Source organism: Hibiscus syriacus, unplaced genomic scaffold, assembly GCF_006381635.1.
Source record: "Hibiscus syriacus cultivar Baekdansim isolate YM2019G1 unplaced genomic scaffold, ASM638163v2 tig00111393_pilon, whole genome shotgun sequence".
NCBI lineage: Eukaryota > Viridiplantae > Streptophyta > Magnoliopsida > Malvales > Malvaceae > Hibiscus > Hibiscus syriacus.
Window position 1 is genome coordinate 2,020 of NW_024063079.1, and position 261,533 is coordinate 263,552.

General features: G+C 33.6%; 24 protein-coding genes, 1 long non-coding RNA gene and 9 pseudogenes across 32 annotated transcripts; 16 read left to right on the top strand and 18 right to left on the bottom strand.

The window, feature by feature from the left end:
• Nucleotides 1–3,007: 3,007 nt before the first annotated feature.
• On the top strand, nt 3,008–4,500 carry LOC120160884 (annotated as a pseudogene).
• Nucleotides 4,501–4,680: 180 nt separating this feature from the next.
• Nucleotides 4,681–10,206, bottom strand: LOC120160872 (annotated as a pseudogene).
• Nucleotides 10,207–38,075: 27,869 nt separating this feature from the next.
• On the top strand, nt 38,076–42,925 carry LOC120160870 (filament-like plant protein 4). The gene is made up of 6 exons (XM_039171197.1): nt 38,076–38,321; nt 39,096–39,207; nt 39,390–39,609; nt 39,697–42,148; nt 42,260–42,314; nt 42,441–42,925. The coding sequence occupies exons 2-6, from the start codon at nt 39,118–39,120 to the stop codon at nt 42,870–42,872; spliced, it is 3,249 nt and encodes a 1,082-aa protein (XP_039027128.1). The 5' UTR covers nt 38,076–38,321; nt 39,096–39,117; the 3' UTR covers nt 42,873–42,925.
• A 16,694-nt stretch (nt 42,926–59,619) lies between these two features.
• Nucleotides 59,620–70,224, bottom strand: LOC120160841. Its single transcript, XR_005519455.1, has 3 exons — nt 69,982–70,224; nt 65,967–65,974; nt 59,620–59,629 (listed from the first exon to the last, which is right to left on the bottom strand). It is a non-coding gene; the product is annotated as an uncharacterized LOC120160841 (long non-coding RNA).
• LOC120160840 (auxin-responsive protein SAUR50-like) lies at nt 60,200–60,731 on the bottom strand. Its single transcript, XM_039171162.1, has one exon. The coding sequence runs from the start codon at nt 60,664–60,666 to the stop codon at nt 60,340–60,342; it is 327 nt and encodes a 108-aa protein (XP_039027093.1). The 5' UTR covers nt 60,667–60,731; the 3' UTR covers nt 60,200–60,339.
• LOC120160839 lies at nt 66,803–69,957 on the bottom strand (annotated as a pseudogene).
• A 2,052-nt stretch (nt 70,225–72,276) lies between the features above and the next one.
• Nucleotides 72,277–74,495, bottom strand: LOC120160844 (annotated as a pseudogene).
• Nucleotides 74,496–76,514: 2,019 nt separating this feature from the next.
• On the bottom strand, nt 76,515–78,512 carry LOC120160824 (L10-interacting MYB domain-containing protein-like). Of its 5 annotated transcripts, none has more exons than XM_039171152.1 (4): nt 78,381–78,508; nt 78,221–78,291; nt 77,403–77,743; nt 76,515–77,327 (listed from the first exon to the last, which is right to left on the bottom strand). In XM_039171152.1, the coding sequence occupies exons 3-4, from the start codon at nt 77,727–77,729 to the stop codon at nt 76,713–76,715; spliced, it is 942 nt and encodes a 313-aa protein (XP_039027083.1). In that variant the 5' UTR covers nt 77,730–77,743; nt 78,221–78,291; nt 78,381–78,508; the 3' UTR covers nt 76,515–76,712. The 5 variants fall into 5 exon arrangements, with proteins under 5 accessions (XP_039027083.1, XP_039027081.1, XP_039027084.1 ...); XM_039171150.1 differs by having other exon boundaries at nt 77,403–77,787; nt 78,381–78,507; XM_039171153.1 differs by lacking the exon at nt 78,221–78,291 and having other exon boundaries at nt 78,381–78,512.
• A 3,524-nt stretch (nt 78,513–82,036) lies between these two features.
• On the bottom strand, nt 82,037–83,416 carry LOC120160791 (S-type anion channel SLAH4-like). The gene is made up of 2 exons (XM_039171130.1): nt 82,449–83,416; nt 82,037–82,351 (listed from the first exon to the last, which is right to left on the bottom strand). The coding sequence occupies exons 1-2, from the start codon at nt 83,319–83,321 to the stop codon at nt 82,037–82,039; spliced, it is 1,188 nt and encodes a 395-aa protein (XP_039027061.1). The 5' UTR covers nt 83,322–83,416.
• Nucleotides 83,417–94,100: 10,684 nt separating this feature from the next.
• Nucleotides 94,101–95,810, top strand: LOC120160837 (protein SHI RELATED SEQUENCE 5-like). The gene is made up of 2 exons (XM_039171161.1): nt 94,101–95,036; nt 95,287–95,810. Exons 1-2 carry the CDS (start codon nt 94,508–94,510, stop codon nt 95,661–95,663), a joined length of 906 nt encoding a protein of 301 aa, XP_039027092.1. The 5' UTR covers nt 94,101–94,507; the 3' UTR covers nt 95,664–95,810.
• A 3,641-nt stretch (nt 95,811–99,451) lies between these two features.
• On the top strand, nt 99,452–105,466 carry LOC120160879 (annotated as a pseudogene).
• A 7,349-nt stretch (nt 105,467–112,815) lies between these two features.
• LOC120160788 (general transcription factor IIF subunit 2-like) lies at nt 112,816–115,516 on the top strand. The gene is made up of 6 exons (XM_039171126.1): nt 112,816–113,090; nt 113,322–113,430; nt 114,296–114,426; nt 114,525–114,599; nt 114,718–114,867; nt 115,163–115,516. The coding sequence occupies exons 1-6, from the start codon at nt 112,896–112,898 to the stop codon at nt 115,280–115,282; spliced, it is 780 nt and encodes a 259-aa protein (XP_039027057.1). The 5' UTR covers nt 112,816–112,895; the 3' UTR covers nt 115,283–115,516.
• A 4,798-nt stretch (nt 115,517–120,314) lies between these two features.
• LOC120160821 lies at nt 120,315–122,317 on the top strand (annotated as a pseudogene).
• A 1,117-nt stretch (nt 122,318–123,434) lies between these two features.
• On the bottom strand, nt 123,435–126,589 carry LOC120160859 (glucose-induced degradation protein 8 homolog). Of its 2 annotated transcripts, XM_039171185.1 has the most exons (7): nt 126,390–126,589; nt 125,278–125,419; nt 124,438–124,585; nt 124,287–124,362; nt 124,109–124,220; nt 123,885–123,976; nt 123,435–123,814 (listed from the first exon to the last, which is right to left on the bottom strand). In XM_039171185.1, exons 1-7 carry the CDS (start codon nt 126,420–126,422, stop codon nt 123,770–123,772), a joined length of 648 nt encoding a protein of 215 aa, XP_039027116.1. In that variant the 5' UTR covers nt 126,423–126,589; the 3' UTR covers nt 123,435–123,769. The 2 variants fall into 2 exon arrangements, with proteins under 2 accessions (XP_039027116.1, XP_039027115.1); XM_039171184.1 differs by lacking the exon at nt 126,390–126,589 and having other exon boundaries at nt 125,278–125,695.
• Nucleotides 126,590–128,079: 1,490 nt separating this feature from the next.
• On the top strand, nt 128,080–128,810 carry LOC120160863 (thioredoxin H1-like). Its single transcript, XM_039171187.1, has 3 exons — nt 128,080–128,249; nt 128,432–128,554; nt 128,652–128,810. The coding sequence occupies exons 1-3, from the start codon at nt 128,163–128,165 to the stop codon at nt 128,784–128,786; spliced, it is 345 nt and encodes a 114-aa protein (XP_039027118.1). The 5' UTR covers nt 128,080–128,162; the 3' UTR covers nt 128,787–128,810.
• A 2,056-nt stretch (nt 128,811–130,866) lies between these two features.
• Nucleotides 130,867–131,654, bottom strand: LOC120160861 (probable ubiquitin-conjugating enzyme E2 18). Its single transcript, XM_039171186.1, has 4 exons — nt 131,582–131,654; nt 131,340–131,443; nt 131,121–131,223; nt 130,867–131,012 (listed from the first exon to the last, which is right to left on the bottom strand). The coding sequence occupies exons 1-4, from the start codon at nt 131,609–131,611 to the stop codon at nt 130,896–130,898; spliced, it is 354 nt and encodes a 117-aa protein (XP_039027117.1). The 5' UTR covers nt 131,612–131,654; the 3' UTR covers nt 130,867–130,895.
• Nucleotides 131,655–136,411: 4,757 nt separating this feature from the next.
• LOC120160793 (26S proteasome regulatory subunit S10B homolog B-like) lies at nt 136,412–138,291 on the top strand. Its single transcript, XM_039171131.1, has 9 exons — nt 136,412–136,514; nt 136,672–136,791; nt 136,894–136,898; nt 136,959–137,090; nt 137,172–137,333; nt 137,410–137,496; nt 137,576–137,662; nt 137,740–138,168; nt 138,241–138,291. The coding sequence occupies exons 1-9, from the start codon at nt 136,412–136,414 to the stop codon at nt 138,289–138,291; spliced, it is 1,176 nt and encodes a 391-aa protein (XP_039027062.1).
• A 711-nt stretch (nt 138,292–139,002) lies between these two features.
• LOC120160860 lies at nt 139,003–139,521 on the bottom strand (annotated as a pseudogene).
• Nucleotides 139,522–148,629: 9,108 nt separating this feature from the next.
• On the top strand, nt 148,630–151,046 carry LOC120160880 (proteasome subunit alpha type-1-B-like). 2 transcript variants are annotated; one of them, XM_039171205.1, is made up of 3 exons: nt 148,631–149,122; nt 150,392–150,774; nt 150,817–151,046. In XM_039171205.1, the coding sequence occupies exons 1-3, from the start codon at nt 148,772–148,774 to the stop codon at nt 150,866–150,868; spliced, it is 786 nt and encodes a 261-aa protein (XP_039027136.1). In that variant the 5' UTR covers nt 148,631–148,771; the 3' UTR covers nt 150,869–151,046. The 2 variants fall into 2 exon arrangements, with proteins under 2 accessions (XP_039027135.1, XP_039027136.1); XM_039171204.1 differs by having other exon boundaries at nt 148,630–149,122; nt 150,392–151,046.
• Nucleotides 151,047–151,659: 613 nt separating this feature from the next.
• On the bottom strand, nt 151,660–154,868 carry LOC120160783 (gamma carbonic anhydrase 1, mitochondrial-like). Its single transcript, XM_039171122.1, has 5 exons — nt 154,691–154,868; nt 154,088–154,231; nt 152,788–152,913; nt 152,542–152,693; nt 151,660–152,189 (listed from the first exon to the last, which is right to left on the bottom strand). Exons 1-5 carry the CDS (start codon nt 154,803–154,805, stop codon nt 151,905–151,907), a joined length of 822 nt encoding a protein of 273 aa, XP_039027053.1. The 5' UTR covers nt 154,806–154,868; the 3' UTR covers nt 151,660–151,904.
• An 812-nt stretch (nt 154,869–155,680) lies between these two features.
• Nucleotides 155,681–156,950, bottom strand: LOC120160794 (annotated as a pseudogene).
• Nucleotides 156,951–157,112: 162 nt separating this feature from the next.
• Nucleotides 157,113–157,985, bottom strand: LOC120160795 (U-box domain-containing protein 7-like). The gene is made up of 3 exons (XM_039171132.1): nt 157,970–157,985; nt 157,624–157,688; nt 157,113–157,525 (listed from the first exon to the last, which is right to left on the bottom strand). Exons 1-3 carry the CDS (start codon nt 157,983–157,985, stop codon nt 157,220–157,222), a joined length of 387 nt encoding a protein of 128 aa, XP_039027063.1. The 3' UTR covers nt 157,113–157,219.
• Nucleotides 157,986–171,838: 13,853 nt separating this feature from the next.
• On the bottom strand, nt 171,839–173,344 carry LOC120160781 (zinc-finger homeodomain protein 5-like). Its single transcript, XM_039171121.1, has 2 exons — nt 173,246–173,344; nt 171,839–173,112 (listed from the first exon to the last, which is right to left on the bottom strand). The coding sequence occupies exon 2, from the start codon at nt 172,883–172,885 to the stop codon at nt 172,052–172,054; it is 834 nt and encodes a 277-aa protein (XP_039027052.1). The 5' UTR covers nt 172,886–173,112; nt 173,246–173,344; the 3' UTR covers nt 171,839–172,051.
• Nucleotides 173,345–176,995: 3,651 nt separating this feature from the next.
• On the top strand, nt 176,996–184,914 carry LOC120160796 (annotated as a pseudogene).
• A 50-nt stretch (nt 184,915–184,964) lies between these two features.
• On the bottom strand, nt 184,965–186,055 carry LOC120160826 (50S ribosomal protein L27-like). 2 transcript variants are annotated; one of them, XM_039171156.1, is made up of 4 exons: nt 185,940–186,055; nt 185,666–185,752; nt 185,442–185,566; nt 184,965–185,350 (listed from the first exon to the last, which is right to left on the bottom strand). In XM_039171156.1, the coding sequence occupies exons 2-4, from the start codon at nt 185,748–185,750 to the stop codon at nt 185,117–185,119; spliced, it is 444 nt and encodes a 147-aa protein (XP_039027087.1). In that variant the 5' UTR covers nt 185,751–185,752; nt 185,940–186,055; the 3' UTR covers nt 184,965–185,116. The 2 variants fall into 2 exon arrangements, with proteins under 2 accessions (XP_039027087.1, XP_039027086.1); XM_039171155.1 differs by having other exon boundaries at nt 185,666–185,776; nt 185,940–186,039.
• A 1,561-nt stretch (nt 186,056–187,616) lies between these two features.
• Nucleotides 187,617–189,912, top strand: LOC120160842. Its single transcript, XM_039171164.1, has 6 exons — nt 187,617–187,934; nt 188,018–188,125; nt 188,231–188,361; nt 188,583–188,683; nt 189,302–189,361; nt 189,673–189,912. Exons 1-6 carry the CDS (start codon nt 187,676–187,678, stop codon nt 189,755–189,757), a joined length of 744 nt encoding a protein of 247 aa, XP_039027095.1. The 5' UTR covers nt 187,617–187,675; the 3' UTR covers nt 189,758–189,912.
• A 4,659-nt stretch (nt 189,913–194,571) lies between these two features.
• On the top strand, nt 194,572–201,690 carry LOC120160851 (glucose-6-phosphate isomerase, cytosolic). The gene is made up of 24 exons (XM_039171172.1): nt 194,572–194,688; nt 194,778–194,834; nt 194,929–195,005; nt 195,120–195,201; nt 195,288–195,335; nt 195,492–195,647; nt 195,726–195,822; nt 195,929–195,971; nt 196,421–196,488; nt 196,601–196,685; nt 196,984–197,032; nt 197,411–197,483; nt 197,614–197,674; nt 198,238–198,304; nt 198,622–198,678; nt 198,779–198,832; nt 198,954–199,082; nt 199,577–199,640; nt 199,749–199,822; nt 199,975–200,028; nt 200,108–200,176; nt 200,397–200,486; nt 200,611–200,718; nt 201,387–201,690. Exons 2-24 carry the CDS (start codon nt 194,784–194,786, stop codon nt 201,435–201,437), a joined length of 1,707 nt encoding a protein of 568 aa, XP_039027103.1. The 5' UTR covers nt 194,572–194,688; nt 194,778–194,783; the 3' UTR covers nt 201,438–201,690.
• A 2,469-nt stretch (nt 201,691–204,159) lies between these two features.
• On the top strand, nt 204,160–212,092 carry LOC120160797 (protein ESSENTIAL FOR POTEXVIRUS ACCUMULATION 1-like). The gene is made up of 12 exons (XM_039171134.1): nt 204,160–204,229; nt 205,118–205,206; nt 205,281–205,298; nt 205,417–206,283; nt 206,373–206,493; nt 206,582–206,707; nt 207,204–207,938; nt 208,362–210,158; nt 210,192–210,756; nt 211,227–211,420; nt 211,511–211,570; nt 211,704–212,092. The coding sequence occupies exons 1-12, from the start codon at nt 204,160–204,162 to the stop codon at nt 212,090–212,092; spliced, it is 5,031 nt and encodes a 1,676-aa protein (XP_039027065.1).
• A 2,561-nt stretch (nt 212,093–214,653) lies between these two features.
• Nucleotides 214,654–216,132, bottom strand: LOC120160852. The gene is made up of 2 exons (XM_039171174.1): nt 215,753–216,132; nt 214,654–215,610 (listed from the first exon to the last, which is right to left on the bottom strand). Exons 1-2 carry the CDS (start codon nt 216,065–216,067, stop codon nt 214,777–214,779), a joined length of 1,149 nt encoding a protein of 382 aa, XP_039027105.1. The 5' UTR covers nt 216,068–216,132; the 3' UTR covers nt 214,654–214,776.
• Nucleotides 216,133–219,418: 3,286 nt separating this feature from the next.
• On the top strand, nt 219,419–225,808 carry LOC120160850 (protein ESSENTIAL FOR POTEXVIRUS ACCUMULATION 1-like). Its single transcript, XM_039171171.1, has 7 exons — nt 219,419–219,593; nt 220,440–220,528; nt 220,740–221,660; nt 221,743–221,863; nt 221,952–222,077; nt 222,551–223,303; nt 223,488–225,808. Exons 1-7 carry the CDS (start codon nt 219,524–219,526, stop codon nt 225,791–225,793), a joined length of 4,386 nt encoding a protein of 1,461 aa, XP_039027102.1. The 5' UTR covers nt 219,419–219,523; the 3' UTR covers nt 225,794–225,808.
• Nucleotides 225,809–229,861: 4,053 nt separating this feature from the next.
• Nucleotides 229,862–232,347, top strand: LOC120160798 (DNA ligase 1-like). Its single transcript, XM_039171135.1, has 7 exons — nt 229,862–230,446; nt 230,580–230,634; nt 230,740–230,839; nt 230,926–231,148; nt 231,366–231,419; nt 231,501–231,637; nt 231,906–232,347. The coding sequence occupies exons 1-7, from the start codon at nt 229,970–229,972 to the stop codon at nt 232,345–232,347; spliced, it is 1,488 nt and encodes a 495-aa protein (XP_039027066.1). The 5' UTR covers nt 229,862–229,969.
• Nucleotides 232,348–236,045: 3,698 nt separating this feature from the next.
• Nucleotides 236,046–237,502, bottom strand: LOC120160799 (COP9 signalosome complex subunit 4-like). Its single transcript, XM_039171136.1, has 7 exons — nt 237,478–237,502; nt 237,249–237,351; nt 236,974–237,034; nt 236,727–236,819; nt 236,539–236,638; nt 236,189–236,297; nt 236,046–236,093 (listed from the first exon to the last, which is right to left on the bottom strand). The coding sequence occupies exons 1-6, from the start codon at nt 237,500–237,502 to the stop codon at nt 236,293–236,295; spliced, it is 387 nt and encodes a 128-aa protein (XP_039027067.1). The 3' UTR covers nt 236,046–236,093; nt 236,189–236,292.
• Nucleotides 237,503–237,533: 31 nt separating this feature from the next.
• Nucleotides 237,534–240,046, top strand: LOC120160800 (DNA ligase 1-like). Its single transcript, XM_039171137.1, has 8 exons — nt 237,534–237,665; nt 237,813–237,866; nt 237,948–238,084; nt 238,352–238,913; nt 239,037–239,148; nt 239,263–239,312; nt 239,416–239,556; nt 239,738–240,046. Exons 1-8 carry the CDS (start codon nt 237,534–237,536, stop codon nt 240,014–240,016), a joined length of 1,467 nt encoding a protein of 488 aa, XP_039027068.1. The 3' UTR covers nt 240,017–240,046.
• A 1,386-nt stretch (nt 240,047–241,432) lies between these two features.
• On the bottom strand, nt 241,433–244,621 carry LOC120160881 (COP9 signalosome complex subunit 4-like). Its single transcript, XM_039171206.1, has 14 exons — nt 244,404–244,621; nt 244,155–244,306; nt 243,779–243,882; nt 243,495–243,555; nt 243,244–243,336; nt 243,055–243,155; nt 242,699–242,807; nt 242,559–242,603; nt 242,404–242,472; nt 242,231–242,322; nt 242,106–242,148; nt 241,908–241,967; nt 241,597–241,656; nt 241,433–241,526 (listed from the first exon to the last, which is right to left on the bottom strand). Exons 1-14 carry the CDS (start codon nt 244,537–244,539, stop codon nt 241,452–241,454), a joined length of 1,200 nt encoding a protein of 399 aa, XP_039027137.1. The 5' UTR covers nt 244,540–244,621; the 3' UTR covers nt 241,433–241,451.
• Between the last annotated feature and the right edge of the window lie 16,912 nt (nt 244,622–261,533).

Sequence of the window (261,533 nt, forward strand, 5' to 3'; positions counted from 1 at the left end):
TATATATGATAGTATTTGTGTTAACTTACATTATTTATTGTCGCATATGGTATTAAGTCTTCCCAATCCAACAGACGTTTCCTCTTCAGGAAATAGCCCTGGGAATATCATTTGAAGTTTTTATTGCATGTCTTCATGGCGGGAAAGGCCTCGAATATCCAAATCTACAAACAATATAATAACAAACATTAGTAATTGTTAAATAATTAATTATAATTTTGAAAACATTATATAGAAATTCTTACCTTAAAGGCCCAAACAAAGCCTGACAAAGTGTATTTCGACCCATCGCCCCGCAAACTTTTGCGGTCATCAAAGGCAGACGACAACTTAGTCCATGTAGCTTTCCATATATACGAACCCCACGGAAACAGATTCCATGCATTTAGGTCCTCTACCAATATATAGCTCCTGAGGAATAGGTTGTCTGGCCTCTCTGCCTAAAAAGCTGGCATACAAAAGTAGTAGAAGGCATACTCAGACAACATCGACGTCATTCATTCGAGTAAAACCATCTTTCTTATTAAACAATTTCTTCATGTCGTCGACGTGTAAGTTCGGCTTCTCTATTGACTCATCAGGAAAAACCCTGGATAACCATGATGGGCGGGTGATATGACGAGTGTACCGGCCTACATCATCGTGTCCGAATCGTAGACCAGTGATTAAGCAGAACTCCTTCCGCCCAAAACAAGTATACGCCGGTGGAAAATGAAACCATATCTCTTCCTCACCACGTTGTATACTGTCAGATCGCTAGTCATGGTCTGAAGCCACAATGGGTCAAACTAGCATCTCCACCCGGATGTTGTACTCTCAGCCATGGCCCGAAGCAGGTTTCTTCAAACAATTTTCTTTGTGCAGGTGAAAGCTTCGAAGCAATTGTAGTGGCTAGGCTAACTTTATTCCTTAATGTCAATGAAGCCGAAAAAAATTTATACAAAAAAACAATAAACATACCAAGTTAGATATACCAAAAACTACACTGTCAAGATATACCAAAAACAATAAACATAAATAGTAGTTTATTCTTGAAACTAAAATTTGCAACACTGTTTTGTCTTTTGGTTGAAATAAAAATCGCAACGAGATAATGAGAATCGCAACGCGGAAATGACTATCGCGACGAGAGAATCGCAACACGAAATGAAAATCGCAACGCGGAATAAAAATCGCAACGCGAAATCGCAACGCGAAATGAAAATCGCAATGCGATTTTTGTTTCGCGTTGCGTTTTTATTTCGCGTTGCGATTCTCTCATTGCGATAGTTATTTCCGCGTTGCGATTTTCATTCTCGAAACTATTCTTCTTCTGCATTACTTCAACCAAAAGATAAAACAAAGACAAATACTAACTTCACAGGCTAAACAGTTTAGCAGTATTGGCAGCAATCGAATGAATTTAATAAGAAATCTAAGTGAAATGGTTAATCTATTATTGAAATTACCAGTAAACTTATCATCAATCTCAATATGAAAAACCTAAATAATGCAAAATTTTCAAAAAAAAAAAAAAAAAAACTAACCCTCGGAGGTTGATTTTCCATTTCTGAATGATTGTGAGGGATTTTTGACTGTGAATGGTTGTGAGGGATTTCGCCGGCGATGGGGACGGAAATCTTCGGAGATGGGGACGATTTCACCGTAGAGAGTGAGAGATGGAGATGGGACTGAGTGTTGTGATTTTGGGTTTGAGGTTATGAGTTGCGATTACTGTGGACGGTTCAGTTTCCGATTTATTAAGAAAAAATTCGTATTTGGAATTTGAAAAAAAATACGCGTTAATACGAATGGCGCTATGTAAATCGCGTTGCGAAAGTCAGAATCGCGTTGCGAAAGTCAGTATCTCGTTGCGATTTTGTATTATCGCATTGCGATAGTAAGTATCGCATTGCGATAGTCAGTATCGCATTGCGATTTTTCCAATTCGCGTTGCGATTTACTTATTCGCATTGCGAATTGGGAAAATCGCAACGACACTGTAGACCATCGCAACGCGATTTCCAACTATCGCAACGCGAAATGCAACACGAATTTGCGATAATGGAGATCGCGTTGCGAATTAGCGATCACATTGCGATTTTGTTGGTCATTTTGGCAAATCCGGAAAAAGTTGGTTAAAATCGTATATTATAAGGCATTTTTGGTCACTGAGGCGATTTTCTCTAAAAGATATTGGACTATGGATTATCTTCCTATAGCATTTACCAACATCGTGATATATATTGATTAAATTATTGATTTATCGTAGAACTCAATTAGACCTGAGATTAATCGTGTTACTAGTTAACTCAATTAAATACTAATATTTAAATTGTTAATCTCAAAATTACACTTTTCTCGTTTTTTAAGAAAAAAAATCTAAGAAATTAGTGGAGTTTGTTGATACTGCAAAGAAGTTACATCTAACATTGGTTGGATATAGACTTTTTTAAATACCAAAACGAAGTCTTTAAAACCTAATATCATTAAGCAATTGATGATAAACCTTTTATGTATATATTAAAGAAAAATAAACATTAAATATTAAAAATTATCACAATACTATTTTTGTTAATGAGATTATTTTTCTGCTTAAATATATTGGGTTTCGAATGATTGTATATGTGGAGTGTACATATGTTATTAATAATTAAGAAAAAAATTAAATAAATGTTATCTTATACTTACACAAACAATAATCCTAATAACAAAATAAACTAAAATAATTTAATAATCAAATTAGGAAAATGTTTATACTTGAGTAATCAATGGGTAACACACTTGCACTTATCAATATCTGTCGCTCTAAACGAATTTAGGGCCGTTGATATTGTTTACTAAAAACATGCGATAAATCCCAGGCAACCGGCACACTGGCTTTCCTCGCAGTGTTAAATCCATAATCTCCCTACACAGGTAATAAAGAAGAACATTTTTTTTATTAAAAATGTAAATCTCAACTTGCTTTGGGTTCACAAATCCAAGTCGCTAACCGATTAAAAGACCCAATTTTTAACTCATCTATTTTCCATCTCTTTATTTCACGGGCTTCATTCTCTATCAGAGAAGCAATAGCCGAAAGCTATGGGTTCGGTTTCACTGAAAATTGGTGATGGAACAGCAAGATTCAAGAGAGCAACACTCTGTTCTTCAGCTGTCAACATTCTCATGCTTTTCTCCGTCATCACCACCAATCTCTTCGCTTTATACGCCTTCAATTACTCCCCAAACCATCACTTGAACAACCCATTTCACCACCCTCACAAAACATCTCCTTGATCTCTCAACAGGTCTCTCTCATCATAAAAGAGATCGATTCTTCCCAGAGGAAGCTCGCTCAGATGGAAAAAGAGCTCCTCGGTTACGACACTCTCGATCTTTCAAGAACCAATCTTGCTGCCGAGCTTAAGCTGTTCTTGCAACACCATCAGCTCCCTTGGGGAAGGATTCGAGAACCGGGATCACCGAAATGGTGGCTTCAGTGGGACATTCTTGCGAGAAATCCGCTGATTTATTGTCCCAGTACATGAGTTACAAGGTTTCCGGTCCTTGTCCCGATGACTGGAGCCTTGCTCAGAAGCTAATCTTGAAAGGATGTGAGCCTTTGCCGAGAAGAAGATGCGTTGCCAAGACTGTTCCTAAACCAGGTCTCTCTTCTTTACCTGCTTCTCTCTGGAAACCTGTTAATGACAAGATTGTTGCTTGGAGTGGCCTAGGTTGCAAGAATTTTAACTGTTCGAATAGTAAGAACTGTGTTGGTTGCTTTGATTTGGTTAAGGGATATGAGACTGAAAGATATGTTAAGGCTAGAAGCAAGATTGATTTTCTCATGGATGATGTTTTAGCTATGGAGAATGGTGGGATTAGAATCGGATTCGACATCGGAGGCGGGTCTGGGACTTTTGCTGCTAGAATGGCCGAGAGGAATGTCACTGTCATCACTAACACCTTGAATCTCGATGCACCTTATAGCGAATTCATTGCTGCTAGGGGTCTTTTCCCTTTGTTTTTGAGCTTGGACCATAGGTTCCCTTTCTATGATAATGTGTTTGATTTGGTTCACGCCACGAGTAGATTAGATGTTGGAGGTAGGCGGAGAAACTGGAGTTCTTGATGTTCGATGTAGATCGCATTCTAAGGGCCGGCGGCTTGTTTTGGTTAGATAACTTTTATTGTTCTTATGATGAAAAGAAGAGAGCTTTAACTCGTTTGATAGAAAGATTCGGGTATAAGAAGCTCAAATGGGTTGTAGGAGAGAAAACAGATGCAGCAGGGTCCGGAAAACCTGAAATTTACCTATCTGCTGTTTTACAAAAGCCGGTGAGAATCTGATGATCAAAGATTTATCAGGAAACTGAAGGATGTTAGAAAAATATTGTTCAAATTTCTACCTTTATCCACACACAATTTGTGCAAATTTCTAAGGTGGAATAAATGCTGCAAAATGGTGAAGGGTGACCTATATCTTGTGTAATCTAACACCCTTTTTTTACCCCTTGAATCTCTCAGCATTTTACCTCATGTGGTTATTTGAAGCAAAGAACTGTTACATGCAATTATTGAAATTGCATATTTCATTGTGAACCTCAATGTGACGTTTTGCTTGAATTCCATGATTTCAGTTGATGTCTTTGAAGCATGTATAGTCCAACCTTAAACTATGTTGTTCTTGTTATACTAATCTTTATGGATGTAATGGATCTTGGAAATATGTATATATATATATCTCAGTACTCATCGGCATAGATCATGTTCTGACTAGTACAACTATTTAGCTGCAAGTTCATTTCCTGCTGAAAAATGTAAATTTAAAATCCGTACATTACATTTCCAACTCTACTATAGACATACTGGTAACAATGGAGCTTTGTTGGTCAAATCCCAATCCGGAATTATACTCAGCTAGGTGGAACCTTCAGAATTGCCGTGCAACCATCCAAATCGGAGCCATTGATGCCTTACACTGTTGCAGCATTGTTGAGCAACTTCATCCCCTCTTCACTCATCTGTTGTACTTCAGTTGGGGATAGAATTCGGATGCAGCGAACACATCCGACGAATTCCCTGCTTATACATATAATAAAGTCATCAGAAAGTGGATGTTAATGTCACAGTCTGAGAGTACGAGCGAGCAATATAAAAAGTTTGGCGATAAACTTACTCCCAAGGATCATCCCCGACAAGTAGAACATCGTTCTCATAATCCACATATACCAATTTCCATCCTGAACCTTTGGGATCATCCAGCAGACCCTTAAGTCCAAACATGCATTCAATTGCAGAGATCAGTTCATCATAGTTCTTAAAACTCGTGACATCAATTGACCTTCCTACGGATCCCGCCTTCTGAACCTGTCAGCAATGGACAAGAGTTATAAACGAATTTACATACCACAAATTTACATAACCATAATCTAAAGATTATAATACCTTTGTGTATGTTCTAACGCGAGGAGCTGTTTGCTTCCAGGAACTGTTTTGCAGAAGGCCACTCTCGTCGAAATCAATGTTGCTACGAGACGTGCCACCATAACTGTCGGGCAAGTCCTGTCGACAGAAAGTTTGAGAATCTGCAAGACTAGTCGAGGTAATTTGAGAATGAACATCCTGGCAAGAACTCAAGTTCCCAACCAAACAATCTGAAGGGTTCTGAAAATCGGCATCCTTCAATGAGCAAAACTCATCTAGAATGGCATTGGACACAAAAGGATCGATCACAATACTGCCACCATTACTAACATCGACGTTAAGACAGCTACATATCCCACTTTGATTGTTGCTGTCATCAGACAAATCCCTCACCCCACTGTGAGGATCATGCTGAGTTAAGGAAGTCAATTGGTCAGCTTGAGATAAAAGCTTGCAATTATTCAGCTTCTGATCCCACATGTCCTGACCTACTGTAGTTAACAGAGCATCGGTTTCCACAGGAAAGACAGCTGCAGAGTCTTGTAAACCAGCCATCGGTAGCGGGACAGGTGATTTATATACCCCAGCAAAAGGTTGGCAATAAGAAAGGTTTGATGTCCACTCATCGGTGTCTGAAAAAGGAAGAAAGCTGTTTAAGGTACTAAGATCATCTTGGGATACAAGCATTTGATGAGCTTGGAGGATCGATGAATCCAACGGTGACTTAACCGGCCATGGGTTATTTTGCATTTGGAGCGGAACCTGATTCTGGCTTGGGAAAGAAAGATGGTTTGACATAATAGGACTTGTAGCATTTGCCACCAATTTTTCCAAGTTGCATTCAGATGCCGGAGTCAACAGCTCGGCTGAATGCTTTGATTCCGACTTTATCTTTTCATTACTGCTTCCAGTCCCGGCTTGTGTTAGGCTTTCAAACTGGTTTGCTGGATGTGGATTCTCATTAGTATTCATTTTGGACATATTCGAGTTGATGGGATCTGATTGGTCAGGGACCACGTTGGGAAGATTTTGGTTTTTAATCGCCATGTTTTCCGATTGGATAAGCTGGGGGTTTTGGTTGCATCTAGACTGCAAGTTCTTTATTTCTTCTGATGGAGATGGCTTAAGATCAGTAGTGAATTTTTGTAAAGTAGATGCAAAAATTCCAGGATGGTTAACAAGCTGAGGCTTCAGCATCATCTTCATCAATTGTTCGGAACATAAATTTGAGATCGAATAGGGAATATTCCCATTTCCATTTTCAGGAAACTGGAGTAGGGGCCTTTTCATCAAGCTTCCCCATTCGGATTCCGCTCCTGTGAGCATAAAAAAAAAAAGAAACAAACACAAAGATAAGCATCTAAAAATGTTGTCCACCACTCAATATTACAAACAGAAGCTTACCAGAAAATCCAGGATATAATGGTCGCTTGAGACCTGATGTTAATGAAGGAAAAATAAAGAGGCTTTCTGGAGTTTCGATTTCCCATGCGCTCACCCTATTCTGCTTATCGTTACATCCAGGGTCATCCCATTCAACCTGTTTCGAGAAAGAATAAGAGAAGTTCCATTTTTAAACCGAACAGCAAGTAAAGCTCTACTGCTTAAACCGTATTCAGGTCAATGAAAATAAACCTGAAGGTTTCGCCACTTCGAGCCAGGCCATCTCAGAGGATCCAAGTCACTAATACCAACTATTGTACCCATGTATCTGCAGAAATTTGAGAAACATATTGGATAATAATCCTACACTTGAAAAACACATTACACCAGAGATATTTTTGCATGTAGAACAATCTTTACAGCAATTATATCATATGATCATTATGAACAAAATGTCTTTAACGCCATAAGGTTGTAAACGACAAGGTGAGAGGATGAAAAACTATTTAGTGACTTGCCTACGTTTCCCGGACTCTTCTGTTTCAAACATCATTCCAAACCTCATACCAGCTGATACTTGAGATCCATATACAGATTTACGGTATTTAGCCAAAGGGATGACGAATTCCGAAGGGCAAGCTCTACAAAGACATCAAGAAATAGATAATGTAACTGCAAGAGGGGACAAAGAAGATGAAGAAGTAGAATATGAATGTTACACACCTTGGATTGTAGAATATTTTGAATTGGCTTCTATTGGCGGCAGCATGAGCGGCAGCAGCAAGGACACCAATGTGCATACTATCAGCAGATAGAACTGATGATGGCAATGTTGTTGTTGACGATCCGCACGCCTTACACCCACCAATAACTGTGACTTCTCATCCCTGCAATAAACAAGATATAATCATGAATTTAGCAGGTAAAATATCTTGCAACAAACATATGCTAGTATGTGACAATGGCATACCTGATAAAGAGAACAGAATCGCCTGCCCTAAGCCTTTTCGACCCAACAAACAAGCTCCACCCAGTTGTAAGAAGATGTCGTTTCGGCTTCCCTGTACAAAGAACATCATATTTTACACTCAAAATACACCGTCAAAACTGCATCTCTTACAGATATACACATTTTCCAAGGTTCTAGTTATTGAATAAGATTACTTGCTGTAAGCAATCAATAGAACACTCACCACGGTATATATGGCGAAACGTCCAGGTATTATCATGCAAATCTCTCACAACAAGCTCTTGAATTGGGGGTTGCATGGTGTAATCCTGAAAAACAGATAAAAACAGTCATGCAAATTCACATAACGTCCCTTATCATGCATGCCAACAACATTTAGATCAGCCTATGAGAACCTTACCAATGGAGGAAAGAGTTTCTCAGCTGCTCTACGTGGCACTGAAAAACCACCATGCGTACTCGTATCACTTGCAGTCAAGGTTTTGCAGAAAAATTCATTTGGATGCTTGGTCAGATTCAACCCGAAGTCCGGTATATGGAACACATCTTTTTCCTAATCAAAGTCAAATCTTATAAGTGAGAACAGTCACATCTAAATATATGGTAAATTCATAGAGTTGGAGAGGTGTAATCCAACTAGATAATCTTACAGAGTTCACTGGCTGAAGACTCATTTGAGCATATATTTCATCGGTATCTCTATCGGCCTGTCAAAGATTACAAAAACGAAAAACATCAGTGTTTATTTAGAAAAAGGATACACATAACAGGGGCATGCTTAAAAAAGTCTAGATCATATATAAATGACATACATGTAATGTGACATTATGAACTTGGCACATTAACTGAGAAGGAAGGTTTGGATAGTTGGGAATTTGAGAGGTCGCCATTCTTTTTGTGGACACTGCTACCTGCTCAAAAGAAGAAGAAAAACTCACCATTACTCCTTTGGTTCTTGACAAAATAACATAACAGAAAGCAAATCATGTTATCAAAGTTGAAAGCTTTAAGGTCACATTATGTTGATGCTAATGAATGTCACAAAAACAAGGAAATTGATGTAACAGAAACAAGACAACCGATGATCAAATGTGAGGAATAAATGCAAACCTGTTCGCTATGTCCTTGAGGGAAGTAATACACCAAGCTTCCCACCTGAGGCAAGGAAACAAGTGGACCAGCACAGGCATGCCATAACTCAGAATTTATAGCCTTACAGCTCCCTGAGATGAGTCAGGAAAAACAAATCCATCACACATGCTTTCGACAGGGATTACCTTATTAACAGTTTTGAAAGACTTAAATGTGTCGCCATTAAAACCAGGTAATAAATGACTTTAACATCTTTCATTTGTAAGCTTCTATGTTGAAGGGAAGAAAGTCAATGGTTCTTCCATATTGGATTAAGACTAAAACAGATCATGTTTGAATTGACAAAAAACATAAAAAGAACAAATTCTGTGTAAAAACAAACCAGGTTGATCTTGCATTTCTTTCAACAGCTTCATTTCCTCAAGCAGGGTCCCTCCATTAACCAAAGCTCCTGGTTTGATCCTCTCTTCAACAACAGAACCCATCTTTGCTAAAAGAATTCTTCCTTTCTTTTGAACTCTTTTTTTACAAATACACACCAACCACCATAAGAACTCAAAACAAAGACCCCACCTTTACATCTTCACTAAAGAAAAAACAAAAGACCCTGAACTTCCGAAAAGAGAAGAAACAATTTCCCATCCCCATTGCTCCAAGCAAATCACGTATAGACTATTTTACAGAGGAACAAATTATCAAAAGTGTAAAAGGAGTATCATAAAGAAAAAGGTCACCAATTGGTCTAGAAAGGACAAAACTTTTAACCCCTCTCTCAGTCCCTCGCCACCCTCAACAACAACACAAATAACAAAAGCAGCAGCAGAATCAAAGTCCAAAATCAAGGAACAAAAACCTGAAAAGAAAAGGGAACAGCACTGGCGAGAAAAAAAAAGATCCTTTTTTATCTTATGTGGGGCTTTTTGATATGACCAAAAAGCAAACACCTCCCTTCCCCTTCAGTTAGCAGGCATCAAAGCATGCCGACCATAGCATTTGAGTAGTAGCTTCTCTCTCTATATAAAAAAAGATAAAGACCTTTCAATGAAAGCCCCACTATCCTCTCATCATTCACTTTGATTCCTTCCCACCTCTCATCGACTCCATCATCAAAAAAAAAAAGTAAACAAAGCCCAAAGCTAAAAAAACTTATCAATTTTCGATTTTTACCACTGTTTTTATAAAACCAGAACAAATAAAATGAATGAATGTGTAAGTTGCTTGAAACTAGGAAGAGTGTGCATGCTCTTATCCTGCGCGCACACTTTCTATATAGGTGTGATTCCGTTGCAGCTTTAAACTTCAAACCAATATATTATATATATATATATATAATATATTAAATAATAAAATAAATGTTGAAAAGCAGAGCAAAACTAACAGAACACGAAAACAGTACAGTGTAAGAGCGAGAAAACAAATAGTTTTCATTTTAAAAAAGATGAGGGAGAAGAGTTCGTGAGATAATGGACAAGACCTACGTAGCGTATTATAGCACGTGGACAATGAGGATTGGTTGTTCTTCATCCTCTCCAATTTCCGGCGTGTGTGAAAGTCCTTTTTACTATTTTAATTTTTACTTAATAATTAAAAAATATTAAATTTTTTATTTTGCGTATGATATTTGACCGATCGTCGTCACGCGTGCTTTACACGACAAAAGCAAATGAGAAAAATGGGGGCACTTGCGTCTGACACGTGTCTTCTTAATTTTCTGACTTCGCTGTCACGGCGCCGTTCCTTCTTTTCACATCGCACATACTATTACTCTATAGTTTTTTCAATTTGTCATTGCATATATGGTTTCCTATTATTATTCATATTTTCCTTTTATATAAGATTTTATGATAAAATTAGAGAAATAATGTTGTTGACAAAATTTAGAGAATTAAAAATTATGGTATATTATTTAAAGAACTACGATGAAGTGTATAGTAACTCTAAAGTCATTAGTAATTGTTAACAATTTTATTATATTTTTTTAATTTTAAGATTAAAATGTAAGAAAATAGAAGTATATAAATTAAAATGAAAAAACTTAAAATTATACTATAATTATATTATAAAAATTTGACGAGTTTAAATAAATTAAAATTTGAAAGTCCATTAAAATTATAAGGATCTAAAACAAAATTCTTCAAAAAATTCAAAATAAATTAGTGTATTTGACTTAGTATAATATAAAATGTAATGTATGTTCGTGTTTAACTTATTGTCGTCATTTTCAAGACAATGACAGCGGTTTACGATTTGTGTTCGATTGTATTTTTTTATACCACGAGATCAAATTGAAAGAAAAATAAATTATATGGATCAAAATGATTTTTTTTCATAACTTTTACAGTAAAATTACATGTATCAAATCCTTATAAATAATTATATATATACATATATTAAAAAAACTATTGATTACAAAATAACAAAATTATTTAGATTTAAAATTACTATAAAAAATAAATAAAATTAAATATCAAAATAATATTTTTATGATTAACGGGGTTGGTTTAAGTGGTAAGCATCTTGTTATCGCTTAAGTATATCTCGAGTTCGAGTCTTTATGTATACAAAAAAATATTCGTTGAGATACTCATCCACTAAATTTATATGTACGACCATGTGGTAAAAAAAGAAAATAGGACAAAAACATCGACATTGCACTTTCAACTTCTTATTAATGCGTAGATATCGAAAAGTTATATGGATTCAAAAATATTATTTCGATTGGCCACCTAAACACAAAGGGTATAGAGATTTTCAATCATACTTAAGTTTTTAGTAGGAGTGTAATTAGTACAATTACGCAAGTACTTACACTCGTTAACTTTATAATTAGTATTATTTTAAAATTATGTAATTGTGTGATTGTAATTTATATTATCAAACATAATATGAATAATTAAGAGTTAACCACGCTCCATCAATCATATATGTCTAAAATAATAATTATATTTCCATATAATTACACATTAATATCCAAACACACTAAAATATTTGGATCCAAATATTAATCAAATCTTTAATATGCAAAAGCATAAAAACAAATAAGACATTGGCAGATATCCATACATAAATATATAATTATAATCACCAAAACGATTCATAATTTTAAAAGATTATCATATGTAATAACTTATGCATTTAATAAATAAATATAATATCTATTATATATATATATATATATGAATTAATTATTGTTATTTGATCTATTTATCAACTAATCTAGATGGGGTACTATAGAAGTGAATGCGACCCTTCCAATCCAATTTGATCAATTCACAAATGTCAATATTCATACCCTTAACATTCCTTAAAGAATCTATTATTTTATATATTAATGGAATTATTATAAATAATATTTTGTAGCGTGTTCGCTGGATTTAAATGCTAAAAGTAGTAAATAAAGTTTTGTCCAAATTTATACAATAAAATTTAATATGGAATATAAGTGTGGGCTGCCAAATAATTCATTTGCTTCCTTATTTATATCCATGAATCTAACACATTTATGTGCCTCCAATCTATGTCTCGATACTAAATTTGTTTCTTCTTCTTGTGCAAATATTAAATTCACTCTTCATTATGCTTTTAATAAATATACAACATATGTTTTTTGTACATTCAATAAACAAATTTACTACTTTATAATAAATGTATTTTACTTGTATTGTTTGCTGTTGAGAGTTACTAGCCGATTATTTAGTTTAATAAAATATCTACATTTTACTTTATATTAAATATCAATTTTCTTTTACTTTAAAATCTGAAAATTATTAAACGTAAAAATATATAAATATGATATAAATGTATGGAAATACCACAACTTTATGAAAAATAGACAGGGAATGGTTTTTATGTGAAGTGAATTTATATCTCAGTCATAAAGAAATATTATTTTTTTTATAAAGACTCGTGTTTGAACCGTGATATTTTTACAGTAAGCATATCATCATTAAGTTAAGAAATAATTTTAAATAAATATTATCTTATAATTAACTTCAAACTCATACAAACGTGTAGCATTGAATAATAATAAAACTATGGGATATATTATTCAAAGTGGTGCTCCTGGGGGCAACTTTTTGCATGGTGGATCATGATCCGTCTTGCATGGATGCTAAGCCGAAAGAAAACAAAACAAAACAATGAAAGATCAAATGTGTAAAGGGTGGGTATTGATTTTTTTTTTCATTCACAATCTCAAATAATTTCAAGGAAGAGAACCTTATACAATGATGTTGTTTAGCAATATCTTAGACACACTTAGTAGCGTGCTTGCCATACATTATGTTGTTACCTGTTATTTATAGGTCTTATTGTTTACAAACTCTTATAAATTCTTATCAAAGAATTATTTATTTTTTATAATTATCACGTTAACGTTGGTTAATATTTTACGTAATTTACATGAACTAAAATGATATTGTGATATTTTTAGAGTTTCCATTCGAAAATCAATCAGTTTTTGTCATATCGAATCTTTTATTACTTCACCATTCTTCTTATAAGATCTTTTTGTTTGTCAGAATCTCTAAAAGTCCACATTATTAAATACATACATTAAAATTAATTGTGATACATATACGAGACTTAGATAAGACTTCTCACATGCTCACGTAATACGTCAGAATGAAATCTAAAGTTTAATTATCATATTTACCTAATATGTCATTCTTTAAATAGTCATAATGATCTTATGACCAACATGCGCCCTAAATATCACTATAAATATCATTAAGACTTGATAAAACGATGAACTGCCTGTAACCGATAGACCCTCTGTCTTCTCCTTCATAATAATTTTCTTTATTCACATATTTCAAACAACAACCAACAATAATTCTTTCATCAATCATAACTCTTTATTCAAATTAAAGAAAATGAACAGTTGATGGACGAACTAAACTTATTCAATTAATGTATACTAAACTAAAAGATATATTAGTATTTTTTGTGATTGAACGTTCCTAGGAGGCACGTGATGATCACATGGAAGGCTTATTCATGGATGTGGATGAGAAATATGATCGGACGGTGCATATGTGACGCAGAAATCGGTGGCACCGCAAGAGTACGCTTAAAGGACTCAAGTTTTAAGCACTCTGTTCAATGGCCTTTGGAAGTTGGAACTTAAACCCGCCGTATTCGTAGCTCTTATCTTTATCCCTTTGTTTCATGTCAATCATTCCACTCGCCAATCAACTTCATTTTCAGATTTATTATTATTAGTTTATATTCATAAATATTATTACTTGTATAATAAAATGTTAACCCATATTAATATTAATTTAATTGAATTTACGCCAACTTTTCTCATTTTTTGGGATTAATTACCAACCCCTTACATCACGGTTGCATGATGAGACTAACAACAAATCTTAGAGCTGTGAAAACCTTTTTTTTACAATAAAATCAAATCTTGATTAGCTACATGGAAATCCTTCCCTAAAATACTTTTTAACAATTTTGTACAGATATATGATTAATACAAAGTTGATAGCTTTATTCATTATTTTTAAAAATATTGGATGATTATTTATATATTAAAATATACACTCAATATGTTTTTAAAAAATTAGATTTTAATTTTCAATATAAAATAAACAACTGATAAATGTAATGATCTAATTCTCAAACATATAATTTTAAAGTTAAGATTGAATTAAAATAAATTGTTAATGTAAATAAGAGAAATTATGATTTAAGACGATTTATTTCTTATGACAAGAGTAAAGAGTCGTTGTTAACGATGACATAATACAAATACTTCTTGAATGATATTTTAAGAGCATAAACGAGTGTTATGGTATATAAGGGAAGATATTATTTTTTAAATTTCTTTTGAAAAAGGGTAAGAAACTCCCTTTTGTTGGAATAGGAGAGGGAGAAGTTATTTTTCTTCTTCTTCCTATAAAGCAATATGAGCAAGCACAAGTAACTATTGATGATGATAGGTGAGAGGTCATATAAATATCATATATATTATTTATTAATTAAGGATGTAACACTCGTCTCCTAAAGAGTATTATACTATGACGAGAAAAATCAGAGGCAAAATGAATCTAAGACATTATTTATATTAGCAAAAATTTTGATAGGATTATGGTGATGAATGGTCCATCAACTTTTGTTGAGCAGAGAGTCACTGGTTAACTATGACCTAGATTAAGAGAAAAAATAAGTTATGAGAATGAAAACGAGAGAACCCATATTAATTTTTAAGAAAATTTTATTATATACTCCGAATTTTTTATAGACACGATGTTATCTTATGGTTGGATTAGACGTAGTGCTATGAAGGTTGGGGTTAAATTGTTATAGGCCAATTATACTCTCTCTTGCATAATACGTAGGTTTACATAAGCCATATGGGTTGCCCGTTATCAGGCTATAAGGCAATGGTCTAATATACACAACGAGTAACCTTGAGGCAGTGCTTATTCAGAGTGACAAAAGGCATAACAATTATCCTACGTTTAGTTAATTGAGCTTTATATAACGACTCTACTTAGATGCGAGATATCACTTATTTGATGGTTCCTATTTACAAGATTACCTTCATCTTAGGGGCGAGTAGACATTCTTCGAGGGGTTTAGTAATTGTCTGAAAATGGCTCTCTTAAATCTACAATATCATTGCTTTGTTGTAAACAAAGTTGTGAATTCGATTTCCAAAAAATCTAAGCACGAAAATGAATGGGAATTTCTTTTAAAGTATAGTTACAATGATTTTAAAAGTGTGCTAATTAAGCCAATGATTAAAGAATTTATTTTTCTATCCCAAATCACCGTTCATTTTTATGAATTCCACGTGGCAAACATACAACCAATTACATATTTAGTTAAAACTACAGAATCCCTAATGCTAGGTTAGATGTGTTAAGTTGACTCTTGTGTGAATCATAGCACCAACCCAAATCTCGATCACCCTTTTTGACATTAAGATCAACAAAATCCGATAGTTTTTGGACCCACCTACTAACTTTAAACAATATAAAGCTTTTTGCTTTTATTTATAAAAGTCAAGATATTACCTAACTTCCTTGGAAGAAAAATATTATATACTATATACACATGTACATGTATATGAAAATATACGTATTTTGAAATTTCTATAAAACAGTTATTAATTAATATTATATACAAAATTAGTAATTGGATTTATATTACGAGTTAAATGAAACTAATTTAATTGAATGAAAGACGAAATAAATGCTAGTAATTAATAAGGTTATATAGAAAAACTTCTCTTAGTTATTATATTCATTAAATATTAACTTAAATTCTAATTGATATTTAGGTTGAATTTTGTTATAATTCTAGTGGTTAAAAATTATTTGGTATTTAATAAATAAATATTTATTTTAAGTAAGAAATCTTATTAAATTATTTTTCTTGGTGATAAAATATTTAACTTTATAAATATATAGTTTGCCTTAACCTTTAGAATTATGAAAGATAATTATTTTGGAGAGATGTAACTGTTTTGTGATATTCGTAACTCCTGAGGTTTATGTTGCGGAGATAAGTTTTGTAGATATATTGAGATACACTAAGATATGGTATAGATACTCGGTTTTAAGATACATAAGATATCATGTATTTGTATACTTTCTGATCTCTACATTTATAGTGAATTATTATTCTTTTCATCTGTGAAGGTAGACAAATTGAATCATGTTAAATCTCGTCTCTTGTGCATTCTTATATTATGTTGATATGGCTTTGATTATTTTCCGTACTTGAATTTCTAACAAGCATTATAAGATCTATGATTTGAGTTATGGAGTTTTAGAAGAATTTATTGCTACGAATTTTGTTAGCAATTTTGAAGACACGCAAGAAAAATTTTATTATAACGAGTTTTCAGTTACATGAGACTAATTCTCAAATCGATCTAGCGGTGCTTCAATAAATATTATGTAAAAATTGAAGTTGTTGAAGATTTAACAACATTGCTTCAATTAACATTTGGTTTACTTAAGAATTGAAGTTATTGAAGATTCGAAGATCAATTTTCTAATTAAATTTATGTCAAGTGATAGACGGTTAGGTTGACTCAAATTCTAATTAGAAATTAAGTAGATTTTTTTGTAATTATGCTGGAAGAAGATTATTTAGGTGACCAAATATTTGATTATATAAATAGAGAGTATGTATTAACCTTTAAAATTAAGAGAGATAATTATTTTAAAGAGATGTGATCATTTTACAATCTTTATAAATTTTGAGACTTGTGTTATAGAGATGAATTTAAAAAGATACTAAGATATACAAGATTATGGTACAGTTAACATATATATAATAAAAATCAAATACATATATATAACACACAGAAAGATCTACTTTTGCTATCTTAATCATAAAGTGTATAATTGGATGGGACCCTTTGTGCATAGAATTTCAAAGGGTCCTATCCAATTACACAAAGTGCAAAGGTAGTAAAAGAAAACAACTTGGCAATTGGTTCATGATTGTATAATTAGATATCGATGTGAATGTGGGATGGTTGACGTTGTGGCTTTATGATCAAAATTTTGTACAAGAATGATTAGAATATTTTGTAATTGCGTATCCAACCAAGTAAAGCATTGCTTATTTTCTTGGGGAGTATGCCAAACACAAAGAAGATTTTGATTTGAAAAGGGGTGGAGTTTAGATAGCAAAGCAAACGATTGAGATTATTTATGAATAGAGGGTGTAAAACAAAACCAAGATTATTACAGAAGCAGAAGAGAAAATGAAAGATGATGAACAACAAGGTGGGGACCAAGGCGTGGCAATGGAAAGCCAAGGAAGGAGTGGCATAAAGGAAACATTAGAAGCAGAGTAAGATGTAGGGATGTAAGGGGACATTTCAAATTCCCTTTGGCTTCGCTGCTACTTAGGGTGTTTAAAATCGAGTATCCACATTTTTGTGTATCCAAAATATCGAGTACTCGAGATATTTTGGTATTAAAATGTTGACTCGTGTCTCAACTTGTTAAGTTTGGATACTCGTATTTATGAATTACGGATATTTGATTCATTTTTTTTAGTTAAATTATTTAAAAAAAATTCACAGAAAAAATATAAAATTTAAAAATCTACAATACATAATACATACATAAAGTTTAAAAATTCAATTATATCTTTGAAAGGTAAAATTCATTAAAAATAAAAAAATACAATTAAATTCAAAATATTTTGAAGTTAAAATAAATATTTTAAAAAATAATTTTGGAATGTTATGATTAAATAATTTAAGAAATTAGAATGTTATGATGAAATAATTTAAAAAATTATGAATTTAAAATGTTATAGTTAAATAATTTGAGAATTATGAATACAAAATATAATACTAAATAAAAATAAAAAATATATTAGAAACCGAATATCCCATCGACAAATATCCGATTAATCATTAGGGCTCGACCTGGAAAACCGTTAAAAGTAGTGGGTTGGGTACTCAATCTAAAAATTTAGGCATTTTTTTTTATAAATACTCGGTAATTTTAGAGTGGGTCGACGGGCCAATGAACCAGATCATCCGGGTAGGATATTTTTAAACACCTTGCTGGTACTGCCTCAGAGAGAGAGCATATTCGCTGCTTCGCATCGATGTTTGTGTGAGGGGTGGGCCGAAACTCAAGGCTGCTTCTTGGGCTTCCTCCCCTTCCTTTTTACAAACAGAGACTCATTTTTCTCGAGTCAAACTATAATTTTCGTTTAATTATAGTTCTATATATTAGGATATTTAGTTTGGTCATCTATGATCATACGGTATATTATTATATTTGGATAATTATAAAATTTATTTTAATTATTGTCTAAATGATTATTTTAGTTTTTATTTTTTTAGTATTTTAACCTTAACTTATTAAAATAGTTCATATTGGACGAAAATTACTAGTTGATTAACAATTAACACATGTTGTTAAAATGATATTTTCTACATGTGATTAATTATTGGTATGTGACATATTGTGTCATCAAATTAATGTCATGATATGTCACACGTCATCAATTAAACACATATGAAAATATAATGTCCATAACAAGTGTTAACTATTAGTCAACTAACGATTTTCATCCAATATGAGCTATTTTGATAAAAATAATTAAAATGTTAAGGACGAAAATACTCTAAAAAATGTTAAAGTGACTATTTAGACACTTTATGAATTAATTTTTACATTATGTCATTTTCATATAAGATTAAAATATTTGATTGTAAATATCATAGATAAAAAATAGTATAAAATATAATTTTATAACATCTTATTTCATACGTAATTGAAGATTACGAATATAATTTAATATATAAAACAATTTATTATTTTGTTTCATATTATTTGAATTAATTTAATTTAAAAAAAATAAAATTTAAGTATAATTAAAAAAATATCTCTTATTGTATATATTCTAATAATCCATTTTTTATATTAGTTATTATAAAATTTATGTTTTATAGCATGAACCAACTTACCCCAGTGGTTAAAGGAATTGTTATTGTTCCTGAAGATCAAGGGTTCAAGCACCAGCGACCGTAAGGATGATTAAGTGTTTATTGTCAAATGTTTGAGGATACTTAAAACATGTTGTACTTTGTAATTACCTTTAGTTTAATAAAAAAATGTTTTATAATGGATTAAAAAGTACAGCTTTACTGCAACTCCATAAATTTTATATATCAAATAATAATGGAAAGGGTGAAGGCTAGTTGGCCAATCCCTTTGGATTTCTTCTATTTATGTATGCTCTAACATTAATGATTCTTTTCTTTGCTTACATGGTAATCAATGTAATACAATGATATTTGAAGAAAAAAATTATAATTAATATTGGTGTTCAAATCATCTTAATGTGATTCAAATGTTTTGAGTTCTTTAATAGTTTATTATGTGATTAGAATTACTATTAATAATCTTGACTAGTATAACCAAAAATCTGTTTTTTAAGTTTTTTTTTAAATAATTTTTCTCCTATGTTCTGGGTTCTTTCTTTAGTTGTCATTGAGATTGATATCATTATCTTTATTAGAAAATAGACAGTTATATCGAGATCTAACACTAAAGCAGAATATCGTGTCATGGCTCAAACGGTTGTTTTGGTTGGAAGTTCTCCTCAAAGATTTTTAATATCACCTATTCATATCATATTCCCATGCACGATGATAATCAAGTTGCAAAAGTAATATTGCTTTTCATGAAATGATAATGTACATTACAATCGATTGTTATTTTGTGAGAAATATAATCGTTAATGATAAGATTTGCACTCCTTTTACGTCATTAAGAAATTAAATTGTTAATATGTTCGCTAAAGCACTTAAGAAGAAAGATTTCTACATATTGAATGATAAACATTTATGCGCTCTAGCTTGAGGGTGTGTTAATTGACTTTCACCTTGTTTAAGGTGGATTGATTTGTGTCTAATTTAGAGGCTAACTCGTAGTTGTTTTTATATTCTTGTATAGTTGGCTTTCCTATTAGGAGTCTTGAACACATGCATATGTAGACCCCTACAACTGTAACCAAAAATACAAAATGCACAAAAATATTCTTTTCTCTGCTATTCTGCATTGTTTGTAATACCTATACTTAGATGCTCTTGTTATGTTGAATTGTTCTCCTCATATCCAAATTGCCTTTACAACACATTTTTGCAGTATTTGATGATGCCAATAACTAAATATTGATTGCTGAATTTAAGAGAGAAGATTATATAGCTTTTGATGCAAATAGGAACAGTTAGTTTTATTAAAAAATATGAAGTATCTAAAACTATAACGAAAGTTTATAATTCAAAATGTAAATTAAACACATAATTAGGATATGCTTTTATAATCATTAACTCGAGAAATTAACTATTTGAGATCAAACAAGGACCATACAAGGGATCAAACTATTGAAAGACCATTAATAACAATAAATCAAAGTCGAACATCGTGAGAAAACTATCTTCAAACGCAAACTACGTATCCAAACCTAATTTGAGGGTCTAAAGTAGGGAATATCAATAGGATAACAAATAAGTGGCATCCTATTAGTTGAGATATTGTCAAATTCAACCCTAATGAAATTAAACAAAAAGAACGAGCAAAACGATCGAGAGAAAAAACATAAAACGTGTCGTAAAGACATAAAAAAGTGTGTTACGAAGGTATAGTTATTAAAAATTAAAAAGATTGAAGAAAAATAAAGAAACAATATATATAAAAAATACATGCAATCAACTATTAACACTAAAATTAATGTCGTCACTAAGTTAATTAGAGAAAAAATTACATAGCTTTTAATTGCTGTTAAACTTCTTACCTTATAGTAACATTTATGAATCATTCCAATTTTACTATCAAGTATAAGTAAGCTCGCTATTCGTATTTAGACCTCCTATTCGAATATTCATGATCGAGAAGTATTAGATTCATTTCTCATTAGTCTTGAAAGGAGAGAGCACCCATTTTTAGATAAACTTGTACTATATTTTAAGTTATATTATTTATTTGGGTCTAAAGCGAGAGTTTTATTATTGGGTCTGGATTTTAGTTGGATTGGGTTAACATATATAGTGTGTAATAATTATGATTAATTTAACTAATAGTAATGATTTTAAATCGGATTAATTAATAATCAAAATTTAAAATAAATATTTAATTTTTTATTAATCAAACGCACTTTGATGAAACTAATTAGATTATTTCAATTTTAATCGAATAATAAATACTCCTTATTACAACAAAACATAATAATAACTAAACTAAAATTCAATAAATTTATTTTTATACAATCTTTTTACATATTTAACGATAATTTTTATTTTCAGCTTACTACTACAATTATATTTGAATTTTTAATCAATCATTGCCCAACTAAATCGTCAAGTCCTCACATTGCTTTGCTTAAAGGTTTGAGATAGAAGTCGACTGTTAGTCACTCCAAGATTGCCAGGGATGGAACGGATGATGGGTTGGGACAGTAATCTCCTAAAAATTTAAAATTATAATATATTTTAAAAAATTTAATATTTTTTTATTAAAAAATTATTTTCATTCTTTAAATTTTATAAGTTCTCTACTATTTAGAATGGTACAGCCAAGCTTGGGATACGTGTCAATGTTCCAAAGCGTCAGGCACCCACAGATTTGTGATTGAGGAAAAGAGAAAGTGGACATATGTATGGTGTTAGTTGGTCCGTCATTGTCTTCTAAGGTGGATTTTTAGGGTTTGAACATCAAAGTACATAACCCTAAGTACTTGCTACAAATTCCCACTACACCACCTCTATCTGTATCATACACTTTTGGCACCGTCCCCATAAACCATTATCATCGGATTTGGGGTCTGTATCATAAATCAATATAGTGTATAGATTAGATGATTTATTGGTGTCTCATATGCATACCAACTATGAGTATATTTAAATCGAATTAGATTAAATCTATGAACGAAATGTAATTTTTTCATGCATTATTTTTTTATCATTAAAATTTAAACTTAAAATCTTACTTAAAAGTTATAGATAAAATTTATTGTCAGATTTATAGTATTTATTTTTATATCATGAAAAAAGAGAGACTGGAGTTAGAGGAGTGGGCTTTGAATTTGGTATAGGGTTCTCAATTTCCCATCAAACACCCATGTGAGATGCTTATTATTTTAATCACAAAAGAATTAAGCATTAAGACAGCCTTTTCTGTCCGCATAATCCGGGCTTGTAACATGCTTTAGCCTCTGTCTTAAACAAGGTAATTGTAGTTTAATTATGCCTTTAGGTCAGTTAAGCATTGTTTATTGTTGGGGGGGGGGGAAGGGTTTAAAAAGTAGTTTTGTCATAATCAATTTTTAATAAGGAATCTGCGGTTAAATACTCCTACCAAATAATATAATTCGTGGCACACCAAAAACATTTGTTATAACTTTGGAATCTTTGTTTGGTTTACTTCTCGATTGTCTTATGCAAACCTGACATCTTTCCATGTCTCTATCCTTTCTTATTATGAATTGATTGGGGGAGATCTTCTATAGATGCTATTATTCAAATATTAATGATGTCTTAAGTATCGTATTAGGCATTTTATTAAAATATAATTATTACATTAGACATTTTACGTCTACTCTTTTTGAAGAAGGAAAAGACAGCTAGAGACTCGTAGAAAATGTTTAGACAGCTAGCGAATTTTTGTTGTTGAAAATAATAGATTTTAGCCGAGGGTTACATAACATATTTATTTACCATATGCTTTTGGATTTTGATCTGGTTTCTATTTTTTTTTATTGTTCTTTAAGACTTTCTTCTGACTTATTCAGACCGATTCGTATCACCTTGTATTTTTTTAAATTTAAAATTTCAGATATAATTCAAATAATAATCGTAACATTTGATAAACCAAATCATGCTATTAGTTTCAATCTATATTATGTATAAGTTTAATGTTTGTTCCCTGATTTGATCAATTTAAATCCTCGTAATTTAGACATATTACCTTCGTATCATTTAGATCATGATTTAAATTTTAAAATTCAAAAAGTGTAAAAAATTACATTGATCAAATTCGAGTTCAATGACTAAAGTTACAAGTTATTAAAGATATAGGGATTAACGACATAGTTTGACCAATAACGAATTTAAGTGAGAAAGTGGATTATGACAAAAAGAAGCGTTGGGGATATATAGAGAAGGAATCTTCAGTGAAAATAGAATGGGAGTCTGAGTTAATTATTATTACTCTTATTGGTCAATTAATATTTTGGGATAATATTCTTTATTAAACGGAATACATCCTAATAAAGAAAATTTTGGTTCGATTGTATATTGAAAAAATAGTTATGAATTTTATAGATTTAACCCGAGTAAATTTGTTAGCTTAATTTTTTTTAAATTTTAAAAGTATTTGTAGAAAAAGAATTTTAATTTTCATAATATTTATAATTTTTAAAACAAGGATTTTTCATCATGATTTCATAACAATTAATCAAATGACATTTTTCTACTTTTAATCAATCATAACTTCATAGTTATATTGAAAAAATTGCATGGTCATAAATAAACCGAAAGTTAAGGAGACTTATAATAATTTGAACCTCCAATATTAAAATAAAATATGACTTATCAAAGAAAACTTATAGATCAAATAACAAAAAGTAAAAGTATCTTATGAATACATATGCGTATTAATAAAAGGATAAATTACATAAATGGTTGCTAATATTCGATTAAAGTTTTGTTTTTCTCATTAAAATTTCAAAAGTAACAAATTGACCAATAATGTTATCGATTTATAATAAATTTATTACTCGCAATTAACCGTCATTACTGCAGTCATAAAATATTGATATGATGCGTTAAACTAGTTAACTTAGCATGTTTGACCATACAGGACGCCCTTTGACCGACGGTTGACTCTTCTGTTGCTGCTTCTTCTTCTTCTTCTTTGCTGTCGTGCCTTGAATGCTAGCAAATCCACCCATAACTAAGCTGAGAAGTTAAGGGACGGTTCATTTTCAGGTTATTCGTAACTTCAGTGGCTGTCGGTATCAGCTTCATTTCTGCTTATAGACTACGGTTTTTGTCGGTGACATTGGGAAAACTTGAGCGACGTGCTTGAATTGGATTGTTTCTTTGCGAGCTTTGATTCAATTTTTATTGTTTCATCACCCTGATTTGTCGACGGCGTAGACGTATTTATACGCACGGATGAGCCACCAGTCATGGTGATTTATGGCTTATGGCTTATGTTTAACGTATTTATATGCGTTAAACAGAATTTAATTCTGTTAATGTTATTATTATAACATCTAAAAAAACTTATAAGGAAATGCTTCTACGTTTTATAAAAAAAATCTAAAAACTTCCGATTTATCTCCCGCTCGGATTCGGTACACTCCGGTAGGTTCGTAAACATCGACGACTTCAAAGGGTACTGCCATTTGTGGACCGAATCTGGACCTTTACTTCATGGGTTCGCTGAGAAAACAATCTGGTAATTCTAGAAAAAACAGAGCTCTGATTCTTACTCGTGGTACTCACTTCTGAGTTAGCTCGAGTGAATCACACATTGTTGAAAAGGTGGTCGAGTTATCCACCGACTCTATGATAGCTTCGGAGAATGCATGGAGATGGCGAGTTATCCACCGAGTCGTCCCGAGTTGGAATCGGACTGGTGCCTGGTGGCAAAGCAAAAAGGTCGAGACTTTGAGATTATTGAACCCGTGTAGAAGAAAAGAAACAAGTGGTTTTTAATGACTGCTGTGAATTCTGTGATTTATATGATTGAAGATGGGGGAAAGAGATATACAGATATAATTCCATCACTTTATCACCATTGTTGGACCTTTAATTTAGATTTTTATTTTCTTATATTTAAAAGTTATATAATCTCTATTATAAACCCTTTGCTTGAATTTGTGTCAATAAATCAATTCAATTTATAAAAAAAATAAAATGTTTATTTTTAAATAAAATAATTATAAATGATTATTTGAAAAATACAACATAGATTTAATTGGTTACAAATTGCTATTAGGCTATAACAAAAAGAACACTATTATCAGGCTTATTTGTAAAATAAGTCCTTTAATTTTTTTTTTTCAAAAAATAAAATCTTTCGCATCTCCAATCGAGTCCTCCAGCTATAAAATTTAATCAAAGAAGTTATTTTATTAAAATTAATCGTTATGCATGCTGACATGACAAATAATAACGTTAATAAATTTTATTGCTGTGAAAGTTTAGATGGTCAATTTTGATGATTTAACATTCTTGCTTTATATAGCATGTCTGTAAATAATTAAAAATATTCGAATTTTTTAAAAGATGAATAAAGCTTATTAACTAAGATAAAAGTGAATTTCTATTTCTAAAATTTTATATTAATGTCATTGATGTTTTTAAAAATCTTTAGATGTCATAAATTTGGATGGGCTTATATGCCTAAACTCATGTTTAGGCGAGTATTATTAGTTAAGATGTATATACGAAATACAATATATAGTTGGCAATGATTAAACAAATTTTAGTATTGCACAGAGATAAAATCATTATTCTAATTAATTTCAAAGCTGGCCAATAATTGTCATTGTTATAATGTATAATTTCCACTCGGCATTCATGCTCCTTTGGATTGGTAAAATAGTCATGCAAAGAAATTGTTTGTATCTCATATTAATGAGATGCAAAATTGATGAAAGGTTTATAAAATTATTTTTATTGAATAATAAAATAAAAGATGAAGTCTACGGACATATACCGTTGTTGCTGCCTTTTTCTTTGTCTTTATATTTTCGATACTTATGTGAACCTATATTTTAGGCCTTAACCACATTAATTTTTCTCAATTAAAACATCCGAGCTAATTTTATTTCAGATTTATCTGGTTAAAGATATTTTATTTTTTAAATTTACAATCCATGTAGATAATTGAAAATTTTTCTATAAAATTTTCCCCAATCTTTTTCTTGAATTTCCCCTAATCTTCGACTATAAAAAGAGATATTATTTTTCGATTTTAATTATTTAATTCACTAATCCTCTTTTAAAATCCTCTCTTCACGAGGAAGTATATTCGACATATTTTTTTTCCGACAGCGTGTATATTGATTAAAAGTCTCATTTTCATTTTTTTTAGAAAAGAGTAATAATTTTTAGAGTTCCACCTTTTTATTTCAAGTGTATAAAATTCAAAAGATTAAATTAATCTAAGGATAATATCCAATTTTAATGTGTCTATGGTGCTCAGGAAAATCAGAAAAATTAATGTGTCTATGGTACTCAGGAAAATCAAAGAAGCTTCTGAAAAGTGGGTTGTTGATTCCGGGGTGAGAAATCCCGACTCCATTGATGAGTTGGAGAGGAAAATTGCTGCTATTGCTAAATAAGATGGTAACTGAGCTCCTGGACCGGATGGCTTCAACATGAACTTTTTCAAGAAATTCTGGGTCCATATCAAAAATGAAGTGATGAAGTTTTACAAATCCTTCTGTAAGGGCAATGGTATGATCGCCAACAGCAAAGACCGGAGAAGTACCCAAGTGACCCCATCACACGAGCAAGGGCTAAGGAGTTTCAAGCAACGATGGAGAGTATGTTTACATCAAGTTTGGAACGTGATGAAGGAAGGATAATAAGGGAGGAATACTTTACGTTGCTTATGCATGAATTTGCATGAGAATTTAAAGTTTGCATAACATTCATTGCATTTAATAAGTGTAATGTTCATTCAAGCATGCATTGCATTTAAATCATCTAGTTCATTTAGGGAAGTAGTTCATTAATTAAACTAGTTCATTTATTAAATTAACTCTTAATTGTTTCATGCATGTTTTCAATTAAATATTGAATAAAGTTCACCTTTGTGTCTAGGTGCATGAGAGAAGTTGAATGGTTTCATCATATGCAAGAATGTTAGTCAGAATGTCTTCCAATTCTAGATGCGATACAGATGTGTTTGGTTCTAGAAATCAATTGGAAATTATTCCTCTATCTCTTAGCTTTCCAACGCCTTTTGAATCACCTTAATTCGATATCGGGAGCTTGAGATATGATCGATTTATTGAAGACAGTGCAGGCTGGAATTTTGTTAATGGAATTTTATGCATGGGTGATTTGGATGAGTTTGAGCCAAGGGAGAGTCTTTTCAATTTCAGCCAAGTGACAAGCCATTGAAGGACTCTAAATTCACCCATTCAAGGCATTCAAAGCTGATTGTTATCATCTAAGTTCAAGGGTTGTTCATATTCTTCAAGGGAGCATGCAATGAAGGGTGATTTAATTCACTTGTTAAGACAATTTTCAGCATGGAATGACAAGAGTCTTCCACCCCTTGGACGAAATTAAGAACAATTTCAGCTTCAAATTGTCTAGATTCATCACCAAAATGATCTTAGAATATTCAGTCAACCTTGAAGATAAGAAGACAAAGCATTCAAGTGCATTTTATTGCTAAATTGATGAGAATGTTTTCATCTTTTAAGTCTTTTCATATGCTGCTTAGAAACACTATAAACAGGCACCTTTGAGATTATTTGTAGACACATTTGAATATATAAAACATCTTTGAGAGGTTGCTTTCATTCTTGTTCTCTTGTAGAACTTTATCGGCTTCAAGATAGTCTTGTAGTCTTTATCCATTTCCTTTTGTTATAGTGTTGGTTCCTAGCTCATCTATAGCTAGTGGGTCACATTCCATACCCTACCATTTCTATTCCAACTTTTTATATTGTTGGTTCTTAGCTCCAAATAGCTAACGGGTCACAATCCACTTTAACCTTACAACACTTACCACGACAACACTATTTGCCACGACAACGCCATTCATATTTCACTATCTATTTTCATTATCATTAAACCACAACAACCATCACTCTTCCATCACCTTCAAACAACTTCCTCATTCTTTTCATTCCATCATTTCAATTATTATTTCATATCATTTCCTTTTTATGTTTATATTTATGCAATTTCAGAGTTCAAGCTATCATTACGGGGTTCTTACTAGAATCACGATCGGACATTCACATATATAACTCGAAACATATAATCGAGATGGATAAATCCATTAATCATACCTTTGTGACCTTAATTCTTAAAAAGGATGTCCCTTCTGGTATTGAAGATTACAGACCTATTCACTAGTGGGAAGCTTATATAAAATTCTGGCCCGTATTCTGTGAAACAGACTGTCACTTCATATGCACGAGTTAGTGGGTGATAATCAGTTCGCCTTCATCCCATGGAGACAAATAGCATATTGTGTCCTCATCGCCAACGAAATCATAGATGAGCTATTACAAAAGAAAAGAGCCTCACTCATTTTCAAAGCTGATTTTCGGAAAGCATAAGACACTGTTGATTGGGCATTCCTCGACCTTATATTATGCAAAATGGGCTTTGGTGATAGATAGGGATGGCAAAAAAATCCGAACCCGATGGGAAAAACTGAAAATCGAATTAAACGGGTCGGGTTCGGGGATGATAAACGGGGACGGGAAAAAATCGTTTATGCTAAACGGGGACGGGGACGGGTTTGGTAATCCCCGCCCCGATTACCCGATTACTCGGCCCGATAAATATTAAAAATAATTATTATATATATATATATAATATTAATAAATTTAATTTAAATTAAAATTTATATATAATATTTATATATTTAATTTAAATATATATACCCAACCCGATACCTGGTCCGATACCAGTTTAAATAACCGTTTATGCTAAACAGAGATATCCGTTTCCCCGCGGTGTTTCCCGATTACTCGATGGAGATTCCCGTTTAAATCCCCGCGATTTTTTAAGTGGGGACGGGTACGGATTTTTTAAACGGGACGGGTTGCCATCCCTAGTGATAGATGGTGCAAATGGATAAATCTGTGCGTTTCGACAGTGTCCATATCAGTTCTCGTTAATGACTCTCCGACTAAATCATTTAACATAAAACGAGGACTTAGGCAAGGCTGCCCCCTCTCCCCACTACTATTCAATCTAATAGGGGAGGCTCTTTGTTCTCTCCTTCACCAACGTCGCACTTGGGTCTTATTAAGGGTGTGCTGGTTGCCGAAAACGAGCTCCGGATCTCCCATCTCCAATTTGCCGACGACCTTATTATCTTCGCCGAAGCTGAAGAAGTGTATGTCCAAAATATAAAAAGGATTCTCATGATTTTTGAAATTTCCTCGGCCTCAAACTCAATGTTAAGAAAACTGTCCTATACGAAGTCAACGTCCACCCTTCAAGAGTCCAAAACTGGACGTCATTAATCAATTGCAGCAGTGGTTCATTACGTCTTACTTGGGTCTCTCTCGGGTTTTCTCCGAACTCCGCCTCCATTTGGAAACCGATCATAGACAAATTTAAAAATCGCCTTGATGGTTGGAAAAGTAGGATGCTCTCTTTTGGGGGACGCATAACCTTAGCCAAGTCCGTCCTATCAAGCTTACCGGTGTACTTCTTGTCCATTTTCCAAATGCCGTGTTCGTCAGCATCGACGCTTAATAAAATAATAGCCAGGTTTATCTGGGGTTCCACTAATTCTAGAGCCATTCACTGGGTTAGTTGGAATCTCCGCCTCCATTTGGAAACCGATCATAGACAAATTTAAAAATCGCCTTGATGGTTGGAAAAGTAGGATGCTCTCTTTTGGGGGACGCATAACCTTAGCCAAGTCCGTCCTATCAAGCTTACCGGTGTACTTCTTGTCCATTTTCCAAATGCCGTGTTCGTCAGCATCGACGCTTAATAAAATAATAGCCAGGTTTATCTGGGGTTCCACTAATTCTAGAGCCATTCACTGGGTTAGTTGGAATCTCCGCCTCCATTTGGAAACCGATCATAGACAAATTTAAAAATCGCCTTGATGGTTGGAAAAGTAGGATGCTCTCTTTTGGGGGACGCATAACCTTAGCCAAGTCCGTCCTATCAAGCTTACCGGTGTACTTCTTGTCCATTTTCCAAATGCCGTGTTCGTCAGCATCGACGCTTAATAAAATAATAGCCAGGTTTATCTGGGGTTCCACTTATTCTAGAGCCATTCACTGGGTTAGTTGGAATCTCCTAAGCAGATCCAAATCCCGTGGAGGCATTGGTCTCTTCGACCTTAAGATTAGAAACTGTGCCTTGCTCAACAAGTGGGTTTGGCGATTCGGTTAAGGATCATAATTGTCTTTGGAGAAAAGTTATTGGCGAAAAGTATGGCTATCACGAATAAGCACTGCTGCCCTCAACCTTTGGGTAGAAAAAACTCTTGGGTATGGAAAAATATAACATGCCCTCTGTCCATCTCAGATGTTCACTTTGGTAACAAAATCAGATTAGTCATCGGAGACGGCAAGTCTATTGATTTCTGGAACGATTATTGGACAGAAGTTGTTTCTCTCAAAGAATCTTTCCCCAGGATCTATAGCTTATTGGCCATAAAAAAATCCGGTTGTGTGAATGAATTTGGTTCTAAATCCAACGGTATTTGGCGTATGGGAGTTGGCTGTTTGGGACAGTTTTATATCAGTGCTAAACAGAGCTGCTGCTTCCTCAATCTCCTCAGACACCACCATTTGGTTGGGTTCCTCTGATGGCCAGTACCTTCCCAAGCGATATTGTGAGCTTGTTTCGTTAAATGGAGCAACTATGGACTTTACTTGGAGACTGGTATGGGCTAACATAGCTCCACCCAAAATGGAAGCTTTCTTGTGGAAAGTCATGCATGGAAGAATCCCCACCAAGGTAGAACTCTCTAAACGTTGTGCTTACTCGGGTGATAATTTGAATTGCGTATTTTGTGGCAGGGTGGAAGAGACAATCCCTCACCTTTTTCTGCATTGTGATATTTCCGAGCATGTTCGGTCAAAATGGTTCAATTTATGGGAGACATCTTGTGCAGTTCCAATGGATCCCCGATCGTTTATTTTGTTTTGGGATGGTTTTCTGGGCCAAACCGATGTGGAAATTAGCTCTTTTTGGATTCATGTGGTCACTTTGGTTATGCAGAAATGAAGTCATTTTCAAGGGAAATAAATTTAAATAGATTTCTTACCATACGAGTTTTTTTTAATAAAATAATTGTTCATATATATAGACACTATGGATTACAGTTAAATATAAAGTTATTCATGAAGATTTCTTCAACTTAGACGTTAAATTTTTAGCTTTTGGTCATTTGTAATTTTTTAGACGTTGGTTGCTTTAATCTCCAACTTTGATTATTCTAATTTGGTATTCAATTTACTCGTGGTTGGTTTAATCTCTCTATTTCTACTTATTAGAAATTAAATTTATTCGAGTTGATTACAAAGTAATTTTAGGATGAGTGGGTAACCAAAACCATCCAAGATGGGTCACATGTTTATCTAAATTTCTTGGGGGAGTGATCATACGTTCAAAGACTTCAACATTCTTTCGTACCAACAAAGCAAAGCATTCAAAATTCCGACCACCATAAATATTCATATCGATTCATACATTTAAATTCTTATAATTTGAAAATTAACGATTTACTTACAAATGTTATCTTATAATTACATTATACCATTAAAAAATTAATAATATATAGCGTTTTTCTCTTTTTTTTTAGGAAATAATACCATTGTTTGATCATATAAAAAGACATTTAATTTCATTGAATCCATCAAATGATCCTAGTAATAAAAGCCAAAAGGGAACGATATTATCTTTAGAAATCTTGAGTTCAAGCAGTTACGTCTGTAGGTTGTGTATATGTTATCACTTGATTAAGAAAATTCTGAACATATACTTCGTTGTAAAACTTTGAATTATTCAATTAATTGAATGTAATTATGTACTAAACATTTTTTTTAAATAAAAATTTTAAACAGATATTACTTAATAATTATATGTTAATACAATTAATGTAGATTTAAAGGAAGAAAATACCGAAAAGAAAGACGAAAGAGACCTTGGATAACGCGACCACTAATAACAATGAGTGAGATTAATATAGGACACCGAAATTTGGTGACAAAATTATGAGTTAAAAATAAAGCATCTTTTAATTATTATTCTTCTCCAATCGTACACTTGTTCAATCTACCATCCCTACATACATTTATTTATTCATCCTACGAGGAAATGGATGGAGCTCACAACAATGACCACCGATCTTTAAAGAATCAACAAATTTTTTTAACATTTGAGATTATTTATTTAATATCTAATTCTTTGATGTTCATATGAATCTATCATCTTCTTTTTCATTTTACAATTTGGATGATTTAATTAAATCCCATAATTTGTTGGATTATGAAGACAGCTACATTCTACTCTTATCCATTGATTAATTAATAGACAAATTAACGTTTAATTCCATTGTTTTTATTGTATACCATTAACATCAATATAGCACTAATTGTTTTGCTGTGACAGCATATATAATTAGTTTTTTAAATAAATACATACAACATATAAATCATGTATATATACTAGTAATATAATTTACATGAAAAATACCAAAATATTGACACGTGTGCCTACACCTCTCCCTTATTTTCCTCGTAAGGATTCCAGCACTGCAGAAAACGTGTGAAGTGTAGGGGCCACTTGTATTTTTTTTCTTTTGTGCAGTTACTGTTTTCTTGTACAAAACTAGGTTCCAATCATGACGCATGTTCTTATCCAACTAATATGATTTCTAAAATAGATATAAAATTAGGATAAACTACGTATTTAAACACTGATTATTGTTTTAGTTTTATTTTTTTATTTTACTCGTACAATTTTTTTTAAAATTATCAATAATGTTACATTTTGATTTTAATTTTTATCACTCATCGTTAAAAATTTTAATAGAATTGATTTCGTGATATTTTCTTATTTTTTCAACGATAACGTGACATGATATTTATGGTGACACATCAACATCACTATTAATTTTTTAACGGCGAGTGAGTAAAATAGAACTAAAACGTAATGTTAGTGATGATTTTGAAAAAAATAATTGCGTGAAAAACAAAACAAAGTAATAATTATATGTAGTTTATCCAAAAAAAATTATTAAGCTAATTAAATTAGTATAATCTTTTGTTTAAATTAAATTTGATTAATTTAAATTTAAATCTAATCTAATCCAATTTGATTAAAAATTTTATGGTAAAGTTCAAAAATAGTACCCTAATTATAAGATATTATTCTATTGAGTATTTCGACTATTAAAAGTTACAAAATATTCCATTGACTATAAGACGTTGCTTTGTTAAGTCCATTGACAATTAGAAGTTATAAAATGAGCATTTGACAATTCATTTAAATGGTACTTTTTCGTTAAAAATTTGATGGTAGTCTAAGCTAGACGTTAACCTGTTGATTGAGATATGATAAGACCTGATCTCAAAATCTCAAACAACTAGCATATCTTAGTTCAACTTATATGACCTTCAATTTTTTAACTGAAAAAAACGATTTTGGAATATAATGAATAGTCGGGTGACCATTTTGTAATTTTTAATAGTCAAAATACTTAACAGCAACTTCCTATAGTTGAGATATCATTTTATAACTTTAAAATAGATACATTATTAAATTTAAAACAATCAAAAAATATTAAATATCTAATTTTAAAAAATAAGAGAAGTTAAAAATCTTTTTTAACTTAAAGTTAGATTAACAAAATTTAAAATGACATTAAATAAAAAAATTAAGGGTAAACTACATAAATGGTCATTGTTGTTTGATTAAAATTTTCTTTTACCTATTGATGTTTTAAAAGTAATGATTTGATCATTGATATTGTCGATTTATAATAGATCGATCACCCGCCGTTATCAATCGTTGCTGGGAATAATAAAATGTTGATGTGACGCGTTAAATTGGTGATCTAGCACCATTTTGTCACACGTTTGACTCCCTAAAATTTTTTATCGGTGTTTTTTTTCTCTTTTATTCTTAAAGCGATTAACACCATAACACCACCACCATGGAATATTGTAGAGCTCACTGATACAACAATCGATGTTCGAAAATCACCCTAAGTGATGGAACATCAACACCATACGACCACCACCTACTCATCATCAACAATCACCATCTCATTCTTTCCCAATGGTTCCCCTATATTTCTTCCCTTAGTTCATCCCCACCTCTACTTCTTCTTGGCAAAATAACTAGGAGCTCCCGATTAATTAAGGGGAGATGATTAAAGGCAACGCCAAAAATAAACATACCACAAAAGAGATAAAAATCTAAAGATCCTTTTTTGATTCACGACTCTTTGTCTATTATTAAAATCGATGAAGCACAAATCTTAAACCCACATCATCTCTCAAATCTTAATTCCACGCCATCTCTCGTTATCGTTACTTATGACCTTATTCATTATATATTCACATTAATCGGTTTAAGTGAAAATAGAAGACTTAAACAGTTTGAACTTCGACGGATTCTTACAACACTAGTTCTAGGAAGAGGAATCTTAAGGTAAAAAGCAGTAGACTAATTGAATGGTTACGAAAAGTTACATGAAATATCATTAAGTATACCTAAATTATTATAATAATTTAAATATAATATTATCAAATTATAACAATTTATGTATTTTTAATAACACTCTTTGACCATTAATTTAAATTCTCTAGGGTAAAATTTAACTGAATTATTAAAAGATAAACTTAACCCAAAACATGTGTAGCATCTAAAGCAGAAGAGTGGAGAGCAGCTTTTAAAGTAAGTAGGGTCGAAGATTAGTAGCATTAAATTACATGTCATGTACTGAAATAAAAGAATTTCAACGGTGGTGAGGTGATGATGCATGGCAGTAAATGCACAGACTAGGAAGTGAAAGATAGATATAAAAATTTTATATTTATTAATTTATATTATAAATTTAATATAAAATTTAAAAAAAATTAATTACATTAAAAATTTAAAATTTAAAAAAACTATTATACCATTTACTCTTGGTTCATCCCTGAACGGAGCATGGTAACATACAAAACTTTAATTAAAAAAATAAAAAAACTACACAGAAAATCACTCGATTATTTTCTTAGAAAGGTAAGGACATAATATATTATTGGTATTACTTGAGATACAGCATATTATATATAACTAATTTTAGACTCCATGCTAGAATAAAATAAGAAAATAGAAGTTTTAATACAGAAATTCAAATCCAGGCTCTATTGAAATAATAAGATCACAAAAACTACAAAAGTGAATTCATTGTTGGTTTATAATTTGGAAAGATTATATGTATTTCTTAAATTATAATTAACGCAAGATTAAAATAAAAATGAATTTACATTTTAAAACTGAATTTAATATTTTTCTTTTAATCTATTTTTTTCTTTTGAATATATAAATTACAATAAATATCAATTTTTATGTTAAATCCATTTGAATTATATTTTTATTATAATTTAAACTATTCGAATTTATAATATATTTTTGCTATTTTGAAAATCAAATTTTTATAGAAAATTTTGATAAATGTTGAATTAAACTTATATTCATTTTGAATTATAATCTAAATTATTATTTTTATTATCATATTAAAATTAACTAAAATTAATGGATATTGAAAATTAATTACAAATATGATAATTACATAATATTTATCGAATATTAAAGTAAGATTTTTTTTTTCATTAAACTAATGTGAATTACAAAGTAGTATCAATTCTAAGTAATCTAAATCATTTAACAATAAACGTTTAATCATCTATGCTGTTGATGGTGTCTGAACTCATGACCTCTAGAAACAATAATAATATTTTTAACCGCTGAAATAAGTTGATTTATGAAATATTAAAGTAAAATTTTTTCATGAAACTAATGTGATTACAAAGTAATATCAGTTCTAAATACTCTAAACCATTTGACAATGAACGTTTAATCATCTTTGTAGTTGCTGGTGTCTGAACTCATGACCTCTATAAACAATAATTACTTTTTTAACCACCGAAATAAGTTGATTTATGAAATATTAAAGTAAGAACTAAATTTGCTCGAGTGGTTTAGATGGTTCTATTATATCCATATTGCTTTTGTTCAAATCCCGATTTTAACACTTTTATTTTCCTTTTTATTCTAGCATGCAGTCTACCAGTCTAGTATAAGTTATATATAATATGTTGTATCTAAAGTAACAACAATGAACGGCTCAGTGGTTGTGTCCAGCCCTAACCTCTCTTAAGACTAAATTAATTTATTCAACTAAATAAATTAAAAATAAGAAAAATCTCTCCAATAAAATGATGTCATATGTTAAGATTAGATTATAAAATTAAATTTATTGAAGGAAATTAAAATTATGATTAAATTCATAAAATATATAAATTAAGAATTAAATATATAATTATATCAATTTTTTTAACTATCACATCACTTCATCTGTTAAAAATTTAACAACCAATGGCTTAATTGAATCATTTAAATGTTGGGTGATTTGATTGTTAGTATTGAAATATCGATGATGAAAATGAAAATAGATAATAATTAAGTGTTCACCCGTGTAATTTACCAAAACACCCTAACCATTAGGTGTAATGAGTGATTCAGTGGTCCAAAGTCGTAACACTTACAAAACACCAATATCCCATATTCCCCAAACGTCGCTTACAGCTCACATGTTGCTTCTACCATAAGACTCGATTATATTTACATTCAAAATATTTAACTTAATACAAAAATTAAACTCCAGAATTTACTTGAGGTTATGATTATTTTTTGGGTAAACTACATCAGATACCATTGAACTTTAGGTGGTGTATTGTTTATACCACTAAACTTTAAGTTTTATCAATTATAACACTAAATTTTTATTTTTGTTTCAATTATACTATTGAGCCGTTAAATTGTTAACAGTCGGATCAAAACGACGTTGTTTTGGTGAGATGTCAATGTTGGCAGCCATTATCCATATCGAAAGCCATAAGCTACGTCATAATATCGTTAATGATTTAACAGTTCAGTGGTATAATTGAAACAAAAATCAAAGTTCATTGGTATAATTGAAAAAATTGAAAATTTAATGGTATAAATAATACAATGCCTAAGTTTAGTGGTATTTGATGTAGTTGACCCTTATTTTTTTTAGGTATTTGGTTGAATAAATTTTTACTCGGATATTATTTCGGTCATCCATTATTCTTTTAAAGAGTAAATTTAATTTTTGTTTTAGTTTCAATTTAGTTATCTATTATTAAAAGAATTAACAGTGATGTTGATGTATCATCATAATATAATATTATATCATCAAGGAAGAAAATAAAAGTATTGCATCAATCGTTCTGTTATATTTTAACGATAAGTAATCAAAATAAAATTAAAATATAATTAAGTATAATTTTAAAAGAAAAATAATTGAGTGATAAAAATAAAATTATACAAATAATTAGGTAAATAAGTAGTTTATTTTTTGGGTAAATTATAAATTTGGTAACTAAACTTTACACTCTCTCCTATTTCGTTCATTGTACTTTAAATCTTTTCAATTTTCTCACTGAACTTAATACATTTGATTTTTTGGTCATTCAGCCGTTAAATAGTTAACGGCGTTAAAATGAGCTGTTATATAAATGCAAAACGACTTCGTTTTGGTTAATTTTTTTTAAATGATATCGTTTTTAACACTGTTAACTATTTAATGACAGAGTGATCAAAATAGGAGAGAGAGTAAAGTTTAGTGATAAAATTTGTAGTTTACCCTTATTTTTTCCAGTTTTTTTAGCTGGTTATAGAATCTAGTTTTAATGGAAAGAATTTACCTTTTCTTACCGTTTCTGGATATATATAACCAACAGTTGTCATATATGCAGAAAAACTATCAAAAAACTTCAAAAGGTGATTGGTTTTGGAACATTTGCATTCTTTGCTTACCCAACTCCAACACCACCAGTCCACCATCACTTCGGCCGCTCTCCTCCGCCGCCATTGCCACCACTTCTTTCACTTTCTCAAAACCTCAATAACAAGAAACCACAAAAACCAAAGTATCTCAATCTTTAAATCTCAAACAACACTTTTTATTCACACTAAATTCACTCTACAAAGCTACATTTCTCAAAGGTAAGTCCAGTTTATCAAATACTGCCAATTCTAAAAATATAGTCATTTGCTTGATAAGTTGATTTATTGCTTTAGTTTTTTGTTTAACTATAAACGGTTGGTAGTGAGAGCACAGTTGCACTTTATATAGTGAGTAAAAATGGAAACTTTTTTTTGGTTTTCATCTCTGCATTTAGTTTCTTTTCTTTTAACTGCAATAGAGATGTTCGTTTTCAAGATGAGTAAAATGTTTCCTTTGAGATTTTTGTTAAGTTTTTTTGTCGGTGGGGTTTCATGTGTTGGGATTTTTTTCTATATCTTTTAGATTTCAACTGAAGCCATTGATGAACTTGGTTTTGCTTGAGATTTCAATCTCCTCTGATTCAATTGCATGTATATTTATATTTCATTTTCTAAATTGACGGCTTGTCTTTCTCCATCACGTTTTTTTCAGTCCCAAATCTACCGAACTTCTGTTTGTTCATCTTCATTCTGGTAGTACAATCTGCTTTGTAGATTTTCAAGCTTGCAGCTTTTTTTCCCCCTCCTCTACTTGACATTCTGTTTGGTAGCTGAGAAAATGTGTGGTGAAAGAGAAGAAAACTTTGATTTTCTGACAGTTGTGTAATAATTTGATTTGGTCAAAGTAAATTCTAGTAAAAAAATTGAACTTTGTTCTTAGGATTATTGGTGAGATTAACTAAAAACAGTTAATAGTTTGGTGAATTCGTGCTAGAAAGTAGAAACATTATTCCATCATGCAATGTTAAACAATTAATGGTCTTCTTGACATAGGCTATAAAGGGTTTTTCAAGTAATGGACCGTCGATGGCCATGGAAGAAAAAATCATCCGATAAAGCTGCTGCCGCCGCCGCTTTGGCTTCAGTTGCAGCTCAAACTGATCAGGTAAATCTTGTATACTTAACTAAAATGTGCAGCAAGCATACTTGTTTAGGCTATCTTTTCATTCTTGATTTTAATTCGAACTACATTATCTCTGCTTGAGCAGAGATTTGGATCTGCTTATCATCTAAATTGTTGAACTGTTTTATCAGATATTGATTTTGTTTTGATTTTTTGTTGAGTAGGATACCTACAAAAAATCGAAGTTTGTTCAAATTTCGGTGGAATCATATTCGCACCTCACTGGTTTGGAGAATCAAGTGAAAATATACGAGGAACAAGTCCAGACATTGGAGGATGAGATTAAGGACTTGAATGAAAAGCTCTCTGCGGCCAATGCAGAGATTACTACCAAGGAAGACCTGGTGAAACAGCACACTAAAGTTGCAGAAGAAGCGGTCTCGGGTTAGTCTATGCTCAAATTTCAAAGCCTAATGTAATATTTAACTTTGTCCGAATTTTTCTCAACCTGTGCTGTTGGTTTTGCTGTAGGTTGGGAAAAGGCTGAAGCAGAAGCCTTGGCATTGAAAAATCATCTCGAATCTGTTACCCTTTTGAAGCTCACTGCTGAAGATAGGGCTTCGCATTTGGATGGTGCTCTTAAGGAGTGCATGCGACAAATCCGAAATCTGAAGGAAGAACATGAACAGAAGTTGCAAGATGTCATAAATAGCAAAAACAAACAATGTGAAAAGATTAAGCTCGAGCTTGAAGCTAAGATAGCTAATTTAGAACAAGAGCTCCTTAAGTCTGATGCTGACAATGATGCAATTTCTAGGTCTTTGCACGAACGTTCTAACATGCTGGTTAAGATTACTGAAGAAAAATCATTAGCTGAGACCGAGATTGAGCTTTTGAAGGGTAACATTGAATCATGTGAAAGGGAAATAAATGCACTGAAGTATGAGCTGCATGTAGCTTCCAAAGAGCTAGAAATTCGTAATGAAGAAAGGAATATGAGCATGAGAACTGCAGAAGCAGCTAACAAGCAGCATATGGAGGGTGTCAAAAAGATAGCAAAGCTAGAAGCAGACTGCCAAAGACTGCGTGGTCTTGTGCGGAAAAGGTTGCCCGGCGCTGCTGCACTTGCTCAAATGAAGTTAGAGGTTGAGAGTTTAGGACGGGATTACGGAGATACTCAAATAAAGAGGTCTCCCTCCCGGCCTTCTAGTCCACATGTGCCCGCTGTGACAGGCTTCTCCCTTGACAATGCACAGAAATTCCAGAAAGAGAATGAGTTCCTCACGGAACGATTATTAGCAATGGAAGAAGAAACAAAGATGCTGAAAGAAGCTTTGGCAAAGCGTAACAGTGAACTACTGGCTTCTAGGAATCTGTGTGCTCAGACATCTAGCAAGCTTCAAACTTTAGAAGCACAATTCACCTTCAGCAACCAACAAAGCAGCTCCTCAAGAGCTATTCAGATTCCTGAAGTCTACTTAACTCGAACTGCTAGCAGTTCTCCAAGTGTGGCTTCTGTATCTGAAGATGGAAATGATGATAAAAAAAATTGTGCCGACTCGTGGGCAACAGGTGCGACCTCTGAGCTATCTCAATTCAGGAAGGAAACGAGCATTGAGAAGTCGAATAGAACTGAAAATGAAAAGCACCTGGATCATATGGACGATTTTCTTGAGATGGAGAAGTTGGCGTGTTCTTCAAATGATTCTACTGCAAATGCTGCAATAAACATTTCAGGTTGTACCAACAACAATACATCGGAAACTGTTAATGGTGGTGATGCTTTGGGAGAGATTTCTTGGAAGGAACTCCAGTCTGAAAAGCAGCTTGATCTACCACCAACAGCAAACGGGTCTATGAACATGGATTTGTCAGAAGTTTATCATGAATCTAATGCAGACAAATTGCTTGTTATGAAGCTTCGATCAAAGCTCTCTATAGTGCTTGAATTAATGTCTAAGGATGCTGATGTGCAGAAAATTCTTGGGGACATCAAACGTGCTGTCCAGGATGCACATGACAACCTGAGCCAGCACTCTGTCATTGGTGTTTCTGAGGAAGTGGTGCATGAGTCTGGTGGCACATGCATTGGGCGGGATCATCCGGAAAATGGTAGCTTAACTGAAGAGAAGGACATCACTATGCCCCCAGGTACTAAGGTGACTTCAGAAACTTTGCAAACCGTAAGTCGAGAACTAGCTGCCGCATTATCTCAGATTCATGACTTCTTACTGTCCCTGGGGAAAGAAGCAAGGGCATTTGACGATATCTCTTCCGATGGCAACAGCTTAAGCCACAAAATCGATGAGTTGTCCATCACCTACAATAAGGTCTTATGCAGCAATATGAGTTTGGATGATTTCGTTTTCAATCTTTCTACTGTTTTAGCCAAAGCCAGTGAATTAAGATTCAACGTGCTCGGCTACAATAGTAGTGATGTGGAAATCAATGGTTCTGATTGCATAGAAAAGGTTATTTTACCAGAGAATAAGGTAAATCAAAACAATTCATCCGAAGGAAGATATCAAAATGGTTGTGCTCACATTTCTAATTTGACTTCCAATCCTGATGTTCCCAATGAAGGAAACATTGTCTTGGAATATGAATCAAAACAGATGAGCAGCATCTCTTTGGACGAGTTCAAGGAATTGAAGTTGGAGAAAGAAAACATGGAAATGGATCTTTCTCGATGTACTGAAAATCTGGAGATGACCAAGTCCCAATTACATGAAACTGAGCAGCTTCTAGCAGAAACAAAATCTCAATTGGCTTCTGCTCAAAAACCAAACAGCTTGGCCGAGACACAGCTCAAGTGCATGACAGAGTCGTATAGGTCACTTGAAACGCACGCAGGGGAGTTGGAGACCAAGGTGAACCATCTCAGTGAAAAAAACGAAAATCTGGAAAATGAGCTTCAAGATGAAAAGAGAAGTCACCATGATGCTTTCGCCCGATGTAAGGAACTAGAAGAACAATTGAAAAGGTAAGCATTGCACTCTTCTCATACAATTTTAAAGTTACACCAACACTTTGTTGTTTGATTCTATATGCCTGTGTATTTACATATAACAAAATTGTTTTCCATCACTTATAGGAATGAGAAATGTTCTGTTTGTTCAGCAGCCGATAATGACCTCAAGAACAAGCAGGTGAGACTATATTTTATCTCGTCTTGTTTACAACTATGAAACCTAATATTGATGTTAACAAATACCGACTAGCGCATTTCAGTGTTGGAAATGGTCATGATATTGATCTGTTTGTGTCGACGACAGGACAAAGAATTAGCTGCTGCGGCCGAGAAGCTCGCTGAATGTCAAGAAACCATATTCCTTCTTGGCAAGCAATTGAAGGCTCTCCGCCCTCAGACTGATAAGATGGGGTCACCCTACAATGAGAGGAGTCAGAAGGGTGAAGACGAACCCTCTACTAGCTACTTGAGCTTGCAAGACTTAGACCAGGCGGAGATAGACACTGCTGCATCTGGCAACGGAATCCAAACCAGTGCGGAATCCTCATTGGAGTCATTTAACAAACCATGCAGCCCTTCCAATACCGAAGAAAACCTTACGAAATTACCGGCCGGTTCGAAACATAGGTCTACCATGTCAAGCACTTCATCTTCAACTTCTGCCACAACAACCCCGGAGAAACATTCGAGAGGCTTTAGCAGATTCTTTTCCTCCAAAGGAAAGAATGGTGTTTAAACCAGCAGCATTACATGGACATAAAAAATACCTACATATTTATTTTACTGGTTTTCTTCCACTCTCGTTTCACATGTACGTATTGGTTTATTCCTTATTTTCCAATAAAAAATAATTAAAATATTTCTTATCCATAAATTTTAACAGTTCAATTTACAATGGAAGTATAATAATTTAAAAATTAATATAAAATATAATTCAATATTTATCGTTATTTATCTGTTAAATCTTATCGTTCTTTATTTACTTGGATCGTCTACTTGTCCTCCTTTTTGAAAATATCTCATCTCATCTCCCCTTTTCTTTTCTTTTTCACCGCTTATAAAATGAAAGTTACACCTAATTTTACCACCCATCCACCATGCGACTACACTCGCTCAGAAGAAATATGACATAATCATCGAGTCAAACTTTGCATCATGAATTCATCTATATAAAACTTGGCAACAAACTTTGTAACCGCAAGCTGAATCTGATATAAACTTAATTAGAAAAAACCCAGATTTTGTTGAAACACGCAAACCCTACACTACAACCCACCTCCCAACATACGTGCCTTTCCTTGTCCTAATAATACCTAATATTATATGTGGCAGAGATGAACAATACCGAACATGCAATCTCATTTAATTCTTTATAACCAAACTTGGATATTTGGTTTTCTTTTAAACAAACAAATAAATAAAGGAAATTAAAAATATTATATGTTATGCCGTGGTTTACTGCCCTCAAGATTTATCAATCATTGTTTTCTTCAATTTTATATTTCTCTTACTTTTATATTCATTTTATGATTTATATTCAAGGTTTGTAATTATCGTGTCGAACTATATTTGTTTATGATATTGTAACGAGAATTCTCTTATTGAGAATACAATGTATCTTCTGAGGAATGAAGGCAGGAGAAATTCCTTGGGGAAGGAGATTATTGAAGGGTCAAAATACATTATTATTATTATTATTATTATTATTATTATTATTATTATTATTATTATTGTTATTATTGTATTAATTTAAAACTACTATACTTTTTAAAGACATTTAATTATAATTTTATTATTTAGGGGTTTTAAAACAATTTCATCACAATGATAAATTAAATTAGTGTTATAAAATCTAAAATGCATTAAGCGAACTCGGAGGTAAAAGAATTGTTGTTATTCCTTGAGGTCTTAAGTTCGAGCACCATGATTGTCAAAAGCATGAGCGTTTAATGTCAAATGATTGAAAACTATCTTTAAACAAATATTACATTATAATTACCACATATAAATGAAAAAATGTGTCATGAAACCATAGGAGTTAAAAAAATAAACTTATCATTGAAGGGGTTCTACCTCTCCGGAGCTACCCATGTAAATTGTGCCTTGTTATATGTTTAATGTTTTATTAGAAACTTATTAAATAATTTTAATAACGAACAAATATTATTTTCTAGAAAATTGTGTTCTAATAATTATGTTTGTAAGATATATATTATATTAATAAATTAAATTTTTTGAACAAATACTAACTTTTAATCAATACATATTATTCAAAAGAAAATATTTTATTAGTCTTGTGATTTTCTCTCTCTCCCTCTCCAATTTTTTTCTTAATTATTTAGGACGATGACGTCATCTATCTTTAATCAAAGGGTTGCCATTTATGTTTTATCATAATATTTATTATGTTTCGACATAAAGGTTCATGATGTCGTTATATTTTTTTAAAAAAATATTAATGTGGTTTTCAAATTACTTTTTGCACTACTCTAAAACTTAATATGACTTTTTTATCAATAGTTTCTGTCATTCATCGTTACAGTACTAACATGACGATATATGATACTGATATGGTGGTCCATGGTGGCTGTTGACATGACTAATGATGTAACATATGGGTTAAATTGGTATTTTTTTGTCATATTCGAGAGTCAAATTGATTTTTTTAAAAGTTCAAAGGTTTATTTGATTTTTTTGAAAAAATATTTTAAATTTTAAATTTAAACTATAAAAAATACTAAAAATACAAACTAAATTACTAAATTTAGAAACATATATTAACAGAGTGATTGAAATTGTTATTATTAAATGATTCATTAATCTAGATATGAATTCTAATGTAAATTTTATTTAATTTAGTAGCATAATTATATTGATATGTTAATACATGTCAATTCTAATGCGAGTCTTATTTTATTTTTATTTTATAGAAATGAATTTGTTATTCCTTGAAATTTTTTTTAAAAAAATATTACGAGTTATAAAAAAACCTCAAACACGTTGACTCTATATCTACATTGATTTTATAGAGTTAAATTTAACAGAAATTGGTAGTGTAAGGCAATTTTCCTATTAATTTTGTTAGATCAAGTTTAGATGAAGTTTACTTTCTTCTTGTAACACCCCAACCCGTATCCGACCCGGATATGAGTCTGAGGTGTCACATTAGCTTTCCAAAACTCTGTTCTTTACAATTCCGTAAAATCTTAAATTTATCATTTAAGAAAATGGATACTTTACCTTAATAATTACAATCAAATTGTTTCTTTAAAATGATCAGAGCATATTCAATTCAAAATCTTGTAACTGCATGCCAACTAACTCTATAAACAAAATACATATATTTAATATGTTTCTGATCTAATCCTTGTAAGGAAGATACTGACCTGTCTTGCTCCTCGCTACTTCAATTCTCGCTTCTCAAACCTACGTGTAAAACATTCACACGCTAAGTCTATGACTTAGTGAGGCATTAAACTTATAAGATAAACTCTAACTTTTTAACCATGCATGAACATATCATACCATGCTATCACACAAAACAATATAACATTTCGTATAATTAAATGTACACGGATACATATCACTCATCATTTACCTCATTATTCTTATTTCACTATCCACATTATTAACATTTATATAAGTTAATCATATCTTCTTATCCTAATCTTTTCCACCAACATATATGACTCATAAACCAAACAATACAAATATCATCATATATCACAAAAACATATTCTTCACATGTAATGTATTTATTGTTATATCTTTGTTTAGCCCATGAACATTTCTAAGAACTATAAATATGCGAGTCTATTGAGGTTGTGCACTATGCTGTCACCACAGCTCGTATGAGGTCCCACTAGGGGCATATGAATTTGTCCCGAAGGACCACTAGGAAATGTCCCGAAAGACCACTATGTCCCGAAGGACCACTATGTCCCGAATGACCACTGATAATCCCTCGACTCTTGGCATGCCAACTATATCTCTAGATCTAATATATCCTGTAATTTTTGTTGTTCAAACTCAACATTCTAACTTCCTTTGTCTTATAAACTGATTATCGATATACTCATTCTTAAACTCTTATACCAATTCTCACTGCATCATTTGATCTTTTAAGGCTCTTATGGTGACACTTGTTCACCATATTCTATCTTATACACTAAATAATAAAACGACTTCATATCACCTTTCTGATTCAAAACAGTGAAAACTTTCTATCATTATTCAGAGATGATTTCAACTTTCTGAAATCAACATTTAATCTTATAAGACACTTTCTGAGGTTTCCGCTCTTCATCATGTCTGGCCAGGGCAGGTGAATTGCTATCACCATCAGATTTTTCAGCCATTGATTCACTTCGACAATTTCTATAATTAAGTTCTACTATATCATACAAATCTTATTCTATTAACAAGACATCATCCTCCTTACACTATCAGATCAGAAAATTTTCACTTTGAGTTGCCATGTACACATTTTTAAACTTCATTTGACTTAGGTTTAAGCCTAGAATCGGCTAAACTTGGCTCTGATACCGTTAAATGTAACACCCCAAACTCGTACCAAACCGGATACGAGTCCGAGGTGTCACATTGACTATTCAAAATGTTTACCTTGCCAAAATCTAATAAAATTCAGTTTAACATTCCAACAAAACCCAAATAATCTTTATTGTATAAAACATGTGGTTTTACAAATTTGATCAGAGCGTAACCAATACTAATATTTTATCTTACATGCCAACTACATTTCATATGACAAAATACGCATAATTTAAATTCATTTCTGATCTGAACTGTGGAAAGGAGAATCTGACATGTCTTGTTCCTCTTAGCTTCTCTTCTCGCTTCTGCAACCTACGTGTGAAACAATCACACGCTAAGTCTATGACTTAGTGAGGCGTTAACATATAAAAGTAACTCTAACTACTTAACCATGCATATACATAGCATATCATACTATCACCCACAACAATCTAACATCACATATAATCAACTATACACATATACATATCATTCATCATTTCCATCATTAACCTTATTTCATTATCAATATAATTATCATTTATATCTTGTAATCATATCCTTTTTATACCTAGCGTTTTTAACCAACATGATTCATTTAACTACATAATATACATATCATCATTTAAATCATATAATACAATTTATTTGACCAAAAGCATACATATCATATATCATATATTTATTATTATCTCTTGGTTAACCCATGTACATATGTGAGAACTATAGATATGTAAGTCTATTGAGGTTGTGCAATATACTGTCACCACAGCTCGTATGGGGTCCCACTAGGGGCATGTAAAATTTGTCCCGAAGGACCACTGTATATGTCTCGAAGGACCACTGTATATCCCTCGACTCTTGGCATGCCAACTATATCTCTAGATCTCATGACACATAACTTGGGCATTATCTTTATATCATTTCACATAATCTTATCACATAGGCACAGAATTCACTTCCATATAATTCACATGTCACATATACCTTTTCTTATATTCCTGTCATTCATAATCACATACCTGTGCTCATATCATTTCTCATTTATTCACATAGATTATATCACGTTTCATACGATTTCATATTCCTTTGACACTTGATTTGTTTCTTGTTCTTATATCTTCTCATATACATATTTTCTCATCTTATAACTTATATTACATTTGCATGCCATTTTATGACTTATTATCAAGTAATTCAGATAATATTCTTGTATTGTTTCATAGATCATTATCATATAAACATAAATGCACACCACATAACATGTAATGCAAGCATGACACATTCACATAGTACATAATCCTAATCCTGCTTCGACTCATGCTATCATATATTCAAATATCAGGAACAGACTTATCACAAGTCTAATTCCCATGTAAAAATACATATATTCCAATAGTATGCGCTTACCTGTGCCTCACTTGCTATCAATTACTCCTATGTCTTACTTTCTCTTCTTGATCAATTATAACATTTCAATCATTACGAAACTTGCTCTTGATCAATATCTACACAATCATGTATACATATTAACATTCTAAATACTATGATCCAATCATTGATTTCTTAAGCTATAAGAAAGATCTACTTCTATTTTTTTCCTTTGAAGTGCATCGGTACACTCTGTAGTATGTGCATCGATGCATTAATTATGCATAGATACACAATTTGCATTCGATGTTTCCATTTTTAAGGGGTGCGTCGATGCACTTCCTGTGCATCGATACATACTGAACAATTTCTGGAAATTTACCCTTGATGCATCGGTACATGTTGAATGTGTATCGATGCACACTAATCCAGAATTCATATTTAAACTTGAAAATTCATTCTTTTCAACTTTAATTCTTCATGTTCTATCCCATTTTCATATACTAAACTCAAATACACATACTTAAGCCCATTTGAACTCATTTATCACCCCTTTAAATCTCAAAATCATATCTTCCAATGTAATTCAAGAATTACACCAAATTTGCAACATGTTCTAAATCCAATTCTATCACTTCATATCTCTTAATTAGATTGATGACAATTAAAATTAACTTCCAATTCTAATTATGAACTTTATTCCAAATTTTCATTCAAGAGCTCATAATCTTTAATCTCTCATAACTCCATCATCCTTTATCTTTAAGATAATTTAAGCTTTCCTTAAGCTTAATTATCATCCAATAATCATAAATCAACTTTAATTTCAACAAATAATTAACTGACCACAAAACTCACCTTTGCTATGGTGACTCACGGCTGAAGAAGAAGAGAACTCTGGAAGTTTGTTTTACCTTCTTTTCTCTTCCACGTGGGCTTTCTTATCTTATAAAGGAAAATAAAAATCTTTCATGTCAAATGACCATTTTGCCCTTTACTTCATCTAATAATTACTAACAATGATGCATAAAATATCTTCAAGTAAGTCATTAAACTATTCAATTATCCTACTTTAATCACCAATTTCTGAAAATTTTCAATCTAGTCACTAACCCGGTATTGAGGATGTTACACTTCTAACATGTTATATTCACTAAAATGTTCCTCTTAATTGTATAACTATTTTTTTTATTTTTAATTATTTATTTTCATGATAATTTATACATAAATTTTAATTTTATAACTTTTAAATTTTATTTTGTAAGACTTTATAATATTTATTTAATTCAATTTTATAAAAAAAATATAGCGAATCAAATTAGAAAGACATTTAGAGTTTAAGATAATTACTAATAAGAGGTAAATATATAAAATAAAATTTATACAAAAGGGACGAATTCATATTTATATAAATAAAACTCAAGTTAAATTCAAGTTAAAAAAATAACATGTTTTAATTTTTTTAATAATTTTCTTTTTCTTTTTAATATCTTTTTAACATTTTTATATTTTAAATTTAGAATATATTTTTTCTATAAATCAAAAAAGTCATTGAACTTTTAAAAAAAATCAATCAGACCTTCAAACTCAACCAAAATACCAATTTAGTTTATTTGACATGTCATTAGTCACGTCAACTGTCACCGTGAACCGCTACATCAACACTGTAAGTTGCCATATCAACGTCGTGAAGTACTACATTAACCTCATAACGACTAACGATAGAAATCATTTGTCAAAAAGTCACGTTGAGTTTGTTTTCTAAATTTGAGAGTTACATTGAATGCAAAAATAATTTGAATGTCACACTAATTTTTTTAAAAGTACAAAAACCTCATGTATCCTTTTACCTTATGTTTTCCTCCGTCTTTCGTTATTTATTTTTATTCTTTTCTCTAGCTTTATCTTTTTTATTTTTTTATTTTTGTATATTTGATTTTATATTATTTTATCTTTCTAACAAAAACAGTGGATTATATATATATATATAATTTTATAGGACTTTTTTTGGTAAAATTTGTAATCGTCACTGCAGTTGATATTTGCTTGATTATCTACCTTGATTAAGACTCTTGGGCTAGTTATATCATATTCATAAGTGTTTATGATCATATATGATAGGTTACACTTAAGTCGTCATAAAGTTGGTTGTCAACGTATTATTGTTATATTTATTTTATTATGTTTGTGTTAATAATGTTTTATATCATTCATCATCGTCAATAATATTTGTTTATATCTTTTATGATGCGAGTTGTTTAAATGATTTTTAACTCTTTTCAAGTATAATCCTATTTTCATTATGTAACAACTGCCTTGTTTTTTAAGTGAAATAACTAGTTAAATAATTAATCTATATTAATTTTTGTATATTTTATTCTTGAAATTATAATTTTATTTATTTATTGAATTGAATTATATTCTTATTAATAAAAAGAACTTAGTCTTAAAATATATTTAAATATTTTATTCTTATCTTCACGTAAAAATATATTCTATTTTTATTTTAAATTAAAAATATATTTTATCATTGTCTAAATTTTTAAAAATATATTAAAATATCTTAACTTTGAAATGTATTTGAATTTAAAAATAAAATATAAGTTAAGTTAAGATATTTAAAAAAAAGAAATTTTAAAAGTTAAGATAATAATAAAAAATATATTTTTATATTAAATTAATAATAAAATATTTAAATATTTAAATATATTTTAAGTTAATTTATTTTGTCAAATAAATTTTAACTGATGATAAAGATAAAATATATATAGATAAAATAAATATTTTAAAAAATATATTTTTGAGTGATGATAAACATAAAATATATATTTTTACACTAAAATAAAAATAAGTATATTTAATAAGTTAAGAAAAAAAATATTTAATAAGTTAAAAAAATAAATGATAATTTAAAATTTTAAGATATATAAAATATTCTTTAATTTTGAGTAAAACATTTATATATTAAGGTATAAGATATATATTATTTGTTGTTCAAATCATATCAAATGGTTGTCTTAGCTCAATGGTTTGATTTCTAATATTCCACCCAAACAGCCTATATTTAATTTCTCTTACCCACCTTTTGTGTGGATTTATTTTCTTTCAACTAGATGGTGACATGTGTCACCCTCTTATTAGTGAAAAACAAATCTATTAAATTAAAAATAAATTAAAATATATTTAGTCATCCAATCGAATAAAGACACGTGTCATGACAGATGTTACCAATAACACGTGGCACCTCCTGATTCGATGGTTAAATTTATTTTAATTTATTAAAATTAGGATCAAATTGAAAGAATATATAAGTTATAGGGATCAATTGTGAATTATACCAAAATGATTTAACGGCCACACCATCACCTCCGTTAAAAATTAACGGTCGGTAGCTTGATTGAAACATTTAAATAGTTGAGTGGTCTGATTGATTCAATTGAAACTTCAGTGGTTTAATTGATTTTTAATCATTGTTTAGTGGTCTCCCGTGTAGTTTACCCTTATTACTATTACATATAAAATTAAGACCATTTATGGAACGTGGTTTTGCCTCTGAGCGAACCTAAATCATCAACCCTTCAAAATGGCTCGCCAACTAATTCCTTTAATATTAAACGAGGACTTAGGCAAGGATGCCCCTCTCCCCACTTCTGTTTAATCTTATTGGGGAAGAGTTAAGTTCTCTCCTCCATCGAGCTTCGTATTTGGGTCTCATTAAGGACGTTCTGCTTGGTGGAAATGAACTCCGACTTTCCCATCTCCAATTTGCTGACGATATCATTATCTTCACCGAAGTCGACGAAGCGTATGCTAAAAATATAAAAAGGATTCCCAGGATTTTTGGAATTGCTTCGGGCCTCCGACTTAATGTCAGGAAAACTGCACTATATGAAATTAACGTCCACCCTTCAAGAGTTCAAAATTGGGAGTCAGTAATCAAGTGCAGCAGTGGAAGGTTGCCCACCTCTTACTTATGCCAACCTCTCGGTTGCTCTCGGAATTCCCTTTCCATTTGGAATCCGATTATTGACAAATTTAAAAAACGACCGGATGGCTGGGAAAGTAGGATGCTATCTTTGGGGGAACGCATAACCTTAGCGAAATTCGTCTTGTCAAGCCTTCTGATGTACTTCTTGTCCATCTTCCAAATGTCGTGCACGGTAGCCACAGCTCTTAACAAGCTTATGGCCAAATTTATTTGGGGTTCCACTAATTCTAGAGCTATACACTGGGTTAGTTGGAATATTCTGAGCCGACCCAAATCGCATGGAGGAATCGGTCTCTTCAACCTCAAGACTAAAAACCGTGCTTTGCTTAATAAGTGGGTTTGGAGATTCGGCAAGGATCAAAACTGTTTTTGGAGAAAAGTCATTGGCGAAAAATATGGTTATAATGAATATTCTTTGCTGCCTTCTAATCCAATTGGTAGGAAAAACTCCTGGGTCTGGAAAAACATAACACGTTCGTTATCCTGTCCAGACAATCATTTTGGTAGAAACATTAGATTAGTCCTGGGTGATGGTAAATCCATTGACTTCTGGAATGTTGCCTCTCTTAAAGAATCGTTCCCCAGGATTTACAGTCTGGCCATTTGAATGAGTTTGGTTCTAAATTCAGTGGTGAATGGCATTGGAACATTGAGATTCGAAGGGCACTGTTCGTATGGGAATCGGATGTTTGGGACAGTTTCTTATTAGTGCTCAACAGAGCTGCTGCTTCCTCTAGCCCCTCGGACACTGCTGTTTGGTTGGGGTCCCCGGATGGACAGTATCTTCCAAAGCATTTTTGTGAGCTTGTTTCGTCGAATGGCTCTACCGAGGACCCTTGTTGGAGGCTAGTATGGGCCAATATCGCTCCACCAAAAGTGGAGGCGTTCGTTTGGAAAGTAATACATGGCAGAATCCCAACGTTGGTTGGACTCTAAACGTGGCGCCTACTGTGGGGAGAATACTAAATGTGTATTTTGCAGAAGGGAGGAAGAAACAATCCCCCATCTCCTTCTTCACTGTAATATTTCTTGGCTTGTATGGTCAAAATGTGTTATGTTTTAGGATCGAATAAGAGAGAAATTTTTTAGGGATTTAAGAAATGTAGAGAGAAATAGATACAGAAACTTGCAATTCATTCATAAGATAATTCCAGAATGGAATCAGGTACATTTTATATAATTACAAGTACCAGCTGGCATGTACAATGAATCTAACAAATTAACTAACTGTTGTTGACTCATGCAGGTTTCAACAATATTTGGGTCTCATCAGATAATCCGCTAGGCCCACTATTACTCAGGCCCGTGTTTGCCTCAGCAGACCCAGGTTCCTTCTCTACTCCAGCCTCCACGGTAATTTGCTCCCCAACCTTCTCATTTTCTAATCCCTCCTCTTTCAAAATCCCTAACTCTGCCTCGTTCAAAATCCCTAGCTGAGTTAATTTCCTTCCAATTTTCCCTTTTTCCAACCCTAATTCCTCTTCATCATGACAATACCCCCTCCACCAGATGATCCTTGTCCCCAAGGATCGAAATCTGGAAACTGAGTCTTCAACACCGAATAATCTTCCCATGTCGCCTCTGTTGTCCCCATATTAGTCCATTGAATCAACAATTGGGTTACTGCCTGGTTTTGGCGTTTAACCATCCTTTTATTCAACACAATCGCTGGGTAAACTTTCAACTGGCCATCATTCGTGATCTCTGGAGGATCTACTGAAGGTACTCGCCCTTTCCCAAGTTTTCTTTTCAACAAACTGACATGAAAAACAAGATGTATTTTCGAATGCGATGGTAACTGTAACTTGTATGCCACTGACCCAATTCTTTGCTGTATTTTGTAGGGACCGAAATATCTCGCAGCAAGCTTCAATTTTTTCCTTAAAGCCAAAGAGGTTTCTCGATAGGGTTGGAGTTTCAGGTAAACCTCTTCTCCCACATTAAACTCCCTGTCTGTTCGATGTCTATCTGCCAACTGCTTCATGCGATTACTGGCTTTACTTAGCTGCTCCTTTAACAATATGTTTAATTGATCACGTTCTGCATCATGTCTTGAAATGTTCCCACTTTAGATTCTTCTGTCCAAGCTAAGTTAGGAGGTTTATAATCATAAAGTGCCTCAAATGGGGTCATTCCCAAAGCAGTGTGGTAGTTGAGGTAGCCATTTTAACCATGAGGATGGTTTAAGCAAACACATACATCTAAGGTATTGTTCCAAGCACTGATTAAGCCTTTTTGTCTGTCCATCCATTTCAGGATGAGAGGCAGTACTGAAAAACGTGTTTGTCCCTAGTTGCTTTAGTAATTCCTGCCAAAAGAGACTTGTAAAAGTCTTATCCCTGTCTGAAATAGCAATCTTAGGAGGTCCATGCAGCTTGTAGACTTGCTCTAAATATAACTTAGCAACTTCCACCACTGTATATGGATGTGACAGTGGTAAAAAATGAGCATACTTGGTGAATTTGTCTATCACTACTAGGATACATGAATGCTTCATAGAACATGGTAAGCCTTCTATGAAATCCATTGTAATGACTTCCCAAGCATTATTCGGAATAGGAATGGGCTGTAATAAGCCTGGTTTAGCAACATGTTCTATCTTAGTCCTTTGACAAACATCACATTGCTGCACATACTGTTGAACCATAGTTTTCAGTCTAGGCCAAAAAAATAAGACTTAACTCTTTGATAGGTAGCTTGTATACCTGAGTGGCCTCCTATTGATGAATCATGGAGAACTATAATGATTTTCTCTCTGAGGTCTCCTTTACTGCCCACATAAGCTTTATTTTTGAAATATAAAGCTCCCTTAACCAGCTTCCAATCCTCTATACTTCCTAGTTGTAGAACCAAGATATGAATCTTTTCTTGAGCCATTGCATCATCCTGGTAACTCTGTTCAATGTCCTGCATCCAAGTAGGAGTTATAATTGTTATCCCTATTTAAAAAAACTCACCAGAATCCTCTTGTTGTCTAGAAAGAGCACCTGCTACTTTATTGTGTTTGCCCTTTATGTACTGTATTGTATAATCAAGTCCCAACAACTTAGTGAGTCCTTTCTTTTGAATAGTTGTAGTCAACTTCTGCTCAAGTAGAAGTTTTAATGGTTCATGATCAGTCTTGATAACAAAAGGTCCATTTTCTAAATAATGTCTCCAATGAGATACTGCCATTAAAATGGCCAAATATTCATTTTCATAGATTGACAAATCTGCATGTTTTGGCCCAAGAGCCTTGCTTAAATAAGCTAGAGGCCTTCCTTCTTGAGAGAGAACTGCTCCAATACCCTTTGAACTAGCATTTGTCTCCAAAATTTTTTTTTTCTCAAAATTTGGTAAAGCCAAAACTGGAGCTCTGCACATTACTTGTTTCAATTCTTTAAATGATGTCATAGCTTCTGGACTCCAATGAAATCCTTCCTTTTTGAGCATATTAGTCAAGGGCTTACTCAACTCTCCATAACCTTTGATAAATTTTCTATAATATCCTGTCAAACCTAAGAAATCCCTCAAAGCTTTTAAATTCTTAGGCAAAGGCCATTGCTGCATAGCCTTGATCTTAGCAGGATCAGTAGCCACTCCCTGTGATGAAATCAAATGCCCCAAATATTCCACTTGTGATTGCCCAAAGAAACATTTGCTCCTCTTATCATATAATTTATTTTCCAACAGAATGTTTAAAACCACCCTTAGATGCTTTTCATGTGCTGCCAAGTTAGGACTGTAAACTAAAATATCATCAAAGAACACAAGGACAAATTTCCTTAAATAGGCACCAAATAAATCATTCATTAATGCTTGAAAAGTAACTAGAGCATTAGTAAGCCCAACTGGCATTACCTTAAATTCATAGTGTCCTTGGTGAGTTCTAAAGGCAGTCTTGTGAATATCCTCCTCCCTGATCCTGATTTGCCAATACCCTGACCTTAGATCAATTTTTGAGAAAAATGCAGCTCCATTCAGTTCATCTAGTAAGTCTTCTACTATAGGAATAGGAAACTTATTCTTGATGGTGGTAGAGTTAAGTTGTCTGTAGTCTACACAAAACCTCCAAGTCCCATCCTTCTTCTTGATTAATAGACAATGAGAAGCAAAAGGGCTTTGACTAACTTGTATGATGGAAGCTGCTAGCATGTCAGTAATTTGTTTTTCAACTTCAGCCTTATGAGGATATGAAAACCTGTAAGGTCTGAGATTCACAGGCTGTGACCCTTGTTTTAGGACAATAGCATGGTCATGTTTCCTTTTTGGAGGCATTCCTTTAGGATCTTCAAAAACTTCATTAAATTCTGCCAACAATTTCTGAAGTGGTTGAGGAGTTATGCTGTCAGCAACTTCAACACTCAACCAAAAAATTTCTCCAGTCATTTCAGTATCCTTTAATGCCAACTTCTGAAATTTCTCTCCAGTAATGGATCTAACTATAGGTAATTTTTGAGTTCCTCTAATAACAACATTCTGGCCATCTTTCATAAAATTGATAGTTATGTCCTTAAAATCCATTAAAATGGGACTAAATTCCTCCATCCAATCCACACCAAGAACCATGTCACTGCCCCCCAAAGATAGAACTCTAAAATCATGTAGGAATTCATATCCCTGCATCTTCCAGCTTACTTTATTACACTTAGCATTGCTGTAAAGCTTCTCTCCATTAGCTACTGTGATTACTAAGGGTTGAGTATTTACCAACTCCATTCCTTCTTTAACCCACTTAGGAGTTACAAAACTGTGAGTGCTTCCACTATCTATCAAAATGTTCAAGGGTTTCCCCTTGATAAATCCTTGTATCCTCAAAGTAGTATGACCCACATTCTCTGTAATAGCATTTATGGATATTTCAAGAGCTTCATTTTCTGAATCCTCCTTTTCCCCAGCTTCTTCTTCAATCATACCTTTTTCAGTAGCATCTTCCTCTTCTTCCATACAATTCAGTTGCCTGACCTTGCATTGATGTCCAGGGGTAAACGTTTCCCCACATTTAAAGCACAAATTATGTGTTCTCCTATACTCCACTAAACTTTGCTTAGCATTACTATTTAGTGGACTGGTTTTAGTCACCAAACCAGTATTCAAGTTCTTTGGATGCATATTCTGAGATGTGTAAGCAAAACTCCTGGTATGAACTTTATACCTTTTAGTCTCAATCTCATTTGCTAACTCATAAAGTTTGGCTTGTCTATATGCCTCAGATAGAGTTTTAGGCTCCAACACCTTGACCTTATGCTTCAGTTCCTCTTTAAGACCACTAATAAAACTGGAAACAAAATAATATTCTCCCAGATACATATTCTGTTGTAGCAAATAGGGTTTTAACTCTTCAAAATTCTCTTGATACTCTTCCACACTTCCTTTTTGCATTAACTTATTAAATTCTTCAATAATGTCTGAATAATTTCTGTCACCAAACCTATGTCACAAATCAGCCTCAAATTCATGCCAAGTAGCTCTATGCTTCTGCATAATGTAACCATCAAATCAAGTCTCAGGCCTCCCAGTTAAAATACATAGCAGCTATTTCCAGTTTTTGTTCTTCAAGTATTCCAAACAGATTAAAAATTTCTGACATTTCCGAATCCACCCTCTGGAATTATTCCCATCAAATATTGATAGCTCCAATTTTGGTCTGGGTAGCACAACACTTGCATTTCCAAAAGGATTTTTAAAATAGTTTCTAGTGTCCACATGTTCATCTCCTCCCCCTTACTCTCACTAGAACTTCCCATAATATTTTTCTTCTTGCACTTTTGGATTAACAATTTGATGACCATTAAACCCCACAGGTTTAAAAGCTAATATCCCTGGTTCATTAGGTTGAAAAGTATACTTCTCATGCTCACTAAGAACCGTAATCAAACATGGTTGTTTACCTCTATTCTTGTTCTGTTTTTCAGTTGCTGTTGGTTGATTCTTTACTGACTGAGGTGAATCTTTCTCCTCAGTTGCTTGATTGACCAACTGTAGGATCCTCTGCAAATACTCTCTGTTTTCAGTCATTCCCTCTTCCAGGGTTTGTATCCTTCATTCCAGCTCCTCTTTCTGCCCAGCCCACCAAGATGGTAAGATCTCTTCCTTAACCTCCCCCGCTTGTTCTGGTACCTCTGTGGATCCAGCCTTCTGCATTTTTCTTGTCTTTCCCAGCGTGAAAATAGTTTTTGGATCACTCAACTCAGCTCTGATTACCAATTGTTATGTTTTAGGATCGAATAAGAGAGAAATTTTTTAGGGATTTAAGAAATGTAGAGAGAAATAGATACAGAAACTTGCAATTCATTCATAAGATAATTCCAGAATGGAATCAGGTACATTTTATATAATTACAAGTACCAGCTGACATGTACTATGAATCTAACAAATTAACTAACTGCTGCTGACTCATGCAGGTTTCAACAATATTTGGGTCTCATCAGATAATCTGCTAGGCCCACCATTACTCAGGCCCGTGTTTGCCTCAGCAGACCCAAGTTCCTTCTCTACTCCAGCCTCCACAGTAATTTGCTCCCCAACCTTCTCATTTTCTAATCCCTCCTCTTTCAAAATCCCTAACTCTCCCTCGTTCAAAATCCCTAGTTGAGTTAATTTCCTTCCAATTTCCCCTTTTTCCAATCCTAATTCCTCTTCTATCATGACAAAATGGTTCAAGTTATGGGAGTTATCTTGTGTAATTCCTTTGGATTCTAAATCTTTTATATCGTTTTGGGACTGTTATCTGGGTAGTCGGGCATCCAAACCGGTGTGACAACTAATTTTTTTGGGACTTATATGCTCACTATGGCTGTGCAGAAATGAAGTCATTTTTAAGGGTAAGAGCTTTTCTGCGTATCAAATATTCGATATTGCCCTGCTGCGAATTGGATTCTGGGCCAGAAGAAAGTGGCCACTCTCGGTAGCTTGAGCCTTGGAGTTCACTCGCAACTCTTGTGCATTTAGAGTCTTTAAAGGCTCGAGGTAATCCTTGGTTTGGTCGATTTTCAGTGCGAACGTATGGTTCGTTTATGGTCAGTTCCGCTGCTGTGTTGTTAACATTTCTTTGGTGCTGCTAATCGGCTATTTGGTAAAGCTTTGTTTGAATTTATTTCCCTGTATATGACAATAGTTCCATTTATGCATTTATAGCAGGAATTGGGGAAATAGGGTATGGTTAAGTATTGTGTTTCGGCTGCACAGGTTATTCAAATTGGTTGTAGTACAAACTCCATGTAATTGTGACTCTCCTATTAATATTATTCGGGTACTCTTTTTAGAGGAGAATTTTTATTTAAAAGAAAAGAAACATAAATCATCAACCAACTAAAGAAATCCCGGAAAAACAGTTAAAAGCATTGACACTAACACCAAATCTATCAAACTTGTTTTATTATTGCCTTGTTTACGTGTAATGTTTGTTCCAACAATTTAATAAGTGCATTGACGGAAATCTCGTCATATAATGGTCGTACCCAATCGTCATCTGGATTTGAATTTCTTACATGCAAATTCTGTAATTAATTTTTATTTTAGTTTAAAGTGATTATGGAGTTAATTTTACGATCCTGTAATTGTGCAGATTGAATTAACCAGAAACATTATAATAATGGTCAAATTATGGTGTAATCCCTCCACTATACTCAGGATTTTAGTCTATACTTCAATTTTGACACAATTTAATCTTTCTACGCTTTATAATGATATTAATTAGGAGAAATAGTCAACACCCTGATTATTCTTACAAAAATGCTGACTATATACCTTTTTCCCTTCAGTATAAAAAAACTAATGACATCAATAGTAAGTTAGAACTGGAAACATCAATATTTTAATCAAAGTCTATCATAATATTTTAATTAATTGATTTAGTAAAATGAATTATTAGATTTTTTTAAATAAGATTGAAGTTTGAGTATTAATATTATGAATTTATAAATAGAATAGACGGAATTCAGATTATTGCCTCCGTAATAGAATTTGATTTGAATTAATCAACTAATAAATTCAATATTGATGATTAGAAAAATATATCAAATTAAAATATAAAATTTACAAATATATCCCATTTTAAGCATAATATAGAGACTGAAACCGGAATTTGATATATTATCTCTCTCACAGAATATCTCAGTGAGGAAAATATTTTCCAGCTCAGATTTACAAATCTAAAGGAACCCACATAAAAACCAAACATTCTCCATCGGTTTTGTTTGTGTGTGTCAGATTCAGTTTAAACAACTCAGTAAAAAGAGAGAGAGGGAGGGGAAAATATAATGAGAGAAGCAAACGAAGCAGCTTCATCTCAATTCAACATTTCTCCATGAAAAAACAACCAGTCTTGAATTCATCTGAGCATGGATATCAAAGACTGGAAAACAACTTCTTCACAAGGAATGATGAGCCCCATGTCGTGACCGAACCCGAACTCTTCTTCAGCTTGATGGAGCAAGCTCTGGAACTGGGGTAGGGTCAAGAACGAGATGGGTACAATGTATCTGCTTCTGTTCTGGCCGACGTAAACGACGAAGTGACCTTTGGGGACGTCTAAAGGGAGTCCTTGTTGTTGTTGTTCACCGTTGCCTTGTTTCTTTCCTAAGCTGGAACATCGTTTCAGGATTTTCTTTATCACGGCTGTTTGTGCCAATCTGTTGGGCTTCCTGCTGATAGCCATTGTTGGAAGCTGTAATAAGAGGGTTTTGGGGGAGGAAGAAGGAGAGGTGGTGGGTTTTCAAAGAGGGTGGAAAGAGGGGTATATATGGTGAGAGAGGTAATTAAGGTAAATGGATTTTTCCAAAGCAAAATCAGGTGGGGCTGTGGGTTATTTTATTTTTCCTAGGGGGTTTCTGAAAATGAGCTCACAAGACATCCCTCAAGGCAATCCCCGTTGGGGTTTAAACGACCAATGTTGCCCTCCCAAAGGACATCATGGTCCCCCCCCTCTCTCTCTCTCTCTCTCTCTCTCTCTTCTATTCTTCATCAACCTTTTGAAGTTTTTTAACGAGGAATCTAAAAATACTTTTTAGGATTAACATATGCATACTAGTCATATAAAATTTTACATAGGATAAGTACAAATAAAATTTTAAGGTGAATATCATTAATAAAATAAATAATTAATATAAAAAATTCAGATTTGAAGAATACTTACATCCATATTTGAGTTCTTTTATAGCAACATTTCAAGAACTTTGCTTCTGTTTAAAGTATAATCATTATTAATTTTAAATTTAATACGTGATTATTGAACATTTGAGAGAATCGTTCTTATAAAAAAAATTATTTTAAATTCAAATTAATTGATCAAGAAATTTGATACCGATAATAAGTTTTTTCATTGATATCTTAAAAAACATATATTTTTATAAATCACTCATGCAATAATATAAGACTACTTGATTGGATGATAACTTTCAAAATTCTTCTAAGATTTTGTTTTAATTTAGACAAATTTAATTTTAAAAGTTTATCATTAATATTTAATTTATTAATAATACATTGTGTATATAAAAATTATTAATTTATTAATAATATATTGTGTATGGCATCCCTTGTGACCATCTTCGTATTTGAGCTTGTGATTGTCAGATAAAATATCAATGATTCACATGCACGTACGTGTTTACTTCCATGCCTTTTTCTTAAAAGCCCTAGTCGATTCTGTTCATTTTAATTTTGAAAACCACCACATTGGTTTCTGTCATTAGAATATTAACCAATACTTTTATCATCCAATTTTTATTACCCTTAATATTTATAAACTATTTTAATTCTATATGATTTAATAATTTTAATGTCCAATAAGATGACAGTACGTGGCATTATATATTTCACTGATAAAATATTGAATAAGTAAGAAGAATCGAATTTGATCTTTTTAAAAATTATAAAACAGAACTTAAAATTTAAAGATAAATAATACTTAACTGTTGCACCAAGTTAGTGATTAATACATGGTTAACAGAGATAATATTTATTTTACACTATGGTTAATACACAATTTTTAAGAAACATATAAATTGTGTTTGGAGTGAATCAAAACCCCAGGATAAGACAATACTTAATTGTTGTACAAAGATAAAGTAATTGATATATAGTTGCAAGAGCAATATTTCGCTTAAAACTGATGACTGAGTTTTGATTTTTCTTCAAATGTGTGTGTGTGTTTTTTTATTTCTTTTATAATACAATATAGTTTTAGATCAATTTAAAGAGTAATGTAAAGCTGAATTCATAAGTGGCCTCATTTATAAAAGAGAATATTGATCTTTCTAAAAGTTCTGAGTTCGAGCAGTTACGTCTGCAGAGTGTGTGCGTTGTCAATTAGTTAAGAAAATTCTGAATATATTATCTTTTAATTACCTAGACTATTAAAAACAATAATACAAAACAAATTAAATGACTTCTATCCATGCTAAAGTCTACATATAAAAACCTAAAATTACTTTATAAAAAATATATATAAGTTTTGAAGGCTAAAATTAATATTAATAATTTGATGATGAAAACAAAAATGTAATTTACCCTAATTTTGAAAACCATATTGATTTCTACCATTTGAATATTAACTCATGTTTGCTACGTTAAAAATTTAGATAAGTTGACTCATATAATTACGTTTAAAAATAATATTCGAGATTAAAATATGTTTTGCCCCTCTAATTTCATTTTTTGCTTTCCCCTGTGCCTAAAAAGCACAGTACGTACCAGTATAGGACCACACATAATTGAAAATTAGGCAGATGAAGAGATGCGTCGAGACATGATCCCATGCTCACTTCAACTACAGTTTTCAATTGCACATGTCACTGTTCCTTTTAATTTGATTTACAATTATTATTATCCTTTCTTTCTTTCTTTTAATTTTTACTTTTTGTTGCTTCAAAAATTATATATCATTCTTTCCAATTATTTCTACGAGATGTTTCTCAATTCTGATCATTAACATTAATTTGCATGGATTATCGACAAACCTAGAGATTTAAAGTGCATATCCATAAGTGACACCACATTTCCAGGTATGATGTTCCTACTTCATTAATCATCACAAAGAAAAGGAAAGAAATTTGGCCATAAAAATTAGGTTCACATCTAAAATTTAATGAGTTGGTGCCAATGAGGCACCGGTAAAATTGACAAAAGTTGAGGTTATGAATCTTTAAATATTTAGATTCATATTAGTTTGTTATGTTAGTTAGCAACAGTTAGATAATTAGTTAAATTAGTGATAAAGTTATATAAAGATACATTTGAATATTTTTTTTTGCAGTGTAGTGATTTAACTTTGATTGTTGAAAATTCTTTGCTATATCCTTCGAAGTTTCTTAACTGTTATATTAAGTTCTCAGTCGTATCCTCCATAATCAATCTAGTCTTTCATTGTATCATCTTCAATCGTCTTAGTCCTTCGTTGTATCCTTAGAAGTAGTAAATTTCACATGGTATTAGAGTCATCATCGATAATCACATTTCAAATTAGGTTGTTAATTTTTTAATATCACATTTATTTATTATCGTATGTCTATCGGGGCATACTTGAGGGGTTCATGACAAAGTCTGGATATGTATATAGATATTGTCCACTCATTTGATAGGTCACAGTTATAGTGATTGACCCTAAAAGACCTCTTTGTGTATTCTCTTAATATCTCGTCGGATTTTTAGACTATGCTAAGGAGGGTGATTTTATAGTGGTAGACAATCTTGTTTGTCAGTTAAATATTTTGTTAAAATACAGTTAAATTATCCCTATAATGTTTAATATAATTTATTTGAAACCAAAAAAAGTAAAACAAGTTGTTGAAGATGCCGTGGTATGTGAATATATATGAATTTGGGTATGGTGGTCCTTGGATCGAACTACCAAATATGAGCATGGTCATTATCAAAAAAGTAAATATATTTTAAAATTAAATGACTGCCACTTATGTTTATTTTTATTTTTTTCATGTTCTAAGGTCCACAAAATAGGTAGAGGCAGCGGCTGTCTTAATTTCCACCCAAAATCGTTGTTCACTATATGCTTTCTCAACCTGTCTTTTTCTATATCCTTTTTGCAAACCTTCCCCTCCTTTTTACTACATATATTTGAGATCCACAGATAGACTGAATTTTAGTTCAATTAATATCGTTATTGTTAAAGCACATTGTCATGGCCGATGTTTCTATCATCAACGTACGTTCCTAAGCAGCTAAACATTCAAGGATAGATTGAAGGAAGCTGGTGGAGGTGATCCTTCCCGCTGAAAATTTTAAACTTCCTAAAACTTTTAAGTTCACCTCTGACACAAAATCTATGTTTATTAGTTTAACTCTCACGTGCTTTTTAAGTTAGATAAAAGGAATATTTACTGAACTAGAGAGCGATGTGATGTACTGTAATTGAGGAAAATAAGAGGATGTGTACATGGATGGAGTTTGAAAGCCACACATTTAAGCAAGGGAAACGAAAGCACAAACTTTTTGAAAATGAGAATGTAAGCGTGGCTGTGAACGCCTGAACGGGAATGGCGAGGACTTTACGGATAGTACGTTGGAATTAAACGTGAAAATGGAGCACACGTGGTGTGTATTATCAAAGGGAACAATAAATGGTAATGTTTCGGTTGATGGTCGACTCTGTGATTATTAAACATGTTTTGGTGGCCTATTTCAGGGTCCAAGATTTACACTGGAAGTGGTCCAAGCCAGCTGGTTTCTTGTGCTATGGGACGTCCTAACCACGAGCCTTCATATTTGAGAGCGTTTATTGTCAAATGATTCAGATTGCACTTTTGGTCGAGTGGCAACACAAATAGTATTGATTAAGATTATGGTGCTGCTTATCGGCATTTGTTAAGATATATTGAAGGACCAGGTTGAATATTCTGCAAAATTAGAACCACCGCGTGATCAAGGAGAGTTGCTCATACATTGCAAATAGAGATGGTAAAATTATCCAAGACTCATACGGTCTAGACTCGATAAAAACAATTTTTTTCTTTAAAATTCGAGTTTAAAATGATTTTTGGGATAATAGAATCGAGAGTGTTTAGGTTTAGAATGAACATTATTCAATCCGATCCGATCTAAAATACTTTTATTATATTTATAAAAATGTTATCATGTATATATAAACAGGTTATTTCTTTCCCTCATTTTTTTCATGCGATTGATTTAAATGGTTCTGTTTTGTTTTTTTATGGGTTATACTCTCTTGAGACATCTTTCCATGATAGAAACTCGTATTTAAAAAAATGTGATGACGGATTGGTCGAATTTAACTTTTGTCGTCGAAGAAGATTAAAGTTTTTCAGTATTATAAGGTCAAATTGAGTCGAAATTAAATTTAAGAGTTAATAGATCAAGTAAGATTGAGATGAATAAATTAATATCTACATCAGATTGAATTTAGAGATTAATATGTTGAATCAAGATTGGAATGACCAAACAAGTGTCTTGTCTCGACCTATTACCATCTCTAATAGCAGATCTAACAAAAGGATAGCGTCATCAATATAAACAATTGGAAATGACATACTTGGTGGACTTGATATGATGAATGCATATAGTATATCCAATTATGATTAAAGCAGCATATACGTTAGCATGACCAGGATCATACAAATCCCACTGTACCCATACCAGCAGGATCACGACCAACCAAATAGAAATTAGCCCCAGCATTTACTCTCGCATTGGAATGCCAATGTTGGATTGGACCTACATAATGCATAGGTGATGGAAATATGGACACAATGGTAGTTTCATCTTTTAGGGCCTGAACATAAGTGAATTCAATATCATAGTAAAATAATTAGCTAATTAATCTCTACTGAAATTATAAAGTTATAAGATCGATACAACTCATTTATTTGAACGGATTTTTTTAATAGTTTGGGTGATTACAAAGTAACATATGTTCATATATTTTTTAATAATTTGTGGTGATTTCAAGTTAGTATTTGTTCAAAATCTTTCTTAACCATGAACAACGCACACACCTTATAGATGCAGCTGCTCGAATCATGACCTCTAAGGATAACAATATTTTCCTTGACCACTGAAGTCACCTCATAAATTTAATATATGTTTATAATCGTTCTTAACCATTAACAACGCTCTCGCACGTCATAAAAAACATCATAGAACACAAGTGCATTAAATAGCGTGCACATATCATTATAGCAAATTAAACTCGTCTCAAATTATAACATATGTGACACTACGGGGAAAGTATTATGTGTAACAGTATATTTTTATCCGGTCCATTTCCTATTTTGTTCTAGCCCGTTTTACTGGTTCTATCTTTTTGGTCTGTTTTTTTATTCGACTCTATTCATTTTTATTTGATCCATTTTAATTTAGAAGCTCAAAATAAAATAGAATAAATATTTTGTTTTATATTACAAACTCGGGTCTAAATAATAATCCAAATTAAACCCCTAGACCATTTACAAACCGAACTAAAAGCCCAAATGTAGATGCAAAGCTCCAAAGACAAGGTCCAGTTTGCAGTTAAAGTTTGCAATTTTGAACCTGTGAAATCATTTTTGTTTGTTTTATTTAATTAGAACTTGACAAGGACAGAACAGTGACAGTGATCATATTAGCTTCTTTAAGTCGGTGATTTCTAGTTATGTATCTTTTTTTTTTAAATTATTATTGTTGTTTTTCTTTTCTTGAAATTTTGGTGTTAAATTGCTTTCAAGTTTCAACAAAAGGAGGTTGCAGATCAATGAAACAGGGAACAACCAGCAGAGACCTCAACTTTCAGCGGACACTTCAGAACAAATAAAACAAAGTATTGATACAGCTGCCTATATAGTACAAAACAAATATGTAATCAGACTATGTCTACTTCTTAAGTGAAGGATCTAATTGTAGAAGATGTGGTGACCAAACTCGAAAGGAGGCCAACAATGAGTGCACTGTTATATGTGGTTGGCTCCGCTTGCATCGAGTTGTTCCGGGAATCAGTGAATGTTTCATTTAGGAAAGGCCCTCCCACAAGAGCTCCAATAGCTACATTAGGATTGGGATTGGGTGAAGTTAGCCACTGGAAGCCATCGGAGCAACCCGTGGTGGCATCCACCGGAATCGAAGCTCCTCTATGATGCACGTATTGTGGGTATTTATCGCCGTACCCCACAAGGAAGCTCATCTTCAAGGGGTTACTGCCTAGGACATAATCAGCCTGGAAGCAAAGATTGTTATTATTATAGTAGTCACTACACCGGAGTAACACTTTATGACAAATATTGCTAATATTTGGTTGCGTCTTTACATAAACATCATTCCTGTGATTTGGCAAACTTTCTAAGATCCGATGGTTTGAATGAACGGTCACCACAGGTTAGCTTCACCGTCTGTGACGTAAGCATGTAATCGCTATAAAGAGCAGCTAAAAATGCAGAAGCAACCGGATGCTGCAGAGAATTCCATTCACTGACCCATATAAGACAACCTGCATCGGAAAGACTAGAGCAGTAAACAAACGATATCCAAAGTATCCAAGCTAATTCAGTTTATTTGCGACTTAGGTGATCTGAGAGTATATGTAATTCCCCGGAAAGAAAAGTGAAGTATGGTAAATAAAGGTCGGGCATTAACATTTACAATCGAAAGAAGTATAAAGAATACAGATTTTTGAGTTGAAGGGTAACCATCAATTACTATGTTGATTTATCAAGTCTAAAATCATTTGGTTCGGTAATAAACTTTCTTTGAGCCTCTTCGTTTTGTCAGATTCACGATCTACATAGCAAAAATATGAATCCAGGTAACTTAGTTTTAAAGAAGACATTACCATCAGTTCTGTTGGATGTTGCTGAGGGAGACTTAGGTAGAGGACCACACATAACATCCTTGGCAGACTTCCTATAGTTTTTAAGGCCGGAATTCCCAGAGGCACCCTTGGCACCGAACAAGCTTAACCTGGAAAGCAAAACCTGCATACATGTAACATAATCAGACACTATATTCAAAGAAAAATAAAATAATACTATGTAAGATTAATGGTTCTGATGATCTACTCAGAGAATTAAAATGTGGGCCACCAAACAAGCACAACATGCTCAATCTGACAAACGAGGCTAGATATCCTACAGTAGTTGCCTTTAGCTTTGGCTGGTTAACAAATGAGAATTACTTTCCTTCAAATAGTCCTTCAATTAAACGCCTGGAGGTTAAAGAAATGCTGTAAACCTTCCAAAGAAGCTCTTTTCTTTAGCATCTTTACAAATGAGAAACAATCGATGGAATTCAAACAAGCCGTACCAGAAATGAATTCAAGCTAATGATATCTATTTATTTTCACTTAAAGTCTTTCTTATATCATCATGATGCTTGAGACATGTCTATGTATATAGATGTAAACGGAAAACAAGAGGCTACGATCTTGCTTCAAATTCCTTTAAAAGAGAACCTTACCTGGGTTCCTGCAAGTTTATTATCCCAGCTAAACCAGGAAGGACTTCTCCATTGAGCAAACTGGTTCCCATTTTCACCGGTCACATATCTGAGATATGATTGATCGCCTGTTGCATGATAGAGCCAGCTTGCTGCCCATAAGAGCTCATCTCCGTATCCTGTTGAATTGTAATACGTAGCAACTTCTGGTATGTTCTTACTGTAAGAACCTCTATTACTGTTTGCAAAACTAAAAAGTTGCTTCGCATGTCTAAGAAGTGTGCTTGAATATGTTGAGTCAGCTGCCTTAAAAACCAGTGACGCTGAAGCCATATCTGCAGCAGTTTCGGCTGCAACCTCAGTCCCAGGAACGGGATTCATTCACCTGTGTGAGAGGCCTCTTCTCTTTCATGTCCTCAGGCCTTTCCCAACACTTGTGGTCTGCTTCAGGGTCACCGACCTGCCTCAGTTTTGGAAGTAAAAATGTAAGAGGTTAGAAATATTCCAGAGCCTTTTTTTCACAGGATTGTACAATCAGATTCCAGAAAAGTATGGTTCACAATACAAATCCAGAAGCGCCACAAGGTTTCTCATGATGACAACATAACTCATCTCATGATTTCATGGCAACCCATCACTACATCACCAGAAACATAAACCCAAAATCCAACATGTTCCTGATCTAAAACCTTAGCCAATCGGATAATCCAAAACATAAATTGACTAAGGCACGATGAAGCAAGCAAGAACAATTTAAATGCAATCAAGCAGACATTTTTGTACTACATATAGCTACACCAAACCAAAAGATTAGATGGCAGTTAAAGACAATGATAACCTGAATATAGAGCACATTCTCCGAAGGATGAGCATTGATAAGGGAATCGGTTATCCACTTGAGCGATTCTTGAGCCGGTTCCAGTTGATTGACCGCCTCCATCTGATCGCCGTACTCGAGCATAGCCCACGATAGCCCAGTAGCAGTGAATGCCATTGGGAATCCAAATTTCATGTGATCCCCAACATCATACATCCCTTTAGATAGATCAAATTTCGCTTCCCTTCCGTCCGTTAACGCCGAATTTCCTCTCCATGATATCTTATTATCCTCTAACCTACCAGCTGCAACAACAAACAAGAAATGTTTGACTCAAGGAACAACAACAAACAAGCAACACTTGCACATCTAAGATAAATTTTACCAACAAAAGAACCAAACATAAGCAGTCGAAAATTACAAATAATATCTACAATAAACCACTTGTTTTAAGTACTAAACATTGAATCCGAATCCATAAGTTAAAGGGTATCCTAAAAGGAAGCAAATTTTAATAAGAATGAGAGGGTAAAGAAAGGGTACAATTTTTAACGTCAAAGAATTGCATTGCGATTTTGAGAGCATCAAAATACTTCTAGTCGATAGCGCCTGGAGGACCTGGAACGGGAGCTGGCTTATTATCCTTTTTGTCATCCATTTTCTTCTTTATTGTATAAACAACAGCTCCCACAACCAGACCAATATTACTAACACCAGAAACCACCCCAGAAATCATCTGGATTTTGATTTTCCCCCCATTGTTTTGTGACTTCAAAAAAAAACACAGTCTTCTACTTGGGATCTAGATCAAAACATACGCATTGAACATCAGATATGCTAAAGAGAAATGCAGGGGAAAAGAATCTGATGCAGAGCAAAGTGCGAGGGAATGTGGTTTAGAAACAGGGTTGATTAGTTAAAGAGAAAGTTAATTAACAAAAATGGGTAGCCTGGATCTGGTGCTGTTTCAGCCACAGATCGGGTAATAAATTTGTTTAATTGGTGAGTTCTTGCGGGACAAGAACACCGACATGAAAAATATAATTATTGGTCAAATTCCGGTTTTTGATCCCTATACTATACTTAAATTTACAATTTAGTTAATGTATTTTGTTTTTAGTAATTGAGGGGCAGGAGTTTGACCCCGGAATTAGATGTGATCTGAGGGTGCGTTTGGTTCACGGAATGTAAGATTACCAGTGGGAATAAAAGATTACCAGGGAATAGGATTACTGGGAATGTTGTATTTTGTGCTTGGTTGGTTTAGCAGGAATATAAGATTAACGTGTTTGGTTAAATGAATAAAATATTATTGGAATGTATATTTGACCAAATTATCCTTATTATATATTTGTATAATATTACAAATTGTAAAATATTTATATATTTTCTTTAAAACATTAAATTCATAATATTTATATATTTTTTATACAAAATTAAAAATATAAAAAAGGTTTAATGAAAGGGTAAAAAAAAATTTAACCCCTTAACTTCATATAAAATTTTAATTATAGATTTTTTTTGTAAATCAAAAATAATTTAAGGATAAATTTATAATTTAACATTCGTAGAATTTTTATTATTCAATGACAGAATAAGGATATTTTTGAAAAAAAAATAAAATTTAAGGGCATTTTAATCCAAAACACCGGTAATGTTGCAATACCTAAGGGAAGGGAGGTAATGACATTCACGGTAATATACCCAAAAAATCTACTATTGATAATAAAACATTACCGAGAATGAGATTCCCGACCAACCAAACATGGAAATTTGAACCAAACACCCCCTAAAGGTTGATAACAACACAAGTCCAGTGTTAACATTTCAATCAAACCATTTGTATTTTTTTAAAATATTAATAATTACTTTAACAAACATGGTTAATAATATCCACTGTTTAGACTAACAATATAAAAGTGAAAAAATATAATTTTATCAGAAAAAATAGATAATCAAATTATAGGGATTAAATATTAAATTTATGTTAAAATAAAAGGATGGAAATCAAAATATGACCTAAATTATATGTTATGCTTTTCTGTTTAGGTGTTATATTCTTGATGTTTCATTGACGGATATGCCCCGTGACTTTGGTCGAGCGAGATTCCCGCTAAAAGAAACTGAAAACTCATTTTCAGTCGTCCAAAGTTGAATTAGGCCCGAGATGTGGAGGATTAATTCTCGTAGCATAAAAATATTAATGAAATATCAAATTAAATCTATAATATTACATATACTAGAGGGAGTAATAACACAATTTAACCTTAATAAAACTTGTAAGAGTTTATGGTTTTGTCATCTCCTGGGCCTAAAGGAAGGATCTCTCAGGCCGAAAATCCTTTCCGTCACTATTGTCGTTGACTCGTTGTCTTTACGACTTGAAAAAATAAATAAGTAAATCAGAACAAATATATACTTGTATAATTCAATTGATATTCATACTAGCATAGTTCATGAAATTAATTTATATAATTAAAAGTTATTGTATTATATTTTTATGGGTTTACGATTTATTTTATATAAATTTCAACACATTCATATATATATATATATTATTGTTAATTTTTTAATCATAATTTACTTCGTCACACAAATTCGCATAATTTTATCATAATAATACAATTCTAACTTTAAATTCTTTTTAAAAATAGTCACAGCACGGGTTGAATATAAGATTAGTTTGCACAAACGTTGTTGTGAACTCTTAAAAGTTGCAAGCAATGAATTGCATTATTATTTATTACAGCAATCATAAATTAATAAATAATTTAATAAGAGTTTGTTAATGAATAATGATAGCCAATTTCATGGGGCAGCAGATATCACTGTCACTGTTATAATCTTGAGATACCAAATCAGAATTTTAATCATTTACTCCTTTAGCTTAAAATTAATTTTTTTAACCCAATTGACCGATTATATACCAAAGCCCACCTACTTATGATAAAGCAGCAGCGTGGTTTAAAGCAAATGAAAGCAGTAGTTGGACAATTGATAACAAGGACCCGTGATATTAAGTTATTTGAACAAATAAAGTAACAATTCAACAACTGTAATCAAAACTAGAAGAAGACAAGAAATTTACATCAGTGTTAATAAAAAATTATTCAGTACCATTCTATGCCTACTAATCTGGAAGAAGAACTAATGTCATTATTTTATTGGGCTGCAGATCGGGTTTTCCTTAATCTACCGCGCGTGAGTCGAATGCTTTCTTCCATGAGAGTCTCTTTTGGGGGAGGGTTCGCATCTTCATCCTCTGGAGGTGGTGGCAGTGATTCAGTTCGCTTTGCTTCTTTTTCAGTTTCCGCAGGTTGGCTGGTTGGTTCGGATGCAGTATCTACTTTCTGGCTATCTAAGGACGTTGAACTTAAGGATGCTGAACAGGTACGTGGTTTAGCCAACTGTGAAGGAACCTTAGATGGACACACGTCTTCAGCTACTTCCTTTTGGTGTTGACTTGAAGAGGTGCTAGATGTTGGTGATGCCGGTTGTTTAGCACTGAATTGTGCTGATTGTTCTTTAATAGATGCTTGACGTTTAGGAGCACCAGAGGGTTGGCAAGCCCTAGTACCTTGTGCCTGAGAATTAAGAAGTTAAGTAGAAAAGAATATAAACTTCAAGACGATTGAATCAGTACAAAAATGAAATCTGGCATAGATTAATTACTTTTCAACTACTATATACATTCAACTAATATACAACCATTACATCTGTATTCTGTATAGTCAGTTTAATGCATGATAATGAGAGGTTTAACCAAACTAAGTTTGTTGCTTGCAATGCACAAAGAGGAGGCAATGCAGCACCAAATACAATTGGTTTTAATTCGATAAATACCTGAGGATGTTGAGGTCTTGGGGTTGACTGTGAAACATATTGAAGGATCTCAAAAATTCTAGTCTGGCCATAGCTTGCGGCCCTTTGCCAGTAAAGAACTGACATATCTCCCGCTCTAGTTCTTAGTTCCAACAAGTTACGGTCAATTTCATTTTCGTGCTTAGCAACATATGGTCTAAAGAAAGAGTCGTACACATAAGAAGTTCCCTGACATAAATGAAAACAGAGGGCCAGTTAAAAACAAGAATCAACACTAAGTTGGTGGTGTAAATGTTATTAGAATTTCTTTAAAAGATAGTACACCTACCTAGTTTTAGGGTACCAAAGATATATATAGAATGCCAACTTAGCTTCACAGTACATTGGAACCCTTCAAAATGCGAAGCAGGAACACGGTGAGAAAATAAAAAACATACATTAACAGTTTAACACATCCTTCTCATTTTATTATCCCTTACCATGAAATGAAAGTATCACCAATTCGCTCACAGACTGTTAAAACAGCCACCAATATCCTGAAACCAGAAAAAAGATTGGAAAGACAGGACAAAAGAAAAGTTACAGCATAAATAACATTGCAATGCTTCTCCGTGCACAATCTTCACAAAGACCTACCAGTACTGGCACCAAAACCGCAGTTGATCGATCTCAGGCTTATTCAATTCAACGGTCTTATAACATTCATATGCTGGATAAGCATAACCAAAAACCATCCTGTCAAAATATTTAAAAGAAAAAAAAGATTCAATTCAAGTAAAAGAATAAACTGAAACTAAAATGAGAAAGAGAATCAGTTGTAAGATAAGACATACACGAGTCCTCTGGTAAGAAGGGATCCAATCATTTTGTTTACTTCCTGACAAAAGAAAATACTTCTTGAAGTTAAAAGTCAGTAACAAAATCAGCATTATAAATCCCAGAAAACATGAGCAGTCTATGGAATGTACTCAATTAACCAAGTATTGCACAAGTCTCAACCATAATCTCGCGTAACACAAAACCAACAAAATGGTAGCTGAGAATTGCTACCTAAGTTTATTCTCTTTCTCTTTAATTCTTTTCTCAATGAATTCCCAAATAGGAGGACCCTTCCAGTTCTCACAACCAAAATATGCTATAAATCCCAGTCAAACAAGACATGATCAAAGTTAAAACTTGAAAATTTCTTGGCCCCATAAATCAAAGGGGTAAAAACTATACTAAAAGGATCTAAAATCTTATGAGCTAATGGTTCGAGATCGTCTTAACCACTTGAGGAAATACTCTAAAAAACTTAGTTGAGCGAGAATTGTCAGGTACTAGAAAAGAAAACAGCATAAAACCTGCTAGGAATGTCCATTACCCTCAGTTTTCTGAGCAACCAAACAGAGGCGTAAGACTAACGTAATGTTACAAGGTTCAAAAACCACAATGATTCAACTAATCAACTCCAATAAATCTAGGTACTGCACGGAACAATCAAAAGTTATCCAACGCAACGAACAGAGAAGCATTGCAAATGAAGAAATCGTAGGAGAGAAATGCAACATTATGGAGCTCGGTAAATAAATTAAACAACGAAAAAGACGAAATTCATAAGCAGGAAACTAGAAAATGATAATAAAAAAGGTTTTTAAGAACCAAAAAAAATCCAAATAAAATATACTTATCAACAATGCAATGCCAGATGAAACATTGATCTCGGTGGATGCCGAATCAATCACCGCATACAGAGGGAAAATGGCAGCGCGATCGATACCTTTTAAAGAGATTTTTCAAAAAACGAAGCTCAACTAAAATCTGGAAATGGGATTTAATCCAAAGCACTGGAGGCAATGGTCGATAGAGTAGAAGATTTCAAGTAAATTATAAATGTGCTTTAGAGTAGATCTCCGGCGAACTGTAAAATCACCTCCGCTAGTATCCAACGACTAACCGTTAAGAAGTCGGGTGAAGCGGATAGAGAGAGGCAAGACTTTTGAGAGAAAGAAATCAAAAGAGGATAAAATAAAGAGAGAGTGATACCTAATTGCACTTTCAAATTTCATGACCGAATTTGCATTTGATTAAAAAAATATTTTATTTTATTTATGTAATTTTAATTAATAAAATGAACCCCCCCCCCCCCCGATATTTTGGCAATATTAAAAATGTAACAAACAAGTATGATGCCAATTAATAATGGCCTACATTTTTCAAGTCGTTGGCATAATCATATTGATAATGTTACTCTCAACCCACCTTTTATTATAGTGCAAAAAGGTCCTAGATTTTGGTTTTCAATCATTTCTTATAATTTACCAACCAAAATTTACTTTATAATAATGGTAGGAATAGTCCATAAATCGAATTTAAAATTTTCGTAAATTGAATACTTGAATTCAAGTTTTTTAGTTGGTTTTAATAAAATGAGACATTTCAAAATATATATGACCTTGAATATGAACCAAAATATACGTTAATTATCATTTGTATAATTTAAAATGTTTCAAATTTCAATTTATTAAGTAATTTTATTGGTATTTTTTTTCAAGAGGTTCTAGATTCAAGTAATTGTGTTCGCATGATGTGTGTATGCATTATTAATTGATTAAGAAAATTCTGAACAAATATTATCTTGTAATCACCTCATACTAATAAAAAAATATTTTAAATTTAAATTTTAACACGTGTAATATGTTATTTTATTCTTAGCTTTCGATTTCTTTATGAAATAAAATTATTTTCTTAACAATGACTAATCTTCAATGTATCAATCGATTAATTCAGATTAAATATTATAGAGATCCATTACGAGAATAATTCTCCTAATTCAATTTGTTCCTTTCACAACACTAGAATTCAAACCGTGAATCTTATTTAAAAAAAACATAGTAACTTATCTCATTAGAAATTCTAGTCTTGTTTAAGTAAGTAATAATAAAATGTCATAATTGTTCTAATAAACGAGATACTTATGTGTCATAAGATATATAGGCAAACTTTACTAGTGATTCAGGTATGGGATTTAGAATAGTACCATGAGTATGCTTTAAACGATGAAAAATAATGATACTAACTATTGCTTTGGACGTTTATCACGAAAAGGACAGGGATATGTATATCCATTCCTCTCAAAGCCTGGCATGTTCTGAGTAAATTCGAAGCAACCAAAAATGTTGGTGCAAAGAGCAAAAATGTAACAATTCGAAAACCCAAAATAATAAGACCCCAAGAGTTGGACACTGGGCAAAAGATAAGAAAGCATGAAGGAAAAAGGGAAGACATGTGAGGTAAGGGTTTTCCCAAAGCCTTGGTTTCCACATTTCTCAACTGCTGCATTAGCTTAATCAATGCATGGCCTGAACCTAAACCAAAACAAGCCCTACATCTTAAGAGCTGCTCATTTCTTCCGTGCTGATGCTCAGTAGAAATCAGGTAAAATCGTTGATATTGGCTTTCCGCACTGTGGGTTGCCGCCCTAAAAAAAGAGAATAACAGCAATACTGTACTAACATCCAACCAATGCCAAAGCATGATTCCACTATTTGCAAAAATAAATGTACACATACATGCCTGTGCGCATCGATAACCCCATAACTAGAACATCTCATCTATCGATATGCACTATGTAGCCAATGTATGAACAAACTAGCTACCTAAGACTAAACAATTGCAGTAAAGATCTTTACATTTTCAAAAGAGCCAAAGATTCAGCCCATACCCTGGACAGATGTCATTGGAGGTTTCTTGCACTTCCCTTTCAACCAGGTTAGCCTTATCTTGCTGCTTTTTAACGAAATAAACGTTTCCCTTAAGTTGAGATGTTCGAAGAGGTCAAGAGCTGCAAAATAGAGCCACTCTTCTATGTCTTCTATTTCATCCAATGCTTTAATGCAATTAGTTATGCTAAATTTGTTTTCACTTCGTTTTGTGACAAATGTCCACCTTGACTTCCAAGCAGCAACCATAGCTAGCATGGCTCCTGCCATAGCCTCGGACATTTCTTCCCCCTTTATGCTCTGATCCAAAGAATGTTGTGCCTCAGATGGTCTTTTTCTTTTTCTCTCCGGAATACTCTCAATCAACTTTTCTGGCAACAAATTGTTTTGGGCTAATCTTGAGGTTGATGGATTATCAGTATGTGTGGATGCTCCATCTGGACATGAAGTTAAGCTACTGGTATCATTTCCAACAACTTTGTCCAACCCCTCAAAGTGGCTTGACTGGGCATATTTCCCATCAGCAGATGAGTCGGTGAATATTGTGCAAAGTTGGTCATATATGGGACAGTCCTTGATTTTAACTGGCTTGGGTCTAGCCTGTGCCTGTAAGTGTAAAACTATCCATCAGAAACAGACAATTGAAGTGTTCAGAACAAAGATAGTTGAAAGGAAACATACCCCGATTTCTTCCCACAGGTCAAACCCGATGCAACAGGAGTCCTCCATAGCAGCAAAGTCATTTTGATCATAAGCTGATTTGAGGTTATAGAAGCGCGCCCGCAGAACATCCAGGTGCTTCCTCAACTGATTGTTATTGAAGTTGAGATCTGTTTCCTTGTTAAACTCATCACGTATGGTATTCCATGTTTTCTTGTCGAAAACATTATTCGGTCTGTTTCCTAATTGAATTTGCTTCACTACCAAGTCTGCAAATATCCTATCAAGGGATGCTGTCCACCTTGTTCTTGACCGCTCGTGTTTTGGCTGACCGACTTCAGTATCCATCTAGGCATCTATAACTAAAATGTACACACATTCAGACCGAACAATACTTCAATCAGCCCTGCATGAAAAATCACAAGCTACCTTACTGATAAAAGTTCAATACATTGTCAGTGCTTTCCAGAAACAGTTTCAAAACGTACTGATTGACATTGATAAACAAAATAATGGTTGAGCAAAGGATTAATCATATATCAATGTATGACCAACAAACTATATACTTTATCGTATATGTATAAACACTTGTAAGATTTATTAATACATCGAGTTCATTTGTGATTTTCAGCTAATGCCACCCCTACAAAATGCGAATTTCAATACAAATTGGTAAACGCATAAATCTTCGGCTAATGCCATCATTCTTCTAAACTTACAATCAGAAAATTTAAGAACATTGGGTCATGTGTCTAATGCTAAAATTATGAAGAATAAACAAATGGAAATTAACTTGAATTAGAATTACCATTTGTAAAATTAAATTAAATTTCGCGTACCAAATCAACCAGAAACACGCATTTTACGTCGGAAGGGTTTGAGAATGAAACGAATGCTTCGAGCACAAACCCTAAATTTGATTTTCGTCAGAATTGGTACGGATAGGAATAAAGAAATTGTAAAGAAAAGCAATTGCCATATGAAACTGTGGTATCTTACCTGACACGGTAATCTGCACGGAATCAAGAGAAGAGTCAAATTTGGTAAGCAAAAATGTGAATGAAATGGATCGTTAGAACTTTATCATAAACCCTACAACAAACGAGAAGATGAAGATTGAAAGAAAGACGATTCAACATTGTCTCTGTGATCGTATTGGGGTCTTCCAAAACGATTTATGGATATTCTCTTGGGCTCATATGCCCATTTCTGCTTTTCTTTTTCACTTGGGCTTCTCAAATTTCTCCTCCTGCTTGATTAATATCTTAAGCTGTTATTGCTTTTAAATATGACTATAATTTTGTCATTAAATCTTTATTTATTATTATTATTTAATCAAGTTTAGGAGTATATTTGGATATTAAACGCTCCCCTTTGATGATATAAAAGAATCAGTATCCGGTTTTTCCAATCTCCTTACGGCTTTGCTCAAACGTAAAACATTGAACATGAATTTTTCTTTCTATTATAACTTTTAATATTATTTTTAACTATATAGATTTATTAGATATCTATTTAATTAAAATTTTGAAATTTCAAGTATAAATTTAAATGTGATAAATCTATGTTTTTCAACTATATATTTACTCTTTGTCTATAATGTATAGATTTCATCTTTTATCATTTATATTTTGTATGATATTCAAATTAAAATTTAAAACAAAAAATTAGGGTACCAAAGTAATTTTTTCGAGAGATAAGAATGAAATTGTTTAATCTCTTAATCAAAATTTTATTTTAACATAAAATATTTATGATTTTATTACAAATATTAATAACCAAAAAACAGCACCATTTACAGTGGGCTAGTAGATAGTTAAGTTATAGCACCTGAAAACACAAAATGCCAACGGGGTTTGTATTTACTGCAAAATTTTGGGCCTAGTCTACTTCGCCTTTTGAAGCTCTCGCATCCTTTTTTTTCGGTAAATATAATTTTTGGTATTTATATATAATATGATACTAATCAATTAATGAATCCAAAAACTAAATAATTATATTTATTTATATATTTTTATTAATATAATTATTTTTATTTGCAATGTGTGATCGTAAAATAATATTATATTTATTGTTGTAATAATAATTTGTCATCAATTTTATATCATATTTATGTATACATAATTACGTGAATGCAATTTAAGATTTAATACATTTTTTATTAACCTAGAGTGATTACAATGTAATAGTTTTTTTAAGTATCCTTAATCATTTGACAATGAAAGTTCAAACATCTTTTTAGACTCTGATACTCAAACCTAAGATATCTACAGATAACAATCATCACTTTAATCAGGGAAGTAATTTGGTTTATGCTAAAATTTAATAATTGAATTACTTAGTATGAGTTATAGGAAATTATACTTAAATTTTACGTTATACTTATACAAGTTGTAAGGATAATTGAGTAATGTAGAAAGATATATCGCAATATTGGAAATGGAAACTATGACAGGAAATGATGCAAACTTTTATATATATATATATAATAACATATGTAATTATAAGATAATGTAGGTTTATAATATCTTTTAGTTGTTGATTATATACACATTCTATAAATGTAATTGTTTGAACTTAAGATTTATAGAAAAAAATAACACTTCCTTAACCTACTAAGGGATACTTGATAGGTTAATATTTATATATAAAAAAACAACGTGTTAATATTTGGAAACTTGACTATCTTGACACAGGCAGACAAAACAAAGACGAGACAGCTCATTTCATTTCTTTGCCAAAGTTTGGGAAATTTCCTCAAACCTAAACCTACTGTATTTGTCTCAATTTCCAGGTTGATTCTTGTCCTAAACCTAACATGACATTACAATTAATAACTTAATATTTTAATATTAATATATGATTTTTAATAATTTAAATACATTAATATACAATTTTAAATATTTTATTGTACATTTTAAATATTTCTTTATTTTGAATTTTTATGCAAACAAAATAAAACAAATTAGTTGATGTTAGCATTGATAAAAAGATAATATTAGACGTTAATTTAACACGTTTGTTATTTATGATTAAAAACCCCATTTGTTATTTTTTATCAATTAATTTAATTTGATAGAAATTAAAAATTTCAGGCCGAGACAAAATATTAAATATCTCTTTAACAAATTTAAAAGGATAAAAATATTATTAGACCAATAATTTATTTAATATATAAATTTGACTACCGCAAATCTGACCAAAATTTATTTCGTTTTAATAACAATTAAAAGATAATTTTGGTTTTGACATATCTAGCCAAATATATAATATTTTTTTAAAAGAAAAAAAAACAGCTAAGACAAAGATAGAATTCATGTGTGTTCGAGATATAGAGTCATTTAAAAAAAAGGAAAAATCTAATCTCATATGATAACGACAACCTTAATTTATAACTTTACTTTGATTTGTTTAACTTGGATGAATTTAATAATGTTTAAATTAAGGTAGCTGTTCTCCACATCACGTATCAAATTTAGCCGTTTTCGAAACTTACCAACATTAGACTTAATGCCCTTCTGATTATAAATCTCAAGGGATACGTAATGAAGAAAATAGGTAAAATCTTATTTAACTACAAATATGAGGCTTCTGGAAACAGGAAACTTTCTTAGTATATGCTTTCATTTATTTAAAATTTCTTTGATAGAATATGCCTTGTGTTTGGTAGGTTTGATAACATAAATTATAGTAATGCATCCACATTAATTAATATTGTACTCAAGAAGAAATGAAAATAGCATTTACATTAAAAACCAAGATAATAAATTTTATTACTTGATGATATTTTGGTCTACGAGATGACGGGGAAGGTGTTCGAAAGAGAGTTGTTGATATACTTAAAAGACAAAAAAAACATTCATTAATTCCACATTCAAAAGGGAAGTACATTTACATTAGTTTATAATAACTTTTCTTTACCTTTTTATTTTTGTTGAATGCAGATTAACAAAACCCTCGCATGCAGTCATCATTATTGTCGAAATAAGATAGTGTTTATATGTATAGCAGATTTTCATAATATGGAGTGATAATAGCTTGGCATGTGTACACCACCGTTGCCAAACTAAGGAAGTGTTTTTGTATATAGCAGATTTCGTGAGCATAAATGTGTTGATTATATAGGGTAGTGAGTGATTTGATAACATTATTTTCGAACGTATGATAATGAGATATAATTCTCTCGCAACATTATTTTTCCATCTACCAATTTTGAGAAAGGAAATTGTTTAAAGCCTTGGAACCCCTCGGCTCAAAAACATCCATGACTGCTTGATGATGGGTCCAACAACTTAATCTGTGTCTTTGTATTGATGAAGATGAATTGGTTTGATGATGGATGTGATGGGGTTAACCTGGCTGGAAATGTATCAGCAAAGTCAAAAATTGCAAAGAAAAAGTTGCATATATTGTCTCAATCAGTCAACATTCTAAAGTTTGCAACTTGCAACATCGATCAAAAGTGAAAGTTGAAACAGCAACCAGACTGTACTGCAAGTAGAAAACTTTGATTTTTACTCTGACTACTTGTCAGAAACACGACATGTACATTAATTCATCCGAAATATTCCAAGTATTTACTAAACATAAAAGTTCAGTTTCATTAGACCCTTTTTTTTCTCCATGTTTTCCAATTTGCAGATTTATCATCCAAATTAAACAGTTTGTGATGGTTGTTCGTTTTGATGCGCCGTGAAACACTTGGCACGAGAAACGAAACTTGAGATGGGATCAAAACAGACAGACAAGAGCTGTATTTTGGAGTTAAGCAGTGTGAAAACGACCAAACAAATGGAGACCAAGACAGAGAATGCTAAAAGAAGAAGCATTATAAGATGTGGGATGTCGCCTTTGACTTCTTCGGCGTATTCCATCGATGCCAAAGCCAGCATCGACAACGGAAACGAGTAAGCCCACCACGCCACGCTGAACCTTCTCATCGATCTCTTGAACAATGTCGGCCTACATACCTGATCAATGATGAATGTAAAATTTTGTGTTAAAGAGATCAACTTATAAAAATAATAAAAATTACTCAATTTCGGAATATAATTAAATGATAATTACCAGTGACATGAAGAGGAAGAGGGAAAGAAAGAAGAGTAATTTGGATGTGGTATCGAAAGAGCCGGCAATGGATTGCCAAGCCAAGCTAGCCATGCTCGGTGCGGCAAAGAACAAGAAGAAAACAGGCCTCAACATCGACGGAAGCCGATCGGTTCCCGATAGACGTTGGTAGAGCGTGACGAATAGCACCAAATAATGCACCATCCCTAGAGAAAAGAACCCAATGGCACTCTCTTTCCAACCCATATTAGCCGCAGCTTGAGCACCCACCAGGTTCCCTATAACCGATAACTGGCTCGTCGGATTCGCAACGGCCGATAGAAACTTCTTTCCTTTAGTGAACCATTGACCGTAGATTTTCACGTCAAGCACCACGATAGGAAGAACGGAGAAAACCCACCATAGAACCACGTAGGAGTAGTGGTTTTCGGGAGTGAAAAAAGGTGCTGATTGAAGCAAAAGAAGCCAAGAAATCGATGGAGCGAATAGGTAGTTGACTCCTACATGATGAAAGAACTCTTCTTTCACCATCTTGAAGTGAAGCAAGCATCTCAAAAGGTACAGAACCGAGAGCAAAACAAGGGCAAAGAATGAGAAACACCAGAGAACTGTGAAAGCTGTGGGGTGGAACAAATGAAGGGTTTGTCTCAAAGTGTGAGTATCGTCGGTCGGGCCTCTTAGTGTCTTCCATAATAAAGCTTGGCCACCTAAAGATAAGCTTACCCTAAAATAACCAGCATGGAGTTTGGTTAAGATGGTTGAGATCAGGCAGCTGCTACATTGAATACGATCGACCGCAACGCCGCCGCTGTCGACGGCGGGTGTGTCGACTACAAGCTGAAGCTCAGCGTGAGATGTAACGACGGCCGCCATTGGTAAGACCAAGTATTATCAAGCTGATCATATAAATGTAGGTAAACGGCTGTAGTTTTTTACACGTTACTATGGCTTTGTGCAGATTTTGTTTGGTCAGCAATGGTGGGGATTTATAGAACTTTTGCATGTGAAATACACTTTTTTTTCTGTAAAAGTTTATTTTGTTGGGATTTTTGAAAATCTAAACTTTTTTTGTACTTTAGGGCCTAACACTTTTGAATACATGTATTAATATTCAACAGATTTGCTTGGACTTTCTTGTCATGAGCTGGGCATGTTTTCTTTCTTAATTTTGGATTAATTACAAAAGACCTGATTTTGACATATAATCTGGTCCAATATGGTGCTCTTTAGAATGTAACATGACTTTACCAACCTAATCTCATTGATTATAGACATCACAAAAGCAGCTCAACTTATTAATATTACCATATGCACTGATTTTATATTTGTTCATATATTTTTTTTAACTACATGGTGTATTGTGATTCATTAATAATATATAAATTTATATATTATTGATGCCTTCGATATAAATAATTTGTGTATTATTAGTCTGGAAAAAGAATTCGTATCAGTAGTAATATAGCTATAAACGGCCCAGCAGCCCCATTATTTTATTAAATTTTTCTTTTTCTCCATGGATTTGATATAAGAAGAATTTTATGTTATGAAGTAAATTTTTAAATTTTTTACAAGAGATAAACTTATAAAATTTAATCAAGTAATAATAGATTATCAATAAAAAATATATATACTTAAAATATATTTCTTAAAGAGACGACTATCTCGTATTCGTTCTCTCGATCCATCCTTGATTGAGGTAAAACAAACCGAGTCAATTACTCTATATGATAACTCCGGAGAATGGATGGGGATGGCGGAAAAAGGTGGGAGAGTTATCCACTGAGTTCGAATCGGACTGGAGGCAAAGCAACAAGGTCGAGACAATTGAAGTCGAGAGGAAGAAAAAAAGCAAGTGGTTTAAATAAAAATCACTGCCGTAAATCCTGCGATTTATTTGAATGCCAGTGTAGTGATGCAAGTATATTTAAAATGCCTAATTGGATTGTAATTTTCAATGGGTATGTAACACCCCAACCCGTACCCGACCCGGATCCGAGTATGAGGTGTCACATTGACTTTTCAAAACATTTACTTGTATAAAATAGTGAGTAATTTAAAACATTTATACCTGTAACTTATTCAAAAGATTTCCAGAACTATTCAGAGCTTAAATGTTTTTGCAAAACCGATTAGAGCATATACAATTCAAAACATTAATTACATGCCAACTATTTTCAATGTACATAATACATCTAATTCAAGACATCTTTTCTGATGTGATCTTCGGTAAGAGGTAACTGACATGTCTTGCTCCACTTTGCTCTTTACTCTTCTCACTTCTGTAACCTGTGTGTGAAACAATCACACGTTAAGTCTATGACTTAGTGAGGCAAATAAACATATAATATAAACTATAGCTTGTAATCATGCATGACCAATTAATGTTATCACTCATACCCTTATTCATATAACAAATCCCTATAACATCTATGCAATATATCATTACATGTAAAAACATATACACACTCATATACTTATCACCCATCATTTCCATCATTAGCCTTATTTCGTTATCAATGTTATTATCGTTTATATCACTTAATACATATCCTCTTATACCTAGCCTTTTAACCAACATTTGACTCATTTAATCATACAATCCACATATCATCATATAAATCATATAATATCATTCATAGTACAAAAGCATACAAGTCACATGTACTATATGTTTCTGTTATTTCTTTATTAGCCCATATATACATGTGAGAACTATGGATATGTGAGTCTATAGAGGTTGTGCACTAATCCTGTCACCACAGCTCGTATAAATGCACCGAAGTGCCACGTAGAATTGCACCGAAGTGCCGCGTAAAATTGCATCAAAGTGCCGCGTAGAATTGCACCGAAGTGCCATATAAAATGTCCCTAAGGACCACGTAGAAAATTCCTTAAGAATCATATACATATACCAAGGATCAAGTATGTGTCTCAAAAGACATCACACATGTTCCAAGGAATACATATATGTCCCGAAGGAACGCGTAGACCCTCGACTCTTGGCATGCCAACTATACCTCTAGCTCTCAAGACACATAGCATGGGCATTGTCATTTATGTCATTTCACATATTCATATATACACGTAGTTCACTTACGTGTAGAACATTTTCATATGATTCACATTACATGTCACATATCTTATATACTTTCTCACGTAGTCACATAGATCCATGTCATATAACATATATCCAAAGTGCATATAATCACGTATATCATATCATATAGCATAGATCATTTCTCAGGTATTCATGTAAACATACATATCATATCTTGTTCACATATGATCATATATTTTTCATATAACACATAGAAACACCTAGAACACTTTCACATAGCTTATATAATTTTTCATAGTCATTTCATATTACTTGATAACATATATCATATATGTATATAATAACCTTATACTCCATTTCTTTGTATTCCCTTAGATTATATAAATTATGTCGTATTTCTAAACATATATCATTTAATAGTATTTTTATTTATGTATTAATTTAATCTATTTACTTAATTCAATTCATATATTCATTATAATCTTTTCATATAGCTCTATAGATATTTAGCATATAACTTATCTTACATATTCGTATTATCCCTTTATATTCATGTTTCCTAATTGATATACTATTCCTATTTCATTCTATAATTCAATCTTATTTAGTTCCCTTAACTCTCATTAAATCAAAAAGCTCTATTATACTAATTCTCATAATGGATCATACCACTATGTACTTGTCCAACTCATGTTTCCATTATGCATGTACTGTTACCCATGTTTACCTAGTTCCTATCACTTCTCATGAACTCACTTTCATCATATTTTCCTATTATTACATATTTTATCTCATAACCATGTATTCATATAGTCTTATATTTCATTATCATATGACTTATATTTGTTCTCCTATGACTCTTCATAAACATCTATTTCCATTTCCATACATCTCTTGACTTATCTTCTATATTCCTATAATTTCATAACTTATTTTATATTCTCTCATTAACACTTAATAGTGTTTTTACATAAACCACGTAGCACATACAAAAACATATCAATTCATATAATCAAACATACATACACTTCATATTGTTAACATACTTATAATCAAGACTTAATGAGCTATTACTATAGGAAATAGACTTATCACAAGTCCAATTTCCATATAATCTTATACAAATAAGATGCACTCACCTTGGCCTCACTAAGTTCCAATCCAATTTTATGATTTTCTCTCTTTCGATCGAATCTTAAATCGATAATCGTTCCGGAACTCGTTCATGTTCGATATCTACATAATCATACATTGATACATATCAGTATCCCATTTATATACTCTAATCTATCATTTCTTAGACAAAAATAAATGTCTATTTCAATTTCCCCTTGAAGTGCATCGATGCATTCTACAGTGCATCGATGCATTCTTTAACATGTGCATCGATGCACTACCCATGCATCGATACACAAATTACATTCGATGTTTTCATTTTAAGGGGATGCATTGATGCACTCTTTATGCATCGATGCACCAATTGCATTCGATGTTTCCATTTTAAGGGGTGCATCAATGCACTTCCTGTGCATCGATACACACTGAACAATTTCTGGAAATTTACCCTTGATGCATCGGTACACATTGAATGTGCATCGATGCACATAGCCCAGAATTCATTTTTATGCCTGAAAATCCACTATTTTCAGCTTAATAACTTCATATATCATCTCATTTCTTATTCTTAACTTACATACTCATATTCAAACTCATTTCTATTCATCAATCACCTCTTTAACATCAAAATCCTATTATCTATATGTAATTCAAGAATTACACTAAATTTTCAACATGTTCCAAATTTAATTCTATTGCTTCTAACTTCTTACTTAGACCCTTGACAAGTCAAATCCATCTTTAGAACTTCAAAAACCTTTCTATAACAAAAGTTCATTTCTACACCCTTCATATTATTTCCTTTTTAATTTTCTATTCTTGATGTTTAAAGATTATATAAGCTTTCCTTAAGTTTATATAATACTCAAAGAATCAAAATCAACTTATAAATCCAAGAATTAAACAGCTGAAATTAAACTCACCTTTAACTGAGGCTTATGGGGAGAAGAAGAGCTGGAGAAGAAGACTCTAGATAGATTTCCTCATTCTCACATTTTTATATTCCTTAAAAAAATAGAATAAAAATCTTCTCTGAGAAAAGACCATAATACCCTTGTTACTTTCCATCTTTACTATTAAATCCATGAACTTTTAACTTATTTTGAAATCAAGCACATAGTTTTCAAAATTTGCAATTTAGTCACTGACCCTGAATTTCGGGATATTACAAATCTCCATTTCTTTAAAGAAAATTCGTCCTCGAATTTTCACTGAACATATCAATAAGAACATATCTTCTAATGTTCTCATGTTACCTCCTTTACTTAATCTTTCCTTCCTTTATTTCTTCAATTGTCTTTTTCCTTTATACATTCATCTACTGTCACTTATCATATACACGGTAACCCATAACCTCAATCCATTTATGTATTTTATCTCTTTCAATTCTACATTTTCCTTTGACCTTTTCTAAAATCAATATAATGTCACTCATTATATAGACAGTAACATTCATTTTCATCACTCAACATCATAAATCCATCTCTAACTACCTTATAATAACCAAATTCATTTTCCATCATCATTTAACCAAGAACACGACCTTAAATCTTCTTTAAATACGATTCAACATACACTTTAAAGAATCTTTTCAAATCACCTTACACACTTTTCTTACTTCTATATCAAAATTATCATTTACACTTCCATATAACCTTTATCGTATTTTATCCTTTAATTCAATCCCTTTAATTTCTTTATTCCATTATACCTTTATTTATTCCTTATACACAGATCATATCTTTCCTTTCATGTTCACATACTCTTGTCTTATCATATATACTCATCTCTATGTACCAATCTTCATTACATCCTTATAACTTTGATAACCCATTTCTTATACAGAACTTCATTCTTTATCATGTCTTATACCTATATTTTCCTTCCTTAAGGTTCCATTCAAATAGTTATCTCCATTTCTACATCATAGCTATCTGATCAGAATACACAACTATATTCAGATTCACATCATAATTGATTGACTCAACTTTATCTTTTCCTCCAATCTTATAACTCTATCACTTTTACTCTGATATCTAGTCAATAACATTTGTTCAATCTAGGGCACAAGCCCTAATCAACCAACCATATACATCATTTCCAATCGAAATTATCTCAAAATTAGTTTATTTAGCTTATCCATTTCACATTTATTCTCATACATCCTGTAATTTCCGTTGCTCAAACTAAACATTCTGACTTCCTTTGTCTTATAAACTGATCATCGATATACACATTCTCAAACTCTTCTTATCAATCCTCAACTTTACTCAAATATACAACTGTATCCAAATCCATTTCATATTTGGTTATCATATCCTGAAAATATATTATAATCTTATACTTCCAGTACATTCCCATCACATATTCCACACTTTGGCTTATGTACAACACTATTCTTTGTTTCAACTCATAAACCCTGGCTTTCTATATCTTATACTATTGTCACTGATGCACTTATTTTTGAACTCTTCTACCAATTCTCACTGCATCATTTGATCTTTTAACGCTCTTTTGGTGACACTTGTTCACCATATTCTATCTTATCCATGAAATAATAAAATTACTTCATATCACTTTTTCGATCCAAAAAAATGAAAAACTTTCTATCATTATTTAGATATGATTTCAACTTTCTGAAATCAATATTTAATCTTATAAGACACTTTCTGAGGTTTCCGCTCTTCATCTTGCCTGGCCAGGGCAAGTGAATTATTATCACCATCAGATTTGTCAGCTATCGATTTACTTTACTTTGACAATTTTTATAATCAATTCCTACTATATCATACAAATCTTATTCTATTAGCAAGACAACATACTCCTTACACTATCGGATCAGAAATTTTCACTTTTAGTTGGCTTGTACACATTTTTAAACCTCATTTGACTTCGGTTTAAGCCTAGAATCGGCTAAACCTTAGCTCTGATATCATTAAATGTAACACCCCCAACTCGTACTCGACCTAAATTCGAGTCTGAGGTGTCACATTGACTTTTCAAAACATTTACTTGTATAAAATAGTGAGTAATTTAAAACTTTTATACCTGTGACTTATTCAAAAGATTTCCAGAACTATTTAGAGCTTAAATGTTTTTGCAAAACCGATCAGAGCATATACAATTCAAAACATTAATTACATGCCAACTATTTTCAATGTACATAATACATTTAATTCAAGACATATTTTCTGATATGATATTTGGTAAGAAATAACTGACCTGTCTTGCTCCACTTTGCTCTTTACTCTTCTCACTTCTGTAACCTACGTATGAAACAATCACACGCTAAGTCTATGACTTAGTGAGGCAAATAAGCATAAAATATAAATTATAGCTTGTAATCATGCATGCCCAATTACTGTTATCACTCATACCCTTATTCATGTAACAAATCTCTATAACATCTATGCAATATATCATTACATGTAAGAACATATACACACACATATACTCATCACCCATCATTTCCATCATTAGCCTTATTTCGTTATCAATATTATTATCGTTTATATCACTTAATACATATCCTCTTATACCTAGCCTTTTAACCAACATTTGACTCATTTAATCATACAATCCACATATCATCATATAAATCATATAATATCATTCATAGCACAAAAGCATACAAGTCACATGTACTATATATTTGTTGTTATTTCTTTATTAGCCCATGTACACATGTGAGAACTATGGATATGTGAGTCTATAGAGGTTGTGCACTAATGTTGTCACCACAGCTCGTATAAATGCACCGAAGTGCCACGTAGAATTGCACCGAAATACCGCGTAGAATTGCACCGAAGTGCCATATAAAATGTCCCTAAGGACCTCGTAGAAAATTCCTTAAGAATCATATACATATACCAAGGATCAAGTATGTGTCTCAAAAGACATCACACATGTTCCAAGGAATACATATATGTCCCGAAGGACCGCGTAGACCCTCGACTCTTGGCATGCCAGCTATACCTCTAGCTCTTAAGACACATAACATGGGCATTGTCATTTATGTCATTTCACATATTCATATATACACATAGTTCATTTACGCGTATAACATTTTCATATGATTCATATTTACATGTCACATAGCTTATATACTTTCTCACGTAGTCACATAGATCCATGTCATATAACATATATCCAAAGTGCATATAATCACGTATATCATATCATATAGCTTAGATCATTTCTCAGGTATTCATGTAAACATACATATCATATCTTATTCACATATGATCATATATACTTCATATAACACATAGAAACACCTAGAACACTTTCACATAACTTATATAAATTTTCAGAGTCCTTTCATATTACTTGATAACATATATCATATATGTATATAATAACTTATATCATATCATCTACCTTATACTCCATTTCTTTGTATTCCCTTAGATTATATAAATTATGTCGTATTTCTAAACATATATCATTTAATAGTATTTTTATTTATGTATTAATTTAATCTATTTACTTAATTCAATTTCATATATTCATTATAATCTTTTCATATAGCTCCATAGATATTTAGCATATAACTTATCTTACATATTCATATCATCCCTTTATATTCAAGTTTCCTAATTGATATACTATTCCCATTTGATTCTATAATTCAATCTTATTTAGTTCCCTTAACTCTCATTAAATCAAAAAGCTCTATTATACTAATTCTCATAATGGATCATACCACTATGTACTTTTCCAACTCATGTTTCCATTATGCATGTATTGTTACCCATGTTTACCTAGTTCCTATCATTTCTAATGAACTCACTTTCATCATATTTTCCTATTATTACATATTTTATCTCATAACCATGTATTCACATAGTCTTATATTTCATTATCATATGACTTATATTTGTTCTCCTATGACTCTTCATAAACATCTATTTCCATTTCCATACATCTCTTGACTTATCTTCTATATTCCTATAATTTCATAACTTATTTTATATTCTCTCATTAATACTTAATAGTGTTTTTACATAAACCACATAGCACATACAAAAACATATCAATTCATATAATCAAACATACATACACTTCATATTGTTAACATACTTATAATCAAGACTTAATGAGCTATTACTATAGGAAATAAACTTATCACAAGTCCAATTTCCATATAATCTTATACAAATAAGATGCACTCACCTTGGCCTCACTAAGTTCCAATCCAATTTTATGATTTTCTCTCTTTCGATCGAATCTTAACTCGATAATCGTTCCGAAACTTGTTCATGTTCGATATCTACATAATCATACATTGATACATATCAGTATCCCATTGATATACTCTAATCTATCATTTCTTAGATCAAAATAAATGTCTATTTCAATTTCCCCTTGAAGTTTATCGATGCATTCTACAGTGCATCGATGCATTCTTTAACATGTGCATCGATGCACTACCCATGCATCGATACACAAATTACATTCGATGTTTTCATTTTAAGGGGATGCATTGATGCACTCCTTATGCATCGATGCACCAATTGCATTCGATGTTTCCATTTTAAGAGGTGCATCGATGCACTTCCTATGCATCGATACACACTGAACAATTTCTGGAAATTTACCCTTGATGCATCGGTACACATTGAATGTGCATCGATGCACATAGCCCAGAATTCATTTTTATGCCCGAAAATCCACTCTTTTCAGCTTAATAACTTCATATACCATCCTCTTTCTTATTCTTAACTTACAGACTCATATTCAAGCTCATTTCTATTCATTAATCACCTTTTTAACATCAAAATTCTATTCTCTATGTGTAATTCAAGAATTACACTAAATTTTCAACATGTTCCAAATTCAATTTTATTGCTTCTAACTTCTTAATTAGACCATTGACAAGTCAATTCCATCTTTAGAACTTCAAAAACATTTCTATAACAAAATTTCATTTCTACACCCTTCATATAATTTTCTTTTTAATTCTCTATTCTTGATGTTTAAAGCTTATATAAGCTTTCCTTAAGATTATATAATACTTAAAGAATCAAAATCAGCTTATAAATCCAAGAATTAAACACCTGAAATTAAACTCACCTTTAACTGAGGCTTATGAGGAGAAGAAGAAGCTGGAGAAGAAGACTCTAGATAGATTTCCTCATTCTCACGTTTTTATATTCCTTAAAAAAGAGAGAATAAAAATCTTCTCTGAGAAAAGACCATAATAACCTTGTTACTTTCCAACTTTACTATTAAATCCATGAACTTTTAACTTATTTCGAAATCAAGCACATAGTTTTCAAAATTTGCAATTTAGTCACGGACCCTGAATTTCAGGATGTTACAGGGTATTCTACAAATAAGTGGAAGGCATTAATTGATGTTTAGGAATTTTTATTTTTTTAATTAAGTTTAGAAGCATGAAAAAGATGTGTTAGACTTGTAAGAATATGATTAAAAGACTCAAGATGCTTATAATGAGTTGATGTTTTTAATGGGTAAATAATATTTGTGGTCACTTATTTTCTAGTGTGTTCAATTTTGATTACTGATTTTTAAAAAGTTTGATTTTGGTCACTTTTGTTTACAATTCGTCTTAGTTAGGTCAATCTCCCGTTACTTTGCTGATGTGGCACGCTAGTAAAAACGATTAAAGTTTTAACATGATCTTTGAATTTTAGATAAAATATTAATTTGATATTAAATTTACATAAAATATTATTTTAACCTCTAAACTTTATATAAAATGTCAATTTGATTCAATTTGACTCCTGAGTTCAGTTAAAGTTCACGTCACTAATCATCACTCATTACCATCACCGATCCGTCATCGAATGTTGTCGTCGTTAATAATCATTGTATCTTAAAATTTCTAATTCATCACTTTGGTGAATTTGATATTTTTTACCAAAAATAAAAATAGAATAATGTCATATAAGAGATACATTTTATAAAATATTGATATGAGAAGCACGAACAAAGTTACCTTAGTGAATAAAAATATGATTGTTAACTTTTTATCCCTAGATGTCCTAAGATTGAGGATCATAAACTGTAAAAGTGTTAGGTTTTCATTGTCAAATTATTGAGAATATTTAGAACAAATATTACATTGTAATTATTCTAGATAAATTAAAAAAAATTGATGTGAGAATACATCTTTATTTTATATAACATACATGAATATCATCTCTTTATATATTTTTTATGGTATTCCTTTAATACATTAATTAATGGAATGCTATTATTAGGGTAAAAAAAGCCCTATGTGAAAAATAATTTTTAAAATGTTTTTTTAAGTGAAAAGCCAATTTCTGCTCGCTTGTAATCATAACCATTTCCTTTTGTTACAATTGAGAGAGCTGGTTTTTGTCATAAATGAGATGAAAGTGTTGCAGTTATCATGGCGGCGTTGCAGGGGCTTTAATTCCCTGCGTTATTGCTTGGAATTGAAGGTAGAGAGAAAAATGAACCATAAGCTAATGGAAACATTGTTTTATCCTAAAAGCAAATATCAATCTTAAGCTATTTTAACCCTAAAAAGCTGCAAGAAAAAATACCTCAAAAGATCCAGATAATTGAACAAACAACAACAGGCTCTTCAACTCAAAACTCTAGTCATTCAGGGTTCGGGTTTCTGGGGGGATCGGTCAGTGTCAAGAACACAGCCAGAAAACAACAACAACAAAGATCATGTCAAAAAACAGAACCCAACAAACACTCACAGGCCAACAGTGGTTTCTAAAAACCTACCAGAAAATATGGTTTTACAGTTGCCACCCATAAAGACCCTAACCAGCTCATCAAACTAGTGGTCTCGGGGTGTGGGGGATACTAAATAGGGTAATTCTGCTGTGGTTTTTTGGTTCAATTTGGGGTTTGTTTCAACTTTTGGGTGTAACAAATGGCTGGCTTTTTCCATCTAGGTGGACGAGAAGCAGCAGACACTGGAAATGAACAAGGAGAAGACAAAGACGAGAGCCTGTATTTGTATAAGAACGATGAGATCTACAACAAGGGTTTCGAGATATGGCCGCAGCAGTTTTATTATCAACAGCAGCCGAACGTGACCGACATCTCGTTTGGAGCGGGTCCGAGTCGAGTAAAAGCTAGTGGGTTTAACTTGTCCGATGAGTCGTCTTCGAGATCAGTAGGGTTTACTGTTATGAAACATGGAGGGATGAATTGCCAGGATTGTGGAAACCAAGCTAAGAAAGACTGTGCTCACTTGAGATGTAGGGCTTGTTGTAAGAACAGAGGGTTTCAGTGTCAAACGCACGTTAAGAGCACTTGGGTTCCCGCTGCCAAAAGGCGAGAGCGGCAACAAAAACAACTCGCCGCTTTGAATCAAAACCAGCAGCAAGAAGAACAACAGTTTCGAGGGGAGAAACCGAAAAGGCTTAGAGAGAATCGTGGTTCTCCCTCTTCATCAGGTAATATTATAATTTGACATATAAACAAAGACGACGTTTAATTTGGTAACTGGTAAGATTTTAATGATTTGCCATGACTTCCAGCAGTCATAGACTCATAGTACCCAATAAGATTGTTCTGTAAACGATTGAGCGAGTTTCATCTTCTCCATGGTCATCAAGCTACCTGCTTTCCCACTATATTTGTCTTCTTCTTCTTTTCATATATCTTAGTAGTTTGTTTATCTTTTAGTATTAACTTGAAAATTAGGGTTGGAACTGGGTAAATTCCCTCATGAAGTGAGTTCTCCATCAGTGTTCCGCTTTGTGAAAGTAAGTGCTGTGGACGATGAAGATGAGGAGTTAGCTTACCAAACGGCGGTGAACATCGCAGGGCATGTGTTCAAAGGAATTCTCTACGATCAAGGCCCCGAAAATCTTTACACCAGCGGCGGCGAAACCTCTCACTCTCAGCAACTCAATCTTCCCGCGGCAACTACCACCGCTGAAACTGCTGGAATGACGAAAACAACAGCCGCTGCCACTTCGAGTCATCCGGTAACAAGTATGTCCGATCCTTCTGTTCATCCAACTTCACTTAGCGCTTTCATTGCTGGTACGCCATTCTTCCCACCCCCAAGGTCATGATTTACAGGCCTAGCTATCTCAACAGAAACTTCCATTGTTGATCTGTAGCTTTCAGTGTTATTCATCGTCATTGTTGAAGCATAGAATTTGCATGACAGATGCTGCATATGATTCTGGTTTCGGGATGTTTACTTTTCTTTCGTTTTTTTTCCTTCCTAATTTCAAATCAGAGTTTCAGTGTTTGGTTTTCAGTATGTGGATGTGTACCTTTTGTCATTTTTATTATAATTTGTGACTTTGATTAACCTTTGAATCTGCTTTTCGATCGGTGTTGAGCTCGAAGCCAACTTTTCCCATTTATCCGTTTTCTTTCCGGATCAAAATGGGGCGAGAAAATCTGCTTTCATGTTCGGCTTAACAAAGAATATTTTTCTAGAAACCATTTTTAATGCATTAATAGGCAAATGGAAGACCCCTCCATTGACAAAGTTTCTTTCTTTCTACAAAGTAAATATATGTTCAAAATACTTAATTATTTGATAATAAATATTCAAATACTCTTTTAAAAATCGTGTTCAAATTCATAATTTTTAAAAATAATAATGATTTACGTATGGGGTTGCTTATTTGTACTACGTAAACATATAAATTCATCGGTTTTTTAGGCCATTTAAATCGCGGTTGAAAAGATAAACAAGGGAAATCAAATTCAGCAAGTTTGAATTGACGTGCGTACATGAATGTGATGTGATCCTTTGGTAGAATATGGGAACCATTAGCCGATGATTCTTAATGCATCTCTGAGTATATGGGCATGTGATTCATGTTACATATAGTGTAATACTGGTGATTATCTAGAGAGATGCTTCTGTTTGCAGGCTTCTATATATAGTTACCGCATTGAGAAGAAAACAGAAAGATTATGGAACTTAATTTCCATAGTTTTTATTTTATATTAATTCCCAACTTAGAACATGTTGCTCTGACCATCTTCAATCATGTACATTGTTGTTCCCTGAAGGTCTTAACTGATGAAACTCTTTCTGATTTCGGCACCTTTTAATTTTATTTTCATTTGGAGTAATGAAACTATTTAGGGATGAAGGTGACAAGTAGGAACAACAGACTTACATTGTTGGAAAAATAAACTAGTAGGGTTTAAGAAATTATATCTTATTGAACTCGGAATTTAACTCAATTCATCTTAAACGTATCAGATTGATTATAACAACAAGGAGTGTAATCATTAAACCATTAAGATGGATAGTGGTGGAATAGAATAAGCATCCCAATTATTGAACCGACAGGAGAAAAAGAGAGTAGGTTGTTCCCCTATTTATGCTTACAAAGTGGTTGAAAAATAAAAGGAAAAGCAACAACAAAGGTGTCCAGAATAATTGTAGTGTTAGGGTTTCCGGTAACATGCAGGCTGCAGTCAAGGGTTGGGAAACTAAGACTTTTGCCGCATGACCGTTGCCGCCGCGTTTCAATCTACCGCTAGCTTCTGTTGCATATTTAATTTCAGTTAATCTATCTATCTAATAAACTTATAAATTCAATTTATCTAACCATCTAAAATACTTGTAAAACTTTTAAGTTTTATGATACATAATTAGATCCTAACTTTTATATATATATATATATATATATATATATTGTTAATATTTAATAAAACTTAAAAGTTTTATACATATTTTTAGATTATTGGACTAACCTAATTTAATGACTAAAGTTGTTTTTTTAAATAAACATAATTCACTTTTTTGTATTTAAAAATATTCATTTTCTACATTTAATCATACAACGTCACCCAACCTGAAACAACAGTGGATTTAGAATGTCACATTGAACTTTACAAATAATCCAACATTCAGACCATAAATACTTTCGATATACAGACATTGTTTTAATCATCCATGAACAAATCATTTCCTAAACTTACAAAATAAAGTGTTTTGATACAAAATTCGAAGCCCCCGACATATATTTAATATTTGAAACCAAAACAATAAAAATATAACGACTTAAATACAAGATTAGAAATGTACTTTGAATAAGACATGCTATAGATTCTTCACTGACGGTGCTCCTCTGACACTAGTAATATTTACTAATATGTGAACAAAAATAATTATAAACGTTGAGCTTTGTAAGCTTAGTAATACACATTTACTCTATTATAATTTATGCGAGTAATAAATATAAACATGAAAACAAACATAACACAGTGTATTAAATAAGTATTTATAGCATATATCTTAGCATGTATTTTGTTACTTGAAACAATCATCATTCCATTTCATACTTTAGTAATTTAGTCTCATCCGACATTTCATTTAATAGAACTACTCTATCAGAATGTCAACGATGTATATCATACACATAATTGTTCATATCTATTTATTAAAGAAATTATTTTTAAAAACAATTTGTTAAATAAAATATAATTACTTGAAACAATTTGTGTAACATGACTATATATATATATATAATAACACTCATCAAACATATCTTTAAAAATAAAATATAATCAAACCATTTTATTGTTATAAAAAATATTTAAAATACTCATCAAAACTACATGAGCGGATTTGATATTTAAGCCTTTTCTTTATTTCATTTGAGTGTAATATAGAAACATAAAGGCTTATTTTAAAAATAGGCCCCTTTAATTGTACCCAAAATCAATTGAGCCTTTTATGAAAAACCATGAACATATGAATTCTTATTTAAAAATCATAAAACATATATTTTCAGTGTTTAATGCAATTTCATGAATTTATTTAATCATGATTTTTTTAAATAAAAACTCATTTGATCAATGATTCACATTAGATATTTATTTGATTTTTTATACAATTAGTGGGTTTTATTTTATATATAATCCAAATGGAAATTATAATTTAACTTTTTTATTATTATATATTTTGAGATTAAATTTTTAAAATTAGAGTTGTATAATAAATTAGTCCATATTAAATTAGGTGATAATTAAATAAACTCCAAATTGAAATATTATTTCAATTAAAATTTATTTAAAAAATCTTAGCCAATTTATTACATAAACTTTAAATTCACTTTCAAATAAAAAATCAATGCAATATCTTCTAACTGTTGTATAAATTAATAAAATTAATAAATTACAAATAATCAGAAAATAACTTGGCAAACTTAACTACAGTCAATACGGTCTAGAATTATTTTAGAATTTTTATGTTTTTATAAATTATTAAATTTATTTACAATTTAAAATACTTTATTATTATTTTTTATTTTTAATAATCTTAAAAATAAATCATAAATAATTAAATGTTAATACGTCAACAAAGTTAGTGTGATAAGAACAATTGTAATTTAAAAAAATCATTTAATCAGAATTTAAGATTTAAGCTTTTTTTTAATCATAACACTTAAACTTAAGATTTAAGAACGTTTAATGTTAAATGATTAAAAATTATCTTTAAACATATATTATTTTATTATTAACCATATTAATAATAATAAAATAATAATAAAAGAAAGCTTAATTAAAATAAGAGGAGGCGAATTACCTTAAAACGACGTTGTATCGAGAATTTCAATTTTTCTGCCATTTTCAACTTTCCTTACCGCCCACTCCAAAAAACAAGCGCGTGATAGTGACGGTGAAACGTAAACATTATTATAAACGGGAAAAAGGAAATAAAGAAGAAGAATACGAACACGGCAGCCCAACATCCGCATTCACCAGTAGTCGTGAGTCGCCTGAGGATCGTTCTCCGGCGAATTTTCTCCGGCTACGAATTTTTGTGTACATTAATCACGCTTTTTTTTATGTAGATTTGTTTTTAAAATAAAATTAATAATAAATTTTAAAGAATATCTTAGATTTTATAATAATACTGGGAGAGGGAACACAGCGTCCGACGATGGATCTGCTGAGGTCGGAGCCAATGCAATTGGTGCAACTCATCATCCCGGTTGAATCAGCTCATCGCTCCATTTCTTATCTTGGTGATCTCGGCCTCTTTCAATTCAAAGACGTTAGTTTTCCAATTCATTGACTTTTTCTTTTTCTTTTTTGAATTTTGAATTATCGTTGAAAAATCTTTAGATTTAGATTTAATGTTTTTACGTCCACTTTTTTTTTAATTCTTTTTCTTGCAGCTTAATTCAGAGAAGAGCCCGTTCCAACGAACATATGCTACACAGGTCAACCTCTATATTTTACAATTTTAATTTATTTTTCCATGAGATTCTTCCCTCAAATGGACGTTTTGGATCCTGATTTGAAATCTTAATTTTTGTAGAATTTACATATTTGGAATTAAAAGATAAATTTGGGAATTTAGTTGAATGTTAGATAAGAAACTCTACCTAGATAGTAGATATAAATTCATTGTGATCTCATTAAATCTTCTAAATACTTGAGATATATGCTTACTTATTGTTAATTTTATTAAATTTAATGTCCTTTAATATGTTGTTATATCTTGCAGATCAAGAGATGCGGGGAAATGGCACGCAAGCTACGGTTTTTCAAGGAACAGATGATGAAGGCTGGTTTATCACCCTCTGTCAGATCTGTAATAAGTGATGATGTTGAATTAGATAACTTAGAGGTAATAATGGATCCTTCGGTTTTAACGTTTTGTTTTTTTTATAGGGAAACACAACTTTATATGTGGTATTTCTAGGTGAAACTTGGAGAGCTTGAAACCGAGTTGATAGAGATGAATGCAAATCATGAGAAGTTGCAACATAGTTATAATGAGCTAATAGAATATAAGTTCGTTGTCCAGAAGGTATGCTGACATTTCTTGCATTTTTCTGGTTATTAAGGCTTTATTAGTGAATATTTTTGTTACCTTTTCTGTACAATGGGCTTGTCACCTTTCTTTAGGCAGTCGACATGAAAATTTTTGATTACTGGTTTCCATATAATTGAATTATCAACTTGCTTAGTAACTTAAACAAGGAGCCTTGTGAGTGCGAAATGATTGATCTTAGTGGTATTGTTTTCTTATTTCAGGCAGGTGAGTTTTTTCACTCAGCTCAGAACAGTGCTGCAGCTAAACAGAAAGAAGTTGAAGTTCAGCAAAGGGGTGAAGGATCCATTGACAGTCCGTTATTATTGGAGCAAGTATATTTTCAGCTGATTCATCATTTTCTATATTAGTTTTATCTGATTCCTTTTATTCCTGTTTACTGACGCATGTGGTGTTTATTTTTGTAGGAAATGGTCATTGATCCATCCAAGCAAGTTAAGCTGGGATTTGTCAGTGGTATTATCCCAAGAGAGAAATCATTGGCTTTTGAAAGAATTATATTTCGGGCTACCAGAGGGAAGGTCTTCTTGAAGCAATCTGGAGTTGAAGGTCCTGTGACCGATCCTGCATCTGGGGACAAGGTTAATACCTCCATTTACCATTGTAGATTTAGAATTTCTGGGTTATTCACTTATTGTTTTATCTGTGCTTACCTTTTCTTTTAGTTCTGCCTTCACTCTTTAGATTTTTTTGTATGACATCAATTGCTGCTCATGTGTGAAAGTCTGCGTATTTCTGAAATCATCTCCGGTTAACCATGCTTGTTTTGCATCTGTTTTAGATTCAGGGATAAGAGACCTTTACCATTTTATTTGCAATTTCAGGCCGAGAAAAATGTGTTTGTCGTCTTCTATTATGGCGAAAGGGTGAGGAACAAAATTGTGAAATTTTGTGAAGCTTTTGGAGCAAACAGATATCCATTTGCAGAAGATCTAGGCAAACAATATCAGATCATTGCAGAGGTACGCTTCATATGCTTTTAGCATTGGGGAGAATCAGGAGTCGCATATAAATTGAATTTGAAGCTTAAGGATAGGGAAAGCAGTTTGTTGTTACTTTCTTTTATTGTTTCTATGTCAATCTTGTGCTCTCTCTCTCTTTGTATATATATAGGGTTTGAAAAAATTATGATATAATGGCATCAATCAGTCAATCTATTTGCTGGAACTGGTACTTGACATTGTTCATTAGGAGATCTTATTTTTTCTGTTGGCCTGTATAGGTTTTTAACTTAATTTTTATTCTTGTAAGGTTTGAATAATATAGCAGTCTTTGGTTAACAGAATAGGGCAGTGGCAATTCTAAAGTTGTGAGAGAAGCAAAAGTAAGCACTCTGAGCAGGGTAGTGTTGTTGAAAGGAAACTATTTATATTATAATGCTGAAAGATGGTAACAAGTTAATGATACGCATAGATCTTGAAGTTAATAGCATTTAAAAGTTGCACAGATCTCTCTCTCTAATGTTTGAACATAATCACAAATTGTCTCCCTAACCTTTCTTGTGAATGTTTTGCAGTTTTAAGATTTTATCCGCACTTTTATCAATGTAATTTGCTTCGCAAATGAGTATCTGGGTATTATGTTCTTGTCAAATAAAGAGCTGAATATTTAACCTCAATCATATCTAGGTATCTGGAAGACTTGAAGAGCTTAAAACTACTATTGATGTTGGACTTGTGCACCAGAGCAACTTGTTACAAACAATTTCCCATCACTTTGAGCAGTGGAGCCATTTGGTTTGTGAAATTGATTGTATTCCTTTTTTTGAAGCATATATTTCTATATTTTAACTCTATATCTACTTCATTGCTTGTCGGTTTCTGTGGCTGGCTTTATTAACCTTAGAGTTTGTGAAATGAACCCCAAAATCTGTCCATAAACCAAACTCAAGAAAATCCAAACCTGAAATTGCCCAATCGGGAAACCCAAATCTGATAAAAGCATGCTAAAGTGATTACATCTTTCATAAATATATCTGAACCCAAAATGATTTGAACTTTAAATGACCTAAAATCAAAATGGCCTAACACTAAACCACTCAACTTACAATTCAGAATTCTCTATTAAGTTCCTTTGAACTTTATGCGTTCTTAACTCACTGAACATTTTTTCTAATTAATGTAGGTGAAGAAAGAAAAATCCATTTATCATACTTTGAACATGCTCAGCATAGATGTTACAAGAAAATGTCTTGTTGCAGAAGGTTGGTGCCCTGTTTTTGCAACAAACAAGGTTGCTTAATTGCAGTAACCAAGTTGAAAAATGAAAAGTGAATCATCTAGCTTGATTTTGCAGATTCAAAATGTGTTACAGAGAGCAACTGTTGACAGCAACTCACAAATTGGGACCATATTTCATGTTCTCCAGACAAAGGAATCACCTCCTACCTATTTCCACACCAACAAATTTACTTATGCTTTTCAAGAAATCGTGGATGCATATGGGTTAGTCCACTTGATAGTTGTTGCTATTTCATTCAAGGAGATAAACTGGCTTTGTTGAAATTCCTTTTGTCTTGTATCTGGCAATCACTGTCCCAACTTCAGACTCCTCAGTCATAGAAGAGAGAATTTCTTCTTAGCTTAGACATTCTCTTGATATGGCCTATTATTCCATTTCCAAACCAAATTATCATGGAAATAATTGACCTAAATTAATAATATTGCAGGATTGCAAAATATCAGGAAGCAAATCCTGGTGTTTTCACAATAATCACATTCCCTTTCCTTTTTGCTGTTATGTTTGGGGACTGGGGCCATGGTATATGCCTGCTTTTGGCAACATCATATTTCATAATCAGTGAAAAGAAATTTTCTAGTCAGGTAAATGGTGAATAGCTTCCTGGTTATTTTCGCAATGTGCTTCATGTTCTTGGTAATTGTACTGTTTCTTGTGCTTCATGTTCTTTCCACGATAAACAGAAACTTGGCGAAATGGTTTTTGGGGGTCGCTATGTTATCATGATGATGGCATTATTCTCAATCTACACAGGATTGTTATACAATGAGTTTTTTTCAGTCCTCGTTTGAAATTGTGATCCTTCTTGCAGGTAGGTTCTTGTGTGTATGATGATGGTATCTTGAGATACCCTTCAATTTTTTTCCCTTCCCTTCTGAACTACTTACATCCATCTCTTTGCATTGCAGAGATGCTTATACAGCAGGTTTGGTAAAAGTACGTGCCACTTATCCTTTTGGTGTGGATCCTACATGGCATGGTACTCGAAGCGAATAACTTTTCTTAACTCAATGAAGATGAAGATGTCAATTTTGCTTGGAGTACCTCAGATGAACCTTGGAATCATTTTGAGCTACTTCAATGCAAAATTTTATGGAAATGAACTCAACATTCGGTGAGCACAATGATTCATTTTCTAGAATTGGGTAAAATGCTTATCTAAATTTAAATGCTAAGAAGTTTAGCCAAAGAAAAATAAAACTGAAATAGAGGGTAACATTGTAATGATATCAAAAAAGTGTCACCAAAACCCACTTTAATTCTTTTTATAATTACTTGCGAAGAACATACTTGTGTCTTGGTGTGCCCTCGGAATGCAAACTTTGTTTGTGTTGGGTTTTCTTTTGAAAGTGTGCTTTTTTGTTGTTTGCCTTAACAAAAATATGTTGATCTGGACTAACTTGTTTATGAAATAATTTGTAACACTGTGTAGGCACCAATTTCTTCCCCAAATGATATTTCTGAACAGTCTGTTCGGCTACTTGTCACTCCTCATAGTCGTGAAATGGTGCCCTGGTTCTCAAGCTGATCTTTATCATGTGATGATATATATGCTCTTGAGTCCTACAGATGATCTTGGTGAAAACCAGCTTTTTTTCGGTCAGAAGTTTCTCCAGGTCTACTTCATGTCCTCACAACCCTGTGAATGCTCTTTCTTACGTTTAGGGTTTAGGCTATTTGACATCGGACTTATGGTTTTTTGATGTTTCTTGACAGATTTTATTACTGCTAGCGGCTCTAGTTTCTGTACCATGGATGTTATTTCCAAAGCCTTTTCTTTTAAAGAAGCAACATGATGAAGTATGTGGACAACACTTTTTCCCTCTATGAACGATATCTTTTGTTGTTAGCCCATGCTTTATAAAATTGAAGTGCTTTTCATTTCTTATATCAAATTCTTTGCTACATCATTTCTTATCGATGTAGAGGCACCGTGGTCAATCCTATGCACTATTAGAAAATAGCCTCGAGGATTCTGATGAAATGGAACTGCATCATGGTTCCAGTAGCAACGAAGAGTTTCAGTTCAGTGAAGTCTTTGTTCACCAACTTATACGCACTATTGAATTTGTGCTTGGAGGAGTGTCCAATACAGCATCATATCTGTGGTTATGGGCTCTTAGGTAGGTTGTAACAACTTGAAATCTATATATTCAACTGACTTAAACCAACATAGCTAACTGACTTTGAATCGGTTTGGTTATTGTGGTTCTATTCAAAAGTTGGTTGATTGTCGGTTAATATCTTGGGGAGGTCAGTTAAGTCGGTTCTTTGTTTTTCTGAATTGAACCGATTGATTGATTGTTTCGCTCCCACTCTTGAATGCACATGATATGTTTGATTTTATATTTCGCAGCCTAGCCCATTCAGAGTTGTCAAGTGTATTCTATGACAAGGTTTTACTTTTGGCCTGGGGGTAAGTAGTGTACTTCTCTCTCACATTAGTAAGTACTTTGAATTTAAACAAAAATGCTAATGAATTTTCATCTGATTTCCTGCAGATTCAACAATATCGTCATTCTTATCATCGGTTTATTTGTATTTATATGCGCAACGGTTGGTGTGTTATCAGTGATGGAAACTCTCAGCGCATTCCTACACGCGTTGAGGCTTCATTGAGTTGAGTTTCAGGGTAAGTTCTATGAAGGAGAAGGTTATAAATTCCAGCCATTTTCATTCGCATCACTCGATGCGGAAGATGAATGAAAAGAAGAAACGAAGAAGAAGATAAAAAAGAAACTTGTCCTTGGCCCAAAAGGTAGGGATTCAACTCGAATTAGATATATGTATATGAACTGGTGAACTTGATTTTAGAAATATTTAGAGAATTCTTTTACAAAACCTTCGTTCACTCCACCACCCCACATTAGTCAATGCTGTAATTTGTAACTTAGCCATTGGTGATTGTTGTATTTGTCTGTTAATTGTAGAACAAAAATAATAGCGACACACATTACTTTTTTTTTTGGTATGATGCAATGTATTTGGTGATTGTTGTATTTCCTTCACTGAAGATAATGAACAAAAGAAAGAAACATGACAAAATAATAGCATCCAATGATCAAATTAAGGTTTGGTTCAGCCATAGCCCTGCCTCCTTATATTAGTATTCACGATGAATAATACATTTAATAACCTCGAAAATAATATAGCAAGTACGATATACTTTAATATACAAATTACGTTTGTGTATACTGTTAGGAAATAAATGAGTACGAGTAATTTCCTTATAATCATATTAGTGAGAATACGAAATAAAAATGGAAAAATAATACCCGAAATTGATAACGGAGTTCAGCCAATTATGCCTACATCTCCGGACTGATGCAGATCTTTTTCTAAAAAGAGAAAATTTACAGGTGTTTACAAAAACTCACAACTCACAAGAAAGTTCTCTAAATATTAGGAGAAATAAATGATTTGGGATGCTTTTGAAACTAAATGGGTTAGGGTATTTATAGTTAAAGCTTAAGGACTAATCTTATAAATATCTTAAAGTTCAAGGACTTAATTTGGTAATTATCCCTTTGCCAATTTCAACAATATTAGCTGCTCACTTTGAGTTCAAAAACTGCTGTCTAATTTGAAATTCAGCCGGCCATCTAGAATTCAATGCAACAATTGTCAACTTTCCTGCCATCTAGAATGTCATGTAACAATTGTCAACAATCTCCCACTTGAAAACTGATTTTAATCTGTCTTCACACCTCGATCAATGCAACATCATTTCTGGTCTTGTTATTCTAGCATGCCAACTGAAGTTGAACACAACTTCAGTTTGTCCGTAGTCACCGTTTTTGTCAACATGTCTGCCGGATTTTAAGCTCTACTAATCTTTTCAAGTTTCAAAATCTCATCTTCCAGAAGAGACTGGATAAAATGATATCTCAATTGTATGTGCTTCGTCCTGGAATGAAAAGACGGATTCTTTGCTAGATGGATAGCACTTTGATTGTTGCAATACAAAACATTATTTTCTTGTTTCTTACCTAACTCTTCCAAGAAACTTTGGAGCCAAACCATCTCCTTGTTGCCTTCCGTAACAGCGACATATTCTGCTTCAGTTGTGGAGAGAGAAACTATCTTCTGTAGTTGAGAAACCCAACTCACTGCGGTACCTCCTAGATTATAGACATACCATGTAGTGCTCCTTCTGATGTCAACATTTCTGGCTAAGTCAACATCTACATAGCCTGTCAGTATCGTATTTCCACATTTGAAACAAACTGCTTTGTTTGTGGTACCCCGCAGATATCTGAGGATTCATTTGACTGTTTCCCAGTGTACCTTGCCCGAATTGTTCATGTACATGCTAACAGCTCTCACTGCATGAGCAATATCTGGTCTAGTACAAACCATGGAATACATCAGACTTCCAATTGCTGAGGCATACAACACCTTCATCATGTGTGTACGTTCTTCCTCCGTCTTTGGTGATTGTTCTTTAGAGAGTCTAAAATGAACACTTAAATGTGTACTTAATGGTTTAACATCTTGTATGTTGAACCTGGAGAGTACTTTGTTGATGTACTCAGCCTGTGATAACATCAAAGTCCCCAACTTTGTGTCTCTCTTGATCCTCATTCCAAGAATCTGCTTTGCAACGCCCAGATCTTTCATTGCAAACTGCTTTGACAATTTTTGCTTCAAGTTTATAATCTATTGCATGTTTGAGCCTGCAACGAGCATGTCATCAACGTACAACAATAAAATAATGAAGTTGTTGTCGAACTTCTTGATGTAGCAACAATGATCTGCTTGGCATCTGATAAAACCACTGCTACTCATGAAGCTATCGAACTTCTTATACCACTGTTTAGGAGCTTATTTTAAACCATACAAGCTTTTCTTCAACCTACATACCTGGTTTTTCTTGTCTGCCTCTATGAAGCCTTCTGGCTGCCTCATATAGATTTCTTCATCCAAATCACCATAAAGGAAAGCTGTCTTTACATCTAACTGCTCAAGATGTAGATTTTCTGTAGCTACAATTTTCAACACCAGTCAAATTGTAGACAACTTCACGACTGGAGAGAAAATTTCATTGTAGTCAATACCTTCTTTTTGCTGAAAACCTTTGACAACCAATTTTGCTTTGTAGCGTTTGCTCCAATGTGCTCTTCTTTGATCCTGTAAATCCACTTGTTATGAAGCGCTTTCTTGTCTGGTGGTAATTCAGTTAATTCTCACATATGATTCGACATAAGCAAGTCCATGTCATCTTTCATGGAAGAATCCCACTTGACTGAATCCTCCACCTGCATTGCTTCATCATAGCACTCCGGTTCACCATTGTCAGTCAGCAACAAGTAGTGCAAAGAAGGCGAATAACGTTGGTTTGGTTTAGGAATTCTGGAGGAGAGTCTCAGTTCTAGTGTGCCTGGTTCTTCTTGAACTGCTTGAGGACTGATCTGAACATCATTTCTAGAAATCTCATCAAACTCAGCTAATTCCTTTGTTTCAGCTTCGGTGTTGGAGCTACTTGATTCTATGGTTGATCTATCTTTGTACATCACATTCTCATTGAAAATGACATCTTTGCTTCTGATGATCTTTCGGTTTTCATAGTCCCAAAACCGGTAACCGAAATCATCACCACCATAACCAACAAAGACACATTTGTTGGACTTGGCATCAAGTTTACTTCTTTCAACAAAATTTATGTGTACATAAGAAATACAACCAAACACTCTTAAGTGTGAAAGATTTATTTCTTTCTTGCTCCAAACTTCCTCTGGAATTCCACCATCCAAAGGAACTTGTGCTAGCGCTAGAAATTTGGTAAGTTGCAGTGTTGATAGCTTCAGCCCATAGAAATTTGGGCAATCCGACATGTATCCTCATGCTTCTGGAACGTTCATTCAGAGTTCTGTTCATGCGCTCTGCTACGCCATTCTGTTACGGTGTCATGGGAACTGTTGTCTCCATCTTGATCCCATTGTTTGCGCAAAAATCTCTGAATCTCCTATTTCTATAATCTCCTCCATTATCAGACCTCAACCGCTTGACTTTCAAACCAATCTCATTTTCCACCACAACCTTCCATTTTCTAAAGGTATCAAAGACTTCTAATTTCTTCGTCAGAAAATAAACACACACCTTCCTTGTAGAATCATCGATGAATGTGACATAATATAGTGAGCCTACAAGATATGGAACTAGAGATGGTTCCCATATATCAGTATGAACCAACTCTAACTTTTTTACCTTGGGTTTCTTGTCAATCTTTGCAAAGCTGACTTTCTTTTGTTTTCCAAATATACAATCCCACATAGTCCAACATCTATATTCTTTAGATCTGGCAGCTTCCATTTTGAAAAAAAGTATCTTCATTCCTTTCTCGCTCATATGGCCAAGCCTTTGGTGCCGTAGGTTTGATTTTCCATCAGCATCTGTTGCTACAATGATATTCTCCATGTTTGAGGTTATATAGAGAGTAGCAGTCTTATTACAACGAGCAATGACAAGTACTCATTTGGTAATATTCTATTCACAACCTAAAAAGGTTGTATTATATCATTCTCCATCAAGCTGTCCTACAAAAATCAAATTTCTTTTGAGGCCAGGAATATGTCTTACTCCTTTCAGCTTCCAGGTGGTCTGGTTTGGCAACTTTAATCAGATGTCTCCTTTTTCGACGATCTTCAAGGTTTCATGATCAGCTAGATGAACCTTCCAAAATCAACACTGACATAGTTCTCCATGATTTCTTGGCATGGGGTGGAGTGGAAAGATGCTCCTGAATCCAAGATCCATGATTCAATCAAACTATTGACGCTTAGAATCATGGTATCACATGTCTCCTCTGTCATGTTGGTTTCATGTGCGCCGATATCTTTCTTCAGTGCTCGACAATCTCTTTTAAAGTGACCCTTCTTACCACAATTATAACAGATAAAATATTTATTTCTCGTTCTTGATTTTCCCCTTCTGGATTTCGATCTGCCACGATTTGAATTTCTTTCTGAAGTTCTCCCTCTAGACTCAGTGTGCAAGGCTGAGGAGCTTGACGCTTCACCCGATTCTCTCCGTCGAATTTCTTCACTCAATACCAGATCTCGAATATCGTCGAATTTTAATTTGTTGTTTTCCGACGAGCTGCTGACTGTTGTAACAGTAGCATTCCAACTATCTGGTAGAGATGATAAGAGAATTAAAGCTTGAACTTCATCATTGAATTCAATTTCCACGGAACTCAATTGGGTTATGATTGTGTTGAGTTCATTTAGGTGTTGAGTCACTGATTCCCCTTCCTCCATCCGCAAATTGAATAATCGCCTCATCAAGTGAACTTTGTTTGAGGCCGGTGGCTTCTCATACATACTGGAGAGAGTCGCCATAAGACCCGCCGTGGTCTTTTCCTTTGCTATGTTGAAAGCAACATTTCGGGATAACGTCAGTCGGATAACTCCGAGGGCTTGTCTGTTGAGAAGAGCCCAGTCTTCATTCTTCATGCCCTATGGTTGCTTTCCTGAGAGAGATTGATATAGATTTTTCTGGTACAAAAAATCTTCAATCTGCATTTTCCAAAAGCCAAAGTCCGCACCATCGAACTTTTCAATTTTCACATTCCCTTCGTCTGCAACCATCGCTCCCACTCGAATATGGCTTTGTTTGGATCGTTTCTGATAATTTCTACGAACCACCGTGTATTGGAACACCTTCGTCGATAAATTCGTATCGTCGACAAAATTTTTACTATTCACGAAATTTGCTATTCATGTGAATAGTAATAAATAGTAACCTGCAGAAAAAACTGACAAAATTAACCACCAAAAGCTTTGATGCCAGTTGTTGGGAAATAAAACGAGTACGAGTAATTTCCCTATAAACAGATTAGTGAGAATACAAAATAAAAGTGGAAAAATAATACCTGAAACTGATAACGGAGTTCAGCCAATTATGTCTACGTCTTCGGACTGCTGTAGATTTTTTTCTAATTTGAAAAAATTTACAGGTGTTTACAAAACACTCACTACTCACAAGAAAGCTCTCTAGTATTGGGAGAAAGAAATGATTTGGGATGATTTTGAAGCTAAATGTGTTAGGGTATTTATAGTTGAAGCTTAAGGACTAATTTTATAAATATCCTAAAGTTCAAGGACTCAATTTGATAATTATCCCTTTACCAATTTCAACAATATTGGTTGACTACTTTGAATTCAAAAACTGCCGTCTAATTTGAAATTCAGCCTGCCATCTAGAATGCCATACAACAATTGTCACCTTTTCTGCCATCTAGAATGTCATGCAACAATTGTCAACATATACGACGTTAATATTTTGTGTTGTATTCATATTTACATAATCGAAATGAGAACACAAAATATAACAAATATTGGTTGATATCATACATTTAGAGTTTATTTAGGTAGGCGATAAGACTATTTCAATCGGATTAAAAGCAATGATGGGGGTAAGAATAGTAAATAATTATTAAGGATATTGGATTAAGAAATTTATATTTAAACTATTCCAACCTTTTGAATTTATTAAAAATATATTAAAGTATAATTCATCAATAAAATAATATGGCCTCTTTCATTATGCATAAATATAAATTTTATTCGTATAATTTTATTATGTTTACGCTTAATTTAGATATTTTATACTTCTAGATATTATCCTTGGAAACAGTTAGTTTTTCATCAATCGAGATTTTCGAATAGACTCTTTTACCTATATAAACTTTTAAGGAATTCATATTTTCCAAATATACGAGTATCATAAATTTAGAATCAACTACAATACATAAACAAAATCTCTAATCGATTCACGTAATCTATCAGAGTGAAATTCAATATATAATAATCAGATCTGTTTAACTTGTTGACTTACGAATAGTGATAGTAATCCTATGTCTTTAACTGATTATCACTATAAATACATCTCAATCACGATTGAGAATGAATATCATCTTCGCTTTCTTCACCTACTTCACGATCGAAACAAATTACATTTTAATTATTAATTATATTATGCTTTGTAATAATGGTTAAGTTTTAGAGAAAATAACCTCAGTGACCGAAAATGCCTTATAAAATACGATTTTAACCAACTTTTTTTGGATTTGCCAAAATAACCAACAAAATCGCAACGCGAACTATAATTTTTCAACTGAGTTTCCAAATTCGCAACGCGATTTTGCGATAGTCCAAGTTCGCGTTGCGATTTTCCAAATTTACGTTAGTCCAAATTCGTTGCAATAGTCCAAGTTCACGTTGTAATAGTCGAAGTTCGCGTTGCGATTTTCCAAATTCGTTGCGATCGCAACGACTGGTGGTATTGCATTTGTTTCTTAAGAATTTCTCTAAAAAGATAGTATCCGCGCGGACGTGTCAAAGACACGTATTACCACGACCACGACCCGAGACGAGACGGGACGGCGGCGGCGGCGGTGCTCGAGAGTCCCCCTTATTCTCTTCCACTCAACAAGGAAGTGGGAAATCCAAGCCTTAAATACCCATTCCCAATAGTATTTCCAATACTATGTGGGATTGAACATTGCCAACACTTGAGAATCTTTTACACTATCGCAACACATTCTTTATTGTTTCAAACTAAGGTCTTACAAATGGCTTGGGAATCTGTTACACTATCGCAACACATTCTTTATTGTTTCAAACTCCACGTGAATTTAAAATAGTTAAAATGTAAACTTATTTTGGATTTTTCACTATCGCAACACTTTTTCACTATCGTAATAACACGTTTTTCAAACTCTCGCAACACATTTTAACTATCGTAACACATTTTTCAAAATCGCGTTGCAAATTTGGATATTCGCATTGCGAATTTGAAAACTGAGTTGAAAAATTAGAGTTCGCGTTGCGATTTTGTTGGTCATTTTGACAAATCAAATTTTTTTTTGATTAAAATCGTATATTATAAGGCATTTTCGGTAGGTCTAAGTTTTATAATAGTAACTATTTAGAAGCATATTTAGGATCCAACTTCAACCGAAATTCTCTCAATTTATGAGAGCATTACTAGCTTTTACGACAAAGCAAAGCAAAGCCAGTTCCCTAGATCCGTTCCCTCCGGTTCGTCAGGGTCAAATACATCCCTCCAAAAACTGTCGAAGACAGAGAAAATAATACTGCCGGTTTCGTGGAAAGGGAAAGTAGAAGGGAAATTAGAAGAAACCGGGGAACCGACCCAAGACATTGCCATTACGAGTAAACGTGAAATAAGATAAAATTTTCAACGGTTTACAGAAGCTGAAAAGCAAAGGAAGAGCTTGAAGATGAACGGCGATCTCAGTAATGGCGGCTTTGTGGAGACCGGAAAAGCTGATAGATCCGTTTGGTTAATGAAGTGTCCGGTCGTGGTGGCCAAATCATGGAAGGCTCAGACCGCTTCTTCTTCCGATCCTCAGCCCGTTGCCAAGGTTGTCCTCTCTCTCGACCCTCGCAAACCCGACGACCCTTCTTCTATGCAGGTACTGTTAACCACTAACAACTTGAAGATGATGAGCTTTTTGACCATAGATTGCAGCTTGAGCACTTAATCACAAATTTTAGATGCACCCATTTTGGAATAATCTTTAATTGGCCCATTAATTGTAGTAAAAGATTTTATATGGGCCATATGGCATGTGTTGCGCGGGTCTTGAAATATGCTATTACCTTTGTTTTCTTGTTTCTTACGAGTTCATGAATTTGATTATCAGTTTACTATGGAGATGGCTGGATCTGAGATTGGAAATATACCGAAAAGTTACGACTTGAATATGTTTAAAGACTTTGTTCCTATGTGTGTCTTTTCTGAAACAACTCAGGGTAAGAGTTGTGGCCTTTAGTTTCTATTGCTTCTCGAGTGTTGATTTTTGTTTGTGTTATCTGATTCAATCCTTTTTCATCGTCACTTTGTTCGGTAATTCGAAGTGGCAGTTTAATCCAAGATGCTGTTTTTTTTTATAAAAACTATGCCGGATCTTTCTCTTGCTTCCATGATTTAATTAATATTTTCTTAATTACATGGTGCACTTGCTGTTGTATAGCAAGGATGGTTTAATAAGTATAATGTGCATATTAAGAAGTGGTATCATGTCCACAAAGTTTAGTATGGAGGATCTATTATTGGTAAAGAGATAATAAGGGAAGATTATGTATACCTTAAAATGCTTATTTAGTATTTATTTTGTAGTTGTTCTTTAATGAGCATGTTGAATGTGCGTTGTGAAGAATATTTGATCAGTTTAAGTTGGAGCTTGTTCATGGAGTGCAACTCTTTCTGAAATGTTTGGTGCTATTAAGCCCATCACTCTTGCTAAATGCTAAATATGTATTTAGAATGTTTTTGGAGTAGTTTTTAATGTTAATGTTGAGATCGAATGTGTATTGTGAAGAAAATTTGATCAGTTTAAGTTGGAGTTCATTCAAGGAGTACAACTCTTTCTAAAATGTATGATGCTAGTCTATCACATTCACCAACGCAAGAAAGGGTGGGGAAACATACTCTGGGGCTATGTGCAGAAGGTTACTGCACATAATTGTGGGAAAACAAACAACCGTAACTCTGGCATGCTAGGAGCTAGGACATTTTCATTTTCCGTCTCTCTCTCTCTCTCTCTTTGAGGGAGAGAGGTAGAGAATTGCATCTGTGATTATACTTGAGCTATCTTTTTGGTTATTTTCATTATAGGTAGGCTTGCAATGGAGGGAAAAATTGAGCATAAATTTGATATGAAACCTCACGAGGAAAACCTCGAGGAGTATGGGAGGCTGTGTCGTGAAAGGACTAATAAGTCCATGATCAAGAATAGACAAATACAGGTAGGTCAGTGAGTATGCATTCGCTTGGCTTAGGCATTTTTATGTCAACATATTATGGTTCCAAATCTGTAACTTATGTGTCTTGATGTGTTATAAAGGTTATTGATAATGACCGTGGAGTGCACATGAGGCCAATGCCTGGAATGGTCGGTCTGATTTCATCCAACTCCAAGGTACTTTAAAACGTGGTGTTTAGAGAATGATATTAGTCATTTTTTGCTCTTGAATGTAAAAGAGGACAGAGTTGGAAGGATACATTAACACATCTTATTTTCAATCATCCCTGTGCAGGATAAGAAGAAAACAACACCTGTTAAACAACCGGAAGTGAAAAGAACCAGAAGGGATCGTGGGGAATTGGAAGATATAATGTTCAAGCTGTTTGAAAGACAACCAAATTGGGCTTTAAAACAACTTGTCCAAGAGACTGATCAGCCTGCTGTAAGCCTCTCACCTTTCTTCCTATTACTTTTAGCTATGTTTCTTCTCTTCCTCTTCAAACTGAATATAGTTTATGGTCGATAATGGTGATTTGAGTTTTCTGTTGCAATATTCGATTGCACCAATCTCTTAGAAATTGCAAATTGCTTTTAAAAATGAAAAGGACTTGTCGCCAAGAAGTTGCAGACAACCACTCTTTTTGGTGGTTCATTTTACCTTGTACAATAATGTCTGAATGTGCTTTATTAGCGGGTATTTTGTATGTTTGACAGTTTCTGCTTTACTCAATTTGCAGCAATTCCTGAAAGAGATACTGAATGAGCTGTGCGTGTACAATAAGAGAGGTTCCAACCAAGGAACTTATGAACTTAAGCCAGAGTATAAAAGATCTGCGGAGGACACAGGAGCTGAATAGCTTATATCTACCTGTAATTTTACATTGCTTTTCCTTTCTTATTCCCAATTGAAGGGGATAGTCAAAAGGAACCCCTCATGAAGAGTATCGGGAATAATATTCATTTTTCAGCTTAAGAATATGATTTAAGCAAAACGAATTAAGGGGGGATTATAGGCAATTTGTCTGGGAAAAGGGAATAGCCACGGTTCAAACATTCTTCAATGGAACAAATAAAATTCCTTTTTTATTGTGATATTCATGTGTATTTGCATTTTAGTGCTGCTTGCATAACTGCATTGGGATTGCTTTCTTCAACATCATATTGTGATATTCATGCGTGTTTGTCAGGGTTGAAGATCAATGGATAAGATTAGAGTTAGAATTACTCATAAAATGAATGAAAAATCAAAATTTTAAAAAAATTAGAAGTAAAATAGATATGTTATAAGTTTATAGAATTACGAATTAACGTTAACGTGTTGATTGAGATATGGTATAATCTGATCTTATAATCATTTTAGTTATATTTTGTGAATTGAATCTCCGTTTACATTACGACGTCAAGCTAGTGCTTGAAACATTGTGTTGACGAGTCAATGCTTGAAAGTTGTGGCGGTGCTAATATATATCATTAAAATATGATTTTATCATATTTTATTCAGTATGTTAACATTAGCTCAGACAAATATCAATTTTTTAACATAAAATTATCATTTTGGAATATATGAATAGTCGGGTGACTATTTTGTAACTTTTAATAGTCGGTAGACTCAACAAAATAATGTCTTGTAGTCAGGAGACCAATTTGTAACTTTAATAGTTAGAGGATTCAACAAGGCAACACTCTATAGTCGGGGGATCGTTATGTACTTTACCCTAGTGGACATTTTTTAATTATAATATTAATATTATATTTGTCTTTATTTTTTTTATTTTTTTCTAATTGAATTAGTGAGATTTGACTCGTGACATCAAATTTAATAAGTTTTTTTTTATAAATAATAAAGATATATGATGAGTCTCGTTTAATTAGTTGAAATGAATCATACTCCACATTTTATGAGTGTTACATTTTTCTTATGTTTTAGTATATAATAAGTTAAGCTTCACTTTGTAAGTTTTAATCACTTTCATAATCTTGATTGAACAAAAAGAAGGAATATATATTTTTTTGAATGTGAATTATTTTTCATTTGAGTTTTTAATAATGTTTTCTAACTTCAAGTTTAATTTTATACTAAATATTCTTTATATTATGACAAACTATCTATCAACACATATAATAAATAACTTTTTTTCTTGTATTAATACTTATGTAATAATGTATTAACCAAACTAATGTTTGTACGAGACAAACAAAGATGTCTTGCCGACGACCAACCCTTCAACCCCATCTTCTTCTACCTAAAGATTCCATTACCATCTTCTCAAATAACATGAACGATTAAGAGTTCTAACTGCTCAAAATGACCTTGGAGGGCTTTATCTGGTATATTGATGTAGGGTACTGCCCCATTAAAGGTGTCCCTTTCTTTCAAACTCAAAAAGTGAATGGCAATGTACATGCATGACTTTGTTATTTTGCCCGTGAAAACAACCCACGAAAGAGATGGGTAGCCAACATTGACAAAAGAAAGACGAACCAACAAAGACTGGTTTTTGATTAGAAAAATATATTGGAAGTTGTCACCACCATATCTTCTTAGGGATCAAAACCACACTTTTACGCTGAAATTGTTTCATCTTTTTATTTCCGCTCAACCAATACAGATTTGTCAAGAGATGTAGGAAAGCCATATGGAAACCTAAGCCTAAAAACTAATGGAATTCATCTTGCTTTATTAATTACGCTATATGATACTTTCAGACCTATTAATCAACTAATTCGGATCGGATACTGAAGAGACAAAGGTGACCCTCCCAACCCAGTTTGCTCCATTCGTAAATGTCAAGATTCGACTTGACTTTGCTTAAGGAATCTAGTGCTTCATCCCACTAGATCAACTAGTTGTAGGTGAATTAAATTATTTTTTAAGATAATAAATTTATATAATTTCAAAATTGAGAGTAATTAAGAGTTCTTTTTACCTGTACTAAATAATAATAAATAAAATTGATCCAAGACTAAATATCTATTATTAACTTTTCCTTGTTTGATAGAATGAATAAAACTCCAACAATATAAAACTTTAGTTACTCTTGGTATTCTCATGTTTTTCATCTGTGACATTGGAAATTAAGCAATCAAAGGTAATTTACATTGTCTGGAAAGTGGTTGACAACATGTTATATGTTGTGGAAATAATGTTTTAAACCACACGAGATTCAACTTTGGTAAAAAAAAAAAAGCACATCTCATAAACAATTTTCAGAGTCTTAGCCAATAATATTGTAGCATAAGTGCTTAGCAAACATTACCATTAGTAATTATATGTATTCAAGGACGGATGTAAGATTCTATGCTAGATGGGATAAATTTTAAAAGATGATGAACTTATAAAGTTTTAAGGGGATGAAAACGGATTATCAATAAAAAATACAAAGAAATAATTTAAAATATAAGAGATTTTAAAAATTTTATAGGAAACGACCGCCTTCACCCGTTCCCGCCTCGATCCATCCCTATATGCATTAATCAGGGATATGCTGCATGCTTGCCTTCATCCATCATCATTACATAAGAATGAGCTTTGATTTTGGACATTTCATCGGCTATACATGAACTGTAAAACTATGCTTAAGTCCAATTTTGTTTTGTCTTTTTAACAACTGGAGTCAATTAGTTGTGTTGTTAAATTGAATAATATAATGGCCAAATAATGCATTTGAAACTTTTAAATTCGTCCTTTAAAATTCAAATTCTCAAGTTGATATTTAATTTTATAAATCATCTCCACAATCAAATTGGAAGATTGGGTCGAAAAAAGAGATACCATTTAATTTTTCCTTATAAATTTGGATAAATAGTAATTTGACCCCTCAATTATACACCATTTAATAATGTGACGTTTCAAGAATTTTTATTATCAATTTGACACCTTAACTTATTGACCATCTAACATATCACCAATTATTTGTCACAATTAAATCGATTGACTAATAAGTGACTAATACGTTACATATGATTTGAGAGGAAAAAATATAAAAAATTATATAATTTTCCAACTGTGATAAATTACATTTTCCTTTATTTTTATCTTTATTTCCTCAATTTATTTTTCGTGAAGAAATCATGTCATTTTCTCAAATCATATGTCACATGTTAGTTACTTATTAGTCAACTAGTCTACGTCATTCAATTATAACTATAATGGGTGATATATTAAAAGATCACATAAATAAGATATCAAATTGATAATAAACTTTTTTAAAGAATAATATTATAGAATTGAACATAGTTGAGTGATCAAATCACTATTTCTTTAATAAGATAGAAGTTGTTAGTTTTATTAAAAATAAAAAAATAAAAATGGTAATAAAAATTTACAATCACAATCATAAATTAAAATATATAATAAAAGTATTTTTTTTATAATCATTAAAATAAGAAACTATACATTTAAAATCACACAATAATTTTATAAGAAAAATATTAAAATAATAAACATATGTCTCATTTGTCGTGAAATGCCTTTTATTTTTATTTTTTACAAAAAAAAGAAAAAGGCTGAAATTCAGTCAAACGAGTGGACTCAGATTTCGACCAGAGTGTGGAACGGAAGATTCTCTCGTGCGAACAAAATCTGTTGTGGCTGTCAGCGATGTACATAAAATGCAATTAACATCACAAGTGGGTTGGTCATGTCGATTTCCGACCACTTCATGCAGGCCGAGTCAGACTCAGTTTCCTTTTTCTCTTTCGCCTTACATTTGCTAGACTCACCGATCCTTGTTAAAAATAAACGTAAAGATTAAAGCATTTTTTGTCAGATTCAAATGTACGTAGTTTGAAGATGTAAAAGGTTTAACACATTCCCTTTCTTTTCTCCCCATAGACAGCCCTTTTTTTTTTTCTTGAATTTTATAATGATGGTGATCTCGATTAGGAGGGGTCAAATGAATTTGAGTTCACAAAACCTAGAATTCTGTTGATATAGAGATATGTTATATTTTAGAAAAATAATTTTTGAAATATGTCAATTTTTTGTCAAGATATATCTTTAGACATATTTTTTTTGTTATAGGAGTATTCAAAGAGCCCATATTCTTTGTACATAGGCTTGTGAATTAACTACATTGCATAGACAAAACTTTAACATATATATATATGATTTGTTTTAACGAAATTTAAAATCTAATTATCAGATTTATCTAATTCGTTAGTCTATAAGTAATCATAATTATCTTATACATAACGCAACCAACTAGAACTACTATAATACTCAAGAAAGACTAATAAAAGGGTTGAAATCCCCGAACGTCCCATAATCTAGACTAATATTTATTTTCTTGTTAATGATTGATTCTTTTTTAACAAAAATATTGATCAACGGTTATTTTTTTGTTAGTGGCCGTAATTTTTTATTTAAATTAAAGAAAGTGAAACGTTATCGACCGAGGAGATTAATTCAATAAAATCGCATCTGATATTCATGTCTCGAAGGCTATTTATACAATAATGAAGAAACAATACAAGAAAATGTAAAGCTTAGACATAGTAATTGTGTAGGTGGAGCTTTCCACCCCTCGTGCGACCATGGCTTTTCTCTTTATATTTGATTACCTCCGATCATAATCATTAATGGCATGGAGCCAAAACAGAAGCTGTTGGATTATACTATAATACTGTGTAATAATTATATATAATCATCTCTTTTTCTTTTTCATTACTTTCTATTCATGTTGTTGCAGTAGCGCGATTAGGGTTGTCTTGTCAGTTCGAAGGGAAAAAGAATGTGGGAGACAACCAACAATCTTACAAAAGGACTATGAACAGTTTTGACTTGTATCATTTTTTTGCTGCCCCATGGATGTAAACCATCCACATTAAACTATATTTATACCAACCATTTTCATTCATTCATATCACCCCATCCTCGACTACTTTCATTTGTGTTCATCTCAGATCAGACTGTGCTTCAATGGCCGACGCTTGGGGTTCAGCCTCTGCCAAGAGGATGATGTGTTCGGTCCCCGAAAGGCTTCAGCTACATATGGCGATGCTGGCTTGCAATTCGGTTATGCGGGGTTCCATGTGGTGTCAAGAGCCGCCCTTAATATGGGCGTTAGCAAACTTGTGTTCCCAGTTTATAGGAACATCATTGCTTTGCTTCTGCTCTTACCCTTTGCTTTTTTTCTTGAAAAGTAATTCATTCAACTCATTTTTCGTTCAAAACACATTGATTTATAAAAACAGTAACTTGCTTTTTTGTTCTTTCAAATGTTTGTTCTTTGTCCAGGAAGGAGAGACCAGCCATTACCATAAATTTTCTTCTGCAGTTCTTCCTCCTAGCTCTTGTTGGGTAATGCAAGACCGTGTTCTTAGAACTCTTTACTATAGTTATGGCATAATAAAAACAAAAATAATTTTCTGGTTTTCTTTTTACATGACAGAATCACAGCTAATCAAGGCTTCTACTTGTTAGGCTTAGACAACACATCACCAACTTTTGCATCAGCAATCCAAAACTCTGTTCCTGCCATTACCTTTCTGATGGCAGCCATACTAAGGTAACCCTATACATATTGTAAAAACTGTCAGCTCTCCATCAACTAAAGTCTTTAGATCTTTCCAAACTTCAGACTTATATTCTCTGCAAATAAGTTTCTTAGTTAACTACAATATATATAGACAAAATCTTCAACAGATTCACGTGTTTATTATAATTTAATCTAAAGTTTGACAATCAAATATGTGTCTATAAATAGTCATAATAATCCTATTACTTACACATGCACTAAAAGCCGGAATAAATATCCCAATCAAGACTGGAAAAGGGATTGGAACCCTCACGACCTCTATAACACTTTCTTCATCCTCCATGACCAACTCCTTTCTCTACAAAAGCATCAGAGACCGTTTCTCATCCATATACATACATACATGAAATCATGTTGTGATTGTTGTTGTTGTTAATTCCAGGATAGAGAAAGTGAGGTTAGATAGAAAAGATGGGATATCCAAGGTTATTGGAACAATTCTGTGTGTGGCCGGAGCATCAGTTATAACACTATACAAAGGTCCAACAATATACACCCCGGTTCCACCTCTGAACAAACCCACACCAATGTTTGTTCCATTGGGAGACGCAAATGGAAAGAACTGGACCCTCGGTTGTCTCTATCTAATCGGCCATTGTCTGTCCTGGTCCGCTTGGCCGGTGTTAAAGAAGTACCCGGCTCGGCTCTCCGTTACATTCTACACATGTTTCTTCGGTCTCATTAGGTTCCTCGTCATTGCACTAGTTTTCGAGAGAGACTCCCAAGCTTGGATGTTCCACTCCGGCGGGGAACTCTTCACTATTCTCTACGCGGTCAGTGTATTATCATCACTCCCTTAAAACTATAGAATCGATTAAGTGATCAAAAATTAAATTTGTGCGTAAAACATGCAGGGAGTGGTGGCATCAGGGATTGCATTCGCCGTACAGATATGGTGCATTGACAGAGGCGGCCCTGTTTTCGTTGCTGTTTATCAACCTGTTCAGACTCTTGTCTTTGCTATCATGGCTTCCATTGTTTTAGGGGAAGAGTTCTATTTGGGAGGGTAAGTGCTTAATTCGCTCCATATTTTTTTTGTATATAAACTGTTATATATATTTATATAAATTTTGACATGTTTTGCCTGCAGGATCATTGGAGCAGTGCTGATTATAGTCGGACTGTATTTAGTGCTATGGGGCAAAAGCGAAGAGAGGAAATTCGCAGCACAAGAAAAGAGAGGCCTTGAACAAACACCGGAGCACGGCAACAACAGCCGAACATCTCTAACTCAGCCATTACTCCACCACTCAGCGGAAAATGTTTAACTTCAAATGCCCCATAACCTTTTAATCATGGTGGAAACTACGACAAATGGGAGGTGGCGGACAGTACCATTATTTCATAAAGCTTGTGTGTTCTCTTTATTAGGGCTAGTTCTGCTGGAACCTAATATGAAACTAAGAAAAAGCGTTATCAAAAATATTAATATTTTTTAATATTTTCGGTAGAGTGTTATCTAAAATGTTATTTTTTCTACTGAAAATATTAATTTCGTTACCTAAAATGAATATTTTCGGTAGAAAAAAATAACATTTTAGGTAACGTCCGCTATTAATATTTCTGTTAGAAAAAATAACATTTTAAGTAACGCTCTACCGAAAATATTAAAAAATATTAATATTTTCAGTAACACATTTTCTCAACTTTCTACTAAGTTGCATTTCCTTAGACATCCTAATTAATATGGCTTTCTCTAAGTAGCAAAGAAGACAAAGGAGAAGCTTTTTTTTGAAGTGTTGATGATGATGCTCCCATATCCTTTTTCTTATGTTGATTTGATGGTTTGATTTTGAGATAAAAGATATGGGGAAAATTATGGAGTTAATGGTGGAAACCATTATGATGTATGATGACAAAAGACATGCTGTTTTTTCTTTCCATCCAAAATCATATGCCATCATAGTCAAGTATTATTTTCATAGGTTCGAGTCTTCACTCCAACATTTTGATTTCCTTTTTTTATCTTCAATGATTTATTTTATATTTATAAGGTGGTGATGAGTAGATTCACATGGATTTTTTATTTTTTAATTACTAACTCAAACTTCCATTAAAGATTAACGATTAAGAGATTAAAATCGAACAGATCAATAAAGTAAGAAACTAAAACAATATTTTTTGAATCAATAACCAAAATTGATCATACTAAAAACATAAATGATCATTTGTATAGTTTACTCGGAAAGGAAAAATATTAAATTTAATATCAAGAACGGTTTAAACTAAGTAAAAATTTTGTCAACCATAAAACAAATTTTAACTATTCAAGCCAAAATTTAAAAAGAGCATCATACCACGCGCTATTAACTCTGCTTACTGTACCGGATAGATTTAACACCAATCCTTAAAAATAAGTAGCCTGCAAAATCCTTATTTGATTAGCCTTTAGTATAAAAATTAAACTTAATGGTTATGATAAAAGGCATTACCATACAATATATATTTTCATTATCAAAACGTTTTTTTTCCTAAAATGATTTGATAGTTATGTAATATTAACACTCGGATACAAATAAACTAAAAATCAAAATAAAAAGTTGAAAAACAAGGCCCCATTGCAACCCACATTGCAAAATTAGAGCTTTAAAAGACCATTCATGAAAAGAGGCAATCAGGCAAACTTCAGAAAGTGCATGAACATTTAGATGCACCCAAAGGGCCATTCTCAGAACCTTTACAGAGACGCAGGCAACGACTATACTGTCAACCACGACGAGACCTTATAGCGAAACCACATTCGGAAACAAAGAGATAAGCACCCTTTAACAGTTTTCTGCAGAAATTCTTTGAGTATTGTGCACTTCAGCTTCTCAGGAAGTCCTTCAAAGAAAACGGAGGAGGTCCATCCTACAAAATAGAACCGAGTTCATTGTCACATTTGGATCAGGTGTTCATGAAAGGAACCTCCATGGATTACCTTTCCATGCTCTTGATTTAAGCATTGTCTAACTACTGTTGTTTGTTGTATCAGCCTTTCCATTGCCGTGTAGGTTGGATGGTTTGCATGAGCTGACATTATTCATGACGCAGAATGACTAATCAGATAGTGACATTAAACACAGCAGATAGCCAGAAGAAGAATCTACACAACATCCTAGAAGGAAATCTGTTGCAAGAGGTAGTTTTAAGAACTAAACCTACCAAGAATTGCTCGATTTAAACTATCTGACACATGCTGCCGGTACTCCAAGCTAAGCAGGTGAAACATCGGAGATTTCTCTGGTTCCTCGTATGCAAGCAAAGCCATAAAATCCTGCAGTAACGGCATATCTATCAATGTCCAACACAGATTTGAAGTGTGAAAATTTGCTAAACATACTTCGAGCTTTTCAACATATTTTTGCTCCTTCCCAAAAGGGGTCAATTTCAACTGTGCAAATTCCAGAGCTTCTGTGCTGCAATAGAAGTGAATATTTTCAACTATAGAATATCTGCAATTTATAATTCAAGAGATCTTATTCTCATCTCACCATTTCCTAGAGCATACAAGCTCAACAAAGTAAAGGCTTAGAAGGTCAAAATGCAGGTCCTTATTTTTCTCTAGTAAGTTAGTTGCTAGCTGTTCAGTTAACTCAATTGCCTTAAGTGCATTACCCTCTAGGGCAAATTGATAAATTCCTGCAGAAAATTCCAACAAAATTGTCAGCATTTCAAGACTATAAAAGAGAGGTGACAGCAAATTACTACAGAGAAGAAACAATTTGTGGTAGTAAGATCACTGTTAAGTACACAACTCTGTTGGAAACATTGATACTTGCTCTTTTTGTAGTTTCAAGAAAATTTATTAGCAACAAGCATGCAGAAGAAAGCTCTCTGTTTTTGCAGAAATTTAGTAAGCTAGGTTGCTGAACCATCTTTTAGCCATATTTCAGCTTCAATGACAATTACTTCAAAGCCCTTTAGCTTTTTTAGGCACATTCCCATATGCATGCTAGCAAAGTTGTTCCGATTCGTCATATTTCTTTAAGTACCAGTATCTGACATGCGTGTCTGGGGCATATACAAACATGGGTATGAAAATATGACCCTCCTAAGACCCTCCAAATACATGGAAAATTTTAGAAAAAAAACTGAACATACCCATGTTGGACACATTGCCATATCCAACACACCTGAGTTTGGGTAACATAGCATGCTTGTTCACTTTCAAAACTTTAATGCAGAAGATAGATAGACCCCGTCGTTAGAAAACCTTGCATCTTTGAAAATTAACAGATGGCATGGTTGCACAAATCTGCTCCAGAATAGTAATCCTAGGTTATCTATATCTTATGCATAAAATTAATCAAGTGAGAAAAAACTTCACCTACTTTTTCGTTTTTCCATGTCCTCAAGATGATCAGAAGGCTGCTTCATCCCAGTACAAGCAATAAAAGATTCCACAGTTTCTTTAAAGCAATTGTGCTCAAGATATGACATAACAATGTTGTGGATGTCAATATCATTGACTGCCTGTAAAAGACAGATGGAAATGGAAGCCCAAATATAAGAAGCTAAGTCGACTGGAATGGCATAAGTATAACATATATTAATCAATAAGGCCATTCTGGTGTGTCATTATAAAAAAGAAGATGAAAAAGGAGTCCATAAGAATATGTACTATGCAGTACATTGAAAAATCTTAAAAACCAAACTGGACGATTCATCGAAAAATGACTGAAGATGAAGAATGCTATTTTAAGTTGCGACACTATAAACTATAGGCTAGGACAGGAAAGCGAAAGCTTACACCAACTATATAAATTATTGCTACAGGAAACAGCTGAAACAATTCCATATAACTCTAATCATGAAACAAGGTCTTATGCACACTAGACCAAACAACCCCGAAACAATCTGCAACCAAGACCTACAATTATACTAAAACTATCTTTCCAAATCCATATTCAACACTTGAACTTGTGGAGGGGCAACCTTCCAAACAAAGGGTCTATCCATAGAATAAAGGTTTTACTTGCTAACCCATTATTCAGTCACCATAGCAGAATAACACCCATAGCTTTGCATGCTGGTTCTATTACAAAATCAAGCTAATGCATATACAATATAACCCAAAAATAATTCAGAATCCATTAATACAAAATTGTTCTTGGAATTAGTTTCGACCCCAATTGAGTTTAAAAAAATCAAACCCTAACGAAACTTCATAGTTTACAAAACCCATGTTTATAATAAATCCACATGAACCCAGTAAACTATAACAAACTGATTAAACATCATAATTGCACAATGCCCTAATTTCTAATAATTCAATAAAAAATATATATATATCAGGCTTGGGATTATTCTAGAAAAAAAATTGTTCTGCAACAATGCAATTAACTAAACATATTTAAAGCATAAAACTATATTTACCATTTGACGAAAAGGGCCCAAATTTCATAATTGAAAACAGAATGAGTAGAAAAGATTAAAAACTTACAATTTGTTCGTAGAGACGAGGATCAACGTCCATGATCAGGCAGATTACGCGAACCGAAGCCTTGGGGTTTTAGTATTTGATAATAAATAGGTAATTAAAGGGGTGGATGGGTACTTTCGTGGATATATCAGCCCGCAGAAAGAAGGCGATGATCGCAGTGTGTAACTCTCTTTGTTTCAGTTTTTTTTCCTTCTTTTTTACTTTTAAAGTACGATCGGATAGAACTGTTATTGCTTTGCTTTGACTACACGTGCCTCTTCAGATTCCCTGTGTTTTTGCATTATTAGACTTGCATTAATTGTTTAAAGGGTAAACCACGTAAATAGACACTAATATTTGAATAAATTTTTATTTTTCTATTAAAATTTTAAAAATATCAAATCAATCACAAATCGTTAATTGTCGTTATTGTAGTAACCAAATGTTGATACAGCGCGTTAATTGACTTTTTTATGAAATCATTTAACCATGTAACTACTCAAAACTTATGTTTTCTTTCTCAATCTTTACTCTCTCTAATTTTTTAATTTTACCTATAAAGTCATTGTATGAAAAGTTACACCCACTTTTTTCATCTCTAATATTAAATCCGTCTCTAATATAAAACTAAAATATATGACAATAAAGGACTGTCACATTTACAAAATTAAAACACCATAAGAAAGATAATCCGATTACTCAAACCCAAATCTGCAACACTATTAATCTACATTCTCTAGTAAGGACCCCCCCCCCACAAGAGTTTGATCCAAATTCATAAACCCCTCCCTATAACTCAATCCTTCAAATATTGATTGTCGAACAATTAGAATGTTGCATCCGGATGTCCGGATCAATAAACCCAGTGTACTTTCAACTTTATATAAATATAATAGATAGACACAGAGAAAAATTTAACATATTAATATAGTCTAATTTTATAAATTTAGTGTTAACTTTATATACATATTAACCATCATTACATATAACATACACTTTTACATATACACATATTAGATATGAAGTCATTGTCATACGTTACTATAATTAACATTTATACAAAATAATTTTATTAGGTTAACATACTAAATATGAAGCCATTTTTAAAGGATGGTTGTTATCTTTAGAGGTCTCATGTTTGAATACGGTGTTTACAATGTGTGTTTTAATGTTTATTGACAAATGATTGAGAGTTTTTCGAACAGTGTAATTATCTCGAATTAATAATAAAAATATATTAGGTTAAACTTTATCTTAAAAGATTAAAAACTTATAGTAAATTCGAGAAAAGCTTTAGTTGAAAAAACTATAGTAGTAAAGTAGACGATCATAGCTGAATCACTCTAATAAAAATTCTTAGTTCGTGTGTTGGGCTTTAGCAAACAAAATTTGGGCTTTAAGCAATGAGCCATTATAAATCAATGACACGTGTTGGCAAGTGGGGCTGCCATTACTTTTATTCATATTCTGTTTATTAGCCGATTGTACATTTACGTCAGAGCCACCACGCGTCGCATGCATACGCCGTGTCGTTATCCAAACTCAATGACACTTCGGGCCCTTTACACGGAAACGTTAACTCCAAACTATTCTCACCGCTGACCGCAAAGATTTTGCCTCGCTGACATATGAGAATGCGTCAAGTGTTTCCAGAACATCACCGATGGCATTTTCGTAAAAACAATCCAAACTATATAAAGGCTTTGTGCACCGGGAGAAAATTATTAAACAAGCGAAAGAAGGAAAAAAGTAGTCTGCTTCACCCATTTTATCACAGCTTAGAGATCGAAAACAATGGCGGAAGAGGGACAAGTTATCGCCTGCCACGCTGTTGATTCATGGAACCAGCAGCTCGAGTCGGCTAACAAATCCGATAAACTGGTAAAACCATGTTCTTTCTTTGTGTTAGCTAAAGAAACTGGAAAAAAAAGGAAGTGTTGTTTCTTTGTATTAGCTTAAATTGTGTGTTTTTAGATTGTTTGTAAAAATGGGTTTTTCTACTTATTTGTTATTTTCACTTCAATTAGTGAAAATTTTGTAGTAAAAGTTAGATTTTTGGATAGGTGGTGGTGGATTTCACAGCTTCATGGTGCGGACCATGCCGTTTTATAGCACCAATCCTGGCGGATCTTGCAAAGAAGCTGCCCAACGTGTTATTCTTGAAGGTGGATGTTGATGAATTGAAGGTAGGATGTGATCTCTTAAGCAAATGCTTGATAAAAAAGAATGTAATTTTAGCTACTGATTTGTGTTAAACTTTTTATGGTGTTTGTATAACTGCAGAGTGTGGCTCAGGATTGGGCTATTGAGAAAATGCCGACTTTTATCTTCCTGAAAGAAGGCAGCATAATTGACAAGCTTTTTGGTGCAAGGAAAGATGAATTGCAGCAGAAGATTGCCTTGCATTCTTCTGCATGACTCAGTGTTAAATTGCAATAGAAACTAGAATCTTAATGTGTGTCTGGGGAAGAACAGATATAAATAATGGTTTAACTTTAGGTGTTTAAAATGAATAACGTTTTATCCTTTTAGATGCATAATATTTTTTCTTTTATCTTTTTAGGGGCTTACATACTAACTATAGTTAGTTAAAGAAAACAGCTAATGTTTATATTAGATACATGGATGGATGTAGGAATTATGTTAGGAGAGATGAATTTAGTGAGAACTTATAAAATTTAAGGAGCGAAAATATAAATACATACAAAATATATATATATATCTAAAATATATTTTAAGGAGTGAACGTTCCATCCGCCCTCCTTTAGGTCTATTATATTTATATTTATTTTTTTAACGTGTAGTTAGAGATTTTTTTTTATTAAGGATAAACGTCTAATATTTTTGTCTCCATAACGACCGTTAAAAAAGTCGTTAAATAATACATATATTTAGGTGTATAAATCATAAGACCATTAAAAAGGTCGTTAAGTAATACATGAATACATGTTTATATATTTTTAAAATATTTAATTTTTTAAAAGATTAAATAATATTATTAATTAAAAAAGCAAATTCTTTTAAAACAACGAAAAAAATTTCACAATCCTAGAATCTCTTATTTCAAATTCACTATTAGTTGTTCTTCTTCATCGTAGAACGATTACTTATTCATTTTTAAACTTCCACTTTATCATCTCTCTTGTTGTCCCAATTATCTTAAATTTAGAAATTTAAAAATAATTCCCTAAACCTAATACTTAAATTCCTAACATTAATCTTAAATTTATTATTCTCATCCTAAATTAACTTTAATTAAACTTAATTCTCTAAACCTAATACTTAAATTCCTAACATTAATCCTAAATTTATTATTCTCATCCTAAATTAACTTTAAAGATCTACAGAGATAATGAAGAGGGGTATTGAATACAACTGGAGAGGAAGAAAACTTTTTGAGATAATGAAGAGGGGTATTGAATACAACTGGAGAGGAAGAAAACTTTTTGAGAAGGCGAGGGGTTGCCATCTGTTAGTCTTTCGAACATGATGTTTAAATCCTTTGGATCATGTGTAAGTGTTTAAATTATATTCTAAGTTAATTTTAGATGTACAAATAATTTTTCGTTAAAAATAGATGCATAATATTTACTCAAGTGTCAAACATTTAGTTACACTCTTTTATATTTTATATTTAGATTATCATATGCTTCCTTTACCAGTGTTTTTGATGTTTCACTCGTATTCTGCGGACATCATGATCGCCTCAAGATGGTGATTTTTTGATGCGTCTCACCGACACTATAACAAGATTATAACATTTCTATACGACATTGTGAAAGATATTATGCGTCTCACCGATACATATTTTTTCCAGATTAATATTTCTATTTGGTGACCAACCAACTTCTCTCAGACTTCCAACAAGGTGTCCCCAAGCATAGGACAGTAGCAAAAAACTTTTAATAATATCTCTATCTAGTCACCTCTGAAAAATAAACATGGAAATTTTTTATCACAAATCACTTTGTGACAGTATAATATACTTGACAGTTTTGAGCAAAGCTTGATGTACTCACAGGCTCACAGCTAGACTAGAAAAAAGAAGAGATGAAAAATGGCAACATATCAGCATAAGTGAAGAGTTCCAAGTATAAATAATTGGCTCAAGAGCTACTATGAACAATGATAAAAGATGCAATATCAATTACATAGTTACTCTTAAATACAATGAAAGTGCCAAACATTTTCTATATCATTGGCACATTTGATGACCTCACATTCAGACAGTATGCGGCATGCCATTTCTTAAAATCGATCATGACAGTCAGGATTGAACTTTACAAAATACTGCATGACTAATGACAACAATTTCTCCATAAAGGTGAGACGGTGACAGTTAACTCAAAGTGACATTCCAAAAAAGAACCACTACAATTATGATTACATGTAATTATAATTTGTTCAGAAAAATTCCCAAACCAACACTCTATCAGTCGTAAACATCAAACATGCTTCAACCAACAAGATTAAAAAGACTTGTTGTTCAACATAATTGTTGTTAGCAACATGTAGAACAAATTATCCTTAACAAATTACGAGTCCAGCAACGGTAAAGGAAAAACTAATTGCATCAATACCTAAACAAATATGTCCATTGCTATAAATATGAGGATGCAGAGGCGCCGGAGGAACAAAAATCACCTGTTCAATTGAACATAGGATTACCATAATAATCTCCAATCATAAACCATCAGTTTCACTATTTACTCAGTAACAAAACAAAAAGGAAACGGAAAGCAAAAGAGATACCTGGGGTGCCTCCATAGGATAATGCTCAGGAAAATCAACCTGAAGCTGATGAGTTTCATTAGCATAGAGCGTTCCAGGAGCTCCGTTGACTTCGATTATCCATCTTTCCATCAAGAAAACAGAAATCCAACAAATTAAAGACACAAATCACAAATCAATCCCTCGATTATCAGAATTATCCAGAAAAAAATCAATTATAAGAGTAAACTAAAGAAAAACCTTTGGAGATTATCAGTAACTTTATGCTTGAATCCAGCAGGTGGATTAACTTGCCACTCCACTAACTCTTTCTGGAGCCTATTACTAGCGATCTTGCTTAAAGCCTACGCAAAAACACAATAAAAAAAAGGACAAAAAATAAAACAAATAGGAAAACAGAAAAATCAAAACAAATTCGAAAGAACGCAACCTCAGCTAGGGAAAATAAACAACAAAAGAGAAAAGAGAAAAACAACAGAAACCTTGCGTGAATGAGAGGAGGAGCTAGTCATGGCTTCAGCGCGAGAGAACTCGGAGCGGAGAGACTGAAAAAATTGACGGTGCCGTCTGCTGTAATTTATAGGGTAAAGTATGATGACGTAATTTGGCGAGTATTATTAAATTATTTTATGTTATTTTATTAAATCTCGACTATTTAAATTTATCAAATGATGTTTTAATTATTAAAAATTATAATTTAGATAATTTCAAAGTTAAATTTTATCATAATTTCAGTTTTAACTTCTAGCTTAAACAAACATTAATTATAGAAAATGATGAATTTAGAACTTATAAATTATCGAACAATCATTTTATAATTTTTAATAATTAAAATATTTAATAAAATAATATTTTATAATAAAAAATTAATTTTATAATTTTTAATAATAAAAAACCCAACAACAAAAAAAAACTTGTATAATCGACATTCATTTGTATAATTTAATTTATATACTCAAGGATTCTGGGAATATGAATTGTTATTGGTGGAGAATGTTGGAGAAAAATGTCACTAGATCGGACGATCCAGAAAATTACGGGTTCGAGTTATGTATTGCTGTGATTTTTCCGCTTGGCATTAAAAGGTTTTACTTTTGTTTTTATTAAGTGATAAGTCACATTTTGCCCCCTAAAATTGGCTGTTTTTCCAACTTGGTGCCTAAGCTTTTTCATATTAGTCCCGAACTTAACAATTTTCACAATTTGGTTTTTAGACACAAATTCTTTTTCTTCTTCTGTTGACATGGTAGTACTCTAAGATGGTCTCAGTCATCACTAAAATAAATATTGTAATACTTTTAGGCGATAGTGCGACATAGTCTCGTAAAAAAGGATAAAAATTCAAATTCAGGGATCTAATATGTAATATTATTAAGTTCGATAATAAATATAAACAAAATATATTAAGGACCAAATTGAATAAAAGACGGAATATGGCTTATACTTCTAGTAAAGAGCGGTATAAATTTATATAGTTTTGTTTAAAGTAATTTACTTTTATTTATTAAAGAGAAAAGAATATATCATCAAGTAAATGGAATATTCGATATCTACCATAATTAATTCTTATTGGTATTGAAAGTGAATTTGAATAAACTTCCGTTATTAATTACAACATTTTTTTAAAAATATCATCTTAAGTGGACGGTCTAATTATTATCGTCTTTTTTTTGTTCTTTTTTTATTCTTAATTTTTTATTTATATTTAAATAAATATTCTCTTCCTTTTATTTTTTTCTTTTCACATATTTTAAATTGTTGGTTTTTGACTTTGTTTTATTTATGCTTTTAGGACACGATTTTGTTTATCATTATAGTAGTTTGGTATTTTCATTTTTTGTTCATCACGACATATCTCTTAACGAGGAAAAGTTGACAATCTCGTATAATAAAATATCTTTTACGTCAGTTTGTCAATGCATTCAAAACCGTTTGTGAAGTAATTTGTCAGATTGATTTTCTCAATCTTCACACCTTCATCAACATTGCGTCAACGTTTGAATAAAGACATAGAGATTATTGATAATTGCTAGATTTTTATAGAAGATGAAACATGTATTTTAGAAAAAAATTTGATTTTATTTTTCTTTACATATATTTTATTCAATGAAAATCTAGTTTTATTTTTTCAAAAAATTACTAACCAGTAATATAAGTTTTTGAGCTTGTTTTTAATACATTGATACTATGCTTTTTTCCCTTTTCATCGTATGAATCAACTAAAAATTGTCACATAATTTCATTTTTGTTGATTTCTATTTTGCAAATATATATGTTTGTATACGAAAATTACTGTTTCTTTTTTAATTTTGCTATATGTTATTAAAATTTGAGTTAATATAAAAATAAGTGTTCAAATTATATTCTAAGTTAACTTTAGGGTCTGTTTGTTTGCCTGTAATTGGTTTTTCGGAAAATGAATTACTGGAATTTGAATTACTGGAAAATGAATTACTGGAATTTGAATTCTGGAAAATGAATTACATTTCTGGAAAATAAATTACATTTCTGGAAAACATCTGGAAAACGTTTTATGATGTTTGGAAGATGTTATTTAAACTTTTTTCCACTAGTTGAAGAGTTTTTTAAAAATTATTTATTACAAATATTAAATATAATAAATAATATTATTTCTAATAAAACTTAATATTATTATTTTAAAATATTAAAATAATTTATTTATTATTAAATATTTTTTTATAATTTTATTAATAAAAATATTAATATTGGTATATTTTAGTGAAATAAAATATTATAAATTATATTAATTATTTATTAAAGTAATAGTGTTAATTATATTTTAAAAATATTAATTAGTATATTTTAAATATCTTTACTAAAATATTATTTAAATATATAAATAATATTATTTATTATTAAATATATAAAAATATTATTATATATTATTAAAATAAAAATATAATATCTTATATTATTATAAATTGATTATATTATTAAACTAAAAATATAATATTATATTATTATAATATTAATAAATATATTTTAAATATTTTAATAATTAATATTTTGATGAAAATGATATTAAAATATTTTATTAATATTAAATTCATAAAATAAAATTATTTTGAGTATTTTTGCTTTGAAGTGAAAAATTCGGAAAATGAATCTATAAGTCATTTTTACAGAAAACACAAAGGAAATTCTGTTACTAGGAAAATGAATTACGTTCCGGAAAACGAATTACGTGAAACAAACACGGGAAAATATTTTCCGGAAAACGAATTACGTGAAACAAACACGGGAAAATATTTTTCGGAAAACGAATTACATGAAACAAACACGGGATTTCGGGGAAAACCAATTTCGTAATTGGTTTTACAGCAAACAAACACACCCTTTAGATGTTTAAAAAAATTCATTAAAAATAAGTGTCTAACGTTTTATTTGTTACACTTTTAGGTGCCTATACAATAACGGTCGTTAAAAAAAACCGTCAAGTGACATGTATCATGTTTATATTTTGACTTAATGCAAAAAATGACTCAAACTATACCCTAAATTAACTTCTAGTATCTAAAGAAATTTTTGCTAAGAATATGTGTTAACATTTTCGTCATTACTTTTTTAAGTGCCTAGGCTGTAACGACCATTAAATTCGGTCGTTATCTAACACATGTCGTTTATATATATATATATTTTTATTTTTATTTTTATTTTTATTTTTTTAAATAAAATACTATTTAAAACATTTTTTAAGAAAAAAATCTCCCTCTCTCCGCGTGTGCAAAAATTCCCCCTCCCCCTCTTCAGTTGAATTTAGACCCCCAATCGACTCCATAAATCCATAAAGTTAACTTAGGGTGAGAATGATAAATTTAAAATTAGGGTTAGAGATTTTGGTATTAGGTTTAGAGATTCAAGTTTGATTTTATGGATTCAAGGGAATTGCGACGACAACAAGAGGGGTGATCGACAATAAAAGTTATATAACGGATGAGTGATCATGCGACGATAGCGAAGGTGGTTGGTGATGGCTAACAGTAGTTGGTAATGGGGTTGAAATGAAAGATTTTATAATTGTAATTTTTTTTTGTAAGTTTAGAAAAAAAAATGTTTTTAATTAATAATATTATTAAGCTTTTTTTTAATATCTGTCACTTAACTGTTTTTTAACAATTATTAATGCGTAGAACCTAAAAGTGTAACATATGTTATTCATCTATTTTTAACGAAAAATTATTTAGACACCTAAAGTTAACTTAGGATATAGTTTGGGAACTTTTTTTCATTAAACCTTAAAATTTTCATTTTAAATTTGAGATTATGCTAATCTATTAACGTCCATGATCTTAAACGAATTTTGATATATGTGAGGGTGTAAATAAACTAAGTTTGTACGTTCAAAATTATGTTTGTGTTCGTTTGTACATTTTTATAGGTGTTCTATTCGTGTTCATTTCAATTTTCAGTACATGTTCATGTTCGTTTATTTATTTTTAAAAGTGTTTGTTTGTTTAGAGTTAAAAAACATATTCATTTAATTTTTTTGAACATGCTCATTTGATGCTCGTTTAACATTTACCAACATGTTCAATAACCCACGCTATATGTTTACCTTTTTATTTGTAAGCCATACATGGTAAAATTACACAACTAGTCCTTAAGTTTCTTAGATTTCATATTTTGAACTTCAAAGTTCACCTTTTGTTTAATTGAGTCTATATCTTCAATGATATTTAAAATGTAAAAAAATAAAATAAAAGGAAAAAGAGAACCGAGTAAACGAGATTGTTCATAAACATAAACGAATTGAACACACATATGTTCGTTTTCATTTGTATACTAAGTGAACATAAAAATTTGCTCATACTTGTTTATTTAACTTAATAAATGAACGTTATACGAACGATTTACAAGAGTTCGTTAAACGCTCTGTTCGTTTACACCCCCTATATGTGAGAGCGATTAGTTTATCAAATTTAATTATAAATTTTAAATTTAGACCTAATTAAGAATCAAAACAAGATCTGAATTAGTCAATCAATCGATCGAATATAGGTGGTTATAAAAAAATCAAAACAAGAATTTAACCAAAATTGAATTCAGGAATTAGTTAAAGTAAGTGAGAGCGGTTAGCATAACAAGTTAAAAAGAACCAAAATGTAATTTAAGCCTTATAAAACCAAAAAATATCACAACTGAAGAAACCTGAAAGCTTTCTTCCAACTCAAGAAACCTGAAAGCTTTCTTCCAACTCAAGAAACCTGAAAGCTTTCTTCCAACTCAAGAAACCTAGGAAAGCTTTCTTCCAACTCAAGAAACCATTTGATGTTTGATCAGAGACTGCCACAATGAGCAACAAAGAAGACATCATATTTCGACGTAGAGTGAAAGCAGCGATGAGCATTAAGAAAGTCCTTGACAAGGAAGACTTGGGAACCCGGCTTCGACAAGGTCTCCTCCCATCAGTTTCTCATTTCTCCAGCACTGATTTGTTTTTCAATATCAGCTGATATACAAAAGAATGCTTCTTGCTTTGCCTGGTTAAAATCTTTATGTTCTCAATATATAAGATGATTCTTGACATGTATTTATGCTCATTAATGCTCAGCTACGGAGGATCTGCATGCCATTAAGAAGGAATTCGAGATGACGGAAGACAATTTGAAGTATCTTCAGAGTGCAGGCCAGTTTGTTGGAGAAGTTCTTAGGCCTCTTGATAAAGAACGCTGTAACTACACCTCCCCCCTTTGTTTCAATATCATTTGACTCTTTTTCTTCTTCTTGAGAACTGATAATAACTATAAAGATGAATGTCTGTATGATGTTTTAGTTATTGTTGAAATCGATGACGTTGAATGCTATCTTGGTGGTTGCGGAAGCGAAATAAATAAGAAGACACTCACTTCAGGAACCAGAAGGGTTGTGGTTGGTTGTGGAAGTAGAGTCGATAAGGAGACACTGACTTCAAAAACCAGAGTGGTTCTTGACAGGGCCACGCTTAAGATCACGCTGACTCTTCCACCTGAAGTAAGCTATTTGCATCCGAATTTTCGCAGAAGCAAGGTTTTCTAGAGGTCTGATACCTTGTTGTACATTTTTGGATCACAGGTTGATCCAGTTCTTTACAAAATGGTGCAAGAAGATCCAGGTAACATTAGCTACTCGGCTCTTGGTGGTTTAACCGATCAACTTCAAGATTTGAAAGATTGTGTTGAGCTCCCTCTTCTGAATCCCAAGCTTTTCCTTAAACTTGGAATTAAACCTCCCAAGGTGATTTTACCTTCCTTGCTTTTCAATTGATGGGTTAAGGGTGGTTTGGTTGAGTGGTGTTTCGATGAGATTGCAGGGTGTCCTCCTTTATGGTCCTCCTGGTACTGGCAAGACATTGTTAGCCAGAGCAATAGCAAGTAATGTTGATGCTTCCTTCTTAATGGTCAGAATTTTTCGTATTTTCGTGTTTACTTGGAAATCCTTGAATAGACGCATTTTACCTTGTGCTCATCTGAATTCAGGTCGTTTCGACTGCAATAGTCGACAAATATATCGGAGAAGGTGCAAGGCTGATAAGAGAAATGTTCAGTTATGCACGTGATCACCAAGTAAGAGTCTTGAATTATGTGTGTTTCTACTGGTGCAAGGCATTAATATGTGTGTGGGTTTGCTTCTTTTTATTCAGCCGTGCATTATCTTTATGGATGAGATTGATGCCATCGGTGGACGCTGTTCGAGTAAAGGGTCAGATAGTGACCGTGAAACCGAAAGAACAATGATGGAGTTACTCAATCAGCTTGATGGATTTCATAAGCTTGACAAGGTTAAGGTGATCATGGCCACCAACAGACCTGACGTTCTCGACCCTGCGCTTCTTAGTCCAGGGCGGCTGGACAAAAAGATAGAGATTCTGTTGCCGAACAAGCACTCGAGAACAGAGATCCTCAAGATTCATGCTACGGCTATGGCAAAACATGGTGAAATTAACTATGAAGCTGTTGCTAAACTTTCTGAGGGGTTTAATGGTGCTGATCTACGAAATGTTTGTACGGAAGCTGGATTGTTTGCCCTTCGTGCAGGTCGTGATTATGCCATTCAGGATGATTTCATGAAGGTAAAACCTCGAGACTTGATGCATGGAATATTGTATTACTTTGGTGATGATATGCTTCAGTTGAAACTGCAGGCCGTAAGAAAATTGATGGAGGCCAAGAAACTGGAATTATGGGAAAAGTAGACCTTCAACCTTCTGACACCAGCATTATGGAATGATTTTAAGCCTTAGTTAGGGTTGTTATAATAAAGTGGTTGTGAATTGTAGCTTGTGCACTTGTTTTACAATGTTCAATCAAATCAAAACATGATAAAGGATAGGAATTAAACAAGTTGCCTAGGAGGCTTCACCCCTAAAACAACAATTTAGAATGCACTAAAATGTTAAAATGAACTAAATCTCAAATTAAAGTTGGGGATTATATCTTAAACTTGAACCGAAATTTAATTAACAAATTGGTTAAAATAACTGAGAGCTGTTAGCTATAGCAAGTAATGTTGATGCTACCTTCTTAAAGGTCAGACTTTTATACAGTATCTGATTTTTCTTAGCTTTTGTTCAGTTGACAGTTGGTGTATTAATATCATGTTCATGTATTTTCATTTGTCATAATCTTACTTAAGGTTGTTCAAGTAATGTTCAAAGTTGAAATCTACCTATCTGGTTTTCTCTGACATGTCTTGGCAAATGAATGCATTTTTTCAACCAAGAGAAAGAACACCAAAGAGAAGACACCATAATTATGAAGATTGGAAGGAAGAAGACGACACACAAGTGAAGGAGTTTAATATTACAGTAATAAACCCTCCACACCACCTTATATATACCAGAAGAAGAAAAAAGAGACCCAAAATGTTATATTTGGCAGGCAGCTCTTGCTTTCTAGTTCCCAATTCAATACTGAAACATATCTGCAGAGACCACAATTGGTTGGTTAAGGCAAGGCAAATTGGAAGGGTTGATGAAGTTGGTGAAGCTTTCAGCAGTTGTTTCAAAAGCTTGACTTTCATAAATCATAAACCCAATTGCATATTGTGGGATTATTGAAATAGTCAAGGATCTCATTTACAGAATCCAATATTTGGCTTAGTTCCATAATCTGAGCTCTCAAAACTGAGTTCTCAGCCTCCATGTTCAAGTACTGATGGGTGGCGAAGTTGATGCTCGTGAGGATTTGATAATTTTCTTTCCTTAGCCGATTCAGTTGAGCCATTAGATCATTTAAATGCTTTTGTTTTCTCATCCTGGACCTCCTTGCTGATTCTCTGTTCGATTCCATTCTCCTTCTTTTCCTTTGATCCATCAACTGATGCAAATCCTGTTCAGACCCTGAATTCTGAAGCAGAGTTGAACCTGGAGAGTTTGAATTTCCACTAGACGAAGCCATATTTATATATTTACACCAAAATCACTGATGAAAGACGACAGCACCCAGATTCTAATTATGTTTAGCTAATTCAGAGGTTTATATGTTTGATTTTATTTTGTGTTGTATGCATATGAAATGAAAATCAAGCGATTACAGATAGTTTATTTATGAAAAACATAGAACCAGTGGAGGAAGACGACTGAGAAAGATTGAACGAGATGGGTCCTGCGTCTGAGAGAAGAATTTATCATAAACCCCGACCGGAGGATTTCACTCACAACCGGAGACATGAAATCTCAAACACCAACAATTTATTTAGCATCAAGATTTACAACACCAAAAACAAAAGACGAAAAAGATAAAGATAGCTTCTTTTTTGCAGGGGGAAAGAAAACAGCAAATCTCAGGGAAAACAAGAGATTTTCTTTGTTAAAGTTTTTCTCGAGTTTGGATTTCTGGGTTTTTTTACTCTAGAGAATCTGGATACAATGTTGAACAAGGACAACCCACCATTGAATTGCAAATACACATATCAAAACGATATGAAAGCAACAGAGGAAATAATGAAAAACAGAGGTACAAGAAATGATGAAATAAAACCTAAAGCGGCGGTAGGAGTTAAAGTGAAAGAGGCTTTGAGAGAATTGTTAAGGAAAAAAAAAAAAAGGAAGGATAATACAACAACAACAAAACCCTATTCTCATATACAATGGGGCAAAGGGAGGTAGGATAGTAGGTTGTCATTGACGCTAGGTTGAGAGCAGTTTTCGTGGAAGACCTCATGCAGTCAGAAAATTAAAAATAAAGAATAGATACAATGTATGTATAAACAAATAAATAAATATATAGTTGAACAGTCTTCATATGCAATATTCATATGCGCGTCTGTAATAGGAAGTAATCCCTGCAAATAACTCTCTACGTAAAAATCTCTGCATATAGACAGAAACGTAAGACCCGGCTAAATTTAAAAGGAGGAAACATGAAGAAAATGATATACAGAAGTCATTGATAGCAAGCTACGAGAGAGAATAAAGCCAAATGGGTTAAAACCTAAACTAAGACAACACTACTCCGCTACCCTAGTTCTAAGCCTTCATATATCCCAATGACAGAAACGTATAAAAAGTAGAAGTCCTGGAAATTACTACAAATGCATTAAAAAGAAGACAGAGATGCTACACCCTATGGCTGTGACCCACACTACTTGGCTACCCTAGTCTTAAGTCTCCATAATTTCCTATCAGAGGTCATTTCCTCGATAAGGACTAAATCCTTCAAATCAGATCTCCAGCAGTCTACTCACTTCCTCCTTGGTCGTCCTCTTCTTCTGGCACCCTCGACTGTAATCGACTCTACCTCCTGACCGCATCTAACAGTTGTCGCCTAAGGACATGCCCAAACCACCGTTATAACATCCCGAAATCCGAGTCAGTGACTAAAATGAGAATTTTTGAAATTTGGTGATAAAAGTAAAATAGTTTAATAGTTTAATGACTTATTGGAAATATAGTTAAAGGTTGTTTGGTAATTATTGAATGAATTAAAGGGCAAATTGGTCATTTGATAAGAAAGATATTTTTTCCCATTTTATAAGAATGAAACACGTGGGGGAAAAGAAAGAGTTATATGGGAAACTCTCTTCTTCTTCTTCTTCCTCCCGTATCTCCAAGCTCAAAGGTAAGTTTGTGATTTCTTGATTATTGGTTGATTTAAAGGTTGGGTTATGATCACTAGATGATAATTAAGCTTAAGGAAAGTTTAATTTGTTCTTAAACAACAAGATGAAAGGTATATGAGAGATTAAAGATTTTGAGTTCTTGAATGAAATCTTGGAATAGAGCTCATTACTCATATTGGAAGACAAATTTGACTTGTCATCCACTTAATTAAGGGATATGAAGTGATGGAATTGAATTTAGAACAAGTAGAAAATTTAGTATGATTCTTGGATTTCATATGGAAGATAGAATTTTGAGTTTAAAGAAGTGAGTATGGAGTAGAAGTGAGTTTAAATATGTATATGAAAGTTAGGAATATTTAAAGGAGGTGAAAGATGAAGAATTAAGCAGAAAGAGAGTGAATTCGTGCTTAAAATGTAAATTCTGGGTTGTATGCATCGATGCATCTTCAATGTGCATCGATGTACTCTCAAATAAATGAACATCGAATGCAATCAGTGCATCGATGCATAAGGAGTGCATCGATTCACCTGCTTAAAATACAAACATTAAATAGGATTTATGCACCGATGCATGAATAGTGCATTGATGCACCTGTCAAGGGATGTATCGATGCATGCCTTCATTAAAAGATAAAAATAGCTTTCTTATTAGCCTAAGGAATGATAGTTTAGAATATATCAATTAGTATACTGATATGTATCAATGTATTAATATGTAGATTTAGAACGTGATCTCGTTCCGGAACAATTGAAGGATTAGAATCGAGTCAAGCAAGGCTAAGGTGAGTATATATTAGAAGTATGGTATAATGGAATAAGACTTGTGATAAGTCTAATTCATATGTTGATTTTCATAGCACAATAGTTATGAACATGCATACATGATAATTATTATGATACATGCATAAAGTATATATGTCCATATGATTTGATAAATGATATATGTGAAAAGACCCAAATGCACATGTGATATGATAAGTGATATGAGCTATGTGATCACAAGAGAAATGACATGAACACATGAACACATGAAACATAAGAATAATGCCCATGGTATACGATATGAGAGCTATAGGTATAGTTGGCATGCCAAGAGTCGAGGGTTCTACGTGGTCCTTCGGGACGTATATGTATCCTTTGGAACATTTACAATGTCTTTTGAGACAGATCTGATCCACGGGAATATGTATATAGTTCTTAAGGAGTGGTCCTTTGGGACAAATACAATCATAGGTTCTTCAGGACAAATTTCATAGCCCCTAGTGGGACCCATACGAGCTGTGGTGACAGCATAGTTCACAACCTCAATGTACTCGAATACCTTGAGTTCTAAAAAATGTACATGGGCCTATAAAAGGTTATCAAAGGTAATTACATTGTTATAGTTATATGTTATCATATTATTATTGTTTACATTGAATTGTATACGACAGGATTGAATGGATAGATTGCATGTTCATATTCATACTGAATGAATTATTGTTATATTTATATGTCTCACTAAGTCTATGACTTAGCATGTAAGTGATTTACACGTAGGTACCAAGAATCAGAAATAGTGGAAATAGGGTTGCAAGAACAGCATCACTACTAGAAGATCAGATCAGAAGTAACGGATAAAGTATGTCTTTTGTCGTATATATGGTTGACATGTAAGAAAAGTGTCTGTTACAAATGCTCTAATCAGTTTTGTTTTGTTTTGGTTAACTTGTGTAAAGTAATAATGTTATTTTAATGAAAGTTTTAAATTTCCTTGATTTTTCGTCAATAGTCAAAGTTTGAAAAGTCAATGTGACACCTCGGACTCGTATCCGGGTCGGGTGCGGGTTGAGGGTGTTACAACCGTAGTCTTCCCTCCCTCAATTTTTCGGATACAAGCACTACCCCCAATGACATCCTAAATGCAGAGTTTGGTGTCATGTCCCATAGAGTCCTACCACATGCCCATCGAAGCATTCTCATTTCTGCGGCCTCCATCCTCCTTATGTGATCCTTTTTGATTGCCCAACATTCTGATCCATACAACAGCGCTGGTCTTATTACCATTCTATAAAATTTTTCCTTAAGTTTTAGAGGCACCTTCTTGTCACACGTAACTATGAAATAACGATGAAGATGTAGAAGTATGCATAGAAAGACACGTTCTCCCATCAAAGGATCGTTTCAAGTACCTAGAGTATATGATACATAAAGATGGAGTGTAAATGATGACGTTACACACCGTATAAAAGCGGGATGACAATCAATATATAAACAATAAATATCTTGTTTGAAATTGTTATTTCATAGTTATGTTACCTATAATAATATTCATTATTGTTGTAATCGAGATAAATGCAATGAATCCAAAAACAAAATCTCAACCATAATTTAAATCCTTAGAGTATACAATGTTAATATATTGAAGCTAGTCTAATTTTACACGTTCAAAGTAAGACAATAAATGAGACGAGATAGATCGCGAATTATTCGAGATCAACTCGATCAAAGCTCGGTCAACTCTCTAATTGAATAAACTCGACTCGAGCACAATCTTGACTCGAATTCTTAACGAGCCAAAGCGAGCTACTTAATTCCATACTCGAAAAGCTCACAAGTAACTCGAAAAAAATAATATATTAAAATTTTAGATTTTTAAAATTAATTTATTATTAATATTAACATTTATATGTTATTTTTTGAAAAAATATACAATATAAGGCTTTCATTTCCTTAAGATTTAGGTTTGAGCTCGAGTTTAAGATTCAATCGAATTAAGTTTGAGAATATTTCGAGTTCAAATTTCTTCTAGTTCGAGTCGAGTTCCAAATTTTGATTTTGAGTCGAGCTTAAAAATTTTAATCTTGCAAGCTTTTGAGTTAGTTCGAACTTCAATTGTTTATTTCAAGTTCGAGTCGAGCTTAACAAATTTAAGCTTGTGAATTTTCGAATCGTGTCAAACTCAATTTTATACTTTTCGAGTCGAGTTGAGCTCAACACTACTTGAACTCGACTCAACTCATTTACAAGTTCAGATGTAGAAGTGCATAACTAAAACATCATCTCATTAAATTCACTGCAAAATTAAATAATCATTTTATTGGTGCTTTCTAATCTGGATGAGATTTTTACTAATTTTATTAGGTGAACATTTACCCATTTTTGTTGTTCCTCATCCATCATTGCACCTTTGGAAGTTTTGGTAAGTAGAAAATGAAAGTCAAACACGAGTTTAGAACAAGAATCAAAATGGGAAGTTGGTGGACTCGATGAAAATGACATAATTGACTGAAACTGTAATGCAAATCTATGTTTTAATCATGACTATGAACAATGAAAGCAACAGGGAGTCGAAATTACGTTGAAGTAACCATACATGTAGGAAGAAAATGATCAGACTTGAATTTTCAATTATTTGGGCTCAAAATAATCCCAGAAAATATTACTTTCCCAGAAAATCTGGGAAACATTATTCTTTACATCCCTAATAACTAGAAAACCCAAGTAGATTTTCCAATGAACTCGCTAAAAATTATGTGTAGATCTCTTAATTCTTGACCACAATCGATGCAGTTTTCTTGGATCAAAGTTTTCCTTCGTTCAGCAATGAAATTATCCACTATTAACCGAAACTCATCATTGCTCATCTCATCGAGCGATTTCCTTGGCGGCTCAGTCCTTGAAACCACCAGCTCTCTGCCCGTCATTGCCGTCTCTAATCTTTTGAACTCCCGCCGGGGACGTTGGTTTCCGGATTCCGTGAGCAACGATCGTGTTCTTCGGTACTCTTTTTGCTTGACTTTATCAGTTGAAGTTATTACAGGCTTAGGCTTTGTCACTATAAGGCTCGTTGTCGTCGAAGGAGGTGTTCGTTGTTGTTGTTTAAGTAGTGAAAGGGAGCGTTTTGTCTCTGCAACAGCAACCGCATTTTCCACCGGGACGATTTGTTTGTCCACCGTGGTCTCCTTCGCGGAGGAACGTTTTGTCTCCGTAACAGCAACAGTATTTTCCGCCAGGACGATTTGTTTCTCCTCAGAGACGGCGGGTGTAGGTATAATACTCCGGCGAGAACCGACGTACTCGTCATAGATATCAGATTGTTTCTGTGTCTGTTTCTGGCTAGACAAAACATAAACAACGAGGATGATGATGTTCAAGACGAGGAAAACCGAAAGAGGCTCGTTGAGAGTGTTGACAAAACGTAGGTGAAGATCTCCAGCAACCTCAAAGATGTCGGAAATCAAAGGAGCCGATGAATTGAAGACCGAACCTTAGGTTCTTCTCCATGTTGTATCTCCACAGAGCATCTTCTTTCTCTGCCTTAACGTTGTCGAATTCAAAGGAATCCATGTTAGTTTAAGGAGACAATGAGGAGGGAAAACAGAGGAGAAGGTTTAAGGTTGCTTTCGAGAAGGTGGGTACTTAATAATACGGTGCTTTGGAAGATGAATGATTTGAATAGACTCGATTATGGGATTTATATAGACGTGGGTTGCCTCGTGTTTTGACATTAAAAACAAGTCGAAAATGTATATTATAAATATTAAAGCTGTACTCAATCTAAAAATATAAGTGATTAATAGATTTAATATCAATAATTAAATAAAAAATTAAAATTTACAAATTTAAGTTTTATAATGATAATTTTTTGTTATACCTTGGTACATGACTTTTAAGAACTATCAATTTTTCATCAGTAAAGATTCTCGGACTAATCTATCTGCTCACTAAATTTTTTAAAGAGTTTGTATTCTCCGGATATAAGCCTTCGAATCAATCATAGTGCGTAGACAAAACGTCTAACATGTTCACATAATTTATCAAGGCGAAATTCAAGATCCGACGATTATATCTATCTAATTTATTGACTTATAAATAACTATAATGATCATATACTTCACACTTCTAGTTAGAAGTACTATAAATATTCCTCAGCCAAGACAGATAAAAAGATCGAACCTTCAAGAATCTTCGCACAATTTCTTTTCTATTCTTTATGATCAATTTTTTTTATCGAGAAATATCGATTAATGATCGTTCTCTCTTCAATCATGACTTTTCGTTCAAACTAGAAGGAATATAGACCATCAACAACGGATCAACAATTCTAAATTTAATATTTAAAATTTTTAACAAGTTAAATTTGAGTATTTGTCGAGTACATATATTTTATCCATGCGTATAAAACAATTAGTGAACCAAACGGAACAAGGTCAGGGATAGGGGTGGGAATAGGCCAGGCCGGCCTACAGGGGCCTGGGCTTGGCCTATTTAACTAAACAGGCCAGGCCCAGGCCTTTTTAAAAGCTTATTTAACTAAACAGGCCAGGCTTAGGCCTATTAAAAAGTCTTATAAGCCTGATAGGCTGGCCTATTTAGAGTGACTATTTTGTAAAATGTACTAAGTTAGAGTGACTTAATAAGAATTTTACTCTAAAATTAATGGCTAAACTGAAAATATTAAATGTTTATTGTTAAACAGACTTTTAAACATGTTAGGCTTTTAAACAGGTCTAGGTCAGGCCTAAATAAAAGCCTTTGACAGGCCACATACCTACACAAATCATTGTAGGCCAAGCCCAATACTATTAAAGCCTGGCCTGGTCTGGCCTATTCCCACTCTAGTCGGGGACCAGACCCACGAGTGTGGGGTGAAGGTGAGTTAGGTAGGAGGTGGTGCACAGACAGGGAAATGGACGGGCTCGAAGGGGGTCCTATGGTGGCACCGCAATATTATATATATTCTAAGCTGTGTCGCATGTCTACCTTCCCAGTTCCACTAAGAAAAGTAAAAGTGGGTCATCGCTATGTTATTTTTTGAATTATGAAATTAAATGAGAATCTAATCTTATATTTTTACTATTCATTTTCCTTATGAAGCGGGAAAGAAACTTCCATTATGTGGCCCATTAGAATTAGTTGACATAATTAGTGTTTATGGAATAAATATGATGGTATACGATTCATTCTTATTAATTTGAGTAAAGAGATATAGTCGGTGATCAATTGAAAATATAAAGATATTAATCAAGATTGTATCAGACTTAAAATTGTGATTATTGTTCGTAAGCCAACAAAATGGTTCAATCTAAATGTTTGTTCGTAGATTTGGGTTTTATCAATTTTTTTGAGCTTGCTAATTGTCTCATCAAGGAATGATGTTGAATAAGATTGTTTGATTAATTATGGAGGTGTGGTCTTTTGAAGATATAAAACTTAGCTTTGGATGTCAAGAACTGACTCAATATTTTAGGATTATAGAGAATACAACTCAATACTCTTGAAAGCATGTTGAATAGATCCTTATTACTCAATTGATTCATCTCATACACTTTAGAGGATTTTTAGAACTGTGTGTGTGTGTGAGAGTATGAGGCAACTCCTCTTGATATGAGGCCATAAATTAAGTGGAGATCTCTTAATGCTTTTGAGTAGACTTATTTACGTCCTATGATATGACAATGGATTGTTTCCTATTGTTAGGAAGGAGACATTTTAACCTTTTCAACTACTTTTAAAATGTCTAGTGGGAAAGAGAACTGTCGTGAAGGCATCTTTATCGCGGTAGGAGCAATTCATCGAGCAATTATCGAGCAATTCATGTTGTTAAGCGGAGGCATCCAACACTTTTGGGAGAATCCACATGACTGACAACTAGAGTGTGAAGCAACTCATTCCTAATATAAGTTTAGTGGAGGTATCTCGACACTTCCAGATGGAGGCTTCTAAACGTCCTATAAGGTGGTTATGGAATAATACCTGTTAGCAGGATGGAGGGATCTCGACTTTTTCGAACAATGTTAAGAATAATTTATATAGGAGCAGAGACATCTCAATGCTCTTGGTCGGTTTAGGTGGGACAACTCAATCTACAACAACTTACAACAAGTATAACAAAGGCATCTCCAATCTTTAAAATTATGTTGGTATGACTGAGACATCTTTGTCTTAGTAGAAGCGAAGAGTTGAAATTCATCTCCTTAAGCAAAAATAACATTTCGATGTTAGTGTGTTTGCATTATTATAAGAGAAACTTAAATAAACAAACTCTTTAAACTAATAACATTTTTTTTGAATTTAAACTTGTGTGTTTGCACTCAGTTTAAGCTTGAAGTTTCTTTTTTGTTTTAGTTTGAAAATTGATGAACATTAAAAATCGTAAAACTAAAACGAATCAAACCGAAAAAAAAAAACTTTCGATTTTTATGTCATAAGATTTCGATTTCAGTTTTATATTTTTATAAAATTTCATAGCACGATTCAATTTATCTTTTATTAAAAAACTGAATCAAACCGAATATACCCTAGTTAGAGGTAAGAATTGTTGTGAATCGGATATTTATAATTTTTGAATTATTTTAGTATATAAATCAGTTTTAGAGCCCAAGTCAAACCAATATTAAATCTTCATGAGGCCTATCGGCCCATTCGCATGCCGAAAACCCCAATTGTATCGGCACAGAACCAAAATCCATCAAAACTCAAAAGTGATTTCGTTTTCCATTCTACCGCTCTCGATCTGTCTTGAAGAAGAAGAAGAAAACCCTCTTAATATACCCAGAGAGAAGAGTTGAAAACCCAGTTTTTTCAATTGAAGAAAGCTAGTAATTAAGGCGGTGGCGTAGAGGAAAATGTTCAGGAACCAGTACGATACAGATGTGACGACATGGAGTCCGGCGGGGCGGTTGTTCCAAGTGGAATACGCGATGGAAGCCGTGAAGCAAGGCTCCGCGGCGATCGGGCTTCGATCTAAGACCCATATCATTTTGGGTTGCGTCAACAAGGCCAATTCCGAATTGTCTTCTCACCAGAAGAAGATCTTCAAAGTCGACGACCACATCGGCGTCGCCATCGCCGGTCTCACCGCCGACGGCCGCGTTCTCTCTCGGTACATGAGGAATGAGTGCATTAACTACAGCTTCACTTATGAGTCGCCGCTTCCTGTGGGCAGACTTGTCGTCCAACTTGCCGATAAAGCTCAGGTCTTTCTCATCGCTTGGAGTACTAATTTTTTTTTATAAAAAATTCTTAAATAATGAACGACGGGCTTCATTTTGAGTGTTTCTAAACTGAAGGGTAATGTTGATTTTTTGGGTTTTCTTTGAGAAATTGCAATTTTAAACCCTAATTAGTGGGTCTCTTCTAAGGCAACGAAGTAAATAGAACTGCAAAATTAAGCATAAAAATGTAATTTACTTAACCAAAACATGTTCTTAACAAAGGTTACCTCACAGTTAAAGCTTTTGTGTGGGAAACATTGATAGATCAAATAATGTGGAATTACAAGTAAATTGAACCTCCCATTTGCATTGCTGCTGAACCTCAATGTTTAATCTGGAATAGAGTGAAATGGAATGGGTAATGATGATTTGTATGGTACAAACAGAAAAAAGGGGGAAAAGAAAGATTCAACTGAGGGGGTCTCTCTCTTATAGTTTTGTATTCAATTGTGAGCTAGCTTTACTTGGAAGTTGTTGATGAGGGTTTGACTGTTCCTTGCATCAAGTGATTCATTCAGATAACAATCTCGTATGTGCTTTTTGCTTCTGACAAAAAACCTCGGGTTATAGAGCAGGCTATAGACTATTCCATAGACAGGCTGATTTGAAAAGATTGTTGGAGGTTACGAGTGTATGCCAATTACCGTTTTAATACCTTGCTTCTGTTAATCGAATGATTGAGAGTATAATCGGATAGAAGTGCAATCGAGGTTTGAACAGGCTAATGGTTTCTCTGGACCCAACTCAGAGAGCTTGGCATACCTTTGTGTGCTCGGTTTTAGCTGTACTGGTGTTATGTGATCAATTAGCATTTTTTTCTTTTGCAACTTTGTCATGATTACTTGATCTGTATATTTGTCGATGCTAATGTTGAGATGGAATGATCTAGTCTTTGAGGTTGGTTATGGTCAGTGGCCATTAACTTGTGATAGACTATCTATTTTTCATATGCCTCTGTGATAGTAATATAAAAGTTATGGAAGCCTTCTGTTTTTCAATCTTTTGCTTTGTTTCCTTGCTATTCTGTGTTTTCTCATTCAATTTGCCACTAAATTTTGTATACTACTCAACAGTATCAAGGGCATGATCTTAATTCAATTTCATATTTGGGTGTTACTTTTAACACCGATTCAATGAAATGTAGTTGATGCTAAAGATGGCAACTTTGTGTGGAACACCAAGCCTACAAACACAAAAGTATTATTTATTTTGTTCAAATTGAAACGGGGAAATGGTTGTGTTTGGTGGCAGGTGTGCACCCAGCGCTCTTGGAAACGACCCAATGGCGTTGGCCTGTTGGTGGCTGGCTTGGATGAATCTGGGGCTCATCTCTATTACAACTGCCCAAGTGGAAATTACTTTGAGTACCAGGCTTTTGCCATTGGATCCCGCTCACAAGCTGCGAAGACATACTTGGAACGCAGGTTTGAGAACTTTGCAGATTCCTCTCGGGATGATCTGGTCAAAGATGCTCTTATGGCAATAAGGGAAACCCTGCAAGGAGAAACTTTAAAAAGCTCAACATGTACAGTTGCTGTGGTAGGGGCTGGGGAGCCGTTCCATATTTTGGATCAGGAAACTGTACAACAAATGATCGATGCCTTTGAGATTGTGGGAGAGCAAGAAGGATCTGCTGCTGCTGCAGGACAAGAGGCTGCTCAGCCAGGTGCTGCTGTTGCTGATCAGGGTGGTTCTACTGACGAAGGTGTGGCCCCAATGGACATTTAAGGATGAGTGGCTTCAGCGCACATACTTGGCTTTAGATAAGATTTTCTAGCACCTGATTGTGGATTTTAGTAAATTACCACATTATTGTGATGGATATTTCTTTATTTTGCAAACTATCTTTTTACCATTGCTTCAAACATGCAAATGACTTGAAATTAAGTTTTACAGTTATACTCAAGGTACAATCATTGGTGTTAACTTGAGTGTTATTACTTTGAATTTGTGAAATTTGATTCGGACATGAGGATCTGCGACTGACCAAACTTTGTATCAATGGCACAAAGACACCCCCACAAACATCGAAACTATATATATTTTTATATATGCTTGTTCTCAGTTGTACGAACTCTTGAAGAATAACGATGGATATTTTAGCAAAGCCGAAGTGATGATTGTAAGTCGTTCCATTGGCCCCCGACATTATTTAGATTTTTAAGTATTAAAAGATTGTTTTATAATTTACATACTTTTTATTAAATGAGCAGTATTTCAAACGTATATGAGTTGCAAAATATTCTGTAAATCCATCCAATTTATGGATAAATCTATTGCAGCAGGAAAATGGGGTTCAATTTGAGCACATTTTATTTTATAACCAAAGCATGCATAATCCCTAGCTTTAAAAGTGGAACTCTTGGATTTATTCACCATTGTTTATTACAATTCCCAGAAGCTCTGGGCCTTGGACCACTCATAATCAATGTCTAAGCACAGCAAAGCCTGCCGCTTGCTTTATTCTGGTTAATAAGGAGGCAGCCCAATCATACATAGAAAACAAGCATCTTAGGTGCCAAGGAACATTAGACATCAAAATACATCTTCAGCTGTCATGAACTGAGTTTCTGAGTAACCATACAAACAGTATAGTTTTATAGCTAAAACGGAGCCATGATTCTATCCTTGTCCGGCATTATTCGGAAATGAGAAAGAAAAAATCATCCCTCTGCACGTACTTCAACATAACAACAATTTTTCCTTGATGCAAAATCTCAAGGCTTTTGGAACAAATAGAAAGCAACTTGTGAAAACAAAAAGATCATTTTAGAGAAGACTTCTGTTCTTTATCTGGTAGGACATTGTCTGGAAGAATTAGTTCTGGGGGAGTTTCACGGACAACGCCTAGCATTGAGTCATACTCTTCATCCCTACGAGCAAACTTCTTGCGTAGAACTTTCTCAAATTCAATTTCATCGAAGGGCTTTGCATTCTCAGCTGCATGTACCTGTGCAAGGTTGGTATAATTGGTGGCTGACTGGGAAATAAATGCTATCTCTTCGTCAGTAAGCTTCCTCAGCAACTTAGCTGGATTACCTCCCCAGACCTGTTAAAAACCAGTGAAGATTAAACACTCAATCATCTAAGGTAAAACTCATAAATACATTTTCTCAGCAATTAATTCAAGCAGTAGAACCGTCTTAAGTATTATACATGTTACCAAAATGTATCCTAACACCTGTTTTATCTTTATGCCTGAGGAACCCAAGTGTTTTCTCTTTCTTTACAAGTTTTCTAACTTCTCATGCAAGTTTATAGTTTATTTTTCATTCATACATGCTACCATAATAAGAAATGATTGTGCCTTCGGTAAACAGATACACCAATAAGATTGTCGAATATTTTTCAAGAACATGGCCATAAGAGCCAAGTTTCAGAAAAAATGGAGTTCACAGTACCTCCCCAGCAGGGATCCTTGTATTCTGTCTCACGAGGGCTCCAGCAGCAACCATAGCATGTTTCTCCACAACTACACCATCAAGAAGAGTTGCTCCCATGCCAACAAATGCTTCATCCTCAACAGTACAGCCATGCAAAACAGCACTATGACCTGCTCATTTTCAAAGTTTCCATCATAGCCTATTAATGGAACTTTTTATCAGGTTAATGTACACGAAATTTATGGCCAATACCACTTTACTCACCGACAGTAACATTGTTTCCAATGTTAGTTGGTAGCACTTTCCCACTTAGATTAGACTTTGCCACATGCACAAGGGAGTTGTCTTGTATATTAGTTCCGCATCCAACACTAATGCTGTTGACGTCCCCTGTTCAAAACAAAACTAGGATGATTATCAGAGAAAACTAAAAAAAATAATGTCAAAGAAATAGCCCTAATATCCCTCTGAACAAATTCATATGGGATGAGAAAATTATAGCTTCCTCTGCACATGGCGGTTAAAAGATAGTGTGGTAGGGTGTGATATCAGGAACCTTCTTGAGATTATAGTACTGAAGAGTCAAACTCAACTACATACATTAAAAATGCGTTATACATGGGAGATGCCCTGAATGTACATCGTAGAAAGGCTTTGCTATGTGTTATGGCCGCACAAAGTCAATTTTCAGCTTTCTCATTAGAATAATGAGTAACTGCAGTCACACGTATGGTGCATATACTACACATACCAGGGGACTTCATTTGAGGGAAGAAAATAATTGTCGAAAGCAACTTTGTAACCCAAAACTCAATCTGTCATATAAATAAACATCATTTTATAGTTAAGGAGAAGAATGATAAATACTCCAATCAATAAGTCTGTTCTGTGGGAGAATTAGTTTTCCATATTATGAATAGTGGTTGTACTTAAGGTTTTAAGAAGCATGTGGAGTTGCAGACATGAATCGGGCAGATTTGACAAGGTATAAGGTACCAGTAGCAAGCATTCCATTTGCGTGAGTAAGTAATTATTAAAAAAAGCTAAAAGGTTAAGGAAATAGTAATGCCTATCAGGAAGAAAATATCTCACAACATTAATAGAAAATAAAATTAAACAATACCAATAATTTATAGTTGAACCTAATAGTTAATTTTACAGGTTACATTCCTCTAAACCAATTGTTAAAAGTTGAAACAATTTATATCCCTCAGAAAGACTAGCAAACAATTTATATCCCTCAGAAAGACTAGCCACATTTCTCTGGAACAGTGTGATAAACATAGACATTTGTTAAATATAAAACATTCAGAGTATGTTAAAAAATAACCGACTTAATCTCACTATCTTTAGTCACATACTTTTCAAATTTAGACCATTAATAATACCTATTTGATTCTTATGTCACAATCTAAATGTTAATTGGCATAGTTTTAACCTTTGATATGCTAATTTATAGGCAAGAAGTTAGATACCATCCTTCATTGAATAATTTTAGTAGAGACCTACAGGATATTTTCATCAAACAAAAACACGATATCAGGTATAAAAGCAAGGATCTTACCCCTTAAAATACACCCATACCAAATTGATGATCCCCTTCCCACCTGAACATCACCAATGACAGATGCGCTAGGGGCTACAAATGCATCCTTGTCGACCAGAGGAGATTTGTCAAATACGTTCATCAAAGTCCGATGCCTAGAAACTAAGAAAAGAAGCAGAAAACCCGATGAAAACGGCCAGATAATGAAAAATTAAAAACATAAGCAAAACTCTATATTTGAACACAAAATGCAATGATATCAAACAGCCAATTTCCACACAAATTAGCAAAGAAAACAACCAGCACAGTCAACTAAACAAGGTTATTAAAGATTCCGTTGGAATTACTTGGAAAGAAAAAAAACAGAACCCGGAGTTTAAAATCATAACTACACTCAGTGTTTTCATACAGAGGAAGTCCAATAGTTTCACAACAATATCAAAGGAAATGTAAGCTATAAAATGAAAAGAAATAAAAGAAATTATTCGGTTATTGAAATCAGCTGAAGAAACTTCACAGATTGAATCCATATTTCAATTTGGAATTAGCAGATATTAGGTTAGGAGTGGATTTTGAAGATGGAAAAAGAAACGAAGCAGAGAGGTATGTGATAAAACTCACGTTGCTCTTGGAAATAGTAGTTGCCTTGGAGGCGGCAACCGAGGCGATCGAGAGCCTGACCGGTCTCGCGAATCCAGAATCCAACGGTGTAAATGGCTTTGCCAAGGCTTCCCATCTTCAGCTTTGATCGGTGATTTTGGGGGTTTTCAGGCGAGCCAGTGATTGGGAAACGAAGCTCGAAATGGTGACAAATGATGATGCTCTTATTTTAGTGGTAGACTAGTAGGGTTGAATATTAAGGGCTTAAGTCAGCTCAACTTTGGGTTTTCACAACTCGGTCCGCGTCTGTTGAGTTGAGTCTAGGACTCTTCTTCAGTAATAGCCCAATAATGACGTAGGAAGTAAAGTAAGAAACAAGTTTAGCTTCGTAAACAAAGTTCAAAATAAAAATAATTTATATTATAAATAAACATTAACATAAAATATACGTTTAATATTATAAAATGAAGAGGACTGGGCAACGCTTTTTATCCGCATAATAATGAAGAGAACTGGACAACGCCATTTGACGAACTTGGACTTCAATGCTGTTCAAACACTTTATACGTTTTTAGATGAATATTTAATATTATAAAATCGGATTTAAGATTGAATCAAATAAATATCTAAATTTTAATTTAATAGACGTCACTGTTTCAATTATAGTTTGACATTACATAAAGAGTAAGGTTTTGCTTCCTTCTTTAATGAGATTAAATTTTGTGGGCCCATTCATATTAATATGAAGTGAATATAATTGTAAGGAAATATTGATTTAAAGACTATACATATATATATATATATATAATGCTCGAACTCAATATCTTAAAGAATAATAATAATCTCATGACCACGTACTTGTTTCGTGTTTTATTTACATATAAACGGATTGTTTTGTTCTTTTAATCAATACCGCAAATAAATGAGATCCATATGTTATTTGAAGTTTTTGTTAGAAAAATTATATTGCACAAACACAAAATACGATGAGTACGACGAAAAAAACAGGCTTCACATTCTATCAGTGTCTTCTAGTAGTCCTCTGACATTTTGAACAGCCTTGCATTGCGAATTCCAAGAATGTTGATAAGTTCAGAAAGACATGCCGCATGAATGCCATCACTACTCGAAATCTTAGAAGAGTGATGCTGACGTATTCGACTATGTGAATCCACAGCAACCTTAGATAGCCTCGACATAATCTCATTGTTGCATTTCCCGTCCAACGAATCTAAACTCGAATTAGTACTCACCGAGTCATGTGAGGTGCTCCCTATTTCGAGTAGCAAACCAAGCACAGTACTACCAAGGCTAGCAATGCAGCTGGAAGAAGGTTGATGCAAGGAAATCAGTGAAGGAACTGGTTTTGCATGTTGAGGAACATTGATTCCGTGCCTCAAAAGCCACTTTGAAACAAGGGCTTTCATTGCGAAATTTGGTGTCAGGGACAACTGCTTCAACGTTGTAATAGTCACAGGGCATATCTGATTGCCTTCACTAAACCACTTCTCGATCCAAACTCGTTCAAAAGTTTTTCCGGAAGCAATAATTACCGGATCATAAAGCAATCTCGTAGAGATTCGGCATATGAACTGTGCTGGAGGTATGGAAATGAGAAGTCATCACCTGCTTCTTCTTCTTCTTCCATCAATGATAAAATGCTCTCTTCTTCCATGTTTTTAGATTGGAGTTGCCAAATTAACTCATGTTTTTTCAGAAGATACAGAAGATACTTCAAGATTTTCCTGTTGTTTGAATTTGCATCCTTGACTCTTCCAAGCAGTTTTCTGATAGATATTTTCTCTCTCAAAAGAGAAAATGGAGATGTGATGCTCAGTCTCAAAGCTGCAAGTCGAAGAGCCTCGATTTCGGATTGCATTTTCGACGCTGATGCAGATATGTCACGTTCAAGCAATGCAAGTATAACTGCTCCAGCATCATATTCAGAAGGCTCTAATGAAAACCTCGCACTTGTAAGTTCCTCTATGATTCCAGCTATCTGTAAATAGTAATTTCTTCTTTAATTATGATCAAGGAAAAGGCTAAAAAAACTGCAGATAACAGACAAGAAGTGTGTGTGTGTATCTTTCCTATATGAACCTCCAAGCACCCTTCAAAATTGAACATTTAACAGATACTTGTATCCGACACACACCCGACTTTAACAACAGAAGCAAGTAAACCAAGCACTTTATGATTCTTCTGCAAGGCAATTATCGAGTGTTATTACAAACCTTCTTAGCCAAACCATTTCTTGAACTTGATTCATGCAAACCTCCATAGTTCTCCGAATATTTTCACACCTCAAGAGTATAAATTTCGCTGAAATTGCCTAAATAGTTGATAAATACAACTGTTATACAAATAATTTCAACATCAACATGATAGTTTATGTGAATATCTTACAGACTAAACAGGGAAGTCAGATACGAGAGATGGAAAAAATTGAACACACCGGTGTCGGAAACATACCTGTATCTAATTTTCACATCCGAGTTCGAGTAAAGAACAAAAATAAAATACAATGATATGATGTGCTAACATGGGAATTTATTTCATAATAAAATAACCACCTGGGACCATGATATCAATGCCTAAATTCAGCTGAATCCTTTCATGCAAACTTCTTTTACTTCTTATACAAACAGAAAAGTAAAATTTAAGAAGTACCAAGTCGAATTTGCTGGATTCAGAACAGTGCTGGATTAGTAAATTGGCTTTATCCATTGCAGACTGCAATGTGCACAATGCACGAACTCCTGGTGTGCATCGTGGCCGAGCTGCCTCGAGAGCTGAAAACATGTATGAAACGCTATCGATGAGTTTCTTCAGCTCCGAGCACATCAACCGATGTACCTGCATCTATCGGAGGCTGTGAAGTAAACAAACATGAAAGTTCCTTATTGGAAAAACGAAGCAATTGATCAAAGCTGGAAAAAGCAGTTAACATTTACCTTAATGGAGCTGTAATATGGAAGATCAACACTCTCAGCAGCACCAAGTTCCATATGATAAGTCCCTGCAAATTTATCAAAACAATTGGAGCCCTCAAATAATTATGTTTGCAGCATACACCATTTACAAATTTGCAGAATCTGTTTGGTACAAATATAATTGAGAAGAAAACTTGCCCGGTGGTTACTCTACTGGCAAAAAAACTCAACTGGATAGAAACATAAAGGTGAACAGTTCACACTAAAAACGAAAGAGTAATCACAAAGAAACTAAATGGAAGTGGTCTGTTTATACAGTTTACACTTCATAATTCATACTACAAATTGTAAGAAAAACAAAATTTACGAGGGAAGACAGTCATTGTCATAAAGACTCCAATTTTCTACAATAGAATTTCCAGGAGTCCACCCAATAAGAGCGAGAGAGGGGAACTGTATACTTATTTTTTTGGCTGTTCAAACAAATTATGTAAATATAATTAAGTAATAATTTTAAGAATTAGGACTCAACATTTATATTTTAGAATTTAATATTTAAGATTTAGTTTTATTGATCAAACAAGTTAGTCTCATCTGTTATCATAAAATTATTACATCAATCCTTTTCGTTGCGTCGACATCTATAATTTCAATCATTAAAAATCACATAATTTATTTATTTTTTCTTCCATGTCATCTTTTTTCTAAAGATAGATTTTTAATTTTTTTCCATATAAATATAAAAATAAGTGATTGATTAAAAATTAATTACATATAAATTGAAAATATAGGAAAAAATAAGAAAATTTATCTTTAATGATTAAAATGAGAAAAATTCATAAATAATATCTTCATAACTAATGAGATGTTATCTTAATCATCTATTTTATTTGAATTTTTATCTAGCTGTCAAATTATCTGTTCACTTTAAAATTATTAGTATTGTCATTACCATATATTTTTGTATATTTATCTAAGTAAAAAAGTTATCTGATCACAACTTCAAAAACTTGTAAGTTGTAACTAAAATTATCATAAAATTACAAATAGTTGTCCTTTTATTTAACTAAATAATAATCAATTACACTTTTAAAATCAAATAGTGTTAAAAAATCAATAATTCATTTTATGAATTGCAAATTATCTATAATTATTTGTTCATAGAGTTACGCATAATTATTCGAACTTAACAGAATAGTTTATCACTAGAGGAATCAATAATTTTTTATATATATCTACAACGAACTGCCTTAAACCTAACACCACCATTTTTACAATTTATAAGTAGCAAGCTTTGCAATTTCTTACACCATACCACCCCTAGACCAAATATTTTTCCCCCTTCCTAGCTTGTTTCTCTTTTGTTTCTGCTAAACATCCAACTAATCCAATAGCTTTATCATATTAGTCTCCTTTTTCATTCATCCCCAAGGTAATAACTAATGGCATCAAGTTTCTCACTTGTTCATGCGGTTCTAATTCCTTTTGGATATCAAAGCAAAACAAACAATTTAAAAATACGCTAGTTGTGTATGGTAAGAACACCTAAATCGATAGCAAAAGGTGACGACTGCCCTCCGAAGAAGTAAGAAGGCACTATGAGATCCTAGTGGAGAATCTCATGTATATTGAATCTGATAAAATCCTTATACCCAACTACAAAGCACTACTGGAGGTACACAAAATGAATTGCTGGTGAGAGATAAAGTAGAGTATTACCAATAACTATCCTCATTTACAAACTCTTTTTTATCCACATTCAATGTCAACTACTGTCACCTTATGGCATAAGAATGACAATTAAAAAGATTATAATCATTGTATTGATGGACACTTAAAAATCTATAGTTTCTACAGGTCAGCCACTCAACCTCAACCTTAACATGAAATATGGACATTTTTCTAACTCCAAAACACAAGAATATTATAACAAACTGAAAAGCATTTAAGAATGTTATCTGGTGTACTTTCTCGAGATAAGGATGGACGTATGATTTTATAAATTTATAAAATATTAAGAGAGATAAACTTATAAAATTTTAAAAGATAAAAACAAATTACTGATAAAAATATAAAGACAATACTTAAATTACATAAAAATTTGAAATTTTCAAATAAACAATCGATTGTTGATCTCCGTACCATCCTGGATGCATGGTCTGATGTTCAAAAATCACATTTACACATCCCACTCTTCCAAAGATAATGATAGTTAGAGTTCAAATCAAACATCTCATCTCATATGGCTACAATTTTTCCTTTTTTGGTTATTTTAAGTTATTTTCTATAATATTATAGTTCAATTTACTATAAAGGGCCCACATGTTAAGCTTGTAATTATAATACTGAATTTTTCATTTTTAAATAAAATTAGTATTTGTTAGATTTTTTCTTCTTTTTTCTCCTCTTCTTCTAAGTGTTTTTTTTGTCTAATTCATACGTTTACACTCTTTGTTTTACTCTACAACAATGACAAATCTCACCGATATTTATAAAGTTTAGTAGTTATTGGATAATTATAGATTTATCTAGAAATTACGTTGGTTTTCAACACTATTACAACTAAATGTTATGTGTTTCATCTTGGCAGTTCCTGAAAAATACAATAAATGAATCATATAATTAAAAGAAATTAAAAAAAAACTACTAGAAATAGGATGACTTTAAAGCACACGTCGCACACCAAAACACACCACTAATGTAAAACACCGATGCACACCATTAATTAAATTGTCTTTATTAAATAAATATGAAAAAATATAATGACCTATCTGTAATTAATCTTTTTTATTATTTAATTTAAATTTTAATAGCAATATAACTAAATTATATATATATTTTTTAAATTATAATTATTTTATGAACTTTTATTTGTTTAGGATTCGAACAAATAATTTATACAAATTTGTATATTCATCCCAATAACCACCATTAAAACCTAACCACCGACAACCCTATTCATCGCAAGAAATTATGTTCTTTAATATACACTGATGACGAATAGTTATATCAATAGAAAATTGGTCTTTCTCTTAACCAAACGTTGCCTAGCTCTCCGTCACCTTACAATCGAGCGCAAATTACTGTCGTTCGCGCCTTACCTTTAGGGTGCGTTTGGTTCACGGAATGTAAGATTACCAGAGAATATGATTACTAAGAATGTTGTATTTTGTGTTTGGTTGGTTTAGCAGGAATGTAAGATTACTGTGTTTGGTTAAAGGAATAAAAGATTATTGGAATGTATATTTGATCAAATTATCCTTATTATATATTTATTTTTTAACAAGTTGGAAAATATTTATATATTTTCTTTAAAAAATTTAAATTCATAAAATGTATATATATATATATATATATTTACAAAATTGAAAATATAAAAAGGTTTAATGAAAGGGTAAAATTTTATTTTAACCCCTGAACTTCATATAAAATTTTAACTAGACTTTTTTTTGTAAATCTAAAATAGTTTAAGGATAAATTTATAATTTAACCTTCGTAGAATTTTTATTATTCAATGACAGAAGAAGGATATTTTTGGGGGAAAAAATTAAGGGCATTTTAGTCCAAAACGTCGGTAATCCATCAATACCTAAGGAAATGGAGGTAATGACATTCCCAGTAATATATCCAAAAAAATCTACTATTAGTATTAAAATATTACCGGAAATGAGATTCCCGACCAACCATTCCCAACCATTCCCATGGGAATCACACATTCCTTAATCCAATCACTCCCTTATTATTATTATTATTATTATTATTATTAGCTCTTTCCCCCTCCATTAGTCGTTGCCATTTTGGGGACAAAGCCATTGCCATCCCCTTGTGTTCGCCTTGGTATCGAGTAAGAGAATCTTGAAAATAATTTTGTATAATTATCGATTCTACCATGCTACGTACATGAACTGACATATAAACGTTAGAAATTTAATTTCTTAGTGCTGAAAATTTTTAAGGTGTCATTGTAGAAAATTTTAAGAAGAAATCTTGACGTTTTTCCTTATTCGTTTCCAACACCATTTACTGAAAAAAAAAAAGGGATTAGAAGCCACATTCCAACGTTAAAAGGAATCATAAGCTATGATTCCTCAGATGGTGTCTGTTATCGTATACTCAACAATGAAAATAAGGTTTGATGCACACAGTCTTCCCCAAGAAATATACAACTGAAGGTGGGGCACTCAATTTAGCCTTTTCTAAGTTAATGTACTACTGATCCATGGTCGGTTCATGTATGTAGATTGGGGGACCATGTTATATTACACATGTCACCATGCAAGTGGAACGACTAATGAAGGGTAAAGAGCTAATAATAATAATAAAGGTACGACGCGAACAACAACAACATGGATAATCAACGGTCGATTGCAAGGCGATGGCGAGCTAGGCAATGTTAGGTGAAGATAAATACTAGTTTCCACTTAATATAGTTCTCCGGTGGCATTGTATATTGAAGAACACGATTTTCCAACGATGAATAGGGTCGTCGATAGTTAAGTTTAATGGTTGCTGTTAGGATGAATACGCAAACTTATACAAATTAAGTGTTTTAAACCTGAACAAATAATTTTTTTTAAAATAATTATAATTTTTAATAAAAATATAATTTAATCATATTCCTATTAAATTTAAACTAAATAATAAATAAAGTATTAATTATGGATAGGTGATTATATTTTTTCATATTTATTTAATATGAACAGTTTAATTAGTGATAACTGATGCGCAACTGTGTATCACATTAATAGTGTGTTTCGGTGTACGACATAGATTCTAAAATTTTCCCTAGAAATAATATCTAAATTATTAGATAAAGATTATGGAACTAAGAATGAAGCGATCTGCACAAAATTAAAACGACTAACCACAAAAAAATAATAGTTATAATCAACAGTGAGAAATGAAACGTAGGCGATGTAGATATAAATAAATAAACAAACGATCATTTCGATTAATAAAAAACATCAAACTAGCGATTTCAGTTCTCGATTTCACCAATAAGAACAATGGAAATTAAGATTACTGATTGAATCATAAACTTAATTTCAATTCTTGAATCACAATCGCATGGGATTTAAAGAATACAACACAATCTTTGTTGCTGTTATCAAATCAACAGACAGTGGAGAAAGAGAAGCTGACCTATTTAAAATCAAGCACCCAGAATCGCAATTTGAATCTGAATAGAGAACTCAACCAAATCAAGCAATAGTTGAAAATCTGAGTTTGAATTTTACAAAAAGAGGTATTTAGAGAAAGGGAAACAAGGATATACTGATTTTACGAGGGCATCAGATAATTTCAAAAGCAGCGCATCCTGGTTTTAATACAGATGGAAAACGCGGGGGAAACTTTCATTTCCTTTACAGATCAAGACAATTGACGATCGGAAAAAAATGGAGATGCGGGGTATCGATGCTGGTTTTAATACAGATAGAAAACGCGGGGGAAACGTTCATTTCCTTTACAGATCAAGACAAGTGACGATTGGAAAATATGGAGATGCGGGGTATCGATGCCCTTACCTCTCGCGCTCTACCATCTGAGCTACATCCGCATTGCATTAGTAATGTAAACGTTTTTCTATTACAAGATATGTCAAATATGCATTTTATTTGAACATGAATATCCAATTAAAATCCTAATATTGTTAAGTCAAGATTATATCAGCAAAGTCAATGAACACGTAATTACACTTAAAGTTCATGTATTGTTGAGTTTGATTTGAAAAATTTAAAGTTCGATTTACCTCAACTAAAAAACTTGTGAGTTTAATATTGTCAATTTCAACTCAATATCAAAATTTAAAAAAATTTAAACTCAAAACATTCTAGGACTTAACCTGATTGAAACTCAAACTCAAGCTCTGTTCAAGCTTGAAATTTGAGTACATGAAAGTCTAATAGTATATTTTAAAAAACATATAAATGTTAATATTATTAATAATTTGACTTAAAAATTAATAGTTTAATATATTATTTTTTTGAGTTACTCGTGAGCTTTTCGGGTTGGGCTTCAAATAGTTCACTTTCGGCTTATCGAGAACTCGAGTCGAATTTGGGCTCAAGTCGAATCCATTTGATTCGAGTGTTGGTCAAGCTTTGATGAAGTCAAATTCAAGTAGCTCACGATCTGTCTCATCTCATTTACAACTTTACATCCCAGACAAAAACCTTTATTTTAAATTGTTGTTAAACTTTTGAACATTTTAATTTTATCTTTAAATTATGTTTTGTTGACGAAAACGGGTAAAGAAAACGAAAGAACACGAGAATTTTACGAGGTTCGGCAATGTGCTTATGTCCTCGGTGCCTAGGCGGCGCTAGAATTTTATTCAATAATATTTTAGGTCTAGGTTACATCTCTATTTATAATAGAAAACCCTGGTACATAATTACAAAATCAACCCTGTACCGTACCGCAGGGCTACGCCCCCGCACCCCCAACCCACATAATTTGTAACCCCACAACGAGACTTTCTTTGTAAGGACAGTTGATGTTCGCTCACTCCGCTCCATCTCCTGTCCTCTTTACTGGTATATTTATGAGCCATACCTAACAAATCTCCACCTTGGCGAATATCCTGCCCCTTGGAAACTTCAATGTGGGTTGGGTTACCTTGCTTCTTTAACAACTCGAAACATTCAACAAGTCCAAGCAATGCTTGAACTTGTCTGTCGTAACTGGCTTGGTGAACATATCAGCGGCATTCTCATCAGTATGTACCTTCTGAAACAAAACCTCTCCAGATGCAACAAACTCTCTGATCTTGTGGAACCTTACATCAATATGTTTAGTTCTAGCACGATACACCTGATTCTTAGCCAAGTGAATAGCACTTTGATTATCACAAAGCAACTGATCTCCACCTTGTTGAACACACAACTCCTTCACTAAACCAGTAAGCCATAAAGCTTCTTTTGCAGCTTCAGCCGCTGCCATGTATTCAGCTTCAGTTGTAGATAGTGCCACGACAGATTGAACAGTAGACTTCCAACAAATAGGCCCTCCACCAAGAGTAAACACATACCCTGTCGTAGATCTTCTATTATCCAAGTCACCTGCATAATCTGAATCCACATATCCTACAACCAAAGGATTATCCCGCTGACTCCCAAAAACAATTCCATGTCCCACAGTACCCTTTAAGTACCGAAAGATCCACTTGACTGCATCCCAATGTTGCTTACCAGGTTTAGACATGTACTTACAAACTTGACTAACAGCATGAGCTAAATCAGGACGAGTACATACCATCGCATACATCAAGCAGCCAACAGCATTAGAATACGGAACCTTTGCCATATTTTCAGCTTCCTTATATGTCTTAGGGCACTGTTCTGATGAGAGCTTAAAGTGATTCGCCAATGGAGTGCTAACTGGTTTCGCGCTGCTCATCGCAAACCTTTCTAGCATTTTCTCAACATAACCCCGTTGAGATAGCCGTAGTTTCCTTGAGTCTCTGTCCCTGCAAATTTCCATTCCAAGAATTTTCTTTGCAGCACCTAAATCTTTCATATCAAATTCCTGACTCAATAAAGTTTTCAAACCGATAACATCATCCATGTTCTTCGCAGCAATCAACATATCATCAACATACAGTAATAGAAAAATAAAAGAACCATCATCAAGGCTCTTAACATAGACACAACAATCATACTCACATCGGTTGTAGCCAATCTTGATCATATAGGAGTCAAACCGTTTATACCACTGTCTCGGAGACTGTTTTAACCCGTACAAAGATTTCTTCAATCTGCAAACTAAATGCTCGTTTCCAGGTTGAGTGAAACCTTCAGGTTGCCGCATGTAGATCTGCTCCTCTAAATCACCATGCAAAAAAGCAGTTTTAACATCCATCTGCTCTAAATGCAAATCCCAACTAGCCACCAATGCAAGTACTGCTCGGATTGAAGTGTGCCTGACCACAGGAGAAAAGATTTCATCATAATCAACTCCTTTCTGCTGTGAAAAACCCTTCGCTACCAAACGAGCCTTGAACTTCTCCCCCTCTTTTTCTGTTACTGCTGGTTTCTTCTTATACACCCATTTGCAACCAATCGGCTTCTTACCCTCAGGAAGGGGAACTAACTCCCATGTGCGATTGTGATTCAAAGACTTCATCTCCTCAACCATGGCTGCCATCCACTTGTCGTTTTCCTGACTAGTAACGGCATCATGAAAAGTAACTGGATCATCACTGCTAACAGTAAGTGCAAAAGATACCAAGTCTTCAAAACCCAATCTGTTCGGAGGCTTTATATTCGTCCGTCTCACCCTGTCTCTGGCGAGACTATAATCCTGCAAATCATCCGTAGTGGAACCACCAGAAGTCGGTTGAGAAGTTTCTGGTTTCTCAACTGGAAACTGCTCGAAATTTACCACTGTCGTGTCTTGCTTCTGCTGCAACATAGACTGTTCATCAAAAACGACATCTCTACTAATCACAACTTTCTTCGCAACTGGATCCCAGAACTTGAATCCTTTGACACCTTTCTTGTAACCCAGAAAAATGCACTCCTTCGATTTTGCATCAAGTTTGGATCTCTCATCAGCAGGTACATGCACATAAGCAGGATAACCAAAAATCCGTAAGTTATCAAAACTAACATCATGACCAGTCCATACCTCTTCTGCAACTTTCCCAGCCAGCGATGCCCTTGGCGATCTGTTGATAAGGTAACACGCCATGTTAACAGCCTCAGCCCAGAAGTGTTTGGGAAGCCCCGCATTCAACCGCAAACATCTGGCTCTTTCATTCAACGACCTGTTCATTCGTTCCGCAACACCATTCTGTTGTGGTGTCTTGCGCACTGTAAAATGCCTCTGAATCCCATGCTCCTTACAGAATTGTAGGAACTGTGAATCTGTGTACTCCGTACCATTGTCAGACCGCAAACACTTGATTTTTCGTCCTGTTTGGTTTTCTACCTCAGCTTTCCACAGCTTGAACTTCTCCAAAACTTCAGATTTCTGTTTCAAAAAATACACCCAAACTTTCCGTGAAAAATCATCAATAAAAGTAACATAGTACCTAGATCCACCCAAAGACGATGTCGTGGAAGGCCCCCATACATCAAAATGCACATAATCAAGAATCCCTTGAGTTGTGTGCTTCGCAGTCTTGAAACGGACTTTAGTCTGTTTACCAAGAACACAATACTTGCAAAAATCGAGCTTACAGCTTTTGACACCATGCAACAAGTTTCTCTTGTGTAATTCTGCCATACCACGTTCACTAAGATGAGCAAGGCACATATGCCACAATTTTGTCGTATCATCACAGGACTCAACAGAGTGAACTCCACCTGCAACGGTACTCCCTAACAATCTGTAGATATTCCCTGCAGTCATCTTGCCTTTCATCACAGTCAATGCTCCTTTAAAAATCCGAATGGTTTCCCTATCCTCGTCAGCCTTAGGGATAAAACCATTCTTGTGCAAAGTGCCCAAGGAAATCAAATTCTTCTTCAAGTCTGGGATATGTCGAACACCACTCAACGTCCGAACGGAGCCATCGTGCATCTTAATTCTGACATCACCAATACCAACAATATTGCAACATCGATCATCACCCAAATAAACCGAACCAGAATTAACCGGCCTGTATGTCGAAAACCATTCCCTATTTGGCGTGATGTGATAAGAACATCCAGAATCAAGAATCCAAGCATCCGTCAATTGTGTCGTTGAAATAGAAAGCATATCACCCTCACTGCAATCAGAAGTATCATCCTCGACCACGTTCACAGACTTGGATGAGCCATCACGCTTCTCATCAGTCTGCTTTTTCAACTTCGGACAGTCTCGCTTCATATGTCCCGCCTCCTTTCACTTGTAACAGTGAATCGTCTTCTTATCCCTGGATTTGGATCTGGAATTCCGCTTCCCGGACCCTGCCTTCTCTGGCTTCCGTCCACGATCTCGATTACCCTTGACATATAAGCTATCGGCTTGAGAGCTTTCCCCTGCATTCTGCTTCCGCTGGTTGTGAGCCAACAAGGCTGCAGTAATCTCCTCAACGTTGATAGTCTCTTTCCCATATGTAAGAGTAGTCACCATGTGTTCGTAAGAGGAAGGCAACGAACACAACAGAATCATCGCTCTGTCTTCATCCTCAATTTTCACATCAAGCCGAGCCAGATCAGAAACGATTTGATTGAAGACATTCACGTGTTGCGCCAAATCGTGATCGTCCTGCATCTTCAGCCCATACAGCCGCTGCTTCAGATACAGTTTTGTCGTTAAGGATTTGGACATAAACTGACTTTCCAACTTCCTCCAAATTTCGTCTGGAGACGATAGATGCATGACGTGATACATGACCTCGTCCGCCAAGCATAATCGTATGGTTCCTGCCGCTCGCTGCTGCAATTCTTCCCAATCTTCCTCATCCATCGACGCCGGCTTTATAGGTCGCAAAGCCTTCAAGATCCCTTGCTGCGCCAATAGATCCTTCACCCTCGTTTGCCATAATCCGAAGTTACCCTGACCATCGAATTTCGCGACTTCGAATTTTGCTCCTGACATCTGATACCAATTGTTGACGAAAACGGGTAAAGAAAACGAAAGAACACGAGAATTTTACGAGGTTCGGCAATGTGCTTACGTCCTCGGTGCCTAGGCGGCGCTAGAATTTTATTCAATAATATTTTAGGTCTAGGTTACATCTCTATTTATAATAGAAAACCCTGGTACATAATTACAAAATCAACCCTGTACCGTACCGCGGGGGCTACGCCCCCGTACCCCCAACCCACATAATTTGTAACCCCACAACGAGACTTTCTTTGTAAGGACAGTTGATGTTCGCTGCGTTCGCTCACTCCGCTCCATCTCCTGTCCTCTTTACTGGTATATTTATGAGCCAAACCTAACATGTTTTTTATTTTGTATTGGTCTCTAAATTCTTAAAGTTTTAAAATCATTTTGAAACTATGACTATTATTTTAAATTAATTTTTAAAATTTGGAATGTTCCAATTTCATCACTAAATTTTTGGATGATTTTAAGAGACGTTATTTAAGCATTAGAAATTTTGGAGATCAGTCTGGAATAGAGGTCATAATTCAAAGATGAATTTGAAATACTTAAAAGTTTAGGGATACTTTTTCATGGAAAACTTTTTAGAATTATAGAAAACAGAATTATGCTGTTAAGTATTAAGAGAATAAAAAAATTAATTACTAAAATAAAATATAAACATGTATAGGATCAATCAAACCTTGTTAATTGGACTGCTTAGCAAATCCATTCAATAACATGACTCGATTGTTGATTACATTTTCAATATAAAACCAAATCAAAGTTAAATTAAACAAAATAACAGAAATAAATGGAACCAGACACAGATTTTAAATGATTTCTTTTCAGGTATATATTCTTAAAACAGAAATGCTCTCACAGTTCAACTCGTGTTCGGTTATTAGAAACTTAAGCAGTCGCCTACCTATGAACTTGCCATACGCTTCTCCTCCAAAACGTTATAAATTCTTCATAATTCCAGACTTCATATCATCAATTACATTTCAGTGAATAAATTCATATTCACAAAAGTAAATAAATAAATTCATCACTTTCTCTTTGCTTTCTTTACCAAAACCAAAGAACAAACACCAAAAATGGCAAAGATTGCTTTGGTTATTGTTTTGGTCTCGATGATCACGATTCTCTCGGTCCATTCCGTCGTTTGTGACGGTGCAGTTCCAGCTACACCGGCGACAGGCGCAGCAGACACTAAGGGGACCGCTGCACCAGCTGCTGACGCGCCATCCGCGGAGAATAAGGACTCAACATGGACCGGCTGGGCCAAGGACAAAATCCAGTGAGAAAGAAAATCTTAATTCTAATAATTTATAAACGCATTAGCTATTGTTCTTATATGCATATTATGGATCATAACTTGTGACGTGTCACTGCGTTCAGCGACATTGAGAACATGTTCTCCTCTTCATCCGGATCAACACCATCACCGGCCCCAACAACCGCAACTCCAGCCGCAGGAAAAGTTTGAGCCGGGAGCTGTAACTACAAATGGGATATACTACTGTAATAAATTGAAAGTAAACCAATCGGTCATATCCTCCGATAATGAGGGCGTTTGGATTGGAGAATCACTGTGATTTTCTTCATTTTTTTCTGATTCATGTGCTGTTTTTTAGACCTTTCATACTATTCGAATTAGAAATTAATTACGAAACCAATATTATTTTTCTGTTTGCTTCAGCATCTCGAGATTTTTTTTCCTTCTTTGGGTTAAATTGCTGCATATAAAAATCTAATGTGTTAAAAATGCCTTTATTAAACTAATACACCCTGTTTAAGTATGTTCTTAAATTAATACATTCATCTTTTAAACTAATTTACCTCTTGATTGGGGTCGGATCCAACAACAATAATATTTGGTAAACTACACATTTAATACCTAAATTTTTATTTTTCTTTCGTTTTGGTACTTAAACTTTTTTTTTTCAAAATCATATTTAACATTTAGTTTATTTTTCATTTTGGCACCTCACTTTTAACACCTTAATGGTGATGTTGACGTGTCACCATAAGGTAATGTCATGTCATCGTTGAAAAAATAAAAAAAAAATCACGTCAGTAGTAATGTTAATTTTTTAACGGGGTCAAACTGAAACCTAAACAAAATACTAAGTATGATTTTGAAAAAAAAAAGTTTAGGTACCAAAACAAAAACAAAAGTAATAGTTTAGGCATTAAACATGTAGTTTACCTAATAATATTTTACATAGATTGAGTTGTAAAAGGGGTGTAAGGTCGATTCCCCATAGATTGAGTTATCAGAACTAAAAATATCGATGAATAGGGATTTTTTTGAACAGTTTCATACCTAGTATTTGACCTGGGTTTATGAAATATATATATATATATATATATATATATATATATATATATAAGTTTAAACGGATTCCAAACTAATTTAAATAAAATATTGAACAAATACAATTAAAAATTATAAAATAAACTAAAATAGATTTAACCAATAATTAAGAAGATATAGGTTCAAGTAAGATCTCAACTTTGATATCAGGGTTGATCATAGATTATAAATTCTTCTTTGACGATCGAGGAGCATCCTCAAACCAACTATACTTCCTTAGGTGTTAATTACCAGACAACTCCATAGTTAACATTGATCAAACAAACAACTACCCCTGTAGAACAACTTTAATAATCTTATTAATGAGAATACGGATAGTCATTTCCCTGAATCTAATAGGTTTTGATCGAATTGATTTTTTATTTTAAAATTTTAGATTTAAATCTAACATAACACTAGTTGTTAGCGGTCATGTTGAAACAATGGACATGCATCCATCAAATGTTTAGGAGTAGCTCATATGCCTCAAGCCCTAACTTGCGACACCTTACCTCCAAGTAAGGACTGAACAATACTAGCAAGATTATGGATATGGATGTTACTCTGCAAAGTAGAGACACTTACCTCGTGTACGAAATGTCCTTCAATGACCAAACTAGCGGACCAAATTTGTTGAGATGACAAAGCTACAAAAGTTAGCACATAAAAGTTGAAATTGACCTTCATATGTGGGAAATGTCGTAAGGAGCAAGGACATCGTAATTTAATATTGGAGACGCGCTTTAATGCCCAATTTTTTTTTTATACATTGTGTGAACTTTCGGTTTTCATAATTTTTTTTAAATATCGATATTTGGTTTATTCAAATATGTTTTGAATATAAAATCTTAGGTAGAATATAACAAAATTATAAAATCATGTAAAAATTACAAAATTAAACATGTTAATTGGTTAAGAGGGTATTGTCTTCATTTGTTGTACACAGGGATGTACTACCATCGTTACTGAAAATTTTAAATTCGTACGTGATTTATATTTTTTTATTGTTAATTTGAATTTTATAGGTTTAATATAAAATTTTATGGTGAAAAAGATCTAAATATCAAGCAGGAAAAACGTGTTGGGTCACAATCTCTTGAGAACGTATTGTCCATTTAATTTTGGTTGAAAGCTAAGAGTGGAAGATGGTTCCAAAATCCAAATACAAATGCCAACAGAATATTGTTAATAAAACCCTGAATTGAACCTCACAGACTAGTGTGCAGTAATGTTAAAAAACCCAATGGAACAAGAGCCTGCATGAAATGAACTCACCAAGTTTTACCAATCACCATTAAATATTGAGAAGAACCAGATACCCATTTTCATATTTCTTTTTTCTCACAGATTAAATGATGAGAAAGCGACTAGCATTATAACTTAAAGAAAGAACAATTACTAATGCAAGTGCTGAATTTGCCAAGAGATAACCAAGGCTTTTGCAATGAAGAATTATACAAATATTTCAACTTTTTTAAGGCCAGCTCCTTTAACAACGTCTGGTTTAATCTTCTAGGCTGCCTCATTGTATACATATATATGGAATTATGAAGATGATGATATATGCTACTCATCCTGGGGCGGCTTCTTCACGTTCTTGTTGTTGTGCATCCAGACCTTGAAAACCTTCCTTTTGACGCCGTACTCGGTGCAAAACTTCTCCACTTCATCTTCATCTTGTTTGTTGATCCTCCAGCCCAGTTTCTCGGCTAATTCCAACATCTTATCTTTCTGTTCCTGCGTGAATTTAGTTCTGAATCTCTTCTTTGAAAAAACATAAGAGGGTGCCGGCGGCATTCCCTCGGGATTGGACTGGTACATGTTGAGATCCTCGCTCGAAGACTCGGTACCTCCTCCGCCGAACGCTACATTCATCGGTGCAATCATTGCACTGGGTGGACTTATGTACTTTTGATGGTGGTGGTAGTGGTGCAGCATGGTTGGAGATGGCAAAGGTGGAGGCAACTGAAGAGGGTTAAGCATTAAACTTCTTCGACCGGCATGATTACCCCCGAGCTGTTGAGTCTCGCCATCGACCTCTTTGCGGTGGAAGTTTCGGTGGCAGTCGCAGGCGGCGCATTTCAACGCTTCGAGCGTTCCGTCGTCTCCACTAGGCATGAACTCGCCGCACCCGTCGTAAACATTCCCCCCTATGCTGGCAGCGTGGTTCTTTAGACACTCGCGATACCTGACTACGCCGGCCGATGCCTTGGCATTCGAACTGGCGACTCGATCCGGGTGCGGAGATCTTCCGATTTGACCTAGCGATTGTTGTTGTTGTTGCCTCTGCGGACGATGAACATGGTCTAGGGTTTGAGTGCAAGTGAGAACAGCAACACCATTATGATTCCCATCACGAACCGGCGTCTTAATATCGTGCTCTTCACCTCTCACCTCCATAATTCAAGAAATATAGTCCACAAAAAATAGCTAAAAACGGAAGATTCACTATTCAACTATTCATCTAAAACTTTGAAACGTTTTTCAAAAGAGATGATGATGATGCAAGAAGCTTATCTAGATAACTTGTTTTCCTTTCCTCCCTATATTTCTCCCAATAATCTGCATTATTCAGCCAAAATCCGTCGACCCATACCGCTATTTTCAACCGTTACAACATCTGTAAGCTGAGAGATAATAGAGAGAGAGAAAGATAAACAAAATAAAATAAAATCAATATCGTGTTCAAACAAAAACAAAACTAAAGACATTAAAGTCGAAATGGGACCAAAGTCAGAGAGAGAGAGAGAGAGAGATGACCAGAAAACAGCAGCAAACGGAAGGAACTGCAACTGGCCAAGAGCTTGTCGAGCCTTTTACAACATGTAATTAGCGAAGAAGAAGAAATGAAGGAGATGGGAGATTTGGGGCTTAGGGTTAAGGATCTGGGTTTGCTTCAGCGCTCCCAACAAGCGACAGCTTGGTTGCTTGTGGTGAAGCCGAGGGGGAAGATAAAAAAGAAAAGAGTCAATCTTTAGAGACAAGAGAGAGATAGAGATTTTTTATGTTAAATAACAGAGAGAGAGAGAGAGAGATTCTGATGAGATTAAAGGACTCTTTTTTCTCTGTACAAAACAACCGACAACGTCATGTTCATCCCTCTCCCACGCCCTGCCACATTCGGGTCCCACTCTTACTCTTCATTATTGCCCTTTTAACACATTATAAATCTGAATAATTCCTGGATTCGCATCCAATTTATCTTTTAAATAAATCCAATTATTTCATTTCCTTTTTAAATTTTAGATTAAACTCCATCCACCAAGCCAAATCAGTATAAAAGTAAGAATAACGGGACTCGGGGGGTTTAATTAAATCCTTTTAAAGGTTTTAATAAAATTTTAAAATTTTTATTAAAAATTTAAAATTTTGAAAAATTATATGGTTTGATAGAAAATTTAAAAAAAAATTATGGGACCTAATTTAAATATCTAAACACTTTAAAACTTGACGAGGACTTCAAAACTTTTAAAAAGTTTAAAATACTTTAAAGACTTAAAATAATTTTTTTTTATTTGGGACCGAAACTCCTCGACATTTATTATCATTCGCCTAAGAATAATAAATTGGGTAAAGTATATACTTAGTATCTAAATTATTAATTTTATTTTTATTTTAATACTTAAATTTTTATTTATTTTAAAATCATAATTAATATTTACTTTTATTTCATTTTGATATCAAAACTTTTATTTGTTTTAAAATAATACATAACTTTTACTTTTTATTTTGTTTTAATATTTCTTCGTTAAAAACTTAATGGGACTTTTATAGCCACATCTTTTTATGTATAAATTACATCATTAATCACTTAATTATCTTCTCACTCTTATTTTAGTCACTGAATTTTATTTTTTTTTATTTAATTACTTAACTTTCGAATTACTCCTAATTTAATTACTCTAACTTTTAAATTTATTTTTTATTTTAATTATATATTAATAAAATAAAAAAAATCATGTCACAAAATTTAGTAATAAAATAAATTAGAGTGATTAAAACATGAGCAAATTGAAAGTTGAGTTGTTAAATTGAAAATTTTTAAACTTTAGTGATTAAAATAGAGGTAAAAATATAGTTGAGTGATGAAAGATATAATTTATCCATAAAAAAATTCATGTACATCAGTTCGTTAAGTTTTTAATGACGGGTATTAAATAAAATAAAAAGTAAACGTTATGTATGATTTTAAATCAAATGAAAGTTTATGTATTAAAATGAAAGAAAACTATTAATTTAGGTATTATACCCTAATAGATTTTAAATTTAATGGAATGGAATTTTTTTTAAAAAATATTATTGAAAAAAAATTAAAATATTTAATAAATTTAAATTTAAATATCATCACATGATATTAGTGTATTACGATTTAAATTCAATCAATATTTTAATTATTCTCGTTAGTTTTCTTGATCTATCCCTGATTATATAGATTTGTAATATATTTTAATTATATACTCAGGGAAAATGTAAAATTTATGATGAATTTATAAAATTTTAAAGAATAACGAATTTATAAAATTTAAAAATATTAATAAAAAAATATTAAAAAAATTAAAGACTTTATGGGACGACTACCCTACTCATTTTCCTCTACTAATACTTACCTACTGACTTGAAAATTAGAGTGAGAAAAATGAAATGGCGTGTAGCGTGAGAAAAAATTGTAAAAGTGTAGGCACTTGAGGTTCCTCCCTGAAATGAGCAAGCAGAGAGTTAAAAGTACAGTGACTCCCGTTGATGCGACATGCCTTTGCTTCGTCCATAATCCTTCCCAGAAAACCTCAACTTTTCTTAATAAACCAGCTTTCCACAAACTAATAACCACTCCATTACAAGATACAAATTCAAAGAGTGAAAGAAGGGGTATGGGTCCACAGTAAGATTTGTTTGCCTTGTTGCTAAGAGTATAGTGAATGATGATCAAAGAGGTTAATGTGCGCCATTTTCTGCAAAAGCCCCCTGCCAACAACAACCAACCACGCCAATGTCTTTGCCTTTCCGTGGTGCAATTTATTTGTGCTTTTTTCACGTTGGCTTTGGTACTCGCTTCAACACTGTTCATATATATATATATATATATTTATATGTTGCAGGTTGTAGTACTGCTGACTCGACCAATGGGTTATTCGAAAGAATCCCTCACCAGCACTTTTATCATGTTTTTGTTTTATCAACTCACCTGCTTTTCTCACTTGAAAATTTTCCCATTTCCTTCGTATTTCATGTCATCCATTCCCCCTATTCAATCACCTCTCTTTATTCACGTCTTCTCTTGTCACTGTCGACAACCCTAATCATAGTTTCCTCTATAACTCTCTACCTATAATTCAAGTTTTGATGTCATGGGAAATTAATCTAATATTACTTCAGTTTAAAATAATTATATTGTTTTTATTTTAAATAATATATTTTTAAAAGTTAAAGTTTTTTATTCGTAATAAAAATTAATAATATAACAATCCAAACTTTAAAGATTGTTGTTTCAAGCCACAAGGGATCAATGTTATTCAAGCGATTATTATATTTACAACAACTCAACTACTGTAAGAAATAACCTCTCGAGTCTCAACTAAAATAGTCATCTTGATATAACTAATTTTATAGTTTGTGATATATTTTAAAATATTTTTATTTTTTTAATAATTTACAATTTTATAATTTGTAATATATTTTTTTTAGTTTTTAATGTATACATTATTTTTTAGTAACAAATTTTTATTTTTCATATTTTCATATTATTATTTTTAATATTTTATATTTTACATATAAATTTAAAATGTTTTTTAGTTTTTAAAAAAATAAATAAATCTTAACTTAAAAAAATCAATTTATCATTGAATTCAATAAAAAAACCAATTTAACACATTTGCAACATCATCAACCATCATAGATCATCATGTCAGTACTGTGAACTGTCATATCAATAACGTAAAGTTGTGAATTATCACTTCATCATGAATTACCGCATCAATACCGTAACAATCAACGACCAAAACAATTAGATAGATCAAAAGACTACGTCAATATTTTTTTGACTTTTTATTTTAAGGCTTTTTTTAACAAGAACTTGAAGTATTTATAAACTAATACAATGGAACCGTTTGAAGGATGTTAACTAATCAAAGATTCAGGATCCGTTTGGTTGAGGGAAAACATTTAACGAAAAATATTTTTTCCGTTTTCCTGTGTTTGATTCCAGTAAAATAATAGGGTTAATGTAATTTGTTTTATAGTCAACGGAAAAACTAAAAGTAAAACACGGTAAACTGACTTACCATTTGGAAACCCGTAAGTCATTTTCCATCATTCTCCCGTCGCCCTCGATGACTTCAACATATTTCTCTGCTCGTTCAATTCCTTCGATTCCTAAACCGCCGCAAGAACGAACCCCGATCGTTTCATCTTCATCTTTTTCTTCAGGAAGGTTTCATCAAACGGCGCCTGTTAACGTGCCGATGTTAGCGAAACCGATGAGGGAAAAAACAAGATTTTGACTATGATTACGACATGGACCTGGAGGAAGAAGGGGAAATGCTGCCACCGCATGAGATTGTGGTCATGAGCTTAGCGCAGCCCCCTGTGTTGGCTTGTTCAGTGCTCGAAGGCGTGGGGAGAACCCTAAAAGGAAGGGATCTGAGACAGGTAAGAAATTTCGTTTGGAGACAAACTGGTTTCCTTGATTAATTGAGGAAGGAAGTTTTTTTTAAAATTCATTTCAGGGTTTGATTATTGACTGTTGTATATTGAAAAAGTATAAATATTCGATTAATGTAATCAAATCTAAATTCTTTTGTTATGTAATTGCACTATTTGTTATGTGGTTTAGATTCGAGTTGTTATATTGATAGAATATAGAAACTTGAAAGAAAATTGCTTTGTGCATACTGCAGAGTCATTAAAATTAATCCTTGTTAAATGAAACAAAGCAAGTTCTTCTCTAGTTTTATTGCTAGCAAGGGAGGTCTTCAATCTGCTACATTGTTGCATATTACATCAAAGTAAATTGCTTTTTGCATAATAGTACTATCTGGTGCTGTTCAATATGCAGTCTAGTGTTTGGTTGAATGCATAGGTGTATTATGGTGGAATGCTTGGTTTTTGCTTTGCGTGGAGGGTTGATAGCTTTGAATTTCTCTTGTTGGGTTTTAGATGTTCACATGTTTCTTGATCATATGTTGCTAGTGGTAGGGGTTTGTATTGTTGGGATTATGAAATATGAATGCTTGATAGCTGAGAATTTGAGGTCTAGGTATGGGTTGAATGCAATGAGGTATTGTAGAATCTTGTCTTGTTCGGTTTAAGATGTTGGAAAGTTGATTGTTCATATATTGCAAGTGTGAAAGGATCCACAATGTCTGTAATGATGAACGTTCGGAGATAGGAAGTTTGTGTTCTGTACTTTCTGGTGCTAGAGAGTTTGTGAAGAGTTTGTCTGTGATGATCAACGTGCAGGCATAAAATTATCAAAATGGTGCAACATAAGCAGATCCATCAATTATTTTTTTCAAGGGAATATAACTTCAATTACTATTAATGATATTGATAATTCTTATATTGAAACCATTTATCTATATTTAATTGGCTAAATCGTACATAAAAATAATTATTTAATATCATAAATTAACAATATTCTTACAATGATACTACTGAGAGAATTTCCGAACATTTCATTAGAAATTTATAGGGTGTTATCTGCTAAATAATCAATCAAATCTCCAACAATTGATATTATCTCCATGTCAAGATTTTTTTCTCGCGTAGTCTGTCAAAAACCATTGACAATCTTCATAGCTGAGAGAGGCATATGCACAAACTTGAGCACTGGTGGCTACGAAAGACAAAACTCGACCTTGAGGCTATTATCGATTGTTGGGGTGTAGTCTTCTGTCAAATACTTCACAAACTTCTCTCAAATGAGTCAAAAATACTCTTGTAAAATTCTCATTTAGTTTATGTAACGATTTGAATTTTTAAGTCAATAAATGAGAGTTAATTTGAGAGGTCTATTGATCAATGTGAGAGAAGTTAAAACCGTTAGGTAAAATGTGGGCCTCATCGAAGGCGTTTTGGGCCTAGATGGCCGTGAAAAAGGATTTTTGAGTTGAAACCAAATTGTGAAGTCTTGCTGTCTTATTAATTTTTCTCCTCCTCGTCTATTATCTTTCTCTCATAAGCTAAAGCTCTATAATTCAAAGGTTCAAGTTTGCATTTTTTTCCAGAGAGAATTGAGTCTAAGGATGGTAAGAATTAGCTCTAGATATTCAAGAGCTTCGATATGTGCTCTACATATTCATTGGAAGATGGTGTAGTGCAAGCATAGGAGTTTATGGAGGGTTTTATGATTCGTAACAAAAAGGTGGGAGAGTTCTCTTGTGCAAGAGGGGGGGGGGGAAAGCTTGGTGGAAGATAAGTTATGAGCTTCCAACTGTGTTTTGAGCCAAAGAAGTACACTTTAAATTTTGTAAATGCTTCTTGAACTTCAAAAATATGATTACTTGCTTGTTTGTGTAATACATGTTGAGTGTTTGAGTGTCAATCAGATATTATATTAATTTGATGTTTTTGTTGTTAAACAGGTGAAAATTTATGTTAAATGACCTAAAACTATCTCCTTAAGCCTCATAAATTAAGCGAGGCCTTAACTTGAGTGTTTATAAGGGTTTTGAGAGTTGTTTTTAGCTCAAAATGGTCTTTTTTAGGTTTGATTATGAATATCATTTATGGAGTATCAATAATATATGAAATTGTAGTTGGAATTTGGCTAAAATATTCATAGAGTATCGATATTCATTTAAGGAGTATCAATATTGATCTCTTGCAAGGCGGAGCTCGCTTAGGGTCCAAAGGGGCCCCCGACCCCTGTAAAATTATTTTATACTCGATAGATTTTGATCTAATAATATTTTAGTTAATGTAAAAAAAGTATTTAAATTAAAAAATATAAGAATTTATTAGATATTTAATCAAGTAGGGGGAGAACTAAAGCATGATAATCTAATACCAACAATCGGTTGGTCTAGTGGGATGAGGCATTAGATCCCTTAAGCAAGGTCAGAGATTTGAATCTTGGCGATTGTGAATGGAGCAAATTGGGTTGGGAGGGTCGCCCTCGCCTCTGCAGTACCCGATCCGAATTAGTCGACCAATAGATTGGAAATAAGTGGTTATACAAAAAAAGGAATGATAATCCAATGTTCTCATATATATTTTTGTCTAATAACAATCTAGGTCATTATAAATTTAATTATTAGATAACTATACATTGTTTTCTGAATTGTAAGTTTAAATACCTAATAAGTCATTGTATTTTTCTTAAAAGGTTTAATATTTCAGCCCCTGTCTATATATATAATCTTGGCTCCGCCCCTCATCTCTTGGTATCAATACCGAAATTAGCCGAAATTAGACGATGCATTTTGGTCTTAGGCTTAGAGTTACGTATTGATACCCTATTAGGCATCGATGTCGAAGGTTGGAGAAAACATAGTTTGTCCGTTAAAACAACCGGAAACGTTGGATAATGACCTATTACGGTTAAATGAGATTAAAATGAGGTATTAAACCATTAATTGGTCAAAGTACCCTTGGGGATTCAAGTTACTAAAACTTCGTTGTTAAGTGTAAAATTATGAAATACCGTTAAATTCTCTGACGAATGGAAGTGAGCATTAAATTTATAAAAAGTGTGAGATACTCTTAGACCTATAACTAAACTATAAGAGTCATATGAGTTAAGATTAATGGAAATGCTTCGGCGACTAAAATGTCTAAAAATATCGTAAGTTTTAAATAATTAAATTATCTAAGTATAAAATTGCAAAAACACCCTAATATAGATAAAAGAATTATAATTCCTCATCTCGTAAATAAATCCTTCATAAATATATGAAGAATCATCATTAAGGGTCGTAACTCATAAGTTATTAATTGATTGATATACCATTTAATAACGCTCTAAGACACCAAATGAGTCATATAATGTGTACAAGGAAATGCTCTCGTTCAAGATATATTTTTTATACCGTCTTAAAATTTTCAATTTTACTTTTTTATTTTTATAATTAAGACTCTTAATTTTTTAAATTTTATTTTTCCTTTTATAGTTGAGACCCCTAATTATCATGTATTTTAAGTTTTTAATTACGAGTGGGGGTAATCGTCTCCCTTGAAAATTTAAAATTATCATGTATTTTAAGTTTTTCTATATATTTTTATTAAAAATATGTTTTTGATCCCTTCAAATTTTATAAATCAGACCCCTCCTAAAATTTTAAAATTCACCCATAACACAAAAATTTACTTCCGTCCCTAATTAAACCTACAATATTTTATAGGTTTTATGTTCTTCCGAGAATCCAATAGTCTATGAGTAAACTGCAACACGCATAAAAAGGTTCAAATGCACATAAAGTTAACTTCTAAAAGGGAGAAAAAAAAAAACTTTAGAAATAAGCATGAAACCATGCAAATAACGGGAATAATAACAAAAATTAGTATCGTCTTTCTTTAGCCGTATATTAGGTTGCCGCACATGAGATTTTCCCAAGTAACGATGTTGGGTAATTCCGAATAGAATTCTAACTAAAACAAAATCAACATTAGTTTTGTAACATTTTTAAAATTTTCAATAATATTCTATTAATTTTAATGAAATTAATTTATTTAATTTAAACCCTAAATCCTAAAATAAAAACAAAAAAATGTAAAAAAATTAATTGAACTGAATTATTATAAATGATTTTTTATTCAAATTTAATAATAAATAAATAATAAATTTAAAAAGTAAATTAAATTTACATGATTTTGTTGATTTTCTTTAAAAAATATTATAAAACTAATGTTGGTTTTGTTTTAGTAAGAAAATAAAAAAATAAAATGAAAATAAGAAAATAAAGAAAATGATAACTTTTTAGTTTTATCATTAATATGTATCATAATATAAATGGTGAGGCATATATAGAGACAGAGAACGAAGGCAGCGGAATTCTATTCGTTAATTCCTAACATGTTTTTACCGTTATTTGCGGGGAAGTCTCACGTGTGGCAGTCTAATATACGGTTAAGGAAAAACGTTACTGGTTTTATTATTATTTTTTTAACAAAACCGGTAAAATATTACCGGAAACATTATTATTTCTATCGGTTTTATTATTATTGAGTGCTTTACCGGGTTTCATAATATATCTAGTAGAAAAAAATATATTAACAAGCTCGATAAAGCATTCAATAATGATTTGGGTAAAAATAATAATGTTTTCAATAATTTTTTACTGATTTTGTTAAAAAAATAAATAAAATCGATAGTGTGTTTTTTTAGTTGTATATTAAGGTCACGATAGAACTTCTCTCGTTACTCGGAGAAAATGATTAGTCATGTTTAATCGAAGCGATAGTAAATGACAACTTTAACTTTCTAGCCAGAAGAAGCCAGCAAGCAGCAGTCTATTTCTCGATTGCATTTAGCAAGAGCCAGAGAAGAATGGAAGAGAGGCGGAGAATGTCACCTTTCTCATCATCCATCAAAGAAGGTGGGCAGAGTAACGTGGACAATGAATAACATTAAAGTAGGTTAAAACTTAGGGCTGAAAAAAATTTCAATGTTTAAATTGATATTTAATTTAAAATTTATAGATCAAATTAAAAGTTAACAAATTTTATTAACATATCAATAATATAAATGATCTAAAAATAATTTTTTTCAAATCCAACTATCAAAACTGAATAAAATTTAAACATAACATTTAAATTTTTAATCAACAAATTTGTTTGATTATGATGTGAAAACTGAAAACGAAAGGATTCACTCTTTTTATTATTTTGTTTGTATATTCCAAATTTTATTGTTTATAAAATAATAGTGCATTTTGACGATCAAGACTGCACCTTTCTTCTAATCGTTCCCAAGTCAATGAATTTGCTATAGAACATGTCACCACCATTGAAGAAGCTCTGAGTTTGGCTCCACTGAGCCACTAGCAATAATAAATTAATAACAAATTTTGTAATGGCTGAGGTTCACTAAATAGCAAGTAACACAGTGTTTGTCGAAAAGCCCGGCGTTTGGGCAAACAAGCGCTTGCTCATTAATGCCCCTTGACCCCTCCTCCCTTAAAACCCCGTGCAATCATTCATATATTTTATTTTTCTCGAGAAACAAACAAGAATTCTTTTTGGTTTGCCAGCTTAAACTTCAAGATTAGCATATTTTGTTGTTGTTTTGTTTGGATTCAATACATGAAGTTGAATTCAATTTTCTTTTATCGGTTTAAATTATTGATTCTGGATTGGCGGTAACCAACGAACAACACCGATGCAGAACCAAAGTTAGTGATTGGTGGTAAGAATTTACGAAGAACAAGAAAAAATATTTATATTTTTTTACAAATAATAAATAAATATTCTTTTTATTTATCGAGTATTGAGTTGCTTTATTATGAACATTAAAATGTACACATTGGTGAAAGAGAACTTTTTTGATGTTAATGGTAATGGTCAAACATAAAAAACTAACAGATTCTTTTTCTTTTTTATATTCTTGTAAATATTTTTATTTTTTTTAGGAAGAAGATGAGTCAGGGACTTAGCCTCCATTGAAGTTCATCAGCACCAGCTTCACATTATCAATGGAAGCTCAAGGAAGTGCGTTATCAATCTTCTTTTTAGCTGTAATCTTGTTATTGATCCAGTGTGTGGCGGCTCAGAGAGTTCGGATAAGTTCTCCAATCGAACGGCGGGCATTGCTGGATCTCCGCGCATCTCTAGGTCTCCGAGGCAAAGATTGGCCCATGAAGGCCGACCCTTGCTCGTCGTGGCTCGGTGTCGAATGTCGAAATCGCTCCGTCTCGAACATCACTGTTTCAGGTTTAAGAAGAACCAGAGTTGGACGGCTCAATCCCGGGTTCAATGTTGATTCTTTGGTTCATTTGACCCCGTTAGTTTCCTTCAATGCATCCGGGTTCCCTCTCCCCGGGTCAATACTGGATTGGTTCGGGAACCGGTTGGTTAATCTCGAGGTTCTTAATCTCCGGTCATGCAATATCTCCGGTTCAATCCCTGGTACACTCGGTAACTTGAGTCGACTCACTTCTTTGTATCTTCATAATAACAATCTTGCTGGTTCGATTCCTGCTACATTGGAAAAGTTGAGGAATTTAAAAATTCTTGATCTTTCTATTAATTCGCGCAATGGTTTAATTCCTTCAAGCATTGGGTCTTTTGGGAACATTGAAAGGCTTGAACTTGCTTCAAATTACTTATCTGGGTTAATTCCACCTAGTTTAGGCTCTTTACGAGGTCTTCAAGTGTTTAATGTTTCAGATAATAATCTTTCTTGTCCCATTCCTATTCAGTTTGGTAATCTTTCAAGGTTGGTTGAGCTTGATCTTAGTAAGAATTCTTTGTATGGTTCAATGCCTGAGGAAATAAAGATGTTGAGGAGTTTACGAAAGATGATAATGGGGGATAACGAGCTCGAGGGACGTCTGCCTGTTGATTTGTTTTCGAGTCTTGTTGAGCTGCAAGTTGTGGATTTGAATAGGAATAAGCTTGATGGTGCTCTTAATAGTGCAATTTGGTCAATGTCTAAATTGCAGTCCCTAGATGTATCAAACAACAATTTTACAGGTCCTTCTAGTGTTGCCACTGCTGCCGTGTTCAATCTGTCGAACAATTTCTTTTTGGAACTTTGAATTTTTCACCTGGGATGTTCAAATTCATTGATCTCTCTGGCAACTATTTTCAAGGCAAGTTTGTTAATGGCGTCGAAAGGAATGGTAGTATCGACAAGAATTGCCTTCAGGCTACAAAACAAAGGAGTTTGGAGGATTACAGACTGTTTTACAGCGAAAGAGGGTTAAGTTTTGATAGTTTTGGAGCACCAGACGCTACTTCGCCTCCTGCAGAATCTAGTCCAGAGAACAGGAAACGATTGATATTCATCTTGGCTGGAGTAATTGGTGGACTTGGTTTCATTGTAGTTTTGGTTCTGCTGCTTGTACTCATCTTGATACGTAATAAGGGCATTGGAAATCAAAGAGGCAGTGCGGATGTTGTGCCTGTTCCAGAAGGAGATAGTCCTCAACTTCCGAAAGATCCTACAAACTTAGCAGGTTCTGGAGGCTCATTTACATACGAGCAGTTGCTCCTCACGACTGAGAATTTTAGGTAGACGAATCTTATTAAGCAAGGCCACTCGGGCGACCTATTTCGTAGTATCTTAGAGGGTGGGATCCCTGTGGTCATCAAAAGGGTCAATACGAGTTCTTTCAAGAACGAAACTTACATGATGGAATTGGACTTATTTAGAAAGCTTTCTCACCCGAGATTCGTCCCGCTCCTGGGGGCACTGCTCGGAGCATGAAACTGACAAGCTTTTAGTATAAAAATATATGCCAAATGGAGATTTAGCCAATTCCGAAGACCATTGAAAGATTAATTATTCAAAATAGATGAATAACCAAAAGGAAACTGAAACAAGAACCATGTGATAATCAAAACATAGGGGAGCAAAACTCATGGTTCTTTTAATTTGCATCTCCCAAAATTCTCATACAATTGATAGTCGAATATTATCCAAGATAATCACGGAAAACACAAACTTGATTGCCTAAACAAACTATGGAACAAACCTTATGTGGCCGTCTTCGGCTCTCCTGAAGCAGCAGTTGCATAAAGAGGGTGAAGGACATGTCCTTCCTTCGGTTCAATATGTACCCATTTGCGCCCACTAAGCTTATGCGTCTTGAATTTCACACACCCTTCCTTGAGAGCATAGAGAGTGTGATCTTTCCCGATCCCAACGTAGTTTCCGGGATGGAAACGAGTTCCTCGCTGGCGGACTATAATGTTTCCAGGAATCACCCTCTGCCACAACAATGTCAATAATCGTATCACATCATATTCATATATACTATTACTAAATTTTAAAGCATTTGAATCCGGATCACCCACTGACCTCGCCGCCAAATTTCTTCACCCCAAGATTCTTGGGTTTTGAGTCTCTTCCATTCTTAGTTGATCCGGCAGTCTTTTTACTAGCCCATCTCTTAAGCATCAAACTTAAGCCGGAAGAAGACTCATCTAAGCCACAAAAAATGGAAAATTATTCCATGAAATTAGCTGAAAATAACTCACAAAATTCTAAAAGCGAACAAAACAACTCATTTAAATGAAGAATACCCGTGATTGTGCAGTAGACAGGAGCGCTGGTAACAAGCTCCTTCACGCTTATCCTTTTGCAGAACGTCGTTGCAATTTTAAACATATCTGATATTTGCAATCAAAATACACCTGGTAGAAAAATCAAATAAATCTGTTTCATCAAATGTCAAAGAAGTAGAAAGAAAAGAGTTGCCGAATCAATTAAGAACACAAAATCCATAAATTGATCAAAGAGAATAGTGAGGGAAAACTAGGGAGTGTTTTCAGTAGTTATAGAGGGTTGTACCAGTACCGAAATGTGTAAGATTGGATCGTCCGATTGATCAATCAAGGGGATTAGGTTATTCTCTGATCTTTTTTCTAGGGCTTTACTTCCCAGTCTATCACGAGCTTCGGCTTTTCCAGAACGGGTCTAGGAGTAGTGACTAGGAATGGGCATAGGTCGAGTTTTAGCCAACCTAATTTGATCTAAAAATTTTATATTTTTCGTTTGATCTGACCTTAAAATTATATATCCTCTATCCAACTTGAACTCGAATCGATTTTTGAGATAAAATTTAAACTCGATTTTTTTCGACCCAATCCGAAATAATAAAAAATATTTTTTATTCAATGAAAATAATGATTTAATTGAAAAAATAATATATTGAGGGGTATTATTGTAATTATTCATAAATATATAAGATAAAATTATATTTTTCTGAGTCAGATATTTTTCACCATAAATTCGAATCCGACCCAAACATCACCTTAAAAAAATCTAACCAAACCTGAATCCAATTAAAAAAAAAACCAATCTGATCGATCAAATAGAATCGATACCCGTCGGATTCAGGTCTCATATCCAACCCTAATAATGAGTAATGACCCATGTTATTCTAGGATAAATTACCTATTTAGCCACACAATTATTTCTAATATTTTTTGATCACTTAATTATTATCTATTTCAAAATCATACATAATATTTCGTGTCTATTATGATCATCAACTATTAGTTTTGAGTGACAACATAAAATAATTGCAATAAAAGTCCGTGGGAATTGTCAGATGAGTGGCAACATTATTACGGTATCGTAATGGCGTGGTTGCAAAATTTAGAACGGACGAAAAGTGAAGATGTCATATGACGAAGGATGGACTAATGACATTGAAGATAATATTGCTTATTGAATTTTTAATTCGTTTTTATTACAAGTTGTTGTTTTAAATTACAATTAAAAAAACTGACGTGACATAGTAAAATATTTTTCCCAACGAAATCGTATATTCTTTTTAAATTTATTGTCTCTTTTCGTTTATATCTTCATTATTTGACGTTTTTCTTATGATCATCGTCACTGAACACAACTTCTATCGTTCTCAAGAACTTCACAATCTTCTTACCACAATCATAAGCCATTTTCACCGTAAATATCTTTATGCACATATGTTGAGGTGGTGAAGTTGTGAAGGTGATGAACTCATAAACAAGGTAAAAAACATTAGAGTGCTCACAAAACTCACAAAAAGCATATTAAAAGTGAAATGATTGATCCTCCGCGGGTAACATTCCTTCTTATCTACGACTTTGGTAATTTATTTTATAGCCAGCAATTCTCCTTCAAGAACACCTCGATCAAACAGAATCACTCATCTTGTATTTGTTGTTGAAATTTTCAGTGACAATTTTATATCGTTAAAGTCATGGAATTGCAAGTTTTGATTTATGCTAACTAGAACATAATTTGGTAACTCGCATTTCTTTCTCTTATCTTTTTCGGCACCCTCCTTTCTTTTCTTCTTATGATATAAAAACACCTACATCAAAAGGAAAATGATAAGCAAGGGAACTTAATTTGATTGCTCAAATATTGAATCTTTTCTTTGATTGCAAGTTTTAAATTTGTTTACCAAAATGAAATTATCCTAATAATCTAGGGATCATTATGTAGTTTACCCTCATTTTAGTATAAAGTTCTTTTAAGTTTAATCCACTCGTGAAGGCCGTTAAAATTGTTCGTTTACTTGCAATTACTCTGCATCGGCGATGCCTCCACCTATGCTCCGCCTTATGTCTAGCGCCTCCGTGTCTACTGTCGCCGGTCTCCCGCCAATTCTTCCTAAACCTCCCATTTCAATTCAAAAGCTCCCCGTCAACCCCAATCAAGAGACTCAACAGAAACTGCAACGCCATCTTCAAAATCAAATCCAGTTCTCCCGCAGAGACGCTGCTTTTCTCTCTTTAGTCTCTCTCCTCACTTCCCTCTTCCATCCCCCTCAAGCTTCTGCCTTCTCCATTGGGATTTGTGAGCAATTCTCTCTTTCTTTTGTTTATTGATTTTTTCTTCTTTTATTAACTGCTGTTTTGAGTGTTTATCGCTATTCGCAGCAGGACCAAAGGATTGGCTTAAAGAGCAAAAGAGGAAGTCTTCGAAATTCCTTTTGGCCCCAATAGATGCTTCTCGCCAAAGCCTTCGCTCCGCTTATCTTTTGCTCAGTACATTACATTTCTATTTATCGTCCCTTTTCTCCTGTAATTTTGTGAATCTGTTTGTTGCGTTTCTTTGATTAATTTTGGTCGTTTGGATAATTTTCTAAATAGCTGACAAGGAATCAACTAATTTGAGTAAGGATTTAGAGGATGTCCAAAGACTCTTGAAATCTGCCGCTAGGGATTGTGTTGTACAAGAGAGGAATTCCTTCGTTGCATTTCAAGCCAACACCGGAGTCGAGGTTTGTTCTTGCCCTTACTCCTTAGAATGAAAATCAAATTTCTTACGCATCCATTGATTCTAAGTGAAAAAAATTTTTTTAGGCTTTTTTATTTCACCAAAATGTTGATATTGTCAACATTCTGTTCACTAAAATGTGAAGTTAAAACAAAATCAGAGAGGTGGAAATGAATTCCCCACTTTGGGTTATAATTCTGTAGCTCGAATTTCTATAATTGACAGGTTTGCACATTCCGTTTGATTGTGAATAATGCTTCTTCTTTGCTTGAGAAGAAGAATCCTGTTAAGCTGGAAGCTGAAGCTATGCTAGATGATCTTATAAGGTATCTGCGTTATGTTCCTTTTAAGCTTGAAATCTGAAGATGTAAAATATCACTGAGTAATTTTTAGTTTCAATTCTGGCTGTTGATTTGCCATAATTATTGAAGGAAATGGCGACAAAGTTTACTTCTTTGCATAAATTGCAGCATGTTTTGCTTTTTGGGTGTTTGTTGGAAGAACTCGATATCAAGATTATTTTAAAGCACTTCGGTTCATTTTCCTTAAGTCCCCCTAAGATCCCAGTGCCTTTCGGATTCAGAATTATCCCTTCAAGTGTTTATAATCTGTTAACCTCCATAGTTTGTTGATGCTTATTGTTATTTCTCCGGTAGCTTGTTGACCTCACTTAATAGTTTGGCGAAGGAATATCTTTCACCGTTTGTTTGGCCAATGGTGATGTTCTTTCTCTGCATTCATTGTAGCATGATTCTCTTTTGTGTGTTTGTTGGAAGAACATTGATATCCAGATGATTTTAAAGCATTTCTTGTCATTTTCCTTAGGTCACCCTAAGATCCAATGCCTGCTGGATCCAAAATTCTCCCTTCAAGTTTTTTCCCGGCTTCATTTTACTTCCTTCATATTTGTTTACCTGCTTATCTTTATTTTTCTTTCTTGGCAGCTCATTTACCTCTCTTAATAGTTTGGCAAACGAAAGAGATATTCAAGTTGCTTCCAACAGGTATGCTTTTACAGTATAAACCCAATGCAAATTATGCGGATGGAGTTCATTTCTAATAATATGAAACAATGTCAGCTCCTTTCACTGACAACTTTTACATAAGCATTACAGTTTGTGGATTTGCATTGTATTAATGTTATTTCTCACGTTATTAATTTTCATGTACTTTTCGCATTACTCTTTCATGCAGAGTTTTGTTTATTGGCATGTTTTAATTATTCGTCCGGTCTCATATTAAAAAGTACCAAGCCTACTTTTACCTTTACCTAATAAAGCAGTTGTCGACCACTTGTATTTCTTTCATTCCACAGACAAATGGTTGCAGATGCACTCAAGGATACCTTAATTTCTCTTGACAAATTTGAACAGGGGGTTAAGGACTGTCTGGAAGTATGACAATGGCAGCTTCCTTTAGTAACTGTAAATTTGCAGTAGCTTTCATACTTTGGACCTGGTGGAGAATGGAAGACTGTAAGAAATGCATATGTTAATTTGATCTTTGTTGTAAATTTTGTTCATTTTTCCAACTTCTCATGTGTTTGTTTCATTGTTCCTGCATTCATTGACCATTTCATTGCTAGAAATGTAATGGTATGAGCAAATTCTCCAAATTCATGTCATTTACATTGGTAACAACTGAGTAATCGTTATGTCATAAATCAATATAATTCTCTTGTTATAAATTTTCAAACATTAGTGATTAAAATGTAAATTTACTAAAATATGAGGGATCATTTTTAAAATTGACCCAAAATAGTATTTGCTTTTCAAAATAAACTCTGATTTAAAGTTCAACATATCTCCATGTTCGTGCCAAAGATGACTATATTGCCGCCTTCTTCCTCCATTTCACCACCACGACGAACGCCTGCGCTCCTACTTCCGCTAAAACCCGCCAAAAGTTCTGACGGAAAAAGAAGGAAATAATAAGTCGCAAGAATGGCCGCATCCTCGCTCTCCACGCGCCTAACTCTTCTGGCTCTCCTCTCCGCCTCCACTTTTTACTTCCTCTACAAATCCCGCCGCCGCCAAAATCCCCTCAAACAACTCCCTTTTGACCTTAACCCTAGAAAAGGTAAGCTTTTCTTCATTACTCAAACAAGAACATCTAAAACCCTAGCCCAATAAACGGAGACGGTGCCAGTTGAGGAAGGTGACGTGGATGGAGGTGAATTGGATAGTGGAGTGAAAAGGTGGTTACTGTTCTGGAAGGGGGATTGGTGGCGGAAAATGATAATGACATTGTTTATCTGAGTGATGTTGAAAGCCTTGAAAGTGGTGATGATGATGATGGAGGAGTGGAAGACATTGTTGATCTTGAAGATTTAGCAGGTAAAGGGCATGTATAACTTTCAACCTCCGAATTTATCTCACGGTAGTGATCAATGTTATCGGAAACAGGATCCAAATCGATGCACTCTGTGAAAAGTGCTTATATTGCGTTGGACAGTCCCAATTGGGATGCAAAAGATTCCTACTGGAAAACAATCTGGAAATAAGTAGTTCCTGAACTTATTCGTGCTTTCATGTGGATGGTAATGAAGGACAAAGTGCTCTCGAATCACAACAGATGTTCCCGTGGTATTGACCATGATCGCTCCTGTCGAATTTGCTATGAACCAGATGAAACATGTCTTCAAATTCTTAGAGACTGTTCTTCGTCACGCCTTCCTTGGAATCAACTGTTATTGAAATATCCTATGGCTTCTTTCTTCAACTTTCCTCTAGGTGAATGGTTACTACAAAATCTACTCAGCATTTTGGAGCGTGACATCTTAGGATCTCTTTATCTCCGTATAAGAACTTAAGGTAAGGCTTCGGCCATCCTTCATCCACTAAAAAAAGTACATATTTTTTTACTTTAGGGAAAATAGCAGAACCGTGGCTGACCCGACGCAAACTACATGACGGCGTAGGACTCCACAAAAATAGGGCCCCTTAAATACTACTGTAATGAACCAGACATTTGGCCTTTGGGGAACACAAAAACATCACCTTTTTTTAATATTGTTCATTAATATAATACAACATTGGATGCGGGATCTGCTTTGGGTTCCGTGTGATTGCAGACAATGCAATCCTTTGTCTGCCAATTACTACAATTCACTGGTAACCAAAACAGTGTGCTCCTATTTTCCCTACTACTTTTTCTCTTCTTATTTACTCCACTTGAACCTTCATAAGCATTTATTATAGAAAATAGGGATCCATTATAAGAATTTGCACAGCACGGCCCTGGAAAATAGTGTCGTTGATTTTGCACGTGTGATCCGTTCTGCACTTCTGCTATTTTGTTTGGGAAAATGTATGTAAGAACCCAAACCCTAAAGTACTTCTTGTCGTGATCATTCAGCTGGTACCGGGGAAACTTATAGGTTACTCCGGTCGAAGTTTCGTATGTTAATCTGCAGCAACCAGACAAATCACAACTTCCTCCTGCCTTCATTCTTAAGTTTTTCGTCTACAACAAATAATAAATATAACTTTTTAGTAATTTTGACATCTATGTGTAATATATATTTAATTTTTTAATGGTATAATTAAATATTTAATTTTTTCAAGTGCAATTAGATATTTACTTTTTATACAATTAGATAGATGACATTTTTTTTTCCTCTCAAAAGTAAAATCAAAGAAGTAACTAGTCCTAAGGTAATCTAGTGTAATCTCACACTAGTATCGTCTCTACCATGTCTAGGGGTTGCTGAAATTCTTGGATTCCGCTTGGGAGCATTCTTACATGCTTGGCTAGAGCATCTGCCACCGTAATCGTTCCCTTGGTATGTGTTCGAATAATACTTTCTAGTAGCGTTTCACTATGTCCTTTGTTAACATGGATAAGGTTAGTTGACCTTTGCATGGGCCATCTTCCTTCAGCATTTTTATAGTATGGCTACTGTCTGCTTCTATGATCACCTGTTCTTCTCCATGTTTTAGCATTTAATTTTTTTAATATGCAATATATATTATCCCTAAAGCTAACGACATTAAAATATAAATATAAATAATTAAAATTAAATATATATAATTTAAAATATTAATTACATAATTATATCAACGAAAACCGAAAACCGAAAACCGCTACAAGAGGCGCAGGGTCACTGTTGAAGCCTAAGATGGGTTGAATGAGGAGACAAGAGACAGGCCACAAAGCAAAATGAAAGCAGTCCAATTTAAGGGCGGAACATAGCGGCCAGCAGTTGCCTTGGTCCCTGACAATTATATTTTTAATGTTTATTAATATTAAAAAATATATTTATTTTTGGGAAATAAATAAAATAAGTTCTATTTACCCTCAATTAAAAATATAAATATTATTACATGATCATTGATTGTAAATATTATTGGACTCTTATTTTTTTACCCGTTTTAGTAAATTTTTAGTTCCGCCACCAAGTCCAAACGTGAGGTATAATGAGAATTTGGACATAAGGGGTTACAAGATAAAGTTGCAGAGCCTAGCTGAACTGAATCCCCACGGCTAGGACAGTAAATGAGATGAAACCAAACTAAATCCCTACGGCCAAGACGGTAAATGAGATGAGATATATTATGAGTTATTCGAGTTTAATTCAGTTAAAATTTGATAAATACTCGACTTGAGTTTTTAACAAGCCAAAATGAGCTATTTGATATTCAGCTCGAAAAGTTCGTGAGAAACTAAAAAAATAATATATTAAATTTTATTTTAAAAAATTAAATTATTAATAATATTTGCGTTTATGCGTTGATTTTTTTAAAAATTCAATATAATTTTTTTTATATACTTAAGGTTCAGGTTTGAGTTCGAGCTTCAACAGAGTTAAGTTTAAGCATATTTTTTTTATTTCAAGCTTTTTTGAACTCCAATTCATGATTTTTGAGTTTAAGTCGAGCTTAAAAATTTTAAACTCACAAGCTTTTGAGCCAAACCGAGCTCTATTTTAAAGTTTTTGAGTTGATCGAACTCAGTAATGCTCAAACTCGACTTAACTCATTTACAACCCTATCCACGACAATGCCTGGAACCACCATGATATTCTATATTGGTCTTGGTTTCCATTTTTAAGTTTTTTTTAGAAAATCAAATAAATAAATAAAATATATTTTTTCATGCCACATTCAACCTAGCTTAACGTCATCTTACGATAGTGACAGTAAGACAAACATCTTAAAAATTTAGTGATTACATTGTGAGTTTTAAAAATTTGATGATTAAAATATAAGTACCCTAAAAGTGTTAGGGACTATTTATGTAGTTTGCTATTTTGTCAGTTAACGAGGAGTTCTATCACAGAGAGATGGCATAGACTTTATTTTATTGAGATAGAGGTCCAAATATTATCTAATCCCACCAAATTACCGCCTAATATTTTCTTCTTCATCTTCACATTATCCATCTCTACAATAATAATAAAAGTCTACAAAATAATCAATCTCTACACCATTTTATATAATTTTAAAGGTGATCAAATAACTAAATTCTTTCAAAACAATGCAAAATGTAAATCCTCTAAAATTATTGATCAAAGCTTAAATTACAAAAAGAAAATAGTAATTTTGAAACCAACAAACTCCAACCGCCGCATAAAATGCCACACCTCAATATCGAGTTAAAATTTTAATTAAATTAATTAAGTCTTTTATTTTTTTAATTTTGAAAGTTAAGATTAATTTGAATAAAATCAGAATTTAGGGATTAAATTAAAAAAATAAGGATTCTATTAGTGAAATCAGAACTTTTAATGTTTTGATTTAAATTTTATCAATTCTAAGAAAACTTTAAGAAAAAATAAAACTGAGAAATAGAAATAGAGGAGAAATAAAAATATTTTAATACATGTTACGTCATAAGCGACTATTGATTATAATCAAATGATGATGGAGAAACATTTCGTCCATATGAAAGTAAGATAAAATTTTAGAAAAAGAAGCCCCAAAATGAAGTATTTTGATGTTGACGTTATACAAGTGATAAAAATGAACGAAATTGAAAAAAATTAAAATTAAGTGACCAAGATAGAAACATGAAAAATTTTGACTGACACAAAGAAGTTTAACCATCTAGCTGACAGTTCCTCGGGCCCATCGGAAATCCGTCATCGCCCACGGATTTCAGCCCTCAAAAGTCACAATCAAATATATAACTCTCAAATTTCCAAATCCGTTAAACCGGACCCAAGTTTCAGTGACCGGGAAATTCCTGAACCGTATCGATTTGACATATGCTCTTTCGACCCTCCCATTTATTGACCACGTAACATTTATTTCCTTTTTTTTCTTTTCCTATATCGTAAACTTGCCAAATCTCTTTGCCAGCTTCAAAGTCTTTTGTTCTGATTCCATCAGTAATTTCTCTCTTTTCTTTCTCAAATTATTTGCCATTTTTTCTGATCGATTTTGAGATCTCAAGCTAATTTGTTATGTTTCAATATAGGTTGAGATGGCTTCGACCACTCTAATATGCGACACCCAGCCATGGAAGGACCTGAAGGTAAATTTTCTGTTCATTTTCTAGCTCAGATTATAGCTGAAATATCAAGAGAAATCTATGAGTTCAATATAAATTTGGGTTTATTGTTTTTTAGGCTCATGTTGAGGATATCAAGAAAATTCATCTCCGTGATCTCATGAACGACAAGGAACGGTGCGAATCGATGATGGTGTAAGATCATCTGTTCAACTCTTATGATTTTTTTCCTGATTGGATATCTGCTCGAACTTCTAATAGTAATAAAAATGATGAAATATTTGATCATGTGTACCTATGTATTTACAGGGAGTTTGATGGAATCTTTTTGGACTACTCAAGGCAGTGTGCCACTCTTGACACCATGGATAAACTCTACAAATTAGCAGAGGTGAATTTGGATTAGTTATCGTTTCTGAAATTGTTGATTTAAATCATAATAGTTTTGATTATATTTAATGTTCTTTATAATTTCAGGCTGCTTCTCTCAAACAACAAATTAACCGAATGTACAGTGGCGAGCATGTAAGTCTAACTATCGCCTGAGAGAAAGACAAGACTAGTTTTGGGTTTGATGTAAAGATTGGTGATGATATAGTAATAGTCTGTTCACGCCTTTTCGTTTTTAGTGTTTATGATGTTGTCTTGTGGCTTTCTTTCTTTTTTTCCTGGAAATTTCAGATAAATAGCACCGAGGATAGGTCAGTGCTTCATGTAGCTCTTCGAGCACCAAGGGATGCTGTTATAAACAGTGATGGCAAGAATGTGGTGTCAGATGTTTGGAATGTTTTGGATAAGATCAAGGATTTTTCGGAGAAAGTTCGCAGTGGCTCATGGGTAATTCAACATTTTTATTTTACATCACACTTGAATATGTCTCTCCTTAATTGCTGAGAAATAGATAAATGTTGGCAGGTTGGAGCTACCGGGAAACCACTGAAGGATGTTATTGCCATCGGTATTGGTGGCAGTTTCTTAGGTCCTTTATTTGTGCATACTGCTCTCCAAACAGGTTATGCTGGTGCATTTTACTATTAGTTGTGTAACCCTTTTACTTGTGCTATGTGAAGAAGGAAGTGTAGCTGATGTATTCATGGTTTTCTTTTGATAACTGCTAGACCCTGAGGCTGTTGAATTTGCAAAAGGACGCCAGCTACGTTTGTAAGTATTTGTTTATTACTGCTGCTGGTATCATTTTTGTGTCTACTTGCTCTTTTATTGTATTATAATAGCTCTAGATGCTGCTTCTTTCCTTTTCGTTAAGGAGGTGAAAGGGGAAGGTATAGAAAACGTAGGTTGAGGCACCTCTTTCTTTTTTTCATCTTAAATTTTAATATATATTGGAGAAGAAAGAGAAGTAGCATATTATGTCATATTAATGGGAACAATAGATGCCACATAGGCGTGCTAAATAGTGGAATGAGCATAAGCGAGATCAAGTAAAAAAGAAGTGTTTTGGTCTTGTTAGATTTTCAATATAAAGTGTCTGTTATTCTAGCTGCTTGTCTGAAATTTTCGATGTAATTTGTAATGCCTGCATACAAGATACATTGTTGTTTCATTCAGCCATTCTGGAAATTCAATGTAATATTTTGTTTGCATTGCCACAGCCTCGCAAATGTCGATCCTATTGATGTTGCTAGAAATATTACTGGATTAAACCCAGAAACTACTCTTGGTAACTAATTTCTCTTTATTCGTCTGAAACTGCATGTGTTGTTTTTCTGTTGCTTATACACTTGTTGCACTGTTGATTTATCTGATTTAATTTTCTTGTAATTGTTTTCCAGTTGTGGTGGTTTCAAAGACTTTCACAACAGCAGAAACTATGTTGAATGCTCGAACATTAAGGGAGTGGATTTCATCTGCACTTGGGTTAGTGTTATGATAACATTAGCTATTTCTTCAACAATGTGCATGTAGTGGCAGTTTAGATTCTGTTACTATTTTTTTATATAAGCATTTCAGAATTTTTTTACAGTTTAACAATTCAGAGTAATAAATCACTGAGCAAAACAGAGAAGATGTTCTCATCTTTGAATGCTTCAATTAAGTTTTTGATTTCCCAATCTTCTTAGGAATCCTCAATATTAAGACATGAATGTAATTTACTATGTCAATATATGGGTCTAAGCAGGCTTTCTTATTAAATTACTTGTGACTTTAATTCCAGGCTTTCTGCAGTTGCAAAACACATGGTGGCAGTCAGTACTAATCTAAAGGTATCAGTTTTCTTTCGTCTTCTGAATTTGAGTTATTCAGCATTTGTCACACTACTATGTACATATTTGAGCTGTTCGTTTTGGGTTTTGAGTTTTGGTATCATAAGTCAAGCATTTCTAACATCCTAGAGAACAGTGTAACATGCTTTTGGTAAAGGGGAAATGTTTTGATAAAGTGAATTTTTATTCTGTTTTTGCTTGAAACAGATGGCTTCTTGATTATGGATTGCTTTTTTTAGTTTTTTGGATCTCCATGCTTCAAAGCTTTGTATTTATTCTCTTCCTTGTCACTTGCTAAAGTGCTAGTAAACTAGGCTTTGTTTTACATATTGTATGCTAGTATTGATCCTATGCAGCTTCTATATGTTCTCTGTGCAGCTTGTTGAAAAGTTTGGCATTGATCCTAATAATGCATTTGCATTCTGGGATTGGGTTGGTGGTCGATACAGTGGTAAGTTTTATTCCATATGCCCTTTCTTACCTTTAAGCATCATTTATGGTCACTTGATTTCTATTGAGGATTGAGACCACTTTTTAGTTGAATTGTGGAAGTTGATTAATCTTTAAACTGCCATTTGCAGTTTGCAGTGCTGTTGGAGTGTTGCCTTTGTCTCTGCAGTATGGTTTTTCAATAGTTGAAAAGTATGGTAACTTATTGTTTTGAGCATATTGCCCTAACTTCTTGAAACTCATACTATATGTCACATCCATTAGGAGTCCAGATAAGATAGGCGAGACACGTTTGCGCAATTTTAAAACCAGCTTCACTGTTCTAAGGAAGTGCATCGATTAAATATAACAAACAGAGCTTAGGAATGAAAGGGGATTTTCTTTTTCATTTTTTCCATGCAGTTATCTATCTTGAAATTCAGTTTTTCATGCTGCACTGTGAAGTGGTTTTTTTCTTCTTGACTAATAGTTATAGCTGAAAACAATTACTTAGTAAATCAGGTTGTAGTCTAATGGACAATGAAAAATGTTAGTTGCTGGTGCACAGATCTTTAACTTAAATCATTACTGCATGAGACAAAATTATTTCGAATACTATGAGAATCTCCAAACACTAGCAAAAGTATGATAACCAAGACTGTGATTTAAAGAACTGCAAGTTTTAATTTTCAGCCAAACTGTTAACCCATTCTTATTATGCCCGGGTGATTTTGATAGTTATATACTTGAATAAGTTTCTTGTTTATTACTTGAAGGTTCTTAAAAGGGGCGTCAAGTATTGATGATCATTTCCGTTCAGCTCCTTTTGAGAAGAATATACCTGTAAGTGTCTTAGTGTAATATCTTCCATTGCAGCTGCAAACTTTATCTACCAGTTATTACAGGGTAATGACTTTGGTTAGAATATATGTATAACTGGATGAAGGTTCTAGTATTTTATACGAGGATGAATTGATCCAGTATAAGTTACTTCATATTCCCAATATGGATATACCGTATGTTATATTTTTCATTTAACCACATGACTCTTTTGTAAATATAAGTTTGGTTGATATTTCAAGTTCTTTCCTAATTGGTGTGATGGTCTTCTTACTGGTTACTTAATGACATTGCATGATAACATTCTTTGGATGACATAGGTGCTTTTGGGTTTGCTCAGCGTATGGAATGTTTCATTTCTTGGGTATCCTGCAAGAGTGAGTATTTCTGCTTCTAATGTTGAATTTACCATTTCTTGGTCCTCCTCTTCCCTTTTCCATGCTTACGACCAATCATTAACACTTTTTGTGTATATAGGCTATTTTACCTTACTCTCAGGCCCTGGAGAAATTCGCTCCCCATATTCAACAGGCATGTTTGTTGGAACTCCTTTTTTGCTGGGCTGTTTATGTTTTGGGTGTGCGTGTTTTGGGTTCGGGGGGTGAGCTTATGTTTTCAAATCTTATTCATTGCTAAATATACTTCAATTCAGGTCAGCATGGAGAGTAACGGAAAAGGGGTGTCAATTGATGGTGTGCCACTTCCTTATGAGGCCGGTGAAATTGATTTCGGTGAACCTGGAACAAATGGCCAGCACAGCTTTTATCAACTAATCCACCAGGTGAATTTTATGTTGTGTTTTGCAGAAAGAAGAATACTAGGTGATTCTTGCCTTCTATAACATCTCATACCACCTTAAATACTTGAGGTGCTATATAGTTATGTATGCCCAGAGCTTGATCCTGGGAGAGCTAAATCTGGCCATAGGCAACCGTAAATGTGGAAGTTTGTGCATAAAATGAAGAGACTAGAAAGCTTTATGGGACCTTTGTGAAGTATGGCACATTATCTTAATAAACTACCATCGAATAACAATTGACATACTAAAGTGTGCTTGGAGAACTTTAGCCTGTTCAATAAAAGCTCCTTTTCAGTGTTATTCACCAGAAAAGAGGCTTGATTGAAGGACTTTGAGGTTTCACTGGAGTCTTGATTTCACATATTCATCTTACCTTTGATGGAAGCACATTTTTTTTTACTGCATAACCTTGTTGACTTATCATCTGCGTATATAGATTTAATGTTGGCAATTGTTAAATCATTTTGACACCTCAGGGACGTGTAATTCCCTGTGATTTCATTGGTATTGTGAAGAGCCAGCAACCTGTGTACCTTAAAGGTACAATTCTATTTATTTCTATGTTGGTTTCCAAGTCGAAGATCACATATTTTGTTGTTTCTATAGCGTTTTTGAACATGGTATTTGAAGTATTATTGTTATTGGCAGGTGAAGTGGTCAGCAACCATGACGAGCTTATGTCCAACTTTTTCGCACAACCCGATGCCCTGGCATATGGGAAGGTAGTGTTTTGCTTTCTTAGGCATCCATTATTTGTCATTATTCTAACAACCCATGCCATTTAATTTCAAGCAGTAAAGAATTTATATTAAAATTTCATGAATCTTTGCCTAAAATCTGTATTGCTGCTGGGAAAAAAAATGATTTACTTCAGACAGAGGAGCAGTTGCTGAAGGAGAACGTTTCGCAGCATCTTATCCCTCATAAGGTGACTTACTTAAAGCTTTTCAACCAGACTTTAATTCATAATGCAATCATTTTTCAAACTTTTTTCTGCTATATTCCAGACATTTTCTGGGAATCGGCCTTCTCTCAGTCTTTTGCTTCCATCTCTTAATGCTTACAATATTGGGCAGGTAACTGGTTTCGTCTTAAACTTTAATTAATGAAAAGCATTTTATTTACTAGTTATAATTGTTGAGGACTTTTGTATTATTCATATCACTTCGCATCTAAGTCGATTACTACCTCAAAATTGCAACTCTTCTAGCTTCAATTTTCAAGCATTATGGCACTTAAATGCATATATGTATTTCATCTGTTCGGTCTAATACGACAACTTCTTGGTTGTCTCAGCTTTTGGCAAGCTATGAACATAGAGTTGCTGTGGAAGGTTTTGTTTGGGGTATTAATTCTTTTGACCAGTGGGGAGTTGAATTGGGGAAGGTATGCATCATTATGTTCCTGGCATATAATCATATCGTTGATGCGGGTTTTCGCCAAATGTTTCTTTGCAATTTGTTTTTTACTCCTGAACTTAAGAGTATCTATTTCACTTCTATAAATGCAGTCACTAGCTACTCAAGTCCGGAAACAGCTTCACGCATCACGTACAAAAAGTGAGCCTGTTGAGGGTTTTAATTTCAGCACTACCAAATTGTTAACAAGATATCTACAGGTATGGCAAGTTTATCATTAGCCTGAAGCGAGTAAAACTCCAATTTTTCCTTTCTTATGAGTTGATCCTAAGGAAATTGATCTGAAATTTTTTTTTGGTAGATCTTTGAATCATCTGGTGTTTAAATCTAATGTACATTTTATAGTACGAGTTAATTGCACCAGTCATCCCCAAATTGTGGCTCAAATTCTAGATTACTCCCTACACTTTGAAACATTCTAAATTTGTCCTCACACTATCAATATAATTTCAAACATGTCCTTTTATTAGTTTAGCAAACTGTTTTAGCATTAAATGTCAACTTAGATATGCTGCTAGGCATATTTAAAACACATGTATCACGTTTTTAACATTGTGCATCATTGAATGGACAACTTGGATTTGATGTGATAAAAAATTAACCCTATTAAATTTCAATGACAGTCGATTTTTTACATGACAGATACAAATTATCCATGAAACATTTGCACACGTGCTTAAAATTAGATCCAATAATTTTAAATATGCTCTACTCAAATAGTTTACTAAAATAACAGGAGGACATAGTTTGGGGACTGATATAATCTGGACGTAGTTTGGGGACGTATGGTGCAATTAACTCTTACAGTTCCTATGTAATTTCATCAGTTACTGCCTTGCTGCTGAAAACTATTAACATTGTTTGACAGGCAAGTTCCGACATCCCAGGCGACCTGCCAACTCTTCTACCTCGGATATAAACTGTCCCGATGCTGGTTTTATTGCAACACCTCATAACGTCATCTGTAATTGGTCTTGCTTCAAACTTTTCCCATGTTGGTTTTGTTATTTTTGGTTTCTGCAGGGATCCATTTAGCCCTTAGCGGCATTTGGTTCACGGAAAAAGTCGATCATTGTCGGGAAAATAATCTTTTCGGAAACTATATCTGATTATCTGTTTCAGGAATCTGAAAACACTAGATGATGGCGTGGTAATAAATTTTTGGGGTTTTATGTCGGTGTTTGATTAATCATATGACATCTAGCGCTCTGTTTTCCCCTTCAAACGACTGTCCTTGCCGTCGTACCACCTTTCACCCCTAATTTCGACGGTCCCGGCGTATTACGCATCACCGTATCAACACATATAGAAGTTATTCATATCTCACTTCACAAAACCAAAATTGTATTGCGAAATTTAATTTCATTACTAAATAGAATCTGACAAATAAACTTGAGAAATATTCATAAATGTTCCATTTCCAAGTATTTTGTCACTTACTTTACATTATTTAAAAAATCCAAATTCAATTTTTGAAATCTAAGCTCTCTGGTGTTCTTTATAAAAATTTAGTTCCTCTATTTTTCAGATTTAGAAATTTAAATTTAATTATTAATACTTTTAGAATTATTATAAAAATTACATTCTAGCTTCAGTTTCATTTGATCGTAAATTTTTAATTCAATCAAATATATCAATTAATTTTTGTTTATTAATAAATTAAGTCACTTATATAAATACAGTTAAATAATTCTATCAGAAAATATTAGATTGAAACTTTTATTTGACATATGTTTGCATATTATCATTAAATAATATTTAATTGATAGTTTAAATAAGTTTTTGTTAAAATTTGTAGAAAATTTAATTCTTTTTTACTTCTGAATTTACTTAAATGAAATGCTTAAAAATCTAACAATAAATTATTTAAATTTTCAATAAAATATTATTTTATAATAATATATAAAAATATGTTAGATAAAAATATCGATTTTAGTTTGTTATAATTATTTAATACCATTAATATAAGTGTTTCAATTTATCAATAATAAAAATTGAATGACATAATTTAATTAAATATATTAGATAAAAATATCAATTCAGTTTTGTTTTGTTTGATATACCTTTGTTTAAACTATGAAGTTCCATGTTTTGTATAATCTAACTAATATTATTTTTGTTTATTATGATGAGAATATTATGTCTCAATGGTTTTGAGTAATGAGTTTTTATTTAATGATTAGTTATTTTGATGGTTATGTATGACATTTAGATTCTTCATATGGGACCAAATCACATTTAAGATTTTACAATAAAGTTTCAAAACTCTCATTTTAGAAAGTTTTGGGGTTACTAAATTCAAAGGTATTGGATTTTAAAACTTAGAGGTTTAGTTTTGATACTAAAAAAACCCAAAGGATTTTAAGACATCAAAACTAGACATTGGGTTATGATTTCCTTTTTGTTCAAATTCGTAATTTGGATCTTTTTAATGTTATGATTTATAATTAGACATATTTGATATGTGTGGAATCTTAGTCCCTAATTTAAAATTTGGTGATTCTTTGGATGTCTAATTAATCGATTTAGTTTTGATTAGAGTCATATTAAGTTTTAAACGGTCAATGTAACATCTCCGATTTAGTTCTCATCTAAGTCGAGTCGGGAGTGTTACAAGATCACATCTCGAAACCCTATGTAAGCCTAGGAAAACCTCAGTTGAACTGGCTTATTTACTGCTCATAAAATCCTTGTTGTTGGATTAGCTGACTACGAATAAAACTTAAAGATATTTGCATGTTTTCTATCAGACCATTAGACGAATCCTGACCTAAATGTTGGTTTTCGTGTTCTATGTACAAGTTTTAAGTCACGGGGTTAGTTTGGGTTTGCTACCGTGTAAGTATTTTTACTGATTATGTTAGTTAAGAAGTTTGATTTATAGTTACCATAACAATTTTGATGTGCAATAATTGAGATGATGATTCAAAATGATTGTGAGTTTAGGATTTATAGTCCACCATTTTTAGTGTGAGCAGAGAATATATATAAGCTGTGATGTTTGTCTATGTATTTGTTTAATCATATACTTTTGTTTTATTGACTTAACGTGTCAAATTTATATTTTGCGTCGACAATAAATAATAGATCATTTTATTTATTATCAATGTACTTTAGATTTTTTGAGATGAAATGATATAACAATTTTAGTCGTTTAATAAAGAATTATAGTGGAGAAGTTTGAAAGCGATAGTGGTGAAGTTAACAATGTTCTTTTGGATAAATTAGTGGGGATTATGAAAAAAGCAATTAAAAAGGTGACGAAAGTAGAATCAAAGATTGTAGTGGTGTTGCGTGCATATGACTTTAGTAAAGAGATTCTAGAAAGTTTAGAGGTCAAATTAAGAATTAACCCTTTTATTAATGTGTAATGTCATTGATATAACAAGAATTAATGATTTAGTGATTAAATTATAACAAATTCGTAAATATAAGTGATCAAAATAAGAATAAAACTAAACAAAAGTGATCCCCAATGTAGTATATCCTTTTTATCATATGTTGCATTTTCTGAAGTAAATGTAAACTAAATACATCTTCGCATTCTATTCTCTCCTCACTTCGCTAAGCGCAACCAAAGCAAAGGGAAAAAAGAACGAAAAGCAAAAACAGCATTTGGTTCTGTCTTTCTCCGATTATCCATGGCTCATACCTCTGCCTCCGGTTCCCGCCGCCACCTCACCGTCAACCCTCCCCTTCCGATCTCCAAAGGTGGTTTACGTCGCCGATTTCCTCTCCCTTTATAGCATTAAGGATTAACGGTTTCTTTCTTCCTTTCATCTTTTGTAAAACCCTAGCTCTTACCATTTCACGTTCTGCTCATTTTTTTGTTAATTGAAAGCATTTCTCTAGATTCGTTGGTTTTACGAAATTGCTGTGTTTTTATTTTGTTTGGTTGCTTCGAAGTTAGGGTTTTTGGTTTATCATCTAGAAATGGAAGTTTTTCTCTTTTTCTTTTTCATCCTGTTACTCTGGTGCCACTTTGTGCTTTAAACTCTGAGCACTTCAGTTTCCGACTTACCGAGTGATGGGGACGGAATGACGTTACACTATTTTTTCGACTCAAAACTATTATTGGACATGCTTTTTTAATTTCTTTTCTTGTACATTTTTTTCGTTCGGTCATTGATTCAAATCCTAGGATTTATGTGATTAATTGTATATAAAATGGAATAGTTGTTATTCTATTTATAAACGACACTTTTGCTTTGTACTGAAAATTGGTAGTGTAATTTTTGTTTTCTTAGCTGCTTCATGAATAGGTTTTACTTCGAAATTCATTTGGCTTATTATTAGTTTGAAATGCTTCATTTGGAAGTCGAATCAGGCTTCCTAAATGATGTCTTTCTAGTCTTAGCGCATATCTTTTTTGTTGTGTTTGTGTGTTTATTTTTCTTATGCAATGATAAACCAATGTGGCAGTTTCAAGAGACAATTCAATCATTTCGCAGAAAATTTGTTTTCCCACAAAATCAGGGTTTGAATCATTTGTAGTTTACCTGTTGTGCTCCATCATTGTACCGGACTAAACATTTATATTTCAAATACTTGCTTGAATATATGCCGTCTCTAAATGTTGGTTCTGTTTGTTTAATGTAGATGTTCAAGGATCAGACGATGCTATCCCACTTTCACCCCAATGGCTTCTTTCAAAGCCAGGGGAGAGTAAGCCTAGAATAGGAACTATGGTATGCTATTATTGTTGTTTATGTTAGCTTCATAAAACTGGTAGTTGACTCATGATGTTATTATTCGTTTATAGATGGGTTTCATGGTGTATGTAAGCTTTCTCAAGCGTTCTATCAACATAAAGTTCTCTTCTCAAGAATTAGTTAAATCATTTGTTTGGTATTCTTACTGTCTTAGAGTTTATCCTTAATTTTCAATCATCCATACAGGAAAATCATCCTCCCTCATACCCAGCTCATGGAGGTCGCTCCAAAGTCATGAAGCCGCTGGGAAATGATGAGGGGATGCATGATACCCCAAAGAAGGATGTTTTTAGGCCAGCCTTACTTGATATGGAAACTGGTCGGCGAGACCGCTGGCGTGACGAAGAACGAGACACCCATTCATCTGTGCGCAATGATCACTGGAGGGATGGTGATAAAGATCCCGTTGACGCACGCAGGATGGATCGATGGGCAGATAACTTGCCTTCAAAACAATTTGGAGAAGCACGCCGTGCACCCACCGAGTGGTGGACCGATTCAGGTAATAGGGACTCAAACTATGATCAAAAGCGTGAGAGCAAATGGAACACACGTTGGGGGCCTGATGATAAAAACAATGAAAGGTCACGAGATAAGTGGGATGACACTGGAAGAGATGGTGATATGCCTCTTGAAAAAGGATTGTCTCATCTTTCCAGTCATGGAAAGGATGTGAGGGAGGGTGACCACTATCGGCCATGGAGATCCACCTCTTCTCAAAGTCGAGGAAGGGGAGAGCCTCCTCATCACCAACCACTAGCACCAAGCAAGCAGGCTCCCATGTTTTCTTACGGGCGAGGACGTGGTGAAAGTCACCCTTCAACATTTTCTGCTGGTCATGGAAGGGGAAGTTCTGTTGGAAACCCAGGGGCTGGTATACATTCTCATCATCAAACTCTAGGAATCATATCTGACAAGGGTGATATTGACCATGGGGAGCCATCTCCTTTAAGATATAGTAGGAAAAAATTGCTAGATTTATATACGAGGACTGACATGAGAGTTTACCAAAAACTCGTAGAAGAGCTTGTATCAGTGCCTTCACTTACACAGGTAGTTTTTTATTATATTTTAATTTTTTTATGTATATGATGGTAACCTTGATTTAGACTCCACTGTTGATTTTATTGCTTCTTTGATAGCTGGTTCTAAAGGAAATTGACAAAGGGGACATAACAAGTAGTGGTGCTTCACAGATGCCTAAAGATGGGCCTGTCGGCTGGAACTCTACTGAGTTTACTCATTCAAGACGAAACAAGATTGGTATTAAAAAAATTCAAGATATATTCTACTGTAAGCTTGTTTATATTTTGAATTAGTGTCTAACTTTTGCTGGAACTTATTTATGCAGGCAGTAGAGAAGATTTACCACCTGCTTTTGATGATTCTAAAGAGGAAAGCTCTGACATTCCAAACAGCAGTTATTCACAGCTTGAAAAGCATAAGGGATACCCAGATACTAAATTAAAATCTGAAGGTAATTGTAAACCGTTTACCTTGTATTTGATAGCATCTCTAGGAACCATCTTCCAATTATTCTTTGGATGTGTAAAGGTATTCTCAGTTGAAGTTTTTGAACCATATGAGAATTTCTTTCATGGATACTTGTTTAAAATAATTACTGCTACTTTTTGAGGAGAGAAAAAAAGGAATTACTGCTACATGGGTTCGAACAAAAAGAGTACTCAGACGGTCAACTTGAATCTGTTTGTGTTGGGGTTAAGGGCTAGTTGGGTTTTGATATGTTGAAGGATATAATTACTCATTATGGATTACTTTTGTGTGTCCAATGGATTGGATATTTAGTTTTAATGATAGGGATTTTGCTCTCTTTGAATTCCAATCTTTTCTGTTGTTTTAAATTTCATTGCACACCATTGCATTATTTTGATGATTTGACTCATTACCCTCCTTTCTTGATTTGCATTTATTTGACTATGAGAATTGATCTCTATTCATTTGTATTATTGCAGCTGTGGAGAATAGGGGTCCTTACCGAAGGGATGAAGAGGTACCAATAAGTAGGGAATCTGACTCTGTTAATCCTGGCACCTTGTGGCGAGCCTCTTCACTTGGAGAACAATCACCTACAGTCAAACATGACGGGAAGGAGATTCCAAATGATACAAGGTCAAGAACCCCCAACATGAGCTGGTCACAACAGAAAGATATGATTAAACAGCGAGAAAGTTATGTGATGAATTCATCCTATTCTAGAGATGAAGCAAATTGGCAATCTAGTGAGGATCCTATCCTGAAGAGGCACCCATCTGGTATTTTGGAGAGGGAATCTGAACCTAGGAAGCTGTTGGCTCCGGAGGACCTTATCCTTCACTACAAAGATCCCCAAGGTGAAATTCAAGGCCCTTTTTCGGGGATTGATATCATAGGCTGGTTTGAGGCAGGGTATTTTGGGATAGATTTGGAAGTTCGGCTTGCAAGTGCACCGAAGGACTCACCATTTTCCTTACTTGGGGATGTAATGCCCCACTTACGAGCTAAAGCAAGGCCACCACCCGGATTTGGTGCTCCAAAACAGGGTGAACTCTCAGACTTTTCGAGCAGACCAAATTCTAGTAGCCTTGGGAAAGTTCATACTGGTTCAAGCGATATTGATATGATCAGAAATGAGCCAAGGCCTGCAACGGAAGCTGAAAATAGGTTTTTGGAGTCACTCATGTCCGGTGGCATGAACAATCCATCCCAAGGTTGGGTTTTTACGTACAAACACATATGTTTGATTATTTATTTATAGTATGTGTTTTTACTTGCTGAATTCTGAAGGTACTAATTCTAGGGTTCAAATCCATAAATTTCAAAGAATGACTCATATGATTTTGCTTCAGGTGTTCAAGGATATCTTCCAAACAATCCTAGTAGCATTCCAGCATCTGGACTAGAAAATGGGAGTGATCTCTATCACTTGGGCAAGAGAATGATTCTGGAACGACAGAGGTCAATGCCAAAACCCCACCCTCATTGGCCTGGGAGAGATGCTGCATCTTTGGATTCAAAGCCAGATATCATCTCTGAGTCACCTGCAGCCCATGCAAAACTCCTCACACCATTGACTGACAGCACTCTTCAGCCACCTCATTTGCAGGCTGCTGATCTGATGTCCATCCTCCAAGGAGTACCTGACAGGTCTACTTCTGCTGTAAATAATAGTGTTGGTGGTTGGTCGAATTTCCCTGTGCAAGGTGCATTGGATCCTCTTCATGAAAAGATTGAGTTACATCATGCTCAAAATTTTCCTAACCAAGCGCCCTTGGGGATCCAGCAACAGAGGCCGCAAACACCGACCCCACCTTCCTTGACTAATTTGCTCGGTCAAACTATAGACAATCCATCTGGCATTTTAAATTCTGAAAATCTTATCTCCCCAGCTTTATCTCAGGACTCCCAACTGCTAAATATGTTGCAGCAGCAGTATTTAATGATGCAGCTGCAACCCCAGACACCAGTACAACAAAAACAACAGCTGTTGCTTCTTGATAAGATCATGTTGCATAAGCAGCAACAGGGACTGGAGGAACAGCAAAAGTTGCTACGGCAACAACAATTGCTCTCACAGATTTTGCAAGGAAATCAGTCCCAGCAGTGTTTTAGTGAACCCTCTTATGGACACTTACAAACTACAATGCCAACAGGGAATTCATCCATGGATCCCAGGTTAGATATTTTTCAGACTGGTTCACAGATCCCAGGCACACAAGATGAACATGCCTTTAACTTAATGAATCTGCCTCCACAAATTACCACGGATACAAGTTATGCTGTTAGTTCTGGATCCCCACCTGTGCTGCTACCTCATGAGATGCACAGTAGTATCAATCGTGAGAAGAGCTTGGGGACTGATGCATCAGAACTGGTTTATGGCATCCAACAGTCTTTGCCAGTGACAACAATCATTGAAAGATTACCCTCATTGGAAGTTGGCTTATCCTCTCAGGAGACTTCTCTTGTACAAGAGCCACCCCTTACATCAAACTGCCATGCTCTTACTGTGGAGCTGCCACAGGACTCTGCTCAGAAGATTGATAAAATTATACCAGCTGTATCCCTTGCGAATGCTGCAAGTTGTGGAACCTTGGAACACAATGAAACTGCTACTGCTAGAACCTGTAAAACTGATACACCTAATGAGGATGTTCAATCTACTGGGGCTAATGATGAACTGCAAGTTCAAAGAGGGAAAAGCAATGAGCAGCCTTCTGTTGTGAGAGAAGTTAAGAATGTTGAAGTTCACGAGGTAAGAAAAACTTCAGAAAAGAAGTCTAGAAAGCAAAAAGCTAGTAAATCACAAGCCTCTGACTTTGCAAAGGGACTTTCAAAGGCTTCCTCTTCGGTGCAAATGAAACCGCCTGAAACTGAAGCGCCAGTTGTTGGTGAGACTAACAGTACTGGACATAACATTGATGTGATGTCTCCAGGAAAGGCAGAAGAGAACAAGTTCATTATTTCCCCCATAGATCCTCCCTATGCTAAAAGCACTTCAGCTGCTAACAATGTTGTGGTTGATGATGAAAACAAAGAACCAAAGCGTGAGTCCCAACTTTCTGATTCTTTCCCAGTGCAGAAACCAACTGTACAGCCTGCAGCAAGTGCTTGGAAACCTGCTCCTGGCTTCAAGCGCCAGTCATTATTGGAAATTCAACAGGAAGAACATAGGAAGACTCAAATGGGGATGGCAGTATCAGAGGTTACTTCTGTGAACTCTATGAATTTGTCATCTCCGTGGGCTGGGTTTGTGTCTAGTTTAGAACCCAAAGTTTCTAGAGACAGTCAAGGAGATGCAGATTTTGCTAAGTCAGCTACTGTGATAACTGAAAGTTCTGTAAAGTCAACTAGTAAAAAGAGCCCGTTACATGACCTGCTGGCAGAAGAAGTTTTGGCAAAATCCAGTGAAAGAGATGCAGATGTTCCTGGCACTGTTTTTACCTCTTCTCCCAATGTTACCACTACAAATGTGGAACCTATCGATGATGACAATTTTATTGAGGCTAAAGAAACTAAAAAGAGCCGAAAAAAGTCTGCCAAAGCAAAGGGCACAGGAGCAAAAGTTTCAGTTCCTCTTAGTACTGCTGACAGTCTTCTTGTTAGTTCAAGTACTGTAGGCAAAGGATCTCGTCCAGCACAGCTGGAGAAGGAAGTGTTGCCTTCAATTCCCTCGGGTCCTTCTTTGGGAGATTTTGTTCCTTGGAAAGAGGAGCAAGTAAACACCTTTCCTGCTCCAGCATGGTCTGCTGATTCTAAGAAACTTCCTAAACCCACATCATTACGTGACATCCAAAAAGAGCAGAAGAGGAATTCCTCCTTCCAGCCCACAAAACCAATTACCACTAATAAATCGCAAACAAATCTATCAACTCCACAGGGTGTTTCATCATGGTCCATAACTGCATCTTCACCATCAAAGACAGCATCTCCAATCCAGATAAATTCTCATGCATCCCAGTCAAAACATAAAGGAGATGATGACCTATTCTGGGGTCCAGTTGATCAGACAAATCAACAAACAAAGCAGTATGTTCTCTTCCTCTATCCATCCCTTCCCCTTTGCCAAAAAAGGATAAAGGAATACCCACACACACCATCATGCACTGATTTTTCTACTCGTTTAGTATTTTCCTGCCTTGCTAGACTAAGTGGGTTGTTATTTCAACTGCATCTTAGCCTGCTCTAAAGCACCTTGTTATCCAGAGCAGCTAAGTACTGCAGCTGGAGGGTGATTTTCTTGTATAAAAGGAAATTTGAGATTTTGACTTTAACTTAAAAATAATTATCCGAACTATTGGAGTTAGTATGGGATTCTCTTAGCCATTTTTTATCCTTATCAGAAACTGGAGTTTATATTAATTTTTACCTCCATGCAAAGATAATGAAGGGAAAAAAGTTATCCTCGCTGGGTTGCTGATTTAATATGCAAACGGAAGGAAGCAAAAAAAGTTAATCACTAATTTGATATTTGAATTTGTTTTTTTTTGGGTAAACAGAGGTGATTTCCCAGTTCTAGCAAATGCGAGCAGGTGGGGTACCAAAAGCACGCCTACTAAAGGAACTTCAAGTGGGTCATTAAATCGGCAAAAGTCAGTAGGTGGCAGGCCTATTGAGCACACTCTGTCATCCTCTCCTGCCTCTGCTCAGTCCTCCCTTAAAGGGAAAAGAGATATGATGACCAACCATTCTGGTAAGTCATTATAGTAAGATGAATGTCTGCATATAATTTTTTGACTACCTCATTAAACTTAACATCACAATGCATTCAACTATCATGCAGAGGCGATGGATTTCAGAGATTGGTGTGAGAGCCAGTGTGTTAGGCTTATTGGAACAAAAGGTATGCCTAAGTGTAGAAAACAATGTTTGTCCCAACTCACTGGAACTATATTGTAGTTTTGCCAAATATGAAGCTGGTTCATACTCGATTGACTTTGACATTTATTCTTTTGTCATTTTTATTCTTTTGCTAGATACGAGTTTCTTGGAATTTTGTTTGAAGCAATCTAGATCTGAGGCTGAGACACTTCTAGTGGAGAACCTTGGATCGTTTGATCCAAATCACGAGTTCATTGAAAAATTTCTCAACTTTAAGGAGATGCTGCCAGCCGATGTGCTTGAGATTGCTTTTCAAAGGCGACATGATGGAAACTTTGCAGAGTTGAGAACCAGAAATGTGAATTCCGGCAATGCAAGCATTGTGGATTTCGACCAAGATGTTGGAGTCAGCCCAGATGGGTCTTCGAAGGGGGGTGGGAAGAAGAAAGGGAAGAAAGGAAAGAAGGTGAGTGCGGCTGTTTTGGGATTCAACGTGGTCAGCAACAGGATTATGATGGGGGAGATTCAGACAGTAGAAGATTGATAAATCATGACTTGTTTTGAGGAGATGATAACAGGTTTTTGAGATGTGGGGGTTAGTTGTAAATACATTTGGCTTTACTGTTTGTAGATGTCCAGCTAGGGTTAACTTAAGAGCTGGAGCGATTGAATCCGCTCAAGGCTTTTTTTTGGTAGTATCAATTGCGGTGAAAGTCGTTTACTATTTATGGGAGAGGTTTATTAACAGCGACTTTGATTAACAAAAAAGGGTTATAGGTATTTGGATTAATTGTTTCATCAATTAATCTTTGATTCCGTTGATCTCCTCTAGTAACATAACGGAATCTTTAAGAACGTTACCTTTTTCTTTCCCTCGGACGCAACCTTTTATCCACTTGAATAATTTCTTTGTGAGGGGAATTTGAATCATTGACCATTGTTGCGTGGGGCAATGCCACCAGCAGATGCTAGGCGCATTGCATTTAGAAAAAAGCAGCATCAATGTTAAGTTGAACCAGTCCAGCAGTAGGAGCCTACACTGGGTTGTACATGGCATAGGCTTGGATCCTTGAGGGGAATGCAAATGCGTCGTCTTAACCGACGCAATGGATTAACAAATACCCTTTGGGGTAGTCATTGCCTGCAAAAAAAGTAATTTGGGATTGAGAGAACTGCTTTTTGCCAGCACAAGTCTACACCAGGGTTTGAAAGTTCACTTGCCTGTCAACTATTTAACTTATTCCGCAGCGTCTAAATGAAACGGAAGGTATTCAATATAAGGCGCTGATGGAATGAAGGCATTCCCTAGTATGAATGAGCCCACATTCCATGAACCCTGAAAACCCACTAATTGAGTTAGTCCGTATTAGCAAAATAAGAAAATCAGAGACTTATTGGCATTTACCCTATGACTAAAAGTGCCCAAATTAATTGACCATGATCATGGGGTGCGCCTACAAAGAAAAGATGAAATAAAAGCCAATAGACTCCTCAAAACCTATATCTGTAATCAACCAAATTTCTGAGTTTATATTCAAGTATTGATCCGATACACGAAGTGATTAATTGGCATGTGTGATTGAATTTGTTAAGTGAAGTTTAGGCTTAATCGAGGAAAAATCAAGTCCAGTTAATATTAAAAATACGTTTTTTGAATTGTGAGTAAAAGATGAAGGACTAAAAGTGTAATTACCTCTTTAGAGAAATCGAATATAATTTATCATTCAATTTTTTAGTGTAAACGTGGAATTTCGGAGACATGGGCTAGAGGGATGATATCATCTTCTTTACATATTTCCTATTTCTCATATTTCTCCATTTTCCCTTCTTTGTTTAAACCTAGAGAATTTTTTATGAAAAATTACCAAAATTTGAGAGTTTAAGCAATCATCATGGAATTTGAAAGTTAAAAGAGTTTGGAGAGTCCTTAAGAGTTAAAAGGAAGGAGAAAATTTGAATAGGTGAACAAGGCTTCCTTTAGTATTTTTACTTGAATGTACACCTCTAACTTTGAGATATTTTATGAAATTCATAAACATGATATTAATGTCATTTATAGATAGTTGTTGGTTGATAAGCATGTTATGATAATGATTTATGTGACAATTTATATTTCCTTTCAAAAAAAATTGTAACAATTTATATTAGGAACTTTTAAAAATTATGTATTTGATGTGTTGTTAATACTTTAAACTTTAGAAATCATGTAGGGCTTCAAACCAAGTGTTGAGAGTTATTTTAGATTGATTTTCTAAGGTTAAAAATTATTTTCTGGACTTTGGCATTATAACGTATAAAATTTTACTGAAAATCTAAGCAACTCTTAAGACAATATCGGTACTCACTTTTTGATATTGTTCGAATGGTATCGATACTCTCATAAGGATATCGATATTATCTGGATTGATTCAATTCTAGTATGTCAATTCTACATTGATATTTTGTTTAAGTGTTAATATCCTAAATAGAGTATTGATATCCCAGTCTGATATTAGTACTAACTGTAAAAACTTAATAAATGTGTTAAAAAGCCCCCAGACGTTATGATATTGACTAGCGCCTTCCGTATAATTACCCTTCGCCTACTGTAAGCTTTTGTGATGAAATTTTCTATTTGGTAAATGGTACTGATCAAGAAAACGTTGTCATAATAAGTCTACTGACCTGATACTATTATTAATAGAATATTAATAGTATTACAGCTACAGACTTAATAGTATCAAAGATGGTGATTATCCTTCCTTGATAATGTTCCTTAATCACGAATAAAAAATCTATTGATCAACAAACGGATGAATCATGAGCTTTGCAAATTTAGGAGTACACGTCCACTCTACTATATTGTATACAGGTTATAATCAAGTTATAGTCATGTAACAAATGTATGTTTAGGGATATGAGTAGTGTTATTCTATAAAAATAACGGTTGTTATATAGTCGTAACAGTACTGTCCGAAATTGTTATTGTATGATCGCGATATCTATAGTCACCGTAATAACGTTTCTTATTTCTACAATCGCGATAAAAGCAACACAACTGAAAACACGATTGCAACCGAATTTTAAATTCATGATAGATCCCTTCCTCCGTAGTATTATCTAGAAGACTCAACCACTCAAGTTTTGCATAATCAATTGCACCATGGATCAATAGTTAATAAATGACTCGCAAGGATGAAATGATTCATAGCTTCTCTCCTACATGTACAAAAGAAAAATCAAGCTTTGTTATTTTTGTTGTTCTTGCTCTCTCTTAAGATCAGCTGGGGGCAGGAAAGTTTCATTAGGCAAGCCACTGATATTGAAATCAACGTCATCGATCCTCCATGTTTCTTCAACCTTTCTCTTGTGATTAATGGACTTGCCGTATCTATAAAGCGTCGTTATCGTCTTCCCACTATGTGCTATTTTAATGCCATCGATTTCGTTGTAATCTTGAACCACCGATTTCACGCTGGTCTCCCAGAATACACGCTCTCTCCCTTTTGATGGCTTCATCATCACTAACTTCTCATCCTCGAATTTCATGAGCAGCCCTGTTCTCTGGCTGAAATATCCCCAGATGGTGTGGTGGATTATCTCGGTTTCATCCAAACGCTGAGCTTTGAGTGCGGTTGACGAAGTTTCGAGCTTCAAAATGAAGCATTCTTCCTCTTCCACTCTCCTCTCTCCTACGCAAACCGATTCTATGAATAAGCTAGCCGTACACCTTGGGTCCAATCCCTGGAAGAATCGGCGTAAGAGTCTTGGAGGGCCTCGATTTGCACGACCGGGTTGAGAAGACGATTGATTCCAAGAAACCTTACCATCACTGCCTGCACTAACCTTAAAACCTGATACAACAAGCTCTAAATACCACAAATCCGGGTTCTTTTGCCATAAAACGAAACCCCCAACCTCATAATTCCCTCTTATTTGCACGTTATCATCACCAGGTTGCATCTCCGAACTCCTCATTTTCAGTTGTCCCACAGCATACATGCTCGTCGTTGAACTCAACGCCAAATGTCCTCCACACGCCGCCACGTACTGATGCACTATATATCTTGCAGTCGAAGATTCCTATAAAATTATAAGAGACTTATCATCTATGTTTATGTTTAGGATTTTTGTTCCGACACTCGATAGAGTGAAAAAAAAGTACCTCAACAAGAATGATCATTTGAATTTGAGGGAGACAATGGGAGAGTTCATTTATACTTACAATGGGAAAATGTTTGAGGGGAGACGAAAGTGTGCAATTCAGTAAATGGACTTGGAAAAGGATGAAAGGAGCGCCAACAATCTTAAGCAAAGCCAAGAACTCGTTGTCTGATTTAGCATGGAGATGAGTTGTCGACATACTACCAAAAGTAGCCGATTTCGCCTTCATCAAAGCTCGCAGGTTCCGCCATCGTAAAGACGCGCAGGTGGCCATTTGGGTGTACATTTCTTCGGGGATAGGCACTTCCAGGACGGTTTCCAGGCCGTCTTGTTTATGGAGATTAGGGCACGTCTTCCTTATCATCGTTTCTTGCATGGGAAAATGAAATGAAACTCCCCAAGGCTCCAAGAACAACAGCACAGAAATGGAGAAAATGAGAACACTGGGTTTTGTTTGTGTTTGGAAATGTAGTTTAAACAATAATGAGATATGATTAGGAGATTTGGGTTTTGGTTATTGACAAAGAGAGGTGCCCCTTGCGCGTAGGTATTTGTAGGCAACTAAATCATCCAACTAAATTTTTGGCAATCTTGGATAGGTCACATCCAGGATGGATCGAAAAGGGTTAGCGAGTCGGTCGTTTTTCTTGAAAAGTTTATTTATTTATATATAATCTAAATATTTGTTTTGTATCGTATATTGATATTTCTTTTTCATATCCTAAAACTTTATAAATTTATCCCTAACATAAAATTTTATGTCTATCTCTGGACTCACATCTCAACCTCGTTCCTATTAATATAAATCGAAAAATGTGGTTTATATTTGCTTCATATTTCTTAATAAAGGTATATACCATTTAAGTTGTTTGAGTTTAAATTATTTTTACAATGATAAAATGAGTTATTAATATTTAATCTTAATCAAGATTAGATGAAAAAAATCAATTACAATCCAATTAAATAGGTTAAACACGCTTTTTAAGTTAGAATGAAATAATTTAATTGAGTGTTTTTTAAAGTTTGTATATGAATTTTCTATATGAAATTTGATTATACATTTTAATTGAAATGTTCAATTATACAGTTTTCAGTAAAAAGAAAAGTAGGTGATATGAACCTATAATTACATTAATGCTTTAATCGCTTTGATTATGCGTGTACGTGTGTATTTTACAATATTGGATGACTATGAACTTTGAGAACATAAATCACTAGGTAAATGGGTTGGCACGTCTTTGTAACATAACTAATATTTAGTTATGTACTTATGTTTTTATTAATAAACTTAGCTTCAATTACAAGTATATACAAAAAAAGGTCGTTAATCGTTAATTTTCTTTTAAATAATTTGGGTTGATTATAAATTGTAGTATCTGTTCAAATTTTTTTAATCAAATGACAATATACAAACACTTTGCAAAAGAAGATTATATATGAGTTATCTCTATATTTTATTCTAATTTAAGTATCACTATATATAAATATTATTTAAATATATTCAATTTTCAATTTGATCTTGTTATTTAATGTTTATTTAAATTATAATTATTGAATTTTGTATTTGTACTTAAATTTCAGGTAGAAAATACTTAAATCTCTATATTTTATTGGAATCACTTACATAAATATAAATTATTAGTCACCTTCTATGAAAGATGTTAGACCAATGTTCTATAATATTTATAAGCACAATGAGGTATATTTATTATATTCTTGATTTATCACAAACCTCGATTAGACATGAGATAAATCATGTTTCACTAGTTTAATTATATTTTAATAAATTTAAGATTAGTTCACTTATTAAAATAAAAATTATTATTTGACTACGTATTAGTTCAAATTTAACAAATATTAAAATTTAAATGACTAATTTCGTTGTTACTCTTCTCTTATCTTAAAAATTTTCTACTTATTTGCATTAATGAGAGATTGTGAGTAATACAAATACTTATTGTAGCTTATAGATATAGGAGTTTGATCATAATATTTTAGTAATACAACTATATGATATAGATAATTATGTACTCCCTCTGTCTCATAAAAGATGTTTATTATTGACTTTTTGGGTCAATTTTTTAATTTTACTAATTATTATTTAAAATTTATTATTGATAAAAATATGTAAAAATATATTTTAAAAACCTTTAATCAATTAGTTTTTAAATATATATTTGATAAAATTTAATTATTTAAAAGATATAAAATTTGACTTTTGAAAAGTTAATAAAGGATATTTTTTATAGGACAGTGAGTAATTAATAAACGAAGAGTGAAAACATAATCACATGTTATTTTAATCTACATCATATAAGTGTAAATGATTCTTTTGCTAACTCATTGTGACTCGTGAACATAATGTATGTTAAATTACGAACAATTGAATAAATTATGGATGAGAAATAGATTGTAAAAATTATTTATTAAAGTAATTATATTTTTGACAAAGAAGTATGTGATTTGAGAATTAATTTAATCACTTCATAATATTATCTAATTGAATCTAAAGTGTAAAATTAAATTAATAAATCATCATTATTAATTATATAGTTTAAAATGATTTTAATATAACTGGAATTTGACTATATAAAAATAATTGATTATAAAAAATTAATTTTAATTTGAACATTTAAATTAAAATATGAAATATGAGACATTATTAAAAAATACAAGTAAGAAAATATGCACCAATTAAGCTTTAATCAAGGTTCAGCCACCCAAAATACTACTATATACAACATGAATAATTTAGAGTAATCAAAGTACCTTTTTGAGATAATTGCGCGCTGACTTTTACTTTCTCAATGACATCGAGTATCAAATTACATAGGTACTTGATTAATGTAGATTTATTATATTAAATATGACAATTAATTAAATTTTAACATTTTAAAAAAATTATATTACACTTTTTCTTTTTATTTAACGCAATTGAGACCAACACCAAGCCCCATGGCTTGCTAAAAAATTTCAAGAGCATTTAGGTACGAATTTTGTGCTTGAAAACAGATTTGGACAAAATCTTTAGGCCTGTTTTCAAACATAACAAAGTTTGGACTTTAACATTCAAGGGTCGAGTCCAACCTAATCTATTTTTGTATTGTTTAGTATATTGTAGGGTAAGCTACACGGGCACTACCAAATTAGGGTAGAAAATCATTTTGATCAGTAATGTTTTAATTTTATCAGATCATTTAAATATTTTAATAAAATCACTAACCGTTAAATTTTAATGGATGTGGTGATGTACACATAGTATCAAAACACATATAGAAAGTCATCTATATCTCATCTCATCACAACCTCGCATGCAAGTTATCGTGATACTTATTTTGAAATCATGTTCTTCACGAATTCTTCACAACCAATCGAATAATTATAGGATGAACTATACATTTAGTACTTTAATTATTACTTTTCTTATGTTTTATTAATTCAACTTTTTTATTTTAATCATGATTAATGTTATGTTTTAATTTCATTTTAGTTATTCACAATTAAAGAAATTAACAAAAATATAATCAAATTATGATTGAATGAGTTATTTTATAAAAATTTAATATATTTCATGATTATTTTATAATTTTTAAAATTTAATTATATTTTAACATAATTGAATGACCTCTTGTATATTTTATCCTTTACTTAATTTTGTAACCTTTTCACCAATTTTCCCTAATGTGACAAATTTTTTTCACCTTATTCCCCCTGTCGGCGTTCTATTTTACCTTACCTCGCTAAACGCAACCAAAGCAAAGCAAAGGGAAAACAAAAGAACGAAAAACAAAAACAGCACCATTTGGTTTTCTCTGTCTTTCACTGATCGTCCATGGCTCACACATCTGCTTCCGATTCCCGCCGCCACCTCACCGTAAACCCTCCGCTTCCGATCTCCAAAGGTAGTTTACCTCGCCGATTTCCTCTTCCCTTCTAGCATTAAGGATTAACGGCTTCTTTCATTCGTCTTTTGTAAAACCCTAACTCTTGCCATTTACAGCTTTGCTTATTTCATTTTGATATCCGATAGCATTATTTCAGATTCCGTGTTTTTACGAGGTTACTGTTTTTTTATTCATCTGCTCCGAAGTTAGGGTTTTTGGTTTATCATCTAGAAAGGGAAGTATTTTCTTTCCCCTCAGGTGTCATTTCAATTTGAAAAATACCATGTGATAGGGACGTACTGAAGTTTTTTTTCCTGATCAATTCGGCTCAAAATTAGTATCAGACATACTTCTTCAATTTCGTTCTTACACATTTTTTTGTCCAGTCATTGATTCAAATGCTAGGATTTCTCTGATTAACTATATACAGAATGACATGCTTGTTATTCCGTTTATAAATGGAACTTTTGCTTTGTATTGACAATTGGGTGTGTTATTTTTGTCTTGTTAGCTTCTTAATGAATAGGTTTTACTGAGAAATTACTTTGCTTTATTATTAATTTGAAATGCTTCATTTTAAAGTCGAATGAAGCTTCCTAAATGATGTCTTTCTAGTCTTAATGCATTTCTTTTTCCGATGGGTTTGAGTATTTGTTTTTCTTATTCAATGATAATCAATGTGGGAGTTTCAAGAGGAAAATTCGATCATTTCTCAATTTTTTTCTCCCCAACAAAATCAGGGCTTGAATAATATCTAATGCACCTATTGTGAACCATCGTTGTACCAGACTAAGCATTTTGATTTTAAATACTTGCTTGAATATATAACCGTCTCTAATTGATGGTTCTGTCTGTTTAATGTAGATGTTCAAGGATCTGACAATCCTATTCCACTTTCACCGCAATGGCTTCTTTCAAAGCCAGGAGAGAGTAAACCTGGAATAGGAACTATGGTATGTTATTATTGTTCTTGTGTTAGCTATATGATTCTGTTATTTGACTCATTGTGTCCTTGTTCATTTATATATGGGTTTCGTGTTATGTGAAACTTTTCCTCCATGGTGCTATCATCATATGGTTTTCATCTCGAGAATAGTTATTCTTCTGTTTAATATTCTTGCCATCTCAGACCTTTTCCCCTTTACTTTCCAATCATCTATACAGGAAAATCATCCTGCTCCATATACAGCTCATAGAGGCCGCTCTGAATTCATGAAACCATTGGGAAATGATGAGGGGATACATGATACCCCGAAGAAGAATGTTTTTAGGCCATCCTTACTTGATATGGAAACTGGTCGGCGAGACCGCTGGCGTGATGAAGAACGAGACACCCACTCATCCGTGCGCAAAGATCACTGGAGAGATGGTGATAAAGAGCTCGGTGACAGCCGCAGGATGGATCGATGGGCGGATAACTTGCCTTCAAAACAATTTGGAGAAGCACGCCGTGCATCCATCGAACGGTGGACTGATTCAGGTAACAGGGACTTAAATTATGATCAAAAGCATGATAGGAAATGGAACACACGATGGGGGCCTGATGATAAAAACAAGGAAAGGCCACGGGATAAGTTGGTCGACTTTGGAAGTGATGGTGATATGCCTCTTAACAAAGGGTTGTCTCATCTTTCTAGTCATGGAAAGGATGTGAAGGAGGGTGATCACTATCGGCCATGGAGATCCACCACTTCTCAAAGTCGAGGAAGGGGAGAGGCTTCTCATCACCAAACACTAACTCCAAGCAAGCAGGCTCCCACATTTTCTTACAGCCGGGGACGTGGAGAAAGTCACCACCCTTCAACATTTTCTGCTGGCCATGGAAGGGGAAGTTCTGGTGGAAACTCAGGGGCTAGTATACCTTCTCATCATCAAACTCTAGGAATCATATCTGACAAGGGTGACATTGACCATGGAGAGCCATCCCATTTAAGATATAGTAGGAAAAAATTGCTTGACTTATATATGAGGACTGACATGAGAGTTTTCCAAAAACTCGTTGAAGAGCTTGTATCAGTGCCTTCACTTACACATAATGAACCATTGGAACCTCTAGCTCTTTGTGCTCCTAATCCTGATGAAATGGTAATTTTTTATTTTTATTTTTTATGTATATGATGGTAAATTTTGGTTTAGAGTCCTGTTGATTTTATTGCTTCTTTGATAGCTTGTTCTAAAGGGAATTGACAAAGGGGACATAACAAGTAGTGGTGCTCCACAGATGTCTAAAGATGGGCCTGTTGGCCGGAATGCTACAGAGTTTACTCATTCAAGACCAAACAAGATTGGTATTCAACAAATTCAAGATATATTCTGCTGTAAGTTTGTGTATATTTGGAAGCAGTGTCTAACTTCTGCTGGAACATGTGTATACAGGTAGTAGAGAAGATTTACCAACTGCTGTTGATGATTCTAAAGAGGAGAGGTCTGACATTCCAAACAGCAGTTATTCACAGCTTGAAAAGCATAAGGGATACCCAGATCCTAAATTCAAATTCGAAGGTAGACATAATTACATAAATTGTTAAAGCTTGCATTTGGTAACACATCTGTCAACCATCTTGCAATTATTTCATTGGATATGTTAATGTAAAGAATTCTCAATTGAAATTTTTGAACCATATGATAAATAATTTCATGGATACTTGTAGTAGAAAATTACTGCTACCTGGGTTGAAATAAAAAGAGGACTCAGGTAGCCAACCTGAATCTGTTTGTCTTTGGGTTAAGGGCTAGTGCAGTTTTGATATGGGGAAAGAGATTATTACTCGATGGATTACATTTTTGTGTTCAATGGATTGTTCGTTTAGTTTTCATAATTGAGATTATGTTATCGTTGAATTCCAGCTTCTCTGTAGCTTGAAATTCAATGCACTGCATTACATTCTGTAGGTTTGACACATACTCTCTCTCCTTTCTAGACTTGCCTTTATGTGACTATGAGAAATGATCTTGATTCATTTATATTATTGCAGCTATGGAGAACAGGTGTCCTTTCAGAAGGGATGAAGAGGTGCCCATAGATAGGGAATCAAGTATACAAGTAACACACTCTGTTAATCCTGGCACCATGTGGCGAGCCTCTTCATTTGGAGAACAATCACCTGCTGTCAAACAGGACAGGAAGGAGATCCCAAATGATATTGGGTCAAGAACCCCTGACATGAGCTGGTCACAACCTCGGAATAATATAATTGACCAATGGGAAAGTAGCGTGATGAATTCATCCCATTCTAGAGGTGAAGCAAATTGGCAATCTAGTGAGGATCCTATCCTTAAGAGGCAACCATCTGGAGTTTTGGACAGGGAACATGAGTCTAGGAAGCTGCTTGCTCCCGAGGACCTTATCCTTCACTACAAAGATCCTCAAGGTGAAATTCAAGGCCCTTTTTCAGGGATTGATATCATAGGTTGGTATGAGGCAGGATATTTTGGGATAGATTTGGAAGTTAGGCTTGCAAGTGCACCAAAGGACTCTCCGTTTTCCTTACTTGGTGATGTAATGCCCCACTTACGTTCTAAAGCACGTCCACCACCTGGATTTGGTGTGCCAAAACAGGGTGAACTATCAGATTTTTCAAGCAGACCTAATTTCAGTATCCTTGGGAAAGATCATACTGGTGCAAGTGATATTGATAGAATCGGAAATGAGCCAAGGCCTGCAACAGAAGCTGAAAATAGGTTTTTGGAGTCACTAATGTCTGGTGGCTTAAGCAACCCATCCCAAGGTTGGGTTTTACATACAGACACATTCTTTAATTTATTTATAGTATATAATATTTGTTTGCTGAACTCTGAAGGTAGAGAGTATTATAGGGTTCTTATCCATAAAGCTCTGCTGTGCAGTTCAATCAAATTTTCTTATGGTGTTTTCAAACTGCCTACCTAATGTCTTGTATGGTTTTGCTTTAGGTCTGCAAGGATATCTTCCAAATAATCCTAGTAGCATCCCAGCATCTGGAATAGAAAATGGGAGTGATCTTTATCTCTTGGGCAAGAGAATGGCTTTGGAACGGCAGAGGTCATTACCAAAACCCTACCCTTATTGGCCGGGTATAGATGCTTCATCCTTGGCTTCAAAGCCAGATATCATCTCTGAGTCACCTGCAGCTCAAGCAAAACTCCTCACATCTTTGACTGACAACACTCTTCCGCCACCTCAGTCACAAGCTGCTGATTTGATGTCCATCCTCCAAGGGTTACCTGACCGGTCTGCTCCTGCAGTAAATAATAGTGTTGAGGGTTGGTCAAATTTCCCTGCACAAGGTGCATTGGATCCTCTTCAAGTTAAGATGGGGTTACATCATGCTCAAAATTTTCCTACCCAAGCGCCCTTGGGGATCCAGCAACAGAGGCCGCAAACACCGACCGCACCTTCCTTAACTAATTTGCTTGGTCAAACTATGGATAATCCACCTGGCATTTTAAAACCTGAAAATCTTATCTCCCCAACTTTATCTCAAGACTCTCAACTGCTAAATATGTTGCAGCAGCAGTATTTAATGATGCAGCTGCAACCCCAGACACCAGTACAACAAACACAACAGATATTGCTTCTTGAAAAGATCATGTTGCTTAAACAGCAACAAAGACTGGAGGAACAACAAAAGTTACTACGGCAACAACAATTGCTCTCACAGGTTTTGCAAGAACATCAATCCCAGCAGCATTTTGGTGAACCCGCTTATGGACACTTACAGAATACAATTCCAATAGGGAATTCATCAATGGACCCCAGTCAAGTTCAGCCATCGTCACAAGAAATTCTTCAGATTGGTTCGCAGATCCCAGGAACCCAAGATGAACATGCCTTTAACTTAATGAATATGCCTCCACAAGTTTCCAGGGATACAAGTTATGCTGTTAGTTCTGGATCCCCTTCTGTGCTTCTACCCAATGAGATGCTCAGTACTATCAGTTTTGAGAAGAGCTTGGGGACTAATGCACCAGAACTAGTAAATGGCATCCGACAGTCTTTGCCAGTGACGACCACCATTGAAAAATCACCCTCATTGGAAGCAAACACATCCTCCCAAGAGGCTTCTCTTGTTAAAGAGCCACTCCTTGCTTCCGACTGCCATGCTGTTACCGTGGAGCAGCCACAAGACTATGCTCAGAAAATTGATGAAATTGTACCAGCTGTACCCCTTGTGAATGATGCAAGTTGTGGAAACTTGGAGCACCATGAAACTGCTACTGCTAGAACCCGTAAAACTGATACTCCAAATGAGGATGTTCAGCCTACTGCTGCTATCGATGAACTGCAAGTTCAAAGAGAGAAAAACAATAATCAGCCTTCTGTGGTGAGAGAAGTTAAGGATGCTGAAGCTCATGAGGTAAGAAAAACTTCAGAAAAGAAGTCCAGAAAGCAAAAGGCTAGTAAAACACAAACCTCTGACCTTGCAAAGGGACTTTCAAATGCATCCTCTTCGGTGCAAATAAAACCACCTGAAACTGAAGCACCAGTTGTTGGTCAGACTAACAGTACTGGACATAACATTGATGTGATGTCTCCAGGAAAGGCAGAAGAGAACAAGTCCGGTATTTCACCCATAGATTCTCCCGATGCTAAAAGCTCTTCAGCTGCTAAAATTGTTGTGGTTGATGATGAAACCAAAGAACAAAAGGGTGAGTCCCGACTTTCTGGTTCTTTCCCAGTGCTGGAACCAATTGCACAGCCTGCGGAAAGTGCTTGGAAACCTGCTCCTGGCTTTAAGCCAAATTCATTATTGGAAATCCAACAGGAAGAACAGAGGAAGGCTCAAATGGAGATGGCGGTATCAGAGGTTACTTCTGTGAATTATTTGAATTTGTCAACTCAGTGGGCTGGGGCTGTGTCTAGTTTAGAACCCAATGTTTCTAGAGAAAATCAAAGAGATGCAGATTTAGCTGTGTCAGCTGTTGTGAAACCTGAAAGTTCTTTAAATCCGACTAGTAAAAAGAGCCAAAAGAGCACATTACATGACCTGCTGGCAGAAGAAGTGTTGGCAAAATCCAGGGAAAGAGATGCAGATGTTCCTGGCACTATTTGTACATCTTCTGACAATGTAGCCACAACAAATGTTGAACCTATTGATGATGACAATTTCATTGAGGCTAAAGAAACTAGAAAGAGCCGAAGAAAGTCTGCCAAAGCTAAGGGCACGGGGGCAAAAGCTTCGGTTCCTGTTAACACTGCTGATGTGCTTCTTGTTAGTGCAAGTACCGTTTTTTTTTGATAGGAATAGGATGTCTCATTTAAAACCTCCTTCTAAGTAGTCCATTGCCGTAAGGCAAGAACCCTCTAGAAAAAGGAGGAAAAGAGAACATCAATTTATTAAAAATGAAACACTTACCAAATAACATACAGAAGAAAACAACTCCTACAAAATACTTAAGACAAGAACACTCCTACAATACCTACCACATAGAAACACACTCCAACTAAAATACCAAAGACTAGAAACACTCAGCCAATACCCTCCTTAGCCAGCTTATCCGCCTCACAGTTACAACACCTAGGGATCCACCTGATAACGATCTGATTTCGAGAAACAGCAGACACTATCTCCTTCACAAAAATAGATAGGTACAAAGGGACAGAATTTTGATATTTAATCCATTCCACTGCTGTCTTTGAATCACTTTCAACAATAAGCCTACCCTTCGAAGCCCAAACAGATGAAACAAAGATGTCAATGCCTTTCTTGATAGCCTTTAATTCTGCTAGGATGGGAGTATTAGGACCAACATTTATCGAAAAAGAAGTCAGAATCACCCGATTCCAGTTCCTAAGAATACCCCCAATACCAGCCACCATCCCAAACTACTCACCGCTCCATCAACATTCATTTTAAAATAATCCATAGGAGGAGGAATCCAGCAAGACCCAATGCTGTTCAAAACTTGAAGTCTGGAAAGTTGTCTGCCACAGAGGGGTCACCAATTAAAAAATCAACTTGAGTTGAATACCGAGGAAACTTTGCAACAAACCACTTAGCTAGTCTGAAACGAACAGTAAAAGATAAAGAAATTCTGTCTAACTTTCCTTGTCGAAAATGATCTCGTTCCTTACTTCCAAATGGACCAAAAACTGCCCCTGGAATGAACTTCCAAATAACTGATTTTGGCCTCAAAACAGCCCATGAACTGAGCAGTTTAGGGGGGTCTTGTGAATAGCAAGCCTGAATATCCCAGTACCCTATAATTTTCATCCATAATTCCCAGAAACAGGACAAGAGACAAACAAATGTTGAACTGATTCTGCCCCTTGATTACACAACGGGCAGAGAATGATCCCCCCTACATCGATCCCCCTTCTCAGCAACTCCACTCTCACAGCAACTTTGATGAGACAACTGCCAAAGAAAAGTCTCCACTCTTGGTGGAACTAACCCCAGCCAAACAACTTTCTCCCCTGAACTGATTCATCAATAAAAACAGAAAAGGAATTCCTACCACGCTTTAACAGAAAACTGCCCATCTTCCGAACCGACCCACAACAAAGAATCCTCCAAAGACTGAACCAGATTGATGTTTTTAAGACTGTCCAATAACCCAACCAACTGCTCAACTTCCCAATCACACAGGTTTTCTCCTGGTCATAATGTTCCAAACCCACCCAGACGAGCCGAAACTCCCAAAATCAGCTACCTTACCCAATTATTTGAGGAAAGAGCAAATATTCTGGGAAACAAGAGTTTCAAAGGAAATCCCCATTCCACGTATCACTCCAAAAGTAATCGACTTACCATTACCTATTTGAAGCTTAGCGTGAGATCTAAGGCAGCTTCCAATGACATCATCCTTTAAATAGCTGTTCCACAATACCCCTCATATCCAAGAGTCCTTTAAAGAAAAACTCTATTGATATCCATCGAATGACAGCTTACATTATGTTTACTACATAAAAATTTCTTCACATCGAATTCTTATCATTGGCAAACTTCCAAACCCACTTTCCCAACAAAGCTCTTTAGTAACCTTCAAATCCGCCACTCCCAATCCTCCTCCACTCAACGGCCTACATACATAATCCCAGCGCACCCAATGCATTCTCTTCTTGTCTTCCCTACTCCCCCATAAAAATCCGACACAATGAATTCAACTTTTGAGAAATAGTAGCAGGCATCTTAACATAGATAGGAAAAAAATAGGTAATGATGATAATACCGACTTTATTACACCAATCTACCAGCCAAAGATAAAGAAGTAACTTTCCAACCAGCAATTTCTTATTTAAATTGGCAATAACCGGATCCCACAACTTTTCCGAATTCATTCTTGCCCTAAAGGAAGGCCTAAGTACTCCGTTGGAAAAGAACCAATAGCACAGCCATATTCGTAGCCCATTCTTCAGGATCACTTTCCACATTAATTCCATAAGTTTGCTTTTAACTAAATTTAAATGGGCCCCGTCATTAAGCCGAAAATCCTCAAAATTCTTCTAACATTCTTAATCTGTGTAATAGACGCTCTACAGAAAATAATTAAGTCATCTGCAAACTGAAGGTGGGACAGGAGGAATTGAATCCCCTCAGCGTTTTTGTTGGAGTAATGTCAATTGCGGTACAAGTGGTTTACTTTTATGGGAGAGGTTTATTTATAAGTAGTAACCTTGATCATACAAAATGAGTAATATGTGCTTGGTTTAATTGTTTCATCAATTGATCACAAAAGGATACTTTTGAAGGCCGAAGGGATAAGTTTGAAGAGCTCAAACCATTCCTGATGCTGTATAATACCAATTAGCCATTGCCTGAAGACAAATTAGATTAAACAACTAAATTCAACGGAAGATGATATTGATGACGCCTAACAGGTTCCTTTGCCATAAAAAAGTACAAATGAAGAAGCAAACCTTATCACCCCCATCATACAAACAAACAAGCAAGGCTTGAGAATAACATTTTCTGAAAGAAGTGAAGGGTTAGAAATGATCAAATGTGCCTTGTGTTTTTATGGATTCAGTCCATCTACAACAATGTGATTGTTTCTAATCTTTTTTAATATTTGAAATATATATCTGCCTTAATTGATTCTAATCAGTATTGAAATTTTTTTAGGTTACCTTTAGTCAATAGAATTAATAATATGTTACTAGAATGGTACTGATAGTTTGAGAACTAATATGAATATTATAAAATTAGAGTTTATTTTAAGATAGATCACAATTTGAAGATTAATACAAAATATTTTAAAGTTTAGAATTTTATTTAAAATAGAAGTTATATTTAAGGACGTCTTGTATAATTACCTCAATATATTTTTTATTCTGAAGCTATTTTTTAATTCTATCAAATATTTTAATATTATTTTTTTTAAAAACAATATAATGACGTGGAATATACCAGTTTATCATATATTTTTAAAAATATGACATCCAATCATTTGATATAATTAATAAAAAATTGGGTAAAGTATATAAATGTTTCCCCGCATTGCTTTGTTAAGTACCTCGACTATTAAAAGTTACAAAATAATCTCTCAACTATAGGGAATTGCTCTGTTGAGTCCCTCAATTATTAAAAATTACAAAATGATCACGCGACAATTCATATGTTGCAAACTCGTCCTTTTCCGTTAAAAAATTACTCTCGTCTAGGCTGAACATTAGCCTGGTGACTAGGATGTGATAAAATATTATTTCAGAACCTTTTGAATTGTATAGTCGTTTGAGATTCTGAGATCAAATCTTATCATATCCCCAGTCAGCAGTTTAACATCCAACTTAGACGCCCATCAATTTTTAACAGAAAATGACGAATTTGAAACATATGAATAGTCGGGTGATCATTTTATAACTTTTAATAGTTGAGGGACTCAATAGAGCGGTGCCTTATAGTCGAGGGACTCAATAGAGTGGTGCTTATAGTGGAGGGACTATTTTATAACTTTTAATAGTTGAGGGACCAACAAAGTAGTATCCTATAATTAAGGGACCATTTGTGTATTTTACCCTAAAAATATCCTTAAACTAATAATACACATTTCAAAGGTAAAGAGATTAAAAACAATCAAATTAATACATTAATTCGTCCAAAACTTTTGACCAATGCATATCATAAATAATAATTAAAAAAAAGGAGAGAAGCGGACCGCCTCTTGTACGGTCCCGCGCAAAAGGCCCAAAACTAACAAATTTAAGCGGTTCAAATTCGGTTTACACGGATCAAGCCAAACTAAGATAATTAAAAGAAAAATACTTGGCGCCTTAATTCATTTTACCTCCAATTTTCAAATTTTTCACCGACTACATTAGAATAGAATAATAGATCTGGGCAGTTCAAAAAAAAGAAAAAAAAGAATCATAGATCTGCACATCTCTGAGATTTTCGGCATTTTGCATCATTAAGAAACAAAATCAAATACATTCTCTTCTCTGCCGCCGTTCCGGAAAATTAAGGACCGCCGACATGGACAGCAACGAGGATCTAGAGCTAGTTTCGCATTCCGACGAGACATCTTCTCCTATTCAAGAAAGAAAGTTTAAACGATTGGAGAAGGTGAAAACGATTTCGGAAAATACATCCCCATTTGAAGCCCTGGATTTTGGCACATCGGAGCCCCGAGTAGTTGAGGAGCCGAAATCGGGATCCGGGTACGAGGGTTCTTTTGACGAGGAAAATGAATCGAGTTCTGGCTTTGATGAAAACGGGTCGGGTTCAGTTGCTAAACGGGCTTTGGATTTTGATTCAATGACTGAGGAAATTGATGGAAACGTTGAAGGTCAGAGTCAAGAGAAAAGAATTAGGGATTTCGAACCGGAGGAGTCAGAAAAGAAACTGCCTAGTTTCGAAGAAACGGAGAGTAAAAGAACGAAAAAGAAAAGGAGAGTGAAAGGCGTTGACGATGGGGAGATGCTCATCTTACCTGAAAGAAGAACAGCGAAGGTGCAGAAAAATATTTTGTTCTTATTTTTAGATAACAATTTCACATGAAAACATAAAATTCTGTGTTGAATTATTTGTTTCGGAATGTTATTTGTCTGCTTTTTCGTGGTTTATTATTAATATTTTTTTACAGGAAAGAAGAGAATATCTTGTCCAACTTCGTGCTGAATCTCAGAGACTGCTCCGAGGTATTATGAACAATAAAGGTTTATGTACAATTTTGGTATGTAGGTTCATAAATGATTTTGATGATAACTGTCGAACTCTTGATTTATGTATGGCTCTGGGGTTAGAAACTACACATGCTGCATTTCAACCAGCACCGATTGTTCAAAAGCCCATATCATCAGTTTTAGAGAAGATTCGGCGAAGGAGGCTTGAGGTTGCAAAGAAGTGAGCATTTAGCTTTTGTAGTTTGCCTCTATGTTGATTAAGGCTTGGTATTTTTGAAGGTCTTATAAACTTTTACATGTTTTCAGGACATATTTTGCCATTGATGATCATGATGGGATTTCAAGCAAAGATATGGCAGGGACTTTATTTGAAGATGTATCTGAGGACGAAAGAGGCAATGAAAGGGAGTTTATGGAAGTTGAAAGCGAGGAGACAATTGTAAAGCATGGAATTTCAGATACCTTGTGCTCTGATGAAATAAAGAGTGCTAAGAATGTCTCAAGTCATGAAAATCTTTCACCACAGATTGTGAGTAATTCATATTGTATTTTAACAGTGAACCTGATTATTGCATGTTCGAAAACTTTATAGGTTTCATGATTTTAAGGCTAAAACATATTTTGGGTAGGCAGTATTATTTCAATTACATGTGATTATCAGTCTGATAAATTCATATCAAATGAGTTTTGCATCATGTTCAGTTAGAGTTGTATATGTTCTGATGGTAGCACTTGTTACATTACAGGCTGCTAGTGAGGAACCCAAACCTGCATTTCGAGCTCCTATAAATGATACTGAGGTTTTCTTTTCTCCCTCTCACATTCAATCAGTTTAAGAACCACTTTTGGAATCTAATTGCTTGACTGTTTGCATATTCTAGGATCTATTTTTTGATTCTCAAACAAACAACTCCAAAGATGAACTTGCGGATGAGACCCCTAGTAGCCCTTTAGAAGTTTTGGCACCATCCGTACTTGCAATGAACTTGAAGCTTGACACTGCTCCTCTTGATGACATGTGAGCCTTATAACTTTTATATTAGTATTTGATTTGAGAATAATGTCATTTACTTTGGGTGGGCTTATAAGCTTCCGTCCAGTACTTGTGAGAATTTATCAGGATTTTAGTCAATGGATTTAGGTTCATCATGAGAACTAGCTTAGAATTAGAAAGGATTTGTGATATGTGAAGGCAACTTATTTTGATTATATCTTGTAATCATTTAATCAACCATTGCCCTTCATAAATTCTGGTTGATCTAATATGTATATCACCTTTCTTGTAGTTCCTCTGACTATGAGGACAATGACAAAGAGAACATTGATCCACAACCACATGAGTTGTCAACCAATGGCGACCCTGTTAAAGCATTTGTTGATGAAGAGGCTGAAGAAGAAGATGACAGTGACCATGACTTAGATCGCTTCCAGGATGATGACAATGAAGTTGATGAAGATGCAGAAGATATAGAAGAACTTAGAGATATGATAGCAACTGGATATGAAGAAAAACAAAGTGATATTGATAGGCGAATGGAACTCCATCAGAAGCTGCTTGACCAACAGGATGCTGCTAAAACAGCGCACCTATTACGAAAATGGGGTCCAAAGCAGAGAGAAACAGCCTTGCTTGATGATGAAGGATTTGAGGAAGAGGAAGAGGATGAAGAGGATTTTTCTGAAAATGAGGAAGATTCACGTCCAGTAAACTTGCGCGCATGCATATAAAAAAGATAAAGGAATGATACCACAAATGTTCCGATAAGGATGACAATACATATCATCTGATGATGAAGAAGCAAAAAAAAAACTTGTTGAACAATCCCTGTCTGACAAAGCTGTGAGTTATTAGCAACTTTAGATTTCAGCATGCATAGCCTTTTTCTGGTCCATAGATATGCATTTTGTTTTGCTTTTGATCATGAGATAGAAACTGAATTTAGTAAAACATAATAGAATCAGAAGGCTGGGCTCCTGCCTCCAACAAAGGATGCAAGATCGAAAGAAACTCTTTGGTTATATAAAGGTCAACAATATGCCTGAAACCAGAAAAAAAGCCAAAACATCACGTAAGATTCTTACCTACTATTTTTTCCCAATGAAATTTGCTTTTCACCACCCAGGTTGCTTTGCTGCAAATAATATTTCCTAATGACCATTATCATTGCTCTTGATTTTGGCAGCCTTTTCTAACATGCTGTTCATGGGGAAAAAAGGGAATGAGTCCTCAAAGGTAAGCTATTTTTCCATCTTATAGGAAAACTTTGAATAAAGTGGCATTGCATATCAATTCTAAAGGCCACTAAGTACTACTTTGTTGGCAAACATTGCAGTCATTCATTGGTAGGGGGTCAAATTGTTTTATACCATCATCCACCAAGCAAGGATCAGGTATCATACGTTCATTCGTATTTGAACGTGAAGACAATAATAGCAAAAGCACAACCACAATGGCTGAAAGTTCTGAAGTGGTAGGCTTGCTTAATTTACAGCAATTTTTGCTAGCTTCTGTCATCTTATAGTTAGCTTTTGAACATCTTTATCAAGTTTGAAATTGGGAGTCGCTTTGGTTCTTATAATAGGCTTCATCTATAGCTCTACTGCATTTTATTTCCTCATATTAAACTGCTAAAACTGTATTGTTATTGCAGAATCAATGGAGAATCGACCAAAGAAAAATGGTTGCATCAGCCAAGTTCAGCAATTCACATCAGATCAAGTACTCAACGAAGAAAAGAAGAGATGGAAACAAGTTCAGGAGCTCAATTATTGGAAATATTGAGGCAGTCCTCTTCACTGCAAACAAGTGAGTGCAGTGGTAGTAAGAGAAGTATTGTTGGCCACACCGAATCCTTATATGCTGCATTCAAGCTGGAAAAGAAATCAGTAGGAACTAAAAGGCCGAATGTATGTAAAGATTCTCTAGATTATTTAGCACTCAACAATTTTATATCAAATGCAAAGTCCAATTCCAACTCAGTTCTCTATTAAGTAAACGTACTTGCTCTCTCTAAAGGCTTAGTGTTTTTTTGTTTTTTTATTAATCTTACACAAGGATTTTCTAATCAGTTTGCTATTGTATTATTATGTAACTCAATGCGATATTCGAATAAAAAAATCTAATGATATGTTACCATGTGTAATAAAAAAATTAAAATAATTTTAATTTGGGAAAATATAAATTTGAGATTTTTTACTATTTTTTAAAAGATTTTTTTTATTGCTCATGACAGCTATGTTTTATGGAAAATTACGATGGGCTAACTGGGTCACTCATTTTTTAACCGGGAAATATGATAGACTAACACAATAAGGAAATGATGGTATAATAAGGAAATGATAAATAATATTTCAAAGTACCAAACTGATAATTTAAGTAAATAACATATGGACCACAACAGTTATTAATCCTTCTTTAAATTTGGCATGTAGGCAAAATCTTGGTCCGTGTTATATCTATTATCTATAATATAAAAAGTTTGAGTTTTGGATAAATTTTTAAATCATTAAAGGCATTCTTTTATATTAGTGACATTTAAAAACTGTTTTTAAATAATAAATAAAAAAGTTATTATTATTAAAACCAAGTCATTAAATTTGAACAATTAACCTCTTAAAAAATAATATAATATTTATAAATTTTTTAATATTGAAGCTTATAAATATCTTTAAATAAAATATTTTTCAAGTATAAATTTAGAATATATATATATATAATTAACGATATAATAAATTTGGCTCCTTATAAAATATTGAATTTTGTTTTATCTACATATGATTTAAAATTCGTCGATTTTTATAATATCTATTTAAGTTATTTTAATATAGAATAAAATAATTATTTAATATAAAAATAAAATCGTATATGCATGTCTATTATGTTAAATATAAGAGGTGTAAGTCTAATCCTCAAGGGGGAATTTTGTTTTGAAAAGGGGAGCCAATTCCCTACCGAGAATGATAAATGATTATAACATGAAATCAAGCAAACATTATCTCAAGGTTCAGTTGATAGTATTATGCAGCAAATGTTGCAGGTCAATTTTATAAGGTTTTCCGGTAACGATAATATATGATTTGATACATATGGATTGTCATGATTGGGTTGGAACTTGAGTGATGGGTCATATGTTGGACTTTAAATGGCATGCTTTAATTACCTTTAGGTCAAATATTATGTGAGAAATGGAAAATGGTGGCTGCCATTCATTCTACAAGCACCAAAATGTTTCCAACTTATCTCAAGTTGACAGGGGATGAACAGTTTTCTTCTAGGCTGAAGGCCGAATCCATCATCTTCTTGTCCTTATTAAAGTGGAGTTGATCAGACAGAACCGCCATACCATCCTTGCCATGCCATCTAGTATATCGTTCAGAGCTTGACATACCCCAACTATCTGCAAAAAAAAAAAAAAAAATTAGGTGAGAACGGGCCATATTGACAGTGACACTCTTTGTTACCTGTTGATCCCACTGTTGCAGCTCCTCCTTGTCATCTTCAAAATGTATAACCGCTTCCACTGTTGCATATCAAATGTCTAGATGAGACATTGAATCCATTAAAGTGGGAAGCAGGATGGACCAAGGGGACCTGAGAGATAATGCCCTTGAAAGTTTTAAATTTTCGTATATTTTATATATTTATTTATATTTTTATTGATAATCTATTTTATCCTTTCAAATTTTGTAAGTTCGTCATCTAACATAATTCTGTCCACCGTGGGAACTGTGAAGTAAACAAACTAATGTGGCAAGCAATTGAAAACCTGGTCAATTGAGCCCCTTATTTTATCCTCAGAAATCATTCTTGATGCGATTTTTCAGCCTGTAAAGAAGTATCAGCCAACCATCTTCTCTGTTAACTACATTAAATGAAAGTATTTCCTCGTACGGAGAAAAAACACAAGCCAAAACAAGTGGGTTAAAATGTTGAAAATAAATTGTGCCACTGAGGAATCATACCTTATGGGGAGGAATGCCCAGTAAAGTACCCAACTCAGCAAAACTATTCCAAAGATAGCAAAACTTTGTTAAAGTTTACCAACTTTGAAGAAGGCTGAAAATCGATTGTGTTACATTTATAACCTTATTTGTGTAAGTTGCTTGCACTAAGAAGATTATGCTCTATCATGGCGCGGTCAGCACAGTAAAATTGTCGGCAAGCACTGGTTCTGTTGGGAGACAAAGGTTCTAAGTCAATAGAATTTATTTTAATGTAAACAAAACATCTAGGACAGTCTAGCTTATAACCTGATGAGGTTTAAGTTCTTCAGCAAATGCATCAATTTCAGGTTTTCTTAAATCCTCTCCGAATAAACCTGTCATCTCCATATAAATCCCCATCAAATAGAAAAACATGCAAGCATAGTGCACACAAGGATCCATGAGAGAAGGAGGAGAACCTTGTAAGTCGGATATATGAGGAGAACCTTTTGTAATGTCGGATATATCTTTAACTTGGAGCATCGTTTATCCTGAAATATTACCAAATCAACAACATAATTAGAATCTCAGTTTCAAACAGTAAAAAGGAATTTCTCATATTAATTCCATCATGAGAAGTGTTTACGTTGTACAGGATGGAAAGAAGTCGAGAGCGTTGAGGACCAGCAGCTGCTAAAATTGTACATGTTACCGCAGCAGATAGAGCTTGCTCCAGTTCATCCTCATCGATTATTCTGTAGTAAGAGAACATTGATAACTTCTGTACCAGAAATCCTCAAACATATCTCAATATCAGAATGGGAGAAATAAGTTACAAGCTAGCTGGTAATAGAACAGCCAGGCAAAGCATGATTATTTTCAAAGAGAATACAATTGCTAGATCAAGGTTCTCTGTATATATCAGCTAATAATCGCTTCATAAATGGAGATACAAGCAAAATTTCTACATAAAGAATATATCCTAAAATTTCGTACCATCTCCTATTTTTCGCTTCTCAATTTGAGATATGTCATAGTACCGCAGTGCTGCTTCCAGGAACTTCCTCTTTATATCCAAAATCCTTGCATAACCAACCTGAAAATAAGAAAAAGAAGTAAAGAAACAAATGACAAGTGACAAAACTTTCAAAATCTAATAATACTGCCTAAAACTTGTACCAAACCTTGTAGTGTAAAACCAACATTTCATACTGACGGTTGCTAATCAAGAATGACGCTTTATTAATAAAAGCTTCAGCATTAACAGCATCATCATCCTGTAAATTTTCAAGTAATGGTTTTGTCAAAGTTCAAAACGAATTTCAAATGTCAAAACAGAATGAATACACTACTCATTGACATTCTAACCCGTCCAAACTGTCTAAATTATGATAGCATTCAACAAAACAATACCAAAAAGAAATTCAATACCTCAAGATATAGACGAACAATTCGGATACATTCTGACAATATGAATGTGTCATCAATAACCCCGAGAGCCAGATCAGAAACATGAAAGTATCAATAGGAACAAAGAATACAACTGTATATGTGTGCGTGTAAGTGCATGTGCATGTGCATGTGCATGTGCATGTTGTGCATGGTGCATGCATGTGCATGTGTGCATGTGTATGTGTATGTGTACATATACAAGCATACACATATATCAGCTATCATCGAAAAATTAAAGTGAATCTTTTTCAGACCTCATTCCAGAATCTAAATCAATCCCACTTAGCATCTCTGCTGCTTTTGACCACTGCTGCTCAGATTCATACAACTCGCAAGTTTCTCTCTGATAAACAATACCTGTATTACTCGTACAAAATAAGCAGGTTTTGCTTAGAAGTAAAACGTGAGGCTTTAGAGAATAAAAAAAACAAAACAAAAAGGCAACTTAAGGCTTGGTATTTTTGAAGGTCTTATAAACTTTACATGTTTTCAGGACATATTTTGCCATTGATGATCATGATGGGATTTCAAGCAAAGATATGGCAGGGACTTTATTTGAAGATGTATCTGAGGACGAAAGAGGCAATGAAAGGGAGTTTATGGAAGTTGAAAGCGAGGAGACAATTGTAAAGCATGGAATTTCAGATACCTTGTGCTCTGATGAAATAACAGTGAACCTTTAAGATTATTGCATGTTTTGGAAACTTATAGGCATGGTAGCACATTGTGATTATCAGTCTGATATCATATCAAATGATTTTGCATCATGTTCAGTTAGAGTTGTATATGTTCTGATGGTAGCACTTGTTACATTACAGGCTGCTAGTGAGGAACCCAAACCTGCATTTCGAGCTCCTATAAATGATACTGAGGTTTTCTTTTCTCCCTCTCACATTCAATCAGTTTAAGAACCACTTTTGGAATCTAATTGCTTGACTGTTTGCATATTCTAGGATCTATTTTTTGATTCTCAAACAAACAACTCCAAAGATGAACTTGCGGATGAGACCCCTAGTAGCCCTTTAGAAGTTTTGGCACCATCCGTACTTGCAATGAACTTGAAGCTTGACACTGCTCCTCTTGATGACATGTGAGCCTTATAACTTTTATATTAGTATTTGATTTGAGAATAATGTCATTTACTTTGGGTGGGCTTATAAGCTTCCGTCCAGTACTTGTGAGAATTTATCAGGATTTAGTCAATGGATTTAGGTTCATCATGAGAACTAGCTTAGAATTAGAAAGGATTTGTGATATGTGAAGGCAACTTATTTTGATTATATCTTGTAATCATTTAATCAACCATTGCCCTTCATAAATTCTGGTTGATCTAATATGTATATCACCTTTCTTGTAGTTCCTCTGACTATGAGGACAATGACAAAGAGAACATTGATCCACAACCACATGAGTTGTCTCCAACAACCAATGGCGACCCTGTTAAAGCATTTGTTGATGAAGAGGCTGAAGAAGAAGATGACAGTGACCATGACTTAGATCGCTTCCAGGATGATGACAATGAAGTTGATGAAGATGCAGAAGATATAGAAGAACTTAGAGATATGATAGCAACTGGATATGAAGAAAAACAAAGTGATATTGATAGGCGAATGGAACTCCATCAGAAGCTGCTTGACCAACAGGATGCTGCTAAAACAGCGCACCTATTACGAAAATGGGGTCCAAAGCAGAGAGAAACAGCCTTGCTTGATGATGAAGGATTTGAGGAAGAGGAAGAGGATGAAGAGGATTTTTCTGAAAATGAGGAAGATTCACGTCCAGTAAACTTGCGCATGCATATAAAAAAGATAAAGGAAATGATACCACAAATGTTCACCGATAAGGATGACACATACATATCATCTGATGATGAAGAAGCAAAAAAAAAACTTGTTGAACAATCCCTGTCTGACAAAGCTGTGAGTTATTAGCAACTTTAGATTTCAGCATGCATAGCCTTTTTCTGGTCCATAGATATGCATCTTTTGTTCCTTTATTGCTTTGATCATGAGATAGAAACTGAATTTAGTAAAACATAATAGAATCAGAAGGCTGGGCTCCTGCCTCCAACAAAGGATGCAAGATCGAAAGAACTCTTTGGTTATATAAAGGTCAACAATATGCCTGAAACCAGAAAAAAAGCCAAAACATCACGTAAGATTCTTACCTACTATTTTTTCCCAATGAAATTTGCTTTTCACCACCCAGGTTGCTTTGCTGCAAATAATATTTCCTAATGACCATTATCATTGCTCTTGATTTTGGCAGCCTTTTCTAACATGCTGTTCATGGGGAAAAAAGGGAATGAGTCCTCAAAGGTAAGCTATTTTTCCATCTTATAGGAAAACTTTGAATAAAGTGGCATTGCATATCAATTCTAAAGGCCACTAAGTACTACTTTGTCCTTGGCAAACATTGCAGTCATCTTTCATTGGTCGGGGGTCAAATTGTTTTATACCATCATCCACCAAGCAAGGATCAGGTATCATACGTTCATTCGTATTTGAACGTGAAGACAATAATAGCAAAAGCACAACCACAATGGCTGAAAGTTCTGAAGTGGTAGGCTTGCTTAATTTACAGCAATTTTTGCTAGCTTCTGTCATCTTATAGTTAGCTTTTGAACATCTTTATCAAGTTTGAAATTGGGAGTCGCTTTGGTTCTTATAATAGGCTTCATCTATAGCTCTACTGCCATTTTATTTCCTCATATTAAACTGCTAAAACTGTATTGTTATTGCAGAATCAAATGGAGAATCGACCAAAGAAAAATGGTGCATCAGCCAAGTTCAGCAATTCACATATCAGATCAAGTACTCAACGAAGAAAAGAAGAGATGGAAACAAGTTCAGGAGCTCAATTATTGGAAATATTGAGGCAGTCCTCTTCACTGCAAACAAGTGAGTGCAGTGGTAGTAAGAGAAGTATTGTTGGCCACACCGAATCCTTATATGCTGCATTCAAGCTGGAAAAGAAATCAGTAGGAACTAAAAGGCCGAATGTATCTGTAAAGATTCTCTAGATTATTTAGCACTCAACAATTTTATATCAAATGCAAAGTCCAATTCCAACTCAGTTCTCTATTAAGTAAACGTACTTGCCTCTCTCTAAAGGCTTAGTGTTTTTTTGTCATTTTTTTATTAATCTTACACAAGGATTTTCTAATCAGTTTGGCTATTGTATTATTATGTAACTCAATGCGATATTCGAATAAAAAAATCTAATGATATGTTACCATGTGTAATAAAAAAATTAAAATAATTTTAATTTTGGGAAAATATAAATTTGAGATTTTTTACTATTTTTTAAAAGATTTTTTTTATTGCTCATGACAGCTATGTTTTTATGGAAAATTACGATGGGCTAACTGGGTCACTCATTTTTTAACCGGGAAATATGATAGACTAACACAATAAGGAAATGATGGTATAATAAGGAAATGATAAAATAATATTTCAAAGTACCAAACTGATAATTTAAGTAAAATAACATATGGACCACAACAGTTATTAATCCTTCTTTAAATTTGGCATTGTAGGCAAAATCTTGGTCCGTGTTATATCTATTATCTATAATATAAAAAGTTTGAGTTTGGATAAATTTTTAAATCATTAAAGGCATTCTTTTATATTAGTGACATTTAAAAACTGTTTTTAAATAATAATAAATAAAAAGTTATTATTATTTTATATAAAACTCAAGTCATTAAATTTGAACAATTAACCTCTTTAAAAAATAATATAATATTTATAAATTTTTTAATATTGAAGCTTATAAATATCTTTTAAATAAAATATTTTTCAAAGTTATAAATTTAGAATATATATATATATATAATTAACGATATAATAAATTTGGCTCCTTAATAAAATATTGAATTTATGTTTTATCTACATATGATTTAAAATTCGTCGATTTTTATAATATCTATTTAAGTTATTTTAATATAGAATAAAATAATTATTTAATAATAAAAAATAAAATCGTATATGCACATGTCTAGTTATGTTAAATATAAGAGGTGTAAGTCTAATCCTCAAGGGGGAAATTTTGTTTTGAAAAGGGGAGCCAATTTCCCTACCGAGAATGATAAATGATTATAACATGAAATCAAGCAAACATTATCTCAAGGTTCAGTTGATAGTATTATGCAGCAAATGTTGCAGGTCAAATTTTATAAGGTTTTCCGGTAACGATAATATATGAGTTTGATACATATGGATTGTCATGATTGGGTTGGAACTTGAGTGATGGGTCATATGTTGGACTTTAAATGGCATGCTTTTAATTACCTTTAGGTCAAATATTATGTGAGAAATGGAAAATGGTGGCTGCCATTCATTCTACAAGCACCAAAATGTTTCCCAACTTATCTCAAGTTGACAGGGGATGAACAGTTTTCTTCTAGGCTGAAGGCCGAATCCATCATCTTCTTGTCCTTATTAAAGTGGAGTTGATCAGACAGGAACCGCCATACCATTCCTTGCCATGCCATCTAGTATATCGTTCAGAGCTTGACATACCCCAACTATCTGCAAAAAAAAAAAAAAAAATTAGTGGAGAACGGGCCATATTTGACAGTTGACACTCAATCTTTGTTACCTGTTGATCCCACTGTTGCAGCTCCTCCTTGTCATCTTCAAAATGTATAACCGCTTCCACCTGTTGCATATCAAAATGTCTAGATGAGACATTGAATCCATTAAAGTGGGAAGCAGGATGGACCAAGGGGACCTGAGAGATAATGCCCTTGAAAGTTTTAAATTTTCGTATATTTTATATATTTTATTTATATTTTTTATTGATAATCTATTTTTATCCTTTCAAATTTTGTAAGTTCGTCATCTAACATAAAATTCTGTCCACCGTGGGAACTGTGAAGTAAACAAACTAATGTGGCAAGCAATTGAAACCTGGTCAATTGAGCCCCTTATTTTATCCTCAGAAATCATTCTTGATGCGATTTTTTCAGCCTGTAAAGAAGTATCAGCCAACCATCTTCTCTGTTAACTACATTAAATGAAAGTATTTCCTCGTACGGAGAAAAAACCACAAGCCAAACAAGTGGGTTAAAATGTTGAAAATAAAATTGTGCCACTGAGGAATCATACCTTATGGGGAGGAATGCCCAGTAAAGTACCCAACTCAGCAAAACTATTCCAAAGATAGCAAAAACTTTGTTAAAAGTTTACCAACTTTGAAGAAGGCTGAAAATCGATTGTGTTACATTTATAACCTTATATTTGTGTAAAGTTTGCTTGCACTAAGAAGATTATGCTCTATCATGGCGCGGTCCAGCACAGTAAAATTGTCGGCAAGCACTGCGTTCTGTTGGGAGACAAAAGGTTCTAAGTCAATAGAATTTATTTTTAATGTAAACAAAACATCTAGGACAGTCTAGCTTATAACCTGATGAGGTTTAAGTTCTTCAGCAAATGCATCAATTTCAGGTTTTCTTAAAATCCTCTCCGAATAAACCTGTCATCTCCATATAAATCCCCATCAAATAGAAAACAACATGCAAGCATAGTGCACACAAGGATCCATGAGAGAAGGAGGAGAACCTTTTGTAATGTCGGATATATCTTTAACTTGGAGCATCGTTTATCCTGAAATATTACCAAATCAACAACATAATTAGAATCTCAGTTTCAAACAGTAAAAAGGAATTTCTCATATTAATTCCATCATGAGAAGTGTTTACGTTGTACAGGATGGAAAGAAGTCGAGAGCGTTGAGGACCAGCAGCTGCTAAAATTGTACATGTTACCGCAGCAGATAGAGCTTGCTCCAGTTCATCCTCATCGATTATTCTGTAGTAAGAGAACATTGATAACTTCTGTACCAGAAATCCTCAAACATATCTCAATATTCAGAATGGGAGAAATAAGTTACAAGCTAGCTGGTAATAGAACATGCCAGGCAAAGCATGATTATTTTCAAAGAGAATACAATTGCCTAGAATCAAGGTTCCTCTGTATATATCAGCTAATAATCGCTTCATAAATGGAGATACAAGCAAAATTTCTACATAAAAGAATATATCCTAAAATTTCGTACTCATCTCCTATTTTTCGCTTCTCAATTTGAGATATGTCATAGTACCGCAGTGCTGCTTCCAGGAACTTCCTCTTTATATCCAAAATCCTTGCATAACCAACCTGAAAATAAGAAAAAGAAGTAAAGAAACAAATGACAAGTGACAAAACTTTCAAAATCTAATATTACTGCCTAAAACTTGTACCAAACCTTGTAGTGTAAAACCAACATTTCATACTGACGGTTGCTAATCAAGAATGACGCTTTATTAATAAAAGCTTCAGCATTAACAGCATCATCATCCTGTAAAATTTTCAAGTAATGGTTTTTGTCAAAGTTCAAAACGAATTTCAAATGTCAAAAACAGAATGAATAACACTACTCATTGACATTCTAACCCGTCCAAACTGTCTAAATTATGATAGCATTCAACAAAACAATACCAAAAAGAAATTCAATACCTCAAGATATAGACGAACAATTCGGATACATTCTGACAATATGAATGTGTCATCAATAACCCCGAGAGCCAGATCAGAAACATGAAAGTATTATCAATAGGAACAAAAGAATACAACTGTATATGTGTGCGTGTAAGTGCATGTGCATGTGCATGTGCATGTGCATGTGCATGTGCATGTGCATGTGCATGTGCATGTGCATGTGTATGTGTATGTGTACATATACAAGCATACACATATATGCAGCTATCATCGAAAAATTAAAGTGAATCTTTTTCTCAGACCTCATTCCAGAATCTAAATCAATCCCACTTAGCATCTCTGCTGCTTTTGACCACTGCTGCTCAGATTCATACAACTCGGCAAGTTTCTCTCTGATAAACAATACCTGTATTACTCGTACAAAATAAGCAGGTTTTGCTTAGAAAGTAAACGTGAGGCTTTAGAGAATAAAAAAAACAAAACAAAAAGGCAACCAAATTCAAAGTTAAAAAAAATCGGAAGAAATGTAATTGAAGAATTCACTAGAGTTCTCAACCAAAAGATTTCAACAACGGAAAATATTGAACAATGTGGTATCTAAAGGTCAAAAGGTACTTCCAAATTCAATAATTTCCCGTAGCTTTCAGTAAGTGGGTGGCAATCAAAAGCAAAACGAACATGTTTTTCGAATGAATCGACACGAGGCTGAATCTGAGCAAGTTCACAATGAGCAAATTCCTTTTGAGTATCTGGCTCCAATCTCAACAATTTTTGTGCAAAAGTTTGCAAAACCTGCCTCGATACGACCGGTGGAACGACTTCCGATAACACTGAAGCAAATATTAGTCACCAATTAAAATCACTAAATCTAGGCAGAGAAAAAGGCCCTAATTAACCGAACCAATCAAGCAAGAGTGAGGTAGTTACTATGATCAATGAATATCTTGGCATCGACGATGTTGTTTGTCGAGAAAGCATATGATAAAATGCGTTCGTATTGGTCGATTTGCTGCTCCTGATGTACGAGCTCCGAGGCTTCTGCTAATGCACTCTCCATTGTCATTCAGTTGCCGCTTCAAAATTTGAAACCCTAAACTCTATTTTTTCTCCCTTTTTCCTGAGAAAAGAAAGATTTAATGAAACCGAAGGCTTACTGTCTACGGTGATTTTCCTGTGTTCTCTGGACTTTGCCGCCGAGTCACAGAGGTTTTTTTATATAACGGTACGAACCGCTCTTGTTTGGCGATTAGAAAACAGCGAATTAAAATCTGACACGTTTCCATCTGAATTGCGTTTCAACTTGTTAAATGGGCATTAGTTGCAATGCTACCAAAGGCCACAGTTCTCTTTTTTTCTTAGCTTAAATTGCTATAGCAAATCTCAGAGAAGCTCTTCACTCTCGATCCGATCGCCGGAACCGTAAACGGCGCCTGCATTGGTGAGGTAACTTTTTCGCCATGAATTTGTGTTTTTGTTTTTCTTTCTTTCTTTTTTGAATTAATCACTCATATATGATATATTGATCAACTAATCTAAATCGAATACTGCAAAGGTAAGGACGACCCTCCCAACCTAGTTTACTCCATTCGCAAATGCTCTTAAGAAATCTAATGTTTCATTCTACTAAATCAATTGATTGTTAGTAATGATCATAAAAGAGCATATCATAAAGATTTTAAAGGTCACGAGAGTTTAGAGAGATCAATTGGTATGAGTAGTTAACTCGATTTAAAAAAATAATATTAGAATTCACATTAAAAAACTTAATATGATTGGACTCAATTAGTAATTTCATAAACTTGATTTAACTAAAAAAAAATAAAAGTTGAGTTATAAAATAAGACTTGGATAACTCAAATAACTCAATTTTTTTAGTAATTAATATATTGTTTTTAAAGTTTGAGTCGAATCTCTCAACTTCGTATGATATATGTATATCGTATATGAAAAATTGTGAATAAATATATATGTATATCATAGTTATTGAAAATTGTTATATATGTATATACAATTAAATTTAGGGTAAAGTATAATAATGGTCATTGAACTTTCTAAAGCTTTCATTTAGGTCCCCTAACTTTTAAAACTTGCAATACAATCTCCCAACATTTAGTCCATTTATAATATGGTCCCTAAACATTTAGTTCATTTTTAATATGGTCTCTGACGTAACTATTGGGGGACCATATTACAAACAGACTAAATATTGGGGGACAGTATTGCAAGTTTTAAAAGTTGGGAGACATAAATGAAAGCTTTAGAAAAGTTCAGTGACCATTATTATACTTTATCCTTATTTTAATAACATAATGTTTTAATTGGTATTGATATATAGTTTAAACTTGTAATTATAATATTTTAAAGTTTGAAAATTAATATAAAATTAAAGTTATAATTTGAGAATATTTAGTACAATTAACTTCTTAGTTTATTATTAAATTTCATAAACACGTAAAAATTATTATAATGATATTTATTACTACCTTAAAATTGATTTTACAATATTAAAACTAAATTAGTCTCTTTTCAACTCGTGTCATTAACTTAATCAAATATTATACACATATACCATATATATAATATAAGTAATAATTCAAAGGCATTTATAATTTAATTTTAAAAAGATTTTTTACATTCTAAAATGAATTTATCTATTAAAAAAAACTAACTTGAATTCTTGAAAAGAATTTGGAGATATGATGAATTCATGACATAAGAAGTTATTAAAAAAAAGGCTTAATTCAGAATTTAGCCCTGTAAGTATATCTTTTATTTTATACTCTAAACTATTTTTTTATTTGATTAACTCCTAAACTATCATTTTTGTCCCAATTTGCTCAAAAAATTAAAGTAAACAGTAAGAACTGGCATGTGAAAACATTACTATTTGACAACGACAAAAATTATTAAAGGTGAAAAATGTATATTTTAAGGGTTAAATTTGATAATATTCATTGGCAATTTATATTCATCCAATAATTTTAAATCAAGATAAAACCTTTTATTTTTATAATGTGTATAATCCACTTACACATTATACATTTTATTGAATAGTTAAAATTAATTATTAATAACTATAATCAAATTCTTAAATTAAATATAATATATATATATATATATATATATATAAATTTATGCATATATATGTAAAAGAGATAAACATATATAACTCATAAATTAAAAATATATATAAGTTAACCTAGTTTTCTCTAATTTTTCTTTGATTACTGTTAGTTTTTTTTTCTACTTTATTGTTGTGGCCGGCGATGACATCAATCTTAGTATTGATCTTCAACGGTTGATATTTATTTATTTTTTATTTTATTACATTGTATCTCTGTTTTTTCTTTCTTTTTTTTAAATTTTTAAAACTATGCTCTTATGGTTCATTTTCTTCTGTTTTTATAGTTTATTTTTTCTACCTTTTGACATCTTTTCGATTATTTAGTTGTTGTTTTCATTTATCCTTTTTCTCATTGTTGGATTTAACATCACCACGATTGATTAATATAACGCTTATTTGTTATCATGTTGATATGTCATGCTTTGGACCTTCAAATTGAATCTAGATACTCGATTTGCGATTGTAGATAGTTTTATAATGTCACTCTACTTTAATTTGTGGTTTATCAATTATCTTTCAATATTTTGATCTTTTTTATGATTTGTTTATCGATACAATCAAATTTGTTCATATGTTCGAGTTTATTTGATTATATTTTTTTACATTTTTCTTGTATGATCTTAAGTAGTTAGTTTAGTTTACGATTATAATTGTAAATATTTATTGTGATTTGAATATTTTATATTTTTAATAAAATTACCATCTTCTATAAAATAAATATATATGTATATATAACTCATATAAAGAGGCATGATTCGTCAAACATTATACAACTTAAAAAAAATATTTCAGCTATTAAATTCAATTAATCAATGATCTAAAACATATGTAAAAGTTTCAAATTATATAATTATGTAAGTGGATTACAAACTATATATATATATATATATATATATATATAATGAGAAGAAGAAGAAAAAACCATAGAAAACTAGAAACAATGGGCCATAACTAAATTGCAGCTAATATCCTTTTTATGTCATCGCAGATAGATAATCGCCATCCCATTCAATTTTTCTAAAGATATTTACTTGTTAGTATTTATTTTGTTCTTTAAGCAACGAGTGAGTTAAAGAATATTGTCACCAAGACTATGACACAGGGCGGACCTATGTAACCCACGAGGTAGTAATTGCATATCTATTTTTCTTTAAAAAATATTAATACTTAATATTATATTAAAATTTAAAAATTCTGCACACCCTTTTTTATTTTTATTTTGACTTTTTTTGTATATTTATAGTTAAAATTTGTGCTCTTTTCTGCACACTTTATTTTGTAGTTGAAATTTGTGCTCGGAAATTGTCAATCTATTTTATATTTTTAATTAAAAAACTAATTAAAATAATATATATCATTTAAAAACCTTTCATTTCAGTTATTACTAATACTAAAGCTTATGTTTTGCGTTCAAACCCACAGACTCCAACCCCACTACTACTCAATTCTTATTTCTCAGTCTTTTGTTTGTGCCTAAACCACTCGTCACGACGCCATTCACCGGTGATTTTCCGGTGAACTTCCTCAATCAAGTCGTCGATAAGTTGTTGCTCATTTATTTTGGACCCCCATTTTTTAATTCATGGATCCGCCATTGCTATGACATTTTCTTCTAGTTTTCCAAGCCATGTACTCTTTAGTATATGATTTTGTATTATTTAAATTACGATATGTACAATGTTATAAAAGTTTAATATTTTCAAATTAAATTAAGGGTAAAGTATAGTAATGGTGTAACATCCTCCATGCCGGGTTAGTGATTAATTTGCAAAGTTTCAACATTTGGTGATTTAAGTAAAATGATGGAAGAGTGTAATGATCTATTTGAGTTATTTGGTGTAGGATTGAATTATAAAGAAGGGGAATTAAGAGGGCAAAAGAGTAATTGAGTAAATGAAATAATTAAATATTCCTTAGGGTGATATTATAAATCACGTGGGCATTTGAGATAAGCATTCCAGACTCTTCTCTTCTTCTCTTCATTCTCCAACCGTGAAGCTTGCAAGTAAAGGTAAGAATCTGAACCTTGGTAGTTCCTTTGATTTTTAGCTTGGAAATTGAAGTTTGGATGTTATATAAGCTAAAGGAAAGCTTATATGACATTAAGACAACAAGATAAGTGTTTTAGAGATAGATTTGGAAAATGAGTTTTTAGATGAAATTTTGATATGGATGAGTTTTTGAAGTTTGAATAAGATTTTTGACTTGTCAATAAGCTAACTAAGAAGCATGAGGTGTTAGAATTCAAATTAGAACATGTTGGAATTTGGGTTAGATTCTTAAATTCTACATGGAGAATTAGATTTCTAAGTTTTAGAAATATTTAATGGATAATAATTAGCTTAAGTAAGAGTATGCAAGTTAGGAAATAAGAAAGAGGATGATATATGAAGTATTAAGCTGAAAAGAGTGAATTTGCGGGCATAAAAGAGGATTCTGGGCAGAGTGCATCGATGCATATTCATAGTAAATCGATGCATAAAGTATAAAACCCAGAAATTATTTGAAGGTGTATCGATGCATTGGTAATGCATCGATGCACTCTTTTAAAATAGAAACATCGAATGCAATTAGTGCATCGATGCATAAGTCATGCATCGATGCATCCCAATAATAATACAACATCGAATGCATTTTATGCACCGATGCATCAGTAGTGCATCGATGCATACCCTCATTAAAGGATGAAATTGGCTTTTCTATGAGTCTAAGGAATGATAGTTTAGAATATATTAATTAGTATACTGATAAGTATCATTGAATTATTATGTAGATACTGAGCCTACACGAGTTCGGGAACAATCTACAAGTAGGATCGATCGAGGAAAAGGCAAAGAAATATAGGTGAGTGCATATGCATAGCAATAATTATAGAAATATACTCCATTCTAGACTTGTGATAAGTCTAGATTTTATATCTTGGTACATGAGCATATTCTGTATTATGAGACATGACATGAGTTCATATAAAAAGCATTATATGACATGACTATGTGGGAAAAGTTATGAGCTATGTGAAAAGGTAAGAATTTACATGTCTACGCGATATAGACTCCGTGAAATGTAAAAGCCCATGTTATGTAGATGAGAACTATAGGTATAGTTGGCATGCCAAGGGTAGAGGGTCTACGCGGTCCTTCGGGACATATGTATATTCTTTGGAACATGTGTGAAGTCTTGAAAGACACATACTTGATCCCTAGTATATGTATATGATTCTTAAGGAATTCTATGTGGTCCTTATGGACATCATTATATGGCACTACGGTGCAATTCTACGTGGTCCTTCGGGATATATATATATTCTTTGGAACATGTGTGAAGTCTTGAAAGACACATACTTGATCCCTAGTATATGTATATGATCCTTAAGGAATTATATGTGGTCCTTATGGACATCATTATATGGCACTACGGTGCAATTCTACGCGGCACTTCGGTGCATTTATACGAGCTGTGGTGACAACATAGTGCACAACCTCACATTACTCAGATACCTTAGGTTCTCAGTATGATATCATGGGCCAATAAACTTATTAATACAAATTCATGAATGTTAAAGTCATACGCTTACAGGTATGGATATTGATGATGTAAACTACATTAATTAAGTACATGTTTGCATCTTATTTCATATGATCATGACATTTTCATTACATTGCCTTGTTATTATTATTGCCTCACTAAGTCGATGACTTAGCGTGTGAGTGTTTCACACGTAGGATCCGAGAAAATAGACGAGACAGGTGAAGCAGTTTGACAACGTTACTCCTGCAACCACCAGATCAGAAGCAACTTAATCAGTAGGTCATTTTGTTATGTAAATGGCAGTTGGCATGTAATTAAAGAGTTAAGTTGTGTATGCTCTAAATATTTAGGTAAACTTATATTACAATATGTATATTATCGTATTTTCTTAATATAAGTTCAAATATTTTGCTATTATTTGTTAAAAGTTGTGTTTTAAAGTCAATGTAGTATCTCTGACTCATATCCGGGTCGGGTACGGGTTGGGGGTGTTACATTTAATGGTATCAGAGCTATGGTTTAGCCGATTCTAGGCATAAACCAGAGTCTATAGAGTCTTTAAATGGAATACATGCCAACAAATAGTGAGAACTTCTGATCTGGTATAGTATGAGTATGCTGTTTTGCTAATAGAACAATGTGTTTATTCTTATTAGATGTCCGGACATAATAGCTCCCGAAGTGAAGCGGGAGAAGATAGGCATGCTGAAAGCAGTAATTCACCTGCCCTGGCCAGGCAAGGTGAAGAACAGGCATCTCAAGGAGTGCCTGTGCAAGATCAAGACACGTTCTTCAGAACGTTAGACGCTATTCTGACGCGTCTTCAACCTCCTGCTCCACTAACTCAAAGAATTAATGTAGCAAAAGAGTTGAGAGGTTTAGGAGCTCCCGAATTTAAGGGAGAAGCTGAGGAAGGTCCAGTGTCAGCGGATCTTTGGTTGAATGATTTGAAAATCATGTTAGATGGTCTCCACTATTCCGAAGTGGAGAAATTAGATGGAGCTGTGTCTTTATTGAGGGGTCAGGCGAGGATATGGTGGACGAACGTCACCATGAGGATGTCAACCGACCAGTTGACTTGGTCTATGTTTTTAGAAGAATTTAAAAACAAGTATATTGGAGATCAGTTTATCCGACAAATGAAGCAGGAGTTTATGAATTTGAAGCTGATGAGCCGCTCTGTATATGAGTACGAATGTGAGTTTAATAAGCTGAGCAGGTTTGCAGCTGAGCTTGTGCCTACTGAAAAATATGCTTGCGAATGGTTCGTGGAGGGCTTGCGCCCTAGACTTAAAGAAATGTTGATAGTATTAAACTTGTCCTCGTTCCAGGAGGTGATCAATCGTGCAAATGCTCTTGAAAGGGCTCAGAATGAAAGATTTTGGGACTCAAGAGTTCAGACATCAAAGAGGACGACTACTTCTTCTAGCTCAGTACCAACAAAAAGGGGAAGAGACTCGGGATTTCGATCACAAACTAGATCAGAATCAGTTGCATCGTCTGCTAGGGGAGCAAGTCAGGCAAGACCTAGACAGACGCAATCAGTGGAATCTGGTGCTGGGAGATCTACTCCGAGTCAAGGGAGACAGTGTCAGCACTGTGGGAAAAATTATTATGGGGCTTGTCGGATGGCTGCTGGGACTTGTTTTCGATGAGGAGATGCCGGACATTTTATCCGGGATTGTCCATTGATTGTTGGTGAGCCTGCACCATCTGGAAGAGTTGGTTCTTCCTCACAAAGAGGACGAGGAAGAGGCAGAGGAAGGAACCCATCTGAATTCTCTGCTCAACCTGAAGTTCGATCCACTGCTCGGGTATACAATCTAAAGACAAGTGAAGACCGTGATGACCCTGATATTATAGCAGGTACTTTTCAGTTGTATGATAAATTAGTATTGGTGCTGATTGATCCGGGTTCTAATTATTCTTATATTACAAGTAAGTTAGTAAAGGAGTTGAGGATTCCTATAGAAGCTACGAGTAATGTGATGATAGTAACTAATCCGTTAGGGCATAGTATTCAGGTGGACAAAGTCTGTAAGGGGTGTCCCATAAAGGTTCAGGGAATTGAATTCCCTGCTAATCTGATGGAATTACCCTTTGACGAGTTTGAAGTGATTCTGGGAATGGATTGGTTGTTTCATTATTATGGGAATGTCGATTGTAGATTGAAAAAGGTAACCCTGAAGAGTCCAGAAGGAATAGAAGTTAATGTGATCAGTGAAATGTGTAATCCTTTAGCAAATGTAATATCAGTGATGTCTGCCAAGAAATTATTGCTACAAGGATGTCAGGGTTTTCTTGCAAATGTGATTGATTCAAGAGCTCAAGAGAAAAAGTTAGAGGAGATTCCAATAGTTCGAGAGTTCCCTGATGTTTTTCCTGCTGAACTGCCAGGATTACCTCCGGATAGAGAGGTAGAATTTCAAATTGAAGTAATGCCAGGAACCGCTCCAATTACAATGGCACCTTATCGGATGGCTCCGAAGGAATTGCAAGAGTTAAAGAATCAATTGCGATAATTGTTAGAAAAAGGATTTATTCGACCAAGTGTGTCACCTTGGGGAGCTCTGGTGTTATTTGTTAAGAAGAAGGATGGATCAATGCGTCTCTGTATTGATTATCGACAGCTTAATAAGGTGACCATTAGGAACAAGTATCCCCTTCCGTGCATTGATGACTTGTTTGATCAACTAAAAGGAGCTTCGGTATTTTCGAAGATCGATCTACGTTCGGGTTATCATCAATTGAAGATCCAGGAGAAAGATATTCCGAAGACAGCTTTCAGAACGAGATATGGTCATTATGAATTCATCGTAATGCCATTCGGAGTAACGAATGCACCTGCTGCTTTCATGGATCTCATGAACATGATTTTTCAGCCCTATCTGGACCAGTTTGTTGTTGTCTTTATTGATGACATACTGGTTTACTCGAAGTCCATTGAAGAGCACAGCACACATTTGAGGCTAGTTTTGAAAATTCTCATGGATAAAAATCTCTATGCGAAATTGTCTAAATGTGAATTTTGGCTAGATGAAGTAATTTTCTTAGGGCATGTGATCTCGGCAGTTGGGATTAGAGTAGACCCTCAGAAGGTTAAAGCTATAATGGATTGGGAAGTTCCTAAGAATGTGTCTGAAGTTCGGAGTTTTCTTGGACTTGCCGGTTACTATCGAAGATTCGTTAAGAATTTTTCGATGATTGTGCTGCCTCTAACAAAGCTAATGAGAAAGAACGTACCATTTGTTTGGACTTCTGAATGTCAAGAAAGTTTCGAAGCTTTAAAGAGAATTTTGACGGAAACTCCGATATTGGTTTAACCGGAATCTGGCAAGAATTTTGTAGTATTCAGTGACGCATCCCATAACGGGTTGGGGTGTGTATTAATGCAAGAAGGAAAAGTGGTAGCGTACGCATCGAGACAGTTGAAACCACATGAAAGGAATTACCCCACTCATGATTTAGAAATGGCTGCTGTAGTATTCGCTCTCAGGATTTGGCGTCATTATCTTTATGGGGAGCGTTGTTACTTATATATGGATCATAAGAGCCTGAAGTATCTGATGACTCAAAAAGAATTGAATTTGAGGCAACGTAGATGGGTAGAGTTCTTAAAGGATTATGATGTGATAATTGACTATCATCCCGGAAAGGCTAATGTGGTAGCAGATGCTCTGAGTAGGAAGACGTTTGCAGCTTTACGAGCTATGGATGCAAGATTATCTTTAACGGGAGACGGTGGTCTTTGTGCAGAATTAACCCTTAAACCAGCATGGTTGGAACGAATAGGAGAATTGCAAAGTAAAGATGAAATGTGTTTGAAAAGAATTGAACAAGTAAAGAACAAAGAGATTAAAGATTTTGAGATTAAGTCAGATGAAAATCTATATTGTAAAGGAAGAATTGTAATACCCGACAATGACGACTTGAAGAAAGAAATTTTATCAGAGGCTCATTGCAGTCCATTAACGATGCACCCGGGTGGAACCAAGATGTATATGGATTTGAAGGATCAATTTTAGTGGTCAGGGATTAAGCGAAGCATCACCGAATTTGTGTCTAAGTGTTTGATATGTCAACAAGTCAAAGCCGAGCATCAAGTTCCATCAGGATTATTGCAACCGCTTTTCATTCCTCAATGGAAATGGGAAAATGTTACGATGGATTTTGTTTCAGGGTTACCCTTGACTTCGAACAAAAGAGAATCAATCTGGGTAATTGTTGATCGATTAACTAAGTCAGCGCATTTCCTTCCGGTTAGAACGGATTTCTCTATGGAAAAGTATGCAGAGCTGTATATTAGAGAAGTTATTAGATTGCATGGAGTACCTGTTTCCATAGTCTCTGATCGAGACCCTCGATTCACTTCTAGATTCTGGAAATCTTTGCATGAAGCGTTGGGAACTCGTTTAAACTTTAGTACGACTTTTCATCCTCAGACTGATGGGCAATCAGAGAGAACTATTCAGATATTGGAAGATATGTTGAGAGCATGCGTAATGGAATTTAAAGGATCATGGGAAAAGTATTTACCGCTGGCAGAGTTCGCTTACAACAATAGTTATCAGTCGAGTATTAAAATGGCTCCCTATGAAGCTCTTTATGGAAGGAAATGTCGTACGCCTTTGAACTGGTATGAGCTCAAAGATAAAGAAGTGCTTGGTCCTGAGTTGATTCAGGAAGTAGAAGAAAAGGTCCAGATAATTCAGAGTAATCTCAAAGCTGCAGCAGACAGACAGAAATCATATGCAGATCTAAAAAAGAAAGAAATTGAATTTCAAGTTGGAGATAAAGTGTTTTTAAAAGTGTCTCCATGGAAGAAGGTGTTGAGATTTGGTCGAAAAGGAAAATTGAGTCCTCGGTTTATTGGACCATATGAGATTGTAAAGAGAGTAGGACCTGTAGCATATCAGCTAACTTTACCACCTGAGATGGAAAAGATACATGATGTCTTTCACGTTTCAATGCTTCGAAGATATAGATCTGATCCTTCCCATATCGTAAATCCAGAAGAGATCGAGGTACAACCGGATATGACTTATGAGGAAGAACCGATTCAAATTTTAGCACATGAAGTTAAGCAATTGAGGAACAAAACTATTCCTTTGGTCAAAGTGTTGTGGAGAATCACAAAGTAGAAGAAGAAACGTGGGAGCGTGAAGAAGATATGTGACATCAATACCCTCATTTGTTCGTGCAATGAAAATTCGATGACGAATTTTCTTAAGGGGGAGAGATTTGTAACATCCTCCATGCCGGGTTAGTGATTAATTTGCAAAGTTTCAACATTTGGTGATTTAAGTAAAATGATGGAAGAGTGTAATGATCTATTTGAGTTATTTGGTGTAGGATTGAATTATAAAGAAGGGGAATTAAGAGGGCAAAAGAGTAATTGAGTAAATGAAATAATTAAATATTCCTTAGGGTGATATTATAAATCACGTGGGCATTTGAGATAAGCATTCCAGACTCTTCTCTTCTTCTCTTCCTTCTCCAACCGTGAAGCTTGCAAGTAAATGTAAGAATCTGAACCTTGGTAGTTCCTTTGATTTTTAGCTTGGAAATTGAAGTTTGGATGTTATATAAGCTAAAGGAAAGCTTATATGACATTAAGACAACAAGATAAGTGTTTTAGAGATAGATTTGGAAAATGAGTTTTTAGATGAAATTTTGATATGGATGAGTTTTTGAAGTTTGAATAAGATTTTTGACTTGTCAATAAGCTAACTAAGAAGCATGAGGTGTTAGAATTCAAATTAGAACATGTTGGAATTTGGGTTAGATTCTTAAATTCTACATGGAGAATTAGATTTCTAAGTTTTAGAAATATTTAATGGATAATAATTAGCTTAAGTAAGAGTATGCAAGTTAGGAAATAAGAAAGAGTATGATATATGAAGTATTAAGCTAAAAAGAGTGGATTTGCGGGCATAAAAGAGGATTCTGGGCAGAGTGCATCGATGCATATTCATAGTGCATCGATGCATAAAGTATAAAACCCAGAAATTATTTGAAGGTGTATCGATGCATTGATAATGCATCGATGCACTCTTTTAAAATAGAAACATCGAATGCAATTAGTGCATCGATGCATAAGTCATGCATCGATGCATCCCAGTAATAATACAACATCGAATGCATTTTATGCACCGATGCATCAGTAGTGCATCGATGCATACCCTCATTAAAGGATGAAATTGGCTTTTCTATGAGTCTAAGGAATGATAGTTTAGAATATATTAATTAGTATACTGATAAGTATCATTGAATTATTATGTAGATACTGAGCCTACACGAGTTCAGGAACAATCTACAAGTAGGATCGATCGAGGAAAAGGCAAAGAAATATAGGTGAGTGCATATGCATAGCATAATTATAGAAATATACTCCATTCTAGACTTGTGATAAGTCTAGATTTTATATCTTGGTACATGAGCATATTCTGTATTATGAGACATGACATGAGTTCATATAAAAAGCATTATATGACATGACTATGTGGGAAAAGTTATGAGCTATGTGAAAAGGTAAGAATTTACATGTCTACGCGATATAGACTCCGTGAAATGTAAAAGCCCATGTTATGTAGATGAGAACTATAGGTATAGTTGGCATGCCAAGGGTAGAGGGTCTACGCGGTCCTTCGGGACATATGTATATTCTTTGGAACATGTGTGAAGTCTTGAAAGACACATACTTGATCCCTAGTATATGTATATGATTCTTAAGGAATTCTATGTGGTCCTTATGGACATCATTATATGGCACTACGGTGTAATTCTACGCGGTCCTTCGGGATATATATATATTCTTTGGAACATGTATGAAGTCTTGAAAGACACATACTTGATCCCTAGTATATGTATATGATCATTAAGGAATTATATGTGGTCCTTATGGACATCATTATATGGCACTACGGTGCAATTCTACGCGGCACTTCGGTGCATTTATACGAGCTGTGGTGACAGCATAGTGCACAACCTCACATTACTCAGATACCTTAGGTTCTCAGTATGATATCATGGGCCAATAAACTTATTGATACAAATTCATGAATGTTAAAGTCATACGCTTACAGGTATGGATATTGATGATGTAAACTACATTAATTAAGTACATGTTTGCATCTTATTTCATATGATCATGACATTTTCATTACATTGCCTTGTTATTATTATTGCCTCACTAAGTCGATGACTTAGCGTGTGAGTGTTTCACACGTAGGATCCGAGAAAATAGACGAGACAGGTGAAGCAGTTTGACAACGTTACTCCTGCAACCACCAGATCAGAAGCAACTTAATCAGTAGGTCATTTTGTTATGTAAATGGCAGTTGGCATGTAATTAAAGAGTTAAGTTGTGTATGCTCTGAATATTTTGGTAAACTTATATTACAATATGTATATTATCGTATTTTCTTAATATAAGTTCAAATATTTTGCTATTATTTGTTAAAAGTTGTGTTTTAAAGTCAATGTAGTATCTCTGACTCATATCCGGGTCGGGTACGGGTTGGGGGTGTTACAAATGGTCACTGAACTTTTTTAAAATTTTCATATAGATCCCCCAACTTTTAAAACTTATAATATAATCCCCTAATATTTAGTTCGTTTGCAATATGATCCCTCAAAATTTAGTCCGTTTGCAATATGGTCCCTTACATAACTATTGGGGGACCATATTGCAAATTGACTAAATGTTGGGAGACCTAAATGAAAGCTTTAGAAAAATTCAGTGACCATTATTATACTTTACCCTTAAATTTAAGATTTAATATAAAAAAAGTGTTCAAACTGTACATCTTTTATTATTTAGGTATCTAAATATTTTTCGATTAATGTATGTGCAGGGATAGATGCACTAAGCCTCCTAGGGGGCCAAATACATCCCTATTATTTTATAAAAATTGTTCAAATGTCTTAAAGAAAAAAGAAAAAAAATGAAAATTTTGCAAACACATTATTTTTAAGATAATAAAATAAAATTTTAGACCTTTATTTTTAAATTTTTGGACTGTGTAGGTATCTAACATTGTGATGTTACCATTTAAGTGTATGATCCGTAATAGTCACTAGAAAAATCACGTCAACCACTCAAAATGTGACAGGTAAAGCTTTATAAATTTTAAAAAATTTAATTAAAAATCCTTAAAATTATTATTACTTTTTAAAAAACCCTAAAATTTCTTTTAAATCTAAAAAAATCTTAAAATCCTTAATCTCAAACCATCAATTCTATTTATCAATCATCCCCCGCTTATCCATTCGTTGTTGGCCGCCTCTCTATATGTCGTTGGTGATCATCTCTTTGTTGTAGGCTCAATTCCCAAAACTCCTAAATCCTAAATCTTAAATCTTAAATTCTTAAATCCCAATACACAAATCCCTAAATCTCAATTGGATTGGTTTTTTTTGTTAGTGATCAGTAGATGAGTGGGTGATCGCTGACATTAATGATGATCGATGATAAGATTTTAGGGATATTTTAGAGTTTTATAAATTTTATAGTATTTTTTTAAATAAGTATATTTAGAATCTTTTAAAAAGTTATGAATTTTATTTTTTTAAATTTAAAAAAAGTAAAAATTAAGCCACATCTTAATCACTAATTGGTTGAGTGGTTTTTAACAGATTCTTTAATGCGTGACAGACCAAACACTTAAAATGATAACTTAAAAAACGTTAGACTCCCATATTGATTGAAAAAAGTTTATGCACTCAAACGAGAAAATATATAGTTTGGATATTTTTTTATGTTAGGCCTAAATTTAATCATAAACTACAACAACTAGAAAAAAATTATTTAAAATTTCAGTTATAAAATAAGACTCGTCAACTCGACTAATTAAAAAATTTTAACTTATTTCGACTTCACTCGATTGAATGCTCACATATCAACCGGGTTCAGCGCAAGATCTTTCTCTACAATGTCACCTTTGGTGTTTACATGTTGGATTGGTGGCAACATTACCGGTATCCTATTTCATTTCCTTTTATCTAAATAGATGCAGTCTTATTAATGATTTTCAGGATTGCACACGATAAGGGTTGTTAAACTATTACAACAGAGATGAAACATCGTCATCTTGCGGAAACCTGAGATTGTATATGTCGATATCGTTGTAAATGGGGTTGTCTTCTTCTTCTACTACTATTTTTTGATCAAACGTGTCGTGTCATCAATTTAACACTGTCGGTGTAACACCCTTAATCTATATACGTCTTGATATACAAGTTAAAGATGTCACATCAAACTGAAAACATTTACTGAATTGAAAGTTCCGTAAAAAATTATTTCTTTTGAAAATACTCTTGTTCTTACTTTAAAAATCTATTTTAAAGTATATTTCTGATTATAATTTATTTATTACAGGAAAATAAATTCATTTGTTAATCAGTAATTTTACTAAACCATGTCTTTTCGTGAAGTTTTAAAAAAACATAATAACATAATATATTCTTTTCATGCATAAATACTGATAACACTAATTTAAGTAAAATAAACTAAAATAGTTCTAGTTTACTATTACATATTATTAGAAATAAATACGATAAATAGAAATCACCGACATAATCATACATGCCACTATAAGTCAAAGGAAACATCATAGATGTCTTACTGATACTGATGATATGTATGTCTTTCCAAAAGATGCTCCGATAGCTCCTTACTGATCGTACTTATCCTTACTATAACCTACGCATGAAAATCATCACGCGCTAAGTATAACTTAGTGAGTCAGTAATACTAAAGGTGAGAATAATTAAATAAAATATCAAAATATATAAAATCATTAAAATAAAACAGACTGAAATTCTTTAGAACATTCAAACCAGATATCTCATCTTGAACTTTATCATAAACCTGAAAATAATCATCTGATAATTTTCACAAGATCATAAATAATCAGATTAGACAGAATAATCAGTTCATAATTCTTTGTAGTCGGACACTTTTTAGAACTTTCTTATTTCATTTTTATAGCCCAAAGTATATTTTAAGAGAATATAAGATACGTGAGTAAGACGAGTGTGCGCAATACATATATCATATCATCAGTCGGAACAGATAATGACACACAATGCTATCACATCAGAATTAACAATATGCACACCAAGTGCATTCAGATCAGAATATATATATACTAATGTACACTCCGGTATACCATAATATATCAAAATCAGAACAGATAATCACTCCACCTCATGGCATGCCAATTGTACCTTTGACTCTCAATATAACATACAGTGGGCTTTTAGTTCATTTCTTAACCATTTGATAAACATCATGTCATAGTCGAAAAGATACTTAATTCACATTCTTAAAATGTGACATGGACAATTCATGTTCAAAAACTTTCATAAAACTTATTAAAGAAATTATGGATATAATTTCATAATTAAAACATAATTCATATCTTTGAAATAAACAAGGTGAGGTTGACTTATCGCAAGTCGTCATCGATCAAAATAATTAAATAAATAAATTGCACTCACCTTTGCCTCACTTAAGAACTTGTATACGATAATACTAGTCACAAGCTTTGTCCTTTCCTTTCAGATTGTTCGGATTGTTAGTTTTATTGTAATCTGACAATACCAAATTATAACACAAAATGTTTAAACTACATATTAGTATCATTCTAACATAAGCTCATTTTTGACATTTGAGAATCTATAAAATAAAATCGATATCAACCTAACTCATAACTCCATTATAACTTCAAATTTCTCAAAACACTTATTCAATTCCACAAATAATTATTCCCAACATGATCTTCAACTTTTACCAATTATAAAATCAAACTACATATTTTAAATTATTTCCAGAATTAAACTCAACTTTTCCTTTAATTTCATAATAGATATTTACTATTATGATCATTTCCCATTAAATATATAAAATTTCCAGCAACTAAAATAAAAGTTCTAATCAATACTTCAACCTTACAACTTGATAAACTTGAAATTCAATCTCAACTTAATACTTAAACTCCAAAAATCAGCACACTTTCCAAAATTTCCATAATTATTCTAACTCACCCAAATGGTACTTTTACATTTAAAAATTACTCTTCATCTTCTAATCTATTTCAACTTAAATTCTAAAGTTTCCATATTCAGATAACTTGCACTACCTTTAAAGAATCAATATTCTGTATTGATACACTCACTTAAATTTAATTCCGTTTCTTCCATTGAAAAATATACTCGAATAAAAATCTATCCATATAAATAACTCCTTCTAATTCAATCTGTAAAATTTATGGTGAATTTTCAAAGTTGATTGACAAAATCTGTTTTATGCAGAATATGCTGCCCATTTTTCTGACCTTTTATCAGTTAAAAATTCATATCTTTTTGTATACACCTTGAAATTGATCCCCGTTTGTTTTAAA

What these genes read in the sequence shown, in the direction of transcription:
- LOC120160800 (XM_039171137.1), top strand. Translation starts at nt 237,534, where the DNA reads ATGGCAGGGACTTTATTTGAAGATGTATCTGAGGACGAAAGAGGCAAT. An exon ending in CTCCTATAAATGATACTGAG is followed by an intron (nt 237,867 to 237,947) that starts GTTTTCTTTTCT and finishes TGCATATTCTAG; the next exon opens with GATCTATTTTTTGATTCTCA. An exon ending in AAAAAAAGCCAAAACATCAC is followed by an intron (nt 239,149 to 239,262) that starts GTAAGATTCTTA and finishes TGATTTTGGCAG; the next exon opens with CCTTTTCTAACATGCTGTTC.
- LOC120160852 (XM_039171174.1), bottom strand. Translation starts at nt 216,067, where the DNA reads ATGCAAGAAACGATGATAAGGAAGACGTGCCCTAATCTCCATAAACAA. An exon ending in CCCTCAAACATTTTCCCATT is followed by an intron (nt 215,611 to 215,752) that starts GTAAGTATAAAT and finishes ATAATTTTATAG; the next exon opens with GAATCTTCGACTGCAAGATA.
- LOC120160842 (XM_039171164.1), top strand. Translation starts at nt 187,676, where the DNA reads ATGCCTCCACCTATGCTCCGCCTTATGTCTAGCGCCTCCGTGTCTACT. An exon ending in CTCCGCTTATCTTTTGCTCA is followed by an intron (nt 188,126 to 188,230) that starts GTACATTACATT and finishes TTTTCTAAATAG; the next exon opens with CTGACAAGGAATCAACTAAT. An exon ending in ATTCAAGTTGCTTCCAACAG is followed by an intron (nt 189,362 to 189,672) that starts GTATGCTTTTAC and finishes TTCATTCCACAG; the next exon opens with ACAAATGGTTGCAGATGCAC.
- LOC120160793 (XM_039171131.1), top strand. Translation starts at nt 136,412, where the DNA reads ATGAGCAACAAAGAAGACATCATATTTCGACGTAGAGTGAAAGCAGCG. An exon ending in GTTATGCACGTGATCACCAA is followed by an intron (nt 137,663 to 137,739) that starts GTAAGAGTCTTG and finishes CTTTTTATTCAG; the next exon opens with CCGTGCATTATCTTTATGGA. An exon ending in TTCAGGATGATTTCATGAAG is followed by an intron (nt 138,169 to 138,240) that starts GTAAAACCTCGA and finishes TTGAAACTGCAG; the next exon opens with GCCGTAAGAAAATTGATGGA.
- LOC120160863 (XM_039171187.1), top strand. Translation starts at nt 128,163, where the DNA reads ATGGCGGAAGAGGGACAAGTTATCGCCTGCCACGCTGTTGATTCATGG. An exon ending in CTAACAAATCCGATAAACTG is followed by an intron (nt 128,250 to 128,431) that starts GTAAAACCATGT and finishes ATTTTTGGATAG; the next exon opens with GTGGTGGTGGATTTCACAGC. An exon ending in TGGATGTTGATGAATTGAAG is followed by an intron (nt 128,555 to 128,651) that starts GTAGGATGTGAT and finishes GTATAACTGCAG; the next exon opens with AGTGTGGCTCAGGATTGGGC.
- LOC120160824 (XM_039171153.1), bottom strand. Translation starts at nt 77,729, where the DNA reads ATGGATACTGAAGTCGGTCAGCCAAAACACGAGCGGTCAAGAACAAGG. An exon ending in ACCTGTGGGAAGAAATCGGG is followed by an intron (nt 77,328 to 77,402) that starts GTATGTTTCCTT and finishes TTACACTTACAG; the next exon opens with GCACAGGCTAGACCCAAGCC.
- LOC120160870 (XM_039171197.1), top strand. Translation starts at nt 39,118, where the DNA reads ATGGACCGTCGATGGCCATGGAAGAAAAAATCATCCGATAAAGCTGCT. An exon ending in TGCAGAAGAAGCGGTCTCGG is followed by an intron (nt 39,610 to 39,696) that starts GTTAGTCTATGC and finishes GTTTTGCTGTAG; the next exon opens with GTTGGGAAAAGGCTGAAGCA. An exon ending in ATGACCTCAAGAACAAGCAG is followed by an intron (nt 42,315 to 42,440) that starts GTGAGACTATAT and finishes TGTCGACGACAG; the next exon opens with GACAAAGAATTAGCTGCTGC.
- LOC120160791 (XM_039171130.1), bottom strand. Translation starts at nt 83,321, where the DNA reads ATGGCGGCCGTCGTTACATCTCACGCTGAGCTTCAGCTTGTAGTCGAC. An exon ending in TCTTCCTCTTCATGTCACTG is followed by an intron (nt 82,352 to 82,448) that starts GTAATTATCATT and finishes ATCATTGATCAG; the next exon opens with GTATGTAGGCCGACATTGTT.
- LOC120160880 (XM_039171204.1), top strand. Translation starts at nt 148,772, where the DNA reads ATGTTCAGGAACCAGTACGATACAGATGTGACGACATGGAGTCCGGCG. An exon ending in AACTTGCCGATAAAGCTCAG is followed by an intron (nt 149,123 to 150,391) that starts GTCTTTCTCATC and finishes GTTTGGTGGCAG; the next exon opens with GTGTGCACCCAGCGCTCTTG.
- LOC120160859 (XM_039171184.1), bottom strand. Translation starts at nt 125,512, where the DNA reads ATGGCCTTATTGATTAATATATGTTATACTTATGCCATTCCAGTCGAC. An exon ending in GGACATGGAAAAACGAAAAA is followed by an intron (nt 124,586 to 125,277) that starts GTAGGTGAAGTT and finishes AATTTTCTGCAG; the next exon opens with GAATTTATCAATTTGCCCTA. An exon ending in CTTGTATGCTCTAGGAAATG is followed by an intron (nt 124,363 to 124,437) that starts GTGAGATGAGAA and finishes CTTCTATTGCAG; the next exon opens with CACAGAAGCTCTGGAATTTG.
- LOC120160798 (XM_039171135.1), top strand. Translation starts at nt 229,970, where the DNA reads ATGGACAGCAACGAGGATCTAGAGCTAGTTTCGCATTCCGACGAGACA. An exon ending in ATCTCAGAGACTGCTCCGAG is followed by an intron (nt 230,635 to 230,739) that starts GTATTATGAACA and finishes CTCTGGGGTTAG; the next exon opens with AAACTACACATGCTGCATTT. An exon ending in AAAATCTTTCACCACAGATT is followed by an intron (nt 231,149 to 231,365) that starts GTGAGTAATTCA and finishes GTTACATTACAG; the next exon opens with GCTGCTAGTGAGGAACCCAA.
- LOC120160861 (XM_039171186.1), bottom strand. Translation starts at nt 131,611, where the DNA reads ATGACTAGCTCCTCCTCTCATTCACGCAAG. An exon ending in GTTACTGATAATCTCCAAAG is followed by an intron (nt 131,224 to 131,339) that starts GTTTTTCTTTAG and finishes CTTGATGGAAAG; the next exon opens with ATGGATAATCGAAGTCAACG. An exon ending in ATCCTATGGAGGCACCCCAG is followed by an intron (nt 131,013 to 131,120) that starts GTATCTCTTTTG and finishes TCAATTGAACAG; the next exon opens with GTGATTTTTGTTCCTCCGGC.
- LOC120160851 (XM_039171172.1), top strand. Translation starts at nt 194,784, where the DNA reads ATGGCTTCGACCACTCTAATATGCGACACCCAGCCATGGAAGGACCTG. An exon ending in AAACCCAGAAACTACTCTTG is followed by an intron (nt 196,489 to 196,600) that starts GTAACTAATTTC and finishes ATTGTTTTCCAG; the next exon opens with TTGTGGTGGTTTCAAAGACT. An exon ending in TCGCTCCCCATATTCAACAG is followed by an intron (nt 198,833 to 198,953) that starts GCATGTTTGTTG and finishes ACTTCAATTCAG; the next exon opens with GTCAGCATGGAGAGTAACGG.
- LOC120160788 (XM_039171126.1), top strand. Translation starts at nt 112,896, where the DNA reads ATGAACGGCGATCTCAGTAATGGCGGCTTTGTGGAGACCGGAAAAGCT. An exon ending in TGATTTCATCCAACTCCAAG is followed by an intron (nt 114,600 to 114,717) that starts GTACTTTAAAAC and finishes ATCCCTGTGCAG; the next exon opens with GATAAGAAGAAAACAACACC. An exon ending in AAGAGACTGATCAGCCTGCT is followed by an intron (nt 114,868 to 115,162) that starts GTAAGCCTCTCA and finishes CTCAATTTGCAG; the next exon opens with CAATTCCTGAAAGAGATACT.
- LOC120160826 (XM_039171156.1), bottom strand. Translation starts at nt 185,750, where the DNA reads ATGTTTAAAATTGCAACGACGTTCTGCAAAAGGATAAGCGTGAAGGAG. An exon ending in TGTCTACTGCACAATCACGG is followed by an intron (nt 185,567 to 185,665) that starts GTATTCTTCATT and finishes TTTGTGGCTTAG; the next exon opens with ATGAGTCTTCTTCCGGCTTA. An exon ending in TGAAGAAATTTGGCGGCGAG is followed by an intron (nt 185,351 to 185,441) that starts GTCAGTGGGTGA and finishes TTGTTGTGGCAG; the next exon opens with AGGGTGATTCCTGGAAACAT.
- LOC120160799 (XM_039171136.1), bottom strand. Translation starts at nt 237,502, where the DNA reads ATGGCAAAATATGTCCTGAAAACAT. An exon ending in AAAATATGTCCTGAAAACAT is followed by an intron (nt 237,352 to 237,477) that starts GTAAAGTTTATA and finishes CGAGTAATACAG; the next exon opens with GTATTGTTTATCAGAGAGAA. An exon ending in TGTTGGTTTTACACTACAAG is followed by an intron (nt 236,639 to 236,726) that starts GTTTGGTACAAG and finishes TCTTATTTTCAG; the next exon opens with GTTGGTTATGCAAGGATTTT.
- LOC120160783 (XM_039171122.1), bottom strand. Translation starts at nt 154,805, where the DNA reads ATGGGAAGCCTTGGCAAAGCCATTTACACCGTTGGATTCTGGATTCGC. An exon ending in CTACTATTTCCAAGAGCAAC is followed by an intron (nt 154,232 to 154,690) that starts GTGAGTTTTATC and finishes TTCTTTTCTTAG; the next exon opens with TTTCTAGGCATCGGACTTTG. An exon ending in GTATGGGTGTATTTTAAGGG is followed by an intron (nt 152,914 to 154,087) that starts GTAAGATCCTTG and finishes TGTTTTGAACAG; the next exon opens with GGGACGTCAACAGCATTAGT.
- LOC120160840 (XM_039171162.1), bottom strand. Translation starts at nt 60,666, where the DNA reads ATGGCTATCAGCAGGAAGCCCAACAGATTGGCACAAACAGCCGTGATA.
- LOC120160797 (XM_039171134.1), top strand. Translation starts at nt 204,160, where the DNA reads ATGGCTCATACCTCTGCCTCCGGTTCCCGCCGCCACCTCACCGTCAAC. An exon ending in CAGTGCCTTCACTTACACAG is followed by an intron (nt 206,284 to 206,372) that starts GTAGTTTTTTAT and finishes CTTCTTTGATAG; the next exon opens with CTGGTTCTAAAGGAAATTGA. An exon ending in TTCAAGACGAAACAAGATTG is followed by an intron (nt 206,494 to 206,581) that starts GTATTAAAAAAA and finishes TTATTTATGCAG; the next exon opens with GCAGTAGAGAAGATTTACCA.
- LOC120160837 (XM_039171161.1), top strand. Translation starts at nt 94,508, where the DNA reads ATGGCTGGCTTTTTCCATCTAGGTGGACGAGAAGCAGCAGACACTGGA. An exon ending in TGGTTCTCCCTCTTCATCAG is followed by an intron (nt 95,037 to 95,286) that starts GTAATATTATAA and finishes CTTGAAAATTAG; the next exon opens with GGTTGGAACTGGGTAAATTC.
- LOC120160781 (XM_039171121.1), bottom strand. Translation starts at nt 172,885, where the DNA reads ATGGAGGTGAGAGGTGAAGAGCACGATATTAAGACGCCGGTTCGTGAT.
- LOC120160850 (XM_039171171.1), top strand. Translation starts at nt 219,524, where the DNA reads ATGGCTCACACATCTGCTTCCGATTCCCGCCGCCACCTCACCGTAAAC. An exon ending in CTCCTAATCCTGATGAAATG is followed by an intron (nt 221,661 to 221,742) that starts GTAATTTTTTAT and finishes CTTCTTTGATAG; the next exon opens with CTTGTTCTAAAGGGAATTGA. An exon ending in TCCTAAATTCAAATTCGAAG is followed by an intron (nt 222,078 to 222,550) that starts GTAGACATAATT and finishes ATATTATTGCAG; the next exon opens with CTATGGAGAACAGGTGTCCT.
- LOC120160795 (XM_039171132.1), bottom strand. An exon ending in CATATTACAGCTCCATTAAG is followed by an intron (nt 157,526 to 157,623) that starts GTAAATGTTAAC and finishes CGATAGATGCAG; the next exon opens with GTACATCGGTTGATGTGCTC.
- LOC120160881 (XM_039171206.1), bottom strand. Translation starts at nt 244,539, where the DNA reads ATGACAATGGAGAGTGCATTAGCAGAAGCCTCGGAGCTCGTACATCAG. An exon ending in TCGATTCATTCGAAAAACAT is followed by an intron (nt 243,883 to 244,154) that starts GTTCGTTTTGCT and finishes CGAGTAATACAG; the next exon opens with GTATTGTTTATCAGAGAGAA. An exon ending in AAGCGAAAAATAGGAGATGA is followed by an intron (nt 242,808 to 243,054) that starts GTACGAAATTTT and finishes CTCTTACTACAG; the next exon opens with AATAATCGATGAGGATGAAC.